General features: G+C 26.5%; 7 protein-coding genes and 1 long non-coding RNA gene across 12 annotated transcripts; 2 read left to right on the top strand and 6 right to left on the bottom strand.

The window, feature by feature from the left end:
* Nucleotides 1-54117: 54117 nt before the first annotated feature.
* Nucleotides 54118-60695, bottom strand: LOC135926307 (endoribonuclease YbeY-like). 2 transcript variants are annotated; one of them, XM_065462133.1, is made up of 5 exons: nucleotides 60242-60695; nucleotides 60084-60194; nucleotides 59973-60044; nucleotides 54552-54719; nucleotides 54118-54472 (listed from the first exon to the last, which is right to left on the bottom strand). In XM_065462133.1, the coding sequence occupies exons 1-4, from the start codon at nucleotides 60449-60451 to the stop codon at nucleotides 54681-54683; spliced, it is 432 nt and encodes a 143-aa protein (XP_065318205.1). In that variant the 5' UTR covers nucleotides 60452-60695; the 3' UTR covers nucleotides 54118-54472; nucleotides 54552-54680. The 2 variants fall into 2 exon arrangements, with proteins under 2 accessions (XP_065318205.1, XP_065318204.1); XM_065462132.1 differs by lacking the exons at nucleotides 54118-54472; nucleotides 54552-54719 and having other exon boundaries at nucleotides 59817-60044.
* A 1666-nt stretch (nucleotides 60696-62361) lies between these two features.
* Nucleotides 62362-63300, bottom strand: LOC135926832 (uncharacterized). The gene has a single exon (XM_065462763.1). The coding sequence runs from the start codon at nucleotides 63298-63300 to the stop codon at nucleotides 62362-62364; it is 939 nt and encodes a 312-aa protein (XP_065318835.1).
* A 17427-nt stretch (nucleotides 63301-80727) lies between these two features.
* On the bottom strand, nucleotides 80728-84549 carry LOC135926284 (uncharacterized). The gene is made up of 6 exons (XM_065462089.1): nucleotides 84453-84549; nucleotides 84325-84396; nucleotides 84155-84223; nucleotides 83827-83867; nucleotides 81943-82101; nucleotides 80728-81664 (listed from the first exon to the last, which is right to left on the bottom strand). The coding sequence occupies exons 5-6, from the start codon at nucleotides 82017-82019 to the stop codon at nucleotides 80881-80883; spliced, it is 861 nt and encodes a 286-aa protein (XP_065318161.1). The 5' UTR covers nucleotides 82020-82101; nucleotides 83827-83867; nucleotides 84155-84223; nucleotides 84325-84396; nucleotides 84453-84549; the 3' UTR covers nucleotides 80728-80880.
* Nucleotides 84550-84600: 51 nt separating this feature from the next.
* Nucleotides 84601-86004, bottom strand: LOC135926285 (uncharacterized). The gene is made up of 2 exons (XR_010571829.1): nucleotides 85863-86004; nucleotides 84601-84799 (listed from the first exon to the last, which is right to left on the bottom strand). It is a non-coding gene; the product is annotated as an uncharacterized LOC135926285 (long non-coding RNA).
* Nucleotides 86005-145361: 59357 nt separating this feature from the next.
* LOC135927670 (TOM1-like protein 2) lies at nucleotides 145362-254482 on the top strand. Of its 3 annotated transcripts, XM_065463812.1 has the most exons (13): nucleotides 145362-145498; nucleotides 145652-145736; nucleotides 145781-145865; nucleotides 150402-150548; nucleotides 150641-150835; nucleotides 188081-188275; nucleotides 188439-188517; nucleotides 202541-202629; nucleotides 205366-205541; nucleotides 215552-215643; nucleotides 215716-215801; nucleotides 230025-230087; nucleotides 254260-254482. In XM_065463812.1, the coding sequence occupies exons 1-13, from the start codon at nucleotides 145369-145371 to the stop codon at nucleotides 254323-254325; spliced, it is 1488 nt and encodes a 495-aa protein (XP_065319884.1). In that variant the 5' UTR covers nucleotides 145362-145368; the 3' UTR covers nucleotides 254326-254482. The 3 variants fall into 3 exon arrangements, 2 of the variants coding, with proteins under 2 accessions (XP_065319884.1, XP_065319885.1); XR_010572142.1 differs by lacking the exons at nucleotides 230025-230087; nucleotides 254260-254482 and having other exon boundaries at nucleotides 215556-215643; XM_065463813.1 differs by lacking the exons at nucleotides 215552-215643; nucleotides 215716-215801; nucleotides 254260-254482 and having other exon boundaries at nucleotides 230025-230105.
* An 8459-nt stretch (nucleotides 254483-262941) lies between these two features.
* On the top strand, nucleotides 262942-265739 carry LOC135926831 (uncharacterized). The gene is made up of 4 exons (XM_065462761.1): nucleotides 262942-263027; nucleotides 264627-264809; nucleotides 264946-265173; nucleotides 265211-265739. The coding sequence occupies exons 1-4, from the start codon at nucleotides 262942-262944 to the stop codon at nucleotides 265737-265739; spliced, it is 1026 nt and encodes a 341-aa protein (XP_065318833.1).
* A 5305-nt stretch (nucleotides 265740-271044) lies between these two features.
* LOC135926629 (uncharacterized) lies at nucleotides 271045-271838 on the bottom strand. Of its 2 annotated transcripts, XM_065462554.1 has the most exons (4): nucleotides 271805-271838; nucleotides 271697-271759; nucleotides 271454-271655; nucleotides 271045-271411 (listed from the first exon to the last, which is right to left on the bottom strand). In XM_065462554.1, exons 1-4 carry the CDS (start codon nucleotides 271833-271835, stop codon nucleotides 271060-271062), a joined length of 648 nt encoding a protein of 215 aa, XP_065318626.1. In that variant the 5' UTR covers nucleotides 271836-271838; the 3' UTR covers nucleotides 271045-271059. The 2 variants fall into 2 exon arrangements, 1 of the variants encoding a protein (XP_065318626.1); XR_010571934.1 differs by lacking the exon at nucleotides 271805-271838 and having other exon boundaries at nucleotides 271719-271759.
* Nucleotides 271839-271858: 20 nt separating this feature from the next.
* On the bottom strand, nucleotides 271859-274336 carry LOC135926830 (uncharacterized). Its single transcript, XM_065462760.1, has 9 exons — nucleotides 274067-274336; nucleotides 273838-273973; nucleotides 273656-273782; nucleotides 272926-273108; nucleotides 272598-272884; nucleotides 272252-272543; nucleotides 272127-272213; nucleotides 272017-272082; nucleotides 271859-271974 (listed from the first exon to the last, which is right to left on the bottom strand). The coding sequence occupies exons 5-9, from the start codon at nucleotides 272628-272630 to the stop codon at nucleotides 271859-271861; spliced, it is 594 nt and encodes a 197-aa protein (XP_065318832.1). The 5' UTR covers nucleotides 272631-272884; nucleotides 272926-273108; nucleotides 273656-273782; nucleotides 273838-273973; nucleotides 274067-274336.
* Between the last annotated feature and the right edge of the window lie 14022 nt (nucleotides 274337-288358).

Raw genomic sequence — 288358 nt, 5'->3', positions numbered from 1 at the left:
TGGCGCACTTATATGAAACTGAGGTTGTTGCATTTAATCGAATGGCTACAGCAAAACTGAATTCTTGATTTGAAAGTTCGAGATCAAGATTTTTAGAGGGGATGGCATCCAAGTATTCATGTCCTGAACCTTGGTTGAGGGAAGCTAATAGGGCATGATCTTCAGATTGCAGTGTCGAAAAGAGGTAATCAACGGACCTTGCAATCATCGGATTATCCCAATCCTTTTGTTTATGGGAGGCTGGTGGTAGACATTCATCTCCAACTGAGGCTTTCCAAATGACATAAGCTTCGTCAAGCAGTGCATCTGGCAAGGTCAGGTGATCAGTTATTATTTAGGAGCTTGCCAATCTGGACGAGATGAAACCACTAATTGATAAGGCTATGGGTGATCGTAACCCTAAGCCTCCTTTATTGCAAGGGAAAGTGGCTTGATGCCACGAATTGGAGTTAAATTTGAGGTTAGTTATTTTTTCCATGATGTTTTTAATTATGGATTCATATGCTCTTAAGGGATTGGGATGTTTAAAAACAGCAGTAGACCGTAGAGCATATAGGATCTTTGGTATATTGAAGAAATTTTTAATTAAGAAGAAAGATTTATGCGTGGGAAGTTGCATAAGTAGACCCTCCATATTGTTCAAATTATTCGAAGTAGCCTGGAAAAAGGTTTCAACTGCTAAGCAACCCCCAACTGGTGAGCCAAGATGTGTTAGTTCTTCGGCCATAACCTCTTTAAAGGCGTGACAGTTGGGAGATTGAGAGGTGAGCTGACAGAATTCTGTTTTGTCGACGTTTAGGAGAAGGCCTATGTCTGGCCCATCCTTTTGCAAAATTTCTAGGGCTTTCTCTATCTCTTCTGGGCTTCCGCTTATAATCCCGTCATCTATGTACCAGATGTGAAGATCTAACAGGCAACTGCTTTTAATTTTTTTAACTAGATTGTCTATTCCTAGATAGAATAATATCGACCCTAGGGGATCACCCTGTTGAATTCCTTCTGAAGAAGAAAGCCTATATTCACCATATTGTAAGATGGAGGGATTCGCATAGCAGCTTAAAATGTAGCTGGAGTAGCATGGGAAGCTATTGATAAAGGATTTTAGGAAGACGGATCGCTTTATTGTGTTGTATGCATTGTAAAAATCGATTTTAATCAGGTGTTTATTTTGAGGATTATTTTGTAGATATATTCGGGTTATATGAGCGGCAGACTCGCAGCCGCCTTTGACACCAACCCCTAGTTGAGTTGATGTGAGAACTGTAGAGACCTTCTCATTGATTCGAGCCGAGATCAATTTTGATACTAGTCTTCTAAAAAGGGTGCCTATGGCAATTGGGCGCAAGTCTTTGTTTGGTTTTGTAAGAGCTATTAGTTTTGCTCCAAACATAATTGGCTGGGCGAAGATAGGAACGTCACCATGTAAGATCCTGTTACAAAGGAGAGTTATACTGTTGAGTAGGGTAGTTTGAGAATTTAGAAGAGGGATTGTTAGGTCTTGAAGATATATCGGTCTCATGCCTTTAAAACCATGTGCAGAATCTTTTTGGAAGGTTGAGATTGCTTTTCTCACTTCCTCTGGGGTAAATTCTATTGGATAAGATGTGGGATTTAAACCAGAAAATTCAGTTGAAGATGCCTGATGTGTGGGGTGCTTCATAGCCAATCGGGTATAAGTTTGAAAATTAATGGGGGCTAGTGTGTCTGATGAAGAGGCCAGACGGAGTGCTCCTTTTATATCTAAATTATCGATTTTTTTTCCAACTATTTTTAATTAAATTATATTTATTTATTTTAAAAAAATGGAATATAATATATTAAAAAAATGGAAAATTTTAAGATCTTTTCAATTTTTTTATTAATTCTTTGAAATAAATTGCGGTTTTAATTTTATTTAATTTTATTTAATTTTATTAATTTTTAATTTATATTTTTAATTAAATTATATTTGGTTATTTTTAAAAAATGGATTAATTTTTTTATTAATTCTTTGAAATAAATTGCGATTTTAATTTTATTAATTTTTAATTTATATTTTTAATTAAATTATATTTGGTTATTTTAAAATAATGGAATTTTTAAAATTATATGTATATTCTATTTAAGTTTTTTTTCAAAACTAAATTGATAGTAAGTATAACGATATTGTGAGTACTGGATTAGGGAAAAGGCTAACATCTTAAACGCAATTTTAAGTATTTTTATATCATTCTACTCAGAATTAAATTTCCTATCCAATTATGCTTAGATGTATTTTTTTACGTTAACGGTTCAAAAAATAATATTTTTGTCGCGAAAATGTTCGAAAGGAAAAGGCTAACATCTTAAGTTTAATTTTAAAAATTTTTATATCATTGAACTCAGGATTAAATTTCCTATCTAAATATGCTTTGATGTAATTTTTTACGTTATCGGTTCAAAAAATAAGTTTTAAAAATTTTTTTGTGGTAAAAACGTTCGAAGGGAAACGGCTAACATCGTAAACGCAATTTTAAGTATTTTTATATCATTCTACTCAGAATTAAATTTCCTATCCAATTATGCTTAGATGTATTTTTTTACGTTAACGGTTCAAAAAATAATATTTTTGTCGCGAAAATGTTCGAAGGGAAAAGGCTAACATCTTAAATTTAATTTTAAAATTTTTTATATCATTGAACTCAGGATTAAATTTCCTATCTAAATATGCTTTGATGTAATTTTTTACGTTATCGGTTCAAAAAATAAATTTTAAAAATTTTTTTGTGGTAAAAACGTTCGAAGGGAAAAGGCTAACATCTTAAACGCAATTTTGAATATTTTTATATCATTCTACTCAGAATTAAATTTCCTATCCAATTATGCTTAGATGTATTTTTTTACGTTTCCGGTTCAAAAAATAATATTTCTGTCGCGAAAATGTTCGAAGGGAAAAGGCTAACATCTTAAATTTAATTTTAAAATTTTTTATATCATTGAACTCAGGATTAAATTTCCTATCTAAATATGCTTTGATGTAATTTTTTACGTTATCGGTTCAAAAAATAAATTTTAAAAATTTTTTTGTGGTAAAAACGTTCGAAGGGAAAAGGCTAACATCTTAAATGCAATATTAAGTATTTTTATATCATTCTACTCAGAATTAAATCTCCTATCCAATTATGCTTAGATGTATTTTTTTACGTTTCCGGTTCAAAAAATTATATTTCTGTCGCGAAAATATTCGAAGGGAAAAGGCTAACATCTTAAGTTTAATTTTAAAAATTTTTATATCATTGAACTCAGGATTAAATTTCCTATCTAAATATGCTTTAAAAAATAAATTTTAAAAATTCTTTGGTGGTAAAAACGTTCGAAGGGAAAAGGCTAACATCTTAAATGCAATTTTAAGTATTTTTATATCATTCTACTCAGAATTAAATTTCCTATTCAATTATGCTTAGATGTATTTTTTTACGTTTCCGGTTCAAAAAATAATATTTTTGTCGCGAAAATGTTCGAAGGGAAAAAGCTAACATCTTAAGTTTAATTTTATAAATTTTTATATCATTGAACTTAGAATTAAATTTCCTATCGAAATATCCTTTGACGTAATTTTTTACGTTATCGGTTCAAAAAATAAATTTTAAAAGTTTTTTTGTGGTAAAAACGTTCGAAGGGAAAAGGCTAACATCTTAAACGCAATTTTGAATATTTTTATATCATTGAACTCAGAATTAAATTTCCTATCTAAATATGCTTTGATGTAATTTTTTACGTTATCGGTTCAAAAAATAAATTTTAAAAGTTTTTTTGTGGTAAAAACGTTAGAAGGGAAACGGCTAACATCGTAAACGCAATTTTAAGTATTTTTATATCATTCTACTCAGAATTAAATTTCCTATCCAATTATGCTTAGATGTATTTTTTTACGTTAACGGTTCAAAAAATAATATTTTTGTCGCGAAAATGTTCGAAGGGAAAAGGCTAACATCTTAAATTTAATTTTAAAATTTTTTATATCATTGAACTCAGGATTAAATTTCCTATCTAAATATGCTTTGATGTAATTTTTTACGTTATCGGTTCAAAAAATAAATTTTAAAAATTTTTTTGTGGTAAAAACGTTCGAAGGGAAAAGGCTAACATCTTAAACGCAATTTTGAATATTTTTATATCATTCTACTCAGAATTAAATTTCCTATCCAATTATGCTTAGATGTATTTTTTTACGTTTCCAGTTCAAAAAATAATATTTCTGTCGCGAAAATGTTCGAAGGGAAAAGGCTAACATCTTAAATTTAATTTTAAATATTTTTATATCATTGAACTCAGGATTAAATTTCCTATCTAAATATGCTTTGATGTAATTTTTTACGTTATCGGTTCAAAAAATAAATTTTAAAAATTTTTTTGTGGTAAAAACGTTCGAAGGGAAAAGGCTAACATCTTAAATGCAATATTAAGTATTTTTATATCATTCTACTCAGAATTAAATCTCCTATCCAATTATGCTTAGATGTATTTTTTTACGTTTCCGGTTCAAAAAATTATATTTCTGTCGCGAAAATATTCGAAGGGAAAAGGCTAACATCTTAAGTTTAATTTTAAAAATTTTTATATCATTGAACTCAGGATTAAATTTCCTATCTAAATATGCTTTAAAAAATAAATTTTAAAAATTCTTTGGTGGTAAAAACGTTCGAAGGGAAAAGGCTAACATCTTAAATGCAATTTTAAGTATTTTTATATCATTCTACTCAGAATTAAATTTCCTATTCAATTATGCTTAGATGTATTTTTTTACGTTTCCGGTTCAAAAAATAATATTTTTGTCGCGAAAATGTTCGAAGGGAAAAAGCTAACATCTTAAGTTTAATTTTATAAATTTTTATATCATTGAACTTAGAATTAAATTTCCTATCGAAATATCCTTTGACGTAATTTTTTACGTTATCGGTTCAAAAAATAAATTTTAAAAGTTTTTTTGTGGTAAAAACGTTCGAAGGGAAAAGGCTAACATCTTAAACGCAATTTTGAATATTTTTATATCATTGAACTCAGAATTAAATTTCCTATCTAAATATGCTTTGATGTAATTTTTTACGTTATCGGTTCAAAAAATAAATTTTAAAAGTTTTTTTGTGGTAAAAACGTTAGAAGGGAAAAGGCTAACATCTTAAACGCAATTTTGAATATTTTTATATCATTGAACTCAGAATTAAATTTCCTATCTAAATATGCTTAGATGTATTTTTTTACGTTTCAGGTTCAAAAAATAATATTTTTGTGGCGAAAATGTTCGAAGGGAATCTTAAATTGAATTTTAAAAATTTTTATATCATTGAACTCAGGATTAAATTTCCTATCTAAATATGCTTTGATGTAATTTTTTACGTTATTGGTTCAAAAAATAAATTTTAAAAATTTTTTTGTGGTAAAAACGTTAGAAGGGAAATTCTAACATCTTAAACGCAATTTTGAGTATTTTTATATCATTCTACTCAGAATTAAATTTCCTATCCAATTATGCTTAGATGTATTTTTTTACGTTTCCGGTTCAAAAAATAATATTTCTGTCGCGAAAATGTTCGAAGGGAAAAGGCTAACATCTTAAATTTAATTTTATAAATTTTTATATCATTGAACTTAGAATTAAATTTCCTATCTAAATATGCTTTGATGTAATTTTTTACGTTATCGGTTCAAAAAATAAATTTTAAAAATTTTTTTGTGGTAAAAACGTTCGAAGGGAAAAGGCTAACATCTTAAACGCAATTTTGAATATTTTTATATCATTCTACTCAGAATCAAATTTCCTATCCAATTATGCTTAGATGTATTTTTTTACGTTTCCGGTTCAAAAAATAATATTTTTTACGCGAAAATGTTCGAAGGGAATCTTAAATTGAATTTTAAAAATTTTTATATCATTGAACTCAGGATTAAATTTCCTAACTAAATATGCTTTGATGTAATTTTGTTATCGGTTCAAAAAATAAATTTTAATAATTTTTTTGTGGTAAAAACGTTCGAAGACAAAAGGCTAACATCTTAAACGCAATTTTGAATATTTTTATATCATTCTACTCAGAATTAAATTTCCTATCCAATTATGCTTAGATGTATTTTTTTACGTTTCCGGTTCAAAAAATAATATTTCTGTCGCGAAAATGTTCGAAGGGAAAAGGCTAACATCTTAGGTTTAATTTTAAAAATTTATATATCATTGAACTCAGAATTAAATTTCCTATCTAAATATGCTTTGATGTAATTTTTTACGTTATCGGTTCAAAAAATAAATTTTAAAAATTTTTTTGTGGTAAAAACGTTCGAAGGGAAAAGGCTAACATCTTAAACGCAATTTTGAATATTTTTATATCATTCTACTCAGAATTAAATTTCCTATCCAATTATGCTTAGATGTATTTTTTTACGTTTCCGGTTCAAAAAATAATATTTTTGTCGCGAAAATTTTTGAAGGGAATCTTAAGTTTAATTTTAAAAATTTTTATATCATTGAACTCAGGATTAAATTTCCTATCTAAATATGCTTTGATGTAATTTTTTACGTTATCGGTTCAAAAAATAAATTTAAAAAATTTTTTTGTGGTAAAAACGTTCGAAGGGAAAAGGCTAACATCTTAAACGCAATTTTAAGTATTTTTATATCATTCTACTCAGAATTAAATTTCCTATATAATTATGCTTAGATGTATTTTTTTACGTTTCCGGTTTAAAAAATAATATTTCTGTCGATAAAATGTTCGAAGGGAAAAGGCTAACATCTTAAATTTAATTTTAAATATTTTTATATCATTGAACTCAGAATTAAATTTCCTATCTAAATATGCTTTGATGTAATTTTTTACGTTATCGGTTCAAAAAATAATTTTTAAAATTTTTTTGTGGTAAAAACGTTCGAAGGGAAAAGGCTAACATCTTAAACGCAATTTTGAATATTTTTATATCATTCTACTCAGAATTAAATTTCCTATCCAATTATGCTTAGATGTATTTTTTTACGTTTCCGGTTCAAAAAATAATATTTTTGTCGCGAAAATGTTCGAAGGGAAAAGGCTAACATCTTAAGTTTAATTTTTAAAATTTTTATATCATTGAACTCAGGATTAAATTTCCTATCTAAATATGCTTTGATGTAATTTTTTACGTTATCGGTTCAAAAAATAAATTTTAATAATTTTTTTGTGGTAAAAACGTTCGAAGACAAAAGGCTAACATCTTAAACGCAATTTTGAATATTTTTATATCATTCTACTCAGAATTAAATTTCCTATCAAATTATGCTTAGATGTATTTTTTTACGTTTCCGGTTCAAAAAATAATATTTCTGTCGCGAAAATGTTCGAAGGGAAAAGGCTAACATCTTAAGTTTAATTTTAAAAATTTTTATATCATTGAACTCAGGATTAAATTTCCTATCTAAATATGCTTTGAAATTTTTTACGTTATCGGTTCAAAAAATAAATTTTAAAAATTTTTTTGTGGTAAAAACGTTCGAAGGGAAAAGGCTAACATCTTAAACGCAATTTTAAGTATTTTTAGATCATTCTACTCAGAATTAAATTTCCTATCCAATTATGCTTAGATGTATTTTTTTACGTTAACGGTTCAAAAAATAATATTTTTGTCGCGAAAATGTTCGAAGGGAAAAGGCTAACATCTTAAGTTTAATTTTTAAAATTTTTATATCATTGAACTCAGGATTAAATTTCCTATCTAAATATGCTTTGATGTAATTTTTTACGTTATCGGTTCAAAAATAAAATTTTAATAATTTTTTTGTGGTAAAAACGTTCGAAGACAAAAGGCTAACATCTTAAACGCAATTTTGAATATTTTTATATCATTCTACTCAGAATTAAATTTCCTATCCAATTATGCTTAGATGTATTTTTTTACGTTTCCGGTTCAAAAAATAATATTTCTGTCGCGAAAATGTTAGAAGGGAAAAGGCTAACATCTTAAATTTAATTTTAAAAATTTTTATATCATTGAACTCAGGATTAAATTTCCTATCTAAATATGCTTTGATGTAATTTTTTACGTTATCGGTTCAAAAAATAAATTTAAAAAATTTTTTTGTGGTAAAAACGTTCGAAGAGAAAAGGCTAACATCTTAAACGCAATTTTAAGTATTTTTATATCATTCTACTCAGAATTAAATTTCCTATCCAATTATGCTTAGATGTATTTTTTTACGTTTCCGGTTCAAAAAATAATATTTCTGTCGCGAAAATGTTCGAAGGGAAAAGGCATACATCTTAAATTTAATTTTAAAAATTTTTATATCATTGAACTCAATATTAAATTTCCTATCTAAATATGCTTAGATGTAATTTTTTACGTTATCGGTTCAAAAAATAAATTTTAAAAATTTTTTGTGGTAAAAACGTTCGAAGGGAAAAGGCTAACATCTTAAACGCAATTTTGAATATTTTTTATCATTGAACTCAGGATTAAATTTCCTATCTAAATATGCTTTGATGTAATTTTTTACGTTATCGGTTCAAAAAATAAATTTTAAAAATTTTTTTGTGGTAAAAACGTTCGAAGGGAAAAGGCTAACATCTTAAACGCAATTTTGAATATTTTTATATCATTCTACTCAGAATTAAATTTCCTATCCAATTATGCTTAGATGTATTTTTTTAAGTTTCCGGTTCAAAAAATAATATTTCTGTCGCGAAAATGTTCGAAGGGAAAAGGCATACATCTTAAATTTAATTTTAAAAATTTTTATATCATTGAACTCAATATTAAATTTCCTATCTAAATATGCTTTGATGTAATTTTTTACGTTATCGGTTCAAAAAATAAATTTTAAAAATTTTTTTGTGGTAAAAACGTTCGAAGGGAAAAGGCTAACATCTTAAACGCAATTTTGAATATTTTTTTATCATTCTACTCAGAATTAAATTTCCTATCCAATTATGCTTAGATGTATTTTTTTACGTTAACGGTTCAAAAAATAATATTTTTGTCGCGAAAATGTTCGAAGGGAAAAGGCTAACATCTTAAATTTAATTTTAAAATTTTTTATATCATTGAACTCAGGATTAAATTTCCTATCTAAATATGCTTTGATGTAATTTTTTACGTTATCGGTTCAAAAAATAAATTTTAAAAATTTTTTTGTGGTAAAAACGTTCGAAGGGAAAAGGCTAACATCTTAAACGCAATTTTGAATATTTTTATATCATTCTACTCAGAATTAAATTTCCTATCCAATTATGCTTAGATGTATTTTTTTACGTTTCCGGTTCAAAAAATAATATTTCTGTCGCGAAAATGTTCGAAGGGAAAAGGCTAACATCTTAAATTTAATTTTAAAATTTTTTATATCATTGAACTCAGGATTAAATTTCCTATCTAAATATGCTTTGATGTAATTTTTTACGTTATCGGTTCAAAAAATAAATTTTAAAAATTTTTTTGTGGTAAAAACGTTCGAAGGGAAAAGGCTAACATCTTAAATGCAATATTAAGTATTTTTATATCATTCTACTCAGAATTAAATCTCCTATCCAATTATGCTTAGATGTATTTTTTTACGTTTCCGGTTCAAAAAATAATATTTCTGTCGCGAAAATATTCGAAGGGAAAAGGCTAACATCTTAAGTTTAATTTTAAAAATTTTTATATCATTGAACTCAGGATTAAATTTCCTATCTAAATATGCTTTAAAAAATAAATTTTAAAAATTCTTTGGTGGTAAAAACGTTCGAAGGGAAAAGGCTAACATCTTAAATGCAATTTTAAGTATTTTTATATCATTCTACTCAGAATTAAATTTCCTATTCAATTATGCTTAGATGTATTTTTTTACGTTTCCGGTTCAAAAAATAATATTTTTGTCGCGAAAATGTTCGAAGGGAAAAAGCTAACATCTTAAGTTTAATTTTATAAATTTTTATATCATTGAACTTAGAATTAAATTTCCTATCGAAATATCCTTTGACGTAATTTTTTACGTTATCGGTTCAAAAAATAAATTTTAAAAGTTTTTTTGTGGTAAAAACGTTCGAAGGGAAAAGGCTAACATCTTAAACGCAATTTTGAATATTTTTATATCATTGAACTCAGAATTAAATTTCCTATCTAAATATGCTTTGATGTAATTTTTTACGTTATCGGTTCAAAAAATAAATTTTAAAAGTTTTTTTGTGGTAAAAACGTTAGAAGGGAAAAGGCTAACATCTTAAACGCAATTTTGAATATTTTTATATCATTGAACTCCGAATTAAATTTCCTATCTAAATATGCTTTGATGTAATTTTTTACGTTATCGGTTCAAAAAATAAATTTTAATAATTTTTTTGTGGTAAAAACGTTCGAAGGGAAAAGTCTAACATCTTAAACGCAATTTTGAATATTTTTATATCATTCTACTCAGAATTAAATTTCCTATCCAATTATGCTTAGATGTATTTTTTTACGTTTCAGGTTCAAAAAATAATATTTTTGTCGCGAAAATGTTCGAAGGGAATCTTAAATTGAATTTTAAAAATTTTTATATCATTGAACTCAGGATTAAATTTCCTATCTAAATATGCTTTGATGTAATTTTTTACGTTATTGGTTCAAAAAATAAATTTTAAAAATTTTTTTGTGGTAAAAACGTTAGAAGGGAAATTCTAACATCTTAAACGCAATTTTGAGTATTTTTATATCATTCTACTCAGAATTAAATTTCCTATCCAATTATGCTTAGATGTATTTTTTTACGTTTCCGGTTCAAAAAATAATATTTCTGTCGCGAAAATGTTCGAAGGGAAAAGGCTAACATCTTAAATTTAATTTTATAAATTTTTATATCATTGAACTTAGAATTAAATTTCCTATCTAAATATGCTTTGATGTAATTTTTTACGTTATCGGTTCAAAAAATAAATTTTAAAAATTTTTTTGTGGTAAAAACGTTCGAAGGGAAAAGGCTAACATCTTAAACGCAATTTTGAATATTTTTATATCATTCTACTCAGAATCAAATTTCCTATCCAATTATGCTTAGATGTATTTTTTTACGTTTCCGGTTCAAAAAATAATATTTTTGTCGCGAAAATGTTCGAAGGGAATCTTAAATTGAATTTTAAAAATTTTTATATCATTGAACTCAGGATTAAATTTCCTAACTAAATATGCTTTGATGTAATTTTGTTATCGGTTCAAAAAATAAATTTTAATAATTTTTTTGTGGTAAAAACGTTCGAAGACAAAAGGCTAACATCTTAAACGCAATTTTGAATATTTTTATATCATTCTACTCAGAATTAAATTTCCTATCCAATTATGCTTAGATGTATTTTTTTACGTTTCCGGTTCAAAAAATAATATTTCTGTCGCGAAAATGTTCGAAGGGAAAAGGCTAACATCTTAGGTTTAATTTTAAAAATTTATATATCATTGAACTCAGAATTAAATTTCCTATCTAAATATGCTTTGATGTAATTTTTTACGTTATCGGTTCAAAAAATAAATTTTAAAAATTTTTTTGTGGTAAAAACGTTCGAAGGGAAAAGGCTAACATCTTAAACGCAATTTTGAATATTTTTATATCATTCTACTCAGAATTAAATTTCCTATCCAATTATGCTTAGATGTATTTTTTTACGTTTCCGGTTCAAAAAATAATATTTTTGTCGCGAAAATTTTTGAAGGGAATCTTAAGTTTAATTTTAAAAATTTTTATATCATTGAACTCAGGATTAAATTTCCTATCTAAATATGCTTTGATGTAATTTTTTACGTTATCGGTTCAAAAAATAAATTTAAAAAATTTTTTTGTGGTAAAAACGTTCGAAGGGAAAAGGCTAACATCTTAAACGCAATTTTAAGTATTTTTATATCATTCTACTCAGAATTAAATTTCCTATATAATTATGCTTAGATGTATTTTTTTACGTTTCCTGTTTAAAAAATAATATTTCTGTCGATAAAATGTTCGAAGGGAAAAGGCTAACATCTTAAATTTAATTTTAAATATTTTTATATCATTGAACTCAGAATTAAATTTCCTATCTAAATATGCTTTGATGTAATTTTTTACGTTATCGGTTCAAAAAATAATTTTTAAAAATTTTTTTGTGGTAAAAACGTTCGAAGGGAAAAGGCTAACATCTTAAACGCAATTTTGAATATTTTTATATCATTCTACTCAGAATTAAATTTCCTATCCAATTATGCTTAGATGTATTTTTTTACGTTTCCGGTTCAAAAAATAATATTTCTGTCGCGAAAATATTCGAAGGGAAAAGGCTAACATCTTAAGTTTAATTTTAAAAATTTTTATATCATTGAACTCAGGATTAAATTTCCTATCTAAATATGCTTTAAAAAATAAATTTTAAAAATTCTTTGGTGGTAAAAACGTTCGAAGGGAAAAGGCTAACATCTTAAATGCAATTTTAAGTATTTTTATATCATTCTACTCAGAATTAAATTTCCTATTCAATTATGCTTAGATGTATTTTTTTACGTTTCCGGTTCAAAAAATAATATTTTTGTCGCGAAAATGTTCGAAGGGAAAAAGCTAACATCTTAAGTTTAATTTTATAAATTTTTATATCATTGAACTTAGAATTAAATTTCCTATCGAAATATTCTTTGACGTAATTTTTTACGTTATCGGTTCAAAAAATAAATTTTAAAAGTTTTTTTGTGGTAAAAACGTTCGAAGGGAAAAGGCTAACATCTTAAACGCAATTTTGAATATTTTTATATCATTGAACTCAGAATTAAATTTCCTATCTAAATATGCTTTGATGTAATTTTTTACGTTATCGGTTCAAAAAATAAATTTTAAAAGTTTTTTTGTGGTAAAAACGTTAGAAGGGAAAAGGCTAACATCTTAAACGCAATTTTGAATATTTTTATATCATTGAACTCAGAATTAAATTTCCTATCTAAATATGCTTTGATGTAATTTTTTACGTTATCGGTTCAAAAAATAAATTTTAATAATTTTTTTGTGGTAAAAACGTTCGAAGGGAAAAGTCTAACATCTTAAACGCAATTTTGAATATTTTTATATCATTCTACTCAGAATTAAATTTCCTATCCAATTATGCTTAGATGTATTTTTTTACGTTTCAGGTTCAAAAAATAATATTTTTGTCGCGAAAATGTTCGAAGGGAATCTTAAATTGAATTTTAAAAATTTTTATATCATTGAACTCAGGATTAAATTTCCTATCTAAATATGCTTTGATGTAATTTTTTACGTTATTGGTTCAAAAAATAAATTTTAAAAATTTTTTTGTGGTAAAAACGTTAGAAGGGAAATTCTAACATCTTAAACGCAATATATCATTCTACTCAGAATTAAATTTCCTATCCAATTATGCTTAGATGTATTTTTTTACGTTACCTGTTCAAAAAATAATATTTCTGTCGCGAAAATGTTCGAAGGGAAAAGGCTAACATCTTAAATTTAATTTTATAAATTTTTATATCATTGAACTTAGAATTAAATTTCCTATCTAAATATGCTTTGATGTAATTTTTTACGTTATCGGTTCAAAAAATAAATTTTAAAAATTTTTTTGTGGTAAAAACGTTCGAAGGGAAAAGGCTAACATCTTAAACGCAATTTTGAATATTTTTATATCATTCTACTCAGAATCAAATTTCCTATCCAATTATGCTTAGATGTATTTTTTTACGTTTCCGGTTCAAAAAATAATATTTTTGTCGCGAAAATGTTCGAAGGGAATCTTAAATTGAATTTTAAAAATTTTTATATCATTGAACTCAGGATTAAATTTCCTAACTAAATATGCTTTGATGTAATTTTTTACGTTATCGGTTCAAAAAATAAATTTTAATAATTTTTTTGTGGTAAAAACGTTCGAAGACAAAAGGCTAACATCTTAAACGCAATTTTGAATATTTTTATATCATTCTACTCAGAATTAAATTTCCTATCCAATTATGCTTAGATGTATTTTTTTACGTTTCCGGTTCAAAAAATAATATTTCTGTCGCGAAAATGTTCGAAGGGAAAAGGCTAACATCTTAGGTTTAATTTTAAAAATTTATATATCATTGAACTCAGAATTAAATTTCCTATCTAAATATGCTTTGATGTAATTTTTTACGTTATCGGTTCAAAAATAAATTTTAAAAATTTTTTTGTGGTAAAAACGTTCGAAGGGAAAAGGCTAACATCTTAAACGCAATTTTGAATATTTTTATATCATTCTACTCAGAATTAAATTTCCTATCCAATTATGCTTAGATGTATTTTTTTACGTTTCCGGTTCAAAAAATAATATTTTTGTCGCGAAAATTTTTGAAGGGAATCTTAAGTTTAATTTTAAAAATTTTTATATCATTGAACTCAGGATTAAATTTCCTATCTAAATATGCTTTGATGTAATTTTTTACGTTATCGGTTCAAAAAATAAATTTAAAAAATTTTTTTGTGGTAAAAACGTTCGAAGGGAAAAGGCTAACATCTTAAACGCAATTTTAAGTATTTTTATATCATTCTACTCAGAATTAAATTTCCTATATAATTATGCTTAGATGTATTTTTTTACGTTTCCGGTTTAAAAAATAATATTTCTGTCGATAAAATGTTCGAAGGGAAAAGGCTAACATCTTAAATTTAATTTTAAATATTTTTATATCATTGAACTCAGAATTAAATTTCCTATCTAAATATGCTTTGATGTAATTTTTTACGTTATCGGTTCAAAAAATAATTTTTAAAAATTTTTTTGTGGTAAAAACGTTCGAAGGGAAAAGGCTAACATCTTAAACGCAATTTTGAATATTTTTATATCATTCTACTCAGAATTAAATTTCCTATCCAATTATGCTTAGATGTATTTTTTTACGTTTCCGGTTCAAAAAATAATATTTTTGTCGCGAAAATGTTCGAAGGGAAAAGGCTAACATCTTAAGTTTAATTTTTAAAATTTTTATATCATTGAACTCAGGATTAAATTTCCTATCTAAATATGCTTTGATGTAATTTTTTACGTTATCGGTTCAAAAAATAAATTTTAATAATTTTTTTGTGGTAAAAACGTTCGAAGACAAAAGGCTAACATCTTAAACGCAATTTTGAATATTTTTATATCATTCTACTCAGTTATTAAATTTCCTATCAAATTATGCTTAGATGTATTTTTTTACGTTTCCGGTTCAAAAAATAATATTTCTGTCGCGAAAATGTTCGAAGGGAAAAGGCTAACATCTTAAGTTTAATTTTAAAAATTTTTATATCATTGAACTCAGGATTAAATTTCCTATCTAAATATGCTTTGAAATTTTTTACGTTATCGGTTCAAAAAATAAATTTTAAAAATTTTTTTGTGGTAAAAACGTTCGAAGGGAAAAGGCTAACATCTTAAACGCAATTTTAAGTATTTTTAGATCATTCTACTCAGAATTAAATTTCCTATCCAATTATGCTTAGATGTATTTTTTTACGTTAACGGTTCAAAAAATAATATTTTTGTCGCGAAAATGTTCGAAGGGAAAAGGCTAACATCTTAAGTTTAATTTTTAAAATTTTTATATCATTGAACTCAGGATTAAATTTCCTATCTAAATATGCTTTGATGTAATTTTTTACGTTATCGGTTCAAAAATAAAATTTTAATAATTTTTTTGTGGTAAAAACGTTCGAAGACAAAAGGCTAACATCTTAAACGCAATTTTGAATATTTTTATATCATTCTACTCAGAATTAAATTTCCTATCCAATTATGCTTAGATGTATTTTTTTACGTTTCCGGTTCAAAAAATAATATTTCTGTCGCGAAAATGTTAGAAGGGAAAAGGCTAACATCTTAAATTTAATTTTAAAAATTTTTATATCATTGAACTCAGGATTAAATTTCCTATCTAAATATGCTTTGATGTAATTTTTTACGTTATCGGTTCAAAAAATAAATTTAAAAAATTTTTTTGTGGTAAAAACGTTCGAAGAGAAAAGGCTAACATCTTAAACGCAATTTTAAGTATTTTTATATCATTCTACTCAGAATTAAATTTCCTATCCAATTATGCTTAGATGTATTTTTTTACGTTTCCGGTTCAAAAAATAATATTTCTGTCGCGAAAATGTTCGAAGGGAAAAGGCATACATCTTAAATTTAATTTTAAAAATTTTTATATCATTGAACTCAATATTAAATTTCCTATCTAAATATGCTTAGATGTAATTTTTTACGTTATCGGTTCAAAAAATAAATTTTAAAAATTTTTTGTGGTAAAAACGTTCGAAGGGAAAAGGCTAACATCTTAAACGCAATTTTGAATATTTTTTATCATTGAACTCAGGATTAAATTTCCTATCTAAATATGCTTTGATGTAATTTTTTACGTTATCGGTTCAAAAAATAAATTTTAAAAATTTTTTTGTGGTAAAAACGTTCGAAGGGAAAAGGCTAACATCTTAAACGCAATTTTGAATATTTTTATATCATTCTACTCAGAATTAAATTTCCTATCCAATTATGCTTAGATGTATTTTTTTAAGTTTCCGGTTCAAAAAATAATATTTCTGTCGCGAAAATGTTCGAAGGGAAAAGGCATACATCTTAAATTTAATTTTAAAAATTTTTATATCATTGAACTCAATATTAAATTTCCTATCTAAATATGCTTTGATGTAATTTTTTACGTTATCGGTTCAAAAAATAAATTTTAAAAATTTTTTTGTGGTAAAAACGTTCGAAGGGAAAAGGCTAACATCTTAAACGCAATTTTGAATATTTTTTTATCATTCTACTCAGAATTAAATTTCCTATCCAATTATGCTTAGATGTATTTTTTTACGTTAACGGTTCAAAAAATAATATTTTTGTCGCGAAAATGTTCGAAGGGAAAAGGCTAACATCTTAAATTTAATTTTAAAATTTTTTATATCATTGAACTCAGGATTAAATTTCCTATCTAAATATGCTTTGATGTAATTTTTTACGTTATCGGTTCAAAAAATAAATTTTAAAAATTTTTTTGTGGTAAAAACGTTCGAAGGGAAAAGGCTAACATCTTAAACGCAATTTTGAATATTTTTATATCATTCTACTCAGAATTAAATTTCCTATCCAATTATGCTTAGATGTATTTTTTTACGTTTCCGGTTCAAAAAATAATATTTCTGTCGCGAAAATGTTCGAAGGGAAAAGGCTAACATCTTAAATTTAATTTTAAAATTTTTTATATCATTGAACTCAGGATTAAATTTCCTATCTAAATATGCTTTGATGTAATTTTTTACGTTATCGGTTCAAAAAATAAATTTTAAAAATTTTTTTGTGGTAAAAACGTTCGAAGGGAAAAGGCTAACATCTTAAATGCAATATTAAGTATTTTTATATCATTCTACTCAGAATTAAATCTCCTATCCAATTATGCTTAGATGTATTTTTTTACGTTTCCGGTTCAAAAAATAATATTTCTGTCGCGAAAATATTCGAAGGGAAAAGGCTAACATCTTAAGTTTAATTTTAAAAATTTTTATATCATTGAACTCAGGATTAAATTTCCTATCTAAATATGCTTTAAAAAATAAATTTTAAAAATTCTTTGGTGGTAAAAACGTTCGAAGGGAAAAGGCTAACATCTTAAATGCAATTTTAAGTATTTTTATATCATTCTACTCAGAATTAAATTTCCTATTCAATTATGCTTAGATGTATTTTTTTACGTTTCCGGTTCAAAAAATAATATTTTTGTCGCGAAAATGTTCGAAGGGAAAAAGCTAACATCTTAAGTTTAATTTTATAAATTTTTATATCATTGAACTTAGAATTAAATTTCCTATCGAAATATCCTTTGACGTAATTTTTTACGTTATCGGTTCAAAAAATAAATTTTAAAAGTTTTTTTGTGGTAAAAACGTTCGAAGGGAAAAGGCTAACATCTTAAACGCAATTTTGAATATTTTTATATCATTGAACTCAGAATTTAATTTCCTATCTAAATATGCTTTGATGTAATTTTTTACGTTATCGGTTCAAAAAATAAATTTTAAAAGTTTTTTTGTGGTAAAAACGTTAGAAGGGAAAAGGCTAACATCTTAAACGCAATTTTGAATATTTTTATATCATTGAACTCCGAATTAAATTTCCTATCTAAATATGCTTTGATGTAATTTTTTACGTTATCGGTTCAAAAAATAAATTTTAATAATTTTTTTGTGGTAAAAACGTTCGAAGGGAAAAGTCTAACATCTTAAACGCAATTTTGAATATTTTTATATCATTCTACTCAGAATTAAATTTCCTATCCAATTATGCTTAGATGTATTTTTTTACGTTTCAGGTTCAAAAAATAATATTTTTGTCGCGAAAATGTTCGAAGGGAATCTTAAATTGAATTTTAAAAATTTTTATATCATTGAACTCAGGATTAAATTTCCTATCTAAATATGCTTTGATGTAATTTTTTACGTTATTGGTTCAAAAAATAAATTTTAAAAATTTTTTTGTGGTAAAAACGTTAGAAGGGAAATTCTAACATCTTAAACGCAATTTTGAGTATTTTTATATCATTCTACTCAGAATTAAATTTCCTATCCAATTATGCTTAGATGTATTTTTTTACGTTTCCGGTTCAAAAAATAATATTTCTGTCGCGAAAATGTTCGAAGGGAAAAGGCTAACATCTTAAATTTAATTTTATAAATTTTTATATCATTGAACTTAGAATTAAATTTCCTATCTAAATATGCTTTGATGTAATTTTTTACGTTATCGGTTCAAAAAATAAATTTTAAAAATTTTTTTGTGGTAAAAACGTTCGAAGGGAAAAGGCTAACATCTTAAACGCAATTTTGAATATTTTTATATCATTCTACTCAGAATCAAATTTCCTATCCAATTATGCTTAGATGTATTTTTTTACGTTTCCGGTTCAAAAAATAATATTTTTGTCGCGAAAATGTTCGAAGGGAATCTTAAATTGAATTTTAAAAATTTTTATATCATTGAACTCAGGATTAAATTTCCTAACTAAATATGCTTTGATGTAATTTTGTTATCGGTTCAAAAAATAAATTTTAATAATTTTTTTGTGGTAAAAACGTTCGAAGACAAAAGGCTAACATCTTAAACGCAATTTTGAATATTTTTATATCATTCTACTCAGAATTAAATTTCCTATCCAATTATGCTTAGATGTATTTTTTTACGTTTCCGGTTCAAAAAATAATATTTCTGTCGCGAAAATGTTCGAAGGGAAAAGGCTAACATCTTAGGTTTAATTTTAAAAATTTATATATCATTGAACTCAGAATTAAATTTCCTATCTAAATATGCTTTGATGTAATTTTTTACGTTATCGGTTCAAAAAATAAATTTTAAAAATTTTTTTGTGGTAAAAACGTTCGAAGGGAAAAGGCTAACATCTTAAACGCAATTTTGAATATTTTTATATCATTCTACTCAGAATTAAATTTCCTATCCAATTATGCTTAGATGTATTTTTTTACGTTTCCGGTTCAAAAAATAATATTTTTGTCGCGAAAATTTTTGAAGGGAATCTTAAGTTTAATTTTAAAAATTTTTATATCATTGAACTCAGGATTAAATTTCCTATCTAAATATGCTTTGATGTAATTTTTTACGTTATCGGTTCAAAAAATAAATTTAAAAAATTTTTTTGTGGTAAAAACGTTCGAAGGGAAAAGGCTAACATCTTAAACGCAATTTTAAGTATTTTTATATCATTCTACTCAGAATTAAATTTCCTATATAATTATGCTTAGATGTATTTTTTTACGTTTCCTGTTTAAAAAATAATATTTCTGTCGATAAAATGTTCGAAGGGAAAAGGCTAACATCTTAAATTTAATTTTAAATATTTTTATATCATTGAACTCAGAATTAAATTTCCTATCTAAATATGCTTTGATGTAATTTTTTACGTTATCGGTTCAAAAAATAATTTTTAAAAATTTTTTTGTGGTAAAAACGTTCGAAGGGAAAAGGCTAACATCTTAAACGCAATTTTGAATATTTTTATATCATTCTACTCAGAATTAAATTTCCTATCCAATTATGCTTAGATGTATTTTTTTACGTTTCCGGTTCAAAAAATAATATTTCTGTCGCGAAAATATTCGAAGGGAAAAGGCTAACATCTTAAGTTTAATTTTAAAAATTTTTATATCATTGAACTCAGGATTAAATTTCCTATCTAAATATGCTTTAAAAAATAAATTTTAAAAATTCTTTGGTGGTAAAAACGTTCGAAGGGAAAAGGCTAACATCTTAAATGCAATTTTAAGTATTTTTATATCATTCTACTCAGAATTAAATTTCCTATTCAATTATGCTTAGATGTATTTTTTTACGTTTCCGGTTCAAAAAATAATATTTTTGTCGCGAAAATGTTCGAAGGGAAAAAGCTAACATCTTAAGTTTAATTTTATAAATTTTTATATCATTGAACTTAGAATTAAATTTCCTATCGAAATATTCTTTGACGTAATTTTTTACGTTATCGGTTCAAAAAATAAATTTTAAAAGTTTTTTTGTGGTAAAAACGTTCGAAGGGAAAAGGCTAACATCTTAAACGCAATTTTGAATATTTTTATATCATTGAACTCAGAATTAAATTTCCTATCTAAATATGCTTTGATGTAATTTTTTACGTTATCGGTTCAAAAAATAAATTTTAAAAGTTTTTTTGTGGTAAAAACGTTAGAAGGGAAAAGGCTAACATCTTAAACGCAATTTTGAATATTTTTATATCATTGAACTCAGAATTAAATTTCCTATCTAAATATGCTTTGATGTAATTTTTTACGTTATCGGTTCAAAAAATAAATTTTAATAATTTTTTTGTGGTAAAAACGTTCGAAGGGAAAAGTCTAACATCTTAAACGCAATTTTGAATATTTTTATATCATTCTACTCAGAATTAAATTTCCTATCCAATTATGCTTAGATGTATTTTTTTACGTTTCAGGTTCAAAAAATAATATTTTTGTCGCGAAAATGTTCGAAGGGAATCTTAAATTGAATTTTAAAAATTTTTATATCATTGAACTCAGGATTAAATTTCCTATCTAAATATGCTTTGATGTAATTTTTTACGTTATTGGTTCAAAAAATAAATTTTAAAAATTTTTTTGTGGTAAAAACGTTAGAAGGGAAATTCTAACATCTTAAACGCAATATATCATTCTACTCAGAATTAAATTTCCTATCCAATTATGCTTAGATGTATTTTTTTACGTTACCTGTTCAAAAAATAATATTTCTGTCGCGAAAATGTTCGAAGGGAAAAGGCTAACATCTTAAATTTAATTTTATAAATTTTTATATCATTGAACTTAGAATTAAATTTCCTATCTAAATATGCTTTGATGTAATTTTTTACGTTATCGGTTCAAAAAATAAATTTTAAAAATTTTTTTGTGGTAAAAACGTTCGAAGGGAAAAGGCTAACATCTTAAACGCAATTTTGAATATTTTTATATCATTCTACTCAGAATCAAATTTCCTATCCAATTATGCTTAGATGTATTTTTTTACGTTTCCGGTTCAAAAAATAATATTTTTTACGCGAAAATGTTCGAAGGGAATCTTAAATTGAATTTTAAAAATTTTTATATCATTGAACTCAGGATTAAATTTCCTAACTAAATATGCTTTGATGTAATTTTGTTATCGGTTCAAAAAATAAATTTTAATAATTTTTTTGTGGTAAAAACGTTCGAAGACAAAAGGCTAACATCTTAAACGCAATTTTGAATATTTTTATATCATTCTACTCAGAATTAAATTTCCTATCCAATTATGCTTAGATGTATTTTTTTACGTTTCCGGTTCAAAAAATAATATTTCTGTCGCGAAAATGTTCGAAGGGAAAAGGCTAACATCTTAGGTTTAATTTTAAAAATTTATATATCATTGAACTCAGAATTAAATTTCCTATCTAAATATGCTTTGATGTAATTTTTTACGTTATCGGTTCAAAAAATAAATTTTAAAAATTTTTTTGTGGTAAAAACGTTCGAAGGGAAAAGGCTAACATCTTAAACGCAATTTTGAATATTTTTATATCATTCTACTCAGAATTAAATTTCCTATCCAATTATGCTTAGATGTATTTTTTTACGTTTCCGGTTCAAAAAATAATATTTTTGTCGCGAAAATTTTTGAAGGGAATCTTAAGTTTAATTTTAAAAATTTTTATATCATTGAACTCAGGATTAAATTTCCTATCTAAATATGCTTTGATGTAATTTTTTACGTTATCGGTTCAAAAAATAAATTTAAAAAATTTTTTTGTGGTAAAAACGTTCGAAGGGAAAAGGCTAACATCTTAAACGCAATTTTAAGTATTTTTATATCATTCTACTCAGAATTAAATTTCCTATATAATTATGCTTAGATGTATTTTTTTACGTTTCCGGTTTAAAAAATAATATTTCTGTCGATAAAATGTTCGAAGGGAAAAGGCTAACATCTTAAATTTAATTTTAAATATTTTTATATCATTGAACTCAGAATTAAATTTCCTATCTAAATATGCTTTGATGTAATTTTTTACGTTATCGGTTCAAAAAATAATTTTTAAAATTTTTTTGTGGTAAAAACGTTCGAAGGGAAAAGGCTAACATCTTAAACGCAATTTTGAATATTTTTATATCATTCTACTCAGAATTAAATTTCCTATCCAATTATGCTTAGATGTATTTTTTTACGTTTCCGGTTCAAAAAATAATATTTTTGTCGCGAAAATGTTCGAAGGGAAAAGGCTAACATCTTAAGTTTAATTTTTAAAATTTTTATATCATTGAACTCAGGATTAAATTTCCTATCTAAATATGCTTTGATGTAATTTTTTACGTTATCGGTTCAAAAAATAAATTTTAATAATTTTTTTGTGGTAAAAACGTTCGAAGACAAAAGGCTAACATCTTAAACGCAATTTTGAATATTTTTATATCATTCTACTCAGAATTAAATTTCCTATCAAATTATGCTTAGATGTATTTTTTTACGTTTCCGGTTCAAAAAATAATATTTCTGTCGCGAAAATGTTCGAAGGGAAAAGGCTAACATCTTAAGTTTAATTTTAAAAATTTTTATATCATTGAACTCAGGATTAAATTTCCTATCTAAATATGCTTTGAAATTTTTTACGTTATCGGTTCAAAAAATAAATTTTAAAAATTTTTTTGTGGTAAAAACGTTCGAAGGGAAAAGGCTAACATCTTAAACGCAATTTTAAGTATTTTTAGATCATTCTACTCAGAATTAAATTTCCTATCCAATTATGCTTAGATGTATTTTTTTACGTTAACGGTTCAAAAAATAATATTTTTGTCGCGAAAATGTTCGAAGGGAAAAGGCTAACATCTTAAGTTTAATTTTTAAAATTTTTATATCATTGAACTCAGGATTAAATTTCCTATCTAAATATGCTTTGATGTAATTTTTTACGTTATCGGTTCAAAAATAAAATTTTAATAATTTTTTTGTGGTAAAAACGTTCGAAGACAAAAGGCTAACATCTTAAACGCAATTTTGAATATTTTTATATCATTCTACTCAGAATTAAATTTCCTATCCAATTATGCTTAGATGTATTTTTTTACGTTTCCGGTTCAAAAAATAATATTTCTGTCGCGAAAATGTTAGAAGGGAAAAGGCTAACATCTTAAATTTAATTTTAAAAATTTTTATATCATTGAACTCAGGATTAAATTTCCTATCTAAATATGCTTTGATGTAATTTTTTACGTTATCGGTTCAAAAAATAAATTTAAAAAATTTTTTTGTGGTAAAAACGTTCGAAGAGAAAAGGCTAACATCTTAAACGCAATTTTAAGTATTTTTATATCATTCTACTCAGAATTAAATTTCCTATCCAATTATGCTTAGATGTATTTTTTTACGTTTCCGGTTCAAAAAATAATATTTCTGTCGCGAAAATGTTCGAAGGGAAAAGGCATACATCTTAAATTTAATTTTAAAAATTTTTATATCATTGAACTCAATATTAAATTTCCTATCTAAATATGCTTAGATGTAATTTTTTACGTTATCGGTTCAAAAAATAAATTTTAAAAATTTTTTGTGGTAAAAACGTTCGAAGGGAAAAGGCTAACATCTTAAACGCAATTTTGAATATTTTTTATCATTGAACTCAGGATTAAATTTCCTATCTAAATATGCTTTGATGTAATTTTTTACGTTATCGGTTCAAAAAATAAATTTTAAAAATTTTTTTGTGGTAAAAACGTTCGAAGGGAAAAGGCTAACATCTTAAACGCAATTTTGAATATTTTTATATCATTCTACTCAGAATTAAATTTCCTATCCAATTATGCTTAGATGTATTTTTTTAAGTTTCCGGTTCAAAAAATAATATTTCTGTCGCGAAAATGTTCGAAGGGAAAAGGCATACATCTTAAATTTAATTTTAAAAATTTTTATATCATTGAACTCAATATTAAATTTCCTATCTAAATATGCTTTGATGTAATTTTTTACGTTATCGGTTCAAAAAATAAATTTTAAAAATTTTTTTGTGGTAAAAACGTTCGAAGGGAAAAGGCTAACATCTTAAACGCAATTTTGAATATTTTTTTATCATTCTACTCAGAATTAAATTTCCTATCCAATTATGCTTAGATGTATTTTTTTACGTTAACGGTTCAAAAAATAATATTTTTGTCGCGAAAATGTTCGAAGGGAAAAGGCTAACATCTTAAATTTAATTTTAAAATTTTTTATATCATTGAACTCAGGATTAAATTTCCTATCTAAATATGCTTTGATGTAATTTTTTACGTTATCGGTTCAAAAAATAAATTTTAAAAATTTTTTTGTGGTAAAAACGTTCGAAGGGAAAAGGCTAACATCTTAAACGCAATTTTGAATATTTTTATATCATTCTACTCAGAATTAAATTTCCTATCCAATTATGCTTAGATGTATTTTTTTACGTTTCCGGTTCAAAAAATAATATTTCTGTCGCGAAAATGTTCGAAGGGAAAAGGCTAACATCTTAAATTTAATTTTAAAATTTTTTATATCATTGAACTCAGGATTAAATTTCCTATCTAAATATGCTTTGATGTAATTTTTTACGTTATCGGTTCAAAAAATAAATTTTAAAAATTTTTTTGTGGTAAAAACGTTCGAAGGGAAAAGGCTAACATCTTAAATGCAATATTAAGTATTTTTATATCATTCTACTCAGAATTAAATCTCCTATCCAATTATGCTTAGATGTATTTTTTTACGTTTCCGGTTCAAAAAATAATATTTCTGTCGCGAAAATATTCGAAGGGAAAAGGCTAACATCTTAAGTTTAATTTTAAAAATTTTTATATCATTGAACTCAGGATTAAATTTCCTATCTAAATATGCTTTAAAAAATAAATTTTAAAAATTCTTTGGTGGTAAAAACGTTCGAAGGGAAAAGGCTAACATCTTAAATGCAATTTTAAGTATTTTTATATCATTCTACTCAGAATTAAATTTCCTATTCAATTATGCTTAGATGTATTTTTTTACGTTTCCGGTTCAAAAAATAATATTTTTGTCGCGAAAATGTTCGAAGGGAAAAAGCTAACATCTTAAGTTTAATTTTATAAATTTTTATATCATTGAACTTAGAATTAAATTTCCTATCGAAATATCCTTTGACGTAATTTTTTACGTTATCGGTTCAAAAAATAAATTTTAAAAGTTTTTTTGTGGTAAAAACGTTCGAAGGGAAAAGGCTAACATCTTAAACGCAATTTTGAATATTTTTATATCATTGAACTCAGAATTAAATTTCCTATCTAAATATGCTTTGATGTAATTTTTTACGTTATCGGTTCAAAAAATAAATTTTAAAAGTTTTTTTGTGGTAAAAACGTTAGAAGGGAAAAGGCTAACATCTTAAACGCAATTTTGAATATTTTTATATCATTGAACTCCGAATTAAATTTCCTATCTAAATATGCTTTGATGTAATTTTTTACGTTATCGGTTCAAAAAATAAATTTTAATAATTTTTTTGTGGTAAAAACGTTCGAAGGGAAAAGTCTAACATCTTAAACGCAATTTTGAATATTTTTATATCATTCTACTCAGAATTAAATTTCCTATCCAATTATGCTTAGATGTATTTTTTTACGTTTCAGGTTCAAAAAATAATATTTTTGTCGCGAAAATGTTCGAAGGGAATCTTAAATTGAATTTTAAAAATTTTTATATCATTGAACTCAGGATTAAATTTCCTATCTAAATATGCTTTGATGTAATTTTTTACGTTATTGGTTCAAAAAATAAATTTTAAAAATTTTTTTGTGGTAAAAACGTTAGAAGGGAAATTCTAACATCTTAAACGCAATTTTGAGTATTTTTATATCATTCTACTCAGAATTAAATTTCCTATCCAATTATGCTTAGATGTATTTTTTTACGTTTCCGGTTCAAAAAATAATATTTCTGTCGCGAAAATGTTCGAAGGGAAAAGGCTAACATCTTAAATTTAATTTTATAAATTTTTATATCATTGAACTTAGAATTAAATTTCCTATCTAAATATGCTTTGATGTAATTTTTTACGTTATCGGTTCAAAAAATAAATTTTAAAAATTTTTTTGTGGTAAAAACGTTCGAAGGGAAAAGGCTAACATCTTAAACGCAATTTTGAATATTTTTATATCATTCTACTCAGAATCAAATTTCCTATCCAATTATGCTTAGATGTATTTTTTTACGTTTCCGGTTCAAAAAATAATATTTTTGTCGCGAAAATGTTCGAAGGGAATCTTAAATTGAATTTTAAAAATTTTTATATCATTGAACTCAGGATTAAATTTCCTAACTAAATATGCTTTGATGTAATTTTGTTATCGGTTCAAAAAATAAATTTTAATAATTTTTTTGTGGTAAAAACGTTCGAAGACAAAAGGCTAACATCTTAAACGCAATTTTGAATATTTTTATATCATTCTACTCAGAATTAAATTTCCTATCCAATTATGCTTAGATGTATTTTTTTACGTTTCCGGTTCAAAAAATAATATTTCTGTCGCGAAAATGTTCGAAGGGAAAAGGCTAACATCTTAGGTTTAATTTTAAAAATTTATATATCATTGAACTCAGAATTAAATTTCCTATCTAAATATGCTTTGATGTAATTTTTTACGTTATCGGTTCAAAAAATAAATTTTAAAAATTTTTTTGTGGTAAAAACGTTCGAAGGGAAAAGGCTAACATCTTAAACGCAATTTTGAATATTTTTATATCATTCTACTCAGAATTAAATTTCCTATCCAATTATGCTTAGATGTATTTTTTTACGTTTCCGGTTCAAAAAATAATATTTTTGTCGCGAAAATTTTTGAAGGGAATCTTAAGTTTAATTTTAAAAATTTTTATATCATTGAACTCAGGATTAAATTTCCTATCTAAATATGCTTTGATGTAATTTTTTACGTTATCGGTTCAAAAAATAAATTTAAAAAATTTTTTTGTGGTAAAAACGTTCGAAGGGAAAAGGCTAACATCTTAAACGCAATTTTAAGTATTTTTATATCATTCTACTCAGAATTAAATTTCCTATATAATTATGCTTAGATGTATTTTTTTACGTTTCCTGTTTAAAAAATAATATTTCTGTCGATAAAATGTTCGAAGGGAAAAGGCTAACATCTTAAATTTAATTTTAAATATTTTTATATCATTGAACTCAGAATTAAATTTCCTATCTAAATATGCTTTGATGTAATTTTTTACGTTATCGGTTCAAAAAATAATTTTTAAAAATTTTTTTGTGGTAAAAACGTTCGAAGGGAAAAGGCTAACATCTTAAACGCAATTTTGAATATTTTTATATCATTCTACTCAGAATTAAATTTCCTATCCAATTATGCTTAGATGTATTTTTTTACGTTTCCGGTTCAAAAAATAATATTTCTGTCGCGAAAATATTCGAAGGGAAAAGGCTAACATCTTAAGTTTAATTTTAAAAATTTTTATATCATTGAACTCAGGATTAAATTTCCTATCTAAATATGCTTTAAAAAATAAATTTTAAAAATTCTTTGGTGGTAAAAACGTTCGAAGGGAAAAGGCTAACATCTTAAATGCAATTTTAAGTATTTTTATATCATTCTACTCAGAATTAAATTTCCTATTCAATTATGCTTAGATGTATTTTTTTACGTTTCCGGTTCAAAAAATAATATTTTTGTCGCGAAAATGTTCGAAGGGAAAAAGCTAACATCTTAAGTTTAATTTTATAAATTTTTATATCATTGAACTTAGAATTAAATTTCCTATCGAAATATTCTTTGACGTAATTTTTTACGTTATCGGTTCAAAAAATAAATTTTAAAAGTTTTTTTGTGGTAAAAACGTTCGAAGGGAAAAGGCTAACATCTTAAACGCAATTTTGAATATTTTTATATCATTGAACTCAGAATTAAATTTCCTATCTAAATATGCTTTGATGTAATTTTTTACGTTATCGGTTCAAAAAATAAATTTTAAAAGTTTTTTTGTGGTAAAAACGTTAGAAGGGAAAAGGCTAACATCTTAAACGCAATTTTGAATATTTTTATATCATTGAACTCAGAATTAAATTTCCTATCTAAATATGCTTTGATGTAATTTTTTACGTTATCGGTTCAAAAAATAAATTTTAATAATTTTTTTGTGGTAAAAACGTTCGAAGGGAAAAGTCTAACATCTTAAACGCAATTTTGAATATTTTTATATCATTCTACTCAGAATTAAATTTCCTATCCAATTATGCTTAGATGTATTTTTTTACGTTTCAGGTTCAAAAAATAATATTTTTGTCGCGAAAATGTTCGAAGGGAATCTTAAATTGAATTTTAAAAATTTTTATATCATTGAACTCAGGATTAAATTTCCTATCTAAATATGCTTTGATGTAATTTTTTACGTTATTGGTTCAAAAAATAAATTTTAAAAATTTTTTTGTGGTAAAAACGTTAGAAGGGAAATTCTAACATCTTAAACGCAATATATCATTCTACTCAGAATTAAATTTCCTATCCAATTATGCTTAGATGTATTTTTTTACGTTACCTGTTCAAAAAATAATATTTCTGTCGCGAAAATGTTCGAAGGGAAAAGGCTAACATCTTAAATTTAATTTTATAAATTTTTATATCATTGAACTTAGAATTAAATTTCCTATCTAAATATGCTTTGATGTAATTTTTTACGTTATCGGTTCAAAAAATAAATTTTAAAAATTTTTTTGTGGTAAAAACGTTCGAAGGGAAAAGGCTAACATCTTAAACGCAATTTTGAATATTTTTATATCATTCTACTCAGAATCAAATTTCCTATCCAATTATGCTTAGATGTATTTTTTTACGTTTCCGGTTCAAAAAATAATATTTTTGTCGCGAAAATGTTCGAAGGGAATCTTAAATTGAATTTTAAAAATTTTTATATCATTGAACTCAGGATTAAATTTCCTAACTAAATATGCTTTGATGTAATTTTTTACGTTATCGGTTCAAAAAATAAATTTTAATAATTTTTTTGTGGTAAAAACGTTCGAAGACAAAAGGCTAACATCTTAAACGCAATTTTGAATATTTTTATATCATTCTACTCAGAATTAAATTTCCTATCCAATTATGCTTAGATGTATTTTTTTACGTTTCCGGTTCAAAAAATAATATTTCTGTCGCGAAAATGTTCGAAGGGAAAAGGCTAACATCTTAGGTTTAATTTTAAAAATTTATATATCATTGAACTCAGAATTAAATTTCCTATCTAAATATGCTTTGATGTAATTTTTTACGTTATCGGTTCAAAAATAAATTTTAAAAATTTTTTTGTGGTAAAAACGTTCGAAGGGAAAAGGCTAACATCTTAAACGCAATTTTGAATATTTTTATATCATTCTACTCAGAATTAAATTTCCTATCCAATTATGCTTAGATGTATTTTTTTACGTTTCCGGTTCAAAAAATAATATTTTTGTCGCGAAAATTTTTGAAGGGAATCTTAAGTTTAATTTTAAAAATTTTTATATCATTGAACTCAGGATTAAATTTCCTATCTAAATATGCTTTGATGTAATTTTTTACGTTATCGGTTCAAAAAATAAATTTAAAAAATTTTTTTGTGGTAAAAACGTTCGAAGGGAAAAGGCTAACATCTTAAACGCAATTTTAAGTATTTTTATATCATTCTACTCAGAATTAAATTTCCTATATAATTATGCTTAGATGTATTTTTTTACGTTTCCGGTTTAAAAAATAATATTTCTGTCGATAAAATGTTCGAAGGGAAAAGGCTAACATCTTAAATTTAATTTTAAATATTTTTATATCATTGAACTCAGAATTAAATTTCCTATCTAAATATGCTTTGATGTAATTTTTTACGTTATCGGTTCAAAAAATAATTTTTAAAAATTTTTTTGTGGTAAAAACGTTCGAAGGGAAAAGGCTAACATCTTAAACGCAATTTTGAATATTTTTATATCATTCTACTCAGAATTAAATTTCCTATCCAATTATGCTTAGATGTATTTTTTTACGTTTCCGGTTCAAAAAATAATATTTTTGTCGCGAAAATGTTCGAAGGGAAAAGGCTAACATCTTAAGTTTAATTTTTAAAATTTTTATATCATTGAACTCAGGATTAAATTTCCTATCTAAATATGCTTTGATGTAATTTTTTACGTTATCGGTTCAAAAAATAAATTTTAATAATTTTTTTGTGGTAAAAACGTTCGAAGACAAAAGGCTAACATCTTAAACGCAATTTTGAATATTTTTATATCATTCTACTCAGTTATTAAATTTCCTATCAAATTATGCTTAGATGTATTTTTTTACGTTTCCGGTTCAAAAAATAATATTTCTGTCGCGAAAATGTTCGAAGGGAAAAGGCTAACATCTTAAGTTTAATTTTAAAAATTTTTATATCATTGAACTCAGGATTAAATTTCCTATCTAAATATGCTTTGAAATTTTTTACGTTATCGGTTCAAAAAATAAATTTTAAAAATTTTTTTGTGGTAAAAACGTTCGAAGGGAAAAGGCTAACATCTTAAACGCAATTTTAAGTATTTTTAGATCATTCTACTCAGAATTAAATTTCCTATCCAATTATGCTTAGATGTATTTTTTTACGTTAACGGTTCAAAAAATAATATTTTTGTCGCGAAAATGTTCGAAGGGAAAAGGCTAACATCTTAAGTTTAATTTTTAAAATTTTTATATCATTGAACTCAGGATTAAATTTCCTATCTAAATATGCTTTGATGTAATTTTTTACGTTATCGGTTCAAAAATAAAATTTTAATAATTTTTTTGTGGTAAAAACGTTCGAAGACAAAAGGCTAACATCTTAAACGCAATTTTGAATATTTTTATATCATTCTACTCAGAATTAAATTTCCTATCCAATTATGCTTAGATGTATTTTTTTACGTTTCCGGTTCAAAAAATAATATTTCTGTCGCGAAAATGTTAGAAGGGAAAAGGCTAACATCTTAAATTTAATTTTAAAAATTTTTATATCATTGAACTCAGGATTAAATTTCCTATCTAAATATGCTTTGATGTAATTTTTTACGTTATCGGTTCAAAAAATAAATTTAAAAAATTTTTTTGTGGTAAAAACGTTCGAAGAGAAAAGGCTAACATCTTAAACGCAATTTTAAGTATTTTTATATCATTCTACTCAGAATTAAATTTCCTATCCAATTATGCTTAGATGTATTTTTTTACGTTTCCGGTTCAAAAAATAATATTTCTGTCGCGAAAATGTTCGAAGGGAAAAGGCATACATCTTAAATTTAATTTTAAAAATTTTTATATCATTGAACTCAATATTAAATTTCCTATCTAAATATGCTTAGATGTAATTTTTTACGTTATCGGTTCAAAAAATAAATTTTAAAAATTTTTTGTGGTAAAAACGTTCGAAGGGAAAAGGCTAACATCTTAAACGCAATTTTGAATATTTTTTATCATTGAACTCAGGATTAAATTTCCTATCTAAATATGCTTTGATGTAATTTTTTACGTTATCGGTTCAAAAAATAAATTTTAAAAATTTTTTTGTGGTAAAAACGTTCGAAGGGAAAAGGCTAACATCTTAAACGCAATTTTGAATATTTTTATATCATTCTACTCAGAATTAAATTTCCTATCCAATTATGCTTAGATGTATTTTTTTAAGTTTCCGGTTCAAAAAATAATATTTCTGTCGCGAAAATGTTCGAAGGGAAAAGGCATACATCTTAAATTTAATTTTAAAAATTTTTATATCATTGAACTCAATATTAAATTTCCTATCTAAATATGCTTTGATGTAATTTTTTACGTTATCGGTTCAAAAAATAAATTTTAAAAATTTTTTTGTGGTAAAAACGTTCGAAGGGAAAAGGCTAACATCTTAAACGCAATTTTGAATATTTTTTTATCATTCTACTCAGAATTAAATTTCCTATCCAATTATGCTTAGATGTATTTTTTTACGTTAACGGTTCAAAAAATAATATTTTTGTCGCGAAAATGTTCGAAGGGAAAAGGCTAACATCTTAAATTTAATTTTAAAATTTTTTATATCATTGAACTCAGGATTAAATTTCCTATCTAAATATGCTTTGATGTAATTTTTTACGTTATCGGTTCAAAAAATAAATTTTAAAAATTTTTTTGTGGTAAAAACGTTCGAAGGGAAAAGGCTAACATCTTAAACGCAATTTTGAATATTTTTATATCATTCTACTCAGAATTAAATTTCCTATCCAATTATGCTTAGATGTATTTTTTTACGTTTCCGGTTCAAAAAATAATATTTCTGTCGCGAAAATGTTCGAAGGGAAAAGGCTAACATCTTAAATTTAATTTTAAAATTTTTTATATCATTGAACTCAGGATTAAATTTCCTATCTAAATATGCTTTGATGTAATTTTTTACGTTATCGGTTCAAAAAATAAATTTTAAAAATTTTTTTGTGGTAAAAACGTTCGAAGGGAAAAGGCTAACATCTTAAATGCAATATTAAGTATTTTTATATCATTCTACTCAGAATTAAATCTCCTATCCAATTATGCTTAGATGTATTTTTTTACGTTTCCGGTTCAAAAAATAATATTTCTGTCGCGAAAATATTCGAAGGGAAAAGGCTAACATCTTAAGTTTAATTTTAAAAATTTTTATATCATTGAACTCAGGATTAAATTTCCTATCTAAATATGCTTTAAAAAATAAATTTTAAAAATTCTTTGGTGGTAAAAACGTTCGAAGGGAAAAGGCTAACATCTTAAATGCAATTTTAAGTATTTTTATATCATTCTACTCAGAATTAAATTTCCTATTCAATTATGCTTAGATGTATTTTTTTACGTTTCCGGTTCAAAAAATAATATTTTTGTCGCGAAAATGTTCGAAGGGAAAAAGCTAACATCTTAAGTTTAATTTTATAAATTTTTATATCATTGAACTTAGAATTAAATTTCCTATCGAAATATCCTTTGACGTAATTTTTTACGTTATCGGTTCAAAAAATAAATTTTAAAAGTTTTTTTGTGGTAAAAACGTTCGAAGGGAAAAGGCTAACATCTTAAACGCAATTTTGAATATTTTTATATCATTGAACTCAGAATTTAATTTCCTATCTAAATATGCTTTGATGTAATTTTTTACGTTATCGGTTCAAAAAATAAATTTTAAAAGTTTTTTTGTGGTAAAAACGTTAGAAGGGAAAAGGCTAACATCTTAAACGCAATTTTGAATATTTTTATATCATTGAACTCCGAATTAAATTTCCTATCTAAATATGCTTTGATGTAATTTTTTACGTTATCGGTTCAAAAAATAAATTTTAATAATTTTTTTGTGGTAAAAACGTTCGAAGGGAAAAGTCTAACATCTTAAACGCAATTTTGAATATTTTTATATCATTCTACTCAGAATTAAATTTCCTATCCAATTATGCTTAGATGTATTTTTTTACGTTTCAGGTTCAAAAAATAATATTTTTGTCGCGAAAATGTTCGAAGGGAATCTTAAATTGAATTTTAAAAATTTTTATATCATTGAACTCAGGATTAAATTTCCTATCTAAATATGCTTTGATGTAATTTTTTACGTTATTGGTTCAAAAAATAAATTTTAAAAATTTTTTTGTGGTAAAAACGTTAGAAGGGAAATTCTAACATCTTAAACGCAATTTTGAGTATTTTTATATCATTCTACTCAGAATTAAATTTCCTATCCAATTATGCTTAGATGTATTTTTTTACGTTTCCGGTTCAAAAAATAATATTTCTGTCGCGAAAATGTTCGAAGGGAAAAGGCTAACATCTTAAATTTAATTTTATAAATTTTTATATCATTGAACTTAGAATTAAATTTCCTATCTAAATATGCTTTGATGTAATTTTTTACGTTATCGGTTCAAAAAATAAATTTTAAAAATTTTTTTGTGGTAAAAACGTTCGAAGGGAAAAGGCTAACATCTTAAACGCAATTTTGAATATTTTTATATCATTCTACTCAGAATCAAATTTCCTATCCAATTATGCTTAGATGTATTTTTTTACGTTTCCGGTTCAAAAAATAATATTTTTGTCGCGAAAATGTTCGAAGGGAATCTTAAATTGAATTTTAAAAATTTTTATATCATTGAACTCAGGATTAAATTTCCTAACTAAATATGCTTTGATGTAATTTTGTTATCGGTTCAAAAAATAAATTTTAATAATTTTTTTGTGGTAAAAACGTTCGAAGACAAAAGGCTAACATCTTAAACGCAATTTTGAATATTTTTATATCATTCTACTCAGAATTAAATTTCCTATCCAATTATGCTTAGATGTATTTTTTTACGTTTCCGGTTCAAAAAATAATATTTCTGTCGCGAAAATGTTCGAAGGGAAAAGGCTAACATCTTAGGTTTAATTTTAAAAATTTATATATCATTGAACTCAGAATTAAATTTCCTATCTAAATATGCTTTGATGTAATTTTTTACGTTATCGGTTCAAAAAATAAATTTTAAAAATTTTTTTGTGGTAAAAACGTTCGAAGGGAAAAGGCTAACATCTTAAACGCAATTTTGAATATTTTTATATCATTCTACTCAGAATTAAATTTCCTATCCAATTATGCTTAGATGTATTTTTTTACGTTTCCGGTTCAAAAAATAATATTTTTGTCGCGAAAATTTTTGAAGGGAATCTTAAGTTTAATTTTAAAAATTTTTATATCATTGAACTCAGGATTAAATTTCCTATCTAAATATGCTTTGATGTAATTTTTTACGTTATCGGTTCAAAAAATAAATTTAAAAAATTTTTTTGTGGTAAAAACGTTCGAAGGGAAAAGGCTAACATCTTAAACGCAATTTTAAGTATTTTTATATCATTCTACTCAGAATTAAATTTCCTATATAATTATGCTTAGATGTATTTTTTTACGTTTCCTGTTTAAAAAATAATATTTCTGTCGATAAAATGTTCGAAGGGAAAAGGCTAACATCTTAAATTTAATTTTAAATATTTTTATATCATTGAACTCAGAATTAAATTTCCTATCTAAATATGCTTTGATGTAATTTTTTACGTTATCGGTTCAAAAAATAATTTTTAAAAATTTTTTTGTGGTAAAAACGTTCGAAGGGAAAAGGCTAACATCTTAAACGCAATTTTGAATATTTTTATATCATTCTACTCAGAATTAAATTTCCTATCCAATTATGCTTAGATGTATTTTTTTACGTTTCCGGTTCAAAAAATAATATTTCTGTCGCGAAAATATTCGAAGGGAAAAGGCTAACATCTTAAGTTTAATTTTAAAAATTTTTATATCATTGAACTCAGGATTAAATTTCCTATCTAAATATGCTTTAAAAAATAAATTTTAAAAATTCTTTGGTGGTAAAAACGTTCGAAGGGAAAAGGCTAACATCTTAAATGCAATTTTAAGTATTTTTATATCATTCTACTCAGAATTAAATTTCCTATTCAATTATGCTTAGATGTATTTTTTTACGTTTCCGGTTCAAAAAATAATATTTTTGTCGCGAAAATGTTCGAAGGGAAAAAGCTAACATCTTAAGTTTAATTTTATAAATTTTTATATCATTGAACTTAGAATTAAATTTCCTATCGAAATATTCTTTGACGTAATTTTTTACGTTATCGGTTCAAAAAATAAATTTTAAAAGTTTTTTTGTGGTAAAAACGTTCGAAGGGAAAAGGCTAACATCTTAAACGCAATTTTGAATATTTTTATATCATTGAACTCAGAATTAAATTTCCTATCTAAATATGCTTTGATGTAATTTTTTACGTTATCGGTTCAAAAAATAAATTTTAAAAGTTTTTTTGTGGTAAAAACGTTAGAAGGGAAAAGGCTAACATCTTAAACGCAATTTTGAATATTTTTATATCATTGAACTCAGAATTAAATTTCCTATCTAAATATGCTTTGATGTAATTTTTTACGTTATCGGTTCAAAAAATAAATTTTAATAATTTTTTTGTGGTAAAAACGTTCGAAGGGAAAAGTCTAACATCTTAAACGCAATTTTGAATATTTTTATATCATTCTACTCAGAATTAAATTTCCTATCCAATTATGCTTAGATGTATTTTTTTACGTTTCAGGTTCAAAAAATAATATTTTTGTCGCGAAAATGTTCGAAGGGAATCTTAAATTGAATTTTAAAAATTTTTATATCATTGAACTCAGGATTAAATTTCCTATCTAAATATGCTTTGATGTAATTTTTTACGTTATTGGTTCAAAAAATAAATTTTAAAAATTTTTTTGTGGTAAAAACGTTAGAAGGGAAATTCTAACATCTTAAACGCAATATATCATTCTACTCAGAATTAAATTTCCTATCCAATTATGCTTAGATGTATTTTTTTACGTTACCTGTTCAAAAAATAATATTTCTGTCGCGAAAATGTTCGAAGGGAAAAGGCTAACATCTTAAATTTAATTTTATAAATTTTTATATCATTGAACTTAGAATTAAATTTCCTATCTAAATATGCTTTGATGTAATTTTTTACGTTATCGGTTCAAAAAATAAATTTTAAAAATTTTTTTGTGGTAAAAACGTTCGAAGGGAAAAGGCTAACATCTTAAACGCAATTTTGAATATTTTTATATCATTCTACTCAGAATCAAATTTCCTATCCAATTATGCTTAGATGTATTTTTTTACGTTTCCGGTTCAAAAAATAATATTTTTGTCGCGAAAATGTTCGAAGGGAATCTTAAATTGAATTTTAAAAATTTTTATATCATTGAACTCAGGATTAAATTTCCTAACTAAATATGCTTTGATGTAATTTTTTACGTTATCGGTTCAAAAAATAAATTTTAATAATTTTTTTGTGGTAAAAACGTTCGAAGACAAAAGGCTAACATCTTAAACGCAATTTTGAATATTTTTATATCATTCTACTCAGAATTAAATTTCCTATCCAATTATGCTTAGATGTATTTTTTTACGTTTCCGGTTCAAAAAATAATATTTCTGTCGCGAAAATGTTCGAAGGGAAAAGGCTAACATCTTAGGTTTAATTTTAAAAATTTATATATCATTGAACTCAGAATTAAATTTCCTATCTAAATATGCTTTGATGTAATTTTTTACGTTATCGGTTCAAAAATAAATTTTAAAAATTTTTTTGTGGTAAAAACGTTCGAAGGGAAAAGGCTAACATCTTAAACGCAATTTTGAATATTTTTATATCATTCTACTCAGAATTAAATTTCCTATCCAATTATGCTTAGATGTATTTTTTTACGTTTCCGGTTCAAAAAATAATATTTTTGTCGCGAAAATTTTTGAAGGGAATCTTAAGTTTAATTTTAAAAATTTTTATATCATTGAACTCAGGATTAAATTTCCTATCTAAATATGCTTTGATGTAATTTTTTACGTTATCGGTTCAAAAAATAAATTTAAAAAATTTTTTTGTGGTAAAAACGTTCGAAGGGAAAAGGCTAACATCTTAAACGCAATTTTAAGTATTTTTATATCATTCTACTCAGAATTAAATTTCCTATATAATTATGCTTAGATGTATTTTTTTACGTTTCCGGTTTAAAAAATAATATTTCTGTCGATAAAATGTTCGAAGGGAAAAGGCTAACATCTTAAATTTAATTTTAAATATTTTTATATCATTGAACTCAGAATTAAATTTCCTATCTAAATATGCTTTGATGTAATTTTTTACGTTATCGGTTCAAAAAATAATTTTTAAAAATTTTTTTGTGGTAAAAACGTTCGAAGGGAAAAGGCTAACATCTTAAACGCAATTTTGAATATTTTTATATCATTCTACTCAGAATTAAATTTCCTATCCAATTATGCTTAGATGTATTTTTTTACGTTTCCGGTTCAAAAAATAATATTTTTGTCGCGAAAATGTTCGAAGGGAAAAGGCTAACATCTTAAGTTTAATTTTTAAAATTTTTATATCATTGAACTCAGGATTAAATTTCCTATCTAAATATGCTTTGATGTAATTTTTTACGTTATCGGTTCAAAAAATAAATTTTAATAATTTTTTTGTGGTAAAAACGTTCGAAGACAAAAGGCTAACATCTTAAACGCAATTTTGAATATTTTTATATCATTCTACTCAGTTATTAAATTTCCTATCAAATTATGCTTAGATGTATTTTTTTACGTTTCCGGTTCAAAAAATAATATTTCTGTCGCGAAAATGTTCGAAGGGAAAAGGCTAACATCTTAAGTTTAATTTTAAAAATTTTTATATCATTGAACTCAGGATTAAATTTCCTATCTAAATATGCTTTGAAATTTTTTACGTTATCGGTTCAAAAAATAAATTTTAAAAATTTTTTTGTGGTAAAAACGTTCGAAGGGAAAAGGCTAACATCTTAAACGCAATTTTAAGTATTTTTAGATCATTCTACTCAGAATTAAATTTCCTATCCAATTATGCTTAGATGTATTTTTTTACGTTAACGGTTCAAAAAATAATTATTTTTGTCGCGAAAATGTTCGAAGGGAAAAGGCTAACATCTTAAGTTTAATTTTTAAAATTTTTATATCATTGAACTCAGGATTAAATTTCCTATCTAAATATGCTTTGATGTAATTTTTTACGTTATCGGTTCAAAAATAAAATTTTAATAATTTTTTTGTGGTAAAAACGTTCGAAGACAAAAGGCTAACATCTTAAACGCAATTTTGAATATTTTTATATCATTCTACTCAGAATTAAATTTCCTATCCAATTATGCTTAGATGTATTTTTTTACGTTTCCGGTTCAAAAAATAATATTTCTGTCGCGAAAATGTTAGAAGGGAAAAGGCTAACATCTTAAATTTAATTTTAAAAATTTTTATATCATTGAACTCAGGATTAAATTTCCTATCTAAATATGCTTTGATGTAATTTTTTACGTTATCGGTTCAAAAAATAAATTTAAAAAATTTTTTTGTGGTAAAAACGTTCGAAGAGAAAAGGCTAACATCTTAAACGCAATTTTAAGTATTTTTATATCATTCTACTCAGAATTAAATTTCCTATCCAATTATGCTTAGATGTATTTTTTTACGTTTCCGGTTCAAAAAATAATATTTCTGTCGCGAAAATGTTCGAAGGGAAAAGGCATACATCTTAAATTTAATTTTAAAAATATTTATATCATTGAACTCAATATTAAATTTCCTATCTAAATATGCTTAGATGTAATTTTTTACGTTATCGGTTCAAAAAATAAATTTTAAAAATTTTTTGTGGTAAAAACGTTCGAAGGGAAAAGGCTAACATCTTAAACGCAATTTTGAATATTTTTTATCATTGAACTCAGGATTAAATTTCCTATCTAAATATGCTTTGATGTAATTTTTTACGTTATCGGTTCAAAAAATAAATTTTAAAAATTTTTTTGTGGTAAAAACGTTCGAAGGGAAAAGGCTAACATCTTAAACGCAATTTTGAATATTTTTATATCATTCTACTCAGAATTAAATTTCCTATCCAATTATGCTTAGATGTATTTTTTTAAGTTTCCGGTTCAAAAAATAATATTTCTGTCGCGAAAATGTTCGAAGGGAAAAGGCATACATCTTAAATTTAATTTTAAAAATTTTTATATCATTGAACTCAATATTAAATTTCCTATCTAAATATGCTTTGATGTAATTTTTTACGTTATCGGTTCAAAAAATAAATTTTAAAAATTTTTTTGTGGTAAAAACGTTCGAAGGGAAAAGGCTAACATCTTAAACGCAATTTTGAATATTTTTTTATCATTCTACTCAGAATTAAATTTCCTATCCAATTATGCTTAGATGTATTTTTTTACGTTTACGGTTCAAAAAATAATATTTCTGTCGCGAAAATGTTTCAAGGGAAAAGGCTAACATCTTAAGTTTAATTTTAAAAATTTTTATATCATTGAACTCAGGATTAAATTTCCTATCTAAATATGCTTTGAAATTTTTTACGTTATCGGTTCAAAAAATAAATTTTAAAAATTTTTTTGTGGTAAAAACGTTCGAAGGGAAAAGGCTAACATCTTAAACGCAATTTTAAGTATTTTTAGATCATTCTACTCAGAATTAAATTTCCTATCCAATTATGCTTAGATGTATTTTTTTACGTTAACGGTTCAAAAAATAATATTTTTGTCGCGAAAATGTTCGAAGGGAAAAGGCTAACATCTTAAGTTTAATTTTTAAAATTTTTATATCATTGAACTCAGGATTAAATTTCCTATCTAAATATGCTTTGATGTAATTTTTTACGTTATCGGTTCAAAAATAAAATTTTAATAATTTTTTTGTGGTAAAAACGTTCGAAGACAAAAGGCTAACATCTTAAACGCAATTTTGAATATTTTTATATCATTCTACTCAGAATTAAATTTCCTATCCAATTATGCTTAGATGTATTTTTTTACGTTTCCGGTTCAAAAAATAATATTTCTGTCGCGAAAATGTTAGAAGGGAAAAGGCTAACATCTTAAATTTAATTTTAAAAATTTTTATATCATTGAACTCAGGATTAAATTTCCTATCTAAATATGCTTTGATGTAATTTTTTACGTTATCGGTTCAAAAAATAAATTTAAAAAATTTTTTTGTGGTAAAAACGTTCGAAGAGAAAAGGCTAACATCTTAAACGCAATTTTAAGTATTTTTATATCATTCTACTCAGAATTAAATTTCCTATCCAATTATGCTTAGATGTATTTTTTTACGTTTCCGGTTCAAAAAATAATATTTCTGTCGCGAAAATGTTCGAAGGGAAAAGGCATACATCTTAAATTTAATTTTAAAAATTTTTATATCATTGAACTCAATATTAAATTTCCTATCTAAATATGCTTAGATGTAATTTTTTACGTTATCGGTTCAAAAAATAAATTTTAAAAATTTTTTGTGGTAAAAACGTTCGAAGGGAAAAGGCTAACATCTTAAACGCAATTTTGAATATTTTTTATCATTGAACTCAGGATTAAATTTCCTATCTAAATATGCTTTGATGTAATTTTTTACGTTATCGGTTCAAAAAATAAATTTTAAAAATTTTTTTGTGGTAAAAACGTTCGAAGGGAAAAGGCTAACATCTTAAACGCAATTTTGAATATTTTTATATCATTCTACTCAGAATTAAATTTCCTATCCAATTATGCTTAGATGTATTTTTTTAAGTTTCCGGTTCAAAAAATAATATTTCTGTCGCGAAAATGTTCGAAGGGAAAAGGCATACATCTTAAATTTAATTTTAAAAATTTTTATATCATTGAACTCAATATTAAATTTCCTATCTAAATATGCTTTGATGTAATTTTTTACGTTATCGGTTCAAAAAATAAATTTTAAAAATTTTTTTGTGGTAAAAACGTTCGAAGGGAAAAGGCTAACATCTTAAACGCAATTTTGAATATTTTTTTATCATTCTACTCAGAATTAAATTTCCTATCCAATTATGCTTAGATGTATTTTTTTACGTTTCCGGTTCAAAAAATAATATTTCTGTCGCGAAAATGTTCGAAGGGAAAAGGCTAACATCTTAAGTTTAATTTTAAAAATTTTTATATCATTGAACTCAGGATTAAATTTCCTATCTAAATATGCTTTGAAATTTTTTACGTTATCGGTTCAAAAAATAAATTTTAAAAATTTTTTTGTGGTAAAAACGTTCGAAGGGAAAAGGCTAACATCTTAAACGCAATTTTAAGTATTTTTAGATCATTCTACTCAGAATTAAATTTCCTATCCAATTATGCTTAGATGTATTTTTTTACGTTAACGGTTCAAAAAATAATATTTTTGTCGCGAAAATGTTCGAAGGGAAAAGGCTAACATCTTAAGTTTAATTTTTAAAATTTTTATATCATTGAACTCAGGATTAAATTTCCTATCTAAATATGCTTTGATGTAATTTTTTACGTTATCGGTTCAAAAATAAAATTAATAATTTTTTTGTGGTAAAAACGTTCGAAGACAAAAGGCTAACATCTTAAACGCAATTTTGAATATTTTTATATCATTCTACTCAGAATTAAATTTCCTATCCAATTATGCTTAGATGTATTTTTTTACGTTTCCGGTTCAAAAAATAATATTTCTGTCGCGAAAATGTTAGAAGGGAAAAGGTTAACATCTTAAATTTAATTTTAAAAATTTTTATATCATTGAACTCAGGATTAAATTTCCTATCTAAATATGCTTTGATGTAATTTTTTACGTTATCGGTTCAAAAAATAAATTTAAAAAATTTTTTTGTGGTAAAAACGTTCGAAGAGAAAAGGCTAACATCTTAAACGCAATTTTAAGTATTTTTATATCATTCTACTCAGAATTAAATTTCCTATCCAATTATGCTTAGATGTATTTTTTTACGTTTCCGGTTCAAAAAATAATATTTCTGTCGCGAAAATGTTCGAAGGGAAAAGGCTAACATCTTAAATTTAATTTTAAAATTTTTTATATCATTGAACTCAGGATTAAATTTCCTATCTAAATATGCTTTGATGTAATTTTTTACGTTATCGGTTCAAAAAATAAATTTTAAAAATTCTTTTGTGGTAAAAACGTTCGAAGGGAAAAGGCTAACATCTTAAACGCAATTTTGAATATTTTTATATCATTCTACTCAGAATTAAATTTTATGCCTTAAATATATAGTAAAAGTTCAAAAATGACGATTATGACAATTGTCACTTTTCTATAGTACATTTTCACTGAAATTTTAATTTAACATGTTTATAAAATATATTTTTACCCATTTGCCTTAAAAAATTTTAAAAAGTTCAATAATGACGATTATGACAATTGTCACTTTCCTATTGTACATCTTCAATGAAATTTAATTTAACATGTTTACAAAATATATTTTTACCCATTTGCCTTAAAAAAATTCAAAAAAGTTCAAAAATGTCGATTATGACAATTATCACTTTTCTATGATACATTTTCACTGAAATTTTAATTTAACATGTTTACAAAATATATTTTTACCCATTTGCCTTAAAAAAATTCAAAAAAGTACAAAAATGACGATTATGACAATTGTCACTTTTCTATGATACATTTTCACTAAAATTTTAATTTAACATGTTTACAAAATATATTTTTACCCATTTGCCTTAAAAAAATTCAAAAAAGTTCAAAAATAACGATTATGACAAATGTCACTTTCCTATGGTACATCTTCACTAAAATTTTAATTTAACATGTTTGCAAAATATATTTTTAACCATTTGCCTTAAAAAATTGAAAAAAGTTCAAAACTAACGATTATGACAATTGTCACTTTCCTATGGTACATCTTCACTGAAATTTTAATTTAACATGTTTACAATATATATTTTTACCCATTTGCCTTAAAAAAATAGAAAAAGGTTCAAAAATGACGATTATGACAATTGTCACTTTCCTATGGTACATCTTCACTAAAATTTTAATTTAACATGTTTGCAAAATATATTTTTACATATTTGCCTTAAAAAATAAACTTCAAGTCTGAGTCGAAAAAAACGACCCATATTTTGGGTCGAGATCGTTTTTTTCGTCTTGGACTCGGGTCGAGGTCGAAAAAAACGACCCATATTTTGGGTTGAGGTCGTTTTTTTTGGCTTGAACTCTGGTCGAGGTCGAAAAAACGACCCGAACTTTGGTTCGGCGTCACGACTCGCGGCGTTTTAACAACACTAATTGACATATAAGCAAGACAGATAAACAACCAATTAAACCGACGATCGCGGTAACTGGATTTCTCAGAGAGGGGAATGTTAGAGATGATTATTTAAAATGAAATTAAAATAAATTAATTATATTAATTAAAATAAAATTAAAATAATTATAGTATATGAATATATCGCGATTTCTACTTATGACCTTTTATAAATATACCGCGATTTCTACTTATGACCTTTTATAAAATATATCGCGACTTTTATAAACTTATTTCATTTTATTTATTTTATATTCAAATTCATATTATTTTATGACTATATAAACTTTAAAATTTAGACATGTTCAATAATGTTAAATTAATCTTTTATAAATAAAAATTAGTGTTTTCAACTTGGCCTGCACCGTGTCTATTTAACAATAACAATGTCTTAAATTTAATTTTATATTCCATTTATTTCTATTATAATTTAATAACAATATCTTAAATTTAATTTTATATTTAGAAAAAAATTTAAATTTGTAATAGAAATCATATTGGGTAAAATTTAAAATACTTGAAAATTTTTTAATTTAAATATGGACCAGACATTGGCCTGAAATTTTTTTTTCTCAAACCTGGCCAACCCATATAATTTTGTATATTTTTCCCAAGCCTGGAGATAGCTAAATCTCTGAAAACCATATTGTTTGGAAAATTTTTTCAAGCCCGCCAATGACCATAATAATTTTGTTAGTTGAGATCTGAAATAAAATATATAAAAGTCATAATTCATTTAAAAATAAAATCAGAATATGAAAGTTGCATGGGCTTAGTTTTTTAATCAGGCCTGGCGATTTCTGCAAAAAAAATTTCAGGCCAATGTCTAGCCATATTTAAAATTAAAAAATTTTCAAGCATCTCTATTTTTAATTTTACCCAATATGATTCCTATTACAAATTTAAATTTTGATATTTCTAGTACATACTCACGGTATACATTGCAACAATTTTACCTCTTTTTCTCCTAAATTTTAATATTTATATAAAATTTATTAATAAAGTATATTTAGTACCATACACACAAACTAAATAATTACACTTCAACCCCGTCAGCTAATCTATATATATAATCACCGTAATCAAGAAATGAACGTTTTCGTATATATCCTTAATGTTAATTTTTATTTTTCTCATCAACTTTCCTATCTTCTTAATGTTAATTTTTATTTTTCCTATCAACTTTCCTATCTTCTTAATGTTAATGTTTTTTTTCCTATCAACTTTCCTATCTTCTTAATGTTAAATAAATCGATGGAGACTATATCTATCTAATGTTAAATTTTAAGAAAATATTTTGTACATAACGGGATTCGAACCCATGACTTAACGTTTTAAAGGCAAGCGTTCTTCTCGCTCAACCACCTTCTATATTAAATTTTGTAATATAATCTTTCTTATATTCTTTATTATTATTCTATTATTTTATATTTTTATTGGTTTATTAATCTTTATTTTTATTGGTTTATTAAGGTCTTATTTCATTGGTTTAAATTTATTTTCTTTCTATTTTATTGGTTTAAATTTATTTTCTTTGTTTTATTAATTAATAATCAACCATTTTTATTAACGATTTTTTTTTAATTAACGATTTTTAAGAAGATCATAACCTTTTTTATATTTTTAAGAAGATAGTCAAGTATAATTATTTTATTAATAAAATTTAATATTATATATATAGATTATCATGGAAAATATAAATATTTATACAAATTAAAAATTTGTTCAAATTCTTTTGTATCAAGTGAAATCCAACTACATTTTATATTAAAACTAAGTTCCTAAATCAGTGTCAACCATCAATCATGTAGGTTTATATTACCTGTTTTATAATTCAGTGTCAACCCTTCGATCATGTAGGTTTATATTACCTGTTTTATACCATGGAACACTTAATGTAGGATTAAGCAAATGTACCTCTCAAAAAAACCTAAAATTATGATTGTACCTACAAAATATGCTCAAATAAATAACGTAAGTATTTATTAAAATATTAATTAACCATTTTTAAATTTTAAAAATGTTTAATAATTATTTTATTATTACATGTAGGTTTATATTACCTGTTTTATACCATGGAAAACTTAATGTAGGGTTAAGCAAATGTACCTCTCAATAAGTTAAAGAAATAACCTTTTTTAAATTTTTAAGAAGATGTTTTAAGTTAAAGAAATAACCTTTTTTTAATTTTTAAGAATATGTTTTAAGTTAAAAAAATAACCTTTTTTAAATTTTTAAGAAGATAAAATTATTTCTTATCATGTCAAGTATAATTATTTTATTAATAAAATTTAACTTAAAAATATGGCCATGAGATATTGTGAGATGAACATAAATAAATATAAATTAGGTTTTAGGTTAAAGAAATACAAGATTTTTAAGATTTGTAAAAAATAATTGACACTTTAAAGATTAATAGCAAAAAATAAATAAATACAAGATTACAGACATATATAAATGAGGATAGACAGATGCCAAATTAGGCAAAAATATGAAATAATGAGGAGCTAGGAATGAATGAATCATTTCAAATTTTTAAAAATGACAATATTTACCCTGTTCATATAAAAATATGAGAAAATTTTTTCCGGTGAAACGAAATAAAATTTATTATCCTCAATTACAATATAGAATACCAAGATTCAATACTATATTAGAAGTTATTATTATAATGTATATTTATTTTTTTAGATCAAACTATAACATCGGTGGCGGGTATGCCATGTAAACACTAATTGAAGTCCTATGAAGAATATTTAAAGTTATGGAATTATTTTCAAGAAGCTTTACATTTATCAGAAGATCCTCAAAATAAGATATTTTGTTAATTATGTACTTCCAGCTTATACAATTTATAATTATAACATGAATTTTCTTATCTTATATACATTTGAATCATGGTCAGTACATAGATAGTTACATCTAAAGAAAGGTTTTGGTACTTGTGTAACCCTAATTATGGACATATATAGAACTGTAATGATCTTGAATTTGTGAATCCCTTAATCACACCTAAAGAAAGGTTTTGGTACCTGTGGAACCCTAATTATGGACATGTTTTTTAGAACTGTAATGATATTGCATCTATAAATCCCTTTTAAGGAAGTAGCATTTATTAATTATAATGTAGATAAATACATCTTTTTTTACACATATATCTTTTAACTGGAATAGTTACATTTGATCTATTTTAACTTTGTTGTGTATATCAGATAGATCTAAAAGACCACACAAATTGGTTATTGAACATTTCATTCCACTCTTGATTATACATAGAATATCTTTATTCTTTATAAGGATTAAAAGACATGCAATTTTATATTGAAAATTTTTTATTCCACTCAGTAAGTATAAAAATAACCATACAATTAGATTTATTATAATATTCTACACTTCCTTTTGCAATTATAAGTTTACTTACACATATACCTTCTAAACAAGAATGGTTACATTTGATCTATTTTAAATTGTTGAGTATATCAGATCCAAAGTTAAGTGAAGGGTCACACAATTAGATATATTGAATTCCTTATTCTTGTAAATATAAGAACCAAAAGATCACACAATTAGGTTATTGAACATTTCATTCCACTCTTGATTGTATATATCTACATCCTTTTGCAATTTATAAGAGCAAAGGATCATCCAATACTAAATATCTTTATCACACTCAATTCCCTTTAAAGCTGAAATGGTTACATTAAATTGAACATAGACTATGATTACTGTATTGTATGGGTTGAATCATTAATAAAAAAATAACACTATATCTACTATTCAGGCAAATTTTTTTATTTTAATCATATTTATTTACAGATTCTATGAACATTAAATCTCAATAGTGATCGTAATCATCAAAACTTACATCAAAGAATTTAAACTTAAAATCAGCCATCACCCACCTTTAAAGTAATTAAATTATACTGTAGTTCTCGGGTATAGGCTCTTTTTTACCCCACTCTTTTTTACTAAGCCTATAGAGGTTTAAGAAACTTTTTTCGAAATGTTGCGCCTACAAGTACGTGCGGCTTGCCCACAAACGTATGAAGGGCTTCTCATTTTTCTTCCACTAATTAACTATCGAGTTTGATGGATTTTGAGGAAAACCTAGCGTAGCTCTGTTGTACCCACAACCAGAGGGCGAAAATGCTTTTATCACGTATATATTATAGTAGTTAACTCATAATTTTTTTAATTTATAAATTAAACAAATAATATTCTATCCGCTAGATGGCCTCTATAACTATTTTATATTTTTATTTTTATCATAAAATATAAAAATAATATTTTTGAATGTGTTTAAATTTTGACTTATGTATGTATCAAGAAATGTCATAAAAAAATGTCATAAAAAAATCGTAAATATCCAATATTTCTAGAATATCGAATATATTTAATTTTTATCATAAAATAATATTTTTAAATGTGTTATAAATTTTGTCTTATCTAATATATATAATCTTAATAATCAAAACATGATCGTTTTCGTATCTTCCTAATGTATTTAAAATTTAAGGAGACTATATTGTGTAATGTTATTTATTTGATCTCTACGAGAGTCGAACACAAACCTCCCGTTTCAAAGGCGTATGTTTTAAGCATGCACCAACTTAAATATAATTAAATTTAAAATATTAATTATATATATTAATTAATAGCTGATATTTTTAAAATTTTGCTGTTTATTACCATGCTAGTTGATAACCCGTCAAGTATGACGGGAATAAAAAAATCTTGAACTATTATATGAAATTTTTTTTAATACCTTTTTTTATATAATAAAGGAGAATATTCTGTGAATTATTCTTAAAAATTTAAAAAGGTTGTGATCTTCCTAAAAATTTAATTAAAAATGATTTTCAATAGTTTTCATGATAATTGCTAAATAAAGTTAAATTTTATTAATAAAATAATTATACTTGACAGGGTAAGAAATAATTTTATCTTCTTAAAAATTTAAAAAAGGTTATTCTTTAACTTAAAACATAATTTATATTTTAAATATATATATATGGTAAATATGAAAGCCTTGTACTTTACAATTTATAATATATATTTAAAAAATCGTTATTTTGATAAGTGACTTATGGCCAGAGTTGTTAAAGTAGCGCGCTAATTGTAGCGCTCTAATTAGCGCGCCATCTTTTTTGGTAGCTACAGCTAATAGCGGCTACTTTTTTTGTAAATATTTAATTTTTTAGCACGCTACTTTTAAAAAATATAATGAGTGTAAGTATAAGCACGAAAATTTAAATATAATACCATAATTAATTATAATTTTAATGATTTATTATTTAATTTTGAAATTGAAATATATTTTCAATTTGTGTTATAAACCTAAAACCTGTTAATAATTTAAAATGGCATCGCATATGGATATCCAAATCGTTGAAAGTGATGCAGAGTCAGACAATGATGTTAATATTTCAAAATGGAAAATACCAGGGAAGAAAATGATATTCATGGCAATACATTCCCATTCCCTAGATTTCAAAAGTTTTTCAAAATAAATATTAAAACAAAAACTGGTTTCAAATTTATATGTTTATGTAAAAAAAATATTTGGTCAAATCAATCAGGTAGCTATAACCTAAAGAAACACCTAAAGGTAAATTATCATTTTTACATAAAATAATAATATTTATTTTATTAGACTGTTCATGCTAATGGTTTTAAGGAAATTCAACATTTAAATAACTTTATCACAGGTGAATCTACATCCAAAAAGTCAATTCAGACTAAATTAATTAATACAAATGCCCATATCCCTCAGAAATTAGCTGATACAGTTATTGTGGATTTTATCTGATACAGTGCAGCCAATGTCTTTGGTAGATAATCCAGCATTTACTATGATGATTAAAACCTTATCACCTGGTACAACTATTTTATGTCGCCAGTCACTTGTATATAAAATAGCTGATAAGTTTAAAGTGATGAAAGATGCTTTAATAGTAGAATTATCAGAGTTATCTCATATATGTACCAGGGCAGATAGTTGGACACATAACAGAAGGTAAACACTTATTTATAATTATAAATTAATCTGATTAAATATTTTTAGAGCTTATTTGGGAATCACAGGCCATTGGCTAGACCATAGGACTTTAAAAAGAAATTCTGTAGCATTTGCCCTCAAAAGGACAATAGGATGCCAGACATACGATGTACTTGCAAATAAAATTATTGAAGTCCACAAGTCTTTTAGGATTCATAGTAAAGTTTGCAAGATGGTGACCTATAATAGGTCCAATTACCTGAAGGCCTTCAGGTTATATTATAAATTTTTAACATTTATTTTAAGTTATTATTTTGATTAGACTTTTACTATATTTATTTCTTATTAATTAATATCCATCAATTTATATACAGTACAGGGAATTCAATGTATTCATTTGATAAAATATTTTTACTTAGTTACATCATAATTCCTGAGGTTCAAAATTTAGAATGGCTACCAAATGATTTTACCACTCCATTTTTGATAAATATTACTACACATTTATATTAAAAACTGGATGAATAATTTATTTTATTTAATATGAATATAGAATATTTGGTGAGAATAATGCTGAAGGTGAGATATAGAATCTTAGTCAACATGTATTGGAAGAGGAGGAAATGGGTGTTGATGCAGTTGATATTAATGAGATCTTAGAAGAAGGTTTAAATTATTTTATAATACATGTTAATCTTATTCTATAGCATCTTCAAAGAGATGCTCTTGCCATAATCTTATAGCAACAGTGGATGCTGAAGGAGCCCTAAATAATGAAGATTTTAAAAGGGTTTCAAGATCCACTTTCCATAAATGTCAAACTTTATGGAATAAGCAGAACAAGTCTGCTAAAGGCTCAGACTTATTTTTAAAAAAATTAGGCAGATACTTAATAACTCCTAAGCATACAAGATGGAACTCTGTATACCAGGCAATAAAATTAATAGCATTTTTTCTGGAGGAAAAAAAATTAGAAATGAATTTCCTATGTGATCATGTTGGAATCCAATATATTAATGATGAAGAGCATACTTTTATAAAAGTGTATACAGAAGTAATTTTAATTAATAATGATTCAATTTCATATCATTTTAATTTTTTAGGTTATGCAATATGTGGCTGTTTCCCTTGAAATTTTGGAAGGTGTGGATAATATGGAAATGGGGTATTATGTTCCACATTAAGTATCCTAACCACCAAACTAAAGAGATTAGCCTCTAGTATACTCCATGTTAAAAGACATTGAGAGAAGGTAAATAAAATTTATATTGTTTTGATTTTGACTGAATAATTTATGTTTTAAGCTAAAAAATTTATAAAATGTTATGATTAAGATATATTTTAAATACTCTATTTTTGCAACTTTTAGATTCCCCAACCTTTACAGTGATGATAATGTCTTGGCAGCAATGATTCATCCAAAGTTTAAACTTAACTGGCCATACATCAATTCCCATGATGCTATAAATCAACGTGATAGGCTCATGGCTAGGCTCAATAGTCTGAACCCAAACAAAGATGGCCCTATTACAACATCGAAGACATCCGACAATAATTTTTTTGAAATAGAAGAGCGTATAATAGAAAATCCACACGACTCCTTTTTTTAAGTCAAAAAATATTGAAATGAGTATTTTTGATAATCTTTCTTATGTTAAAAAATGTATATAAGATTAAATACTGCCTTGAAGTGCTAGTGTCGAGAGATTATTTAGTAAAGCAAAACTGATACTTTCTGATCGTTGCTCTAAACTTGGGGATGATAATATTGAAATGATTTTATTATTAAAATTCAACAAATTACCATAAATATTTAAAATAATCAAAATTAACCATATTTTAATATTTATAAATGTTGATTTTTATATATTATTTACTATACAATTACATTATATGCAAAATAAAAAAAAATTGTTTTTAAATTTTTTTATAAAAAGTAGCCTAAAAGTAGCTAAAGCTACTTTTTAAAAATAGTAGCTAATAGCGAGCTACTTTTTTGACAAATAGCGGTAGCGCGCTAATTTTTTTGACAAATAGCGATAGCAGTAGCGCGCTACTTTTAAAAGTAGCGATTAACAACTCTGCTTGTGGCCCAATCGGCAAGAGCGTTGCTTACAAATCTAATTGACTTAGGTTCGAATCCCATCAAAGATTTTTTTTTTCTCAATCTGGCAAAATATTTTGTTCTTTCTTAATCTGGTAAAATTAATCAAATAGATACGATTCAAAGTTTGTAGCTACTTTAAAATTCAAACTATTAAATAGGTATTCTTATATTTTTAATATTCTTTTAAAAAATATTCGTCCAATAACAATCACCTTAAAATCATATCTTATCAAACATTCATTCATCTTCCATTACCATAAAACCAATACCATCTTATACATCATCATATATATACTGGAACTAACTGAAATATCTATAATATATAGTGTTGTAAACGAACGCGTTCGTGAACGAAGTTCGTTTTTTTGAAAAAAGGTGATGAACGGCGTTCCTTTTTTTGACGAACTTTGAACGTGAACGCGTTCCTTTTCTTTGATGAACGCGTTCAATTTTACGTTGGTTCAATTTTAAAAACACTTTTTATTTTTATTTATTTGAAAAATTAATATTAATCCGTATTTTTTAACAAAAAAGTCTTATATTTTTATTTATTTGAAAAATTAATATTTAATCCAATTTTTTAACAAAAAAGTCTTATATTTTTTAATCAGCTGTTTTTATTTTTTCCTCTTTCATATTGCAATTAACGTACCATAACGTGCTACTGCTAGATAAGATTAAAGTTTATTAATTTGAATATTTTATATTTTAATTTAATAGATTAGCATTTGCATGGATATAAATATTTCATCATCAGATTCTGAAAATCAAAATTCAATATTAGATGAATTAGAATTACCATGGCCCAAATATCAAAAATATTTCACTGTTTTAAAATCAAAAGGTAAGTCAATAGTTACCAAATGTAAAATGTGTCCAAAAAGTATTATATCAGTGTCAACATCTTCAAGCTCCAATTTAAAAAGACATCTGATTGTAACATTAATTATTTTATATTATATAATATGTATAACTATATAGCCAGTTAATAATTTATTTTAATTGTTCTAAGTAAAAATAATTACATAATATATATATATATAGTTAATTATAATAATAAAGCATTTTAATATTAGTATTTAAGAAAAAAATTTTATAAACAAAAATGAACAATTTTCAAATTATATTACTAGTAAATTTGAATCTAGGAAAATAATTCCCCGGAAAAAAAATCCCGTGACCCGGATCTGTTCTGCAGTATTTAATTAAATAGAAATGTTTTTTAAAGTCAAATTTCTTCGAGGATTTAAGATTTTAAATAATAAAACGAAAGTTAAATAAATCTAGTTCACCTTTACACTCTTTCATCAACTTTTAGGTATTTATTGAAAAATTATTTTTACACAAATTTTAATCATTTTTTTAGAAATATGATAAAAGGCTTTTCACAGTTTACTAACTCTTAAATAGCGCCCCTTTTTGTTTTTACAAGGATAAGCTATTAAATAATATAATTTTATAAATTTTGTGGCGAAATAGGAAATTAGCAATTCAATCTGATACCCTCTATTTGATAAAAATTATTTTACTGAAGTATTTACCTACTTTAAGAATTTAACTGACTGAATACAAAATCACTATAAAACTTGCAAAATTATATTTTTTACTGCCCAATTTTAATTAAATACTGCCAAAAGTAATGAAAAATGCTGACCACTTTAATCAAAATACATCCAGAGGTGATTATCAGCAGTGAGTATTATATTTTTCTAATCTAACAATTATTATTTTGCTTATGAATTTTTTTCAAAAGTTACAGAAAAGAAATAATTATAATTTTATTAAATGATATATAGAATAATAAATTATATTATTCAAAAGAAACAATTCTAGAACGTATATGTTCTCCAATTGAAGAGAGAAAATTGGGCAAGTCCCTTCTCTCTTCTAAATAATCAAGGCATAAATTTTTTTAAATAGTTTGTTTCGGTGCATAAATACGATTTTTTTGGGAGTGTATGTCCCAATATTCCATTGGCCGATTTTTCCCATATCAACCGCTATTTCCATCCTTATTTTTTCGAGTAGTTCCCATATCTTCGGTTTTTTGTTGCCTACAATATGCTTAAATCGATTATTCCATCCTTCACATACATTGTTTGTTCGATTTTCCCCAGCAATCGTAACATTGAACACATTCCATGTTTCTGGTGGGAACAATGGCTCTAACTTGCCTTTGAGAGTTTTTCCATGTCTCAATTCTCTATTCACATAATTTTTATCAAAATAAAACAATAATTATTTGTTTTCATCCGATACAATGGTTTTTAAATACTCCATACCTCGTTTGACATCGTGTATAGGTAAGAATGCTAATCCATCGATCATAGCTGCAAATAAGCATACCATTGGATCAGTCCGATATGATGATTCTAACCCCAATTCCTGGATCTTTCTATGAGTTGATTGAGTTAGATGATAAAAACATCCTTGGACATTGATATCTCTACCTAAAAGTTGAAAAAATATAGATTAAAATTATTGTATAGGTTTTATTTAATATTTATTGTCTTTATCAATTTTTATTAATTACACTGTGTGACAAGAAAAATGGGAGAAAAAATAAATAAAAACAAGTTTTGGTGCAGAATTTGACATTGAGTTCGAATTCGTTTTCTAAGTTTTCCCTTCACGTCAAGTTTTAAAAATATTAACGTATAAAGGCAACTTTTCGAAATCTCAAAAATGGTAAAATTTAGGTCTTTATACGGATATATTTTAAAATGAAAATCCCTGAAAATTGGTGATAGTGTTAGACTTATATTTCCTTATAAATTTATTAATTTTTATAATTTTTTATCGATTGCTTTTTGAGAAAAATGGTAAAGAATTTCGTTTTGGGGGTCTTAAGTTTTCAATTTAAATTCCAGGCAAGAATCGTATAAATATGTTGGCGGACTACTGCTGGAGTATCTTTTTTGAAAATAAATCATCAACTTCATATTCGCTGAAATATATTTAGATTTACCATTAAATGTTTTTAAATTCGATAAATTTTATGTTATTGTTTAATTTGTTTTAAATTCAATAAATTTATTGTATATTACAAGTTAAATCCTATATAATAATGAAGGAGGGGGTGAGACAACGGACCGATAAAAGGTTTATTAAAAGTAAAATATGAGATAGGTTAGCTTAGCATAGTATATTTATTTAAATATGAGAAATGTAACTATTTCATTTAAAATAAATTGTTTGGGAATCGTACCTTGTGCAGTGTAGCGAAGAGAACGAAAGCCACAATAAATATATTAAATGTAAGCTATATTAAAAAAGAATCTAGAAAAATAATTCCCCGGAAAAAAAATCTCCGTTTTTAAGATAATAAGTAGATAAAGGAAATAACCTTTCTCTTTCTCAGTAAAAATTTGCTTTCACATTTTTCTTTTCAATTCTAAATTACCTCTTTCATAATTTTCATATATTTCTACGGGAATTTTTTTCCGGGTAATTATTTTCCAAGGATTTTTTTCCGGGGAATTATTTTCGGTGATTTTTTTCCGGGGAATTATTTTCCGCTTACCAGTAAATTTGATCAATCGAATATTTAGTAAGAGGTCGGTTTTGAGCTCGGCAATCAGTCAAATCAAATTATTTTCAAAATTTTTTTAGGATAATGCATAGCACGTAAATATACACGTATAAACAAAAATTAAGAGATTTTGATTTATAACGCCAGCAATTCAGTATTTAGTCATTGGGTGAGCTAAGTAGGTTATCCGCCAAACCACGATATTTTAAAAATATTTTTTAGGATTATGTTTTATACGTATTTATAGATATATAAATATTTTTCAAATTATATTACTAGTAAATTTGTTCAATCGAATATTTAGTGAGTGGTCGGTTTTGAGCTCGGAAATCGGTCAAATCAAATTATTTTCAAAAAAATTTTTACATAATGCTTAGCACGTAAATATACACGTATAAAACAAAAATGACGAGATTTTGATAAATAACGCCAGCAATATTTACTTTAGAAAATTTCCATTGTTTTACTATTCTAAACCTACTCATAAATTAAACATCAAAGAAACGTAAAAAAATTTTTTAATTTTTAGGTTTTTCATATGATGTATATATACCCAAATATATAAAAAGTGCTATCCAATAATCATTCCGGTTTCCTAAAATGATACATATTAAAACATATAATGCCCTCTTACGGATATATATTGTTAATTTTTAAAATTGAATAAAATGTACTTTTGTTTTAATAAGCTAGAAAAATATATTTCTTACTAATAATATTAAATAAAAATAAAAATATACTATATGATTTTTTATTATATTCTTCATTTATAATAAAAAAATGATTTAAGTATATTTTAAAAAAAGTTTAAAAAATTATCATTAATAAAATATACATAATAAAATTTTGATTTATTTATGATTGATTGCTATTTAGCAAAGCAGTTTAGCATAGCAATTCAATATATAGTGGGGAAATTATTTTCGGGGAATTATTTTCCAGGGGAATTTTATTCCGGGGATTTTTTTTCCGGAGAATTATTTACCTGGGAATTATTTTCTGGGGAATTTTTTTCCGGGGAATTATTTTCCGGGGAATTATTTCCGCTTACCTTAATATTGGTCTCTGATAATTTATATAGCCTAAATTTTGCACTCATAATCCCAAGGCATCTTTCAACAGACACTCTTGCTGTGGATAATTTTCTAATAAAATTATATTTATATTCATTTAAATTTGTTTTATAGGGTTTCATTATAAAATTCATTAATGGATAAGCATCATCTCCCACAAATACATATGGTGATAATATATTTGATGAAGGTAAAAAATTTGGATTAGGTATCTTGATGATTTTATTGATTATTCCTTCATAAAATTGGCTCTTTGTAAAGATGCTTCTATCTGAGAGACCCAGGAAAACCAACTTCAATTAACAAAAATCTAGAAAAGAATTAAAATTTAGAATAAATATAAATACCTAGCTTTGTCATCTGAAACACCTTGAATCACAATGGAATTAAATTTTTTATAATTAAAATATGTGGATCCACTATTTTTAGGTTGTTTTATTTTTACATGCTTTCCATCAATAGCACCTATTGATTTCCTAAAGTATTCTGCTGATATTTCAAGCATCTGTTCAACTGTTGGTAAACACAGATGCTTGGGTTGAAGACCTACCCATATTAACCTACATGTTGATGTGACAATAGTGCTCACTGATGATTTGCTAATCTTTGCATATAATGCTATTTTTCTAAAGCTCATACCAGTAGTCAAATATCTATAAATGCATTCAGATTATTTATATAAAAAAATAATCATCATACATGAATGTTAGAGCCTATGCTTCATACTGATAGAGTTTTTAAATTTAACTATAGTGGTGTCTATAGACTCCAAATTTATAAGTATGTAATTGAATGTTTCCACATGCATGTGGAACATCTGACAAAATTTGTCAGGATAAGAAGGAATACTATCAAATATTTTAAATAGTCCTTTATCTCTATAATTAATATATAATATCATATATATATACCGGTCATCTAAAAATCTATGCCTTTTTCTAAGTTTAGGAGTATCCTCAAATAATATAAAATATAGAAGTAGTAAATCATGCACATCAAACATTTTTTATATTTTATAGAAAATAAATGTATGATTGGACACGTTTCGTAATCTCTCAAAATTCACGAAAGTTGTGCATTTTGGAAACTTTTTTTTTAGCTTTGGACACGGCCTCAAAAAAAATTCAAAAAACTTATAAAATGACGATTATGACAATTTTTACTTTTCTATGGTACATCTTCACTAAATTTTTATTTAAACATGTTTTCAATACTTATTTTAACAAATTTTCGTCAAAAAAATTCAAAAAACTTTAAAAATAACGATTATGACAATTGTCAATTTTCATAGTACATTTTCACTAAATTTTATTTAAACATGTTATCAATACTTATTTTAACATACTTTTTTCAAAAAAATTCAAAAATAACGATTATGACAATTGTCACTTTTCTATGGTACATCTTCATTAAATTTTTATTTAAACATTTTATTAATTCTTATTTTAACAATTTTCGTCAAAAAAATTTAAAAAACTTATAAAATAACGATTATGAAAATTGTCAATTTTTTATGGTACATCTTCACTAAATTTTTATTTTAACATGTTATTAATACTTATTTTAACATATTGTCGTCAAAAAAATTCAAAAAACTTTAAAAATAACGATTATGACAATTGTCACTTTTCATTGGTACATTAAATTTATATTAACACATGTTATTAATAGGTTAATGATGTTTACTACGAAGTGAATATGGAAATATTCTAAATACCAACCTAATTTGCTAAATACCGACCAAAATTTATTAAAATGTAATAAGACCTTTATTATTTAATATATTAATACGGAATCACGTGGTCAAGTCCGGCCTCCTATATATTATCCCCCCCCCCCATGGATGGAACCACCAAGTTAGAATAAGAAAAAAAACATGACCATTCCCAAGATTCGAACCTGGGACCATATGGCCTCCTATATATTATCCCCCCAAGGATGGAACCACCAAGTTAGAATAAGAAAAAAAACATGACCATTCCCAAGATTCGAGCCTGGGACCATATGATAAGTAAAAGATTTCACCTAAAATATTGTTTATTTATCTAATAAAATTTACAATATAATTCCTCAATAAAAGATGTATTTACAAAGAAGATTGAAAAACACTAATAAATTATATTAAAAAGAATATTACATTTTTACAATATGTTTTTATTAAAAAAACATTAAATAAATAAATTTATTTTTATTTCAAAATATAATAATATAAATAAAAAATATTAAATCATATCATGTTTATTTGTTAATAATAATAAAATATTTACATTAAATATAAATATAATAAATTATTTTACTAAAATAAATAAATTAATGCTAAGCATTGATGCAGAATTTTGACTAATTTAATTTTAGCCGATTTATAGGCTTTAGCTAGACGATTTTTAGGCTAGCCGAATTTAGGCTTTACCTAATTAGGCTTAGCCGATTTTTAGGTTAAGCCTATTTTTAAGCTTTACCTAATTAGGCTTAGCCAATTTTCTCACCTAAAATTTTGGCTAAGCCGTTTTGTAGTTGGCTAAAATTAGCCGATTATGCAACACTAAATACCACCACAGTGTTTGTTAGATAATCAGGTTTGCTCACATAATTGACTCGAATATATTATGGCAGGTCTTTTTTTAGAGTATTTAGGAAGGTTTTAACAGCATTTAAATGATTATTTGAGAAGAATGTAGATTTTATGCTAAGTGATGGATTCCAATTGATTATTTTATTTACTCATTAGAAAGTTGGGGTTAAAGAATTACATAACTTTCAATACCTAAAAGTAATGTTAAATGGCTTAATAAGTCAGCTTAATATGGTGAGAGTCAAGTTTTTGTTTAACATGTTAAAAAATAATGTTTTAATTTCAAGTATTGCATATCCACAAATCTATTAAAAAGGGAGATGCCTGCATAATCAGAATTATATTTATTTCTTTATTTCTAAAGCCACAATCTTATGAAAGATTTTAGTAACAAGTTGCCAAATGAATTTTTGGATAAATAAAAATCAAATGTAGGAATAATGTATATAAAGCTAATTTAACAATTGACTTAAATAATTTGTTTATCTTTACAAAATTGATTCATAATAAAATCTTCTAAACAAACCATTTCTTCATGACTTTTATCATCAGTATGATTAAACCCAATTAAATGGCATATTCCATGTATAACTAATATCTTTAAAAAAAAATAAAAATCACAATAAATTAATAGTACCTGAATTTCTTTGTTAAAATTTGACTTTGCTCTTTCTTGAATATAAGGCAAAGCTAAAAATATATCGCCCAAACACTCATCATTGTTAACTATAGGATAATTTACCAGGTTCTGTAATCCAAATATATACCAAAATATAAAACAAATTATCAAAATACTTCTAGTTGTGGAAAAGATATTACATCAGTGATTCTGTCATCATTTCTATAAGTTTTGTTTAAATATTTAATATAATCATTATCAACGCATAAAACAGCTAAGTTTAAATGTGAAACTCCAATAATTTTTCGTATTTTATTTATATCATAGCTTATATCTTTTAAATTAATTTGAACTATCTTTTGTAAATTTTTGAGAAGTAGGGTCATGAGTTTCAGTGGCAGAAGCTACGCGCCCCCATTTGGGGATAAATATAAAATTATATTTAAGCTGCGTGGCAGGTAGGTATCGTCGTATCGTGCCGCATGATATACTTTTTTTGGTTAGGGTACCTTTTCAGGGGCAATTATTTTTTTATGTTATTTTTTGTTATTTTTTTATGCGATTTTTTGTTATTTTTTTATGAGATTTTTTTATGTAATTTTTTTATGAAAACTATTGTTTTTATGTTATTTTTTTATGATTGGTTCATTTTCTTATTGGTTTTTTATTTAAGATATTTTTAAATTAATATATCTTTTTTTATTTAAGATATTTTAAAATAATTTTTTCTAAAATTTAAAATTCGTACAATTATTTATAGGAAGTGATGGGGGCAAATAAGGGGGAAGGCTAGGGGTAAGGGGTAAAATTATTAGATTATGTACAATGCGGGTAGGTTTGGGGTTAAATTTTTGATAGATGAAACTTCGCTATTTAAAATTTATTTGGTTGATTCTTTCTATACAAACTTAATATGATTCTAAACAAACTTAATACGATTCCTTCTATACAAACTTAATATGATTCCCTCTATACAAACTTAATATGATTCCTTCTATACAAACTTAATATGATTCCTTCTATATAAACTTAATATGATTCCTTCTATACAAACTTAATATGATTCCTTCTATACAAACTTAATATGAATAATTTTTTCTAAAATTTGTATAAAGAATTTAATTTTTTTTTAGTGATAACACTATAATTAAAGGAAGATTCCAAAAATAAATAAAATTTAAGCATAACAATCGAAATAATTTATTCATTAAATTGAAATATACTATTAAAATTAATACAATCATTAATAAAATGAATAAAAACATCAAAACGATTTAATACTCTATATTTTCGAAAATATCTATATTCAAGAAGATATTCATGAATATTATCCCGATCCCCATGTCTTTTATAATTTGCCTTTAGATCCCGCCACAGCCTCTCGACTTTTTGAGTGTGGATCGATCTGTCATTTGGGTCAACAAAATTTTACGAATGGTTGATCCGATAGTGGAAATAGTTTGAACACTCTAGCCGATTATATCTAAGATAAATATATTTACATTTATCACCACTTTTGCTTTATTGAAAAAATAAATTAACATACCCTAACCACGAGTCAGTCATTATCGTGGAATTAAATGGATAGTTAAAAATTGAAAAGTTAACAAAAAAAGTATATCATATTAAAATTTTTTAATTACTTCTAGTGCTGTAAACGTTACTATAAAAAAGAAACGCGTTACAGTTACTCGTTACATCTAAAAAAGGTAACCCGTTACGGTTTCCTTAAAAAGAAACGCGCATTGAACGACTTGTCTTTATCTGAAAATCTTTGTAATTCAGATATGTCATAAGAGTCGTCATATGCAATTATCCTTAATATGACTATCTATTAATTTCCTTCTTTCCTATGTAAAAAAAACCTACAAACACAAACTAAAACCTATCTAAAATCTACCCCAACCAAATCCTAGAAACTTAATCAAACTTTCTAAAAAAACGAATCGTCAAGACTTATATGAAATTATCAAATCCAAATAAAACTACAATATAAATCCAAAAATTTTATTCAAAAGAAAATTCATTTCTCAAAAAAAATAAATTTATCAAAAAAAATTAATTTTTAACAATGATCAAAATCCGTAATTTTTTATAAAAAAAAATTAATTAATTATATAAAAAAAATAATATCCACATATATTATATTACATCTAATTTTTCTATCCAATCAACCTTATTTTAATTGGTTGATTGGCATTTCGCGTAAAAAAAAAATATAAAACGTTCACGTATTTACAAATACGACACTATGCTTCCCTTAAAAATGGCTGCAGAGTTTGAAGATTACTTTCTTTTAGTGACCTTTTCTTTTAGTGACCTTGGCACTTTTAAGAGTGAGATCTCCTACAACTAGTCGATGCTGATTTATACATTTCTCTCCCGGTATCACTTTCACATTTTTTACTATACATCGATCACATCTCCTTAATAACAAGTAATCCACAGCACTTTTGGTACTACCCGACTTATAAGTCACCAGCTTCTCTGATTCTTTCTTAAACATTGTATTACAGACAATCATATCCATAGCATCACTAAATTCTAAAATTCTCTCTCCTTCCAAATATCTCATGACGTAACTGAACCCTCCATGTACTCCTTTGTAACCCTCACTACTCGCTCCCACATGTCCATTCAGATCACCAGCCAGGATAATCCCCTCTTCATTTGCCAGTCTCGATGTCACCCCCAATAGACTGTCCCAAAATATATCTTTCTCTTCTTCACTTCTTCCAACCTGATGAACATATGCCGAGATAATATTATATAGCTTTCTACCAAAAATCATCTTGATAACCATTATCTGGTTGTCTAGCTTTCTCACTTTGACTACTTTGTCTACCAATTTCTCCGCAACCAATACCCCAACTCCAGCCTTACCATCATTACCTCCTTGCCAAAAGAATTTATACTTTTCGCTAATCTTGCCAATCATTCTGGTCCCATTTCCTTTCCATCTAGTCTCCTGTATGCAGCACACATCTATATGTCTTTTGTGCAATACATCGACGACTTCTCCCGCTCTTCCCGTCATACTCCCAACATTCCATGTCGCGACCCTAACTCGATCACCCGTAAACTGGTTTCTTTCATGTCGTTTATGGCCGTCATAAGTTTCATTTTCATGAATAGTGGTTCCACCAGGTTTCCCATCCTTCTTTTTGCCGTAGGCGGATGAGGAGGCCCACGGGGTACTTTGGGCTGTACCCCGCCCATGCTTCGTTGTAACCATAGGGAAACTTTGTAGCAAGGTTTTTAAAATCGGATGCCCTTCCTGACATCAACCTCTTTATGTGGTTTTTACACCCCGTCGAGGATACGGTGATCCTATTCTAGACCCAGATCACAGGGAACCTTTTAGACCTCCATTAGCCGCCAAAAGACGTTGCCACTTCCCCGCCACGATGAGGCTGAAAGTAGGATTTAGGGAGAGAACAAATGCATTGGTTTATTTTTTGTTAATCTTATATAAAATAATCATATTATAGCTCTTACCTGCTTAGAAAATTTATCTAAAATATTTTCTTCAGCATCATTTGAGACCATAACCAACCCAAGTAAATTATAGAATATATTACTAATATGCTATCTTGTTAACCTGGAAATTTTCTTCTTAGAATATATTACTAATATGCTATCTTGTTAACCTGGAAATTTTCTTCTTAGCATCAATTGATATAATCCATTCAGGAACTCCAACTAATCAAGGTAAATTTAAAATATGCTATCTTGTAAACCTAGAAATTTCAATCTTAGCATCACTTGATATAATCCATTCAGGAACTCCAACCAACCAAAGTAAATTTAAAAGGTGCTATCTTGTTAACCTGAAAATTTTTATCTTAGCATCACTTGATATAATCCATTCAGGAACTCCAACCAACCAAAGTGAATTTAAAATATGCTATCTTGTTAACCTGGAAATTTTAATCTTAGCATCACTTGATATAATCCATTCAGGAACTCCAACTAATCAAGGTAAATTTAAAATATGCTATCTTGTTAACCTGGAAATTTTAATCTTAGCATCATTTATAATCCATTCAGGAACTTCAACCAATCAAGGTAAATTTAAAATATGCTACTAGTTTTATCTGGAAATTATCTTTTATAGCCATTGAAGATTATTCAATAAATCAATTAATTTTTTAAAGCAAAATACCCAATATAATTTTATAAAATCTAAATTTAATAAAAATCTATTATTTTCTAATAATTATTTATATTCTCAAAATAGAGAAAACTATTATATGCATACATAGATATTTATTAATTATTATGTTTTTGCTAAAAATTCACGTCACTCTTTATCAATATTATGATCATGTTGTCATTTTCATTTTTTAATGCTTTTTAAACCAAATTTACACCATTATATATAATATTGATATGCAAAAAGTAACTACCATAATTTTATATATTACTATTGAAATACAAATTGCAATCATTATTTTATATGCCGCCTATTGATAAATTGTAATCATCATTTTATATACAATTGATATTCAATTCAATGATAATCATTGATTCAATTGCAATATATACAAATTTTTATACACCACCATCAATATACAGTCTTAATAAATATAATATTATAATAGATACTCAATAAATATAAATTTATATACTATTGATATATAAATTGCAATCATTATTTTATATACCATTATTATACAATTGCAATCAATATTTTATATTTATCAATCACAATAATAATATTTATATATACTATTGATATAATTGCAAAAGTAATAATAAAATTGTTAGGCTTATATTTCATTATTCTTACAACATGCATGCTTATTCATTATAATATTATTTATAAGTAATGTTGTTAAACGGCTCGATTTGAGCCGATTTTTAAAAACGGCTAACTCAATATTTTATCCGAAAAAATATTAGGCAAGCCAGCAGTCCTTGCTCAGTATGGCATAAAGGTTTGGCATCTATTAGCTAAATCTCGAGGCTTAGTCAATATTTTGCTAGCGAAAATTTGAGTTAGCCGTTTTTAAAAACTCGACTCAAATCGAGCCTTTTAACAATATTTTTAAGTAATATCTAAGTAATCAGATATTTATATGAATAAATACGTATGATAAATAGATTTCCTAGTAAGATAAGTGACTAGAAACCTCTAACGAAATAAATCTCATATTTATAGGAATAACAAATATAAATCCCTATGATAAAAATTTTATTAATGGAGTTCCTAGTAGAAAAAGAGATTAACATATTTTCATTAATCATTAGAAATCTAAAAAAAATTAAAATGAGTAAATCTGATATTTATAGGAATAATAAGTATAAATCCCTATGACAAAAATTTAATTAATGGAGTTCCTAGTAGGAAAAGGGATTAACATATTCCTATTAATAATTATAAATCTAAAAAAAGTTATATGAGTAAAACTGATATTTATAGGAATAATAAGTATAAATCTCTACGATAAAAATTTTATTAATGGAGTTCCTAGTAGGAAAAGAGATTAACATAGTCCCATTAATCATTAGAAATCTTAAAAAAAAAAAAAATATGAGTAAATCTGATATTTATAGGAATAATAAGTATAAGTCTCTACGATAAAAATTTTATTAATGTAGTTCATAGTAATATTAACCATATTGTATTATAAATAATATTGAATTATAAATAAATTATATTAAATAGGTAAATAATATTATAAATATGTAAATAATATTATAAATATGTAAATAATATTATAAATATATAATATAAATTATACTATTTTAATTATATATCAATTATGTTAATAATATTAATTATTATATTATAATTAAATCATAATTATAATTATATATTACATTACTAAAATTTATAATTATATATTACTAAAAGTTATAATACAATTTATATATTTTTCTTTATATCAAATTGTTTAATTACTTTAAATATTATACTAATAATATATTATGTTAAATATTACAATTATATACTTATTAAAATTTATATTAATACAATTTATATATTTATCTTTATATCAAATTAATTTAAATACTTTAAATATTATATTAATAATATATTATGTTAAATATATCAATTATATATTTATTAAAATTTATATTAAATATTTGATTAAGGTATTTACTAAAATTTATAATGATATTAAATTAATATTAAATACTTAACTTAGGTGCTCCCGTTGGTGGACACACTGCCATATCATCCTTCCTACAATCTACACTCGAAACCCTTAATGAGTTAGCTGACCTATTTTCCCTTCTCCCCTCTCATAAAGCCTTTTTTCTCCTGAAAAATTTCTTCAATATCCCAAAAATTCTTTACGCGCTCTGCTCTACCCCTATTTTTAAATTTCCCACTTCCTTAGGCATTTATGAAAATGAGATTAAAGTCCTAATTAAAAGTATCCTTAATCTAAAATTCCATGAATTAGCGTGGACACAAGCCACCCTTCCTACCAAGATGGGAGGACTCGGCATCAGATCCCCTTCCGATCTTGCCTTAACTGCCTTTATATCGAGCTGTCTTTTAACCAAAAATTTAGTCAATCCTAATTCCTTAAATTCTGACCCTTCCTTTGATAAAGCCATCATTGAATGAAAATCTCGATTCATTGCCGACCACCCAATTCCAGAAACGAACAAGCAGAAGGACTGCGATAAGCCCATTATTGCGCTGCGTCGAATCTCTCCTTTATAATATGCAATCATTGGACCGTCCCTTATTCTCCTCTCTGCTTAATGGTTCTGGACATGAGTTTCTCGAAGCCATTCCATATGCGAAATTACAATTACAATTGACCCAAAATGAGCTAACTCATGCTATAGGCATCCGTTTAAATTGCTTAGTAACCCAACCCCACATCTGTGCCGACTGCAGTTCTGCTGTTTTGAGTAATGGAAGGCATAGTCTACATTGTCGTTCATGTAAAGGCCGCATCGTTAGACATAACATTTGCAATTCTATAATTCTTAGAGCTCTGAGATCAGCTCAAATTCCTTATATTCTCGAACCCTCTGATCTTTTCAGATCTGATGGGAAACGCCCTGACGGGATCTCTCAAATTCCCTGGAAGCGAGGTCAATTCTTGGTCTGGGATTACTCTTGTATTGATCCATTGGCTCCTTCCAATCAATCCCTTAACATTCTGGAGAACAAGGAGCTTCTAAAAATTGCAAAATATTCAGAGATATCCCAAGATCACTTATTCATTCCCATCATTTCCACTACCTTGACTACCTTTGGGAATCGTGCTCTTTCTTTCTTCAAGGAACTTTAATCGCTAATCCGCAAACTTACAGATGAACCTCGTGAAGGCTTCTTCTTAAGACAAAGACTCGCAATAGCAATTCACAGGGTCAATTACATCAGCTTCATTGGCAGCCTCATCTCACATGATGATTAGAATATATTTTATATAATTTTAACAACGTAATGAATAATTTATTTATATAATAACTTTTCAATGTTCATTTTTATATTATTAAACATTAATATAATTTTACTTATCTATCATATTAAATAAAATTTTATAGTATTAGGAAAAACTATCTAATCTGTAAAAGTTAAATTTTTAATATTTTTTAAATTTCTCGCTTCAAACTTATAAGGGCCATTTTGACAGCCATTTTAGCTTATTTGCCTTTTTGATATTTTTAAGAGTATATAGAGCGGACCCGGTGCAACGTTCTAAATGAATTCCTGTTTTAAATAAATTCCAATTTAGTGATAGTGTCATTTATGACTGACATGTTGATTTCATATTATTTTTTAGTGATATTGACATTTATGACTGACGCGCATATATTAAAAATAATATTTCTAGTGATACTGACATTTATGATTGACGTGTAAAGATCAAATATTATATTTTCTATTGTTATAGATATTTTAGTAAATCCCTGTTTTAAATAAATTCTAATTTAGTGATATTGGCATTTATGACTGACATGTTAAGATCATATATAACATTTTAGTGATATTGACATTTATGACTGACGTTTAAAGATTAAATATAATATTTTTAATAATACTGACATTTATGACTGATATGTAAAGATTAAATATAATATTTTTATTAATACAGACATTTATGACTGACGTGTAAAGATTAAATATAATTTTTAATAGCGGTCAAAATGTTCGCGATAATTTCTTAAATATATATTTAAATAAAATTTTTTAATGTAACTTAATTTTTTAATTGGTGTGTAATATGCCCATTTATAAATGTTATGGATAATTATATTTGTTTGAAGCATAGTTGCCAATGCAACTATCTCCACCTCTGTTCCATAAGTTGCATTTTGAGCCATGCCTGTTCTCTCCAAATATTTGTCAACGGGTTCTCCCAAAAACCCCTCCATCTGCTCAACAATATCCTTGCTTCTCATAAAGAGAATGCATTGCTGTCTCAGAAAATCGTAGTGGCATTCGTCATCACAAACTTCTTTGCTTATACATCTACAATAATGATTAACAATAATTTATTTTAAATATGTATACCTGAAGAGACAATTTCCATCACCAATAATCCGCTCGATAGAAAAATTATCTCCCATTACACCATTATCATATTTTGGATATCTTTTCTTGATCGCAAAATGAAAACGTTCAGAATGATAAATTTTCCATATTCTGTTGGTTGGAAGAAATAGATTTGCATCATCTTTCTTAGAAATTACAGTCTCTACTGTCAATTCATTATCTAAAAAATATGCATAATTAAATAATAACACATATTAATACCTTTTTCAATAAACAGTCCTACTTTGTCAATTACAGCTGGTATATTAGGATTAGAAGGCATAACTAATAATTTAAAAACAAATTATATCAATTTATAAAAATATTACTATTTTCTGAATGGCTACCAAGCTCTACCATCTTCGTTTCATCATTTAATATCTTTATCCTCTTAAAATCTGCATCATCTAAAAAATACATATAATAATTTCACTTTTAAGAATCCTAACTATTGTATAAGGACCCATAAGGTCTGGTCATTTTACCACCTTTCCTATCAGCCCGACGGCTGTTCCAAATAAGCATTTGATCATTGACTAAATAATGGTTATTTCTACCAGCATTACGACTTCTATAATCCCTCTGCTGTTTAAGCTGAGCAAGTTCTATATTGCCAGCAGCGATCTCATGAATATCATTCATTCTGGAAACTGTATCTTGAAAACAAGATTCCAAATCAGGTACATTGTCAGGATCAATATCCTCTTCCTCGTCAATCTTAAATAGAGACATAATATATAGTATATGATTATAAAATGATTTATCATACCCCATAAGCTTGTTTTGCTTTTCTACCATACATCAGCTCATATGGTGTAAATTTCGAAGATTCGTGTAGAGAAGTGTTATAGGCAAATATTATGCCAGACAAGGCATCTGTCCAAATTAATTGATCATCCTTAATACACTTTAGTTGTGAATTTTGAATTGTTCTATTCACTCTTTCAACCATGCCATTTGCTTGAGGGTGATAAGCACTTGTCACCCTCTGCATGGTCCCTATGAGTTTGTGAAAATTATTGCTTATTTCATTTACGAACTTACGTCCTTGATCATTAATTTGAATCTATATATAATATTAATATTTTATTACCAAATTTATTATACTTTTGCCCTACCATGTGTGCATAGTAACGAGTAAAGATAGCGCGATATTGATTTTGCTGTTTTATCTTTTAAAGGCATGGCTACAATATATTTGCTGAAATAATCAACTGCTACAGCAATGTATTTATAGCCATCTTCACTTTCAGGCAAAGCAGTTAAATCAACACCTATTTGTGTCCATACCTTTTGTAAAATAAAAGATTGTTGTTATATTATATACTCCATTAGGAGGTTAGGTGTCATGTAATAAAGTAAAGCTGCTTACCATTATTTATGATTGCAGCTGAAAAAAAGCATAAAGAATGAGGTAAAATCTAAATTAGCTAAAAAATGAAATTATGATATATATATCAATTTTTATCTGAGATTGAAGGGAAATGTATTAATTATTTATTATATTTTCAGATTATAAGTTTTAATTATTAGATTATATGCAAATTATATTTTTATTTTGGACTGTTATATTAACCTTAAAGAAACTAAAAATGAATATATGATATATTTCTTGTAAAAAAATTCAATAAAATTTAAATGGTTCAATATATGAAACCAACATAACTAATAAAAACAAGTGCCACATACATATAAGCTATAATAGACAGATCATTAAAAGGCTACAAATGAAAAATATAAAATACATAAACAAAAATTAGAAACAATTATAATGACCAAACTATAAAAATTTTCAAATTAAGGATTTGTTATGTAATCAACTTTAATACTTTTGTTGGAATAGGAATTGAATGCAACTCATTGTTAGTTTTGTCAAATCTTGTGTTGCTACGCTGGCAAATATCACAACATTTTACACAATTAACCACATCCAATTTCATATTTGGCCACCAGAAGCTAAAAATATAATATATGATATAATAAATAGATTTAAAAATGCAATATTTTTTTAAGTTAGCAAAGATTTAAATAAACTTAATTGGAATGAAAAATTATCAGGCCCAAGATCATATCCAAAAATTTAATTTATTGTAAATTTGCAATATTTTTTTAAGTTAGCAAAGATTTAAATAGCTTAATTTAAATAAAAAATTAGTAGGTATCAAAATAAATAAATATTCTATTAAAATTTCTTATATTTATTATTAGAAAAATTTACAATAATTTACTTTGCAAAGTTGGTAGAATAATAGGTTTTTATGCCAGTTTTTAAGTTAATCGTTGTTATAATGCTATCAAATATATATAAATATACTTTAAAATTAATTAAATTAAGATATTAGAAGGATATATTATTTACTACTTTGCTAGGCCAGCAATATTTACAATTGATCTTGATAGATTCTTCATAATTCTGATTTAAACGAACTCCCACTTCAATCAAATGTATCAATATCACTAAAAAAAATAAGGTTAAATCTTAACATGTCAGTCATAAATGCCAAAATCACTAAATTAGAATCTATTTAAATCGGGAGTTCATTTAAAACGTTACACCGAAACCCGCGGTTCGGGTCCTAAATATTCCCACAGCTGTTTTCGCGTTAAAAAGAAGAAAGATGGTGAATACAAACTAGACATTTTTAACATTTTTTTAAATTTTATTTTTAACATTTTTAAAATTTTAATAAATTTATAAATATTTATACAATAATTTACACAATATTATTACTGAGAATAAAATTATTTATAAAAGTAAAACATATTAAATTTTTTAATTGTACTAATATAGAAATAATATTTAACTTTATATAAATATATATAACAATTATAAATAAAATATTTAAATATATAAAAAATAATATTTATTTATATATATTTAGAAAGAATATTTAAACATATCACAATCCTCAATTAATATAAATGATTTCAGATAATAATAGAATAAACCGATAATCTTGCGTCTATGTTTTGTCAGGTATAAAAGAAAGGTTATTGACAAACTGTCAGATGACAGGTATAAAGATTTAATATGACATAAAATAATATAAATTTTTATCCACTATTTTCTATTTTTATCTAAGATAAAAAGCTTCAAAATATATTTTTTTAATATGCCCCACTGAGTATTTTGGAGAAGATATCTTAAAGCTCCCTACCATTTTTTTCTCTCCCTTTCCTCATTCTATACTGTGTGTGTGTGCATTAGACTCAATTATTATCTTCATATAGCCATTTATGCCACTTATCCTTTACATTATTTTAACTAGATATACAAAAATACGAATCGAATTAAATAATTCATATTCGTAGGAATAATAAAATGATTATTCGATTCGATTCGTCGAATATTCAATTCAATTTGAAAATTATATTTAACCGTAAATTAAAAAAGATAGCATATTAAATTTATTTTGTAAAATTTAACTATGGATAAAAGAGAAACAAATTTTATTAGTAAGATAATATAGATACATATATAGTATAATAATGTAGAAAAATCAATATAATATTCATATCATGTAGAACAAATATACCAACAACAAATTTTTAAAGAAAAAATATCTGGTTCGCCCGTCATTCTTAACGGGATAGCTAGTTATTTAAAATTGTATATGAGTTATAAATTACATATAAATAAATACTTTCTTCGTCCATCATAAAACAATTTTCGGAGGTTAATTTTGTATTATGAATTATTCGAATAAAAACAGCCATTAACAACATTTAGAAATATAAAATGTTTCTTCATTTTTCCTAGGAAATTTTATTAAATAGGAATAATTGTAAATAATTCCTACTAATTATATATTATTAATAAATTATTTTAATCGAATAATCTCGAATTATTCGATCGAATAATAGATAAAAAATTATTCAACGAATAATATATTTTCCTATTAGAATTTTTGAATCGAAATTGTGTTATTCGTATTCGTAAAATACGAATCTAATCAAATCGAATATCTTATAACAAATAATTTTTATGTATAATTTTAACTATTATTATTATAATTTTAGACACATCAAAAAAGACACCAACTATCGATGATTTTTTTGGAATAATATTATTGAAAATCTTTTAGACGCATTTTTTTAAATCTAAAAATAATCGAATGAAAAATTTTGATGATTTTACTTATATAAAAAAATATATATTAAATTTAATATTGCATTGCCCTCGAATTCTAGGGTTGAATAATTTGGAGGCTATGTCTCCTACCCACCCCGGCCATGTAGACACTGATTATAGATATTACCAGATGAAATCCTTAACTACGCATATATTTAAAATTTATTGTGGTGTTTATGTTTTAATTCCATGTTACTTATTTGTAATAAATTGTCATTTCTATTGTATTCTAGGTCTTTAAGCATTGTCTTCTAAAAATATCCAACCAAACCATTTTAAATTTCTGAACCCTTCAGATTCGAAGCTATATTAAACTTTACATTGATAGTGAAATGTGCATATATTTATCAAGATCTTTAACTGTGGATAACTAAATTTTGAAAAGTCAACATCATCCAGCAAATCACATTAAGAAATTATTTTTTAATAATATCTAAATCAAAAGTGTTTAATTATTTCTAATCTATTAAATTGTTAAGATTAGGTAAGTTTCAATTACATATTTATTTAAATTCTAAGTCTATATTTTTTGAAGTAATCAGATTTATAATTTTTATACCTATTATTGACCAAGACATGTGAAAAGTCTAATAATTAATTAATCGATTGTTTTAAGTTAAAAATGTGAAATTGATTTTATGAATATAATAATGATTATATTTATATTCTACATTTCTTTTATAAATTATCTCCTTCCATATATTTAGACATGATACAAAAAATATGAATAATAAAGTTTTATTTTAAAATATATTTTCAAAAATTCTCAATTTATATGACAAAAAATTAAAAAGCTACAAATATCCTATAATAAAATATAATATTTAATTATAAATAATATGACATTCAGATTCTATTTGTAATGTAAAAATTAATTGTCGAAATATAACATATTGAAAAAAACTAGACAAAAATTTTATGGATGAAAAAGATGTAATCGATTTCACCAATCTTTTCCTCACAAATAGAACAACATACATCCACAATGTAAATATCGATTCAGTCATATAATTTTACTTTTCCCCAAAAATAATAATTTCTATTTTTTATAATTTAACGTTTTTTACGATTTTTAATAAAAATATATGCATAACAATTGAATCTGTTGAATGTGAATATGCAAGTTAATATCTAACATACTTTATCTAAGCAAAAGTGTTCAACTCCATTTCAATGCTATAACAACATTTCTTTCTGTGAAAACTATTATCGGAATATTATTAAATATGAAGTTTACATTGACACATATTCACAACCCTGATGATTCATAAGAAGAGATTTATATTTTAGTAACTATGAATAAACTAAAAGAACAAATTAGAGCTTATAACTATCAAAACATATAATCAAGTTATGCGTATTAGAAAAATAGATCCTCTCGTTCAACTCCATCCTAATGCTCTACCAACATTTCTATCTGTCAAAACTATTATGAATCGTGCTATTAAATCATTGAGACCACCTTTGCCTCTTATAAATTCTGATATCCGATTATAAATTAATACTTGATAATAAGACTTTTTTTTAATTTGTAATGAAAATAATGAATTATTAATATTTTCTACACATGAACTACTTGAAAGTCTCTGTAATGCCGACCAAATTTTGATGGGCGGCACATTTTTTTCGTGTCCTATATTATTTAAGCAATTATACACTATTCATACAATAATTCTTTGCGCGTATATATTATTGCCAAATAAAAATAAAGAATTCTAAAAATAACCATTGTCGATCTATAGGTATTTTCTTTTCTCCTTCTAAAGCCATTATAGATTTTTAAATGAGAGTACTTACAAACTCGAATAAATATTTCCAACCTGCTATTTTCATTATGGTCAATGTATTTTAAGACGAATACAGGGTAATAGGTTGACAGCATATAGAATTCTTAATCCTGATTTTAAGAGATTTTATCGCAGACTAATAGCTATACCCTTCTTAACCGAAATCGACATACCATTGGTATTGTCAGAATTAAATAATGAAGTAGAGGCCTTTAATTTAGATCCCATAAGAAATCTCTTTACATACTTTAAAAGTACTTGGATTAACCCAAACGCTAAATTTAAATATAAGATGTGGAACATGTATGATGTTCAAGGTGTAAGAACAAATAACCATGTTGAAGGATTTCATCGTTCTATAAGTGTATATTACTTATTGTTACTTATCCTAATTTATATATTTTTATTGATATGTTAAAACAAATAAATGGAAAAAAAGTTACCTAGAAAAAAAAAATACTGCAAAATAGACAAGAAATATTTTTATATTACACTACCTATACACCTTAGTAGTATTTAGAAAGTCAAAAAATCAAATATTCTACGAAGATATTTCTGTGAATTAAAATCTTTATTTTGCATATCTTGGATAAGATATTTAATATCGAAAAAAAAAATTTAAATGAAAAATAATCTAGTCAGCAGGTATATCATTATTTGTTTTCGATATTACATATCTTGATATTTTATCTAAATACTGCATTGGTGTATAAGTAGTGTAATATAAAAATGTTTCTTGTCTGATTTTCTCGTCTATTATACAGTATTTTTTTTTTCTTTCGGTAACTTTTTTCCCATTACGCAATTGGATAAATTTTATATCCATATCTTGTTGTATTTATTTTAATATATCAATAAAAAGATATAAATTAGGATGAGAATATGTTATATACTCTTTTAAAGAACGATGAAATCCCTCAACATGGTTATTTGTTCTTACACCTTGAACATCATACATGTTCCACATCTTATATTTAAATTTAGCGTTTGGGTTAATCCAAGTACTTTTAAAGTATGTAAAGAGATCTCTTATGGGATCTAAATTAAAGGCCTCTACTTCATTATTTAATTCTGACAATACCAATGGTATGTCGATTTCGGTTAAGAAGGGTATCGCCATTAGTCTGCGATAAAATCTTTTAAAATCAGGATTAAGACGACTATATGCTGTCAACCTATTACCCTGTATTCGTCTTAAAATACATTGACAATAATGAAAGTAGCATCCCTTGACAGAAATGGTTGGAAAAATTTCTTCGAGTGTTGTAAGTGCTCCCACGAAATCTATAAGTGCTTTAGAAGGAGAAAAGGAAATACCTATAGATCGGCAATAGTTTTTTAAAAGATTCAACATTTTTAGATACGTTTCTTTATTTTTATTTGGCAATAATATATATGCGCAAGGAATTATTGTATGATTAATCATTATATGAATAGTGTATAATTGCTTAAATAATAGAGGACACGAAAAAAATGTGCCGTCCATCAAAATTTAATCGGCATTAGAGAGACTTTCAAGTAGTTCATGTGTAGAAAATATTAATAATTCATTATTTTCATTACAAATTAAAAAAGTCTTATTATCAAGTGTTAATTTATAATCACCGTATAATCGGATATCAGAATTTATAAGAGGCAAAGGTGGTCTCAATGATTTAATAACACGATTCATAATAGTTTTGACAGATAGAAATGTTGGTAGAGTATTAGAATAGAGTTGAACGAGAGGATCCATTTTTCTAATACGCATAACTTGATTATATGGGTACGCTCGAATTTGTTCTTTAAGTTTATTCATAGTTACTAAAATTGCATAATGCTCTTCCTCAGATTCAGAAGGATGGTTGTGAATATGTGTCAATGTAAACTGCATATTTAATAATGTACCTCTTGCCGTACAATGACAGTCTACATTTAAATAAAATTCCAAATTTATGATGAACATATAGAAATTTATTTGAATATAACAAATTACGTTTTTTTTGGGAAAGAATAAAATTATATGGCTGTTCTACATTTAAATATGAGAATTGAATGTTATTAACTGATATTGGTAAAGTTACAGAGCTATCAGCTGCAATGGAGATATCGATTACAACTTCTTCATCTATAAAACTTTCGTCCAAAAATGGTAAAACATGGAGATCATCCTCTCCATCTTCTTGTTCATGATTAATCACAGAAGTTACAATCTCTTCATTTCTACCCATCGATTCTTAAGGAAAAATATATTTTTGATTAATTATGATAAAATTAAAAAGAAAATATAGTAACAAAATTTTGATTAACTATGATAAAATTAAAAAGAAAATATATTAACAAAATTTTGATTAACCAAAATCAGCATCTTCTCGAATAGGATTGATCATCGAGGATATCGACTCCGGACCTTCTTCAAGGGTCCCAGAAATCCCCACAGCACCTCCATCTTTTTGTTCATGATTAATCACAGAAGTCACAATCTCTTCATTTCTACCCATCGATTCTTAAGGAAAAATAATTTTTGATTAATTATGATAAAATTAAAAAGAAAATATATTAACAAAATTTTGATTAACTATGATAAAATTAAAAAGAAAATATATTAACAAAATTTTGATTAACCAAAATCAGCATCTTCTCGAATAGGATTGATCATTGAGGATATCGACTCCGGACCTCCTTCAAGGATCCCAGAAATCCCCACAGCACTTCCATCTTCTTGTTCATGAATATTCACAGAAGTCACATTATCTTCATTTCTTCCCAATGATACTTAAGGAAAAATATATTAATTTGTTTCATATTATATTGTAAAATACTTTCTTCTTGCAGTCAAGTACTTGCAAATATCTAGAAAATAATAAATTACATCTTGTATATTAAAATCTTGCATATTAAATAATTTACCATTGCATTCTGCTGTCAGAGTAAATACATTATTTAATGTAAATCCTCTACCATGGCAGGTTGGAGAAGTACAAATATAATAAATTTTACATTTATAATATTTGGACTTTCGGTATGAAGTTGGTATCATTATTTAAGATTGCCACAATAACAGTATTGAAGTAAATACTTTAAAATATTAATATGTAAAAATTTTAATTAAAACAATTACCTTTTCCTTTAAGGAGATAAACAAATATACAATATTGATGCAAATTAATGAGATAACCAAAATTACAGTATTGAAGTATATACTTTAAAATATTAATATGTAAAAATTTTAATTAAAACAATTACCTTTTTCTTTAAGGAGATAAACAAATATACAATATTGATGTAAATTAATGAGATAACCAAAATTACAGTATTGAAGTATATACTTTAAAATATTAATACGTAAAAATTTTTATTAAAACAATTACCTTTTCCTTTAAGGAGATAAACAAACATACAATATTGATGTAAATTAATGAGATAACCAAAATTACAGTATTGAAGTATATACTTTAAAATATTAATATGTAAAAATTTTAATTAAAACAATTACCTTTTCCTTTAAGGAGATAAACAGATATACAATATTGATGTAAATTAATGAGATAACCAAAAATACAGTATTGAAGTAAATACTTTAAAATATTAATATGTAAAAATTTTAATTAAAACAATTACCTTTTCCTTTAAAAAGATAAACAGATATACAATATTGATGTAAATTAATGAGATAACCAAAAATACAGTATTGAAGTAAATACTTTAAAATATTAATATGTAAAAATTTTAATTAAAACAATTACCTTTTCCTTTAAGGAGATAAACAAATATACAATATTGATGTAAATTAATGAGATAACCAAAATTACAGTATTGAAGTATATACTTTAAAATATTAATATGTAAAAATTTTAATTAAAACAATTACCTTTTCCTTTAAGGAGATAAACAGATATACAATATTGATGTAAATTAATGAGATAACCAAAAATACAGTATTGAAGTAAATACTTTAAAATATTAATATGTAAAAATTTTAATTAAAACAATTACCTTTTCCTTTAAGGAGATAAACAGATATACAATATTGATGTAAATTAATGAGATAACCAAAATTACAGTATTGAAGTATATACTTTAAAATATTAATATGTAAAAATTTTAATTAAAACAATTACCTTTTCCTTTAAGGAGATAAACAAATATACAATATTGATGTAAATTAATGAGATAACCAAAATTACAGTATTGAAGTATATACTTTAAAATATTAATATGTAAAAATTTTAATTAAAACAATTACCTTTTCCTTTAAGGAGATAAACAGATATACAATATTGATGTAAATTAATGAGATAATCAAAAATACAGTATTGAAGTAAATACTTTAAAATATTAATATGTAAAAATTTTAATTAAAACAATTACCTTTTCCTTTAAGGAGATAAACAGATATACAATATTGATGTAAATTAATGAGATAACCAAAATTACAGTATTGAAGTATATACTTTAAAATATTAATATGTAAAAATTTTAATTAAAACAATTACCTTTTACTTTAAGGAGATAAACAAATATACAATATGGATGTAAATTAATGAGATAACCAAAATTACAGTATTGAAGTATATACTTTAAAATATTAATATGTAAAAATTTTAATTAAAACAATTACCTTTTCCTTTAAGGAGATAAACAAATATACAATATTTATGTAAATTAATGAGATAACCAAAATTACAGTATTGAAGTATATACTTTAAAATATTAATATGTAAAAATTTTAATTAAAACAATTACCTTTTCCTTTAAGGAGATAAACAGATATACAATATTGATGTAAATTAATGAGATAACCAAAATTACAGTATTGAAGTATATACTTTAAAATATTAATATGTAAAAATTTTAATTAAAACAATTACCTTTTCCTTTAAGGAGATAAACACAAATTCAATATTAAAGTAAAGACTTTTTCTAAGAAATATTTTGAAATTTTGAAGCGAAATGGTATAATAACACAAATTCAATATTGAAGTAAAGACTTTTTCTAGGAAATATTTCGAAATTTTGAAACGAAATGGTATAATGACAAAAGACAGACAAACGGATCGGACCGATACCAAACCCGCAATTACTATTATTAAAAAATGTTAAAAAGCAAATAAGCTAAAATGGCTGTCAAAATGGCCCCTATAAGTTTGAAGCGAGAGATTTTCAATGACATATAATAATACCTAGACTGACGATTCATTCAAAATACGTATGAATGCAAATCAGCTGGAGACGCCATTGACGCCATGTTGGTTAAATCGTGATAAAATTTATAATATAAAAAAATATAATGAATATCAATTATAATATCCTATAAAATATTCCATGGATATTCTTAACTATTTAGCAGAAATTCATGCAAAATTAAGGGAATCAATTAAAATATCCTCATGGCTATTCTGATGTATTAAGCAGAAATTCATGCAAAATTAAGGATCAATTAAAATATCCTTTCAAATATTCTGGATAAATTATGATTTTACAATAATATTTATAATATAAAAATAAATGCTTAGCTTCAGATACATTCTTAATAATATAACATTTTTTTTACATATTATAAATAAAGTATTATAGTATTTTGTTTAATCTTCTTAAAGTCCAATTCAAAATCATTTTTATATTATTCATAATATTTATTATGATTAAAGAAATGAAATACTTATGAATTTAATATTTTAAGGAGTTAAATTGAATCTTATTAACTATTTAACATTTAGCAACCATATAGCAGTTATGGAGAAAATTTAAACCATTTTTACTTTTAGTAGGATATCCTTACCCTATTTATTTTTTCCAATTAGTTTTATTTTATTTATTATTTTTAATAAGTTTTTATCATTCCTTTTTGTAATATTCAATTTTTTATGTTTATTATTGATTTACTATATTTCTTAGGATAAATTCTGTATTGCAAACAAGAGATATATCGCATACAACTTGTTCTTCCTTACATTATATTATCCAGTTTATTTTATCAATAAAACAATTATCATTAATATATTTTTTTTCAAACAGATAAAATAAAGATTAATAAAAATAAAATATTTTAAGACCTCATTTATAAAAAATGACCTTAATTTTAGATCAATTTAGCTTACTCTTATCTCTTTATTTTTAGAAGAATGGACATATAAATTATATGATGAAAATCAATAATTTTTCAAGATACTAAAGCCTCTAATAATATTAAATGTTGTATCATTACAAGAAATAGTTTATTATAAATTAAAAAATAGATATAATGTACCATAAATTACGAAATTCATTAATATAGCATCCATATTTTATTATAAATAGAAAATAGATATAATGTACGATAAATTACAAAATTCATGAATATATAGCATCCATATTTAAATATATACAGTCATAATATAAATTAAAAAAGATCATGTGCCAATATATTTATTGTCCTGCGAATAGAATGGTTTTCGTCAACTTCTGCCGAATATTGATATTTGAATTTTTGTTATGTTTATCTGCATAATGATATAACCTTATGTTTATATAGTGTTCCACTATTAATGTAATTAATATTTGATAATGACTGAATGTAGCCTCCTGGTTTAGCATATGATCTACCAGATCATCAAAAATGTTTGTTTCCATTGCTTTAGAAATAACAAATGATACTATGCATTTAAATATAAATGACTTTTTTATTTGATTATTCTTTTCAAAAATATGAAATGCACTTTCTACTAGTTGACATAATTTAGATACGCTCTTTGAAGGGAATATTAATCCTTGATTGTTTTTTATTTTAATTAAATTGTAGCTCTCATTGTCTTCACAAGTTTTATCGATCATAGCAGATATACAATTATAACATTTTACCTTTTTTTCAGATATAAGTTGACGTATTATATAACCAGATATATATGTTGCAACATTATCAAGGTAGAGTGATAATTTTGGGATATTTGGCACATCTATAAATGATATATCTATAGGATATATATGGTCATCATCATTATCATTTTTTTGATAATCTCCACAAATAAGGTTAGTATTATCGATTGGAATACAATTACCTGTTGTTAATGCTTCCATTTTTCCTATCAAGACGGCTCTAACGGCAGATCGTAATTGATAAGCGGATGGATTATTGTTAAACCCTCCTCTGCTGCATAAACAACTAAAAAATAGTTCAAGATGATCTTGGGAGGTTTTGTAGGCTAAAACGTATCTAAAATATGAAAAATAATTAAGAAAATTAATAATAATTAAGGTTAGTCTTAAGAGGTATGCAAATATTTTAAAATAAAAATGAAAAAATACCTGAGTTTGAAAAGTAACTAAAAAAATTTATAATAATTAAAATCAGTCTTAAGAGGTATGCAAATATTTTAAAATAAAAAAATACCTGAGCTTGAAAAGCAACTAAAAAATTTTATAATAATTAAAATCGGTCTTAAAAGATATGCAAATATTTTAAAATAAAAATGAAAAATATATATAAAATACTTGAGTTTGGGAATAGGTCCTAATAATAATTCATTCCCAATACCCAGAATACTTTTCATTGATGTTATTAACCCCATGATGCAGGTTTTTCTATTTGATTCACCTACATATCTTCCATCTTCAAATTTTAGAGCTTTAAGGGTATTAATACATTTTTCAAAAAAATCCTTATAATAGGGAAGGGATCTTTTTGATAATGGAGCCTTAAACCCTTTAGCACAAATATTTCGAGTATTTAAGAAATCAAACATTCTATAAAAATTTTATTAAGATATTTATTTAATACTGATCAATCATTTGAATAAAGTCTACTGTGCCTTCACAGTTTTCAAACCCCTCAATTCCTAGCTCTTGCGCTAAAATAATTCCTTTAGCCACTGAGCTACTAAAAACTTGAACGGCATGTTTAACCTTTAAAAATAATATTTTAAAAGTATATATTTCTTTTTATTGTACTTTCATTTTCTGCTTATGATACTCAAGATGAGAACAGCCAATTTTATTAGCAGCCCTTAGTCCTTCCTTATCCTGTAAATTGTGAAGATTTTTTATATATTTCCAATTTATTATCTATTTGTAAAAATAACATTAAGGAAATATTTTAAAAGTAATCACAGCTCCATTATTATTATTGATTAAAAATTTTTTATCACCGAGCAGATTTCTAAGTAGCTTCATCAAATGGCATACATCCAATATAACATACACTTTTTCTTCACAATTACTAGGATGACTAAAATATGGAACACAATTATTTGGATTCAAAGAGGCGCCAAGTATTTGACACATTTTGATATTAGTTGAAAGGCCATCACATACCATTGCCTTACAGATGACCCCAGTATCATGTAATAAATGGAGTGCATTAGTTACTATGTTTGATAAGATCTCAGCACTGAGATAAGCTACTAAAAAATATCCTAAAGGAATTTTCCATGTACCATTTAAACATGTTGCCATAAGAAATAAAGCTTTGCTTGCCTCAGGTAGAGATTCGGAAGGTTTTATTCCGTTACCAAAATCTATATATCCATGAAACACTATTTTATACCAATGAATATGTCGCCGAATAGACATTTCATCAAGGCTTAAAATAGTAAATAATTGTACATGCGAATTTGATTAATCTAAAGAACCTAAATAAAATTATTATAATTATAAATTATATAAATTTTAAACCTGGCCTTATTTCTATTTGCTGGCTCCAAGATCTCAATGTAGATTCTGCAGGCATACAGAATTTATTTCTTATATAATTATAAGCTTTGGGTGAATAAAAATGTAATGTGGAAGCAAATTGTTTCATTTGGCTGCTATATTTTATTCTCCGAGGATTATTTAATCCTCCACTATGCAGGTGGGTTTTAATCAAAGATAAAGGAAGTCCAGTAAAAAAAATCCTCTAGTACATCTTCCCCTTCACCATTTATCAAATGTTTACTTTTCAATTTTTTCATTAGATTGTAAATTTAAAATTTTTTTATTTTGTCTATTTTCTCTATCAGAAGATGCCCTCATCTTTTTTCGTAACTTTTGAATATATATCTGTTGATATCTCACTTTCCGTGTTAAGGATGGTATATTTGCAGCATATAAATGATCATCTCGATATTTGGGAAATGTAACTACATTATTATTTGCATCTTTACTATTATTTACAGTTAATAATTTTGTTGAGTCAGTGTTTACACAAAGAAGTTTATTGCTAAGTATATCCTATTAATATTTTTTGAAAAGGTATTCATTCAGGTTAGTGGTTCATTAATATTTAGTAAAAACTCATTTTAATTTTCATCGTTAATCAATAAAATTAAATAAATAAATTACATCAATATTTTAATATAGACTTACATAGTTTATATCTCTATAACTGATTCATCTAAACACCCACACTCAAGAGTATTATGATAGCTGGTAGATGTTTTCTTAAATAAAATATTATTTGTATAATAAAAAAAATATATTGCTATCCATAAAATCAAAACATATCACTGATGTATATAGTAATTTATTAAATATGGCTCACTGGGCAATTATCTCTAAGAGGCTCTTCCAAGCCTTCCACTTCTAGGGTATTAATAGGTATTTCTAATTTTTTCTTAAATATTAATAGGTATTTCTAATTTTTTCTTAAATATTAATAGGTATTTCTAATTTTTTCTTAAATATTAATAATAAAATTTTTATTTATCTTTTATAAAGTATATTTTACCTTTTTAGCTTGAACTGATTCATCTAAGCACCTACCTTCAAGGTAATTTGGATAACTGGTAGATGTTTTCTTAAATAAAATATTATTTGTATAATAAAAAAAATATATTGCTATCCATAAAATCAAAACATATCACTGATGTATATAGTAATTTAATAAATATGGCTCACTGGGCTATTATCTCTAACAGGCTCTTCCAAGCCTTCAACTTCTAGAGTATTAATAGGTATTTCTAATTTTTTCTTAAATATTAATAATAAAATTTTTATTGATCTTTTATAAAGTAATAATATTTTACCTTTTTAGCTAAAGAGTAAATATTAGTAGCATAAGTATGATCATTTTTTTCTATATAGTTAAAATTTGTAGGAGTATTATTTGTATTCGATGGTATTTGTTATCTTAAAAAAATATAATATTTAAAATAAATATATATTCAATATTTATACATCCTGAAGGGGTCTGGAATTAAAAATGGATGGTACAGATCCTTCCTTTAGAATAGCATTACCTGAATGTGAGGGCATAAAACATTCAGGTTTGAAATGGGCTCCACAAAGCTTTGAAAACTTATTAGGAGTGAAATTTTCCTTATTCATTGCCTTTATCCATTTTGATAATAAAATTTCATTCTTGATAGGGAATCTTAAAAAAAATAATATTAATGTCTTAAATTAAGAAAAGAATCTTATAAAATAATAAAACCTATGAAAAGAAATTTTTTTATTAGAAATTAAGCTTGTATTCTTGCATGAAGTACAGCGACTCATATCAATCTATCTTTAAATAAAAACGATAATTATTAATTGAAGATATAGACAATTAAGGATAATTTTAGATGTAATTTTATCAAATAAAGGTAGGGCTGGCCAATTAGATAAATATATATGGGTAGACTAGACAGATAGATTAAGTATAAATATATTATTATTTTTTTAGTTATATTTATTTTCTTATATAATGTTAAATAAAAAAATAAAAATAATAGATATAAATAAACTATTATTATATGATATGATGAATGATAATTATTTTATTTTATATTTTTATATAATTTTATTCCTTATTTAATATAAAATTATAAACTTGGGTAACCATTTCATAAAATTTTTATGTCAGCCTGGACATTTTTAGATATTTGAAAATTTAGAGCTAATATTCTACTGTATAAAAATATATTACAATATGTACATTTATTTCTATTTTAAGAGCTATGTAAATAGAATACTAAATTTAAAAATAATATAGTTAATTAACAAAAATCAGATTTAAATTTTTATAACTTTTGGGCTAAGCATTATACAATTTTTATATATTTTTAAAAACAACCTTCAAAATAAAACAATTTCTAAATCTTGAGTTATAAAATTGATACTTACCTAAGCCCTAGATTGACTTATAATATGAATATTCTTATATAATCTTATCAGATTGCTAACTCGAATAAAAATTGCTGATGCTTACCTACACGTTATAAGCAAAAAGCTTAAACTTATTTTATAATATATGACTATATTATCGCAATAATTGTAGATATTAATAATTTAGAAAATAAAAATAATGCTTTTGATAAAATAAAATGTTTGATTAATAAAATTAAATAAGTAGCAAATTAAATATAAAATTTAACAGATCATGGTAATAAAAACTAACTATGGGAAAATAATTCATATTAATATAACCATAGTATATTGATTAAAATATTTACTTAACAAATTCAAATATGCTATTGAGCAAATTATCATCGATGTAACAAATATGGTGTTTATGGGGCCGAGGATAGGTGCAACCCAGTTGCAAATATATTTGATGCTATTGACAATCTTTTAGATGGCAAATATAATAATGGATAGGTGCAACCCAGTTGCAAAAATATTTGATGCTATTGACAATCTTTTAGATGGCAAATATAATCACGGATAGTTGCATCCTAATTTCAAATATAAATAAAGATAATGACAAAAAATATGCTAATTTTTCATGTGGGAAAATTTAATAAAATTTTAAAATAAATAATAAAAATTAATAATATATAACACCTTATGAATTGGGATCTAACTAAAATTCTTTTATGAATTCCATATAATATCAAATCTTCTAATTACTTTTTATCCTTAAATAATAGATACATACCTAAGTGCTTCAGGGTTTAAAATAAATAGCTGATATTATTCTAACAAAAATATGATCCATCACTTATAATTTCAAATTTTTCCTACATTTATATTATTTGGGATCTAAATTCTTCCTTATATCAAATCTTCAGTAGATTCTTTATTTTATTTTTAAGATAGATACATACCTAAAAGTGTGTCAGGTTAGCTGATATTATTCTAATAAAAATATGATACTTGACTTATAATTTCAAATTTTTCCTACATTTATATTATTTGGGATCTAAATTCTTCCTTATATCAAATCTTCAGTAGATTCTTTATTTTATTTTTAAAGATAGATACATACCTAAAAGTGTGTCAGGGTTAGCTGATATTATTCTAATAAAAATATAGATCTTTCATTTATAATTTCAAATTATTCCTACTCTTATATTACTCTAATTGTTTCAAGTTTTTTAGGCAAAAATTTTTGAAATTTGGCTTTAATAATAAATTAGAATTTATAAAGTGCTCTTATATTTTTTAAAATTATATTTCAGTTAAATTAATGAAGAAAAAAGAAATTAAAATTACTATAAATAATTATTTAGGGTATAGTATAGGAAAAAGTGTTATTATCCTTCAAAAAAGCTTTTTTTTGCTTTAATTCTAACATAAATCAAATTAAAAAAAAGAGATAAAATCAAGTCAACAAATTCAATTGAAATTATTTTATTCATAAAATTTCATTTACAACTGTAAATCTAATAAATACATAAATAAATAATTATAATCATTTAATAATTAAAATATAAAATGCGAATAAAATTTTATTTACAACTGTAATACATAAATAATTATAATCATTTAAAAATTAAAATATAAAATGCGAATAAAAATAAATTTAACAATTTAAACAATACCAATAAGTTTTATATGCTTTTTATTAAATTTTTTGACATTTAAAATGAAACCAGGACAAGCAAGAATCACATAATATGGAGGCATTATCATTTAAAGCAATATAACATTTTTGACAAATCCATGGCTCTGCCATAATCTTCTCATTTATTTCCAGAATCTTTTCCCAGACATCATTTGTGAAATAAAATTTTATTATTTTAAAATCCACATCATCATTTTTTAAAGATTGCATATCATTTTTTTTGGTACTAATGTCATCAGAATTTAACAACTCATTAATTGAATGAAGACTGTTTACATAATTTATTTATGATCCATTCTATTAAATTATTTGAGCCAAACTTGTATATTGAATAATTTGATATCAGAATCAGTGGTGAATCTATTAAAAATATCATAGTTTTATTTAAAAATATTAATTTACCTTGAATTTTATTAAATTATTTGAGCCAAACTTGTATATTGAATAATTTGATATCAGAATCAGTAGTGAATCTATTAAAAATATCATCTAATTTTATTTAAAAATATTATTTTACCATTTGAAAGAATTAATGGTTGAATTTGTATATGTTTGTAATTGGCGGGGAAAAAAAGGGGGTTGCACGCATCCTTTGCGGTTTATGGCGTCTCCAGCTGATTTGCATTTATACGTGCTTAAAAAAGCATTTTAATGAATGAATCGTCAGTCTAGGTATTATTATTGGATTCAGGTCTAAATCGCATTACGTCATACGTCATAATAAGCGCAATTGCCCTTTATCGCTATATGAAACAGCAGAGCTACTCTTGGACTATCTCATCCCATCTAATTGGGTTAAGAAATTTGGGGGTAACCTATGAGATGAGCCCATCCACAATTTTTGGGCAGGCTGCAGTTACCTGTGCGCGCAAGAGGCGAAACCACTTGCTTAAACGCCTACGGGAGATAAGAAGAAAGAGAAAAGCCCGTACCCGATTAAGTAAGATGTATATTATAGGGAGGGGTATTGGTAAATTTTAAGTTTATGGTCTATATTGAATTTGTTTACTAACTCAACTTTGCTTTTTGTAAATCCATGTGAAGGAATCTACTATCAATATTGAGATATAATGTTCATAGAATCTGTAAATAAATATGATTAAAATATAATTTTATCACTTGAAATTTTTCTACCGGATCAATTATAAAATAAACCCTCCATTATAATCAAAATGGAATAAGAATACTTGGTTATCAAATACTTTAGTTTTATTTCAAAAATAATTCAATATAAAAATAAGCATGTTCAAAACATCTTCTTTATTATAATAAATATTGTATAGTTTAACTAAATATTCTAAAATTCTATAGATCTGCGAAAATCCTAGGTTCCCGTTCTAAATCGCTAAAGTAATAATCGCTCTAAATCGCATTAATCAAAATAGCATAAACATACTCACTTTATGTTACCACTAGAAAATTTAAATAATATACTTAAATATTACATACATATATATAATTAATAAATATACCATATATAATTTACCTACATATTATAAAATATATGATGTTATTATAATATATAATCAATATGTTAGTTAAATATATATATATGTTAAATAAATATTTTAAAATATTAAATATATTTATAAATTATTTATATATATATAATTTAGGTATATATTATCTTAAATAATATCGATATACAGTAAAATTAAATATATATATGTTAAGTAAATATATTTATATATTATTTATATTTATATTACATGTATAATAAATATATATACCATATATAATTTACCTACATATTACATATATGATGCAGTGGCGTAGCTACGGGGGTGGTTTTCGGGTTTGGAGATTATTTTTAGATTATAAGTTCAAAAGTCTTAAAAGTGATTTTATATCAATTATATTTTTCTAATTTTGATGTTTGTGGAAGGATATTATATTACTATTGAAATTATTCTGGATAGTATTTTTATAAAGTCATTGAGAATAATCTACTAAATTTTAATAACATATTATTGATGTATTTAAAAAATATATTTATTATATATTTTCGAAGATATGGTTATTTGTAAGATAAACCCGGCCGAAGGCCTTGGCAAAAGGGCCGAAGGCCCGTTAAAGGGGATCTGGGAGGCGAAACCCCCCAGCTATATGTATGGACCCCCTCTAAGGAAAATTCCTAGCTACGCCATTGATATGATGTTACTATAATTTAGGTGTATAACAAGTTTACTACTAGGGAAGCAATCAAAAATTTTTTTTAATTTTTATTAATTAGTAAAACATAATAAAATTAAATTAATATATAAAATTAAGTAGAATTCATCTTTGTTTTTGAGTAAAATGTGCTAAATTATAAAAGTTATTGCTAGATTTCAATTTTTTTAATAATTTTTTTTCAATCGAAATTAAAAATAGATTTAAAATTTAAAAATATTTTTAATTTATTTATTAAAAGTTAGCGGAATATCATAAAATTATTTTATAAAATTCTAAATTAATTGCTTAAAATAATTTGGTGCATCAATGGTATTGTTTATAATTATAAGTGTCATGGCTAAGCGAAGATTTATAAATTCCCTTCATGATAAAAATATCCTTCACAATCTTAAACTGATATCTATAGATATAAATGGGAAAAAAATAATATATATTTTTTTATAAATAAGTTTTAATATTATATATATTTTTTTATTATATTAGTCTTAATATTTTTATAATATATATTTATTTAAATTATATGCTCATACATATGAGGTAAAATTAGCATTTATTTTTATTTTTTAGATAAATAAAACGTTAAATAAAAGTATATCAAAATTTATCTATAAACAGATACAGATACCTCTGAAGTAGTATATAGATACAGATACTTTTTATACAACTCTGATAATCTTAATAAATTTATAATTACAATTATTGAACATTAATTATTGCTTTTAAAAAAGAAAAATATTCTTACTCATGATATTGTTTATATTTTTGTTTGTAGAGCGATAACTATTTTTATCTATTTTTTTGTTAATTATTTTTTTTTGTAGAGCGATAATACTTTTATCGATTTTTTTTTGTTTAATTGTTTTTTATGTAGAGCGATAACTATTTGTATCAATAATATTTTGTTAGTTTTTTTCGCAATAAAAATTTGATTATTATTTTATTATTTGTAGAAATATATATAAAGTGAAGAAAAAATAAAATATAAATAATATAGTTGTTTTCATTCATTTTTTCCCCTTGCTGCAAAATATTTTGTGTTTTAAAAAAAATTGCAAAGAGAAAAGTAAAAGAAAAATTAAAATTAATACCGGAAAAAGAAGTAAAATAAATTTGCGTTAATTAAAATTTATAAAATTACTATCATCCGATTTTACTAATATTTTTAAAAAAGTGATAGTGCCTATTTAAAATTTTATGATAAAAACTTTCTTTCAATGGTTCAATAGATCCTTGTTTTGTTACAATCTTCATCATTAGATTTCTCTCTAATGGGGTTGATAATAAATCTAAAAGCCCTAATCTCAATCATTCAGTGGACTAATTTTTTAAGATGTTTTGTTTATAATTCCATATAAAATTAACTGAAGGTCCAACCCTATTAAATTATTTAAAAATTAATATTATTTAGAGTGACCAAATAGATATCATTATACCTTAGATTAATCTGATTTAAATAATGTTATTATAAAAAAATAATAATTTAATATACAAAATAAATAAAAATATTACCAATAGAGCATTATATGTACCAGGATTAGTTGAATGTTGCTTTTATACAAGTAAATTATAATGGCAAATGTTAAAATATCGAGTGTGAAATTATTTAACTTCTTTAATAAATTTCTAAATGTTATTGTTATCTTCGTAACTTATTGTCTTAAACCTAGCAAAAACATTTTTAAAAAAATTCACTAATAAATCTTTTATTTTTTGATAATATACTTTATTTGTGTATGTATATAAAAAAAATAAACATTTACAAATTTATTATTATAAAATAAAACTATAATAAAATTAAAAACGGATATTTATTGATATTTTTAATATTTAAAATTTACTAAAAAAGATATTTTATCTAAAAATTCTGTAATATCAGAAGTTCTTTCATATATTTGTGTTAAATTTGTAATATGCTCATCGATTCTTTCATATTTTCTATTTCTTCGCCGCACTCTAGATCTAATATTGATCTGGATAATTTTGAGGTCGTTAGAATGTTGATGACCTATTAAAGTTTTTATAAGAATGTAAACATTTGGGTGAACATGTGTGGTTTTTCTTTTTAAGGCATGATGAAACCCCTCTAGATGATTGTTGGTGCGGGGACCATCGACTTTATATCTAAATTATATGAAAATTTTAAAAATTAATTAATTATATTTTAAATACATTGTCCATATGCCATGAGGAAATATGGCATTAAGGCCTAGCCATGTCGTATCCATATACTCCATAAAATCCATGAGCATGGGATTTTCAGACGCCATAATATAACAATTTTGCCTTACCCTAGATATATCTTCCTCCTTACAAAAAGGCAAAGTTGTCATGCGCCTAACAACTTTGTGAACATTGGAGTGGTTCAGGTACAAGTTTACCAACCCTAAAGATTGACATCTTCGCCATAACGCTTGCGAATAATGGAAAAAACATCCTATACAAAATTATATTAGAATATAAATCATATATTTAACCCTTTATAATCATGCTAGGAAATACAAACTTGGGAGCTGATAGAAGCTGCCTCAAAGTCTGTTTGGCCAAATCGAGGATTAAAGGTTATCTGGCGTTACGCGCAAAAATTAGTAATAATTTGAAAAAGCCGGATATATGTTTCTTTTGTCTTATCCGGAAGGAGAGCGTAGATAGGTATCATAACACCTTCATACATAACATGCAAGGTATAAAGTTGATAAAATAAGGTAGGAGCTACATGAAAAGTTCCATCCATGTATATCATGTTAGAACCCTCGGTCAAACGCAACATGGAATCAGTACCAAAAACGTATAAGTTACCCGTTCCATGGATTAGAAAACGTTCATTGCAAGTTGTCATAGCATATTCTGCTGATAACTCAATATCCAAAATCGAATGAGGCATAGGGGGCCGATATTTCATAAGGAGTCTGTCTATATGACTCCTCAAAGATATAAATGATGGTATCGCCTCAGAATAGTTTTCTATTTCTGGATCCTCCAAACATCTCTTATCCATAGTTTGTTGATAAATGTTTAAGCGTGTCTCAAGGGGATTCTGCTCCTTAAAATATTGAACTTTTGCACAAATTTTAAACAACTCTTTTGTATCTTTCCGATGCCTCCCCAATGAATTTTCCCATTTTACTCCCCAATGAATCCCCCGATATTTCTCTTAAAATCCCCCTCCCCTTTATGAATTCTCCCTATATCCCCTATTAAGCCTCCCGCTCATAAATACAGATTTTTTAATTTATATTAATCGATTTCTTTTTAAATAAATGAACTTTTAAATTAATTTTTCTTTTATTTCGAAAATCATATTTTAGATATTCGTCATTCCATTTTCAAAAAAATTTATCCACATAAATCAGAGACCTACAGGCCCGGCCATAAGCCCGGCCGGGCCTGAAATTTTTTTTTTAAAATTAAGTTTTATTTTTATAAATGCAATATATAATATAGTATATTCTCAAAATATTATTTACTTCCATTTTTATAAATATCAGTATTATTTCTTTTATAAATACAATATTACAGAGTATATTCTCAAAATATTAACGTTTTACTAATGTTGTTAGACGACTCGATTTGATCCGATTTTTAAAAACGGCTAACTCTATAATTTAGACAGGTAAATTTGCCTAAGCCTCGAGATTTAGCTAAAAGATTTCCAAACCTTTATGCCATCTATTATCAAAATTTCAGTCTTACCATTTTCTGGATAAAATATTGAATTAGCCGTTTATAAAAATCGGCTCAAATCGAGCCATTTAACAACACTACTTTTTACCATGAATTTTTTAAATACAAATTAAAATTTTCACAAATACAATTTATTAATTCTCAAAACAAATTTTTTATAATATCAATTTGTAATATACTAAATATCTGTTTAGGATAAAAAATAAAAAATATATAATATACTTATTAAGATAATTCTCGCTGAAAAATACTATAAAATATCGAATAGGGGAATTTTTGTATACACCACCAGGTCGAATATAATTTAAAAAATATAGGCAGGGCCTAAAATAATTTTTTTTTAAATGCGGGCGGGCCTAAAAAAAATTTTTTTTAAAAAAAAATCCTGGCCGGACCCAAATTTTTACCCGGGCCCGGCCGTAAATTTTTTTAAAAACAATTCCGGGCCAGGCCGAAGAAATTTTTTTACGGGCCGGGCCCGGCCGTGTAAAGGATACCTCTGCAGGTCTCTGATGTTAATTAAAAGAAACATTATCTCTTCTGTCCCCCCTTATCATTTAACCCTAAATTCATTAAAAAAATTTTAAAAAAAATTACCTAACAAAGACTTTTAAAGAAAACGGGGTAAGTATAATGAATTGCGGGAGAAATTTAGTGAAAATTTTTTTCTTAAGTTTCTTTGATTATATAATAATATTATTATATATGTCGTATTGGGATATGGAATAATGTGGGATTCGTCGGGATCTTTTTTTTAAAATATTTTTTTTAAAAATATTTAAAAAATATTCCAAATCCCCATGAAAATAAAATAAAATAATATAATTACTTTTTCTTCTCTTTTTTTGCGGCTGGCACCATATAATTAAAAGGCCAAAATAAGGGATTTAAAAAGAGAATTTAAAAAAAGTAAATAGTATAAAATTAAGGCATATAATGAATGAAAAGGGATGCGGTTAAGACTTTTTTGTTTTAAAATATATATTTATAAAAAATCCGAATTATTGCAACAATTATTCAATGCAATATGGCTTTTCGTTGAACATTTAAGCAGGAACCCGTTACGGTTCAGTATATAAAAAATTATAATGATTTATTTTTCTGGATGTAATATTGAGTTAGCCGTTTTTAAAAATCAATAAGGAAAAATATTATGTATCTTTAGGTTGAGCCAAATAAGGTCAGACTTATTTAGAGATTGTTAAAACTAAATTATTTATAACAACGAACAAATTTTAAGTTGAGATTATCCAAATGTTTTTTAAAAAATAGGTTAAGGACCAATATATATTTTTATTTAATAATTTTATATATTTTTAATATTTTTATATAGTTGTTTTAATATTTTAGTGTTTTATCATTTTTTTTAAAATTATACCAATATCAATATTATCAAATAAAATTTAAAAAAATAAAACATATAACAATGGCAATATTTTGAAGTTTTGGAAGCAGGAAAATTTATTTCCTTTTTTGAGAAAATTAGAGAGTAAAATTTTGTCAGCCCTGGCAATTCGGCTTCTAGTGAAAGGTTATTTTCTGTAGCCAATCGTTTATTAGAGGAAAGGCGTACACAATTAAAATAAAAAAATAGACATTCTTCTTTTTTTAAGTAAAAATTTGGATTTTGTATTTATTTTTTGTTATTATGGATTAATGGAATTAAAGAAATAAATAGAATAAATTCAAAAAAGTGTAAAAAATTATAGCATTAAAGTTTTGAGAAATTTAAAAACACGTGAATTTTCGGGCGTGAAACAAAATATTGCCTTTCGTGAGCGGGCGGGTCGGGTCGAAATTTTTTTAGTGGTAAGCGTGAATGGGCGTGAATATTTTCATTGCCACATTTATTTTTTTACATTTAATTTATATTAAAACCATTTTTCCGAGTATTTAATGATTTAAAGCATAAAAGTAATACATATTAAATATCTCTAAAAAATAAAATTTTCTGGTGCCAGCCAGGTGGCAAAAAAATATAATTTAATTGTTTTTTAAAAAAAAGATTCCGAATCCCCTTAAATATATTTTTTTAAATTTTTTATTTTTGTTATAAATATCTGAACCATAACCGTAACCGAACCGATATAATTATTTTTTGAAGGAGTAAAAAGAACCTTTATAAAAAACGGTTAAACCGGTTCAGTTTTTATATTTTAGAAATAGAAATAATTTGAATATTCAGAATTATATAAACGTGCTCTTATAGTACTGGCGGTTCCCACAACACAAGTTTCTGTAGAAAGGGCTTTTTCGCGGCTAAAATTTGTGTTATCGTCACAACAAACAAAAAGGCCATTTATACTTGAAAATATATTACTTATAAGTTCAAATAATATTTTTAGAGTTATTTTGAATCTTATATAATTTTTTTATATATAATTCATAAATGCTTATAATAAAAATTAATTAGAAGATGGTGTTGCTTCAATAAAAAAATATCTCTAACCGTAATGAATTTTTATTAACCTTTATAATTAGCTGAACCGAACCGAACCTTTATAAATTTCTTCTCAAGAACCGTAATCAAAACGTAACCATTATAATTATTTATATACTGAACCTTAACCAAACTGAACCGTTATAAATAACGGTTCGGGTCCCTGTTTAAATGTTCAACGAAATGCCATATTGCATTGAATAGTTGTTGCAATAATTCGGATTTTTTATAAATATATTTTTTAAAACAAAAAAGTCTTAATCTCACCCCTTTTCATTCATTATTTAATTTATACTATTTACTTTTTTTTTAAAATTCCTTTTAAATAACTTATTTTCACCTTTTAATTATATGGTGCCAGCTGCAAAAAAAGAGAAGAAAAAGTAATTATATTATTTTATTTTTTTTTCATGGGAATTCGGAATATTTTTTAAATATTTTTTAAAAAAAGATCCCGAATAAAACGTGGGGATTCAAGATTGGGATTCCGAATCCCACATGATTCCATATCCCAATACGACATATATATTTAATTATAAATTCTACTCCTTCACTACTCAATAAAAATAGTAAAAAGTAAAATTTAATTAGGGATGTTGTTTATAAAATGCATAAGATTTGTTGATTTCAAAAATTATTCTTTTTTAAAAAAGAACAAATTAAGTTTTTTTACATTTTTTTTATATAAAATAAAATAATAAAATATTTTTCTTTGTTTATTAGGTTCCACCTCTAAATAGCGAGCAGCAAAATAGCGAGATATTAAATGAATGAAAACCTAAAAAGTCTAAAATATAATATTTAAAAAAAATGTAAATTATTTTAAAAATTATAAATATATAAATCATTTTAAAAATTATAGATATATAAATCATTTTATTATATAATTATAATATATTAATACTGTTGAAGAATTTTTTTATTAACATATAAATTATTTTTTTATTATAAAACTATTATTATAAATGTATATAACCATATTTTTATCTTATAATATTATAGTATTTTATAAATTATAAATTGTTTCAAATTATTAATATAAAAATTGTTTTAAATTATTAATATATAAATCATTTTAAAAATTATAAATATATAAATCATTTTATTATATAATTATAATATATTAATACTGTTGTAAAAATTATTTTATTAATATATAAATTATTTTTTTATTATAAAACTATTATTATAAATGTATATAACACATAATTTTTATCTTATAATATTATAGTATTTTATAAATTGTTTCAAATTATTAATATATAAATTGTTTTAAATTATCAATATATAAATTGGTTTAAATTATAAATGAGCACATATATCTATTATAAATAATAACTATAATTTTTCAATATTAAAATTTTGGAGGTAGGCATTAATTTTTGGAGGTAGGCATTAATTTTTGGAGGTAGGCATTAATTTTTGGAGGTAGGCATTAATTTTTGGAGGTAAGTATTTATTTTTGAAGGGTAATCTTTACTTGTATTATGATGTTTTTAAATCCAATAATTGATAAACCAAATATACCTCTTTAAAAATTAATCATCTTATATTTTTACAATATTTTAGAACGTTTTTTATAGAAATGAAAATGAGTTATCACACTTAATATAAAAATAAAGTGATTATCAACCAAATGATAAAAAGATTGCACTATTAAAATATATATGTATTTCCTATTTTTTAGAAAAAGATAGTAACATATTAATTATAACCTACAAATTTCAAAATCCTTATCTCCTAAGGCTTAAAATATTGTTAATAGAAATATGTTATAAGGTTGTATATGGTGGCTTACTGTAATATTCTTTTTATTAATATCACTAATGCATTGTGGATTGGCAAATATCGCGGCCGAAGGGCGATATATTTTAGGGGGTAGGGGTAGATCTTGGAAAGGGGTTTGCATCCATCAAATTTTCTACCATGTGGATGTTGGTTATTGTTATTATATTATAAACATTTATATAACAATTTTATTTAAATCATTTGTATATTTTATTAGGGGGGAAGGTACCTTTTAATAGCATGCGGGGATAGGGTAGGGGGTATTTTTTTCTCTCATGTATACACCAGTGGCGTAGTCAGGATTTTCTCATGGGTGGTGGGGGGGGTTACTGTGATAAACTTATGTGTAAAATGAATATATTTGATTCCCTTTCCCTTTAATTATAGTCTAATATTTTTTTAATGTAAATTTAAATTAGTTTCTATAGAATAGTATTATTCTGATAATGGCTCATACTTGAACTTTAACTGCTGCAAATGGCCAATACTCAAAAATGATAACTAATCCTCTAATAGTAAATGATTATAATTCTATTTTCCTACTCTTTTATTTAATTTTTTATCAGTATAATATAGCGTTTAACTTCATAAATTAATTTTTTTTAGTCAAAGTAGTGTAGCCAGGATTTTCTTATGGGGAGGGGGAGGGTTTAAATGTTTTTAGTAGGCTTTGGCACTAATATCCCATTTTTTATGAACACTCAATTTCTTATATCTTAGATTATGTTAAAATTATCTGAAATATTTGCACATAATAAAATTTTAGAGAGTATTATAGATTTTATTTATTATATAAAAATAAAAATTAGCATATAGTATTAATTGCATAAATTTTAAGAGTTAATACAAAAATTATATAAATGTTATAATTAAGAATTCAATTTACGAAAAAATTTGATGTAAAAATAATTAATAATGTTTTGATATTTGGCAGGGAACTAAAATAGTTCAATAAAGAGTTACCGACTCTTATCTTTCAATGAATCTAGTGGGACAAAATTTTTTCAGTTTCTTTTTTTTGATTCTGAGTCAATTTAAAAAAATCTATTTTTATGGGGGGGAATCTTCCTTTTCCCATGCCTACGCCACTGGTATACACTGATAAGATCATAATTATTTTAAAAAATAATAAATAATTAAACTAAAAATTTTTTTTATCATAAAAATAAATCGAATATCATAAGTTATGTATTAAATATTTTCAGAGTTGGTTCTACAATCAAATCACAAGCTTCCTCTCTTTTTTAGCTATAGATATTCTATTAATTAGCTACTATTTTTGTAAAAGTAACTACCGATATATTTTTTAAAAAATGTAGCGGGCTACTGTTAACAACATAGATTATGGTGAATAGTTATAACGATGACAAAACTAGTGAAACAATTGAAAAACATATATCTCTCACTTAATTTATTCAAAAGGTAAAGCAAAAAAATGATATTCAGCAGCAAGAGTGGCATGATTATTGTACTTCATAAATATATTCATCTATGCAAAATCAAAGTTATTCAATCCGCTTATTAAACCCAATAGCGAGTATCAAAATAGCGATATATGATTATATCTTTTTATCTATTTTATATTCGTATTATAGTTATAATATAAATGTAAACATCTATATTATAATTTTACGATGTTGTTACGTCATGTCATCACTACGTAGGGTCATCGCTACGTTGTCATCGTGACGTCATGCTTTATTTATTTATTTTCGTAAATAATTGTTTTATTTTATTTATTTAAGCAGAAGTGGATAGAATGATGAAAATAATTATAAATTCTCTATATCAAGATAAAGAAATAAACATTATAAAATTATTAAATTTAACTCTTTTATATAATATTTTTTTTAGATATATCTTCATAAGCTTATATCAAATGTTGCGGATGCTCTTGATAAAATTAGATTTTTAGGTAAATCATATATTAATAATCATTTACATAAATTATATTCAAATGCCTAACCTTTCATATCCCTAAGTTTATTTTGGTTTTCAAATATAATTTTTATTTTATAAGATTCTGTTTATATATCTATAGGTAGTTTTATCACAAAAGTTTGATTTTCTAACTAAATATGTCTTTCCTTGGATCAGTATGGAAAAATTACAATATCAAGCAGAAGTGGATAGAATGAAGTGAATAATTATCATATTAATAGCATAATTTTGAAACCACCTACCGCCTATATAAATTAGGCATAGCTTTGGGAAAATTCCGCTTGCTTTAAACAAATTTTTTGCAAGCCTGGGCTTGCAGGTCAATAAAAGTCTGATATTGATTGTATTTTTAACATTATGATTTTATAAATATTTTATTACAGCTCTCAACTACCAAAATTTTTATGATCGTTAGTTGGGCTTGGTGAATTTTTTTCAAAATTATTATGGCCTTGGACCTTGCTTGGGAATTTTTTTAATATTAAATATTAGGCATATGATCAGTAATATTTTTAAAAGCTTAATATATATTTTGACTTAAATAGTATTTACTTGGTTTTAATGAATTGGACCTGGCCTGAAGAGATAGGTGGGCTATAAAGAATATAAATTGGATATTATTTTAATATAACTGGTATCAACTATCATAAAAGTAAGGATTCTCATTCCCCGTCAATTTTGTCGGAATTTTATTGTGAAAATTTATGAAATAAGCTAAAAAATTTGTTGAATCTCGATATCACATTTATCTAAATATAAAAAATATCTACTTTATTACTAAAATGTTCATAATATGCACGCAAACAATTATTTGAATTTATACTTCATATTAATATAATATAAAACAAAAGGTTATTTAAATAAAAATATAATAAATGGGAAAAGATTTATAAGAATCGCGAGTTAAGATTGCAATTTGATTAAATAGGATATATTATCTAAAAAAATAAAAACATCCATATCCCGTTCGTAAAGGGAATATAAATTATCTATTAAAATATTAAGTTGAATATATTTTCGATTTTTTCTATTTATATTCAACCCGCTATTAATTTGTATATATTTGAGCTCACTCGAGTGTTGGTGACTTTTTAAAATATTTATTAAAGAATAAATATTAGGATGCGCGCAGTGTGTTTTGCGCTACAAGCTATGATGATAGCCCTCTAGATGGTTGTTTGTCCTAGGACCATTAACTTGATATCTAATTATAAATTTATTTTGTATATACACATTAAAATTTTTAATACCTTGTCCATAGGCTATGGGGAAATAAAGCGTTAATGGAAAGCCATGTCAAATCCATATATTGCATAAATTGTATTAGAAAAGGATTTTCAAGTGACATGGCAAGACACGATGACCTAACTTCTGAAATATCTTCCTCCCGGCAAAAGGGTAAAGTAGTCATACGTCTGACTACTTTGTGGACAGTAGTATTGTCTCTATATTCTTTTGTTAACACTAATCCCTGACATTTTTGCCATATTGCTTGGGAAAAATGAAAGAAACAGCCTATAAAAACATAATAAATACACGTAATAAATTAACCTTTAATGACCATTGTAGGGAAAACAAATCTTAAAGCTGATATTGCAGCAGCCTCATAATCAGTCTGCCCGTATCTAGGATTAAACATAGTGTTAAAACAACTAACTCAACATATGAGGCAGAAAAATAATGCATAAGCGTCGAGATTTCGCCAATAGATGTTCAATCCTATATGCCATCTATGAGCAAATTCTTTAGGTTATAATATTTTTCTGGATAAAATATTGAGTTAGCCGTTTTTAAAAATCGGCTCAAATTGAGCCGTTTAACAACACTAATTAAACATAATATTATTTTCACCACAGCATCTTAGAATTATTTGAAATAATTCTATATAAGTGGCCCTGGTTTTATCAGAAAGAAGGGCAGACTATAGGTATCATAGTCTCACGATATAAGACATGAATTGTGTATAGTTGGTAATAAAGTCTTGGCACAGCATAAAATGTGCCATCCATATATATGGTATCGTTATCACATGTTTCAATGATTTTTAGCATGCTCGATGTACCAAATACCAATATATTATTATTATTATCATTATTAATATATACCCCCTGTGGTGATATATTCGGGCAACAGAACTATATCATCCATGGACTGTGGCAAAGTGGGCCGATTTTTTTGTAATAATCTATCTATACTTTTTATTGAAATGTATGTGGGCATTGCCTCTGGATATAAATTTATATTTGAGGTTTCCAAAAATCTTTTGTTTAAAACTTTTTCATAAATATTATGCCGAGTTTCTAGAGGATTTTTAGCAACAACATCCTCTAAAACTTGTAAGCTTTTCAAAAACACCAATTTCATTCTGATGTTCATGCAAACCAGAGGTTATGTAGATAGCATCAAGTTTGCATGAAGTCTTGCAACCAACTATTCCGCAACGATAATGAACTCGGTCACCTTTTTGATAATCATGCCGATATAAATAATTTTAAAAAAATAGAAGTCGTTTTCCTTTTTGATAATTTATAAACTGAGGATCTTAATAAATATAAAAATTATATATTAATAAGGGCTCCAACATTAAAGGAAAAATCAGATAGAACAAGATACTTTAAAAAAAAATTCGAGCAAATAAATAACTTATCATTTAAAGATGTGTTAAAATTTTTTAAAATTATTTCAAGGTCATGCCTAAAAACAATTTAAAAAATCTCTATGCTATATTAAATATATAGGGTTATAATATTATGTGACAATATGTATTTAATTAAAGCCATTTATAAATATATTTTTACCATTTATATTTTGATGTAAATCCATTAATACCTGGGCCACTTCTAAGGCAGATCCGTATTACCTATAAATATATTTTAGATATTGTAAATTAGTGTATAAGATACTTTCAATGCCAACATTTGAATCTTGATAAGTTCCTGAATTACCTAGATTTGAAATAAAGGTTTGATAGGCTCTGGCAAAGCCAGAGGAAGATTAAAACTTGGGATAATAATTTTAAGTTAATTTTAATAAAAGTATACTAAAAATACCTTGATGTGTAATGGCTAGGGCAACTGACCTTGAAAGTGGAGGGGCTAATGCTAAATTTTTAAATCAATGTTAAAATTATTGTAAGGATACCTTGATTTGCATTAGAAGTTTGAGCAGCTATTAAATTTTGACAGTCTAAAGAATGCTGAGTGGTGATAATTAAATCGAGACCAATCATTAATTTGGCTCTACCACCATATCTTTTACGACAAATAAGATAAAAGGCCTTTTTTCCGCTTGTATGGGTTAAATATTCATGCCCTTGGTAATATATATAGTCCTTCTTCTTCTGTGTTTGCTAAAAACAATAATAATAAATAAAAAAAATGGTTTATTACTTTTATTTCAGTTGTATGTATTTAAGATAATTTTTAAGGTTATCTGCTACAGTCTTTTTGAATTTTTTTAAATTAAATAGGTAAAAATACCATTGAAAAGTGACAATTGTCACAATCGTTATTTTTTAACATTTTTGAATTTTTTTAGAGTAAATAGGTAAAAATATATATTGTAAAGATGTTAAAATAAAATTTCAGTGAAGATGTATCATAGAAAAGTGACAATTGTCATAATCGTAATTTTTTAACCTTTTTGAATTTTTTTAAAGTAAATAGGTAAAAATATATATTGTAAAGATGTTAAAATAAAATTTCAATAAAGACGTACCATAGAAAAGTGACAATTGTCATAATCGTTATTTTTGAACTTTTTTGAATTTTTTTCCAAGCAAATAGGTAAAAATATATATTGTAAGCATGTTAAGTTAAAATTTTAGTGAAGATACCACAGAAAAGTCACAATTGTCATAATCGTTATTTTTGAACTTTTTTGAATTTTTTTAAAGTAAATAGGTAAGAATATATATTGTAAAAATGTTAAAATAAAATTTCAGTTAAGATGTACCAAGTGACAATTGTCATAATCGTTATTTTTTTTTAACTTTTTTGAATTTTTTTAAAGTAAATAGGTAAAAATGTTAAAATAAAATTTCAGTGAAGATATACTATAGAAGAGTGACAATTGTCATAATAGTTATTTTTTAACCTTTTTGAATTTTTTTAAAGTAAATAGGTAAAAATATGTATTGTAAAGATGTTAAAATAAAATTTCAGTTTAGATGTACCATAGAAAAATGACAATTGTCATAATATTTATTTTTCAACCTTTTTACTGAAACGAGCTGACTTTAGCCTAAGCCCGTTATTATTAACTGCTATAATTGACGTGTATGGTTTCGCTAACCTCGCTAGCTCTAAATTGACAAATCATGATTGAAATAATATCTAGATTTCATAAATACTCATAAAACTTATTCAATTTATAGAAGAGTTTAAAAACTTTTCAATAAAATTTAAAATATATAAATTATTATATATTTTAATAAAAATTAAAATTCTGTCATGTAAAAATCTTTTGAAAATTTCACAAAATTTTATTTCTAAATAAAAATTTAGCAATCATTTATTAATGAAAACTATATTAGGATAAAATTTTAACCTTCTGGTTTATTTAATTTTAAAATGAGATTAAATGGTTTTTAAAGCCCCGGGGTTTACCTAAATTTAGTCTCCCCTATACTATTTTATAATCATGTAATTTAACTTCTAATATTTTGCAATTATATTGAATTCAATATAATTGCTATAAGAAGGTTATAATATTGTATACCAAAATATTCAAATAATAGCTTTGAATTAGTGATCTGCATCGGGCCTAATTTTTCAGGCCCGCCCGAAATATTTTTGTTTACCCCGGACGGAATGAAATTTTTTTTAAAAAATTTACCGGCCCGGCTCGAATTAATTTAAAAACAGAAATTGATTTATATAATTTCTCTAATTAAACGATATTTATTATATGGTATGTAGTTTCTATAAATAAAATAAAATATTTATATTTTACATAAAAAATGAATCATAAAATTGATAAATTTATATAAAAAAATTTCTAAGGCCCACCCGACCCGGCCCGAATTTTCTTAAAATATATTCGGCCCCACCCAGCCCAAATCCAATTTTTTTTTTAAAAAACCCTGCAGGACCTTGCAAATGGTACCTCTAAAGGTCTCTCATTTAAATCATGATTTAAAATTTTACAATTACAATACTATTCTTAAAATTAATCTTTTTATTATATCAGTATATTCTAAAAATTAATATCTTTCCTTAAATTAAAATAAAAATACCCCCCCCCCCCCGCCTTGGTAAAAAAAAATATTTAAAAAACAATGAATTTTATATCTAAAAAATAAAATTATTCCCCTCCCCTTTGGTGCCAGCTAAACGATAATTAAGAATAAAAATATTTTAAGTTATTTATTTTTTTTATCTTGGAGAAAAATTTTTATTAAAAATATAAACAATTAAATTTCCTCTTACTCTAGAAGATAAATTTAAGTTTATTTGTAATTATTTTCTTTCAAACTAGTAATTGAATTACATTAATTTAATAGATATTATTATTCTTTCTTGTTATATACTGAATTTGAATTTATTTCTCTTGTTTTAATATCGTTTACCTTACACTCGTTAAATAAATTGTAAATGCCGAATTTCTTTTCGGGAAACTTAAATGTGTTATCTCTAAATATCAGGTCTATGACAAATGATAAAATTGATCAATTAAGGATCCTTTTAGATACATTAGATATCGATATAGCTTGTATTCAAGAGACCCACCGATGGAAACCAATAAACTAGTTTGTAGGGGCTATATCCTATTTAATTCTGGTGAATCAAATGATAAATGGTCGGGCGTAAGTATTATAATAAAACAGTATTTATCTCGTTATAAAATTAATTTCTAGGCTTTATGTGGTAGGTTATGCTACATAAAGTTAAAAAACCAAGTTTAAACGTTAAACATAGTAAATGTTTATATACCAGCACAGTATATAAGTAGAAAGGCGTTTTTCCCTTTTCTATCGGATTACTTACATTCCTTACCTAAACGGGAAAACCTCCTAATCGCAGGGGATTTTAATGTTAAAGTTGGGCGTCGAGGTATCAAAAATCACTTATCGTTGGGTCCAGGAGCCTTAGATATCCATTCTGATGTAGGAGGTAAGAAGTTATTAGAACTATGCCTTAAGTTATACCTTAGGATAACAAATACATTCTTCCAACATCGTGACATTAGTGACATATTAACATACTACAGTCCGTCCCATAATACTAGATCACAAATTGATTACTTTTTAAATAGTTCATCAACGAGTGGCTGGATTAAAAATGTGAAAGTTCTTCATCGTGTGCTATTTAATTCAGACCATAAGTTCCTTGTCTGCTACATAGTGATTGATCCATGTGTCTGGTATAAAAGAAAAAGATTTACAGGAAAGTCTAATATCAAAATGCCCAAATTGGCTATTGAGGCACTTAGTGACCAAAATATAAAGGATAAATATATCAAACTGGTACGGGAAAGATATTTAGTTAAGAAAGATTCTCTCTCTCTAAATTATCTATTGATTCGTTATGGGAAAATACTCGTGGTATTTTTACTGAGGCGGCGGCCATGTCCTTACCAGAAATAGATAATTATCCGGATTGGATTTCGACTGAATCGAAAAGTCTCTTAGTTAATTTAAATGGGAAAGGTCACTATAGGAGAAATAGGGCTAAATACATATTAGATGATATTAGCCGTAAACTTAGGAGAGACAAACGTAGATACTTGAAACGTCGTGCTGTAGAAATTAATAACTTGTTTAACAAAAATGACTCTTTCAAGGCTTTCAGACTACTAAAATATTTTACATCTGGCCGGAAGCAGCGTATATTTAAACCCTGGCATCAGAATACCCTGATAACTAATCCAAAGACCCAAATGGACATTTGGTACAATCATTATTCTAGTTTGTTTAGTGACCATGTGAGTTCTGTAAATGTTTACCTAGCTCCTAACTCTATTGATGATCATAGTCATTCCACTTCTAAGCTTTGGCCTCTACAAATCCCATCTTCAAAATCCGCTATTATCAAAGAATGTCCCCCAACTTCTAAGCTTTACCTCCCTCATCTTTAATAGACGATAATGCCAAATCTACATTATTACATCGTTCTCATCTTCGTGTTCAACCAAATAACTATGATGTTACTATCAAATCTTCACAATCTTTACTTTATTCACCCCAACTTCCCTCTCCATTCTAATAGTTACAATATTAAAAATAAATCCTCACATTGTTCTTATTTAATTGACCAACATCCTTCCACTTCGAAAATTTGGCCTCCACTAATGAGCTTAAATAATAGAACCAATATTCTCCCAAATGATGATTTATCTTATCTCGACACAACTCTGCTTCCTGAATCAAGATTGCGTAATGTACAACAAAGTTCATCTATGGCCCAAATCTCATCCGATGCTAGGATTTTACAACCAACAAAAGCTGAATTAGTTGGAATAATTAAAATTGAAAAATCTTAAGGCAAGTGGTCAGGATTTACTACATAGTGAATACTTGAAGTCTGACCCTATGTTATGTGCGGAGATTCTTCTTCCAATTATATCCATGATATGGACCGAAAGGTTTTGTCCGAACGATTGGATCACCGCAATTTTGGTAAATTTTCAAAAATCAAAAATCAAAAATCCTAAATCCCTTGAAGATTGGAGGGGAATATCAATAAACTCAGTGGTGTATAAGATCTTTGCTAATATTATACTAAATAGATTAAAACCTCTGGTGGTACCTCTATTCGTGAATTCATTGGTTGCGTTTAGGAAAAATCGTAACGCATTGGAGGCGATTCTAGCATTAAAAATTCAACTAGAGAGAGCGTTAGTAAGGAAAAGACAATTGATAATTGTTGCTCTAGATTTTAAAAAAGCTTTTGATTCGATAATATTTTCCAAACTTTGGAGGACTTTAGAGGAGTTGGGTACTCCTTTAATTTTGATAAGTCTGTTGAAATTAATTTATAAGGATTATTCTATTCAAATTGTTCATGCGGGGGAAAAATCACCGAAAATTCCGATAATGTTGGGATTGAAGCAAGGTTGTGTTTTATCACCGATTCTATTCAACATTGTTATTAACCATATTATAATCAAAATCAGAGATACACACTTTGCTCAATGGTTTTTTGGAAAACTAAGCATTATAGATTTCGCCGATGATTTATGTTTAGTCGGTGAATCGGCTTTGGTTTTACAGTCAGCCTTAAATTGTATCATCCTAGAGGCGGGACTCTTTGGCCTATTATTAAATAAAAACAAGTCAAAAATTATGACGTCCTACTATTCTTCTCCACTGATTAATTTAACTATAGATGGATGTACGATTACTGAAGTAACTACTTTAAAATATCTAGGTGTTTTATTGGACAAGAAAGGTTGTACAAAAAAAGATCAACAGTCTAAACTAAATAAGACCAGAATAAAGTGTAGGGCTCTGATGAAGATTTGGTCCTCACAGCATATTTCGATTCCATTGAAGATTAGACTATTTAAAGTTTTAATTATGGCCTCTCTTTACTACGGTGTAGAAACATGGAACGATACTAAGTCGGATAATAACAAGATGCAAATATTTATTAATAAATGTCTAAGATTCATAACTAGAACCTTCTATCCTCGTAATACTACAAATTATAGGCTTTGGGCTAGCTGTGATATTCTTCCTATTCATAGAATGATAGAATATAGGAAAATCGAGTTGGTGGGTCACATGATAAGACATCCTTCGAACAACTTAATACATCAAGCCCTTATAAATCAATCTCAGGAAGACATTGCTCTTAAGCCTTTTCTATCCTTTAAGGGCAGTTGGTTTGGAAGAATGGTAAGGTCTTTGGTAGAACTCGATTTATCTTGGGATTTTTTAAAGAAGGCTTCAGACAGGAAAATATTCAAATATATTCTGAGACTCATATATGAGCATATGACAAATAACTGCTAAATGAGGTTAAAATTGATAACTTGTTCATAATATGTATTATGAGGTTAAATTGATAAACTTGTTCATAATAAGTATTTTAAGTTATTATTTTCTAGAAATGGGGTTTTTCTAATATTTATTAGGACTTAAGGTTTCTTTCCATAATCTTCTTAATAATAGTTTATCATTAGATATTTATTTAAAGATGGCCAAACTTCTTCTCTAAATTTATTGTGATTTTAGTTTTATTTTATTCTATTTCTAATTGTATCTCAATTGTATTTTAATCATACGTTACTGTTTGATATTTGTTTCATTTAAAGTTGACCAGGTCTCTTTTAATTTATTATAATTTAAGTTTTTTTTTTCCTTAAGCCAAGGTCCAATTGTTCTAATTTAAGTAATTGTGATATACTCTTAAAGATCAATAGTCTTTTCTTATTATCGGCAAAATGATAATGGCTTTTCCTTCCTTTATTGTATTTAATTATCTCTTAAAGTAATAATTAGACGGTTGTATTTGGAAGACTTTAGACAGTTTCCTATATCTATTCAGTTCTCCTTATAATATAATTTATATTTATCTCCTGCTATACGATTTCTCACTTCATTGAAAGGGATTAGTTCCACTCATATTTTAGTTTCCTGGGTACAAGGTTTGTCGGTATCCTGAGAAAAAACCGGCATAATTATATGAAGGATAGGCCTTCATATAATTCACGTTCGCTCATCTTGGGCAGGTCTATGACCAACGTGCAAGATAAGATAAGATAAGATAAGATAAGATAAGATAAGATAAGATAAGATAAGATAAGATAAGATAAGATAAGATAAGATAAGATAAGATAAGATAAGATAAGATAAGATAAGATAAGATAAGATAAGATAAGATAAGATAAGATAAGATAAGATAAGATAAGATAAGATAAGATAAGATAAGATAAGATAAGATAAGATAAGATAAGATAAGATAAGATAAGATAAGATAAGATAAGATAAGATAAGATAAGATAAGATAAGATAAGATAAGATAAGATAAGATAAGATAAGATAAGATAAGATAAGATAAGATAAGATAAGATAAGATAAGATAAGATAAGATAAGATAAGATAAGATAAGATAAGATAAGATAAGATAAGATATAGATAAGATAAGATAAGATAAGATAAGATAAGATAAGATAAGATAAGATAAGATAAGATAAGATAAGATAAGATAAGATAAGATAAGATAAGATAAGATTATATTAAAAAAATAAAAATTATAAAAAAAGAACAAAATAAATAAAATATTATATTATCCCGAAACTTTTTTTTATTAACACTTTTTTCATATCATCATTTTTAACTTATTTCTTCATTGTTTATTTTACTTTCTATCAAATTTACCTTTCTTATATTAAAGTTTCGAAAATGACTTGTGAAATCTTTATTTAATGTATATTTTATTTACATAATAAAAGATCAAAAAATATTTATTTTTCTATTTGTATTGCACATAATATAACGAAAAATTATATCTATATTATATAATAATCTAGTAGATCGGATTCCCTCTTCGATATATCGTATCGTATGTGAATAGAAAGCTGTGAAATTGAAATTAGTAAAATTAAGTAATAGGCTAGTAATCGCCTCAATTATATGAATTCTGTTATTGGGTTTGGGATGTATAGAACGATACTGATTTTTCAAAACGCCAAAAAAATTCTCAAGGGGTTTAATTAAGGGGAATAGGGTGGAAATACTATATTTTGATAGTTTTCTATTATTATATGAGCTCGGTAAATGGGCGCATTATCCATTATTATTAGCGAATTCAACGGTAAAATGTATGATAATTCATCCAGGTAAGTTTTGAATTTTATTGATGTAAATGCCCCGTCTATAATCATGTATTTTTTGAAACCATTAATTCCTATGGTGCATAAAACCGATACGTTTTTCCCTTTGAAGAGTTTGACGGATGACCTCTTACCCAGAGGTGCCCATCCATAGTGGGAAATGACGTGGGAATTGAAGCCTGTTTCATCTAAATAGGATATATTTTGAAGGCACGTTCATCATATTTAGGCAATATTCTTTACGAATATTTATAACATCTGGGGAATTCCGTCTATCGGGTTCTTTTCCAACCGTTTTCCTGCTCCATTCCATTGATTTAAGGTATCTAAATATTCCCAAATCACTCATTTTGAGATGAGGTGGTAAATTTTTCACTATCAATCCATTATTATGTTCTAGTAGCTGTATAATTTTAGATTTTAATTCTGAATCATCCTTTTTGTTTTTTTCCTCTTTGATGGATTATGTAATCGGCCAAGGTGGTACCGTAGTATTCGGGGAATGGTACATCTTTACTGAAATTTTATTTTAACATCTTTACAATATATAATTTTTACCTATTTACTATAAAAAAATTTAAAAAATTTAAAAAAAATACCGATATGACAATTGTCACTTTTCTATGGTACATCTTCACTGAAATTTTATTTTAACATCTTTACAATATTACAATATATATTTTTACCTATTTACTTTAAAAAAATTCAAAAAAGTTAAAAAATAACGATTATGACAATTGTCACTTTTCTATGGTACATCTTCACTGAAATTTTATTTTAACATCTTTACAATATATATTTTTACCTATCTACTTTAAAAAAATTTAAAAAAGTTAAAAAAAAATAGCGATATGACAATTGTCACTTTTCTATGGTACACCTTCACTGAAATTTTATTTTAACATCTTTACAATATTACAATATATATTTTTACCTATTTACTTTAAAAAAATTCAAAAAAGTTAAAAAATAACGATTATGACAATTGTCACTTTTCTATGGTACATCTTCACTGATAACATCTTTACAATATATATTTTTACCTATCTACTTTAAAAAAATTTAAAAAAGTTAAAAAATAACGATTATGACAATTGTCACTTTTCTATGGTGCATCTTCACTGAAATTTTATTTTAACATCTTTACAATATATATTTTTACCTATTTACTTTAAAAAAATTCAAAAAAGTTAAAAAATAACAACTTTTCTATGGTACATCTTTACTGAAATTTTATTTTAACATCTTTACAATATATATTTTTACCTATTTACTTTAAATAATTCAAAAGTTAAAAAATAACAATTATGACAATTGTCACTTTTCTATGGTACATCTTCACTGAAATTTTATTTTAACATCTTTACAATAACCTACTTTAAAAAAATTCGAAAAAGTTAAAAAATAACGATTATGACAATTGTCACTTTTCTATGGTACATCTTCACTGTAATTTAATTTTAACATCTTTACAATATATATTCTAACCTATTTAATTTAAAAAATTCAAAAAAATTTAAAAATAACGATTATGACAATTGTCACTTTTCTATGGTACATCTTCACTGAAATTTTATTTTAACAACTTTACAATATATATTTTTACCTATTTACTTTAAAAAAAGTTAAAAAATAACGATTATGACAATTGTCACTTTTCTTATGGTACATCTTCACTGAAATTTTATTTTAACACATTTACAATATATATATTTTTACCTATTTACTTTTCAAAAATAACGATTTTGATAATTAATATTTTTCTATGATGGTACATCTTCACTGAAATTTTATTTTTACATCTTTACAACATATATTTTTACGTAAAAAATTTAAAAAAAGTCCAAAAATAACGATTACGACTTAATTTAGTCCACTTAATTAGTTCTTTTTAGTCGTTTTAGTCGACTATATTAGTCGTTTTAGTCGACTAATAGACTAATAGTCGTCTGTTAGTCGACTAAATTTAGTCGATTAACAACACTACACCCTTTTTATTAAAAATAATTTATTTCCCCTTCTAACTTTTTTTTAATAAAATTTTTTTACAGTAGGTTTAGCCTCCCAAATTAAAAATATGTTTGATTTTGAAGACTCTGATCGGGAGGATTAATAGGGGATATGGGGAGAATTCATAAAGGGGAGGGGGGTTTTAAGAGAAAAATCGGGGGATTCATTGGGGAGTAACAGGATTCATTGAGGAGGCATCGGAAAGATACAAAAGAGTTGTATTTGTGCAAAAGTTTAATATTTTAAGGAGAGATACAAAAGAGGTGTTTAAATTTGTGCAAAAGTTTAATATTTTAAGGAGAGATACAAAAGAGGTGTTTAAATTTGTGTAAAAGTTTAATATATTTAGATGAATTTTAAAAGAAGTGATACAAAAGAAAGGTTTAGCCTTCCATTTTTTATAATTTTAGCGTTATTTAATATTAAGTAAAAGTCGTGCATTTACTATTTACAACAATATAAAATGGTAAAAGTTAAATAATGATTTGACAATTGTCACTTTTCTATGGTACATCTTTATTGGAATTTTAATTTTATATCTTGGTATAAATTTTAACCTATTTGCGACACAAAAAATCAAAAAAGTTAAAATAGTTATATAAAAATTTTTACTTTTCTATGGTATATCTTTTATAATCTCTTTAGTATCATTCCTTTTAATGTTCTCCCATACTTCTCTAAAAATTCTTTCCAATAATCTCATACATAATAAAGCCATCTTAAATATGCAAATACTCTGACAATATTTTATTTAAAAAAAAATTGATTGGGGTAGCAGTGTTCTGATAACTAGTGATGTTAAAAGTTACTTTTGAAACATAACTAGTTACAGTTACTAGTTAAATTGGCAAAAACATAACTAGTTACAGTTACTAGTTACATTTTTACAAAAGTAACTAGTTATTAGTTACAGTTATTTTCAAAAGTAACTAGTTACTTACTTTATACATCCTTTATATGCGCATTATTTATTTATTGACTGCATTTATTTAATATAAAAAAAATTAGGATAAACAAAGTATAATCAGTTATTTAAAATAATAAAAAAATATCGCAAAATTGAATATTTACATCGAATATAAAAATATATATTTGCATTGAAAAAAAAAATTTATTTTTCATAAAAATTAGAATCTAATAAATGTTTATTTGCTTTTAACAACAAATTAATTTCTAAGTTATTATCTAGGAGACGTGCTCGTTTATCTCCAAAAATGAGCTTACCTAGACTGAATAAGCGCTCTACGGGAGCACTTGATGTTAGAACAACATTATATTTAATAAAGAGTAATTTTAACTTTGGGAAATCGTTATATAAAAAAAAGTGTTGTTATTAGATTTGATAAAGTTTTCTATAAGTTCATTATCCAGAATATTTTGGCGCTTTAGGTCAAAAAATCCAACTACATCAAGTGATGTTGGTTTTCAGCATGATTCATTCGTCTGGGATTCATTTTGAGGTATTAAGGTATTTATTAAATTTAAAATTTCCTCCTTTTTTGCTTTATTCCTTTCTTGCCTAATCCAAGCAGTCAGTTTTAAATAAAGGGTGAAGAATTGCAGCAATGTGTTGTCATTATCATAAAGATTATTAAACCTATAACATGATATTATTAATTTATAAATAATTATTTGATTTTAGTTACCTTTTTCCAATACTAGCTAATATAGTATCCTTTAGAGGTTGACAATATTATAATCCCTGCACATCTGCCATACATATAAGTATTTGTGTTATTGTTGGGAACAATCAGACATTTTCACAAAATTTTAAATTAATAAATTTTATTTAAAAAATTAATTTAATTTAAAATTAATTTATCACAACATATTAAAAATAAAATTAATTATTTGTATATATCTTTAAAAGTAACTAGTTACTTTTGGCAGTTACATTTCAAAAATTTTAACTAGTTACAGTTACTAGTTACAATTTTAAAAATATAACTAGTTACAGTTATTTTTTAGCCAAAATGTAACTAGTTACAGGTAACTAGTTATTTTAACATCACTACTGATAACAACCTTGGTTAAAAATATATTTTCAATAATTTTGAAATAATCAATAATTGTCAAAATTTATATGCTTTATCCTTGTCTAAATTTTATAAAATTTTAAAAATAATACATAAGTTTTCTATGTTATATCTAAAATAGTTCAAAAAAATTAAATAATAACGATTATGACAATTGTCACTTTTCTATGGTATACACCTTTATTGAAATCTTAATTTTACGTCTTAAAAATTTAATTTGTTACCTATTTGCGACATACAAAATTCAAAAAAGTTAATTAATAACAATTTTGACATTTATCACTTTTCTAGAGTACAACTTCCCCGAAGTTTTAATTTAATATTTTTAATCTATATTTTTATCTATTTGCTTTAAAATATTCAAAAAAGTTAAAAAATAAAGATGATGACTATTGTCACTTTTCTATATACATCTTCACTGAAATTTTATTTTAATATGTTTACAATCTATGTTTTTACCCATTTACGTCAAAAAAATTCAAAAAACTTTAAAAATAACGATTATGACATTGTCACTTATCTATGGTATATATTTACTGAAATTTTATTTTACATATTTACAATGTATGTTTTTACCCATTTGCATCAAAAAAATTTCAAAAATAACGATTATGACAATTGTCTTTTATCTATGGTACATATTCACTGAAATTTTATTTTAACATGTTTACAATGTATGTTTTTACCCATTTGCGTCAAAAAACTTAAAAATAACGATTATGACAATTGTCACTTATCGATGGTATATATTTACTGAAATTTTATTTTAACATGTTTACAATCTATGTTTTTACCCATTTGCGTCAAAAAAATTCAAAAAACTTTAAAAATAACGATTATGACAATTGTCACTTATCTAGGGTGCATCTTCATTTACGTTTTTTTAACATGTTTACAATCTATGTTTTTACGCATTTGCGTCAATAAAATTGAAAAAACTTTAAAAATAACGATTATGACAATTGTCACTTATCCATGGTACATATTCACTGAAATTTTATTTTAACATGTTTACAATCTATGTTTTTACCCATTGCGTCAAAAAAATTAAAAAAAATTAAAAATAACGAAAATGACAATTGTCACTTATCTAGGGTGCATCTTCATTTACGTTTTATTTTAACATGTTTACAATCTATGTTTTTACCCATTTGCGTCAAAAAAAATCAAAAAACTTTAAAAATAACGATTATAACAATTGCCACTTATCTAGGGTACATCTACATTTAAGTTATATTTAAACATGTTTGCAATACTAATTTTTGCCTATTTGCGGCAAAAATATATAATATCTTAAAAATACCGATATAATTATCATTTATCCAAGGACATCTTCATTTAATTTATAATTTATCAACTTTACAATATAAATTTTATTTTACCCTTTTGTGCCAAATAATTTCAAAAAATAGCGAATATGACAATTATCACATTAATAGTATAGTATCCTTAAAAAGATCATATCATATAAATAACATAAATAAAAAAGTTCGATATTAATATTTAAAAATAAAATATTTAGAAAAAACCACTTCTTTTAATATACATAAAAAATAGATAATTTTAGAAAAAGATTTTTAAAAAAACTATAAAGGGTTTCATTTCATTTCACCTAATGGCTTCAATATATAAATATTAGATGATTTGAACAATAAAATTATTCTATGCGTATCATTTTTAAATATTAATAAATAAAATTTTTAAATATTAATAAATAAAAATGATTTTCAATTTATTATGGCCTAAAAAAACCAATTGTTTAGGTAGGAAGCCCCTAGAAGTAGTTTGTCTCAATTTATAATTATAATGGCACAAATAAAATTATTTTATTTTTTGATTATTATATATAGAGCCGACTCATCGAGCCAACTCATTGAGCCAACTCATCGAGCCGACTCTGAAGCGACTCATCGAGCCGATAAATCGAGCCGACTCATGCGGCTCATTGAGCTGCTCAATTTGAAATGAGTTTTACGACTCAAAACTTGACTTAAATTTAGGCTAAGTCGACTCGACTAAGCCGATTAACAACACTACATCTGATTAAACTTGCGATCAAAAAGGCAATATATATATCATATATACTCGATGGATATCGAATCTTGTAAAGAAAAATTCAAAGTTAATCTAAGTATAGAGGGTAAGGAAATAAACATGATCCTAGATACAGGAGCATCAATCAATTATATCATAAAAGACATGGAATAAAATCAACTACGATAAAATGATTCATGATTCGGACACAAAATTAAGGACGTACGAAGGAAACGCAATCGCCATTATAGGTAGCGGACGTAAAAGTTCAAATAAAAGATATCATAAAAAACCTACCTTTGGTTATAGTGAATTCTAATGGACCATCATTGGTAGGCATAAACTGGCTGAAGGAGAGAATTAATTTGGAAAGAATCAATATTAGGAGGGACCGAAGATGCATACGATAATAATAATATATATTCGTTGGACAAGAATTAAAAGCGGTAACGGAGAAATATATAACAATATTCGATAAAAAGTTAGGGAAATTGAACAATATGGAAGTCCATTTAAATATAAAACACAATGTGACCCTAAAATTTTGCTTTCCTAGAAAAATTGCATATGCTTTAGAAGAAAAGGTGGATGAGGAACTAACAAAATGGATTGAAGTCGACGTAATAGAACCCATAAAATATTCGGAATGGGCCAGTCCTCTGGTGCCCATAATTAAGCCCATTGGGAATATAAGCCTTTGCGTAGACTACAAAATAACTATAAATCCATGGATGATAGCGGACATATACCCTATCCCCAGGATACAGGAAATATTTAATAAATTAAGAAAAGGGGAAAAGTTTTCAACCATTGACTTTTCAAATGCATACCATCAAATAATAATAGATTCTGATTCAAGGAAGTATTTAGCTTTTAACACTCATAACTGTTCCAATTCAAAAGAATGCTATTCGGATTAACTCCGGCGTCATCAATATTCCAAATGACTATGGACCTAATTTTCGGAAAAATGACGGGAGTAGCATACTATATTGACGATCTAATAATCACCGGTTCTTCGGATGAAGAGCGTCTAAAAATTCTAGAAGAAGTATTCCAACAAATGTCGGAGTTCGGTCTCAAAACAAATTACGAAAATAGCAAATTTCTTAAAGAAAAAGTAAAATATCTAGAACATGTCATATCCAGCAAAGGTCTTATGCCCTCTGACGAGAAACTAGGATCCATAACATTTAGCAGCCACGGAACTTATCAACCCCCAAACCATTTCCCCCTTTTTTTATATCCTAGTCTTGAGGTAATCGTTATGCGTCACCACAAGAACCCCATTGTCCAAGCGGACTTGATTTAATTTCGACCCCATATTCTGTACTATACTTCCCCTTTCACATCTTTTATTCTTCTTGTCAAATAAACAGGTCCATACCCTTTGTCCCATCCAAAACTTTGGACTTGTCTTTTCATTCGGTAATACAATAGTACGGTCCTTTGGTTTTAAAAAATCCAATGGCGCTCGCGTTCTTTTACCCAAAAACAACTCAACCGGCGTGGCCCCCTCCCGATTTCTGGAGTTTTTGTAATACAACTGGGCCATCCAACTTTCATTTTCCCCATACTTGGCCTTTTTGATCCAATTCTTCACTATGGCTACCATTCTCTCAGCCTGTCTATTAGAGCTGGGAAGATATGGTGGAGCCAACAGAGGCTTTATTTGTAACGAAGTACAAAAATGTTCAAAACTCTCGCTGATGAACGCCGGACCTCCATCATTTACAATAGTCTTGGGAATCCCAAATCGGGCTCATAATTTTTGTGATAACCTAAATAAAAACCTTGGTCGTTAATTCATAAACTTCCTTATATTCAATCCACTTGGAATATGAATCCACTATTAAAAAATACATTTTTTTTTATCCAATTCAAATAAAATCAAGTGGACCCTTTCCCACGGTTGGCTTGACATTGGCCACACGCTTCCCATTTCTTTACGGGTCATAGAGGCACAGGTATTACAGGGAACACATTTCTTTTGTAATTTTCTCAATATCATTACCCATATCAGGCCACCATACATATTCCCGAGCCCAAGATTTCATCTTGTCTCGACCTTGATGTCCTCCGTGTAATAAATAAATAATTTTAATACATTATTTATAAGGAATTACGGCCCTGTTTCCCCTCATAATACAATCATCAACAATTGACAATTCTTTTTGTATCTTTTTATAAGAATCATGTCTGTTTTTCCAGTTTTATTTACCCGTTAAACTCAATTTTAAGACTTAAATCCTTGTCCTTCAAAGTATTTAATTTAAGATCCTCCCAATAGAGAACAAACCATTGCCTTTTCATTAGCCATTACTTTATTTTTAATACATTCGAGATCTTTTTCACCCGATCTCAACCTGGATAAATTATCAGGCAAACAGTTTTCTTTGCCTCGGTGATATCTAACTTCCACATTGAAACTTCCCACAAATAACAACCAACGTTGTAATCTGGGAGACAACATTAATTCTTTATTATCCTTTTTGAATAAATGAATTAAGGGTTTATGATTGGTATAAATTACAAATTTTTTCCTGATTAAATATTTCTTACATTTGGCTAAACTAAAAATAACGGCTAACTCTTCCTGTTCAATAACAGAATATCACGTTTCCACTTCTCTAAAAACTTTTGAAAAAAAAAATCGGTCTTTCCAAACTATCACTTAAATGCAATAATGCCCCTTCAACACCTTTGTTAGATGCATCCACTGCTAATATTATTTCTAAATCGTTGTTAAAATACTAAAATTGGTTCTTTATCAATTTCTCGTTTCAACGTTTCAAATGCAATTTGTTGTTCCCCTGCCCACTCAAAAGGAACTCCCTTTTGCAATAATTTATATAAGGGTACGGCAATCCTTGCAAAATGATCCAAAAATATATGATAATAATTAACCATATCCAAAACTATTGAACTTCCGCTTTATTGACTAGCTGCTTCATGTTCGATATATTTTTCAAATTTTTGTCCAGAGGTTTCACCTCCATCCCATTAATTTTATCTTCTAAATAGATAACTCCGGTTACCCCCAGAACACCTTTTCCCTGCTGGCCTTCAGACCTTTATCATGAAATCTCTTGAAAATTTCTTCCAAGCGTTTTACCGTTGATTGGCATTTTACATGAAAATCTACATGATTATTTAAAAATAAGCATAGCGATGATAATGTCCATTCTCAGCTTAGTCATATTTTTTTAGATTTTTGGGTTTTACAAAATATATTATTTTTTTGACTCATTTTGTGTTAACTAACTTATATAAACATAAAACGACAAAATTTGAAGTTTCCAACATTATTTTTGTATGATATAATCCATTCTCAGTTTAGTTTTTTTTTTATTAGATTTTTGGGTTTAAAAAATATATTATTTTTTTGACTCATTTTGTGAAAACCAACTTATAAAAAAATTTGATGTTTCCATTATTATTTTTGGAGTTTCCCAGTTTAGTCATTTTTTTTTAGATTTTTGGGTTTTAACCAAAAATTTATTTTTTTGACTCATTTTCTGTAAACTAACTTATATAAACATAAAACTAAAATATTGTAAGTTTCCATCATTATTTTTGGATTTATGGTGTCCATTCTCAGATTAATCATTTATTTTAGATTTTTGGGATTTAAAAAATATATTATTTTTTTGACTCATTTTGTGTAAACTAAATTATATAAACATAAAACTAAAACATTTGAAGTTTCCATCAATTATTTTGTATTTATAATGTCCATTCTCAGTTTAGTCATTTTTGGGTTTTTAAAGAAATTATTTTTTTGACTTATTTTGTGTAAACTAACTTATATAATTATAAAACGAAATATTTTGAAGTTTCTATCATTATGACAATATATAACATACTATATAAAATCTTTAAATCAATTAGAAATAGCAATATTCCACAAATCTTATTATTTCATATGTGTATCATATATATATATATGTATATATATTAAAAATAATTATATATATATTTTAATAATTAGAAGATTGATAATATTTTACTTTTGTAAATTCTTGAATATTAAAAAAAAAAAAATCTCAACTCAAATTCTGATCTTAAACAAATGGTGCCGTGACCAGGATTTTCTTATTCTGGGTTAAAGAAGTTATTATAAAGAAAACTTATTCTGTGATAAGGTTCACATCATAGAACAGTTATAGGACAGGGTTCCTAATAAATTATCCTCATTAGGATTTACAAGTAAAAAAAATTTTTTTTTATATATACACAACGCAAATTTCTGAAGTCATGTACTAGAAGTACCTCCTGTCTATAAAAATATTATGATATCGAAAGATATAAATGATAATTTAAACTCACTTGTGAGCGAAATTAGAAAGCAAATATTTGAGATTGTGATTGATAAAGTGGAGGTTATAAAAAGTAATAGTGTTACTAATAATGATAAGCAAAGTGAAAGTGAATATTTGATTCTATAGGAGATCAGGGAAATTAAAGAAAGTTTAAAAAGACATGTATACACTTAGAAATAAAATAACAATTTTTGTGATCGAAAAATTAATGAAAACCTTAATGCAAAAATAAGTGATAGAAATGATATAGTTTGTCATAGATACGGCTTCCTAGGTCATATAAAAAGAAATTGCATGGTGAAAGAAGTAAATTTTAAAAATGGTTTTCCAAAGAGACCACCATTATTGATAAATCCGGTGGTTCATAACATAAAAAATCCTATTATTTCAAGTCTAAGTGAAAAAGATATGTATAATATGGAGATAGTGCTCGAATGTACTTCAAATGTGATGGGTCATATTGCTATGAATTATGTTCAATTCATATCGAAATATCGTATAATAAAATTTGTGATATATATATTGTTAAAAATTCTTCGGATATATATAATAAAAAGACAATGATAATTGAAAAACGAATTTTACTCGAATAAAAAGATTTGCAGTTTTGGAAATTTTTAATGTCATTTTGATAAAATAAAAAATTTTTTAATGAATTATAATCTGAATAAAAAGGATTATTGTAATAAGAAAGATGAGAAATATCCATGGAGAATTTATAATAAAAAAATTATTGATATTCAGAGGCCATTAAATTCTGGAACAAATTTTGATATGAATATTAATTATATTCAAGTGAAAATTCCATTATAATATAATTCAGCCGCTTAGAATGCAATAAAAGTGACTTAAAGAGAAAATGGTCAGTGTTCATGTCCTCGTGGTAATGTAAAAATTGATAGACAAAATATTGAAATGTTATTTTTATTTGATAGTGGGGCAAGTATTTCAATAATGTATAAAACAAATTATTATAAATATTGGCCTAAAAAGAGTCTATGTGTGTCAGACAATTTGATAGGAATAAAATTATGGTTTTGGGTAAACCAAGTTTGGGAGTGGTTCTCAATGATAGAACATTTTTTCTTGATTTACCTGTGGTAGAAAGAAATGTTGAAATTATTATGGGTTGGGATTAAATTACCAATCTTGGTCCTCCTAACAATTATTGGAATATTACTACAATAAATTGTGATTTGATATTAAGTAATGCCGAACGAAAAATTATTGCGGATAACGTTTGAAATAAAATTCATTAAATAGAAATGACAGATTTAATAAGAGATGAAGTGAATCCCCTCATTAATTCTGATATGTGAAATTTCCGATGAATAAATTCTTGAATCGGATAGTTTTAAAAATAATCGGAAATTAATGAAAATCAAATTGTTGATGAAGAATTTAATAAATTAAATAAAATGTGTGAAGATATATCTATTTTAATAGAGAAATATGATATAATTTTGAAGATACTTTGGGATGTCTTAATGATTATCAAGTGGATATGAAACTAAAGGAGGGATCTTCACCCATTTTTTTAGCATGTCGACGAGTTCCTTTTGAGTGGAAAAAGGAAATTGAAGACGAATTAGACCGTTGGGTCAAAGTTAGTATTATTATTCAGGTGGAATATAATGAATGGGCCAATTTTGGCTAATATAAAAGGTGCGACTTCAGCTTATCTACAATTACATTTGAAGGAGGAAATTCGTAAATTGTTAACGATAACGACTCCTAAAGGATTATTTGCCTTTTGTAGGTTACAGTTTAGATTCAGTGTGTCAGCACCTGTTTTCCAACGTATCATGGCGTCTGTTTTCCAACGTATCATGGCGTCTGTTTTCCAGGGATTGAAAGGTGTATTTTATAATATGGATGATGTGTTGATAAGGGTAACACCAGAGCATTATAATCAAGGACTTGAAGAAGTTTTCGAGAAAATTAGTGATAAGGGCTTGAGAGCTAGCAAAGAATAGTGATATGGGCTTGAGAACTAGCAAAGAAAAAAGTTTTCTTGGTGTAACTTAAATAGTATATTTGGGTCATCAAACTTATTGGAGTTGAAGTGAAACTTCTTAATAAAAATTTAAAAATTGAATCAGCCAAGTAGTAAAGCTGAAGTACAGTCTTATGGGCATGGTAAATATCATCATTTTGTGGAGAATTTTGCAAAAGTGTCGTCTCCATTATATGATTTATTAAATAAAGGGGTTCATTTTGAGTGGAAAATTGGCAATTTGAAAAAAAAAATGGTGAAGAACCGTAATGATTTAGAAATAATATTAGCCGTAGATGGATCTAATAAAGGTATCGGAGGCGCGTTATTACATTTAATTATGTTTAGAGAGACCAATTATTTTTTTTTCAAGAATTTTTCATGAAGTTGAAACTCTGTATTCTGTTATTGAACAGGAGGCTTTAACAGTTATTTTTGGATTAACCAAGTGTCATGAATATTTAATTGGTAAAAAATTTGTGATTTATATTGATCATAAACCATTGATTTATTTGTTTAAAAAAGATAACAAATAAATAATGATGCCCTCTAGATTACAACGTTGGTTGTTACTTGTGGGAAGTTTTAATGTGGAAATTAAATATCGGCAAGGGAAAGAGAATCATGTGCCAGATATTTTGTCTAGATTAGTATCGGGTTATGCAGATCCTGAAGTAATTGACAATATAAATATAGATAGAGAAGATGCATTATTGCATACTCTACCATATATATTAAAGGGAGGTCCTACAACTTGGGAAGACCTTAAATTAAATACCTTGAGAAACAAGGATTTAAGTCTGTTAATAGTGTTTAACGGGTGACAAAAAATTGGAAAGCAGACATGATTCATATAAAAAAATACAAAAAGAATTGTCAATTGTAGACGATTATATAAGTATAGAAATCGTTCTGTAATAATGATAAAAGATTTTATGTTTATTACATACCGGTCAACAAGGCAGAGATAAAATATAATCATGGGCCCGTGAATGTTTGGTGGTCTGGTATGAATTTGGAAATTGAAAAAATTACCAATAAATGTGTTCCATATAATACCTGTGCCTCCATGCCCCTTAAATAAATGGGTGGTGTATGGTCAAAGTCAAGTCAACAGTGGGAAAAGGTCCACATTAATTCTTTTTTTGATTTAGATAAAAAAAACATATTTTTTAATTGTAGATTCATATTCTAAGTGGATTGAATATGAAGAAGTTCATGGGTTAACGACCAAGGTTGTCATCAAATTATTACAAAATTGTGGTCTAAATTTGGGATTCCTAAAACAATTGTGTCTGATGGAGGTCCAGCATTTATAAGTAAAAATTTTAGGAATTTTTTACTTCATTACAAATTAAATATGTGTTGGCTCTACCATACCTAGCTCTAATGGCCAGGCTGAAAGAATGATACCCATAGTGAAATTGGATTAAAAAGACCAAACAAGAAAAAAATGAGATTTGGATGGCACAGTTATATTATAATAATTCCATAAACAAGATGGGTGTTACTACTGTTGAATTGTTTCTGAATCGAAGAACCAGATTGCCCTTAGATTGTAAATAAGTTTCCTGTGGGATAAATTATATGGGCTCGTGTTTTCGACAGTAAGAATAAAAAATGGGAAAAGGGTAATATAATAGAAAATGTGGGTATAAAATTGAATTGTAAAAAATTTGTGGACGGAACTATGGGAATCCGCCACCAGGGATCCACCGAACCTGAACCGAACCTTTAAACCGCTAAAAACCGGTATTTTTTATCGAACCTAAACCGAACCTAAACCTCTAAAAAATTTCTAGCCGAACCTGAACCGAACCGCCAAAATGCCTCTGAACCGGTTCGAGTCTCATTATTTTATGCTTATAAAATAATGTGTAAGGTTTTACTAGTATATTGCAAAAATATTAATTATATTCAAATTGTTTTAAAAATTATTATCAATCACATTTGATTGATAAACGTCAGTCATAATTTTTATAAACTTTAGCATATTGCCATTTTAAAATATTTTTTAAATATTTTAAGCTTATAAATTATAATGCCTAGAAAAAAAATTAAATCTAATATATAAATTTTTACATATAGTTTTATAAATGACACATCAAATCTGATATCATACTGGCAATGCCAGCTACCCAAGTTAGTGTGGGAGGATGTTTTTCAACAAATAAATTTATATTATCTCCTTATAGATGTAATTTGAGTGAGACGAATTTTGAAAATATATTAATTGTGCAGCTTAATAAAAAAAATTTAAGTAATTGTTCATATTAAAATTATGATATATTTATTTGTTATATTTATAAATAATATTATTTTATAATGTGCAATTAATAAAACTGAAGGTTTTTATTTTAATTATGAAATTAAAAAAAAATTTCCCTTATACACAATTTTAATGTAGGTTTGAATACAAAAATGTTCAAACCGGTTTTTAGAGGTTCGAACCGAACCGATATTTTTATTTTTGGCAAACCGAACCTGAACCTTGAACCGTTATTTTTATCCGAACCTGAACCGAACCGATATTCGTTTCGATTTGGATCCCTGTCCGCCACAATGATCATATAAAAAAAAGGGAATAATAAGGAATGTGAAATTATTATTAGATGTATATAAAAAAATGGTATCTTAATTAACCTAAATATTTCTGATATTATTAGATGTATATATATATAATGGTATCTTAATTAACCAAAATATTTCTGACTCAATTGACTCATTAGATATTATTTTAATTTTATTATATCTTAGGAATTATTGTAATGTCTTAATGTGAATAAGGAATATTAATTGACTAATAGATATTAATACAATTATTTAGGAATTATTGTAATTTCTTAATATGATAAAATAAGATTATCTCAATTCTATCTTCAGAATTATTGTAATTTCTTAATGTGATAAGAGAATATTATTTAAATTCTTTCTTTGTAACATGTGTCATGGTGGAATTTTTATTGTAAGTTTATCATTTTAAAATTTAATTTGTTATAATGTGTCAAGTGAAATAATAAATTAATAATAGAAGGAAAGACATATACGAGATATTTCATAAATTGAATGGATAACGTTAAGTGAATTCATTTAATTTTTGATATACATACTAAGTGATGGTATGATAGTATATACATATATACACATGTGTGAAATTGTTTATTAATGTGAGGTAGTTAGAACATATTTAATTTTTGATGTGCATATTTGTGTTAGTATTTACACAAAGGTGAAAGTGTATATTAATTAATATCATTATGACTTTTGGAAAATTAAAAAAATTCATATTAAATTCATATTATTTTTTTTGTATTGTAAAAAAATTTTTTTTTTGAAATTAATTAATTTAATATAATAAATAAAAAAAACTTTTTGGTGTAATTAATTTAATATCGTAAAAAAAATAATAAGCATAATAACGATATACCCTTAGCTGAGGACCTTGTATACAAAATTATACCAAATAAACCAAAAAAAGTTGCAAATATATTGGGAATGACAAAGAAAAAAAATAATAAAAAAGAATTTCAAATATGTCACGCAAGGTCCGACATCTTTTAATGTGCCACAATGTTTTCGATGCCATTCCTTTCTCTAATGATGGATTGTGGTACCATCTTATGCATTAAATCAACAACAATCAATATGTCATATTCAAAAGGAGAAAATGAGGCCAATGGGTTCAAATAATTGGGATCTAAGAAATTACAAATCCAGAAATGGAACCATACCATATGACAATATGATAACAGAATAAGGTTTCCAATAAATTATAAAAGAGATGGAGAAAAAAAATAGAAACGATTGAATACTCAGAAGATAAAAGCCAAAATACAGTGATAACAAATATTAGTGAAAAGGAAGAAGCAGCTATGCTGCACTAAAAATAATCCATACTTAGGTTCATTAGAGACTAAATGATTTTTAGATTCTAGATAGTACAAATATATTATATTTTGATTATTTCGACAAAATATGTCCTTGGCCCGTTAGGGTGGACATGTTGTAATTATTTAAAAAATAATTTTATATATATTTTATATAATATGTCCTTCATAAATTTAAAAATAAATAATTATGATTATAAGATTGATAATATTTTACTTTTGTAAATTCTTGGATTTTAAATAGAAAAAATAACCTGAACTCAAATTCTGATCTTAAACACTTATTATTTATTTTCATTAAATTTTCTTTCTTCTGTTTTACGTAATTTGATTATCATTTAATTTAATGGTGTGTGGGTCATAGCTTGATTGATATTGTACTATTTATAAAAATATAAAATACATAAGTTAAAATAATTTAAAAAAAGATATAAAGCTAAGAAATGTGATTGAGCTGAGTAGTGTATTCGTGATTTGCATCGGAACTAATTTTTCAAACATAGCCTGAATCTTTTTTAAAGAATAGGCCTGTCCCAGTCAGAACCGAAATTAATTTCCAAAAATATACTTTTGCTCATGCCGGGTAAGCGCCGGGACGGAATTTGCAGATCTCAATCACATATAATATGACATTCGTTATTCAACCGAACCATGAAAAACTTTTCCAGAGCTAGTTGGCGAATATTTGTCAAATTTATAATACATCCGAAAATATATGTATACGAATTCATAAAATATAATGAGATAGCCCAAACACTAACCTAGATTTAAGTTTTTATAACTTTGTTTAAATATTTTATTTTAGATTGTTTCAAGTAAAAGTGAATTTTAACTGAAAAACGTCCTAAACCTGGGGGTTGATTAATTTATTATGTTTCCTATCCTATAGGATAATTTATATTATTATTCTTTTATTTTTATGGAAAATATTTTTATAATCTATCATTTCAATAAATAATTCATATACTGACAAAATATGACATTATAAAAAAAGTATAAGATTTTTTAAATATTTTTTATTATTTTCAATCAATTGCAATATAGAATTAATTTAAATTGGTAATCTATTACATAATTATATTTTTCTTTGTGGAATAAAATATAATGGCAGTCAATATATTACTAGATCCAAAGGTTTTAGAACATCGTTCTAGTATCGAAAACCTTTAACTAGGATTAAAACAAAGTTTTGAAAAAATTTCATAATTTATTTCCTCGTGGCGTATAATATAATGGCAGTGCCAATTTATTATTAGACCCAAAGGTTTTAGAACATCTTTCTAATATCAATTTTAACTAGGCTAAGACAAAGCTTTCAAAAATTTTCATAATTTTTTTCCTCGTGTAATAAAATTAGTGGCAGCGCCAATTAATTTCTAAATTCTAAGGTTTTGGAACATCAATTTAGTATCAAAAACTTTTAACTAGACTTAAAAATAAATTTTTAAATTTCTTAAATTTTTTCCCCGCGAAGGGCAGTGCCGATATATTATCAGACCTATAGGTTTTAGAACATCTTTTTATTTTAGTATTAAAAACTTTTAACTAGACTTAAAATATGTTTCAGAAATATTTCATGATTTTTTTCCTCGTGGAGTAAAATATAATAACAGTGCCGATTTATTACTAGCCCCAGTGACTTCGCTAGGGGGGGAGGCGCTGGGGCTCGAGCCCCCTGAAAAATTTGAATAACCCCCTGAAGCAATAATTTTTTTTAATGGCTGCTTAATATCCCCTTGAACTAAAAATAAATTTTTTTGATTGCCACCTGAACGATTTCTTTTATAATTCTCTAAAGTAATATATAGATTTAATTTTATTATTTAAAAATTAATAACACTATCTAAATTTTTATTAAATGAATACTATTATAATTATTAGATTTGATTATACATATAAATTATATTTTCACTATGTCAGCTTGCGATCAAATTCTGTGTTAAAAATATATCAATATTACTCATTAAATATTAATTTAGCATTAACAGTTGAATCTTAATAGACTTTTATTATTTAAATTATTATAACCCTAATTAAATTAATATAATCATTTATTAATTGAAAAATTAACAAATTAAATTATAATTAGCCGATCACTAATCAACTATATTATTGATTCTTAAATTTAATTATCATGTCTCTTTCTAAAATTATTTTCAAGCTCCAAATCCAAATAAGTATAAGATATTTATTTATAAAAACAGTAAGTAGACATATAGTTTATAATCCTCTATTATATATAATTATTTATAAAATTTAGATAAAATGCCACTTTTGCAGACGTATTTGACAGTTATATAATATATTACAGTTAATATTTTTAAAATTTTACTAATTAATGCTTTTGATTTTATATATAAGTAAGAATTTGCATTCAACTATTTAATGCCATCTATTTATTTAAATTATTACTATTATTAAATATCTTATTATTCATCTTACAATGGATGTAATAAATTAACTATCTTTTCTTCTCTTTTTTTACGTGTTTTTAGGAAAGCGATTTTTTTCTTCTTTGAAAAACAGTTTTGAGTTAAATTTTTAATACGAATATATTTTAGATATTATTACAAACTACTATTATTTTAAGATATAATATACTAGAGATGGTGCGACAATAATTATATAAAATTTTAATTGCTTTCATGATATCACTCTGGTTCTTATTTTATAGTTACAAAATGTTTCATTTCTAATATGTCATCCTTGCCGTGTAAATAACTCAAGACTTTAATATATTTGCATAATTTCTTCTAAAGGTTTTTAGTGTTTTTGTTTCATCAATTCTAACATAATAAATTCTGATATGGGTTACCATCGTGAGTGTCATGGCTATGACTAGCATCTATATTTGTGTGGATATGTAATTTAAGATTATTATTACAGCTGCTGAGAGCATATGATTGCATATTTTAGATATGCAATTAAAAATGGAAGTAATCTTTTAGAAATTTAATATCTCACAATAATTTTCTCGATTATTTATCTAGCTTCAGGGGCGTCGCTAGCCTTTACAATCTCAGGGGGCTCAACTAAAAGAATATTTAATTAATATATTATACTTTTTTAAAATTTGCTAACTCTGAACAATTATTCTGATTTTCATATTTTGTCATTTATTATATTAAGCATACAAAATAAACTGGCATATAAAAAATGACATAATGCAATAATATAATTCTTAGCAACTAGCATTGACAAAAGGTTATCAAACTAGTATAGCTCCCTGTTACCATTTTAGACAATGTTTTATAGAATGGACTAATAAGGAAAATTTTCAGAGACCTCCGGGACCGGCCCTAAGCCCCGCAGTATTTTAAATTTTTTAAATATACCCGGGCCGGGCCTAAAAAAAATTTTTTTAAACATATTCGGGCTGCGCCTTAAAATTTTTTATAAAAATTTTTACATTATGAGTTAATGGTTATAAGATTATATTATATTATAGTTATGATTAAAATAATATTGGGTGATGGTTAACACTACCTAACACCCACAGATCGATCTAATTATTAATTTCCTGCAAATTTATTCAAAGTATTAATATATTTTTTTATAATTCATATCTAAATTTTTACAACATATTTTATCAAAACAATCAAATAAAGGAATATATTAAATAAGCCCCAATATTCAAGTATTATTAATATATTTTTTTATAATTCATATCTAAATTTTTAGAATATTTACCAAAACAATCAAATAAAGGAATATCATGGCACAAAATATTAATGATATAATTAATAAAATTAAAAATAATATTTATTCTTTTAGAAATACAAATAATAATTTAAAATCTGAAATATGGGCTAAATTTAACATCATCATAGATGAAAATAAAAAAAAACATTGGCTACGTACAATGTAAGAATTGTTCAAGTATATTATCTTATAATTATAAACATGGTACATCACATTTAAAAAGACATAAATGTGATGGTAAGTCCATGAAAATTAATAATTTTTTTATTACACCTGAAAAACCAACCTATAAATGTAATATAAAATATTTAAAATAAAAATTTATAGATCATTCCTTAACACTTTGCGTAAAAGATATTAGACCTTTCGAAATGATAGCTGGGAATGGGTTTCTTGAATTCAGCCAGGCTCTAGTCGATGTTGGGGCAAAGTATGGTAAAATAGATATCAACTCATTGATTACACCCACTCTATCACTCCACCTTAAAGAAAAATGTAATAAAATAAGAAACATTTTTGTCGATACTATTGCCCCAGTAATCAGGAATTGATTTATGGCTGCTTCCACTGATATATGGTGCGATGACCATAAAAAGAACTCTTTTATAACAGTTAAACTAGAAGTTAGTGAAGAGAAACCTATTTACCGCTAAATTTAAAGAAGTGTCAAAGACTAGCAAAGTAGTTAAGGATGAACTATTAAAAAACTTTCATAATTTTAATTTTAACACTAACGATTTTATTAATATAATATTTGTTACAGACCAAGGTAAAAATATTATAAAAGCATTGGAGTTAAATGAACGATTAAATTTTTCTTGTCATATATTAAATACAATTTTAAGAAATTCATTTAACTTCAAATATTTGGAAAGTAATGTCCCATTAATAAAATCAACAATAGATAATACTAAAATATTAGTGGGACATTTAAAACAAAGGAATAAATGCCAGCATTTGAAAGCCCTTTATCAAGATATAGAAGTCCGCTGGAACTCTAAATACAATATGCTCAATTCTGTTTATTTGCAAAATGAAGAAATTATAAAAGTTGTTCAAGAACATGGGGGATCGGAAAAGTATTATATTATAGACTTTCCGATCCTTCAGGATCTAGTTAAAATTCTTGAGAATTTTAACAGAGCTATTGTTGAGTTACAGTCGGACTCTTGTATTTTAAAGTGGTAATTTGGTATTATGAACTTCTTGATTTGTAATACCTTTCAAAGCGAAAAAGGAGAAATAAAATTGATTTTACTTAATATAAAGCATTTTTTAATTGAAAAGTTTTACACAAGTATCATTTTATTTCTCTTTTTCTCTGTCCCAAATTCAAGCAATTATATATGTTGTCAGGGACAGATCGCAAGATGACGGAAAACTATATAAAAGATTATATTAAATTACAAGAGGCTCAGGAAGTAAATGAAATACCATCGACCAGTCAAATTACGACTGTTGTTAAACAAACTGAATCATTTTATGACAAATGGGGCGATGGTAATTCTGATAATATGTCAATACCCGATGATGAATATTATAATTACATAAATAAAAAAATAGATGAAACATTTAAGGTGGATAATTTGTTAGATTGGTGGGCGGCTCATCAAAGCGAATTTCAAATTTTAGCAAAATTGGCAAAACTGGTATTGGCAATTCCTGCTTCAAGTGCAAGCTGTGAGCGGAATTTTTCCACTACTGGGAGAATTCTTGAAGAAAGAAGAAGTAATCTTCAACCTGAAAAGGTAGATATGCTTCTCTATCTTCATGATAATTTGTGAATTTTTAATATCTTTCTTGATTATAGGGTTTCGTCAATCATGCTGATTTTTTACTTTACAAACTGTCAAATATTTATTGCATTTATTATATTTTACCTTGAGTCATGAAAGATTTTAATCCAACATTTTTCATTATTTTTTTTACAATATTATATAATTCAATTATCTTCATTTGTTAAAGAATTTATATTATAAAATAAATTATATTAATATTTATTTTCAAAATACTATTTATTATACATGCATTTTTATAAATATCGATTTATTTTTATTTTATAAATTATATAGTAAATTAAATACAATATATTATATTCTCAAAATATTTTCCATTTTTATAAATTAAATATTAGTTTTATTTTTCTTAAATGCAATATAAAATATAGTATATGCTCAAAATATTATTACCATTTTTATGAATATTAATTTTATTTTTATAAATACGATATAAAATATAGTATATGCTCAAAATATCCATTTTTATAAATAATAGTTTTATAATTTTTATAAATTCAATATAATATTCTCAAAATATTAGCTTTTACATGTATTTTTTAAATAATAAGCGATAATACTCGCTGAAAAATATGGTAAAATACCTCATAGGTGAATTTTTGTATATACCAGGTTGAATATAATTTTAAAAAATTCCGAGCCGGGCCTGAAATTTTTAAAACCAGGCCGGGCCGTGCAAATGGTGCCTCAGCAGGTCTCTGTAAAATTTATTGGACTAAACCAAATCAACAATTTTTGAAGGAGAAAGTATAAACGACCAATCCAAATCATAAAACTATATGGTGGTTAGAGCTTCCTCTTAGATGATATGATGGAAGCTAGATAAGCAATCGAGAAAATTATTGTGAGATATTAAATTTCTAAAAGATTATCTTCCATTTTAAATGATATATAAACGACTACACAGTTGACCATTATTGTTTATCTAAAATAAGCAAATATATGCTCTCAGCTGTATAGTAATAATCTTAAATTACATAGCAACACAAATAATAAATGCTGGTTAATTTGCAGTAATAGCCATGACGCTCACGATGTAAACTAATATCAGAATTTATTATGTTAGATAAATTGAAAAAATAAAAACACTAAAAATCTTCGGAAGAAATAATTATGCAAATATATTGAAGCCTGGAGTTATTTATACGGCAATGCCATATTAGAAATGAAACGTTCTCTAACTATAAAATAAGGACCAGAATGATATGATAGGATTTTACATATTGTCGCACCACCTTGATATATTATATCTTAAATTAATAGTAGTTTGTAATAATATCAAAAATATACTTGTATTAAAAATTTAACTCAAGACTGTTTTTCGAAAAAGAAAAAAATAGCTTTCCTAAAAACACGTGAAAAAAGAGAAGAAAATTTATCAAATTTATTACATCTATTGCAGGATGAATAATAATATGTTTAATTTTTTAAATTATTTATAACTAAATAGATGGCGTTAAATACTTGAATGCAACTTGTTATTATATTTATTATCAAAACCATTTATTAGTAAAATTTATTATAATATTAACTGTAATATATTATATAACTGTCAAATACGTCTATAAAAGTGGCATTATATCTAATATTTTATAAACAACTGTATAGTAGAGGATTATAAACTATATATCTACTACCTTGAAAATATTTCTAAGGTATGATAATAAAATTTAATAAATATATAGTTAATTAGTCATTTTGAACTCGGCTAATTACAATATTAAATTTGTTAATTCAAATAATATATGATTATATATATTTAATTAGGGTTAAATAATAAAAGTCAATTAAACTTCAACTGTTAAAGCTAAATTAATGTTTAGTGAGTTATTGATATTATATTTTTAATACAGAATTTGATTGCATGCTGACATAGTGAAAATATATTTTATACGTATTAATCTAATCTAATAATTTTAATATTAATTTAATAAAAATTTAAATAGTCTTATTTTCTAAATAATAAAATTATATCTATATATTACTTAATGGAATTATAAAAGAAATCATTCAGTGAGCAATCAAAAAAATTTAATTTTAGTTCAAGGGGATATTAAGGAGCTATTAAAAAAAAAATTTTGCTTCAGGGGGCTATTCAAATTTTTCAGGGGGCTCGAGCCTCTGCGCCCCCCCTAGCGACGCCACTGTCTAGCTTTCATCATGTCATCTAAGAGGAAGCTCTAACTACCATATGGTTTTATGATTGATTTGAATTGGTCGTTTATATTCTCTTCTTCAAGAATTGTTAATTTGGTAAGGCCTATAAATTTTTTCTTATTAGTTCATTCTATAAAACATTGTTTAAAATGGGAACAGAGAGTTATATTAATTTCATGAATGTAAGTTGCTAAGAATTATATAGCCTTATGTGGTTTTTAAAAACTATTATCAAATGAGGCATATGTATGAATTAATTAACCTTTTTTATCACTTGTAATTCTTTAGACGCTAATTTTTTTTATATCAACCATCGAAAATATTATACTGTAATAAATAGATTTTGTATTAAAAAATATCATTTTTAAATATGTCTTGCATTGTTTTAATTATTTATATGTTAGTTTATTTTGTATGCAAAATATAATAAATGAAAAAATATGAAATTCAGAATAATTGTTTAGAAGTTAGCAAATTTTAAAAAGTATAATATATTATAGAATTACAAGTGATAAAAAAGGTTAATTAATTCATACATATGCCTCAATTGATAATGATTTTTAAAAACCACATAAGGCAATATAACTCTTAGCAAATTACATTGACAAAAGGTCATGAAACTAATATAACTCTCTGTTACCACTTAACACAATGTTTTTAGAATGGATCAATAGGAAAAATTTATAGGCCTAACCAAATTAACAATTCCTGAACAAAAGAATATAAACGACCAATCCAAATCATAAAACTATATGGTGGTTAGAGCTTCCTCTTAGATGATATGATGGAAGCTAGATTAGTAATCTAGAAAATTATTGTGAGATATTAAATTTCAAAAAGATTATCTTCCATTTTTAATAATATATGAACGACTATATAGTTGACCATTATTGGTTATCTAAAATATGCAATTATATGCTCTCAGCAGCTGTAGTAATAATCTTAACTTACATTAACACACAAATAATAGATTCTGGTTAATTTTAAGTCATAGCCATGACACTCACGATGTTAACTCATATCAGAATTTGTTATGTTAGATAAATTGATAAAACAAAAACACTAAAAATAATTATAAGAAATATTGAAAATATATTGAAGCCTACATGGCAAGGATGCCATATTAGAAATGAAACATTTTGTAAATATAAAATAAGAACCAGAATGATATGATGAAAGCAATTAAGATTTTATATATTTTTGTCACACCACCTCAGTTGGTATATAATATCTTAAAAATATCGAAAATATACTCGTATTAAATATTTATCTCAAAACTGTTTTTCAAAAAAGAAAAAAATAATTTTCCTAAGAACACATAAAAAAAGAGAAGAAAGGATATCTAATTTATTACATTCATTGTGGGATGAATAATAAGATGTTTAATTTTTAATAATATTTTTTGGCGTTAAAGAATTGAATACAAAATGTTACTTATATTTATTGATCAAAAGCATTTATTAGTAAATTTATTAAAATATTAATTGTGATATATTATATAACTGTCAAATACATCGAAAGTGGCAATTTACCTAATATTTTATAATCAATTATATATAATAGAGGACTATAAACTGGCCGTGACTGCTACTAACGCTTGTGATATTTTGTGACAAAACTAAATATCACACCCTCGTTTATTAAAGCTCAAAAATGATATACCCTTATATTTAAAAGATGTGTTTAATTCTTCCATTTTTTAATAATTATAATTTTTATTTACTTGTGAAAATCAACTAAGGTAATATTTTATATTAATAATCTAAAAGTATTTTTATTGATCTTGAGGAGAAGATGAACTTAGTCATATTTTCAAATATCAATATCATTCAAATAAATTTTAGCTGAATTCTGCAAATGAAATCAAAATAATTTTAGCTGAATTCTCCAAATGAAATCAAAATAATTTTAGTTGAATTCTGCTAAATAAAAATGATAGCCCAGCGCAATTTTTAAAATCAAGCATAGTCGAGATCTATAATTCTGATATTTCAAATAAAACTAAGATGACATAAATTTAGGAAGCTTGGAAGGATTAGGAAATAACTAACATAAAGTAAAGATTTACCTTTTTTAAAGGTTACAATGACATTCAAGAAGACCTACTTATTAACCTAAGCTTATAAAATTGAAAGAGTTACATATGCACGACACAATCCCCTATAGCAAACAATTCAAATTGAAAAACTAAATATATGAATATGGGTTTATAAATGCAATAAATACTTTTTGATTATGCCCATTAATTGTAACCATATTTAATATGAAAAATATAAATAAAAAAGGTTCCGAAAAATACATTCACTAGTTTTATATGGTACAATTTTTTGATGAATTTTGACATAAAACTTATTTTTAGTTTTATCATCTGCAAATTAAAAAATAATTTGAACCCAAGTTTTTTTTAAAACACCCTAATATTTAATCAAAAAATATTAATTTATAAAATTTTAATTGCCTTGTAATAATCTCGAAGACTCTATTTTATTTTTTAATAAATAAGAATTAAAAACATTTTTATTTATTTATCTGGTTTCTTAGATTTTAAGCCTCCTGCAACTTCTAAGGCATTAATTTGCTTTTTTTGTTCAATTTTATTTTTTATACATGGATAAATACAGATATTTACATTTAATAACTATGACCAATAGTCAAAATTGATTATTAACCTTCTAAAATTTAATAATATATTATTCTAACTAATAAGAAAATTTTTCTTTACTTTTCATAAAATAATTTAAAATGATAAATACAGAAAAAATACTTAATCCTTAATAGCATGTGGAGGGGGGGGGGAGGCTATACATACTCTAATTGTATAAAAAATGTTATTACCTATTTTTGTTCATGGATCTTTTAGCTTAATATTTGTAGGTAAAGTATATATCTGCATTCAACATTTAGTATGGTGTTTAGGAGCTTGGGATTGCATAGACCCACATAATCATGCCCATTATGTGTGATTTCCACCTGATTTGAAGAGTTAAACAATAATTTTTTTTAATAAACAGTTATTGAAATGAATTGATAATATATTATTTACATGATAAAAATAGGCTACAAATATACTTTTATGCACAAATACAATTATTAGTTGGCTATATTACTTTTTATTAAAATATAAAAAATGCCCCAATAATATATTATTTACAGGATAAAACTATACTATAATGATAATTTAAATTTCTTATATATATATACAACCAATAAATTTATTTATTTCAGGAATAATAAATAATAGATGAAATAAAAGCCATTTATTATTTAAAAAAACAAAGATATTTGTTTGAAGCAATGTATCAGCACAGGAAATCTCAATATTTGTAGCCCTGTGCCATTGTAACCCATTTTGTTTTTCACAATGTAATCCATTGTGTTATCCCCTATGAATCCGCTAAAGAAGTTGATGTTTTTCTTGAAGCATAAAAGATATCAGAAAAGTCCTATTCATTTCATGATGTTGCTCATCATTGCTGATTTCCTTGCTAAGACATCTATAATAATATTTAGAATAGATTCTATAAGTTGTTAATAATAAAATACCTGAAAAAACAGTTTACATCACTTATAATTGGAACAACCTTATCTTGGAGTCAACAGACTTTATACAATAATGATTAAAAATAGAGTTCATTGTAACTTAATATAGAATTAAAGTTTCTCATGAAGTAAATTATTTATGTAATATATTATAAAATCTATTAACTAATCCAGAAATTAGCTTATAAAATTTATAAAATTTGGACTGAATCCACCTGAAAAAGTATTTGGAATAGCATAAAATATCTTCATTGTTTAATTATTAGATTTAAAAAAAATTGTTTACCTTAGTACTTTCTGATGGTGCCTTCCTTAGCAGCAAATTTATGGAAGTAGAAAAGTGAAATCAAAAAATATTTTGCTCTAACCAGTGAATATCTATTATTTAAATTTAAATACTTGGTTAATTATGAAACATTACCCAGAAAATATTTAAATTTAATATATAAAAAATACTATATTGTGAATTGGTTAATTATTGAAATATAAACATAATGCATAATTCAATAAATTTAATAAAAATAAATTTTTTTATAAAATGGATGATTTTAAATATCGCGGGCACATGGTGTTAAACATATTTAATAAACAAGACGAGAGTGTGATATTTAGTATTTTCAATAAATATCACGGGCGTTAGTAGCAGTCATGGCTCTATAAACTATATGTCTACTTACTTTTTATAAAGAAATGTCTTATACTTATTTGGACCTTTATAATATTTTTAGGAAGTGGCATGATAATTAAATTTAAAAATGAATAATATTGTTGAGGAGTGATTTTGAACTTGGCTAATTACAATATTAAATATGTTAATTTTCACTTAATAAATGATTATATTAATTTAATTAGGGTTATATAATAATTTAAATAATAAAAGTCAAATAAGCTTCAACTGTTAATGCTAAATTAATATTTAGTGAGTGATATTGATTGCAAGCTGACATAGTGAAAATATAATTTATATGTATTAATCTAATCTATTAAATAAAATAGTATTCATTTAATAAAAATTTATATAGTTTTATTAATTTTTAAATAATAAAATTAAATCTATATATTACTTAATAGAATTATAAAAGAACAAGTGGCAATCAAAAAAATTTATTTTTAGTTCAAGGGGATATTAAGGAGATATTAAAAAAATATATTTTTTACTGCAGGGGGCTATTCAAATTTTTGAGGGGGCTCGAACTCCTGCGCTTCCCCCCCCCCTTGTGACGCATCTGGCCGCCATTCTCCGCTGCCTGCATGTTTGATCGGACCCATTCCACTTCTTCCTAATTATAGTTAATTTCTCCCTTTTAAAATTAAAACAAAATGGCCAGTTTTAGTTATACTCTTACTTATTTAATATATCAGTTAACAAGATTTGTTGGCATCTTCGGAAACAGGGGCGGACTAGCGACGCTACGGCCTCGTGGGCATTTTTCATAGCGGCCTCATTTATATAGGGGCTCGCCCCCATACCCTTATTTTGCGGCCTTCGGCCCGCTTTTGCCCGGTCTTCGACCGGGTTCCTTAAATGGCTTCTTCGATTTACATGATTTTTATTACTTCTTATTTTTGAAAATAAGTTCAAACGATTTACATTTTTTAATAAAAAAAAGAATATTATTACACGATAACCATATATTTTATTTAAAAAAAATGGACATCTAAAATAATATTCAATACTTTTTAAAATAATATTCATAGCACATATATATTTTATATTAGATACGATATTTCACTATAAAATCAAATTATACATCACATGTTAAATATAAAAAAACAGATATTCAATATACCAAATCAATTAGTTATACATATAAAATTATTGCATACAATATTACAGAGAATAAAATTATTTCAGTTATACAATATTACAGAGAATAAAATTGCTGCACTTATTAAATCAGGCACCGATCATATTGTAAATAGATATTAATAAGATTCAAATAAAAGAGTAAAGAAAATATATAATTTTTACATTAATAAATCTCTCAGTAACTTTGAACCTTTGCGCAAATATACAAGAATATCTTTTAGTTCAATCTACGCTAATAGTTCTCGTTCAAATGACATCATTAAAAACGCTTCTAATTTTTCTTGGTCAATATTAGCTCTCAGCTTATTTTTATAATTTTTAATTTACTAAATGTTCTCTGGCAATTAACCTGCGTAAATGACAAAGTTAGTATGTATTCATATGCAAAATAAATTAATGTCACTTGTATGCATATTGTATCTTGTAAGAATTTCATACACGCATATTAAACACTTGTTACATTTATTATCACACTCTGAGTTATTATCATATTGTAAAGGTCAATAGATTCTTGAGGACGTTCATCTTGACATTTGTCACTATATATTATCTTCGCTCGGTCCTATTCAATTTTTTGGCAAAGCATTCTGTACCCTGATACTCTCTGGGAGCTTTAAATATGAAGTGTTTCATTTAACTTAGAAGCCATTTTATTGCTCTTTTTTGAATCGATGTAATAATCGAGGATATAGAAGAATTAGCATCTTCTATCATTTTCCATGCTGACAAAGTATCTAATTTTTAGTATTTCAAAAATTTCCAAATATATAATAGCTGTACATAGAGTCTTAAATCTACATAGATTAACAAGTTTTTGCCTCAATTCCAATATAAATTTGCATTTATCGTTATTGGGAGCATGTTCTATTTACCATATATCCATCTAAGGGCTTTTTCACGTGCCCCACCACCCTATCTAACCTATTTTTTGCAGCCTTCTCAACTTATTTTGGCCAAATATTGTTCTGTTTCATCCAAGCATCCTTCCTTTTATCTTATTCACCGACCTCGATTTTATTTGATTTCAATGAATTAAGAACAAGAAATGTTGTTATTTCTGCAATAAAGCAATGTATAAAAATTTAATATGAATTAATTAAAGCTTAGCTACTCTAATCAAAATGAAGCGTTTTCATTCATTTAAAAAAAGAAATAAACGTAGTAATGATGTATAACGTCAAGCGACTATATTGATATTTTATGCATTAAAATATATGACAATTCACAAGGAATGTGATGTTCAAATCATAGAGATATCATTAAAAATAAATAAATGATAAGAGAAAATAATGTGTACATATTAATTTTTTTTCTTATCGGCCTCAGTGGCGTCGCTAGGGGGGGGGCATGCAGGGGCTCGAGCCCCCTGAAAAGTTTGAATAGTCCCCTGAAGCAAATTTTTTTTTAATGGCTCCTTAATATCCACTTGAACTAAAAATACTTTTTTTTGATAGCCCACTGAATGATTTCTTTTATAATTCCATTAAGTAATATATAGATTTAATTTTATTATTTCGAAATTAATAAGACTATTTAAATTTTTATTAAATGAATACTATTTTATTTATTAGATTAGATTAATACATATAAATTAATTTTCACTATGTCAGCTTGTAAAAAAATATAATATCAATAACTCACTAAATACTAATTTAGCTTTAACTTGAAGTTTAATTGACTTTTATTATTTAAATTATTATATAATCCTAATTAAATATATATAATAATATATTATTTGAATTAACAAATTTAATATTGTAATTAGACGAGTTCAAAATGACTAATCAACTGTATATTTATTTTTAAATTTAATTATCATATCTATTCCTAAAAATATTTTCAAGGTCCAAATTAGTGTAAGAGATTTCTTTATAAAAAGTAAATAAATAGAGATATAGTTTAATACTCTATTATATACAGTTGGTTATAAAATATTAAATAAAATGCCACTTTTATAGACGTATTTGACAATTATAAATTATATTACAGTTAATACTATAATAAATTTTACTAATAAATGGTTTTAATAATAAATATGGTAACAATTTGCATTCAAGTATTTAATGCCATCTATTTAGCTATAAATATATTTAAAAATTAAACATTTTATTATTCATCCTGCAATAGATGTAATAAATTTGATATCTTTTCTTCTCTTTTTTTACGTGTTTTTAAGAAAGCTATGTTTTTCTTTTCGAAAAACAGTTTTGAGTTAAATTTTTAAGTATATTTTTGATATTATTAGAAACTACTATTATTTTAAGATATAATATACTAAGGTGGTGCGACAATATATAAAATCTTAATTGTTTCATCATATCATTCTGACCCTTATTTTATAGTTAGAAAATTAACATTTCTAATATCGCATTGCTGTGTAAATAACTCCAGGCTTCAATATATTTGCATAATTATTTCTGTTAAATATAATTAAAATTGAATATTATAATTTTTGTTTAAAAGGTCTAAAATTGAATATTGTATTTTTTAGTTTAAAAGGTCGGTGATAAGAAAAAGTAAAATGAAATTGTAAAGGACATATGTATTTTGTTTATATGTAAATACGATATTATAAAAAATGTATATAATGACAAGAATTTTGTATATAGATAGATATAATAAAATTAAATTTGAAAATCAACAAAGAGTTCTCCCGTTGCCTTTCACTAAATTAAAATGGTGGCAGAAGACGCTACAAATTATACTGAAACATGGTGAAGCTAGACGAAAGAGGATTATGGAAAATGATTTTAATATTATTCTAAAAAAAACGTAAGAGATGATTAAAATATAAAATTGAATAAAAATATAATAAAATTTTAATGTTGAAATATTTAAAATAAGACAATATTATAAAACGAAATTAATAGATTAATTAGAAGATTATTTAGTAAAAAATTTCAGGATGATGAAATACGATGAGCACGATAAAGGGATGAAGTCGCACGTACATAGATATCAGTGGAAACCGAGATACGATAATTATGAAGATTCGAGACATACAAATAATTATGAACCAAGATATAGAAACAATTATAATCCTAGAGTTTATGATAATGATAGGGGGTATAATGGGCCAGGACCGTATAATAATTTTACAAGATTTAACAATAAAAATAATTAAAACTACGATAACTATAGATATAATAATAATGATAATTACAAATATAATGAAAATAATTATAGATATTATAGACATCAGAACGAATCGAGATACATACCTAGATACAATAATAATCAAAACAATAATCAGTAATACAAGAACAGATTTGACGTAAATAGAATGGATGATGATGACAAGGAAAATGATGATTACAAAGTTACGATATACCTTAACGATATACCGGTAGAGATGCAGATAAATACCGGGTCACGATTTTCTATATTGCCGATTAATATTACTAGAAAGATAGGAATCAAAGTCTTGAATAAATCGGATACGAAACTGACTGGCTATGATGGGAGAGAATAGAGGTGCTAGGAATCGTTAAAATAAAAGTGAGATATGAAGACAAAACTCAAAATTTAGATGCGTATGTAGTCCAAAATGACAATATTGCAATTCTGGGAAGGACATGGATAAAAGTTTTTGGGAACATACTTAATAAAATTGTAAATATAATCGAGGAAAATAGAGAAGTAGATAATAAAAATTATGAAGGTGCATATTACATAAAAAGCATGAAAATTATAAATATCATAATAATAAAAACTTGATTAAAATTGAATTGTGTAAATTAAATGTTAAAAAAGAAATAAATTCTTATAAATTAGAAGAAATAAATCATTTGATAACAATTGAAGAAATAATAGTTATTAAAAACAATAATGAAATAAAAATTGAAGAAAATAAAATAAAAAATTTTATAATTAATAAAAAATTTAAAAAACTTTGGAAAAGAAAATTAAAACAAAGGTGATTAAATATCGTGATGTTGAAAGAGAGATTAGGAGTACGATATGGAGATCGTATGTTGAAAATGGAAGGAGAAAGAGAAATTTTGTTATAAAGAACAAGTTAAAGAGAAATTATGATATAAAAAAAGTGTTTAAATTGAAAAATAAAGGAGTAAAATTTAAAAATAAAAATAATTAAATAAAAAATTATAATATAAAATGAAACAATTCCAAATATTATATTATTCTATATTCCATGATTCTTATTCTTATGATTGATTCTGGTAAAGTATTTATTCCATTATCATTTCAATTATTCCAAAATTATTTTATTTGAAATATATTGATCATAATATATATTTACAAACATTGATAAAAATGATAATGAATAACGAGATGAACAAGCTAGTGTGAAGATGATGTTCAAAAGAATGATTAGATGATAAGGATAACAATCTAAAATTAATGAAAAGATATGACTGAGGCTAAACAACAACAAAATATCAAATGAAAATACTACAAAGGAGAAAAAAATGAGGGGGAAGAAATGAACAAGTTCAAGTTCAAGTGCAACAAAATTTGAAAATTCAAAGTCAAAATTCAAAAAAAAAAATTTCAAAGTCAAACAAAAATACAAGTTCAAAACAGGAAATATGACCTACGACATAGAAAATAATTGTTATAAATAAATAAAATTTTGTAATAAAATATTTATATAAAATTTTGAAAGAGAAATGGGATGATCAATACAAACAGCAAATCAACAAGCAATGTTCAACCAACGACGTTTCAACAATGATGTTCAACCAACGATGTTTCATAATGTTCGATAATCAATTCAACTAACGATAATCAGATGGTCTAATAAACGATCTAAACTATATACTCTCGATGATAGGAAAGAACACTCTAGCTTTCGAAGGAAGAAATTTAAAAAAGAAGAGGAAATGTTAAATATAATTAAAATTGAATATTATAATTTTTGTTTAAAAGGTCTAAAATTGAATATTGTATTTTTTAGTTTAAAAGGTCGGTGATAAGAAAAAGTAAAATGGAATTGTAAAGGACATATGTATTTTGTTTATATGTAAATACGATATTATAAAAAATGTATATAATGACAAGAATTTTGTATATAGATAGATATAATAAAATTAAATTTGAAAATCAACAAAGAGTTCTCCCGTTGCCTTCCACTAAATTAAAAATTTCTTCCAAATATTTTCAGTGTTTTTATTTCAATTTATCCAACATAATAAATTCTATTAATTGTGTTGCTATGTATTTTAAGATTATTACAACAACGACTGAGAGCATATGATTGCATATTTTAGATAATCAATAATGGCCAACTGTGTAGTCGTTTATATATTATTTAAAATGGAAGATAATCTTTAAGAAATTTAATATCTCACGGTAATTTTCTCGATTTCTTATCTTGCTTCCATCATGTCATCTAAAAGGAAGCTCTAACTACCATATATATTTATGATTTGGATTAGTCCTTTATGCTCTCTTCTTCAAAAATTGTTGATTTGGTATAGGCCTATAAAATTTTCCTTATAGTTTATTCTATACATTGTCTAAAATTCTAACAAAGAGTTATATTAGTTTGATAACCTTTAATCAATGTTAGTTGCTAATTATATTATTGCATTATGTGATTTTAAAAACCATTATCAATTGAAGTATATGTATGAATTTTAATCTTTTTTGTCACTTGTAATTCTTCAGACGCAATTTTTTTTATATCAGCAATCGAAAATGCTTTATATTGTAATAAATAGATTTTATATTAAAAAATATTCTTTTTAGAAATGTCTTCTATTGTTTTAATTATATATATGCCCCTTTATTTTGTATGCATAATATAATAAATGACAAAATATGAAATTCAGAATAATTGTTCAGACGCCCCCATAATTTTTTTTTTATTTGAGCCCCCTGAGATTGTATAGGCTGGCGACGCCCCTGATCGGCCTCTTTTTTGATAATTTGGCCTCATAAATCAACATTTTCTAGCGGCCTCGTCAACAAAATGCCCACCTGGTCTTATGGCCAGTCCGCCCCTGATCAGAAATAACCGGGAGGACAGCCTGTGTTCGTGTATAACGTGTGCTCCATTTGAGCAGGTCTTAGACCAACGTGCTATATAGGATAAGAAATATTGTAAATTCAAGGATGGATTTTAACCCTAATAATACTAGAAAAAAATTAGAAAATGTTGAGAATTTTTTAAACAACACGAAAGATAGGTTATTTAATACCTTTGGTATTAATCCTCTGACTACATCTTTGGGAATTAAAATAGGTTAAAAGATATATAAATTTTATAATGATACTATCATATGTTTTGTAAATAATAGATTATTGGTCATCATAATATACATAAATTAACATTACTATGCAAATATAATTATATTTTTTATACAAAATAAATTTTCATATAAAATATTTATTTTAGATATAGCTACTAGTCCTGAAATTGTTGAAGATAATTGGTCTAAATATTTAGAAATATGTGATATTATAAATGAAACACCTGAAGGGTGAAACATACTTCCAATTAATTTATTATATTTTTATCTAATAGGCCTAAAGATGCTTCTAGGGCTATTCGCAGAAAATTATGCATATCAGCAGGAAAATACAATAATTCCATCATACATACTCTCAATGTTAAATTTTTATATTTTGGTTTAGGAAATTTTAATTTTAATATAACCATAATCTCATACACATATCCAAGAATTTCCTAGGTAGGTCATTCTAAGTCAAATCACCCCATTATTTGGATTCCCCCTTTTAAAATAAAAGCAACTTGGTATGATGTATCTATAGGTTATAAATTTTATACAATTTATAAAGTCAAGGCTTAGAACAAATATATACAGATTCATATTTTTTTGAAAAAATTTAATATCTACTTCTCTTCCTTCCCATTGTTTTAAAAAAATTAACCCACCTGCCCACCCAACATTCAAAAATGATTTGATTGGTTGGTTTGCTTATTTATTTTAATTGGGCCTGACCATATTTTAACTTTTGTAAAAATACCTTGGGCCTAAAATTTTTTTTAGAATAATTGGGCCATGTTTAAAATTTTTTAAGAAAAAAAATACCTAGATTGGGCCATATATTTTAAAATGTATTTTAAATAACCAATAAAATTAAAAAAAATATATTTAAAAACAAATCTGGGCCAGGCCTGAAATTTTTTTTAAAAAGTAATCTGGGCTTGGCCTGAAATTATAAAACCAGAGCCAGGTTGGGCTGAAAAGTATTATTTAAAAAAATTTTGGACTGGGTTGAAAATAAAACATCCTGGGCTGTGCAAATGGGACCTTTGCAGGTCTTTGATGATTATGAAATAAATAAATATTATTTAATAAATATAATATAAGCTTGATCTTCTCATTTTGCCTGTAATAAATTTAAATTCACCAGCCCACCTGGTAACCCATTGTTTTAAAAATATTCTCAATGTTAAAAAAAATTTATAAATGTTTTTAACCCACCTACTCTCATGTGCAAATAGTATGAGCAGGCAGGTTTGCAAACATCTATTTCAGAGTCCAATAAGGATATTTTCATCTTTTAACAAATCAAAAATTACCCGAATATTTAGTTTAAAATTACATCACAAATTTTATATATTTTTTAGCCTATAAAAAATTCTTGTTACCCTGCATCCAAAAGATAAAAAAATGAATTGAAAAACTTTTAAAACTTTATTAAAAAACATGAGATTTTTGCACTAGTTACCCAGCCTGTTATATTTATCCAGCAACCCACTCCTGATAAATTTTTTTTACTAAAGTTTCCATCCATCTAATTTTTTAGGCTAGCACATTTTTTATGTCTACCTAATTTTCCACAATGTCAATTAAGGCTCTTATATCTACTCTATGACTATCTATTTCTATATTGACCGTTTTATAAATCAATTGTGTTTTGATATCTTTATTATATATTTGTAATTGTATCATATCAAAATAACGCTAAATTTTTATTTATAAACTTAATATTTTTCAAATAGTTCAAAATATTCATGGAAATAAAAAGAATTTTAATGGCTGGTTGCCAAAATTTTACGAAAAAGTAGGGCTTGCGAGGCCTGACGCATTTATTTTATATACCATTTTCCTGACCCGGCCTAATAAATTTATTGCATGGCTAGGCCCTTTTATAAATTTCTCATTTCGTTGATGTTGAATATTTTTTTAATTATAAAAAAAAAATGATTTATCGTTCATGTTAAATATTGTTTTAATTTTAAATTAAAAAAATATGAAGGTTTTAAAAAAAGATCTAAATGACTTTTATTTTATATTTATATTTCGTTCATCATTTTTCGGAGATGAGGAGTTGAGTCCATGCTCTTCTATAATGATATCAGATGATATATTTACTTAGAAGTTGAAATAAATGATTATATCTAGTAAGGAATTTTATAATATTAATATTGATTGCATTTTATGAAAATTAAATTATCCAGGGGTTATTGTATAGACTATTACCATTGACTGAAACAGCATTTTATGGAAGAATCGATAAAAGTTTTATAGCAATCAAACCTATAGGTTGATACAGACGCCTTTTCATCATATCAGAGGTTGAACATGCTATGCACTTTTCCATATTCCCATTCCCAAAAAGTACTCTTTGATCAAAATTCTGCTAGTAGCTAAAACAACTACAATATCAAGATTGATTTATGCAATTAGGGCATTGACTTTAGTCGTGCCAGTTGATATCTCATTGGTTAGTACAAAATCATGAAATGAGGAGCAAATATGTTTACCGCAATATGAATATTCTGACAACAAATATGTAATTTTGCTATATAGTTCAATTTAAAATATTCTGTTAATCTTTTCTTTATGTAAGGATATCAAATCAGCGGATATAAAAATGCCTTGTAGAAAATTTATATATTGTGATATGATATATGATGGATAATCTTTTTGTAAGTATTCCATGTATTTTTGAAACTTTTCTAATCATATTAAATATTTGGAATTAATTAAAAATATTCCCGGAAATTTTGAATTTCTTTCCCTTCTGGGAAAATTTAAAATTCTCAGAACGTTTCTTCTTTACATTAATTATTTAAATGTATGAACTCAGTTGAGTAAATTTGTTTATGAATTAACACTAATTTCTATTTAGAGCCTTTACGTTAGCCGAAGTTTCATTAAATTTTTGAAAATTTGGATGTGTGTAAATTTTATTTCATCTATTTTATTTCTCCTCGTCTATAAAGATATAGTTGTTTAAAAATGATTAATCATCTTCATTAGAGTCGATATCCGCTAAAAAAACTATAATTGAATGTGAAATTATTAGAAGAGGTTTTGTAACTAATTATTTATAAGGCGAATAAGTCAAATATATAAAAATGAGTTGATTATTTTAATTATAAAAGGAAATGAAGGAAGAGATATATTATATATTTATCAGAGGTAGTACACGCCTGTAATCCTAGGACTAATTTTTCAACAGCTAAGAGAAAGGCATGAACGTCTCATATATCATTGCTTGTAAACTGGATTGAATTGAAGCTTTTAATAAAATTGAAAATTCTAAGATTATAATTCAATAATTTTAGGATCTTTAATTTTTCAACAGCCACGAGCAAGGCATGTACATCTCATATATTATTGCTTGTAAATTGGGTTGAATTTAAGCTTTTAATAATAAAGTAAAAATATTCAAAAAAGTCGGAAATCAAAAGTCAACTAAGAAAAGTAAAAGTAAAAAATCTCCATAATTGTTTTGCCTATAATATATCCTAAACATATTATTTACTTAAATAATATATAAAAAAATATCTTCTGTATGCATAATAATAATTCTTCTAATTTTTCATTAATTCCATTATAAATTTCTTGAACTCTCAAAATATTTATATTACTCTCGATAAATATGCAAACTTCAGAAAAATTCAGACTAATTTAATTTAAAAAATAATAAAAAAGAGTAACATTTACTCACAACCAAATTTTTAAATAAAAAATATGATTTATTTTATGCACCGCACTTTACATCAGAGAGCTGCAGTGGTACCATTTGCACGGTCCGTATTTTTTATAAAAAAATCTTTGGCCTGGCCCAGGTTTGAATTTTCAGGCCTGGCATAGATTTTTTAAAATAAATTTTATTTATTTTTTATTTTTATAGATAACAATAGCTATTTAAAATATTTGGTTTTAAAATATTCGGCCTGGCCAGGGTATATAAAAAAAAATTTTTTTGGCCCAGGGCGGGTATAAAAAATTTAAATATTGGGCCGGGCCTGCAAGTCTGCTTTATATTTTAAAAATTAAAATCAAAGGAGCGGATATTAAGCGGTACTCTAAAACTCAAAAGCCGGAGTGGAAGCTAGCTCCTTTTGAAATGGCGGGAGAGAAATAGTTCCCTTTAAAGAGGAGCGTTAACAACTCGATTAATTTTTATGAGAATAATTGGGTTTAAAGTTTTACTTGATAATCATAAAAGATAATTACATAAAATAGTAAAATATAATTTTTTTTTTAAAATTACAATTGATACAATAATTACTTGATGTTCCTTACACATTGATTTTCGCATAAGTGACAAGAAATGTCATCTTACGCTTACTTGATAATTGCCGGCCTGATTTTTCGAATATTATTTTATTTTATCTGTTTCCACGTTATCTTCAATTTCAGGAATACATCGCTTCAAAGTCATGATATTTATGGATAATTTAAACAATTAGTCATATTTTCAGGTAGAATTAAGCCAAAATTATATGATGAAATTTGATTTAACCGTTTTATATGTCTTTATATATTATAAGAATTAGGGATGCACCGATACCACTTTTTGGACGCCTATCCCATCCGATATTCCCTATATTAAATTGATATCGGCCGATTACCGATTCGAAGTCATATCTAATTTTGTATTTTTTAAAAATACCAATGGTTTTAATTTTTAATATACTTTTTATTAGTATAACATCTATAATTTAACTTTTTTTTGACCTTTTAATAACAAAAAATTGTTCAAATATGAATTTTTAAAATAACATAGGTCTAAAAATGTCCGAATAAAACATAGGAAGAGATATCTATGAATCCCAACGAATTCCATATTCCAATACGATATATATATATGACATATATATAATTATAAAGTTTAAAGGAGAGATATAACTTGATTGTAATGAATTTTTTACATTTAAGTTACTGGACAGTTGCGTCAAAAATTGCGGCCACAGGTTTCATGTTTACATAGCAACAAGGGAATTTTCCAGAGATTTGATCAAAATTCTCAATCCCAAATTTAATCCCTCATTCGCTATTCAACAAAGGATTCTTGCACTCATACAGGTATTTACACATATGTCCGGAAAGATTTCTGGCTAATTTAGGTTTCACTTATCATTGTTACTATTAAAATATGTTTTAAAACATTTGTTCAGAGCTGGGCTAGAGCCTTCACAGATTTTCCCGACCTGCAGGGGGTTGTTCAGATGGAAATTGAACTCAAGTCCAAAGGCATTGAAGTACCTTTGGCCGATACCGGTTGCATCTATTCAGTCCAGAAAACGAGCATTGATAATTACAATCAATCGATCAATAATTTAGGAGAGGCTTGTACCCATTTGGTTGGAAATGTAAGTTTTTAAACAATTTATAATATTGATACATGAACATCTCTTAGGCCATGTCCTGGTTCAACTTAATTTGATACTTATTAGGGATTTTGAACTAGGACACCCTATTTTTGATTTAAGTCTGTACATTTTAAAAAAAAGTAAAATTAATATCCATCCAATAGTCAACTTTTTTTTGAGTGAATTTTTGTTTTTAAAAGAATCAAAATGTATTTTTGTTTAATAATTTTAAATATACAATATATAATATATATTTTTGTAAAGTTATTTGTTATGCTTAAACATACGCATTGTTTTTTTTATCGTGATAGAGTGAGTAGACTAACAAACCAGACCTTGAAAAAATTTGAAGATTTTTTTCGCTCAAATTTTGAGCAAAAATTCTTTGAAGATAAAAATTTAAGATTTTTTTTATTTAAAAATCCTGTGGGATTAAATCTCTTGGGTTTTTTAGATTTTTTTGGATTTATTATTTTATGAAATTTGATGTAAATAATTATTCTCTATTATTACACGCTACACCAATTAAAGCGAAAATTTTATAATACTCATTTTTTTACTCTCTATATAAATCGAAAGAAGTTAACAATTTTTTCCTCAAATTTATTAATATTTTAAGTTTTCTGGAGTATACTAACTAGAATACACAACGCACATATAAAAGTAAAATATATTCATTTTTTATTTTATTCTCGTAAATTTTTTTTTTTTTTTCTCTTTAGCTTTCACCTTTTCTGGCGGTAAGCTCCTTCAACATCTCTCTCCACTTTATGTTATTCATACAATCTCTTTTATCTATTTTATACTTCTTTATATTGGCTCTAACTTTATGGCCCCATTGAAGTTTTGGCCTTCCTCTTTTACGTTTGCCCATCACTTCAAACTTTCAACTTTATTTCTTATGTAGTTCATAGGCCTTCTCATTGTGTGCCCATACCACCTAAGTCTGTTTACCATTAACTTAGCCTTAATGGGCACTACCTTTAAACTATTTAGTATTCTTGTACTGCGCACCTTATCCTTTCTTGTTACCCCAGCAATCATCCTCAGCATTCTCATCTCCATAGTTTGTAGACTTCTCCCGTCTGATTCTTTGGTTGGCCATGTTTCCGAACTATATAGAATAGTTGGTTGTACTATGGAACTGTAGATTTTTCCCTTTAATTTGTGTGGGATTCTTTTGTCAAATAGCACTCCAGATAAAGATCTCCACTTTAACCACCCTTGATTAATCTTATTCTTTATCTCTTTTTCTATTGTGCCGTTTGTTTGTATAGTGGAGCCCAAATATTTGCAGCTTTTAATTGCGGATATCTGCCAATCATTTATATCAATACTCTCCGTTTCATCTCCTCCTATCACCATATACTCCGTCTTTTCTCTATTTACTTTTAATCCGTGCGTTTCTAGGATATTTATCCAATTCACTAACCTTTCTTTCATTTCATCCTTGGATTCGGCAAGTATCACAATATCATCTGCAAATATCATATTTCACGGGACTGTTTGAGGTATAGACTGTGCTAATACATCTATTACTGTAATGAAGAGAAGTGGGCTGAGAGCCGACCCTTGATGAACTCCTTCGGCTATTGTGAAACCTGCTGAAGTACCTGTTGTGCTACGGACCATTGTTGTATGTCCCATATACATATCCTGTATTATTCTTATATATTTTTCGGGAACTTTTTTGTGGCGTAGCGCCCACCAGATAAGTTTTCTTGGGATTCTATCGAAGGCCTTTTCTAGATCGAGAAAGACCATGTGTAGCTTTTTGTTCTTTTCTCTGTATTTTTCACTCATTTGCCTAATTGCATGGATAGCTTCGGTTGTTGATCTTCCAGGCATAAAGCCAAACTGTGTCTCTCCTATTTCGATTATATCTCTTAATCTTTTTTCTATTATTTTTTCGTATAGTTTTAGACAGTGTGACATTAGTTTTATGCCCCTGTAATTTTGACAATTGTGTGGATCCCCTTTATTTTTGAAGATAGGAACTAGATAGCTCTTCCTCCATTTTTGGGGAACCTCTTCATTTCCAAGTATTTTATTGTACAGATTTGTGAGGAGATGTATTCCATCATCTCCTAGTGCTTTAAGGCTTTCTATTGGAATATCGTCTGGACCCCTAGCTTTGTTGTTTTTCATATGCTTGAGGCATGTGATTATTTCTTGTTCCGTTATAGGTTGTACAAGGTTTTGACAAGGGGAGTGTTCATCGAGATGCAATATGTGGGAATTAAAGTTGAGAAGCTCCTGAAAATATTCTTTCCATCTATTCATTATTTCTTTTTCCTTTATTATCAATTTCCCATCTTTATTTTTGATTACTTTCGGAGCTCCGTTTATATCCCTAGAGTTCTTTTCTCGCTGTTTGGCTAATCTGTATATTTTATTTTGCCCTTCTTTGGTATGTAGATCTTCGTACATGTCATCGTATGCCATAGATTTGGCCCTAGCCACCTCCTTTGTAGCTAATCTCTTGGATTTTTTGTATCTTGACTTGTCATCTGCATTTTTGGATTTGTACCATATTTTATAAAGGGCTTTTTTCTCCTGTATAGTGGTTTGTACCTCTTGATTCCACCACCATAGTTCTTTGTGTGATTTGTTGCCTCCTCTTGTCAAGCCTAGCGTCGATTTTGCAGTGTCTATTAATCTGGATGAAAGGTCTGTCCAGATTTTTTCACTGACTTGTGAGCAATTTATTGTTTCAATGTTTGCATTGATTGCAAAGGCATCTGTCATTGTTTTTAATTTGCCCCATTTGATGCATGGTTCCAGTTTTATCTTATTTTGAGGATTTATTTGAGATTTGTAAATCCATGATTAGTAGCTTGTGTTGTGCGGCGATATCTTCTCCTGGGATGACTTTGCAGTCTATTACATCTTTTAATCTTCTGCGAGAGATTAGCATGTAATCTATCTGTGTTTTCCTAGTACCACTTTCATATGTTATTAAATGACTGTCTTTTTTCCTATAGTAGGTGTTGGTCAAGGCAAGGTCGAAGGCTTGCGCAAATTTCAGTACGTGCTCTCCTTCATCATTTCTTTCTCCGTATCCAAAACCACCATGATGCCTTTTGTAGCTATCTCTTGCTTTCCCCACATGCGCATTTAAGTCACCACCAAGACTAGGTCATCCTTAGGGATTTCCATTACAGCTTCATCAAGGATAGCTCTAAAGTCATCTTTCTCTTCTTCCTTGCAACCCGTTTGAGGAGCATATACTGATAGGATGTGTAGTATTGATTGACCAATGCAGAGTTTTATCTTCATTAGTCTATCAGAGATCCTGTTGACTTCTACTATTGAAGAGGTTAGGTCTTGGCTGAGGATGATGCCGACACCGTTCCTATTGCTAACAAGTATAGTACAATTTATACCCATCTCCAATCATCAAAGTTTTCTGTCCTTTCCATTTCGTCTCTTGTATACACGCTATATCAACTTTTCTCTTGTTCAACATTGATGCCAATTCTTTCGTCTTACCTTTAAGCGTCCCAATATTCAAACTTGCTAATCTTGTTTTCTTTGCTTTGACCTTTACTTTATTTTTCACAGGATGGAGGTCTACACCCTGCGCGTCGCATGGAGGGAACGCCCTAGCTTTCATATTCATATTTTCATTTGTGTCCTTCATTTGTTTGGACAGGTATCCTTAGCACCCGGCTGTCCAGGCCTGTCGGTGACCGGGGTGTCATCTCTAAGCTCTGAAATTCATCATACCATATGTCTTTACACATCAGTCATCGAAGAAAAACTTGAAAGTTTTTATGGTTCTTACCAGGATTGAACCAGCGTCCTTGTTCATACTCGTGTTTCCAAGCCTACATCTTACCCATTAGGCCACCCCGGCGATATTCTCGTAAATTATAAATTGTATAAAATGATATACAAATACAAAAAAAAATTTGTCGCACCCAACTTTCGTAATGCTCTTACATCCTGGTAATTTGCACCTAAGTTGAGTTAATACCTTTATTTCGTTTACACAAGACATCTGCTAGCGTCATATCAAATATATATTAAATGCTACTTGGTAATAGCATTTTCGGAACCTGATATGAATTCTATATAGTGCTAATAGGAAATCTATAAGATCCACTCTGCTTGTTTTTAGTGTAATTTTTAATAATGGTTAGACATTTCACCTTAATGATTTCCCTTTTTTTGGATCAAATCGTTTCACGTCTGATATTGGGTGGGCCCCTTTAAAGCTGCTCATTAGATAAATGGAACGACTGTCAAACATATTGATAACAGATAAAACTGCTTCATTGGTCACCGTTTTTTTAACAAAACTTCCTCTTCTTTTTTTTTATTAAATTATCGGCAAAACTTAATTTTTGAGGCAATTTGCCTAAATTGTATCCCCCTTTGCGCATATAACTAGTAAGTTTATGCTTGAGAACCAATTGTCAAAGCATAACTTGAAATTTTATTGCAACGGAACGCTACAACCATGTGTATAACTGAATTCCCACAAGCCCCGATATCTGACATCCCATATACATTTCATAATTATATTTAATACCATCATTTCCACATTATAAAAAGAATTTAAAAGCCCACTTTTTAGGTTGGGGTTGTATTGTTTTATCTTACTTCGCCCTTTGAACTCATTGACACAGATTTTCTCCTTGCGTAATTTTTTTTTGAAATATCTGTTGTGTTCGTCAGCATAGGTCATATTTTATGAAGAACATTATTCCTTCAGTCCAAATAAGGCATGCTTTCTTATTGCTATTTAGGTGAAAACATGATTTTATGAACTCCCACATTTTTTACTGGCATAATATTAGCCACATTCGCTACTCTAGTATTAGCTGTTCACTATAAACTAGCTCTTGGCAGATTTATGCTTATATAGATCAGAATTTCTATGAATTGTTCTAATTCATCTAGCTTTAAATTAAAGAGCCTGCTTATATCTTTTTGAATTGCATATAGATTAGATTGTAATACTATTAGTAGTGGAAGTATATTTACCTGTAAAATTAGAAGTTATATAAACTCTGCCCTTGCCCCAATATGAAACATTTTTTTACACCATTAAAAAAAATGATGTGTACACTAGTGATCTGCATCGGGTCTAATTTTTCAAGCCCGGCCCGAAATTTTTTTTATAAAGTTTGCCCGGCCCGAACCCGAAATTCCGAATTTATTTAAATATAGAAATTAATTTTTATAATAACTCAAAATAAACGTTATATGTTATTTGGCGTCTACTTTCTATAAATAAAATCAAATATTTTTATTTTACATAAAAATTTTATCATAAAATTGATAAATTTAGATATATTTTAAAAAGTTTCTAAGGCCAGACCCGACCCGGCCTAAATTTTCTTAAAAAATATTATTCGGGCCGGGTACGGGCCGGGCTTACTCTTGCAGATCTCTTGTACACTGTTTACACATTGTAAAATTTTGTTCCAACTCAAATATTTCCTCAATTCCGGAATAAACATGGGCAGTCTCCAAATTATGCACCCATTTTTAAGGGAAAAATTGGAAAATATCTGATTAAATCGGTTATGACAAGATGAAACTCTTTTTATAACTCCGTGAAATCATTATATAGTCTTTATTAAGGATAATGGCCAATTTGACGAATCTTGTGATATATACGAATCATATAGATTTTCATCCGTTCTTAGATATAAGTATGGTTATTGTTAATTAAAAAAATATACGTATATATATGATTATATAGGTTATGGAACCTGTCGCTCTGGCTCATTTTATTTTAAAACTTTTAAAATAATTAGGAGGATAATGATTGAAACTTTTATTATGGTTCCCGTTCTAAATCGCTAAAAATTGGAGATTTCTCTTATATCTCCTAGAAAAATTTTGTAGTAAATTTGAAATTAATATTAATAGATGCTAGGGAAGTGTATTTAAGTTGAGAATTTTAAAAAAATTGATATAAACGGAGGAAATACCATCCATATTTCCAGTTTGATTCCCAAATTGGTAATCAAATTGGGAGCAATGATATTAGCGGGGACCGTCTTATCATTTTACATACATTCATTAATTACCGGTTGTGATTTTGCAAAATGGTTTGGACATATAAACTTCTTTATTAATATTTAAATACTTTAAAGTAGGAATTTAACTTAAGCTTCAGAATGATATGTAATTGTGTGTGTATGTGTATGATATATATTTAATTAAAATTATGTTGCCATGTATGTATAGTAATTTTAAAATGATGCTGCCATATATATTATTTTAAAATAATTTATACATTGATTTAGCATTATATTATATCATGCATTAAATCATATTTAGGTTTTTACCTATACATTAAAGATTTAGTTAGGTGTATATGATATATATTTAAAATAAACTGATGCAGCCATATATATAGTGATGAAGTACCAAAATCTTGGGAAGTAACTCAATCAGCTGGTGAAGACTTGGTTTAAAAGAAATCCAACTATATATTTGAGAACACCAGAAGCTACAAATATAGCCAGGGTTACCAATTTCAATATGAAAATGGGTGAGTTATTTTTTAATAATTATTTGACTGTTTTAAGGGAAAATAACTTTCTACCAGGTCATATATAATATGGATGAAACTGGTAAATTAAAAATATATTCGATAGCAAATCTTTGATATTTTCATAGGATTAACAGTTCAATAGCCTAATAAAGTTATAGCAATGAAAGGGGAAAAATAGTTTGGGGAAATTACTACATCAGACTGGAAACTCATGACCTTGACAATTGCTGTTAATGCTTAGGAAATTCTATTACACTTATGTTTATATATCAGGAAAAAATTCTATGATCATTATTTAAGAGATGGCCCTGTGGGATGCATTGGCGTGTCCAATGGTTCTGGATGGATGCTGGCTAAAGATTTTATACATTTTTAAAAACATTTTATAGAATTTGCTGAGCCCAGTCCTGAAAAAATGTTTTACTTATTCTAGATGATCATACATCTCATCATATTGAAGTCATTGAGCTGTCTGAGAGTGGCATTGTTTTAGTGACTCTCCCTCCCATTGCACCCATAAACTCCAACCATTGGATAGAACCTTTTATGGACCTCTTAAAAAATATTGCAATAGTGCCTTGGGTGCATGGATGAAGATGCACCCCAGGTAAAAGTTTTACTAATTATGATATCCCTGGAGTGATAAAGGAGATTCTTCCAAAAGCCACCTCGGCTTCAAATATTCAGAAGGGTTTTTAATCGTTATTTAATTTGAATTTATTTATACCTTGCGGCGAGATTATTTTAGTTTGTATTAACATTTTATCGATACAATTTATGTTTGTTTCTTAACTTTAAAATCAATTTAGTTGATCGTTTGATAAAGATATAAAAAGAACATTTTTCTTTTGTTAAAAGGAGATTAATAAATTTTTGAATTATAATAAAAATGTAATTTATAAATAATATTACAACATAAAATGTAATTCGTTTATTCTATGCAATTCAACATTAATGAATTTCTGATTTATAACAAAAACTTATTACCCTAAATCCCTCACGTTTCTTCACTCGGGTATTTTGTCTTAGATCCTTTGATCTTTAATGACAAAAATTTGAATCCATTATATTTTAATAATAATAAGCCTAATGAGATACAACTAAATTTATCTGAAATTACTTCGTAACCATCTTTCAATAATAGTCCAGTTCATCTTCTCAGATGGAAATCGATTTTACTCCAGAGAATATTATTCCCCATCCCATAATATTTTTTAAAAAAACCCTAGTAATCAAATAACATCATCTATTTTAAGGTCATTTCCATATAAAAAATGGCCAGAGCTAAGGCCACTAATCGGGAAAACACCATACAAGCCAAAAATAGAAAAGCAAAAAAAAGCTTAAATATGAATATCGCTAGAAAAAAAAATGTGGCTTAGTATGCGGCAAAAATTATCATGTACACCATCAGAATGAAAATTGGTTCTAAGACTTAGATTGTCATTTATGGGCAATGGATTTTGTTGCGATTTTAATCACTTTTTTATTTGTAATAAATCTGATTAAATATGTAATAAATCATAATTATATATTAATATTATATTTGTTGTGTTTTTTATATGAATAAAATGCATGAAAATGATAGGCTAAAACATGACCTACAAAGGGATAATACGCTTCCCCCCCCCGTGTCTTTTTCATAACTCAAAATTTTTTATTTTTTTTCTTAGATATTAATTTCTTATATAAAGAATAAAACAACGTTTAAATTATTTTTATAAGTTACTTCTCCTTTTCACAGCCTCTCAATTTTTTAAATATAACCCCGGTCTCCCCTATATTTATTTTTAATGGATTCGAACACATTAATAAAGATGAATATATCTTATCAGCGATATTATACCCTATTTAGATTAAATTGACTCTTGATAAAATTAGAGGTCAGGTAGAAAGCTTCAACTTATTTCAAGTTTGATAAAATATCTTGACAAAGAAAAAGCAGACTTTCCTTACAACACACATATCAGATTATTTTCTAATGAGGATATGAATGTAGATCCTTTTGAAGTTGATTTTAAGCTTTTTTCAAAATAAAGATCTCCAACTGAACGTGTGTTTAGCACGGCGAAAGCTGTCGACTAATCGCTCTTGTTTGTCTGATCAAAATTTTAAAATGAATTGTTAAAAATAAATAAATTATTACAAAAATGATCTTATCTTATAATATTATTTATGTATAATTTTAATTATATTATTTATTGGAGAAAATAAGGTATGATGCAGCCTATTAAAATATTTCAATTTTATATACAAATATAAAAACTTAAAATAAAAGATAATTTTATAATTTGTCATAATGTTATATTAAATTTGATTGTGATAATTGAAAACTTGCCTCAGAATGTTTGGTAATGTCAACATTTTCCTTTAACCATTAATATTGTTCAACATACTTAATATCCTTGCGTTTTATGATAAGAGCACCAGGACCTATTATTAAAATGTTTTATTATATATATATGTCGTTATTTTTAAAGGGATCAGAACTAGCCGGGATCATAACGGGTTTTAAAGGGATAATTAAAAAATTAGGGTTTTAAGTTAAGGAATGATTATACGGTATTATCATGTTTTGATCGTGATAAAGAGGAATCTTATTTTACAAAGCGTTTTACGAGCTTTCGTTTAATTTTTTAAAAATTTTATTGTTATTTACAGGGATCCAAACCGAACCTGAACCGAACCGTTAAACCGCTAAAAACCGGTATTTTTATCAAACCCAAACCGAACCTAAACCTCTAAAAATTTTTTAGCCGAACCTGAACCGAACCGCTAAATGCCTCTGAACTGGTTTGAGTTTCATTATTTTATGCTTATAAAATAATGTGTAAGTTATTACTAGTAGTATATTGCAAAAATTTTAATTATATTCAAATTGTTTTAAAAATTATTATCAATAACATTTTATTGATAAACGTCAGTCATAATTTTTATAAACTTTAGTATATTGCCATTTTACAACACGTTTTAAATATTTTAAGCTTATAAATTATAATGCCTAGAAAAAAATTAAATCTAATATATAAATTATTTACATATAGTATTATGAATGACACGTCAAATGTGATATCATACTAGAAATGCCAGCTACCCAAGTTAGTGTGGAAATATGTTTTTCAAAAATTAAATTTATATTATTTTCTTATAGATGTAATTTGAGTGAGACGAATTTTGAAAATATATTAATTGTGCAGCTTAATAAAAAAATTTTAAGTAATTGTTCATATTAAAATTATTTTAAATATATGTATTTGTTATATTTAAAATTTTATTTTTATTTTAATAATTTATTAAACTCATTAAATTACAGAGGATTAAAAAATATATATTAAAATGGATATATTAAAAATTAAATATAAAAAAAATAAATATATAATATATATATAATCTATAAAGACATTAAAAAGGACTATAAAAAAAATATATATATTTAAAAAAAAGGGGGGTGTATATCATCCAAGAGAAGAGTGAATACTTAAAAAATTAGCGGCAAATTTCCAGGGAAATCTGCGGGCGAAGGTAAAATCCTTCATTGGGGTCCCCTGAGATCTGTCTCTTTTTTTTAAAATAATTTTAATAAAATTGAGGGCCTCGTTTCCAAACATGCCTAAGGTATTGGTAAAGATAGGAATGAACATAGTGTTGGCGAGGCCAGCGTATTTATTTTTTTAAGGATTTCTGCCTTTTGGATAGCAGAAAATGAGAGGTTAGATTTGGCTGCAAAATCAACGCAAGTGTAATACCATGTTAGCGGAAGACCATTAGACCAGGGTATGAGAGAAATACCATCCGGGCGTATGGCGTATTCGTTTGAAAGACCCACTGGTTCGAGGGTAGATGGGATATTAACTTTTTTGAGGGCGGCTAGTAAAATGTTATTGATAGATTTATGACGAGGTTGTCGTCCACGGGAGAACTTGCAGTGCAAGGGATGGTAAGTCTTCGATTCAATGGGCTGACCACTGTCGATGCAGATGGAGGGAACTACGACATTACAGCCGAGGCGGAGAGTTATAGATATACGTAGCTGTTCGCCAGTCATGAGAAGGCCAAGATTGGCGCTGGGGATGGCTTCCAACCATTCGTAGCCAGAGTTTGCATTTAGTACCAAATTATTGGGATTTTCCTCAAAGGGCCTGTTCAAAGATATTCAACGGAACGGGCGATCAGAGGAAGATCCCAGTCTTTTTGGGTACTGGAAGCGCGGGACGGCTAAGGGTGGGAGAGCAGTTGTTGTCCCAAAAGGTGAGGGCCTGTGAGAGGTCAGTATCTGAAGGAGTAGATCCATTGTCGATAATAGATTGAGCAGCAAGACGAGATGAGATAAAGGCTGAGAGGGAAAGTTGTAAGGGGGATCGGATACCAATACCACCAGACTTGCATGGAAGGGTGGCCTGGAGCCAAGATGAATTGGAGAATTTAAGGTTTAATATGTTTTCTAGGAGATCCTTAATTTGGGTTTCGTGGGAAACTAGCAAATCGATTTGAAGATTGGTGAGTATCTCAGGGCATAGAGGATTTTGGGTATATTAAAATAGTTTTTGATTAAAAAAAAGGATTGATGAGCGGGTAGGTAATTAAAAAGTGAGTTTAAATTAGATAAATTGTCGAGGGATTTGTTTAAAAAAGTTTCGATTGCTTTTTCACCCCCTATCGGTGATCTAAGATGTGTCATCTCTTCTCTGTTGATGGCGAGGAATGTGGTTTCTGAAGGGATGGATGTTGTAGGGTTTAAGAAGCAAATCTCACATTTGGGGAGGTTGAGAGATAGTCCTATTATATAAGAGAGATTTTCGATGATGGGGGGAATGGACATGACTGTAGAGAGGTTGCCTGAGACTATACCTTCATCGAGCTACCAGGAATTTAAAGTGAGGTTAGATATAGATTGAATATCCAGGATTATCTTGTGTATCCCGATGCAAAAAAGGGCTGGGCCTAAGGGGTCTCCTTGTTGGATTCCCTCCTGAGATTTTATTATGTTGTTATTGTACTTTAAAAAAGTAGGGCTAGAGTAACTGTTGAGAATGTATGTAGAATATTGAGGATATTTGTGGCAAAACAAGGGAACGAAATATTGACGTTTGATTGTATTGAAAGCATTTTTGAAATCAAGTTTTAAAACGACATTGGAATATTATTTGAGAGGGTAATGCGAGCAAGATGGGCTGAAATTTCAGAGCCTCCAGGTACACCAAACCCTAGCTGAAGTGGCGACAGGAATGAAGAAAGAGATTCCTTTATTCGTAAGGCAATGATCTTAGAGATAGTCCTTCTGAAGAACGACCCAACAGCAATTGGGCAGATACCTCCATCCTTTTTTTTGGGGGCTATAAGGCGGGCACCAAAGAGAATAGGAATGATAGGTGGTGGGAGGGGCCCATTAAGAATTAAATTTAATAACCTGGTAAGGTTCTGCAAGAGGGCTTTGCATGATATGTTAGGTTTTAAAATGTCTTGGATGAAAATAGCACGAATGCCATCTAGGCCTCCAGAAGAGTCTCTTTTGAAAGATCTGACAGCTTTGATCGTCTCATCAGAGTTGATTTCAGATATTATTTTATAATGTGCAATTAATAAAAACGAAGGTTTTTATTTTAATTATGAAATAAAAAAAAATTTTCCTTATACATAAACCTAAAGAAGGTTTGAATACAAAAGTGTTCAAACCGGTTTTTAAAGGTTCGAACCGAACCAATATTTTTATTTTTTGCGAACCGAACCTGAACCGAACCGATATTCGTTTCGGTTTAGATCCCTGAAATATTATATTAAAATGTTCAAATAATACTATAATTAATACATTTTTAAATGAAGCAGATATATTTATCAAGACAATTTTAGAATATTTACAATCAAAATTTGATTTTAATAACTCTATTTACAAATATATAAATATTATGACCTTGGAACAGAAACCATCAATTGATGGTTTTTATAATTTAATAAATATATTAAAAATACCGAAAGATATTGATGTCTTGTTTGAGAAGATTGTAATTCTCTCTATTATTTATGATTCGCCAAAATACTTAAAGTTAGATGGTCTAAAAACAGAGGAGAATTGGGTAAAATTTTTTCGTAATAAAATATGCGAGTATGTCTTTTCCTTACCTCATTCTTATGCCTCATCCGAGCGCATTTTTAGCCTGATGAGGACTGACTGGATAAAGGAAAAAATCGGATTGCTATAACAACAATAGAGGCCGAGCTAATGGTTAAACAAATATATAATATGTCATTCCAGGAATTTTATAAATATCTCAATTACGACTGTAAACATTTAGTTCTATTATTTAAATCTCAAATAAAATATAATTAAGTTTTAGGGCGCTATAAAATTTATTGACAATTATTAACTGTAAAGATGAACACATCTTCAGCATAATTTTGTGAATCTTTATTAAGATTCTTCTGATTGCAACTACACATTAACAGCATGTAGTAGATTTTCTACATGTGAAATCATTCCTAAATACACCTCTCCCATTCATTATTGGAATTTTCAAAATGTTAGGACAGCTTTTATAATCTTTATTTAAGAAATATTTTTTTAAAGGATTTTTAAATTTTATCGATGGGCGGGTATTAAGAACATATCGCAACCAACATTGTGCTGACTCAATTCTGTAAATACACTCTGTTTTTACCAAATTCACTGAGGCATTATCAGATCAGAAAGCTGACATGCAATTTATTGATAATCTCGAATCTGCTATATTTACCATTATATGGTTGCTATGTCTTTGGATTTTTCACTATTTGAGGGAAAAAATTTAATAGTTTTATTGAAACGAAATTTTGTTGAAATAGCAGAGGATCAAGGAAGATATTTTAATATTTCCCTTATTAGATGCATCTATTAGAATTGCATATGTAGGCCCATCTTTCAAATCGTCAAGAATTGACCTCCTGGATTTAGGTCCTAAAGTATTGATGATAGCCAAGCTCATTTTTGTTCTACAAGTTTAGTTTCATTTATATTAGAGTCGTTAAATATTATTTGAAAAAGATTCTACCAACATTGTGATAAGTTTTTCTGTGAATGTTGTACTACAAGATAAGTGATTACAATTGCAGCAACTGTAGTTGCATCTGTATTATTTCTTACTTTTGGAGTACCTTATGTATTTAAACGTGATACGTGATTAGTAAGCGCCTATATCCCTATAATGTTTTACTCGCACACGGTAGATTTCCAATTGCGGTCGTTTTGTGGGACATTCGCATAAAATATATTTTTAATTGTAAAATTAAAATCGTTTTTTTTATAAAATTTTATCTTGTTTACATTCTTTTATATTTAAAAAAGATCGTTGGTTTTTTAAAAATTAATATATTTAAATTAATCAAGATGTTATTTTATTTTGAAAAATAGTTACCTACTTTATATTTATATAAACTAATTATAAAAAATAATAGGCGGATAATTAAGTCAATTCAAAATCCTGGCCGAAGGCCCGTAAAAAAATTTTTTTAGCAATTTTTATATTTCTACCGCAATTTTCATATTTCTCCTGCATAATACCAATTATCTCCCGCCAGGGATCCAAACCGAAACGAATATCGGTTCAGGTTCGGATAAAAATAACGGTTCAAGGTTCAGGTTCGGTTCACAAAAAATAAAATAATCGGTTCGCTTCGAACTTCTAAAAACCGGTTTGAACACTTTTGTATTCAAACCTACATTAGGATTATGTATAAGGAAAATTTTTTTTTTATTTCATAATTAAAATATAAACCTTCATTTTTTTTATTTGCACATTATAAAATAATGTTTAATTTATAAATCTAACAAAGAAATATATCAATGATTAATTTTAATCAGGGATGTGAACCCTTCGACAAAAAAAAGGGTCCGGGTTCGCCTTTAATAAATTTAAAAAGGACCCGGGTCCAGGGTTCGGGTCCGGGTTCAGAGGAAACATAAAAATAAAGACTCAAAATAAGACTTTTTTTCATTCATTTTTTATTATACTTCAATATATACACATTTATAATTCGAAATGAGATAATTTATATTTTAAATATTTTATTCAATCGCACAATCATGATATCTTCTAAAATATCATCATTCAGATTTCCACGTAAATTAGTCAACGATGAAAATCCACGTTCTACGCTTACCTATAGATAGTCATTTTTATAATACATAAATTATTGTACTTGTGTCGCCGGTACAGCCATGACGATTCTAGAAAAGGTATATAATTCTGGATATATTGAAGAATTTTCCTCCCAGAATTTTAAAATGTTTGCATCTCTATTTATTCTCATAACTTCCGAGAACTTTTCTATTAAAGATTTAATAGATATTTTTTGCTCCTTTCTATCAGATGATAATTTAATTTTTTTTCTCTATCTAATAGTAAAATTTCCAGATCATCAATATCGTTATCATATCATTGTTATCGCTACAACCAGTAGATATTGTTGTAACCACTAATGTATTATAAATAATAGAGTTTTGGGTATGCCATAAATCTTCAAGATGGTCTATAGCCATTTGTTTTTGCTCACTACTTAATAAAACCTGATATCGCGGGTCTAAATATATAGAAGCATATACAACACTATTTTGTAAATATTGTTGCTCTCTTATTTTCATATTTTCTAATACTTCATTTGAAAAAGAACTTGTTAATCTCCCTAACTCTAATCGACATTGTTGTAGCTGTTGAAAAAAAGAAGAAATAAATTTAATATAATACATCAAATGTCAGTTATTTTCTGACAGGGAAATTAAGTTTTCCTTGGGGGAAGAAGAGGAGATAAGGATCACGGGGTGTATTTAATTGTTCGGAAAAACCCGTAGTTGGAGATTAAGAGATATTGGATTAGATGTCAGCTGTGGACCTTTGGATGTCAGCTGTGGACCTTTGAGAAATGAAGAATTGGATAATTATATTATGTTATATTTTTCTACATATTTTATGTTAGATTGTTGTGGTTTTATTGGAAATAAAGATAATTATGTTAAATATGGATCGTCGTTAATGGTCAATGGTATTTATTTAATATTATTAGAAAGAATTATTTTGGGTTGTTAAGTTATATAATTGAGAGTAAAGGGCATTTTTGTTATATTTAAGGTAACTTGTAATATTATTGTGATGACAGAGTTAGGTAGAAATGGTATATTTTTCTTAGGATACTGAGTAATTCCTAGATGGAAAATATTGTATTTTCTACATATTATATATTTGTTCCTTCATATATAATATTAAATGTATTTATATACGTATGTATTGTAATTTTATTTTTAATCTTTGTTCGGCCAAGTTTCGCAATTATTTTTAATACCTAAAGATGGATTTTTATATTCATTTTAGGAAATATTTATAAAGATGTAGCTTTGTTTTTTTTCACATGATAGAATGAAAATTACATGTGTTGAAATTGCGTTTCACACATAGACAATGTTTTCACATTACATTATTATATGTAAAATCATTATTTCCTAATTACCATGAATCATACCCTAATAATGTATATTATAGCTAGTAGTTCCCAAATGTCTTAAAATGAATAAATTATTATGTTTTGCGGATATTACATTGTCCATATTAATGTTCCGTAGATTATAAATGCAGATACCCCAATGTACATGTCATTATTGATAATGTCTGTTTTGGCGATTTTATATTGAAATGTACTGGAGTTATTATATTATAAATCATTATAAGGGAAGTTGATTCGATAAATTCCCTGAACATCTTCAAGGCCTCCCAATACAATTATAATGGGCGAGTCGATACAATTCAAAGAGGTGATTCGATACAATTCAAAGGGGCGATTCGATACAACACCACCACAAAGAGAGGGACGCTGGGCTTGTGAAGGGTGGGCGTGTTGTAGCTGTTGAAAAAAAGAAGAAATAAATTTAATATAATACATCAAATGTCAGTTATTTTCTGAGAGGGAAATTAAGTTTTCCTTGGGGGAAGAAGAGGAGATAAGGATCACGGAGTGTATTTCATTGTTCGGAAAAACCCGTAGTTGGAGATTAAGAGATATTGGATTAGATGTCAGCTGTGGACCTTTGGATGTCAGCTGTGGACCTTTGAGAAATGAAGAATTGGATAATTATATTATGTTATATTTTTCTACATATTTTATGTTAGATTGTTGTGGTTTTATTGGAAATAAAGATAATTATGTTAAATATGGATCGTCGTTAATGGTCAATGGTATTTATTTAATATTATTAGAAAGAATTATTTTGGGTTGTTAAGTTATATAATTGAGAGTAAATGGCATTTTTATTATATTTAAGGTAACTTGTAATAGACATCTTAACCCATATGCCATAAAAATCCGATAAACATAATTGTTCTGCTTGCACTCTTAATGTTGTTATTTTTAAAGGAACCAGCACACTAGTAAGCTCTTTTACTTGATTCCAATCATCTTCTGACAAAATGATTTCACATGCTTCTATGATAAAATTATTACAGAAATCTTTCAAACTTAATAATCGCTCTAGCATCATACATATAAAGGACCAACGTGTTGTGCAATCTAAAATTGCCATTTACCTTTTCATGGATTTTAATATTCTAACAATTGTGGGAGTTCTTAAATATTTTACAACATCCCTTGCTTTATCAATTATAGTTTTAAGGTGACTATTTTTTAGGGAGATTCCACTAAAAAAATTAATAAAATTATAAAAATTTTACATTATTTTTTAAAAATTAATAAAATTATAAAAATTTTATATTATTTTTTAAAAATTATAAAAATTTTATATTATTTTTTTAAAAATTAATAAAATTTTATATTATTTTTTAAAAATTATATTTTTACATTAATTTTAAAATAAAAATTTTAAGTTAAAAATTTTTAGCACCCTGAACCCTTGGACCCTCCACTTTTTAAAAGGGTCCGGGTCCGGGTTCAGCCAAAATACGAGGGTCCAGGAAGGGTCAGGGTCCGGGTTCACATCCCTGATTTTAATATGAACAATTACTTAAAATTTTTTTATTAAGCCGCACAATTAATCTATATTCAAAACTCGTCTCATTCAAATTACATCTATAGGAGCAGGGTTTCGAACCGTTTAGTATAACGGTTCGGTTCGTTCCGGTTTTTAGTTTAAAATTTTATAAAGGTTTTGTTCCATTTCGGTTTTTTAAAAAAAAATCATATCGGTTCGGTTTATAATTTATAACGGTTCTTTTCGGTTTGTTCCGGTTTTTATAAATTTAATTTAAAAAAAAATTAATCATTAACCATGTATATATTAATTTTAGAGAAAAATCTTTTTAGTTTATAATTTCTTATTTAATTTATCCATGATAATCTAATAAATATTTTTATTAAATTTAGGAAATATAAATTAGACAAATTAGTTTTTTTTATTTTATAAATAAATAAGATAAAAACAAACATGCGTAAATACAATAATGAATAAAATAATATGTATACTATACTATTTAGGTTTAAAAAGAGAATTCGAACGGATAACTAAAATATTTTCTAATATTTCAGGATTTAATTTAGTTCTCTGGGCAGAGAGTATAAACTTAAGGCTTGAAAATGCTCTTTCTACGGAGACCTGCGTAGCTGGAACTGCTAGCACAGTTATAGCTAACTTATAAAGTTCTGGCATACTATTCTTTACATTTTCCCAATAATTCAAAAGATTAGTATCTTTTTCTAATCTCTCTCTCTATATTATCAAATGACAGAATTATATATTCTATTTCTATACATTTATTATAATTTTCGATGCCCTGAGAATTATTCTTATTAAGACTTTCATGCGACTTTAATAAATCTTCAAAATCATCATCTAAATTATCCTTCGAATACGAACACGTAGGCATAGTATTTAGAATTTCAATATTCTGATTATTTAGATTTTGTATCAAGTTCCAAGTTTTACAAAGATGTTTTCTGGCCATCTCTCTTTCTTCGAAAGTTAAAAATACATTATATCTAGGGTCGAGATAAATAGCAGAGCAAAAAACTTCATTTTTGAAATTTATTTCTCGTGCTTTCATCGTAGAAACTAAAAGTCTGGCAAATGGAGTGTCTACTTTACTCGTTTGCATGAGACATTTGATCCACGCAGCATAAAAATCGCCCATTGTCAATTGTTCACTTTGTAAATATTTTGTCAAAACATAAGCTGGATATAAAGCTTTTAATATGTCACTAATTATTTTCCATTCATTTTCTGATAAACATTTTTCGCGATCTCTTTGGAGCGATATTTCTTGGCAAAAGCTTTTTAACTCAAGTAATCTCTCCAACATTAAATAGATAGAGTTCCATCTTGTGCAACAATCTAGTTTTTTCAAATTTAATTTTGAGAGAATAGCCATTGTTGTCTGATATCTTATTTTTTTGCAGATGTTTCTTGCTTTATTTATAATGACAATTTCATTTGAATTTTTAATGCAATCATTAATTGCTAATTGAAATGCATGTGAAGCTCATCTAATACCTATTAATATGGATCTGGCATTTGGTGTAAGATTAATATTTTCAATATTAAAAAGTTCTTTATTTTCATCATGAATTATATCATTATTATTTAAATCGTCATTATATATATCATTATTATATAAATCATCATTAATTAAATAATCGTTAAGGTCATCATCTTCTTCATCGTGTAGTATTAATAGCTAATTAACTTAATCATATTTGCTGCATTATCGGTGGTTATTGTGTAAATCTGCTCAATTTTTATTTCATATTCTTTTAGAACATCTAGAATAATTTTTTTAAGATATTCTGATGTGTGTCGTTCTTTAATCACTTTCATGCATAGAGTCCTTAATTTTATTTTTCCGTTATTTATAAATTGAATATTGATCCCCAATATGGACCTATCATATCTAGTTGCTATATCTAATTTTAAAGAATTAAGTTTTGATATACTTCAGGAAAATTAAAATTTTAAATTTAGGTTAATAATTTAAAATTAATTATTTTTAAAACCGTTTTGAACCGGTTTAAACCGGTTCAAAATATTTATAACGGTTCGGTTCGCTCTTTTAATATTTTCTTCATAACGGTTCGGTTAAGGTTACGGTTCAGAAAATCATAACGGTTCATTCCGGTTTTGCGGTTCGGTTCGAACCCCTGATAAGGAGATAATATAAATTTAATTGTTGAAAAACATTTTTCCACACAAACTTGGGTAGCTGGCATTGCCAGTATGATATCAGATTTGATGTGTTATTTATAATGCTATATGTAAATAATTTATATATTAGATTTAATTTTTTTCTAGGCATTATAATTTATAAGCTTTAAATATTAAAAAATCTTGTAAAATGGCAATATACTAAAGTTTATAAAATGATTGACGTTTATCATTCAAATATGATTGATAATAATTTTTAAAACAATTTAAATATAATTAAAATTTTTGCAAAATACTACTAGTAATAACTTACACATTATTTTATAATCATAAAATTATGAGACTCGAACTGGTTCAGAGCTATTTTAGCGGTTCGGTTCAGGTTCGGCAGAGGTTTAGGTTCGATTAAAAATACCGGTTTTTAGCGGTTTAACAGTTCGGTTTAGATTCGGTTTGGATCCCTGTCTCCCGCAATTTGAAAATTTTGACCTGGCAACCCTCTTGAACCATTATTTTTTAAACATTGCCATAATTATTCTCAACAATCAACATATGTTTTTTTATATTTTTGATGTTGTTTATTAATTATATAAAAATAATATTTTATTTATTTAGAAAATTTTTTTTAAAAAAATTATTATTTTTATTATTTTACTATAATTTTAAAAATGAATTATTAAAAATAAAATTTCCTTTTTTTTATATTTTTGAAGTTAAGTTTATTAATTATTATTTATCAATTTTATGATGATTTAATGAAACATGTTGACGATTAAATTAAAAATAAAACCCATTCAGATAAAAATATTTTGTTTAAAAAAATAATTAAAATAGCACATTTATTTTTAAAAACTTGAAAGAAAATGTTTAGAAAAACATTATTTTTTTAAAAAAATTTAACTATTGTAATGTTATTTTTGTTACAATTTATTAGTGATTTTAATGTCATGCCCAAAATTTTAAACAAAAAAAAATCTTTTAAAAAAGATTTTTGAACATTTGATAAGAATTTTAAATTTTCTTTGTATTTGAGGAAATTTTTTGAGAATTTTATTATAAATAATAAACAATCTTTTAGATGAAGTTTATGTTTTTTTTACATCTTTGTAAAATTATCTATTTTTATTTATATTAAAAGAATTAGTTTTTTATAAATAACTTTTAAAAATATTTATATTAAATTTTTTTATGTTATTTTTTTTTATATGATCTTTTTAAGGAAAATATTTTAAAGTGACAATTGTCATATTCGTTATTTTTAAACATTTTTGAAACTTTTTGACACAAAAGGGTAAAATAATATTTATATTGTAAAGATTTTAAATTATAAATTCTATGAAGATGTTCCTTGGAAAATTGGCAATTATCGTAATCGATATTTTTAAACATATTAGATTTTTTTGACGCTAATGGACAAAAATATGGTTAAATTAAAATTTCAATTAAGATGTAACATATAAAAGTGACAATTGTCATAATCGTTATTTTTAAAGTTTTTAATATTTTTTTGATATAAATGGGCTAAAATAAGTATTGCTAACATGTTTAAATAAAACTTCAGTGAAGATATACCAAGTGACAATTGAAATCGATCAAAAAGACACTTTTTTCGGTCTACCCCTTTTAAAATTGTTAAAAATTTCTGGAATTATTTAGATAGGTAAAGGAATGAGAAAGTCGTTTATTTTAGCTCGTTATCACACCTGGTTCTCGAGATTCAAAGGTACAAAAAAGAGCCACTTTGAAATCTGTAAAATATTTAAAATGCTTATATCTCAAAAACTATTTATAGTAAATAATGTATCATTTTGTAGGTAAAGAAATTCTCTAATGGGCTAACAAAGAATAATAAATATTGGAGCCATTATAGGCTTTTAATATCCGGTTTACTTAAATTGCTTTACCTGTATTTTTAAGCAAAATAGCGAGTTTGTTTTAGAATTTTTTTTTGCTTTTTATTTAGACACCTTATATAAATATATATATGATGTCAAAACCTTGGCGACGCTATCGACTTTTCCGAAATATACATTTTTACCAAAAATTGAAGAAAAAAGTAGATGGCGCTAATAATTGAAAAATATTATTCTTAAGGAAAATGAAAATATTAATACGTTTATAATAATTGTGATAAAATTTTCCAGTTCTGCACCCCTCCCACTATCCTTAAAATGTTTTACATTTTTTAGATCTCTACTTTGCTGCTATAGCGAGCGAATGACTTATTAGCTCGATAATATATAACAGCTGCAGTAAAAACGAATATTTTATTAGGCATATATTCGATTATATTTTACAAAATAAATTGTTTAAAACGATCTCTCTTTCTGCGAAATAATATTAACCTGTCCGTTCAGATTAACTTTATCGTCTGTCTACCAATAACAATCTGGATTTGGAGAGTGTAAAAACATGTATTCTAGGTGTAGATCAAATTAAAATTTTATTCTATATCACAGATGGACGTACCAAATATTAAAATGTTGCAACCTGTTTATTTTTGTAAATATATTTATTTATATCCATTAATTCGGTCTGCTCATTATCCTTGCATTCCTGGTACATTGATGATGGTATACTTGGAGGATCCAATGTTGAGATCAATAAAGCCGTGAACATCATCAAGGAGGCCGGATCAGCTATTGGACTCTCCATTAATCCAGAGAAATCAGAATTTATCCCTATCAATACAATCGAACCTAATACAAACAAATTCAAACTAACGACTCTTGATGATCTCTATCATCTGGGAGCCCCCGTTGGTGGTAACTGCTATTTCTTTCTTTCTTCAGTCCACTTTGGATACTTTATTTGAGCTGGCAGATTTATTTTCCCTACTTCCCTCTCATAAAGCCTTTTTCCTTGTAAAAATTTTTTTCAATATTCCCCGTATTCTTTACGCACGCACTTCGTTCAACTGCCATATTTAAATTCCCCATTCCACTTGGAGTTTATGAAAATGGGATCAAAATCCTTATCGAAAATATCCTAAATCTTAAATTATATGAAATTGCTTGACAAGCCTCTCTACCCACTAAGATGGGAGGTCTAGGTTTCAGATCTCCTTCCGATCTCGCCTTAACAGCATTCATATCCAGTTGCCTTCTAACTAAAAACATAGTAAATCCTAATTCTTTAAAACTCGACTCGTCTTATTATGAAGCAATCATCGAATGGAAGACTCGAATTACTGCGGATCACCTTCTTCCCGAATCGAATAAGCAGAAGGACTGGGATAGGCCTATTATTGCATTCTTGAATCACTCCTTTCCAGAATGCAATTATCTGACCGTCCCTTATTTTCTCTGCTTAATGGTTCAGGCCATGAGTTTCTCGAAGCTATTCCGTCTGTTAATCTGCAATTACAACTGAATAAAAACGAGCTTACTCATGCGATTGGTATTCGATTAAATTGTCTTATTACCCAACCCCACATATGTTCATGTTGCGGTTCTGCAGTTGGGTAATGTTAGACATAATCTTCATTGTCGCTCATGTAAAGGTCGAATTGTAAGACATAATCTATGCAATTCTATCATCCTTAGAGGTCTTAGATCCGCTCAAATCCCCTCCACTCTTGAACCATCTGGTCTTTTCAGATCTGATGGGAAACGGCCTGACGGAATTTCGCAAATTCTTTGGAAGCGCGGTCAATTCCTGGTCTGGGACTACTCTTGCATTGACCCACTCGCTCCATCACATCAAACAGTTAATATACTCGAGAAAAAGGAGACATTCAAAATAGCGAAATATTCTGAAATCTCTCAAGAATATATTTTCATCCCCATTATTTCCACTACCCTTACTACTTTTGGGAAATATGCCTTATTCTTTTTCAAGGAACTCGGCTCCCACATCCGTCGACTAACCGGTGAACCCCGCAAGGGCTTCTTCTTAAGGCAAAGGCTCGCCATCGCAATACACAAGGCTAATTATATTAGCTTCATAGGCAGTCTCATCCCACAAGATGATCCTTCCTAACCTCAATATTTTTTATAACACCGTCACAAACATATTCTCCAATATTTTATTATATATTTCCTTTTTTTTATTATTATACTACTAGATGTATAATCTTTTTAATGTTTTATTCCCTGAATTATAAAATTTAATATATTTTTAATATAAATTTCATATTCTTATTATTATTATAAAATAAAGTAATATTCTATATTATGTGTCCATTTTTGAAAGATATTTATAAATAAACAAACTATTTAGAATATCGGGGGAGGGGGGGGGGCTAACTTTACGCTATAATATAAGGTTTAAAATTTGATTTCCGAAATAAATAATAAAGATAAAGCATAATTTGAGGCATCAATAAGAAGAGAAAAAAATTCTCTATCGTTGTACGTTAAAAAATTTATTTTTAAAATAATAAATTTTGAGTGTTTTTTATTTTTGGCGCCATATTTTTAACGGTCAATAGCTGTAAACTGTAATAGTACAAATCGAGTTTGAAACGTTACAAATTGGTACAAATCAATTCCGTTTTAAAAATTTGAAAAATCTCAAATTTTGAATATCGGTGGGGCTAACTTCACGCTAAAATATAAAGTTTAAAATTTGATTTCCGAAATAAATAATGAAGATAAAGCTTAATTTGAGGCATCATTAGGAAGAAAAAAATATTTTCTATCGGTGTACGTTAAAAAATTAAAAAAAAATTTTTTGAGTGTTTTTTATTTTTGGCGCAATATTTTTAACGGTCAATAGCTGGAAAACGGTGATTGTACAAATCAAACTGAAAACGGTACAAATCATTCTCTATCGACATATGCACTTTTTATTTTTAAGTTCAAAAGTTGGGGGGCTGTCGTGAAGTTGGCCCCCATTTTGTTCTTTGAATATCTCAAAAACGGTGATGGTACAAATTGAACTGAAAACGGTACAAATCGGGTACAAATCAGTCCAACTGATAAACCATTGAAAATCAAAAAGTGTGGGGCCAACTTCACGGACCTTATAAAAGTGACAATTGTCATAATTGTCATTTTTAATGTTATTGTGATTTTTTTTGACGAATAAGTTAAAATATAGATTGTAAATTAAATTAAAATTTCATGAAGATGTACCATGGAAAAATAACAATTGTCATAATCGTTATTTTAAGTTTTTTAAATTTTTTTGACGCAAATGGGCAAAAATATAGATTGCGTGCATGTTAAAATAAAACTTCAATGAAGATGTATAGATAAGAAACAAAATCGTTATTTTAAAGGTTTTTTGAATTTTTTTGACCCAAATGGGTTAAAATATATTGTTAAAATGTCAAATTTAAATTTCATGAAGATATAGGAAGACAATTTACAACCTATATTTATACCTATTTGCGTCAAAAAAAATTAATAACTTCAAAAATAACGATTATGACAATCACTAATCTAGGGTACATCTTCACTAATATTTTATTTAAACATGTTAGGAATATTTATTTTAGCCCTTTTACATCAAAAAATTTTAAAAACTTTAAAAATAACGATTATGACAATTGTCACTTTTATATGTTACATCTTAATTGAAATTTAATTTAACAAAATACATATTTTTTGTCCATTAGGTAAAAAAAAATATAATATGTTTAAAAATATTGATTATGATAATTGCCAATTTTCCAATGAACATCTTCATTGAAATTATGATTTGACATCTTTACAATATAAATATTATTTTTACCCTTTTGTGTCAGAAAATTTCAAAAATGTTAAAAAATAACGATTATGACAAATGTCACTTTCCTACATCTTCATGAAATTTAAATTTGACATTCTTACAATATATTTTAACACAATAGGGTCAAAAAAATTCAAAAAACTTTAAAAATAACGATTATGACAATTGTTACTTTTCGATGGTACATCTTCATGAAATTTTAATTCAATATGTTTACAATCTATATTTTAACTATTCGTCAAAAAAATTAACAAAAACTTTAAAAATAACAATGATGACAATTGTCACGTCACTTATCTATAGTACATCTTCACTGAAATTTTAATTTAACATGTTACAACCTATATTTATACCCATTTGCGTCAAAAAAATTCTATAAACTTTAAAAATAACGATTATGACAATTGTCATTTATTTAGTGTGCATCTTCACCGAAGTTTTATTTAAACATTCTAGCAATACTTATTTTAGCGCATTTACATCAAAAAAATTTTAAAAACTTTAAAAACAATGATTATGACAATTGTCACTTTTATTTGTTACATCTTAATTGAAATTGAAATTTATCATGTTAAAAATGCATATTTTTGTCCATTAGCGTTAAAAAAAACTAATATGTTTAAAAATATTGATTATCATAATTGCCAATTTTCCAAGGAACATCTTCATTGAATTTATAATTTAACATCTTTACAATATAAATATTATTTTACCCTTTATGTCAAAAAGTTTCAAAAATGCTTAAAAATAACGAATATGACAATTGTCACATTAAAATATTTCCGTTAAAAAGAATAACATAAAAAAGATATAAATATTTTTAAAAAAATTATTTAGAAAAAACTACATCTTTTAATATACTAAAAAAATAGATAATTTTAAAAAGATGATTAAAAAAAACTATAAGAGATTTAGCTAAAAGATTGTTTATTTATAATAAAATTCTCAAAAGAATTCCTCAAAAATGATAAATTTACAAAGAAGATTTAAAATTCTTATTAAATCAAAATATGTTCAACAAAATGTATATGTCGTATGGGGTTTCGAAATCCGTGGGGATTTGGAATCTATCAATTTTAAATCATTTACTAAGGGCGATTTTTGGATTTTAAAAATCTGATTTTACAGGAATTGTATTCCAGCATATATAGATTATTTACCCTATAAATTTCAGCGAATTTCAGCGATAGACATTTTAGTATTTTTTAATTTATATGAAAAATCCATATAAAAATTATATAAATTAGAAGTAGTTCTAAAGTTCATAGCAAAATTGTTTAAAATATACAGTTTGGGTACTCTACCCATGCTAGAATACAGTTCCGGTTAAATCGAACTTTAAAATTTTTTAAATCGCTCTCGGTAAAGGATTTAAAATCAAGAGATTCCGTATCCCCACGGATTTCGAATCCCAATACGACATATATATATATTATAAGGTAAAATCTTTGTTGATATTGAAGATAGAAATATAAATAACAACTTAAGCGATTGAAAGATGGTAGTTATAACAAAAATAACATTAATCGGGACGGGCCGGCCCTAAGTATATAAATCACGGACTATGTCTAAATATTTTTAAAAAAATCCTTGCCAGCTTTTTTTTTTGAAAATAAAATCCTGGACAAAATTTTTCTATTTTAAAAATTCGGGCTATGCAAATTACCTATGCAGCTTTCTGATATTAATATTTAAAAAAACCATATTTAATAATTCATAAATATATAAAATAAAATAACATATACAAATAAAATTTAAAAACAAAAAAATAAAATATTATTAAAAAATATATATGAGGGGTATAAATAATAATTTATTTATAAATTCTAAATTTGTGATTTTTTTCCATTTATAGCATGGGTATATAAGAATAAATAATATTAAATAATAATTTATAAAATTACATTAAACAAATTCAATATAATAATAAATAAAAAATATGAAAAATGAATCAATCCTTTTTTTATGTTATTTTTTTATAGCTGATTCTGATTATTTAATATCCATAGCCTTTTTTTTAAAAATGAATATTTTAAAAGAAGGTGTTATACTCAAAATGATTAAGAAACTTGTGAATGAGTTTTGCCTAAATAACAATTATTATCGTCAAGAATACAATATACTTTTTGCAATTTCATAATGCGGGTAGAAAAAAAACAAAAGTCTGCCATACCGATGCGATATGTGTCGTAGATATTTTATAATTATGAGATATTCCTTTTGGCTTGAGCCTCAGTCAATTTTTGACTCAAAAACAAGCTGAATTTGGGGCTAAGCCGGCATGGGTCAGACGTTTAAAAATAAATTTCGGCTCAAAAGTCGGCTTGAGCCAAGTCATGAGCCGACTCGAGCCAGCCGACTAATTTGGCTCAAAGAGCTAACTTGAGTCAATTTTCGACTCAAAAACTAGATGAGTTTAGGGCTAAGTCGGCTTGGCTCAGCCGCTTAACAACACTAATCTCAAATAAATAAATTTAGGCTTAAAAGACGGCTTGAGGCAACTCCTTAGCTAGCTTGAGTCGACTCGAACCAGCCAGCTAAAATGGCTCTATGAGGAGGCTTGAACCTTAGCCAATTTTCGACTCAAAAAATGGCTGAGTTTAGGACTAAGCCGGCTTGACTCAGCCGTTTAGCAACACTAACACTAATCTCAAATATCAATAATCGGCTTGAGCCTGAGCCGAATTGGCTCAAAAACTTGCTAAGTTTTCGCCTAAGCCGGCTTAGCTCAGCCGTTTAGCAACATTATAAGTAGACTTAATAAGTTAAGACCCAGGGTTTTGACCCGCGGAAATTATTTTTGTTAATAATCTTCTAAATAGCCCATTTCAATAGGGTGGATACCATACAGTGTTTGTGAGATAATCAGGTTTGCCCCCATAATTGATTCGAATTAATGATGGCAGGTCTTTTTTTAAAAGAGTATTTAGGAAAGTTTTAAAAGCATTTAAATGATTTTTTGAAATGAATGTAGATTTTATACAAAGTGAGAGGGCAAAAACCATTGGGTCTGAATGTGGAAAATTAAAAGAAATGATAAATATCATAAATCACAAATCATATTTTTTTTATTACATATTTTCCATAATATATTTGGCCTTTTCCTTGGAAGAATAAATACGGATAATCTATTCCTTTCATTTGATTATTCTGATTCATCCGTCAAATAAAAGTAAAATTTATTATTTATCCATAAGGAGAAAATTCTGATTCCCCATCATTCTTGACTGGTTATCAGCTATTATTAATATATTTTACTTCTATCGTTAAAAAATGTAAAAAAAACATTAAGCCTTTTTTATAAATAGCTCTTTCCTTCACACTTTTTTATGGGAGTTATGAAGATTTATTACGAAAAAGGGAGATTAATTCAAAAAGTTGTGTCTCCATAGCTGTGTATGACAGACGCTGAAATTTATTGTTTTATGGGGGGAGGTATAGGAAACATATAACACTAATATTGCCTGTACTAGCCTTCTCTTTGTGAAAGCCGGGCCTAAAATTCTTTTTTAAAATACCCGGGCCTGGCCTAAGTTTTTTTAAAAATAATACCCTGGCCCTATATTTTTAAACCAAATATTTAAAATCGCCATTTAGCTATAAAAATTAAAAATAAATTTAATATATTTTAAATAAATCCAAGCCAGGCTGAAAAATATTTCTTAAAAAAATCTGTGCCGGGCCTAAATAATTTTTTTTAAAAAATCCGAGCCAGGCCTAAAAATAAAATCCTGGGCTTGGCTTGAAAATATGAAACCCTGGCCGGGTCGAAATATTTTTAGAAAAAAATCCGGGTCATGCAAATGGTACCTTTGCAAGTCTCTGATATATATATATTTAAAAAGTAACTATCTACTTTTGGTAGCAACTAGTTATAGCTCCTTTTTCCCAAAAATGTAACTAGTTACTTAACAACACTAATATTCATTTATTTTTATTTTTTAAATGATAATATTTTATGTGTTATTTTTAAAGATGGTTTTATTTATATATATATTTTTTAATATTTATTAATTTATTAAATTTTTTTATATATTTTATAGAATTTTTTAAAACAATCAATATGTATTGGTATCTGAAACATGTTACATATATATCTTGTCTGACTATGACAAAGTTTACAGCATCGCCTTTTGTTATCGATAATAGTTGTAACATAATGACCATAAGAATTTTCAGGTTTTTCATTTAATAAGTTGTACTCTGATTTTTATTTACCAGGGGAGATTTCAAAGGTGTCGTAGTTATTTCCTCCGAAATGTTAGTAATGATTTTTTATCATAAGAATTCACTCGATTCCATAACTTTCATGAATATACTAATGCTATGTCAATAAAATTGCTAAAAATAGGCCATACCATTTTTTTACCTCATATATTTATTCTAAATGTTAACACTGGGTTATCTAAATCAACGCCACCTATATTGGAATTATATAGTGATGTTAAGGTAATTAGTTACTTGTAACTAGTTGCCTGTAACTAGTTACATTTTGGCTAAAAAATAACTGTAACTAGTTATATTTTTAAAATTGTAACTAGTAACTGTAACTAGTTAAAATTTTTGAAATGTAACTACCAAAAGTAACTAGTTACTTTTAAAGATATATTCAAATAATTAATTTTATTTTTAATATGTTGTGATAAATTAATTTTAAATTAAATTTATTAATTTAAAATTTTGTAAAAATGTCTGATTGTTCTTACATTTTGGCTAAAAAATAACTGTAACTAGTTATATTTTTAAAATTGTAACTAGTAACTGTAACTAGTTAAAATTTTTGAAATGTAACAACCAAAAGTAACTAGTTACTTTTAAAGATATATCCAAATAATTAATTTTATTTTTAATATGTTGTGATAAATTAATTTTAAATTAAATTTATTTTTTTAAATTTATTAATTTAAAATTTTGTGAAAATGTCTGATTGTTCCCAACAATAACACAAATACTTATATGTATGGCAGATGTGCAGGGATTAAAATATTGTCAACCTCTAAAGGATACTATATTAGCTAGTATTGAAAAAAGGTAACTAAAATCAAATAATTATTCATAAATTAATAATATCATGTTATAGGTTTAATAATCTTTATGATAATGACAACATCATTGCTGCATTTCTTCACCCTTTATTTAAAACTGACTGGCCTTGGATTAGGCAAGAAAGGAATAAAGCAAAAAAGGAGGAAATTTTAAATTTAATAAATATCTTAATACCTCAAAGTGAATCCCAGACGAATGAATCATGCTCAAAACCAACATCACTTGATGTAGTTGGATTTTTTGACCTAAAGCGCCAAAATATTCTGGATAATGAACTTATAGAAAACTTTATCAAATCTAATAACAACACTTTTTCTTTATATAGCGATTTTCCAAAGTTAAAATTACTCTTTATTAAATATAATGTTGTTCTAACATCAAGTGCTCCCGTAGAGCGCTTATTCAGTCTAGGTAAGCTCATTTTTGGAGATAAACGAGCACGTCTCCTAGATAATAACCTTGAAATTAATTTGTTGTTAAAAGCAAATAAACATTTATTAGATTCTAATTTTTATGAAAAATAAATGTTTTTTTTTCAATGCAAATATATATTTTTATGTAAATATTCAATTTTGCGATATTTTTTTATATAAATAAATTGTATACTATTTTAAATAACTGATTATACTTTGTTTATCCTATTTTTTTTATATTAAATAAATGCATTCAATAAATAAATAATGCGCATATGAAGGATGTATAAAAAGTAAGTAACTACTTACTTTTGAAAATAATTGTAACTAATAACTAGTTATGTTTTTGCCAATGTAACTAGTAACTGTAACTAGTTATGTTTCAAAAGTAACTTTTAACATCACTAGAATTATATGATCTTATAACTTTTTTTTATTCTTTATATATTTATCTATGGTAGAAATTAATTTCTAAGAAAAAAATATGATATATTTTTTAAAATCTAAATTTAAAAATTTTTAAAATCTAAATTTAAAAAAAATGGAAATTTTTGAGTTATGAAAAAAGACACTGTGGACGTGGACGTATTATCCTTTTGTGGGTCATGTTTTAGCCTATCATTTTCTATGCATTTTATTCTTTTTTTTTCATACAAAAAAACAACAAATATGATAAATATACAATTATGATTCATTACATATTTAATCACAGTTATTAAAAATAAAAAACGGATTAAAATCGCAGCAAAATCCATGTGCCCATAAATGACATTCTCGGTTATGGAACAAATCTTCATTTTTATGGTGAACTTGATAATTTTTGCCGCATACTAAGCCACATTTTTTTTTCTAGCGATATTCATATTTAAGCTTTTTTTTGCTTTTCTATTTTTGGCTTGTATGGTGTTTTCCCGATTAGTGGCCTTAGCTCTGGCCATTTTTTATATGGAAATGACCTTAAAATAGATGATGTTATTTGATTACTAGGGTTTTTTTAAAAAATATTATGGGATGGGGAATAATATTCTCTGGAGTAAAATCGATTTCCATCTGAGAAGATGAACTTGGAGCTGGACTATTATTGAAAGATGGTTACGAAGTAATTTCAGATAAATTTAGTTGTATCTCATTAGGCTTATTATTATTAAAATATAATGGATTCAAATTTTTGTCATTAAAGATCAAAGGATCTAAGACAAAATACCCGAGTGAAGAAACGTGAGGGATTTAGGGTAATAAGTTTTTGTTATAAATCAGAAATTCATTATTGTTGAATAACATAGAATAAACGAATTACATTTTTATTATAATTCAAAAATTTATTAATCTCCTTTTAACAAAAGAAAAATGTTCTTTTTATATCTATATCAAACGATCAACTAAATTGATTTTAAAGTTAAGAAACAAACATAAATTGTACCGATAAAATAAAACGTTAATACAAACTAAAAATAATCTCGCTGCAAGGTATAAATAAATTCAAATTATTTAACGATTAAAAACCCTTCTGAATATTTGAAGCCGAGGTGGCTTTTGGAAGAATCTCCTTTATCACTCCAGGGATATCATAATTAGTAAAACTTTTACCTGAGGTGCATCTTCATCCATGCACCCAAGGCACTATTGCAATATTTTTTAAGAGTTCCATAAAAGGTTCTATCCAATGGTTGGAGTTTATGGATGCAATGGGAGGGAGAGTCACTAAAACAATGCCACTCTCAGGCAGCTCAATGACTTCAATATGATGAGATGTATGATTATCTAGAATAAGTAAAACATTTTTTATCAGAACTGAGCTCAGCATATTCTATAAAATGTTTTAAAAAATGTATAAAATCTTTAACCAGCATCCATCCAGAACCATTGGACACGCCAATGCATTCCACAGGGCCATCTCTTAAATAATGATCATAGAATTTTTTTTTGATATATAAACATAGGTGTAATAGAATTTCCTAAGGCATTAACAGGAATTGCCAAGGTCATGTTCCGATCTGATGTAGTAATTTCCCCAACCTGTTTCTCCCCTTTCATTGCTATAACTTTATTAGGCTATTGAACTGTTGTTAATCCTATGAAAATATCAAAGATTTGCTATCGAATATATTTTTAATTTACCAGTTTCGTCCATATTATATATGACCTGGTAGAAAGTTATTTTACCTTAAAACAGTCAAATAATTATTAAAAAATAACTCACCCATTTTCATATTGAAATTGACTTGTTGCCTCTGGTGTTTTCAAATATATAGTTGGATTTCTTTTAATAAATGCTCCAAACCAAATCTTCACCAGCTGATTGAGTTAAATCCCAAGATTTTGGTACTTCATCACTATATATATATATGGCTGCATCAGTTTATTTTAAATATATATCATATGCATATAACTAAATCTTTAATGTATAGGTAAGAACCTAAATATGATTTAATTGCATGATATAATATATAATGCTAAATCAATGTATAATTTATTTTAAAATTAATATTACATGGCGTTATCATTACTATACATACATAGCAGCATCATTTTATTTAAATATATATCAAACACATATAATTAATTACATATGATTCTAATGCATAAGTTTTACTTTAAATATTTAAATATTAAAATCAAGATCATTAACATATAATGTATTTAATAATTAAAAAAAATTTATATTAATTTGTTCTCAAATTTATTATTATTTAACTAAAGAAATACCATGGCACAATTTTAAAGATAACATTCATTTTACAAAGAATTTATATGATATAATAAAGAATTAAAATACTTGTTTAGATCATAATCCTAAGAATACTCTTGATCATTTAATTAACTATTCTGTTAATTTAGCTTCTTGAATAGGAGTAAATACTAGCGCTGTAAAGTAACGGTCGTAACTAACTTTGTTACCTTTTTGAAGAAAAGGAACGCCATTCTTTACGTTCTTATAGAAGTAACGGTAACGCGTTTTTTTTGAGTAACGGAGCGCAAAACGTTACTCATTAGCGTTACTTTAAATTTTTTCTTAAAGAATATAATAAAAAGATAATCATATTTTTTTATAATATAAAATTACTTTTTATTATTTTTTAATATAAATGATTTACGAGTTTTTAATTCATATCAACCACCATTCCTTCATTTTTATTTTAAATTCTCGTTAAATTTTCAGTCGAATGTTAATCTAATTAATATTCAATCAAAATTCAAAGTAAATGTTAATAATAATAATATTATTTTATTTTATAATTTACTTAAAGAATATTATGTCCATAGTACTTACTTTATCAGATGAAGATGTGTTAACCCTTCCCTGGCCCCAATTTGAAACATTAACCCTAAAGAAAATTTAGGGTACAAAATCTACACTTTGTAAATGTAAATTATGCCCCAATGCAAATATTTGAACCTCATGTCCATCAGTTTAAAAAAGCATATGAAGGTAAAAAAATGAATTTATATATTATTATTTTAAACATATTTATATAATAGAATATTAAATCATGGGTATTATAAAATAACCATAAAAATAGTATTCTTTTATAATATTTTGAAAAGCTTAATCATGAAATTATAATATAAGCAATTAAATTGGCTGGGAACCAACATTAAAAGGCCAGCAAAATATTGGTATTGGTTCAAAAAATCATATTGGGTTTAAACAATACCTTCTATTTCTTGTTTTAGTATTGCTATTGGTTTAACTTCAAAATGTTTATAAATTTAAAGAATATTATAGTTATTTTAAAAAACTTTGTTAAAATAAATATATATATGGAATAAAACTATGAAGCAATATTATTTTAGAGAGCTGAACTTATATATTTTTCCTGATTCCTTTTTAAATAATAATTCTGAATTCTGAAAAAGATAAGAAATTGAAAAATTATCTTTGGCATTCATAATTTCAATTTTTAATTTTTTTCTTGACAAAGGGATCAAAAAATGCAATTAAATTTTTAAAAAATTTATCTTCAATTATTGAAAAAGCTAAATATTTTTAATAAAAAATTCAGGAATAATATTTTAATTAAAAAATTATATCACATTCCTCAAAAATGAAAAAGATTATTGAACATTTGAATAGTAATAAAAAAAAATTGAAGCCAATCAACTCACACTCATTGACAGCAGAATCCATATACATCAAAGATAAAAATAGCGCAATCAGCTGTTAATGAATTAGTTTTTAATTTTGTAATTGAAGAATTACATCGATTGTAGAAAGTAGTGATGTTAAACGGCTCGTTTTGAGCCAATTTTTAAAACGGCAAACTCAATACTTTAGCCAGAAAAATATTGCCAAAGCCTCGAGATTTCGTTAATATATGTCTAGAGCTTTGTTCCTTCTATGAGCAAAATCTTCAAGCTTGCGTGATATTTTTCTGGATGAAATATTGAGTTAGCCGTTTATACGACTCAAAACGATCCGTTTAGCAACACTAGTAGAAATCACTGCATTCCTTAATATTATCAATAAATTACAGCCAACTAAAAATTTAATGTCTAGTTCTTCCCTCCTCACTTTCCTTCCTATCCTCACGATTCGCCAGTCTTCATTACTTGCTCACCCCTGCATTAACTCCTGCACTGGTAACCAGGTTACTCTTCCAAACCTATCTTCCTCTCTGTGTCCTTCTATCAACAACGTCTGCCCCGCCGCAATATAAAAAAAAATTTACAGTTCCATTATACAACCAACTATTCTATATAGTTCGGAAACATGTCCAACCAAAGAATCAGACGAGAGAAGTCTACAAACCATGGAGATGAGAATGCTGAGGATGATTGCTGGGGTAACAAGAAAGGATAAAGTGCGCAGTACAAGAATACTAAGTAGTTTAAAGGTAGTGCCCATCAAGACTAAGTTAATGGTAAACAGACTTAGGTGGTATGGGCACACAATGAGAAGGCCTATGAACTACATAGGAAATAAAGTTAAGAGTTTGGAAGTGATGGGCAAACATAAAAGAGGAAGGCCAAAACTTCAATGGGGCCATAAAGTTAGAGCCAATATAATGAAGTATAAATTAGATAAAAGAGATTGTATTAATAACATAAAGTGGAGAGAGATGTTGAAGGAGCTTACCACCAGAAAAGGTGAAAGCTAAAGAGAAAAAAAAATAAATTTAACTAACAAAAATAATTAAATAAAATATTTGAAAAAATTTGCTTTAAATGAATTAAATCTATATAAATATCTTACAATCTTACTTAAAATATATTTATAAAAAATTAATAATTAACTTAACTAAAAATAATTTAACTATTTGCAAAATTAATCAATATGATTTTATTAATAAAATCAACACTGAAACAACACAACAGTACATAGCACATTTTAACCAACTTTTAATAACCACTGTAACTCCCTTCACGATTTTCTGTCACTTTCAATAACAACGGTACTCCACCAAAATTACTCCACAGAACCTTCAATATTACAGCTAACACACTGTACTTAGCAAACGTTAAGTTTTTTTAACCTAAATAAATACAAATATAAGAATAAAGTTTTACCTTTTTCGGTCACGGCAAAACTATTGGTTGTCCGCTGTTAGAAAGATCATTTCCCCAAATCGAATAATTTGTAAGATAAGACAACGAATAATTTTTTATAAAAATAAAATAAAAATATTGATATATTGCCTCAAAGGCATTTTATATTCTACATAAAATATAATTCTCTAAAATTAAATAATAGGACTCATCCTGAGTCTTACAAATTATACAATTCAGAGTCAAATGCTTGCGCCGTTGTTGCACCCAAACTATTACGCGTAAAAAAACTATAATAAAGATAAAAAATATATACAACAAAATAAAGAAAAACAACCCCAATTATAACAATAGTAATCTTCCATATAACCAATTCATCCAAAGCATTGATCAAATCTTCTTCAGACATCATTATATGAATACCCTTTTAAACAAAGTCTTTTAATTTTTTTTTCATTCTTTAACAGAGTACTGACACTAGGTGAGAGTTTCTACTTACAACAGTTTAGTTTTTTAAAATTAATTAGCCCTCAAATAAACTATTTGAAATAGAATACTTTGCAATTCACAAAAACTTTTATTATATTTTCAAATTTTGTTATGGTTTGAGTCGTGGGAATTTATTTTCCTACCTCCCCCCCCCCTTTTTGGCTACGCACTTGAAAAATTGAATTTCTAAAACAAAAAAATTTCGAAACTAAAATATTTAATGATATATTTATAATAATATTTAATAAATATAAAGGAATTTAAAACAAAATAAAAATATTATTATTTAAAATTATAACAAAATATATTTTTTAAAATGGAAAAACGTATCTAAAATATTTTACTTAACAAGATTTTATAAAACTTCAAACAGCACACGAGAACTTTTTTATAAACACGGATCAAATCATATTAAAAAATTAGACCTATTGCTAAGATAAAAAGATGAAGCCTTTAACGAAAGAAAAAAAATTTCTTCACATAATATTTTATGATACTTATGATTAATACAGTCGAATCAAATCGTTCCACTTGGGGCAAATCAATTGGCCGGTCACATACTTGGGGACAAAAACTCTTCTAAATTGCAAAGTGAGTTGGAAATCGTAAAAACTAACATCCAAGTCCTGGGAGATATTTTAAATGACAAACTAACTTCGAATGTAAATGGCTCTATTTGTCACGAAGAAGATGTAGATTTGGTCAAAGTTTATACCTTCTCATAAACAGTATTATTTTAAATTAAAGAAAGGAATAAATAAAGCAAGATGTAAAAAAATTTAAATGGTGAATGATAGAAAAAATGAATTTATGAATGATGGAATTGATATATATTTTTTATATTTTTTAAACGGCTGGATAAATGTATAGAAATTATATTCGATATGCAAGGATATGCAAGGTAGGATAATTGAACTGCTCAACAAAGTTGCAAACGAAAGTATTCTCAGTAAGTTCACACATTGATAATTTATACATTACACCTAGTTCTATATTCTTAAAATTGACGGGGTGCACATTATTTCTCTAAATAGATAGGGCATGCAAAAACAGACTTTGTTTTGTAAAAATATTAAAAGTCAAAAAATAATTTGAAATACAGTTTTATAAAAGCTTTCAAATTTCATTGTAATTTTTTTATATATAACTTTATTAAGTTTGTGCACAGGGTAAAAAGCAGGGATCCAACCAAACTTCTTAACCGGTATTATTTATATAACCTTAACCGAAACTGAAGCGTTAAAAATTTTGTCTCCCCAACCAGTACCGAAACTCTAAAAAAGATATATGTGAACCGGTTCGAATTTGATACCTAACTCTTTTATAGTATATAAATAATCGATTATGATTGATAGTACCAGTAAGTTTTTCAGATATTTCCTTATAAAATATGATTTGACAGAAATAATGAAAATATTTTATAAGGCTCGATATTATCTTTTTGGGAATTAGGGACAAAATTTTAAAAGATGTGCTATAATTTACATAATTCTAATTAGGTCTAAGTGAAAAAATCCTAACTGTTTTTTAATGGCTCAAACCGAACCTATACCGAACCTGAACCGTATTTTTGTCTGAACCTAAATCTGTAACGAACCTATATTCGTTATGATTCGGATCCCTAGTAAAAGAGGTTTAAAGGTTTCAAATTAAATATTTCGAAACTTTTGGCTCAGGGCACAAGAGGTTGATAAACATTACTTCTGAAAATAGCTGATACCGCTTTCATTACTTTGGAAAAGAGTAGAGCGCTACCGATTTTATATTTAAAGTAGCACGCTGAAAGCTGGCATTTTTCGAATTTTTACACTACTTTATAAAATTTAATATAATCGTTGCTATATTTATTTTTTCAGCATTACAGGAATGATGAGATTTTTTCCCAGCCATCCAAACCTTATTAAATTTTTTACTACTAATTATTTACTTAATAGGTTTAGACTGGAGAAAAAAACGAACATAAAATTAATAATGATTCTCTAATTAAAATTAATTTTATAAATAATATAATAAAAATATCTCCTCATTTTTCCAAAATTTATGAAAAACAAAAATACTAAGTCTGATAATATTGTTAGAAAATATAATTTCTTCTTTAAAATATGAATTATTTATAATATGAAGGTTATTATAGGAAAAATTTAATAATTTAACAAAATAAAATTTTTTCAATAAAATATAAATTATACTAAATATTAAATTAATACAAGATATCTAAATTAAATTTTTTAAATGAATAAGTTGTTAAATCCAATTTATTAGTTCTGTCATTTAAAAAAATTGTTTAGTTTTTTTAAAAATTTTAATTAAAAGAAAAGTTAGAATTAAAAAAAATTTTACATAATAATAAAATGACTCGATTAAATTAGTTATGAATTTGTTTGGAAAATTTAATTTTAAAAATAAATTAAAATTCGATTAAATAAAGATTTCTTTTCCATATATTATTCCTTTTCAATAATTTCATTATAATTTTGGTATCTTGTTGATGGAACAATCTGTGATGTTCTTTCTAAAGTAATTTTACTATTAATTCATTTAATAAATATTATCGAATAAATAAAAACATCTACTGACATATTTTACAAAAATAAGGTTTTTAGCTACTTTAAATTACTTGCGCTATCTAGCGAAAATTTTATTTTTGTGCCAAAATGATATTTTATTTAATAAATATTATATTATGAAATATAAAAAAATGTTAAATTGACTTATATTTTCAAAAATTAAGTATTAAGTTGTTTATAATTATTAACACCATCTAACGAAAATTTTATGCATTTTTTACTTAACTTTTTTTTACTACTCTAAAAATTTTTATATGAATACTTCTTGGTACTCTTTACAAAATATCTGAAATTTGGAAAATAAATTTTATACAACATAACATTTAAAAAATACAATTTTATACAAAATACATGCATAGTTTACTTTGGGCTATAAAATGAGCCATAATAAATATATATAGCATCTAATATTAAATTTATCCCAATTTGAAAAATGACCAAGCAGAGCAACTTTAAGACCCTATATCTCCTATTCTAGTAGTGTTAAGGGGCTAATATTTTGAATTGTTCAATTACACAACACTTCATTAATGAGTGACTACTAATAAATATCATCTTATGTATTTTAATTAAAATTATATATTTTTTATACCGAAATACTCTAATTTGATGATTTTATTTATATTATAAATTAATATATATTATCTAATGAAACTACCTTAGTTATCTTATTAATTAGTTTTCCTTAAGAGCAGCGCCGTGCCAAGACTTTTGACCCCTAGGCCAAAAAATAATTTGGTCGCCCTTTAAAAAAACACAATTTACCTAACCTAAGCTTATTTGATATATTTTGGTGATGTGAAATGCTCTTTCAGGCGCATTTATTAATTCTGGTATATTTAATAAGAATCTAAAATCTTTAAATAGCATTAACTGCTAAAAAGTTACGGGCTACTCGTTACTTAAAAAAATTAAATATTGTATACAAAAAAATATTTATTTTTTTCGACGATATATAATAAAATAAAACTATACAAAAAGAATCTATAATAAAGATAAGATCTTTTTATAAAAAATTTTCATATATAATTATAATATGAATAAAATTATACAAAAATAATATATTATAAGATAACATCTTTAAGTAACAATTTTTTATTTATTTTTATCAACAATTGATTATTAAAATCTATATCAGACAAACAAAAGCGCCTGTGCTCAACACAGCTTTTGCCGTGCTAAACACGTTCAATTGGCGCATAGAATGGAGAGTTTTATTATATTTAATAAATAAAAATTTCAATTCGGGGAATTTATTAAAAATTTTTAAAGAATTATCTTTATTTTGAAAAAAGCTTAATAATAGATCTTCTCCACAAGGATCTTCATTTATTTCCGCATCAAATTTTTTTTATCTTCATCAGAAAATATTCTCGTATGTGTGTTGGACTAATGAATTAAGCCTGTTATTTTTTTATCAAGATATTTTCTCATACTGGAAATAAGTTCTAGCATTCTTCCTTTGTTGACCTCTAATTTTATCCAGGGCCAATCCAATTTAAATAGTGGGTGAATTATTGCAGATAATCTTTATAAATGTGCTTGAATCTATTGAAAATAAGATAATCAAAATATAAATTATAAGCAATATTTAAACTGTATATCTTTTATCTATGCCTTTCAGGATTGAATTAATAAGCGGCTAACAAAACGAAATTATTTAAAGCGATTTTTTTAAGCTTCAATATTATAATAGTTATAGTGGGAGTATCCCAAATGTGCTTCGCTCTCTAAAATTGAAAGAGCCTTGGTAATTAATTCTCCTTAATAAGACTATTAATTTTACGGAGTTATAAAAAGAGTTCCACCTTGTTATAACAGGTTTAATCAAATATCTTCCCACGTTTTCCTTAAAAATGGCTGCACAGTTTGAAGATTGCCCATATTTATTCTACAATAGCTTACATTTAGAAAATGTAATTTTTGAAATGGATATATAATGGACATCGTTGAATGTCTTTTCAGTGTCAATACTTGCAATAAGATTTAAATTGTAAGCTTAACAGGAATGATGCTTAATTAAGTAAATATTATCGGTGCAACAAAACTGAGAAGGGAGAGGTAAAGTGAAAATTGTGAGGTAGAATGTATTTTTATTTATGGCCTATCATTTTTATTTTAAAAATAGAAATAAAATGTTTTTATTATATGAATCAAATTTATTCAAAATTAATTTTATCTAAATAAATAAATTAGAATATGGAAGAAAGAGTATTCCATAAATTTATAATATTTATAGAACAGATATATTACATAGAAAATATAACACCATAATAAAATTTACAAATCATAAATATATATCCGTTAGATGGCGTAATAGATAAAAAATTTAGGTTTTAATTAAAAATAATATGAATTATAGGAGCATAATTTTTTACTATAGATTAATTTATTTGGTACAAACTGATATAATAATTAGTGATCTGCATCGGGCCTAATTTTTCAAGCACGGCCCGAAATTTTTTTTAAAATGCCGGCCCGGCCAGGCCCGAATTTATTTAAATATAGAATTTAATTTTTATAATTACTCAAAATAAAAGACATGTTATATGTCGTTTAGTTTCAATAAATAAATTCAAATATTTTTATTTTACATAAAAAATTCAATATAAAATAGATAAATTTAGATATATTTAAAAAAATTTCCAAGGTCCGACCTCCAGGCCCGAATTTTTTTTAAAAATATTAGGCCCGAATCCGATTATTTTAAATAGAATTAGGCCCGAGCCACACCCAAAGCCCATTTGGGCCGGGCCGGGTACGGGCCCTGCCTAACTTTGGCAGATCTTTAATAATCATAGAATGAAAAAAATTTGAAATGTCCGTCATTATTTCTTGAGTTATGATGTCAATTCTCAGTTTAGTCAATTTTTAGATTTTTGGGATTTTAAAAATATTTTATTTTTTGACTCATTTTGTGTAAACTAATTTATATAAACATAAAATGATAAAAATTTTAAATTTCCATCATTATTTTTGGAATTATGATGTCAATTCTCAGTTTAGTCAATTTTTTAAAAATTTTTGAAATTTTAAATATATTTTATTTTTTTGACACATTTTGTGTAAACTAACTTGTATAAACATAAATGAAAAAAAATTTAAGTGTCCGTCATTATATTTTGAGTTATGATGTCAATTCTCAGTTTAATCAATTTTTTTAGATTTTTGGGATTTTAAAAATATTTTATTTTTTAAACTAATTTTGTGTAAACTAATTTATATAAACATAAAATGATAAAAATTTTAAGTTTCCGTCATCATTTTTGGAGTTATGATGTCAATTCTCAGTTAGTCAATTTTTTAGATTTTTGATTTTAAAAATATTTTATTTTTATAACTAATTTTGTGTAAACTAACTTATATAAACATAAAATGATAAAAAATTTAAGTTTCCATCATTATTTTTTGAGTTATGATGTCAATTTTCAGTTTAGTCAATTTTTTTTAGATTTTTGTGATTTTAAAAATATTTTATTTTTTAAACTAATTTTGTGTTAACTAACTTATATAAACATAGAATGATAAAAAATTTAAGTTTCATTATTTTTTGAATTATCATTTCAATTCTCAGTTAGTCAATTTTTTAGATTTTTGGGATTTTAAAAATATTTTATTTTTTTAACTAATTTTGTGTAAACTAACTTATATAAACATAAAAATGATAAAAAATTTAAGTTTCCGTCATTATTTTTTGAGTTATGATGTCAATTCTCAGTTAAGTCAATTTTTTTAGATTTTTGGGATTTTAAAAATATTTTATTTTTTAAACTAATTTTGTCTTAACTAACTTATATAAACATAAAATGATAAAAAATTTAAGTTTCCGTCATTATTTTTTGAGTTATGATGTCAATATCAATTTTTTTAGACTTTTGGGATTTTAAAAATATTTTATTTTTTTGACTCATTTTGTGTAAACTAATTTATCTTAATATATATAAAAACCTTGTCACAAAAATCATGTCACACTTTTCATGTCATACTTTTCATATCACACTTTATAATATATATTCAAAAAATCGTTAATTTTGAAAAGTGCCTTGCCCAATCGGGCATGAGTTCGCTTACAAATCTAGATGGATTATTGAACTTGGGTTCGAACCCCGGCAAATTTTTTTTTCTTAATCTGGTAAAATATTTTTTTTTCTTAATCTGACAAAATTAATCAAATAGATACCATTCAAAATTTGTAGCTACTTTAAAATTCAAACTATTTTCCTGCACAAGATAATTAAATAAATTTAGAACTTTATATGCATCAAAATTCAAGTACGAGATTTATTTAAATACTTTTTTAATTCTTGAATTTATGTATAATTTAAAATTTAAACCATTATATGGGGAATCAGAATTTTCTCTATTATTTGATGAGGGACGAATCAGAAATTTTCCTATCTTATGAGGTGTTGATTAAAAATTTATATTTATTTGGGGTTATTCTAAAATTTTCCATTATTTTTATAAAATATGTTAATAAAGTATATATTTAGTAATTTTAATTTCATAATCTAAAAATTTATCATTGCTTGATGAGAGTTTTATGTTAAAACCCTTAAGAAGGATCCACTCCACATTGAATTTTATACAACTTTATATCTCTTAATTAGGTAATTTTTATGCATAAGTAAATATTTGCATCTCTCTTATCTTTTCTGAAATTGGCCTTTTTACATGCATTCCATAGTTTTGTATATTTTCTCATAACTTCATAGTAGAATGTATATTTTTCATAACTTATTATAACATTTTTGATTAAATGTATAACTTTTTTGTTTTACTTATATATAATTTGACTATGATTAAAGTTAACCTCCTATTATTTGTTAACTTAGAATATCTTTTTATTTTTTCTATTGTAATTTAATAACAATGTCTTAAATTTTAATTTATATCTTGTAACTAAGTAATAAATCATTTGGAAGGGTGGTGGTTTGTTTAAAATTTAAATTAGGATGAACATATTTTTATCATTGTACTTTAATATGTATTCATGATTTTCATATAAATACTAGGAGCCAGTAGAATGATAGGTAAATCAGATATTTCCCCTTCATTTGATCCTAATTTTGAAAAATTTTCCCAATAATATAAATGGCAAAAAAAATATATACATATTAGACAGATTTAATTCTTATAAACCCCTACATCACACCTATTTTTCTGGATCCAAGGAAAAATAAATTATATTTTTCACAATTAATATGGGCTTGGAAGTAGCTTGGGAAACATTTTTTAAAATTAATATAGTCTTAGATTCCTGAAAATTTTTTAATTTTAAATATGGGTTAGAAATTGGCCTGAAAATTTCTTTTGGAGGCCAGGCCTGATCAAAAACCAAGGCCCATGCAACTTTCATATTCTGATTGTATTTTTAAATGCATTGTGACTTTTTATATATTTTATTTCAGTTCTCAACTATCAAAATTATTATGGTCTTTTTGAGAAAATTTTCCCAAGTGCAAGGACCTGGCTTGTAAATTTTTTTTTATTAGGCATAGGTGTAATATTTAACACAGAATATTTATATGGCCCTCAGGTAAAAGCTAATTATAAAAAATAGATATGGTTTTTAGTGATTTACCTATCTCCTGGGTTGGGAAAAAATTTTGAAAATTACTATGGGTTGGCCAGGCTTGGGGAAATTTTTTTTATAAAATTTTTATAGGTTGGGCTGGGTTTGAAAAATATTTTTATAAATTATATTAGGCTGGGCTTGGGGAAAATTTTTCAAAAATATTATGAGCTAAAATGCTTGAGAATTTTTTTATTATTAACTATGAGTCAGACATTGGCCTAAAAAATTTTTATGCAGGCCTGGGCTCGGCCTGGTCAAAAAACCTAGGTCCATAAAAATCTGATTTTGATTTAACATTTTGATTATTTAAATATTTTATTTCAGTTCTCAACTACCAAAATTATTATATTCACTATCACTGGGCTTGGAAGAATTTTTCAAAATTATTATGGCTTTGTACTTTGCCTGGGAATTTTTTTAATATTAAATATTAGGTATAAATGATCAGTAATATTTATCAAATAATATTGGTATTATCAAGTAAAAGCTTTAAATTTAATTTTACCAAACCATAGTATTTACACTTAGTTTTAATGGATTAAATCTGGCATGAAGGGGGGGGGGAGGAGGAGGGATTAAAAGAATAATAATTGGATATTATTTTTAAATAAGAGGTAACAACTATCATAAAAGTAAGAAGAAAATTTCATTCCCCGTCAGGGCTATCTTCTAGTATAAACATAAAATGATAAAAATTTTACGGTTATTATTTTTTGAATTATGATGTCAATTCTCTTAGTCAATTTTTTTTAGATTTTTGGTATTTTAAAAATATTTTATTTTTCTAACTAATTTTGTGTAAACTAAATTATATAAACATAAAATGATAAAAAATTTGAGTTTCCGTCATTATTTTTTGAGTTATGATGCAAATTCTCAGTTTAGTCAATTTTTTTTAGATTTTTGTGATTTTAAAAATATTTTATTTTTTAAACTAATTTTGTGTTAACTAACTTATATAAACATAGAATGATAAAAAATTTAAGTTTCATTATTTTTTGAATTATCATTTCAATTCTCAGTTTAGCAATTTTTTTAAGATTTTTATGATTTTAAAAATATTTTATTTTTTGACTCATTTTATGTAAACTAACTTATATAAATATAAAATGATAAAAATTTTAAGTTTCCGTCATTATTTTTTGAGTTATGATGTCAATTCTCAGTTTAGTCAATTTTTTTTAGATTTTTAGGATTTTAAAAATATTTTATTTTTTTGACTCATTTTGTGTAAAGTAACTTATATAAACATAAAATGATAACAATTTTAAGTTTACGTCATTAATTTTTGAGTTATGATGTGAATTGTAAAACTAGTCTACTTCAATTAAATTTAGGGGCCCTTAAAAGGGCCATTGGGTATTCTTTGGTCTTAAAAAAGACCGTTGGGTGTTTATTGGTCTAAAAAAAGACCGTTGGATATCTATGTCTTAAAAAAGAGGAATTCAGTTTATCACAAGATTCGTCAAATTTTTGTCAACTCTCTTAATATGACTATAAATTAATTTCTGGAGTTATAAAAAAAGTTCCGTCTTGTTTTAACCGGTTTAATCAGATATCTTCCCATGTTTTTCTTAAAAATGGCTGCGATTGCCCATGTTTATTCCACAAAAGCTTACACTTAGAAAATGTAATTTTTAAAATTGATATTCCTTACCTGTCCTTTCAATGTCAACACTTATTGTATGTGCTGAACAGGAATGATGCTTAGGTAAGTATACAATATTGAGTTTCAAATAGATCAAATAATGGCATAGAAACTATTTCATAATCCGATTCCTCTCCTTGTTCATATACTCTATTAAATTTTAAAAATATATTATATAATTTTTTTTACTTCATTGTTTTTTTATTTTAACTACCACCTATTAGTACCTGCACTAATGAAAGGTCATTTTCAACTTTAAAAAGATTAAATAGCCAAATCTATCTCAGAGATAAGTAGTTCTCATTTTTTAAATTCCATTAATAAAATTACAATGGATATAATAAGTTCTTACTAATAAAATTTTTATATGCAAAACTTAATTATAATAAATTCTTAGTCATACATAATATTTATATATTTTTTATAGTATACGCAATAAGAGTTATTTATATTTTGATAATATAATCATTTGTACTAATTATAAATATAATTGTTAAATTATATATTTTTTAAAATACCATTATTTGCAACAAGAATTACTTAAATTTTATTGTAATCTTATTTTTTTTAAAATATTTATGTATAATAAATTTTTAATATAATAATCTGTATAAAATTTATACATTTCAAATTAATCTTATTGTATATAATCATTAAAATAAATTCATGGTTAAATAATGGGATGCTATATATAGTATTTTAATAAAAAATAAAATCTATAATGAAATTCTCTGTAAAATTCGGATAAATCCTGTACGCCATTGTTTCATTTATTTATTTAAATAAATTTTTTCAAAATCATTTCATGGTTAAATTTTTCAAAATATTATAAAAGAATATTAATCTATTATTAAAGTAATGTTTAAATTAATGTTTAAAGTAATGTTTAAAATAATTATATATTAATTCATCTTTTTACCTTCAAATGCTTTTTTATGTTTGAACTGCAGGACATTGAGATTGAAATATTTGCGTTGGGACATAATTTACATTTACAAAGTGTAGACATGGTATCATTAATTCTCTTTTTGGTTTAAAATTTTTCAAATTGGGGCCAGGGAAGGGTTAAATCTTCTTCATCTGAAGATAAGTACTATGGACATAATATTCTTTTAAAATAAATTATAACGTTTTGCGTTACCATTACTCAAAACAAAAGACGCGTTACCGTTACTCGTTACCTTTAAAAGAAGGTAACGAATGGCGTTCCTTCTTTTCAAAAAAGTAACGACGTTAAAACACATTATAAATCAATAACATTCAACGCTATACATCATAACTCATTAAAATTTGTAACCATATTTTGTTAACCAAATTTCGGATTCATATATTTTTTTATTTAATTACAAAAATAGTGAAAAAAATGTGGTTAGAATTTTTAAAAAATTTCTAAACCTTGTATAATTTGAACATTGAATTTAAAATAACTATTTTATCGGACGTAAAAATTCAAATAGCTTGGCATGCCTAGACAAACGAATTAATTAATTCGCTAAATTCGTAATTAATTTAGTCAAGCCAGGACGAATACTAGTGATGTAAAGTAACGTGACGATTTTAACAATATTACCTTTTTTGAGGATAAGGAACGCCATTGTTTGTTTCAAAAGATAATAAGTAGCGCGTTGTTTTTGAGTAACGGTAACGTAAAACGTTACTCGATACTTAAAATTTTTTCTTAAAGAATATGGAAAATTTTCTTTTATATATTTATGATATTTAATTTTATATTTTAAAAATATATTAAAAAATTGCATGATATATAAAACAATATTTAAAAAACGTAAAAAAAATCATATCAGCTATTTAAAACAAGACAAATATAAAAGATATATAAGGGGGGGGGGGGTGGAGCAAAAAGTGGTTCTCATTAAGATCCGAGGACCTTTAGAATATTAACAGGTTAGACCTTGTCTGCCTATAGGATAAGAGTCTTAAAGTCATTCTATACCCTTTGATCATACTTAGCTCCCCATCCATCGGATAGCAAAGGACCATTGGCTCTAGGAACAGCTTCAAGCCATTCATGACCAGAGTCTTGTCCCAAGTATTTTAGGATTGGTATATCTTCAAACGAGAAGTTAGCTAAAAGAGAGTTAAGAAAGTCTCTTTGTGCCGAGGACTTTGAAAGAGATAAAAGGCATAAATTTTTCCTCCATAGTTACAGGCAATTTCAAATAGACTAAATCTACCTCTCACAAGCTTACTTATAACCTCCTCGCATTGTATACGTGAAGAGAAAGTTGACAAAAGAACTAAATTAAGAGGGAGAACACCAGTCACCATGATTGGTCGGAAGTTGTGCAATTGCCCAATTTTATAAATAATTTAAGCCGAGCTTTTAATTCATATCAACCACCAAAGTTCTCCTTTTTTTATTTTATTTATTACATTTATGTTGTTGAATTTTATACAGTTAAGTTTGTTAATTTGATTAATATTTAATAAATCAAGGTATGTTAATTTTTATTAATATTTAATTTATACTATAAATAACATGTGTCAATAATACTATTTCTCTAGATGAAGATGATTTAACTCCTCCCTGGCTTCAGTATGTAACATTTTTTACACAAATAGAGAATATACACTTTGTAAGTGTAGATGGTGCCCTAAATCAAATATTTTAACCTCGATGTCCAGTAAAAAAAACATATAAAGGTATAAATATGAATTTAGATTGAATTCTGATAAACCTAAAAATATTCGACAAGGATCTGAATGAGGTTTCAACTAATCAATTTTTTTGAAAATGAAGATCATTCTTCAAATATTTTATTCCCCCATTTAAAATTGTTATTTATTAAATATAATAAACCATTTTCTGGGCCAGTTAAACGTGTGTTTAGCACAGCGACAGCTATGTTAACTACTAAGCACTCTTGTTTATCTAGTCAAAATTTTAATAAAAAATGATTACAAAATGAACGTATCTTATAATATTTTTTGTATAATTTTATTTTTTATCTATGAGAAAAAATATAAATGAAATTATTTAGAATATTTAGTATTATTTAATAATGAGTAACACGTTACTTTTTTTGAATAGTGAGTAATGCTTTCCTTTTTCATAAGATACCAAGTAACGGTAACATGTTCTTATTTTTTTGAATAGCGAGTAACATGTAACGTTCCTTTTTTTCAACGTAATGAGGATCGCGTTTCATTTTTAAAGTATACAGCACTAGGCATTACAAAATAATATTACTATAATATTTAAATAATTTATTGATAAATTTATTATAAAAAGAAACCTTATATGCTTTAGAAGATTTAAAGCATACAAATAAGTAAAACATTTATAGAACAATATATTATATTTTAATAAAGAAATAATATCGAATAATTTACTAATTAATTAAGATCTTTTAACTACGGATCTAACAATGTATGATCATAAAATGGCCTAAAACAATGCTAATATCGGATACGTGTTGTTGAAAATATCGCACCGAACATATTTTTTTAAACGGTAAATTCGGCCCTGATCTTATACATATAATAGTAGTACAACCATCGCTAGTAACGGAATACGATATAAATGAAACAAGGGATAACGAGTATCGTAGGCCTGGTTGAGAAAGAGCCAAGAATTGTTAACTCTTGCGAATCTAGACTTATAATTTCCTTAAACCCATTTTCTTTTAAATATTAATTGATTTAAGACTAATTTTTGGAAATTTATACATTTTACTTATGTTTTCAACCTTTGTAATTTCCTTGAACTATAACCATTACAGTTTTTTATCCTTAAGCCATACCCTTATTAGACCTATAAAAATATATCAAATATTTTGCATTATTCGTATTCGGAATACAAAAATAAAACATTCGATTTGATTCGAGTTTAAAATTAAATATAAAATTTTCAAAAGCGAAAAAAAGGAATTATTAAATTTAAAAAATTAATAATGTGAAAATAAATTTTAAAAAATTTATCCACTAAACATTTTAAAGATTTACTAACAAATAATTTTGAATATTTACTAATAATAAAATATTTTTTGAATAAATCAATCTAATAATGAAAAGGTTATTATTCGACAAATAATTTCCTTCATTCCCATTCGATTAAAATTTTATAATCAAATAGTTATGTTATTTTTATTAACAAAATACAATTGAATAGCAAAAAGATTTGAGAATATTTTTAGGTAAATTTGTATTTTATTAAATAAATAAATATTAGAAATGAAATAGCATATAATAATAATTAGGGGTGTACCGATACCACTTTTTGGAGGCCGATCCGATATTCCAGATATTAAATTGATATCGGCCGATAACCGATCCGATATCATATCTAATTTTGTATTCTGTAAAGATACCGGTTTTAATTTTTAATTTACTTTTTATTAGTACAACATCTATAATTTTACTATATCATAACATATGTCATTTAAATATATTATAATGATCAGTTATAGTTTATATTCAATTCAATTGCTATTATTTATATAATAAGTAATAACATTAATCTATTTACATAATTAGTAATAAACAAATATATTATGAAATTTGAAATTAATATTTAAAATTAATATATCGAAGATTTCTTTTTAGAAATACCAAAATTTCCAATTTATCAGAGATCGGTCTGCGGTGAACTGTTAATATCACTAGCATCACTAAAAACAGATTCTGAAGAGATTAATGAACACTTTTTTAAAGAATGCGAAAAAAAAATAACTATTTTGCAGAATGTTTATTAACTAATTATTACTATTAAAAAATTAAACATAAAAATATATTTCGATTTTATTTATAAAAATAAATGGTTTTTTAGATACAACTTTTTTTAAATTTTGTTAAAAGCGCCATTTTATATCGGATCGGAAAATTTTATAATATTTGCCGATAACTGATATTGTAAAATGGGCGAAATATCGGCCCGATCCGATCCGATATAAAATATCGGTACATCCCTAATAATAATTAATGTTTATTAATATGTTAAATATCCTTATATTCAAAAAATTTACAAAAGGCACGCCACTCGTTATATATATTTTAAAAATTTCTAGAATAACTACTTTATTCTCCCCATATTTAGGGATATGGCTTATCCCTGCATGCCCTACCTACTACACCACTAACTATACACAAAGTAAAATGATCAAGTTATTAAATCTTTTCTTTTTTATGCTCATTATTTAAAAACTTTATTTCAAAATATCAGCAGACTTATTGAGCATAAACGACGAACTAAACCAACTATTTTTAAAATACCAGCAATTCGAATCCACATGCATCACTGACCCATGCAAAGTTTTTTTCTATTTATAATTTTTTTCTAATCCTTTTTCCATATTTATTAAAAATATAATAGTGTTATTCCATGTCAAATTGATCACGATACTTCTGAGGGATTTGGATTTAGTTTTGTATGCGAATTGAAGTACTCGTAACTATAGCGGTGTTCAAATATTAGCATCCGAGCTTTAATATTTGAGGCATCATGGGTCAAAATATGAGAAAAAGACCTATTTTTACTCTTATCCTTAAATTAAAAATTAACTAAAAACTAGAGAATTACATATAATGATTCTAAAAGAAAATAAAGTGTATATATTATATTTTTAAAAATATTTTAATCTTTTTAATGTGAACCTCATTCTAAAGTTTGAAATCCTTTAAAATCCGAGTTTCTCCTTTTTTTATAGAATTAAACAATGTCACTATGACTAAAATTTATCTGCATATAAAAGAGTTATGGGGAAAATCAATTATAATACTAAACAGCGGCCTTTTTGTTCAATAGATGGCATATTCAATTAATTGTTCTAACATTATTTTAAATGTATTTATTATTTTATTTTCTATAATAATAAAAATCTAAAATACATAAAACTTCTAAAAGAATGAAGGTTGTTTGAAAAATATTTTTGTGAAATATGGCTTTATATATTTATTTACTTTAGATATTTTCTTATCAATAAAAATTAAAATATTTCATAAATATATGGCTAACTGCAAATGCCTAGGTAAACTGCAAATGCTTATTGATATATTCTCTATTAATTGAAGTGAGATTCATTTTCTTATGATATAAATAACTTATAAAAATGAAATTATTAGATATATTCAATAATATATACATTAATAGTTGTTTTTCCTTTTATATTATAATAAATAGTTTAAATCCTTTAGATATAATATTAAAAATTATTATAATTACATTTTAAATTTCAATAATATTTAACCGCAAGTTGGCTTATGATTATTTTATGAAAAAAATTTTAAAATTATTTTTTGTTTTAATATATCTTAAAATCATTATATTATTACTTAAAAAGATGTTTGATTAAACTGCAAATGCTCAGGTAAAATTTTTTGATATATACTTTCTTAATTAAAGTGAGATTCATTTTCTTATTGATATAAATAAATAACTTATAAATTAAATTATTAGATATATTCAATAAATATACAAAAATTTTTACCTAAGCATTTGCAGTTTATTAGGGCATTTGCAGTTTAGTTGAACCGTGAATATATATTTTAGATTTTTTACTATAATAGAATATAATATAAATTTTAGATAGTGCTGTAAACGTTACTTCAAAAAAGAAACGCGTTATTCGTTACGTAAAAATTACTAATATTTTATATAATTCTTTTTGTTGATTTTCCCCCAGAGATAATAAAAATAAAAATATACAAAATAATATATTATAAGATAAGATCTTTTTATAATTTTTTATTTATTTTCAATTAATTTTCAAAATTTGATCAGATAAACACGGATGCTAGTGCTTAACACAGTTCGCTCTGCTAAACACACGATATCGATTTTTTTTTTTAATCTATATCAGAAGTTAATTTGCTATGTGCATTATTAAAAGAAATTAAGTTCATTATTAAAAGAAATTAAGTTTAATTTTTGTTTGTATTTGTCAAGATCTTTTCAAATATTTACCTAAGGCCACAATCTACACTTACAAAGTGTAGATCTAGTGCGCTTAACATTTTTAATGGTGTAAATAAATTTTTTCTCTGGGGCCAGGTCAGAGAAAAATGTAATAAATTAAATAAAAATGACGATCTTTGGTGGTTGATCTGAATTAAAAGCTCGGCTTAAATTATTTATAAAATTAAAATTAAAAAAATATAATATTATCATAAAATATTATTTTTCCATATTTTTGTGAAAAAAATTAAAGTAACATAATACGTTATTCGAATCGAATAATTACTTATATTCATACGAATAATAAAAATATTATTCGATTTGATTCCTCAAAAATTCGATTCGAAAATTAAACTCTTTAAATTTTTTTTGAATAATTTTTTTTAAAAATAATTTGTATTTAAATTTATTGTGCATGAAATTTATGAAAGATTTAATTAGATATTTTACTAAATATATTAGGAATTTTTAAAAAAATTTGATTAAAAATTTTTCCATTTTTTTTCAAACTCTCAAAATATTAGATTATTAAAATTTAAAAAGTGACTTAAAGATGTATAAATGAAGTAAGAAAATAAAATGTCCTTAAAGAACTTGTTAAATACTTAAATAATTTTAAATATTTATATATAAGTTTTAATATTTACGAATTATATAATAAATTTTAATAGAAAAAAATCATTCGATCGAAAAATTGGTAAAAAATTATTCGATGAATAATATATTTTCCTTGCGAATCGAATAAGGAATAATTAGTTTTAGGTATTATTTAGTTTTTCATAAAAATAGGTCATTTTCTATACTTTGACCCCTGATATCTCCAAAAATATAAGGGCATTCGAAGATTGCTTTATTTATGTGCACTAGTTTGTTTATAAAATTTCACCCAATCCAAGGGGCAAAAAAAAATATATAAAAATTATCTCATGGGCATTATCCATGAATTGAAATAGTGTTTGATCTTTTTTTAAATTTTATTCTCTCCTTTAAGCAAATAAGAGTTTAAATGAAGGGACAAAGAAGTTAAAAAAATGGATAAGAAAGAAAACAGCTTTGTGATATATTTTTTACTTATACTTTACCCATGAAAACAGACAAAAGAAAGTGATCCATTTCAACATACCAATATTTTTGTCGAAGACTCAATAACTTCGTGCAATGATATAATTATATTAACTAATAGACGAAAAACCCCGAGTTACACCGAGCACACAAGGAGACAATCCGGCTTTAGAAATATCGAAGAATCTTTACTTCCCGTATTAATCAAGTAAATAGTGAATAATAGATTATAAAAAATTCTCAAATAAAATGAATACTATGTCTATACTACGATAAGAAATTATATTGTTTTTACCAAGGTGTCTAACCTTTATGTTCAGTTCAATTCCGGTTATTTTTGAACAAATTTATATCTGTTCGTTACGGGTTGGAAATTCTTGTCGGTTTTACCTGGATATTTTATAAGATTTAGATTGTTTGAATTAATCAATAAAAATATTTTTAATTGATAATAATTTAACTAAAATATTTTAAAAACTTTTACAAATAAAAATTAAAGGAAATATATTGTATTTTTGTATTATAAAATATGAATAATAAATAACAAATCAAGTAAAATAACTTAGCTGATATCATTATTATAAAACCAAAAAATTTTATTTATTTACAAGTATTCAAATAATAAATTTTAAAATTTTACCTACGCTTTAAAATTTCGCAAAAATAAACAACCTATCACTTTGCTTGATAATCTCTTTCTTTTATTTATCAAGTGTGTAAAATAATTGTTCACAACTTACTTGGAACTGAAGTTGATTAAATTATTTATATTAAATTTGATAAATATAAAAAGATAAATAAAATTTCCTATCGGTTCAGGCCGAACTGAGAAGTCACGGTTTTTGTCAACCCGAGAAAACTAAACCTTTAAAATCTTGATTTTTACCAGGGATGTAAACCCTTCGTCAAAAAAACAGGATTCGAATTTATAGTTAGTTTAATAAAAGATTCATGTTCAGGGGTTAGAGCAATAAAATATCATAATTTATTTTTTATTATGCCAATAATCATTATTAAACAAAAAATTTAAAAATCATTTATCTTACAATCATATTTATTTTTTATATTATTTAAATACTCATCTAACAAAATGAAACTGGCCAAAACTATTGATATTGAAAACTTTATATTTACATAATTGCTTATATTTAAATTAAATTTGAAATATTGGATTTTATTTTCCTTACTTGATTTTATGTTTTTCTCTAAATATTTTATTAGAGTTGTTAAACGCTATTTTTAAAAGTAGCGCGCTACCGCTATAGCTATTTGTCAAAAAAATTAGCGCGCTACCGCTTTCGCTATTTGTCAAAAAAAGTAGCGCGCTATTAGCTACCTTTTTTCAAAAGTAGCTTTAGCTACTTTTTATAAAAAAATTTTTAGAACAAATGAAACAAATTTTTTTTATTTTTTTTTTGCTTATAATGTAAATGTATAATATATAATATATAAAAATCAACATTTATAAATATAAAAATATAGTTAATTTAGATTATAAAAAAATAAGCAATATATAAATATTTATTTTAATTTGTTGCATTTTAATAATAATATCATTTCAATATTATCATCCCCAAGTCTAGAGCGACGATCAGAAAGTATAAGCTTTGCTTTACTAAATAATCTCTCGACACTAGCACTTGAGGGCAAGGAAGCTCTAAAAATATTTAATCAGATCAATTTATAAATATAAATAAGTTTTTACCTTCTGTTATGTGTCCAACTATCTGCCGGTGTACATACATAAGATATATCTGATAACTCTACTATTAGAGCATCTTTCATCACTTTGAAGTTGTCGGCTATTTTATTCATAAGTGTCTGGCGACATAAAACTGTTGTGCCAGGGGATAAAGTTTTAATCATCATAGTAAATGATGGATTATCAACCAAGGACAATGGCTGAACTGTGTCAATAATAAAATCAACAATTACTTTATCAGCCAATTTTTGTGAAATATTGGCATGTTTATTATCAGTTAATTTGGTTTGGATAGTATTTGTCTTTTTGAATGAAGATTCTCTTATACCAAATTTTTTTATATGTTTCTCTATTTCCTTATAGCAATTGGCGTGAACAGTCTAATAAAATAAATAATATTATAATGTAAAAATAACAATTTACCTTTAGGTGTTTCTTCAGGTTATAGCTACTCGATTGATTTGATGATATATTTTTTTTACATTTTAAGCATAGGAATTTGAATCCAGATTTTGTTTTAATATTTATTTTAAAAAATTTTTCAAATCTAGGGAATGGGAAATCGTTATTAGAGCTATTAAGTATACATTTTCTTCCATTGAATCTTCCATGTCTGAATCACTTTCAAGGATTTGGATATCCATGGGCGATGCCATTTTAGATTATTAACACTGATTGAAAATATAAATTAAAAATTGAAAATATATTTAAATTTCAAAATTAAATAATAAATTATAATTAATTATGATATTATATTTAAATTTTCATGTTTATACTTACATTCATTATATTTTTTAAAAGTAGCGCGCTAAAAATTAAATAATTTTAAAAAAAGTAGCGGCTATTAGCTATAGCTACCAAAAAAGATAGCGCGCTACTTTAACAACTCTATATTTTACATTCTAAAATTGATATAAAAACAAAGATAAGGTATTCCTTTTCTATTATATTTTTAGCATATTAAATTATCATTTATAATAAAATTTTGCCTACAAAATGGAAATAAAACTAAAAATTTTGAAAAATTCGAAGAAAATACTGCCTTTTCATGATTTTGTTTATATAATTAATTATTTTATAAAAAAGTATTAATATTTTTTTTATACCTTGAACTCTCAACTTAAAAGGGTTTGGGTTCTGGTTTAGCAAAAATATGAGGTGCGGGTTCACATCTACGTTAATAAATTGATACTATTTTTAGTTTTTCTATTTTTTTTATAGGTTTAACAATTTTATTTATGATAGATTTAAAACTAAGATGCACATATTAAAACTAAATCCCGTTTATAAGAATATTAAAAATATGGCATATAAATAAAATTTAAAAAACAATTAGATAAGACAATTACAAAAAAGAGAGATGCGTTTATAGTTTCATTGATGAATTATCATACTAATGGCTTGCTTTTAGGTAGAAAGTTTTTCATTACGACCACCACTTAGTAGTTCACTTAATTTTCTACCTATAAAATGATGAATTGAATTACTCACCAAGAACCCCATGGGTATTGATGACAAATATTACATTTGCAATATCCGCATATTTATTCATTTTCAAGTTCAACTGAACTAATTGGCTTAAAGGTATTTGGGATATTGACTTTTTTATGGTAAATTACTATTTAATATTTAAAATTATACATTCAAGGAAGCAAATGAAAATTGATTCTTTTTTTAATAAATAAAAGAAAAAATTATGCCAATATGTTAAACATTTTTGGTTTAATTTTTATATAACATTATTTTATAATAAATTAAGAGAAGACCGTACGATTATGTTGCATAATTTTATAAAAAATGAGCGTCTGGCCAAATAAAGATGCTTATTTTTAATAAATAAAAGAAAAAATTAAAAATTTTGATAATAAATTTTTAAAAAAGATTTCCACACATTTTTAAAAAATATTAATTAATTTAAAATGAAAGTATTGAAATATTCTTTAACCCATTTAGTTTTGATATTGGGAAATTGATTATCAAAAAAGGAGGACCAGCAAACACTAACTTTCCAAAATTAAAGAGAAATCAAAACTTTTCACTATAATTTTAACAACTGAAAATATATTGGAGATTTTTATCTTTTAAAATAATAAAAACTTATATAGCAGGATATGAGTCAAAATCGATTATCCAATCTATACAATTTCTTTATCAAATTATTACTACCCATCTGCATTCTATAATCGTCGTCATTTATAACAAATCATCATTCTAAAAAATATTTTATTTAAATTAATAAAATATATAACATTGTAATCAGAGATATGCCGAGATACTATTTGCACGACCTGGCCCAGATTTAAAAAAAATTTTTTTTAGGCCCGATCCGGCCCTAATTTTTTTAAAATATATTACATCTATTTTTATTTTTTATAGCTAATAATGGCGATTTAAAATATCCAGTATAAGAATATACGGCCGTCCCAGGTTTTTTTTTAAAAAATTTTTTAGACCCTGCCCAGGTTTTTAAAAAAATATATTTTTAGGTCCGCCTGGATACATTTAAAAAATTAAAATACAAACATTGTCTGCAGGTTTCTGAAAGCTCTGTCCATATCTGCAGGTCTCTGATTGCCCGGGCCATACCTGCAGGTCTCTGATTATAATTATAAATGAAATCAATAAATGCATTTTGATGGATCTTAAATTCTTCCAAACAATTTTTTTTTTTCAAAATTAATTCATTTTTGTTACTTTAAAATTTTTCACCCATTTTAAAGTATTTATTATATTTTAAAAAAAGTTTTAATCTGATTTTTCTTCGTTTTCGGCTACTTTATATTTTTTTCATCCATTTATTTTAGTATTTTATAATTTTTCTTAATTTTCTTCAATATTTTTCTGTTAGCAACAGTTTTAAATAATCTAAATTTAACAAAATTTTTTTATGCCACAGCCAATTAATAAATATTTTTAAAAATTCAGGCCAGGTCCAGGCCCGTTAAAATATAATATTAGCATACCTATCCCATTGGGCCGCAGCTCATCGCGGCCCATGAAGGCCTCTGCGACCGATATACCTTATTTTGATTGACTTTTATAACCACCCTCCCTCCCCCACTCTCTTGAATGATTTTAGTTCCTTTTTCATGTTTAAAGTATATTTAATTTATATTTTGATTTTTCAATGCCTACTACAATATAACTTTCTATTAGCATTAGACTTTTATTGGCAGAGTTTTAGCTTAATAAAAATTAGATCACTTCATTTTTCACAAATACCTTGAGCCATCCCAATAGTAAAATCTAACATCTTATTGCCAAGATTATAATAAAAATCTGGAACCCATATTTGAACCATTTATTCTACTTCTTCAGGGATTAAATCTAGCTTAGATTATAACATTTTCTCCACTGTTTTATCTACTTTATTAACTATCTTTTGAATTTGAACTACTTCCGGAGACTTATTGTAAAACGATTTGCCATCAGAGTCTCATATTGAAATAACCTCAGGATTTAATTATATTTTTTCATAAACTTTGCCTTTGTTTTGCCACCAGAAAAATAAAAATGAAAAATAATTTTAAACAACCCCACCAGGTTTGAAAAATAGTTAGAAAAGTAGGAATCCATAAGTTACTTCAATGTGAGACTTTGATGACAAATTGTTATACTAGCCTCTCGAAGTATTTAAAATTCAAAATGAATGCGAGTAAAAATGCTAAGACAACCGAAAAAATGTTTGCAACATCTAAGCCAGCTTTAATCCCTGGAGAAGTTAGAAATATTATTTGAATTTAGGTTCCAGATTTTCAAACTAAAAGAGAGGACAACAGAATATGTTGGTATAATTCAAGAAGTTGGATTTTATTGTTTTGAGACGGCTTAGGGTGTTTCTAAAAACGTGAATATGGTTTGAATTTAGTTTCCAGATTTTAAAACTAAAAGAGAGGACAACAGAATATGTTGGAAGTATTCATAATTCGTTAATGTTGTATTTAATGTCGAAATGAATAGCACTGGACTCGAAATCCCCATAATACGTGACACTCCTTCTACTCCTCTGCTAGATACATTCACAGCTCACAAAACTTCTAACTCACAGTTAAAATGAACTAAGATTAGGACTTCCTAAATTTTACTTTACAAAACTTCAGAACCAAGTTGTTGCCCCTGATCCTGATTAACATGACTCCCTTCTTTATCAAGTCATATAAAGGTGCATATTTGTGCAAAATCATCAAAAGAACGGTGATAATAGTTTATCATCCCGATAAACGATTGCATCTTCGATGACGGACTCACCATAGCATAAATATTCTTCAAATTTTTTACCAAGGGTCTTATTTTTATACCATTTATTCTATGTATCAGATACACCATTTCAGTAACCCTCTCTTCTCTCTTCCTGCACGTAATCCCTTGTCTTGTCTTGTCAATCCTTCTTTTAACCTTCTATTGTGCTGTTCTAACCCCGATTATAAGCACGTCATCCATGTAATAAAAACTCTTAAAAATAGATGACACACTCAAACCGAACGGTTAACGACAAAAAGTCTTAGATGTCGTGACTGTCAACAATTTAATCATCCTCGCCGACATCTTTAATTTAAAAATAAAAAAACTGGATTTGTAACAGTCCCTATGTTCAGCACTGATGAAAACCTCGGATAAATATTTTGCGCCCTCAAGACTCGTAAGGTTTCCTCCATCCATGAAAGTTGATACCGGAGGAGATAATACTGCACCGATTGCATAATTTGAAGCTTCCATTGCTAACGTACCATCTCTATCGCTTTATTTTGCTCTAATTCCCATTTTCATACTTTCCTATGTAATAATTTTTTAGTGGTTTATTGTTGAAATTTGGCATATATTTATTAGTAATTTTTTAACCCTAAAAACTTTGAACTTCCTTTTTTTGGCTACGGTACTTTCGTTATTGCATCTAAATGTTATATATTTTCTTTATTAGTTTTATGCCCTAAATATTTTATCTCCTACGCAAAATATTTTACATTTGTCAAGATTTAATATAATTCCGATAATATAATACCTTATGCAGATTGTTTTCATGCTTCTTTACGGAATTCATCCACTATTATATCATCCAAATAACCATCTGATCCTGCTAGACCTTTTAGTAGTGAATCAATGATATGTTAAAATATCACTGGGGATATTCTAAATGGTAGACCATTATATCGATATAATCCATTTGGGGTGTTGATTTGCACTTATCACTTTGAGTCTTCGACCAATTCTATTTGATGGTAGGCATTGGATAAATCGAGAGTTGTAAAATCTACTACTCCAATGGCTCCTATCAATTCTCGATAGGGGATATTGTTAAGAAGATTCACTCTATCATTTTTCGGAAATCCCCACATATTCGTTGTATTCTTTTTTAAGATAGAGACTATAGGTGCATATATAAAAGAAAGTTATTTTTTTAATTTTATTAATTTATTTAAAGTTTTCAGTTTTACTTTTCCATGTTAACTGTACCGGACTTGCCTTCATTTTCCTTTAAATTATTTTTGCTTTTAAATTAACTAATATTCCTAATTTTGACGTAATTTCTCCTTATAATTCGTACCTTCAATTTCATTGATTATATTTCATTATGGATTGCTTATAATATTCGGATAATTTCTTAAATTATCTATTCTAATTGTACTTGCCATTGTTTACAACTTAATACAGTAATATTATCATTATTTATATGATTTTAAAATAATATTGATATATAGAATTCCATCAAATAGCTTTCCAGTATCTACCAATAATATAATGGGAAATTATATTATACAATTTTTAATTTGAAATTTTTTATATAATGTCTTACTCCTATTTCTTTGGCTTCTTCTTTCATCTCTACTCTGTATTTTATATCCCGTTTCTTTTGATCGACATACATTTTATTGATGTCCTTTTATACTACATTTGTAACAAGTTAAACATATCAATCTCTACATGAAGCCTTCATGTGATTATTTCTGCCACTTTGCACTTCTCAATTACCATCACATTATTTTGTACTATCTTATTTGATTAGTAAGATAATAATTTTGTAACTATGTTATTGCTCTTTAAGCCTGCTATAAATCTATCGCAATATCATATTTATATTATCTCTATATTGACTAATTTTTGAAAAAGCTTAATCTTACTATAAAATTTATAATAAATTCATTTACTGATTGCTTCATTTTTTGAAATTTAAGTCGTTCATAAATTTTATTTATTTTTACTTAATAATAATTATTTAACAAATCAATTATTTCAGTATATTTTAATTGTCCAGGTAATTGAGGATAAGCAAGATCGTAAATTATGTTCTCATCATAGTCAGAAATGTTGATTGTTTTACATTTTCGTCTATATCATTCATGAAAAATATAACTACTTCTTTAAAAAATAGTAACTTTATATTTATTTAACCACTGTTAAATATATATTTTTATAATAAGCAATTACCAATTATTTTTATCTAAAAACGGTGAAAAATAAAAAAATAATATTAAAAATTAATTTTATATAAACGATTTAATTTAAAAAACATTTATTTGATATTTTTAAACATAACAGTATTTACAACATACTAACGTTTTATTTATTTATATTCATTTTCTGTTCTTAGGTTTTTTTTAACATAAATAATTTTAGTAATATATTAAATAAATGTTTCTTTGTCTGTATAGACATTGATCTTTTCTTAATTATTTTTGTGAAGCCATTAAAAAGAAAATACATTAAATTGAATTAATTAAGTATAACATCATAGATTTGGTAACTTATTTATGCCATAATAACTACTGGAATCAAAGTTTCTATGGTTTCAAGATATCATATTTCAAAATATATCTTTTACACAAACAAACTAAAATAATGTTTATAAATAACGAATTAACAAAATATTTGTTATATATCGCAACATTGGATAAAAAATATTCCATGTTTTCATCGGGTTTTCTCATAGAAGCATAAACTTAGCATTCCATTTTTTAAAATATAGATATAGATTTCTATTAGTTTTACAATGATTTTAAACTTTGATTGGGGTTAAATGAATCTCTACGTTTAAAAACAAATACTATACATTTAAAAAATAGAATGTATACTCAGGTTTCAGAATTGTTTGATACAGCGATTGTGTCTACACATAGAGTAGCCAATATAAATAACTATATTTTACAGAATTGACTTAATTGTACCTTGTTGAAACTAAAACAATAGATGGTACTACCCAAAGCAGTCCTTCGTTAGAATCAATATAGATTTATCGGGACTTAATGATCAAATATTATGGTTATTTCTCGCGGATAGTTTTTTTTACAAATGCTTTAATAAACGAAATTTACTATCGATGTAAAAGATATTTTCATATCTTGTTGTTTTAAGTAGTATTCATATTAATAACAAACTGTTATAATGGCCCACCAACTGAAATCTTAAATTGGTGTATATAAGTTATTTTTTTATTTGTATGCACTTTAAAATTTCGATATTAATAATATTCAATTTAAACAAAATATATTTATTTATTTATATACTATAAATATTAGATTACTAAAATATTTAGAATACATTTTGTTAAGATTTATTTGTGCATGACCTTCATTTGAACTGACTATTTTCTTATTTTTTTTTAGTGATTAGTTTAATTTAGATTTAAATGTTTCGGTTTGGGGAGTATTGTTATATTTTTTGAGAGTTATTCTAATCTCAATACCGACCTGGTTTCAGCAAGTAAATTTTCCTCGCAATATCCTCTACTTCGTTTATAGCAGTACTTATACCATTATAAAGAAAATCAAAGTTTTGAAGGCCATCATAACTTTGAATATTATCATTTGAAGCAGAAATTTTTTAATATCATTAAAAATCTTCATTTTTGTAAAGATTTTTTTATTGAGGGATAATAGAAACCACTGCAGGCCCCCTCTGTATTTTATTTTTTTTAAATATAACCAGGCCATATATTTTAAAACCGAATATTTTAAATCGCCATTATTAGCTATAAAAATTAAAAAATATATTTAAAAAAATTCAGACCGGGCTGAAAAATTTTTGAAATAAAATTCGGCAGGCCGTGCAAATGGTACCTCTGCGGGTCTCTGATAGATTCCTAAAAATCTTGTCTTAACTTAATTTCGAAGATTATGAACAAAAAATTGTAATAATTAAGCGATTAATATATTTTTTAACTTGCTACATAGTTGTTAGAGCCCTATAAATCGGCTCAAAGTTGTGCTCGGGCATAAATTTTTTTTAGCAAATAGAATCGGGCTCGGGATCAAGTTTTTTAAAATTTATCTGGCCTAGCAAAGTTAGACCCGGCCCGTACACGACCCAGGCCCGGCCCGAAGCCCTATAAAAAATATCGCATCATACTCGGGCTTAAATTTTAGGACAGGGCGGGTAACCTAAAATGAAAATATAAATCATGAGTTAGTATTTTGGGGTAGACTCAGGTCGAAAATTTTTTTAATTTGCAGGACTCTACTTAGAAGGTAAATTATTCATAAATATTTTTAAATCAAAATTAATATTGATTAATTTATTTCAAGTAAGAATAACCCTTCAATTTCTCATATAATGATCGAAGAAAAACCTTTGATTCAATTCGAAGATAATGGGCCAGTCGCAACCGGAGACTCTGGTTATAGATTTTTTCTTTTATTTGTCTGTTTCTTCCGTTCCTTTACAATTATGTTATGTTATTAATTATTAGATTTAACGACAGATAATAAATTGGAACAAATAAATCCTCTCTCGAAACGCCAAGACCTATCTATCCACAAATTCCCAAATTCAAATGTAATATTTAAAAATACACAATTTATCTTTAATTTTCTTAATTGGCTTAGAAGAGCCCAGCAAACTCAATTTGATTTTTAAATTTATCGATAGGTTTAGTCAGTCCAAATTTTTTTTATTAAATTACTTTGCCCAAAGAATAAAATTTATATTCTTTCTCCACAAACCATGCTCGAATTTTTTTATTTATATTTTCAATTAGAGGTGGGCGCGGGCCTAATTTTTCATTCACGGCCCGCCCGCTCACGGTGGCAATAAAAAAATTAACGCCCATTCACAATATACCACTAAAAAAAATTTGACCCGACCCGCCCGCTCACGAAAAGCAATATTTTGATTCACGCCCGTCACGTCCGAAAATTCACGGTGTTTTTTAATTTTAAACTATTGCTATAATTTTGCAGTTTTTGAATTCATTCTATCTATTTCTCTAATTTCATAATTCATATTAATAACAAAAAATAAATACAATCTATAAATCGAAATTATTTTTTTTATTTCAATTGTGTACGTCTTTCCTCTAATAAGAGATTGGCTACAGAAAATAACCTTTCACTAGAAGCCGAACTTGCAGCTGACAAAATTCTACTCGATAATTTTCTCAAAAAAGAAAATGAATATTCCTGCTTCACTTCAAAATATTTTCTTGTTATTTATCTTATATGAATCTTTTTTTAAGTTCATCCTCACAGCTTTCATCGGTGATGTTGATCCTTCATCAGAATCATCTAGAAATTCTCTAAATTTTTTATTTAGAATATACCGTCTTTTATGAGTGTAGGATGAATTAGGAAAGTTATAAATGATAGTTGATATTGACCATTTAGAATATAAGGTTTTTTATGAGTTTAAAATAAGTTAGGAAAGTTATAAATGATAGTTGGCATCGACTTATGCATATCATCTAATTTTATATCATTTAGCATTTTTAAGATCGTTTTATATATATCATCCTTTTCTTCTTTTATTAAAAACTTAAGTCTTTTGAAATTCGGATCTAGAATTAAGCCTACCTTATGTAGTGGCTGCATAATAATCTTTTAAAAGAAATCTTGTTCTGTATTTTAAGGTTTTGATAATTATTGTATCACGTTCAGAAGGTTAACAAAATTTTACTAATTTTTGTTTCCATAGACAAACTTCATTAATTGTGGGACGAGAATCTGCTCTCAGATTATCCGAGCATTCTTTAAATATTGATAAAAATTTATCTAACTATCGTATGATGCTGATATTAATGGTGGCTAATCTTTTTAATTCTTGCTTGCTAAACAAGTACACCTGTATTTCAGAATATTATTTTAAGAAACTCCATATCATGATATATACAGAATTCCATGCTATTAGCTGTAGATTGTTTAAAATATTGTACTATTTTTTTTACACCATTTATATTTAAGGCTATTTCAGTTAAACAATTGTCAAAAAATATAATGCATAATATTATTTAGTATATGGCATATACATTCTAGCGTTTCGTCCTTTGAATGCACTTATAAGATTTCCTCCGTTATCACTCACAACTATACATTTATTTAAGTAATTTTCTACTTCTGTATATTCTCCTAAAATTATATTGACTACACTTTTAATATTGACGTTTTTTTTCATCCATTGTCCTTGTGGCCAAAACAAATGTTTTTAATTTAAAATTCAAATGGTTAAAAAACTTATATTTTTATAGTCATCCGTCTAAATATCAATGATTATGGACAAGTAATTATTATTGATCATGCTTTTAATCTTAAATTTTATTTCATTATATATTTTTGGACCTAATTCATGAGAGTTTTTCGGTTCACAGCTTTTATATTTTGTTATCCAAAGTAACACCAACATTTATCTTTTGGCCTAGCTTGTAAAATCCTTCACTTTCTGATACATTTAAAGATTGAAGATCTTTACAAATAAAATATAACTGACTTTTCTGTAAAAAATTTACGCAAAATTTAGTATAAAGTCTCGGATAAAAAACACCAAAACATAAAAAGAAAATAGAACTAACGAAATGTTATCGGATGTTGTTTATAAAATGCGGAAGATTTTTAGTTTTCATAAATTATTCTTTTTTAAAAAAGAACTAAATTAAATAAGAAAATATATAATATAATTATAAAATTGCAAATTTATATTTATAAAAAAACAATTATAAAAATTAATATTTCCGTGATTCACGGGAAATTTATATTCACGCCCGATCACGCCCGGGGAAAATTTTGGGAAGGCCCGTCACACCCAATCACGCCTTGGAATTTAAAATTTATTCACACTCACGCCGTGACCCACCGTGACACGATGGGTCACGCCTAATTTCACGGCCCGCGCCCACTCTATTTTCAATCCCAGATTCGGGCGGATTTTCAGGGTTCTACTTTAGCCTTCCGTAATATAACATTCTGGGATTCAGAGATATCCTATAATCAAATCATACAATGCACTTTTATCCACACTTATATGAAATACAGTCAATAGCCACTTTATCGTAATTCTCTTTACACATTAACAACTCACCATCTGATCCATTGTTCCACCAGAGATAAATTTCGTGGCTACCTAATGGAAGCTAAGCCACTTCATCATTTTGTTTATGATTTTTCACCAGCTTGTCAGATTTTGGAGAAGTTCTGATAAGGGCTGGGCACTCCCATGAAATTATGAATTTTTTTAAAAAACTTCAAATTTGAGTTGTAGAATATTTTATATTTTAAATTTTTTCATTATTAAATATTGATTAAGAGACGTTTTTTTCTTATACGACTTATTTCTAAAATAGTTTTAATTTCGTTTTAAATCTATTCCTAACAAAAATAGTCTAAAACTTGAATAATATGACTAAACTGATTTTCATTCGATCTTTTAGAAAATATTTTTTTTTAAAATATAAAATAAAAAAGGGTAATTAAAGTTTTGTTTATCAACATATGATTTTAAACTAAATTAGCCTCCAATTATTTCTCCATTTAATAGCGATTTCCAGATTTACCCAGGTTGGTCAGTTTTCCCTCTGATTTTTTTATCCATTTTTGACGGTCCTGAGCATCAATATTTGTAAGATTCATTTTTCTCATATCAGCCGCTATCACCTTTATCCACGTCATCTTGGACCTTCATGTAGATCTTGATCCTCCTACTTACATCAAAATGCATCTCTTTACCCAGTCATCTTTTGTCTTACGTTCCACATGCCCATATCATCTTAGTCTATTTCTTCGTATTACCACTCCAATCACTCTATACCCATTCTTGCTCGTCCTTGCTAATTTTTCTCTCTCAGGGATACCCCACTTATCCATCTAATCATATTCATTTCCTTTGCAAGATACTTCTCCTTGCATCATGTCTAAATAGCATGTCGTGCCTTTTCCCGTTGTAAAGCCAAACTTTATTTCATTCATTTGTTCCTTGTTCGCTTCTCTAAAACCCTCTCAAACTTTCATAGCATGTTCCAGGAGTTTAATAGCTATAAGACCTGCAATCTAAAGGATCACCTTTTCCTTTGTTTACTGGAATAATTATAGTTCTTCACCAATCCTCGCGAATAGTTCCTTCTATGACAATTAGATTGGCTAAATTCATTAATCATGCAATCCCTAAGTCATCAGAACCTTTAAACTATTCTGATACCACTCTCGTTAGGCCCACTGCCTTCCCTTTTTTCATCTTTCCAATGCTTTCTTAATTTCGTTCTGGTCAAATTTACACTCTGGAAGTCCTACCTTTGCACAACTAACATTATTATCCCATTCATTCTCTTCGTTCAATAGTCTTTGCATTTAGATCTTTCAGGTGTTCTTATTACCACTATCAATCCTTTTTATTCCTTTCATGGTTTTCAAACATTTAACACCTACCACATCCTCTACTTTTTCCCATCCAGACCACATTTCCCATTCTTTCCGCGCATTCCATTAGCAATCTCCTACCTTTGTTTCTCCTGCGCTTTCATTAATTTTTTGGCATATTTTTTCGACACCTTGTAAATATTGTTATCACTATTTTCTTTACTATTATACCATTTTTTGAAACACCTCCCACTCGTCCACAGCTTACGCTACCTCCTGATTCTACCACCATGTCTCCTTATGTCTAGGCGGTCCTTTTGTCCATCTACATCCTCCTCAGTTGTCCTCACCCAGGCTTTCTTCATGGCTTCCCACTTGCCATTTACTCTAGGTGCTTGTACACTGTATTTAATTGACATCTAGTACTCTCCTTCAATTTCCAAACTTTCAGTCTTGGCCAAACTTTCTTTTAGTGATCCTGGCGTCTTTAAAAGTGAGATCTCCTTTAACTAGTCAGTGTTGATCAATACATTCCTCTCCCGGTATCACTTTTTTTACTATGCTCATGTCACAGATCCTTACTAACAAATAATACACCGCACTTTTAGCACCATCAGACTTGTAAGTCATCAGCTTCTCTAATTCTTTCTTAAACATTGTATAGCATCACCAAAATCCAAAATTCTCTCCCCTTTCGGATTTCTATGCCATACTAAATCCTCCATGTACTTTCTCATAACCCTCGCCACTCGCTACCACATGCCCATTTCACCAATCAGGATAATCCCCACTTCATTTGCCAATCTCAATGTCACCTCCAATAGACTGTCCCAAAATGTATCTTTCTCTCCTTCACTTCTTCCAACCTGAGGAATATATGCCGAAATAATATTGCATAGCTTCTACAAAAAATCATCTTGATAATCATTATCTTGTTATCTTGTCTTCTTACTTCTATTACTTTGTCCACCCATTTCTCTGCAACAAATGCGCCAACGCCAGCCTTACCATTATTACCTCCAAGTCAGAAAAATGTATACATTTCACTTGTCCTGCCAATCATTTTTGCACCACCTTTCCATCTGGTCTCTTGTATGCAATACACATGTATATGTCTTCTGTGCAGTGCATCGACCACTTCTCCCGCCCTTCCCGTCGTGCTCCCAGAATTTATGTCGCAACTGTTACACTTACCCCCATAAACTGGTTTTTCCACATATTATCAAGTCGTTTATATTTCATTTTCACGAATCGTGGTTCCACCAGGTTTCCCATCCTTCTTTTTGTCTTTGGTCGATCCCCTATAGGTGTTTTATACACCCCATCAAGGAGACGGTGATCCTATTCTAGACCCAGACCACATGGAACCTTTAAAGTTTCTATTAGCCGCCAAAAGACATTACCACTCCCCCGCCACAATGAGGCTGAAGGTAGAATTTTGGGAGAGAGGTATACTTTAAAAAACGATATCAAAAATAAGGGGGGTTGGTATGCGTTAAAATTATAGTCCCCTCAGCAAATATGGATGCAGTTTGTCGAATATTTATTGCGCAAGAGGATAAAGAGAGAATGACTATATTAAAGAGTTTATAAAATAGTGGCTTACAAGGAGACGAATATTACTTTAAAAAGACTAAATGAACATATAATCCTTCAAATGAATCCCATAAAAAATCCTGTGAAAGAAAAAACTTGACCAAAAACGCTGGATGGATCAGTAAAAAAATATCTTTGAAAAATAAATCAACAAAGACATTTTCAACCCCCTTCCTCAGATTTTAAAAAATTTCTTACCAGAGTTCGTATATAGATAAAAATTATAACTACAAAAATTTTTTTTAGCCTTCATGCCCAAAGCAGCTGAGATGGGGGTATCAGAATTTATCTATTGGCGGAGAGGTACTAAGTGTGGTTTCCCTTCATAAATTTTATTGGAGTTTTTTAGGTCCACTTACTATAGGTCTTTGGCTATGTTTTATTTTAATTAGAGCCTGCAGAGGTACCGTACAGCCGGTCCCAGATTAAAAAAAAAGGAAATTTGTTTTAAAAAATTTTTCTGCCCGACCCGGGTTTTATATTTTCAAACCTGGCCCAGTCCGGATTAAAAAAAAAGATTTCATACTTGGCTTGGATTCTTTTAAAATATATTTTTTTAAATTTTTTATCTTTTGCCTTATTCATGACCGCGTTATGATATTATAACAACCACCACCACTGACCGATTTACTCTTCCTATCTGACACTTATACATATAACAAATGATGGTGTATTTGAGAAATGAAAAAGAAAGAAACGGGAAGCTGAGTTTATTAATTCTCTAAAAGTGGTTATTTTAGAACACTTAAAAAAAGGTACATCATGCGCCACATCTGTAATGCGAAAATTATTATGAAATTAATTAATATAAATTAATTAGCAGTAATAATAAATAATATATAAAAATTTATTATTGAATAAAATTTTTATATTTACTTTGGAAGCCAATTTTTCTTGATCTTCACATGCAATTAAATAGCATATTCGCGCATTTAATTTTTGCAAAATTTGAAAACAATATAAATATAAGTAAATGTCTTACAAAATATTCGTGCATTATTTTTACCCCCATTTTAAAAAAAACATTTTTTTCCTCAAAAATTCATTTATTACATTTTTGCGAATTAGTAATTTCAAGCATCATTTTTAGTTTTAAAAAATTATATGATTGGTAAATTACAGTTATAATCAAATTTATAAACTTATTATTCTTTTATTTTTAATATATTTAATTTTTGATAAATTGGATATTTAAAACTTTATTGAAGATATAAGACAATCTTAAGTCATATGGAATACATATAGTGATAAGCATAAAAATAAATGAAGGGAAAAGTGTATCAAGAAATTGCTATAATGCATAATATGCCAGGTTAGATCATCAGGCGCGTACGCAGGAATTTGGTAAGGGGGGGGGGTGATAATTAAATTTTTTTAAAATAAAATTATTGTTATTTAAAAATATCAAGCATAAATTTATTATGATTAATAACTATTTCTAATATACAATTTTAAATTAATGTGAATTATAAAAAATTAATATATAAACCGGCATATAAAAAACTATAAAATAAATGTGAATTAAAAATATTAAACGGAAATAACCGTCAGATGAAAAACTATAATATAAATGTGAATTATAAAATATCAAGTGATATACCAGCATATAAATCACTATAAAATAAATGACCCAAAAATAGAAATTTAAATTTTTTGAGCCTTTAAAATTTATATATAAAGTAAAAAATTTAAATGTTGGAAATATAAATTATTACACAAGTTTCTTAGGAATTTTGTATGTAATAACTTAAAAAGTATTCATGAAAAAATATATAACACATTAAAAAATAAATCACACAAAAAATATTATTAAGAATCATATTATAAATGAAAAAATATATAACACATTAAAAAATAAATCACACAAAAAATATTATTAAGAATCATATTATAAATTTATAAGGTAAAATCCAATCTTGTTGGGATTGCGTTAATTTTTCAAGTATCTCATCCGTGCTTGGCGTCAAATGCCTATGAATATTCAAATGGGCCAAACCATTCAATATACTCTCAGATATTTTACTTCTTAGGTATGTTTTTATTCTTCTTAAAGAAGAGAATGTTCTCTCATTAGTTGCAGTACTAATGTGAAGAGTTGCTAATATATCTAATAATTTTAATACACTGGGAAAATAATATTAACCCAAAGCTCGACTTTTTAAAATAAAACTAAAAATTTTTTTTTATAAAAAATCTTCATTTATATACACCAAGGATAAGAGCATTAATAATCTACTCTTCTAACTCAATAAAAGCTGTTACTGCTTGATGGCGAAGACTCCATCTCGTTGGACAAGCTATTTGCAATTTAATTCTCATTGTTGGACGAGGAGTTTCAGAAATAATTATGTTTACAGAATCCCTTAATACTTTAAATTTTACAAGACCACAAAATTACCTTCATTAACATTATTATTGAAAATCAAGCTTCCTGAATCCAATTGGGCACGTAATTCTAGGCCCTGAAATCCACAATATAGAATGGCCTCAATAGTTAGTTTAATCTTACATCTATTTTCTTTTGCTATTGCAATCCTATCTTTGTCAATATGTGAAATGGGAATCATATCCACACTTTGAATTAATTTGAAGAAATAATCAGTTCACAGCGTTTGTGATAATTTGTTTTTAACATGATTGTCAAAGATTTTTCAAGCATCTTTGTACTTGTTAAATGGAGTCTTAACAAGACTGTAAGCTTAACTAACAAGACACATATCTTGCAATAAGCTCCATTGTCTCGGATAGAGAATTCTAGCCATAACCATCTAGTAAAATAGTTGTTTTAAAATTTTAACTTTCGATTAGCACATAAAGTTTACATTAAAATTTGAGGGGTAGAATATAAATCTATTATTAACCCGTTACTGGTTAACGGTGCATATATGCACCACCTCCTATATACCTTATTTTAACATAGTAGTTTTTTTTTTAAAAATAATAAAAAAGATTTTTATATAGTTCAGACATTGTACTTCAAAACTGGAAAAGAAAAATATGAAAAAAATATTTTTTTATGCCCCTAAGAGACCCTCAAACTTTGCGAATTTATGAGGTCTAAAATGCAAAATTTTCTAAGTGATCTCAAGAGCATATTATAAAATTATTTCGATGAAAACTAGTGTGTATATATTCTTTATAGATATATCAATATTTATCAATCATTTTTGAATTTTTAAATTAATTAATATTTTAGTAGGTAACCACATAAAGTTGACTGGTGCATATATGCACCGTTAACCATCTAGCAGTATATATTATTTAAAAAAATTCAAACAAATGAAATTTAACATAATGAATTATAATTTTTATATTATACTTAAAACCACTACCGTCACTAAGGGTGGGAAGGGGAGGGGTGGGTGGCTCGAGCCCCTTAAGAATTTTTAAAAGAAATTTTATACCCAAAAAAGACCTTTTGAAAATAATTTAAAAAAATTTTTTTCCCCTGAGATTAAATCGAATAATATATTGTTCCTATAATAATTTTTTATCCCGATCAAATTATATGAAATTATTAGGTTCATAAATATTCAAAAGTTTAAAATTATTTTTAGCCTCTTCCTTTCTGAAGATTTTATTTTATTTATATAAAATATTATGCACCTGTTTTGTCAATTCAATCAAAATTATCAAAATAATAGATGACTAATTAAAAAATCAAGATTCTACGAAAATAATTTGTCTAGATATTTAATTTTTAATAAATTTTTTTAATGAAACGTTTTCTAACAATTGAACAAGCGCTTGCTCAACTTTTTGAAGAGGAACCAATTGAAGAAAGAGATATGGTTATAATTCCGCCAAACCCCTCTGCAGTTAGTGATGAAGAAGATTTCGATGAAAATGACTTAACAAATGTCGGAGTTTTGCCTTCAGATACAGCTGGAGAATTGGAGATATAATTCAGTTGATGACGACCTTCCAGAACCATATTCTACAAGAAGCTATTCTCGAATTTCTCACAATTTAAAATGGAGAAAAACGGATGCAATATATTCTTCAAGCCCTTTCAATGGAGAAAAGAAAGATGTAATAAAACTTGAAAATGATTTACATGGTAAAAGTCCATCAGATATATTTTGTTTAATTTTCGACGAAGACTTATATTCCCTAATTGTAGAACAAAGTAATATTTATGCTAAACAAATGAATAGACCTAACATATGCATAACCATCCAAGATATTCAGAGATTTATTGGAATTCTATTATTTACTGGATATCATTCTCTCCCACAAGAAAGAATGTACTGGTCTAATGACAGCGATATTTCTATTCCAATAATCCGGGATACAATGACCCAATTACAATTTCGAAATTTAAAATATAATATCCATTTGGCAGACAATACTAAAATAGATATACATGATAGATTTTATAAAGTTAGGCCTTACATTAATATATTGAATAATAAATTTCAGCAATTCGGAATTTTTAAACATCATTTATCAATAGATGAACAGATGATACCATATCGAGGAAGACATTCTTGCAAAATGTTCATAAAAGGAAAACCAATTAGATTCGGATACAAGTCTTGGATATTGGCCTCTTCCGACGGTTACGTATTCTCATTTGATATATATCAAGGAAAAAGCGAAAATAAATATGAATATGGATTAGGTGGAAATGTAATCATAAAATTATTAAAGGCATTGCAAAAACCAAATTATCATAAAATATATTTTGATAATTTCTTTACATCATTTAAACTCTTGTCATACTTAAAACAAATGGGATATTTTGCAACTGGAACTGTGAGGGACAATAGAATAGAGCATTGCCCAGTTGAATCTATAAAGGTTGTAGCAAAAAAAGAAAGAGGATATTATGATTATAGGTTTGAAAAATTAAACGAAATATTTGTAGTTCGTTGGAATGATAATTCGGTGGTGACCGTTGCATCGACATGCCACACTATCTCTTTGCTTTCTAATGTTTCAAGGTATTCTAAGAAAATATCTTCTAAAATAAAAATTCCTCAGCCAAATATGGTAACTGCTTATAACAAACACATGGGTGGAGTTGATCTATGTGATAATCTAATATCTACATATAGAATAAAAATAAGAGGAAAAAAATGGTGGTGGCCAATATTCACCAATTTTATTGATGTATCTTTGGTAAATTCATGGAAAATCTGGAAATTCGTGAATCGAGATGACAAGAAGAGTTTGCTTGCATTTAGACGAGAAGTTACTAACTACCTCCTTCGAACGCCAGTAAAAATTGAAAAAAATTCAAGTACAGGTCACGCCAGCCAGTTTGCATTACAGTGTGAAAACCCTATTGATTCATCTGGACATTATTTATCCAAAATTATAGATGGAAAAAGACGAAGATGCAGATATTGCCATACGCACTCAAGATATATGTGCCAAACATGTCAAATCGCACTCCACATTAAATGTTTCAAGGATTTTCATAATATATAAACATTTTCTCGTTTTTATTATAAATTACAAAAAAAGAATAAAGATATTTGTTGTTTTTTTGATCTTATAGTATTTTATATAATTTTTATCTTTTTTAACCTCTTAATGGTTAACGGTGCATATATGCACCAGGCTAGATTTTCTATTTAGGATTATTTTTTTTGGCTGATTTTTTTAGAATATCATATTTGAGCATTAATCAATATAATTTGAAAAAATTGAGCATTTTTATCCACTAGAAAAATCTTGACCATTAATGGGTTAAATAAAATATTTATCATAGGTATCTTTAATACCTTTTAACAAGTATATGACTTACTTCTATTTTAATTATAAAATTATTTGTACCTTTTTACTTTTTTGTAAGGTGACTAAAATTTTCATTCTCACCAATATGTTTAGAAAAATTTCTTATGTCCATAATTATTATTTGATTAAAATTTTGAAAATAATAGATAAATATTACGCCAAGGAAAACTTGAAATCGAAATTAATTGATAAAATAACTTAGTAAATGAATGTGATAAATAAATGTAATTAAATATATATTATATATTTAAAAAGAAAAAGAATTGAATAAATATTATAAAAAAACAACTTAATATTAACAATAATATTTTTGAAAAATTTATCTGGCATCTTGATTTTTAGGCTTGGGGGGGGGATTTGTTCCCCTGTCCTCACTCCCCCACCCCTGCTGCGTACGCGCCTGTAGATTATATTAACAATTAGATATTGATCGTTATTAGTATTAGAGGCTAATTAGAAATATAAAAGCTTAAAAGATACATATGTGAGGGAAAGAAAAAAGAGAGCTTCAGATTCTGGATTTAAATGAAAGTGGTTTCATTTTGAGTTACTTTCTTACCCTAAACCAATGATGATTACTCCATTATGTAAATCTAATCTAGATTCAAGTCATAGTGAGGATGTTTCCTTTGAAGAAGAGGTTAGAATATAAATTTTATTTTAATAAAAATTTACAGACTAACCAAATATCGTTAACAATTAAATAAGGTGATTAGTGTTGTTAAACGGCTTAATTTGAGCCGAATTTTAAAAATCGCTAACTCAATATTTTATCCAAAAAAACATTATGCAAGCTTAAAGATTTTGCTAATACATGTCACATAGGATTGTTCATCTATTGGCGAAATCTCGGTGCTTAGGTTATATTTTCCTGGCTATAATGTTTAGTTAACGGTTTTTAAAATCGGCTCAAATCGAGCTGTTTACAACACTAATGGTGATGCAGTAAAATTAATTAGTAAATATAAATTTGTCATTTCAGTTAAAAATTTATTGCCATCAAATTCTAGTCATTATCATGAAATAAGTGAAGGAAATAGGTCCAAGCAATGATAAAGAAAAATTATATTTAATTTTAGGTTAATCCTACTTCAAATTCAAACCTATAATAAAAATTTTTTATAATTAGAACATGAGAAATTGAAAATGATTAAGAAAAATTTACTAGAAGAGGATGAAATGTGGTATTCTATAAAAGGTTTTAAACAAGATATTTCTTTAATGGATAATTTAAAAAGAAATATTAAAAAATATAATATATATATATTAAAAATCCTAATGGTTTATTATAATTACATTTTGTTGATTTTAGAAATATTTTATTATTTCTAAATAATGATTAATCAATATAATATTTTTGTAATTTTAATTATATCATAATTGTCAATAAATATAAATGCATTATAATATTAGTACAAATATTTATATAACATCTTTCCAAATCTAATATTATTTTGTGTATAACCATAATTGTTATTTAATTTTCCTTATTATTTTCTAATATTTTCAATAAAATTCTAAATTTTGCACTAGAAATACCAAATGTCTGCTGTTTAAAATATATAATATTAAAAAAAAATCTATTTTACTAAATATTTGTTCATAATAAAAAGTTGATTAGTGGAAATATGAAATATGTTTAAATTAGAAACACATGTTAGGCGAAATATAGAGTAGACACCATTTCGCGCGAAAATAAAACGCACGATTAAAAATCGCGTATTCGCCCTTTTTTAATTGCTTGCGAAGACAAAGCTTAAAAACGAATTATAGAAATGCGATTTGATTCGAGCAAATTTTTGTCATTAAAATTGAATACAAGAAATATTGATAAAAATTATTCATCTAACAATTAACTTCTCTTTATTTTTTAGTCAAATTATTTATTTATATAAAATTATTCATTATTTCTTAAATATTTAGTTTTTTAAAATATCAGTCAATCTATAAAGATCTTGATAAAAAATATCCCAATTTATTATTTCTTTCAAATTATATTGATTAAAGCTAACAACCTACCTCATATTTTCACATTTCTATTTGAGGATTTAAAAGATTTTGTTAAAATGGGACTATTCCTTGTTTGCAGTGTTGTTTAAATCAGTTCCTGGCAGTCGAAAAAATTCTAAGCCTTGAGGCACAAGCTGTTTTTTTAAAGATTCTATCTTATAAGTTCAAAACCTCAATCGAGGTTAATATATATTTTTTCTCCAATCAATACCAATTTTATTAGCCATTATTTAAATTAAAAAAATAATTTTTTTTTACCTTTTCTTATCCGTTATTATTTTTATAATCTCCCTTAAAATTGTTAAAATGAGAGAAATTATAATTTTTATTTTAGTTGACAATAACGAAAACTTTTTTCTTCTTTATATTTTTATGTTATAATGGCCCCTCTTGGCTATAAAAATATGAAAAAGGAATAAAAAGTCAATTTTTCTTAATACAGACCTGGTAGTATAATATTATTAATTAAGAAAATTTTTGGAAATTTTGTTTCTGTAAATTTCATTTACAAATTGAAATTGACATACATAATTTATTAAATTGTTAAATGATATTTATTAAGATAAATATATTGCCCATATGTGTTTTTCTCATAATTTTTTATAATATTCTCATACTTATGATGGATAATACACAATTTTTATGTATAATTTTTAAATATAAACTTAAATATTTTTTAACAGAACAGGCGTCAATCATTTTTAGACTTAAAATATCTATGAAGCGTTTTTTTTAATTTTGAAATCGTGTTCCGGCATGCAGGCGCGTATCTAGGAATTTGCTTTTTAGGGAGACTAAAATATTCTAAAAATATAAATTTATTTGGACTAATAACAAAAAAATTAAAAATATCTATTAATAAAACAAAATTTATCAAATATACTCTCTATATAAATTAGGCACAAAAATTTTATTAAGTTATTCTTTGATATATTTTAATAGAAGTCAATCACAAAATATCATCTAATTTAAATCATAAAAGTTTTAACAAGTAAATTGCAAAAGGGTTTAATAAGTAAACGTTTAACCCCTTTTTAAAATATATTGATTTATCATTTATTTATATTGTACATCTAAAAATATTTTGAAGGTTTTGCCGGTGGATATAAAAGAAAATGATGTTGGCAATATAGACAATTGGTTAAAAGACAAAGTATTTCAATATTTAATTTTGTAATACAGTAAAACCTCATTATAATCAACCTCTAAAGGGTGCAACGGAATTCATTGTATAAAATTTAATTAGCTTATTTTAATTAATAAAATTAAATTTATATATTCATCAGTAAGAATTATAAAAAAAACCATTGCTCTCTTGTATCTACAATTTTTGAGGGCAATGCGTTTATCACGTAAAAAAAATATTTTAAAACAAATTGAAATTTATAAATAATAAACTATTGAACATCTATCACTAACACATACTTTAAAATATACAAACGAATATATGTATAATAAAAATTTCCCATAAATTATACTAATCTTACAATCATAATCATATCATAAACATATATTTAAGTATATACAAACAATATCCAAAAATCCATCAACAAAAGAACATCTGATCTTCTGTTTTACATTCATCCTCTAACAAAAACCAAAACTAATTCCAAAGATCACTTTTGATTGACATTTCATATATTTCATTATATATATATATATACATAAATATATAACAAAAATACAAAACTACAACACGCCCATCCTTCAAAAGCCACGTGTTACATTCTCAAAAAAAAAAATCATTTAATTTCTAAGATATTCTTCATTTTTCATATAATCTTCCCAAAATTCTCTTCATTTCTCATCAGTTATTTGATATCATCTTCTCATAATATTTTCAGGCTTTTTCATTGAGTCATAGCTCTTATACATCTTCCCATATTTAAACCATTTTTTATCTTCCAACACATCATGAGTTAAATAAAACATATATTACATATATTTCTTTATCAAATACTAATAATCAAAATATAAATTACATGTAACTATAATTTATTTACAAATCAAAGTGATATTTTGTCTCAAAGAAAATTTTGATTTACAAAAATAAATCATCAGATGTAATATTTTTAACATAATCATTGAACATTGGTAACATAAAAAAATTATAATTTTGGCGACATAATCATGATAAAAACTACATATATTACGTATAACTACAATTTTGTTATGTATTCATATTAATGACATAATCACTATTAAACTATATAGATTACATATAACTAAATAGAATATTTTGATTTTCAAAAAAACAGGGAATATTGTACAATCTAATAAAAATGAAAAGAAATTTTAATTTACATGATTTATAAATTATCATTTCAGACACATCTTAATGATAACTTTACATTCAAAAAATTGTACATTCATCACTTTTAGTATTATGATAACATTTATTTTACCTTCAAATATATATCATATATTTACTTATCACTTACATAATATATCACCCTATTTAAAATTGAATTATATTCACCATAAATCAATATTAATTAAAAATAGATCGTAAATGAACCAACACACATTTCCATCTTTTTAAATGCTCTAATTGCATATATAAAAAAATAATAATTTCAGCACTAATCTATTATATATTTTTAATATTACCCATAAAAATTTTAATCATCACCATAATTATTCATCAATTTTTATTCACACTTTTATTTTGTATATATTTTTATAACAAATCTTCCACTTTTATCACACTAAATTCTCTACTTCCGTACTCTTATAATTCCAATAAATACCCCTTTTCTAAATTTTATATTTTATTTTAATAAATTTTAAATTAATAACCCTTTAAAAACTTAAATTTATTAAAATAACCCTTTCCATAATTAAAATAACTCTATATACATATGAAATCCTACCTTAAATTTAAATAAATTTTATTTTTATTTCATCAAAATGACAATAAAAATATCCACTGACATAAATTTAGACAAATTTTATTTTTAAATGACAATAAAAATATCCAGCTCTTCAACTCTTTTTATTCAAGTTAAAAAAAATCAAAAATCCTTATTCTTTTGATTACATTATTTCACATATGTTTACAGAATCATTTTAATTATACATTTAGCAATATTTAATCTCCATTCTTGTCATCTATTATCAATATCTAATTATATTTTATCCCTTATAAAAATTCCCACTTAATTTTATAAATTTTTTTTAACACTTAATTGCTTATATTTTTGGATTTGTTAAAATTATTTTATATTTTCATATAACAAAATTTTAGGGTATTTTATATATTTTACATTCCTTTATTTAATCATGTATATATTTTTATTAATTAAAATATTTTCAAAATGTTGATATTTTATTTAATACAGATTTTAATATTAAAAATTATAATGTATAAAGACTCTATTTAAAAAAAAGTAATTTTTTACAATTATATAAAATATGTGTAATTCTTATGCAAATAATTGTATTTAAAAAAATATGATGATATTATCTTATAAATAATACTTTTTTACAAAAAAAATTGATTATATATTAAAACTAATTATTTTTATTGCTATTTTTTGATTTGAATTTAAAAAGAGAGATCTACTTTTCTCTGAGATTTTGCTAATTCATCTATAATCAAATTTTTATCTAAAATAATCTCCTTATAAATATTCAATAGGGCTAATCCATTTAAACGTTTTTCGCCTGTTGTGTTTCTTAAATAGGTTTTTAATCTTTTTAAAGTTGAAAAAGACCTTTCATTAGTGCAGGTACTCAGGGATGCGAACCCGACAAAATTTTTGCCCGGGTTCGGTTCGGGGTATAAAAAAAGGTGTGTTCGGTTCGGGTTCGGTTCAGGGAAATATTTTTGAACCCGGGTTTGGTTCGGTTCGGGTTCAAGAATTTTTGAGTTGATAAAAAAAATTCTATATTTAAATCATAATAAAAAACTAGACATAAATTTGATATAAAAAATAAATTTTTTATTTTATTTATAGGCAAATATAGTTAAAAATACAAAGCATATAGTCATGTATCAATTTTAAAAATTTTATTTAGACGTATTATCATAATATCTTCCAAGAGTTGTTCACTCATCCTCGATCTATGTGGTGAAAGAATGAATTTCAAATGTGAAAAAGATCTTTCAACGCTAACCTATGTTAAATGTATTTATATGTGAAAATATGAAAAATTAAATTGAGTTGCAGGAACAGCAAATAAGATTTTAGATAAAATATATAATTCAGGGTGTTCCAGCTTAGCAGACTCCCAAAAATGCAAAATATTTTCCTTTTTATCTAATCTTTTATAATCGCTAAATCCAGTAATTATTGTTCCAATACTTTTCTCAGCAATCGTTGGCCCTCTTTTAAGTATTTTCTCCTGCCTTTCTTTAAGTTGTATCAATTTCTCTAAATCATCTTCTTGTTCAATAACTTCATCGGAACTAATATCATCAGATAAAATCGGCGTTGTTAAGCTTTTAATTCGTCTCCATAAATTGACAAGATGTTTTTTCGCACAAATCTTATCATCATCACTAAGTAATACCTGTAATATTTAAGGATTTATATTGTTTATATTTAAATATTTCATAAAATAACAATTTTAATATAAATCTAAAATAATTAATTTACTAAGCTTTTAATTAACCTTGTATCTTGGGTCCAGGTATATGGCAGCTAAGAGAATTTGGTTCTTTATAAACCTTTCTTCTCTGTTCTTAAGACAAGAATATAGTAATTGAGAAAAATGGTTTGGATTTTTTTCCAGTTCGATGCAGCATCTTAACCATGCTGCATAAAAATCTGTCAGTGTTAACTGTTCAGATTGGAATTGTTTGGTTGCGATTTTTAGCGGTTTTAAAATTTCAACAATCGTTATTATCTCTTTCCAATCTTCAGTCAATAAATAATCAGATTGCTCTGTAAAAAAATCTTCGATATTGGGTTTTAGTAAAATCAGCCTTTCTAACATATCATGGGTTGAATGCCATCTGTGGCAATCTAACACAGGCTTAGGGAGTTTCATATTTTTTAATAACTTTTGGTAAGTGGGATGTCTTAATTTTAAATTTAGGCTCCTAGCTTTTGCAATGGTTTCCACAATAGGTGATAATTTTATAGCATCTTGAAGTGCCAGCTGAAGTGTGTGAGCTGCACACCGTACACTATAAATCGGATAGGATATAATAGTTGATAAAAAAGTATTTTGTATATCATCAATATCATATTTATATACATTTACATCCATATTTTCCTCATCTGCTGATTCACTCCTTATATCATAATCAGTTTCAGGTTGCAGGAGCTTTATAGCTCTTAAAATATTACAACCATTATCAGAAGTAATTGTGTATATTTGTTGAATATTAATTTTAAATTTTAGTAAAGTTTTTAATATATTCTCTTTTATATATTCTCCTGTATATCTCTCTTTCAGCTCTACAATTCCAAGAGTCCTCAAATTTATAATGGACTTTGATATAAATTGAATATTTACACCAAGAATTGACCTATCTAGTCGTTGAACTGCATCAACTTTTAAACTTATTAATTTTCCTTCTACCTCTCTCGATATTTTGTCTCTAATTGATTGAGCTGTTTTATTAATAGTTCTGGATAAATTTTCTTTGTTTATAACTAAATTGAGCCCAGATAGTAGTGGATTTATAATTCTTTGAAATCCTGAATCTTCAATAATTGATAAAGGCCGGCCATTTACAGTAACAAGTTCTAGTATAGAACTCATCAAATCATTAGATGATATATTTATACTTATATACTTTTTTGGAAAAAAGGTTTCTATATTAATTTTAGGTTTTTTTGCCAATAACAATTCCTGATATTTGGTTTTTTCATTTAAATAATTTAAATATTCATTGTTGTGATTTCTTTCCAGGTGTCTTTCTAAATTTGACAAGTGATTACCAGACATTTTTACTTTGCAATATGAACATATTGATTTTTTTTTTATTGTATTAAGGGTAAAATGCTTATCAAATATGACTTTATCTTTAATCTTAAATCTATAAAAAGAGAACAATTTTTTTAAATAGCAATGATTTCAGAATTAAAAAAGAGATATTTATAAATTTAATTTCATTTATAATATGCACTTCATTAATATCTTGTAAAAATTAAACTGAACCAAAAATAAATGATTAGCATATATAAATTTTAAAATCATTTTAATAAGTTCACAAAAACTGCCATACATTTAACAATTTTTAAGTTAGATGTTTAGAATTTTTTAAATTAACAATATAATAATTTTTACTTTGATTTGTTAACCATTTTCTTCTAATTAATAATCTTTAAGAATAATAAGATAGAAATTTAAAAATAAATGGCGTAAATTAATTCAATTGTTTAAAATTTTTTAACACTCCAATAGGAATCGAGAATAAATTTAAAAATGGCATAAATGAATTAAGTTGTTTAAAATTTATTAAGACTTCATTTAATTGGAAATTTGAAAATATAATATTTGTATTTACATATATTAATATATGATTTTAAACAGGGGTTCGAACCGAACCGAACCGCAAAACCGGAATGAACCGTTATGATTTTCTGAACCGTAACCTTAACCGAACCGTTATGAAGAAAATATTAAAAGAGCAAACCGAACCGTTATAAATATTTTGAACCGGTTTAAACCGGTTCAAAACGGTTTTAAAAATAATTAATTTTAAATTATTAACCTAAATTTAATATTTTAATTTTCCTTGGGGGCATTTTTTAAATTGGTGATTTCTTTTCAAATTAAATATTTCCATATTATCAACATTATATATCAAATTAAATATTTTTATATTATCAACATTATATATCAAATAGTACCAGGTTTGTTGTTTTTTCTTTAAATACTTAATTTATAAGAGATTAGACAATTTATCTGTTAATTAGATAAGATATCTTAAAATCAGACATAATTATTCTTGGCTAAATTAAATTTTTTATCTCATTATAAAACTTGGATCATAGAATTTAAATGACAATAAATAAAATAGTCAGCAATATTTTAATGATATAATAATTTTTTATTTATAATCATTGTTTTTTTAAATTCAGAATTCTAATATTATAAATTATTTATTATTATAATATGTTAGTTAGCATTTACCATTATCATATATGCAAAATAAAAAAATATGATTAAAGAATGGCATTTGTAATGAATATTTTTCTAAATCTGTATTTTTAAATAATAAAAATCTTACTATAAATCGTTTAAATAAGTTAATTAACATTGCATTAAATTATTTTTATACTTTTATTTATTTATTAATGTGTTTTATATTTAAATAAACTTACAGTGAATTAAAAATAGGAATTACATTTTGATGTTAAACTAAATATAAATACTATAGTTTAACTTAAATTACCTATTCTGTCATATTATATTAACATCTAACAGAAATAAAGTACTGACCAATTTTTATATAATATTGTTTTACAATAATTTCTTATTAATTGATATATTCAAAAAAAGTTTATCTTAGTTTATATAGAATATATCAGAGTGGGTAATTTGAATTAAACTATACTAGTTATATTTAGTTTAACATCGAAATGTAATTCCTATTTTTAAATGTAAGTCTATTTAATAAAAAACACAAATAAATAAAAGTATAAAATAATTTAATGCAATGTTAGTTAACTTATTTAAACTGAAGATTTATAGTAAGATTTTTATTATTTAAAAATACAAATTTAGAAAAATATTCATTACAAATGCCATTCTTTAATCATATTTTTTTTTATTTTGCATATATGATAATGGTAAATGCTAACTAACATATTATTTTAATAATAAATATTAGAATTCTGAATTTAAAAAAAAATATGATTTTTCTAAATAAAAAATTATTATATCATTAAAATATTTATTGCTGACCATTTTATTTATTGTCATTTAAATTCTATAATCCAAGTTATTTAAAAAAATAAAAATGAAGGTAAAATTGTTTCTATTAAGCTTTTTTATTTATTCTATTTATATAATAAAAGATTTTCATCTATCATCATATAGCTTTTTAGTTATCTATTAAATGTTTCGGGAAAAGTCAAATCCTTTGCGTTCCTTTTTAAATTAGATATCATAAAAAATCAATCTATTTGTAAAATAGAAGATTGTGGTAAGATCTTAACTGGAGACCATGCTGTAAATCTTGAACGACATATAGAAAGATTCCACAATAGGGAATTCAAATTATTAAGAAAAAAGAAAGAAAATTTGACTATTAAAAAAATTCAAATAACGAAAACGGCAAACCAGTATAATACAATCCAAGATGCTTTTAAGTCCAACACTACTACAATACAAATCAATATAAATAAAGAAACTTTAATCCGCTCCTGCACCGAGCTAATAACAGTTCACGGTAGGCCAAATTGACGACAAAGCATTTCGAAATATTATAGATCCAATAATTATAGGATTGGGTGGAAATTTAACTATCAATTCGGAAAATATACGCAATAATATTAAAAAAATGGCGTTAGATTTTTCAGAAAATATAAAAAAGGAAGTGTATCAAAAACTTATTTCGTTAAAATTAGATATAGCAACTAGATATGATAGGTCCATATTGGGGATCAATATTTAATTTATAAATAACGGAAAAATAAAATTAAGGACTCTATGCATGAAAGTGATTAAAGAACGACACACATCAGAATATCTTAAAAAAACTATTCTAGATGTTTTAAAAGAATATGAAATAAAAATTGAGCAGATTTACACAATAACCACCGATAATGCAGCAAATATGATTAAGTTAATTAAGCTATTAATACTACACGATGAAGAAGATGATGACCTTAACGATTATTTAATTAATGATGATTTAAATAATAATGATATAGATAAAGATGATTTAAATAATAATGATATAATTCATGATGAAAATAAAGAACCTTTTAATATTGAAAATATTAATCTTGCATCAAATGCCAGATCCATATTAATAGGTATTAGATGTGCTTCACATACATTTCAATTAGCAATTAATGATTGCATTAAAAATTCAAATGAAATTGTCATTATAAATAAAGCAAGAAACATCTACAAAAAAATAAGAAATCAGACAATAATGGCTATTCTCTCAAAAATTAAATTTGAAAACACTAATAGATTGTTGCACAAGATGGAACTCTATCTATTTAATGTTGGAGAGATTACTAGAGTTAAAAAGCTTTTGACAAGAAATATCGCTCCAAAGCGATCGCGAAAAATGTTTATCAGAGAATGAATGGAAAATAATTAGTGACATATTAAAAGCTTTATATCCAGCTTATGTTTTGACAAAATATTTACAAAGTGAACAATTGACAATGGGCGATTTTTATGCTGCGTGGATCAAATAGACACTCCATTTGCCAGACTTTTAGTTTCTAAGATGAAAGCACGAGAAATAAATTTCAAAAATGAAGTTTTTTGCTCTGCTTTATCTCGACCCTAGATATAATGTATTTTTAACTTTTGAAGAAAGAGAGATCGCCAGAAAACATCTTTGTAAAACTTGGAACTTGATACAAAATCTAAATAATCAGAATATTGAAATTCTAAATACTATGACTACGTGTTCGTATTCGAAGGATAATTTAGATGATGATTTTGAAGATTTATTAAAGTCGATGAAAGTCTTAATAAGAATAATTATCAGGGCATCGAAAATTATAATAAATGTATAGAAATAGAATATATAATTCGGTCATTTGATAATAAAGAGAGATTAGAAAAAGATACTAATCTTTTGAATTATTGGGAAAATGTAAAGAATAGTATGCCAGAACTTTATAAGTTAGCTATAACTGTGCTAGCAGTTCCAGCTACGCAGGTCTCCATAGAAAGAGCATTTTCAAGCCTTAAGTTTATACTCTCTGCGCAGAGAACTAAATTATATCCTGAAATATTAGAAAATATTTTAGTTATCCGTTCGAATTCTCTTTTTAAACCTAAATAGTATAGTATACATATTATTTTATTGATTATTGTATTTACGCATGTTTGTTTTTATCTTATTTATTTATGAAATAAAAAAAACTAATTTGTCTAATTTATATTTCCTAAATTTAATATATCTATTAGATTATCATGGATAAATTAAATAAGAAATTATAAACTAAAAAGATTTTTCTCTAAAATTAATATATACATGGTTAATGATTAATTTTTTTTAAAATTAAATTTATAAAAACCGGAACAAACCGAAAAGAACCGTTATAAATTATAAACCGAACCGAACCGATATGATTTTTTTTTAAAAAACCGAAATGGAACAAAACCTTTATAAAATTTTAAACTAAAAACCGGAACGAACCGAACCGTTATACTAAACGGTTCGAAACCCTGATTTTAAATAATACACTGAACCCGATTGAACCCGGGTTCAAATAAAATTCTTGGGTTCTGTTCGGGGTTTTGAAAATTTTATAAATGGGGTTCAGGTTCGGTTCGGGTTCAGAGTTTTTTCTAAAAACCCGGGTTCACTTCTCCGGGTTCGGGTTCGGTTCGAATCCCTGCAGGTACTAATTGGCCAGGTAGCTAAAATAATTAATAATGTTTTGATATTAGGCAGCGAATCTAAAATGCAATTACACATGGAAAGGACCTGCAGAGCATTTTTTGGTCTCAAAGAATACCCTATTCTGTCAAGATTTTTATACCAAAATTCGACATTACAAAGTAACTTATCATATGAACCTACTAAATCATCAGCATAAAACTCTGAGATTTTTTAAATATCCTCTCGTGTTGTGTAATAAACAGTTTAGACTCAACCGGCAAAAGAAAATAAAAGCTTTTTAAAATATAATTATGACTAATAAATCTTTTTTTTAATTGAAATTAAAATATATCAATAAGGGGAATAAAAATGTTTATTTTATAAAAATCCTCAATCGTAAATGCATCAATATTTAATCGATTGGATTGTCTAGAGACTACTCTAGGTTTAAAAATTTCAATTCCAAACATATTAGCAATCTCCTTTACTTTTTCATATATTTCATGAAATTTTTCATCCACATTCTCTCTGATATTTGTTAATATTTCAACAATATCCTTTGCTCTATTCATAATCTCCCTTAAATCCAAATCAATTTTTTGTAGCTTGCTAAAATCATATGTATAATTAAATAAAAAATAAACACATTGAATTGAAATTACTGTGGCTTAATAATAGCCTGCAAAATATTTTCGGCATCTGCGAATCTTTTTCCTTGCTTGATATATAAAATTCTAGTTCTGCAAAGACCATCATATAGTTCAATAAAGATTTTCACCGACTCTTGTCTTTCGATGAATCTAGTCGGACAAAATCTTTTTTTTTTGATTTTTTGAGTAAATATCATGATACGTTTGAATAAATAACTCCCCCTTTTTAGGTGTGTGAAATAGCTGCAAACCAAAAATAAATATAAAAATAATCAAATGTATATATCTATTATTATTTATAATAAATTTAAAACTTAAAAATCAAGCGTTTATTAAGAATTTATTAATTTAAAAAAAAAATTTTTTTAAAAATAAAATTTAAAAAAAAAAAATTTTTAAAAATAAAATTTAAACGCCACTGCTTACAATCATATCATAAACATATATATAAGTATATACAAACAATATCCAAAAATCCATCAACAAAAGAACATCTGGTCTTCTGTTTTACATTCATCCTCTAACAAAAACCAAAACTAATTTCAAAGATCACTTTTGATTGACATTTCATATATATCATTATATATATATAACAAAACTACAACATAAACAAAATTAAGAATTAAAATAATTAATTAGAGTGTTCCATGAAATGATAACCATCATCTTTGTTTAAATTATTAGGTTAAGAATTACAATAAATTCCTTTAATAGTCTAGGAAAATAATTAAAATTTTGCTATAATTTTGAATTGTCAAAATTTATATTATGATTGGTATCTAGGCTACGAGCCGTAACGCGTGATATCGTTGAGTGATTGTTCAAAGTTATTCAGGTTTTTTTATTCGTATTTCTGCCTGTTTGCCCGACGTATACCTTATCACATAAATTGCATGGTATAAGATATTTATATATATGTCGTATTGGGATGCGGAATCCCAACATGGGGATTCGAGATCTTCAATACCCACGTTTTATTCGGAATCTCTTTTTTTTAAATTTTTATTTAATAATATTTGAAAAAATATTCCGAATCCCCATGATGGGGATGGGGGTTTGGAATATATATTTTTTAAACTATTAAATTATATTTATTTTTTCTTCCTTTTTTTGCCGTCTGGCTGGCACCAGAAAATTTTATTTTATAAAATTGATTTATTTTCTATATAAGTTATAATAAAATAATTTTAAATGATCAAAAAAGATATAAAAGAGGTCAAAATAAGGGAATAACAATATTTCCATTAATTATTTGTCCAAATTTTAGATACTATTGGCAGCAAAAGTTTATTTACTTCTGAATCAAAAGGGTCAGATTACAACGGTAAATAATCACTATATTTTATAAAAAAAATGACATTAGATTTAACAATTATTGAGTCTTTTCATGCAGTATGCTAATAATAAAAATCAACAAATTTATACTGAGTCAGGCTGAAAAAATATTAACTCCATTTTAAAAGTAGGGTTTTCTAATTATTTAAAAAATCACTAAAATCTAAATAAATTAATATAATTAAATATCTATAGCAATTTTTCTTGAAATTAAGTAAATGTAGATTATATTTTTATTAGGGAAAGAGGAGATATTAAATAAAAATATTTATATATTCACTTGTTTGCCAAATATGAACGCTATATACATCGCTCCTAAAATAGTAAATGTTTCAAACAAAGATTCGCGCTTTCAAATTGTCCATAATATTACTAATAGTCCTTGTTCAAAAAATGTTGGGCATAAAATTACATGGAAAACTTCTAATATTATAAAAAGGACCTCTTCTTTTATTATATATTTAAATAATCGTGGGCGTCAAAACTTAATTTATTCTCAAATAATTGGACAAAATTACTTTATCTTAGGTGATCACGTGTTATTACCTATCCATAGGACAGATAGAACTAATATCTGTCCTTAAAATTTAGAAGGAAAAATTGAACAAATTAAAAGATGGGTAGGAACGTGTGCTGGAAGAATTTCAACACCATTTATTGCGTCTGGTCTATATAAAACTATAAAATTAAATGATTTAAAAGTTCCCAACAAAGATATATTAATTATAGGTAATTTAAGTTATTGTTATAGTAACCACATATAGTCCTCAAATTATTTTATGCACATATAAAATATATTAATTTTATATTTAAACTGCTAAAAATATTTAGGAGCTTCCTGGAATGTTACAAACTATTGGAAAACATCGTTATGCAATTGCAAAATGGTTTGCATGAATAAAAAGTGCAAGTGTTTCAAGAACAACTTTAAATGTTCAACGAAATGTCATATAGCATTGAAGGATTGTTGCAATAAATAATTTTTTTTTAATTCGGATTTTTTAAAATATATATTCATTTGAAAATATTTACGATTTTATATAAATTTACAAAAACATTAATGTCTTAACATTATCACTTTTCATTGATTATATGCCTTTTTATACTTTTTAATTTTTTAAACATTCTCTTTTTAAATCCCTTATTTTGGCCTCTTTTAAATATATCTTTTTTGATAATTTACAATTATTTATTATAACTTATATATAAAATAAATTATTTTTTAAAAATGGAGATATTTTTTTAAAAAAAGATTCCGAATAAAACGTGGGGATTCAAGATCTCGAATCCCCACGTTGCATGATTCTGTATCCCAATACGAAACCATGGAACGCTCTAATTAATTATTTTAATTCTTAATTTTATTCATTATATAAAAGTTTGTAATTTGTTTAAATAGTTGTTTTTCTAAATTCTTACTGATGATGGGTCACCTTAGTACCCGATATATATAAATTTTATTTTTTTAATTAAAATAGATTGATTTAATTTTAAAATGGATTACGTAAATTATATGAATAATGATGAACATTATTGTTTACTTTGTTAACTACTTCAGATGATTAAAGCAAAAAATATATTTTATATTTTTTTAAGACAACTTTTATTTTAAAATTCTAAATAGCAAGAAATATCATATGTTAGATATTTTAAGAAATTGGAAATGAATTAAAAACATAAAAAAAATAGAGTTTGCATATATTATAAATAAGAAATAAAATAATTTTGGCCTCTTACAAGCGGCTGAGATATGAGCCTAGATGTTGTAAATATTTTTAGATATTCTTGGATATAATTGAGCTATAAGCGTCATTAAAATTAATCATTTGAAATATTATTTATAAATGTCAAAAACCTAAAATGATCATAAAATCAAATCGGTATTTTTTTATGCAAATTTTTCAGTTGGGCTGAGAACAGTGGCTTTAATCATCAGTCAATTATAAAATTGCTAAATAAAAATTTGATAAATCGTTGATTGTCTTATATTTACGCCAAAAACTTTTATATATTTTATTAAATAGTAAATAGGGGGGGGGGCTATTTTTATTAGGCAAAATAATGATTTCGTTCCTAAATTATATATATTTTTCTGAGAGTTGTTTATACATTGCAATTCATCTAATTTAGAAAAACATTTACTACACGAAAGCCTAAGAAATATACTTCCTTGGATTATTGACCAGAATAAATCATTAACGATAAAAATTAGCAGTACCTTAAATATTACATGCTTCAACCAATATAACATTTCCTTCTACATCCTTGTTTCACGAGTAATATAGTAATGATGCTGTCCTTGAGAATTTAAATGATAAATTGTCACTAATAAGTGAGATACCAATTTAAAAGAAGCGCATGGAAAAGTCGTTCCGAAAATTTCTTCAGAAGATAATTTTTTTTAAATTTTAACAATGAATGTGAAATCATTTTGAAAAAATTAATTTGGAACAATACATTCTCTAAATAAAAAATTAATTTTGACGGTTTTACCAAATTCTCGGATCCTTAAAAAAATACAAGAAGGAAATCATAGAAAGGATATCAAAATATTTGTAAGGAAAAGAGGTGTTTTATCCAATCCAAATATTTTAAAGCCTGTTTGTTTTTTGAAACAATATTATAGATATTATTGAAAAATTTTCTAATTTCGATGAAAGCAGTCATGGTAAATAACCATTTTATATGAATAAAGATTTAAGTAAAAGGTGCCTATTTATTTATAACGATTTATATTCTAATTTTGAAGAAACTCATGGTAATATAAAAGTGAGATTTAGTTAATTTGCTTATGACCAAAAAATTATGTCAGCTGGAGACTAGAAAATTAAATTTTTAAATTAATATTGATAGCGGAGCTAAACAAAAGGTCTCATTTATCTCTGTTACTTCAATAACTATCTGTGTATGACATTAGTAAATTCTAAAAATAATTTATTTTATTTTTAATTCAATTAATAAAATTTGTAGGTTATAAATTAAATTCTAAATGTTGTCTTGATATAATTTAAAAATATAAAATATGGATGGCCGAGGATGCTAATATGATTGAAATAGATTTTTTTAAAATATAATATTTTATTTAAAATTTTTTTATTTTATTTATATAATTTTTAAATGACAAATAAATTTTTAAAAAATCACCGGGGTGGCCTAATGGGTTGTGATATAGGCTTGGAAACAAAAAGTCCTGGGTTCGATCTTGGTAAGGAACATAAAATTTTCGGGTTTTTCTTCGATGAATAATGTGTAAAGACATATGGTAGGATGGATTTCGGAGCTAGAGATGACACCCCGGTCACCGACAGGCTTGCACAGCCGGGTGCTAAGAATACTTGTCCAATAAACAAAAATGAAGGACACAAATGAAAATACGAATATGAAAGCTAGGGCGTTCCCTCCAAGCGACGCGCAGGGTGTAGACCTCTCCTGCGAAAAGTAAAATAAAGGTCAAAGCAAAGAAGACAAGGTTAGCAAGTTTGAATATTGGTACACTGAAAGGTAAAACAAGAGAATTGGCATCAATGTTGAACAAGAGAAAAGTTGATATAGCGTGCATAAAAGAGACGTAATGGAAAGGTCAGAAGACTTTAATGATTGGAGATGGGTATAAATTGTACTATAATGGAATTGTTAGCAATAGGAACGGTGTCAACATCATCCTCAATCAAGATCTAACCTCAGTAGTAGATGTTAACAGGATCTCTGATAGACTAATGAAGATAAAACTCTGCATTGGTCAATCAATACTACACATCCTTTCAATATATGCTCCTCAAACTGGTTGCAAGGAAGAAGAGAAAGATGACTTTAGAGATATCCTTGATAAAGCTATAATGGAAATTCCTAAGGATGACCTAGTCATAATAGGTGGTTACTTAAATGCCTATGTGGGAAAAGCAAGAGACAGCTACAAAAGGCATCATGGTGGTTTTGGATATGGAGAAAGAAATGATGAAGGAGAGCATATACTGAAATTTGCGCAAGCCTTCGACCTTGCCTTAACCAACACCTACTATAGGGAAAAGGATAGTCATTTAATAACATACGAAAGTGGTACAAGGAAAACACAGATAGATTACATGCTTGTCTCTCGCAAAAGATTAAAAGATGTAATAGACTGCAAAGTTATCCCAGGAGAAGATATTGCTGCGCAACACAAGCTAGAGTCATGGATTTACACATCACAAATAAATCCACTTGAAGTGTTTATTAAATAAAAGGTAAGTAAAAGTAAATTTAATACAAAATATCACGTATATATATATCATGAATTCAATCCTTCAGGTTATATAATTTACAAACGAAAAGTTAATATTATATTCAATTTAAATTCAATTTATATTACAGTTCTCCCCACTATAAATTGAATTCATCGTGATAACGTAATGGGGGTTTCGAAACTCTTTTTTCAAGAGTTGTATTCTCATGTTCTGCCTTTTCCACTTCTTCGGTCAACGTAACGGGTATTTCCTTCTCTTGTGTATGTGCATCCCTCAAATGATCTGCATGCTTGTTTTTAACGATCCCCTTTGATTCCACATCGTACAATATTGCGCTTTTTCGTTGTAACACTTTTCCTTCATGCCACCCTGCTGTCCTTTCGTTTGCTATCCAAACTTTTTGCTGCTCTACTAACTCCCGAGGTTTAACACTTCTATCTTTGTAGTACTTTTGTTTCCATAGAGCGTTTTCCGTCCTTTCTCTCGTTGATAATTTCCACTGATCCAATGTCGTCCTAAGCGACCTTCCAAACATCATCTCGGCAGGAGATTTACCAGTAGTTGCATTGGGAGTATTACGGTGAGTAATTAAAACATTTGCTAAATTTAACTGGTCCGGAGTCCCACATCTCCTTCCAGCATAGAAACGCGTCTTTATCGTCCGTATATATCGTTCAGCCAAACCATTCGATTTGGGGCTATAAGGGGCCGATCTAAAATGTTTTATATTGTTTTTAAAAAGAAACGTTTTGAATTCAGATCCAGTAAACTGAGTACCGTTATCTGAGACAATGTAGTAAGGTAACCCAAATCTAGCGAAATAATTACGCAGATTATTTATTACACTCGCCGAATTAATATGTGTTAAAATTGCAACTTCAACCCATTTGGTAAAAGCGTCTACGCAAATTAACCAATATTTTCCAGATACGGGGCCTGTCAAATCAATGTGTAATCGTTCCCAAGGTCGGGTAGGAATGTTCCAATTGTATAATGGCACTTCTTTAGCTCCCAGCCTTCCTTCTTGACAACTCTTACAACATTTAACAAAGTCTTCAACATCCGTATCGAGATTTGTCCAAAACACGTAATATCTACACAATGATTTCATCCCCACTATCCCAGGATGTCCTCGATGAATCACATATAAAACCTCCTTTTTTAAAATATCTGGAATAATAATTCTATCATTATAAAATAATAATCCTTCTTCGAACGAAATATTATCTTTAATCGAAATATATTTTTTTACAATCTCCGAATAATTATTTATATTATCAATATACCAATGATTTTTTATTAATTTAATAATCTCTTTTAGGTTTATATCATTGCTCGTTAACTTACGACTTTACTGCGTGTGAAAGATAAATCCTCTATTAAATTAATTTTTAATCCTCTGATTTCTTCTTCGAATTTTTTTGTAACTTCATTGGTTTTTGCTTTCTCTACCCCCAAATGGGACAGAGCATCGGCACATTTATTTTGATTACCTGGTCTATATAATATCTCATAATCATAATTTAATAGTTTCGTCGCCCACCGTATTAAACGGTTATTTGTTATTTTGTTAAGATCTCTTTTATCACCTAAAATATATTGTAATGGTTTATGATCAGTAACCAAGATAAAATGTCTTCCAAAAATATATTGATGAAACTTCTCGATAGCGAACATGATCGCCGAAGCCTCCCGATCAATTGTGGCATAATTCTTTTCAGCCGCCGAAAGTGTCCTCGATGCGTAAGCAATCGGTTTCTCCTGGCCAGTAAGAAATCGGTGTGCAATAACAGCTCCTAGACCATCTTCGGAAGCGTCACAAGAAATCACGACAGGGATATCGGCTGAATAAGGAATTATTGTATCTTCTTTTGACAATATATTTTTAACTTTAGTAAATATTTCATTTTCTTTAGCTGACCAAAACCAACCAACATTTTTACTCGTTAGTCGGTGTAAAGGCGCACAAATAGAATGCAAATTTTTAATAAATGCCTCATGATAATTCACTATTCCAAGAAATGAACGTAGTTCTTTAACATTGGAAGGTGTTTTAAAATGTTTATAGCGCTAATCTTATCTTCTGTAGGGTGAATTCCGAAACTGTCAATAACATGACCTAAATAAGTGACTGACTTTTCTCCGATTTTAATTTTATCGGTCGTCGTGGTCAGTCCAGCCTTCTCAAATCTTCTTAATACTTCTTCCAAATTAACTATATGATCGGAATTATTCTCACCTGCAATAATTATGTCGTCTAAAAATACACTAACCATAGGAATTCTCTTTAATAGGTTTTTCATAAAGCGTTGGAATATTATCGGAGCGCTAGTCAAACCAAATGGAATTCTTTGGTATCGGTAATAACCGACATGTGTCGAAATTACTAAAAGGTCCCTACATTCTGGACTAACTCCGAATTGTAAAAATGCATCTCTTAAATCTATTGTTGAAAATATTTTACCACCCGCCATTTTATTTGTTAGGTCGACGAAAGTTGGTAGTAAATCGTTATCGATCGCTAGATATTTGTTGATTGTTAAACGAAAATCTCCGCATATCCGTACGGCACCGGATTTCTTTAAGATATTAACCGTTGGCGTAGCCCAAGTGATTGGAGTTATTGTTGAATCCACCTTCTCGATAACGCCTTCGTCTAAAAGTCTGTCCAACTCAGCTTCAATGGTTCGACGCAACGGAAAAGGAACTCTTCTTGCTGGTAATGCAATCGGTAACGTGTTCGGTTCTATTCGGATGACTGCCTTTTGCAGTTTGATTTCACCTAATTTTTTTTTAAAAACTTGAGGGAATTTTGAAACAATCGTATTTAAAAAGGACATATTCATATTTATTTTATTAATACTAACTTCTTCCGGTAGTTTTATATCAAATTCTCAAATGAAAGGCATCCCAAAAATAAGGGAATTCTCCATTTTAACTACCCAAATAAGTAAAAATTTCGAAATATTTTTTACTTTGACTTCTACGGTACATTTCCCTAGTACTTCGATTTGGATATGATTATATCCCACTAATTTATAAGCCGGTGATAGTTGTGGTCTGCCAATACGATTCCAGGTGACCTCATCAATCACACTACACGCGGCGCCGGTATCAAACTTCATAGCTAGCTGCAACCCATTTATCTTCGCATCGATGGTCTTTATTTGAAAGTGATAGGCGAGGTGTCCGTGGCAGAATCATTTGTATGGCATGGGTTCTACAATCTTTCGCTATGTGGTTTGCCTTACCGCAACGAAAGCATATCACTTTCTTTTGAATAGAGTTAGGTGTCTATAATTATTATTAGGAATATAATTGTTACTAAAGTGTTTATTATTATTGAATCTATTGACGTTAGTATAATTATTATTTCTAAAATAATTATTTTTCGAACCCTGTGTTGGCTTATTTTTAATTATTTTATTAACTTCAGTCTGGGTTTCATTTTCCAACGAAGACAGCACGATCGCTAAACGCACGGTCTCTTCAAAAGTAATATTGCCTTCGATATACTTTGACCGAAGTTCTTTGTCCAACTCAGGTAAGCCTACTCCTAGGATAAATATATCTCTTAAAAGTTCATCAAAAGGCGGTTTAAAATTACAAAGAGAACAGACAGTTTTAACCCTAATTGAAAAGTCAATAATCGTCTCATTACACCCTTTTAACATAAAAATTTTTTTCCTATTTACGAAAATGCTCGAACTATCCTTGAACACTAAATTTAAGCTTTTTATTAAAGTATCATAATTTATCATCTCTAAATTTATTGGAAAGTGAAAGTTCTTAATTTTGATAAGATTGTCTGTTCCGATATAGGCTAAAAGCAGGTCTTTTTTTGTATTTAAATCTATAATATTTCTTACTTTATAAATTAACTCCAAGTTAAATAAGTAGTCCTGAATATTTACTTTTTCTTTGACGAATTCTGGAATATGGAATTTAATAGGAACTACTTCCATTGAGTCTTTAACTTTAATAGGGACTACTTCCATTGAATCTTCAACTTTAATAGGAGCTACTTCCATTGAGTCTTTTACTTTAAATTTAATAAATCAAATAAATCTTCTCTAAAAATATCGTCGCCAATGAAGTGTTTATTAAATAAAAGGTAAGTAAAAGTAAATTTAATACAAAATATTACGTATTATATATCATGAATTCAATCCTTCAGGTTATATAATTTACAAACGAAAAGTTAATATTATATTCAATTTAAATTCAATTCATATTACACCACTCAAAACAAGATAAAACTTGAACCATGCATTAAATAAGGTAGATTAAAATCAATGACAGATGCCTTTGCAATCAATGCAAACATGGAAACAATAGATTCCTCACAAGTCAGTGAAAAAATGTGGACAGACCTTTCATCCAGATTAATAGACACTGCCAAATCGACACTGGGATTGACAAGGGGAGGCAACAAATCATATTTATGGTGGTGGAATGAAGATGTACAAAAACCACTATAAAACAGACAAAAGCACTAATATAGTACAAATCCAAAAACCCAGATGACAAGACAAATTACAAAAAATTCAAGAGAGTAGCTACAAAGGCTGTGGCTAGGGCCAAAGCTATGGCATACGATGACATGTATGAAGAACTAAATACCAAAGAAGGGCAAAATAAAATATACAGATTAGCTAAACAGCGAGAAAAGAATTCTATGGATATAAACGTAGCTCCGAAGTAATCAAAAATAAAGATGGGAAATTGATAAAAGGAAAAAGAAATAATGAATAGATGGAAAGAATATTTTCAGGAGCGTCTCAAATTTAATCCCCACATACTACATCTAGACGAACACTCCCTATGTCAAAACCTTATACAACCAATAAGAGAACAAGAAATAATCACATGCCTCAAGCATATGGAAAACAACAAAGCTAGGAGTTCAGATGATATTCCAATAAAAAGCCTTAAAGCACTAGATGATGGAATACATCTCCTCACAAATCTGTACAATAAAATACTGGGAAATGAAGAGATCCCTCAAAAATGGAGGCAGAGCTATCTAGTTCCTATCTTCAAAAATAAAGGGGATCCACACAATTGCCAAAATTACAGCGGCATAAAACTGTCGCACTGTCTTAAACTCTACGAAAAAATAATAGGAAAATGGTTAAGAGACATAATCGAAATAAGAAAGACTCAGTTTGGCTTTATGCCTGGAAGATTAACAACTGATGCTATTCACGCAATTAGGCAAATGAGTGAAAAATACAGGGAAAAGAACAAAAAGCTACACATAATCTTCTCGATCTAGAAAAGGCCTTCGATAGAATCCCAAGAAAACTTATCTGGTGAGCGCTATGCCACAAAAAGGTTCCCGAAAAATATATAAGAATAATATGGGATATGTATATAGGCCATACAACAATGGTCCGTTGCACAACTGGTACTTCACAATAGCCGAGGGAGTTCATTAAGGGTCGGCTCTTAGCCCACTTCTCTTCATAACAGTAATAGATGCATTAGCACAGTCTATACCACAAACAGTCCCGTGGAATATGATATTTACAGATGATATTGTGATACTTGCCGAATCCAAGGATGAAATGAAAGAAAGATTAGTGAGCTGGATAAATATCCTAGAAAAGCACGGACTAAAAATAAATAGAGAAAAGACTGAGTATGGTGATAGGAAGAGATGAAACAGAGAGCATTGATATAAATGAATGGCAGATATCGGCAATTGAAAGCTGTAAATATTTGGACTCCACTATACAAACAAACGGCACAATAGAGAAAGAGATAATGAGTAAAATTAATCGAGGGTGGTTAAAGTGGAGATTTTTATCTGGAGTGCTCTTTGACAAAAGAATCCTACACAAATTGAAGGGAAGAATTTACGGTTCCAAAGTACAACCAACTATTCTATATAGTTCGGAAACATGACCAACCAAAGAATCAGACGAGATGAGAATGCTGAGGATGATTGCTGGGGTAACAAGAAAGGATAAGGTGCGAAGTACAAGAATACTAGGAATTTTTAAGGTAGTGCCCATTAAGACTATGATAATGATAAACAGACTTAGATGGTAAGGGCATACAATGAGAAGGCCTATGAACTATATAGGAAGGTTGAGAGTTTGGAAGTGATAGGTAAACGTAAAAGAGGAAGGTCAAAACTTCAAAGGGGCCATAAAGTTAGAGCCAATATGAAGAAGTATAAATTAGATAAAAGAGATATTATGAATAACTTAAAGTGGAGAGAGATATTGAAGGAGCTTACCACCAGAAAAGGTGAAAGCTAAAGAGAAAAAAGAAATTTTTTTTTTTAAAAAAGGATCGAATATTTAACAAAATGATCTCGATCACGATCTTCAATTTAAGAGAAAATCATAAATCCGTGTAATTTGCCAAAATAAAGATCGAAATCAGGATCGTCGACCCTTTAACAGCTGATTTTAAATAAACTAAGATTCTATAATTATTTTATAACCTTTAATTATTTAATGTAGGCTTAATCCTCTAATTTTTATAATTAAGATATTATAAAAAAATAGATAATATTTTCTTGATTTATTTAAAATGTCCTCTCTTATATGCTTTGGTACAAAAAAATTTGTTCAAGAGCATTGTATTTGGTATAGTATACGGCTCGATTTTTAAGGACTAACCTAAACTTAGCCAAAACTAGAGATTTTGCATAATGAAGGTAAAAAGGTTTGAACATCTATTAACGAAATCCAGAGAATTACGTAATATTTTTTGGCTAAAATAAAATGCTAACCGTTTTAAGAATTGCGCCGTTCAACAACACTAATTTAGTATATACTGACAAAATAAATATTTACAACATACATTCACAATAAGTAGTTTATAATAGTATTATTATTCTCATAAATAGGCTTGATATCTAAATATATTTCAACTAGAAAATTATAATAATTAAAAGATGATCAAAATCTTCCATTAAAGATTGGGTCAATATAATGAATATCACAATCATTTTATAGTCCATACTCATGTGAAATAAATTCATATTAATAAAGATTAGAATAGATTTAATATAATCCAATCAATTATCTCATTTCTTATTAAGAATGATATAATTTAATTATTTATAAAATATATAAATTTATAATACTTTAAATTGTATTCAACTATTAAAATATAAAACTCTTGATAAAAACTTAAAAATAATATTTTGAATAACACTAAAAATTAATAAATTAGAAGAGGTACCATTTGTACGGCCCGGCCCGGATTTTTTTTTCAAAAATTTTTTATGGCCCGGCTCGGAATTTTTTAAAATTATATTCAACCTCACCCAATTATATTAATCATAACTATAATATAATATAATCTTATAACAATTAACTCATAATGTATAAATTTTTATAAAAAATATTAAAGCCCGGCCTTGCCCGGGTTCAACAATCTTAGGCCCGGGTATATTAAAAAAAATTAAAATACGGCCGGGTTTAGGGCCGGGCCAGCAGGTCTCTGAAAGATATTAACTATTTTATATATATGTATATGTTGGCGTCAATGCGTTTTTTCCGGAATTGTGTTATTTTTACAACTTTATATTTTGAGCGCGTTTTATTAAATTTAAAAATCTGATTTTACTGGAAATATATTCTATCATGTTTGAAATACCTATCTTATGAATTGTAGACTAGACAATTTTGCTGTTAACCTTTGAGTCATATAATTTATATAAAAAATATATGGAAAATTTAATATAAATTATATTCGGTTTAAAAGTTCATGAAAAATTGTCAGAAATTCATAGGGTAGGTATTCCAAACATGAGCATATATTTCCGGTAAAATTAGATTCGTAAATTTTTAAAAAAGTAGCTCAAAAATGAGAAAAAACACATTGACGCTACCATATAATATTTAATGATATAGTTTAATTAGCTTATTAAATACATAAATTATTAACAGGATACTTATAGATATGCTAGATATAATAATAAATATCACTATCAAATATCTCTATAAATTAGAACCTCAAGATATCGAAACTGATGTTATACTTTTGGACACATTTTACATTTGGTAAGAATAGACTTAGTTTACCGAATATATATATGATGTTACTGTAAAGTATTCATTATATCATGTTAATGTTAATTCATCTGATTCTAAATTTTCAGAATTATCCATGCTTGCGTTAATCCATAAGTTATAATAACAATATTCAAGTTAATAAAATATATAGGACAGAAATAGTGGCTGGTTAAAAAATGTTCTAATGTGATAAAAGAAACAGCTAAAATAACCCTTTTTTCTTAAAAATTTTGAATTAATATTTTTTATTTTTAAATGAATATAAATAAGAGGATTTTCTAAAATTGAACGAACTTAAAAAATAAACGCATTCTTCAAAAAAAGAAACGTGTTTACTTTCAATGTTAGTCAAAAATAAAAGGAACGTCGTTCATCATTTTTTTCAAAAAACGAACTTCATTACAAAAGAACGATTTCTTGTGCAATGTAATAATTATTTTTTTATTATAAGAAAATTTATTTTAGGGATTTGATTCCTTCGAGTAATTAATTGAAGGAGATCGGTAAATATAATAATCTAATTAACTCGATCTTGACCTATATAAAGAGATCGCATTCATATAAATTTATACTTTTTTTAAAATCTTATTTAATCAAGCCTTATCCGAATCAAACTCTTCAACCTTATACTAAAAATAGCGTTTCATCGAATAACAATGATTGATATTGAAAAATAATTAATCTAAAGATATTCCTTCTTCAATAAAAGATGAAATAATGAAGAGATGCATAAACAAAATTTTTATTCCAAAAACTTATTTTATTTCTTTCTAAAACTATATTATAAACAAATAATAAATTTTTAAATAGGCGATATTGTTTAAAAAATTATTGTTTTGCAATTTATGGCATATTTTAAAGGAAAAATATTTCCCTTCCATATGATATACGTAATTTTAAATAACTCTCGTTATAAAAGAAAGACATGGAATCTGGTCCAGGATTAGTAACTTAGGTTTACAATTTGCATTAATATTTAAACATATGCCAATCAAGTTAAGTTAGTTATGATCGATAAAAATAGATATATATTTGTTTTTTAACAAAAATATTTTCATTATTTAGAAATTGAATGATTTTGAATTCGCGAAATTGAATTTCTTTTTATACATTTTTTTCAATATATTTTTCTTGGACGTGGTTCCAAATATATTTCAATTATTTATAATATATTAAATAAAGTCTTAGGCTGTATCCTGCGTCGACTTAATTGGTATATTTAATTATTTTTTAGTATAGGCCAAAAGCTTGTGAACTAGGACACCCTATTTTGATTTGTTTAATACATAAGCGCTCTTCTTTTTATAAAAGTATGCTTAAAAGCCATCGAAAACTCAATATTTTTTGGAATTTTTATTTTCTAAATGAATAATAAATAGCATAATTATAGAATAAAAATGTTATTCTCCTTTGTAATATGAAAGATATACGTATATAATATTCATTTTTGTAATAAATTTAATTCATATGCACAAATATACAGGCGCGTACGCAGGAATTTGGTCTGGGGTGGGGGGATAATAAAATTTTTTAAGAAATATTGTTATTTAAAAATATTAAGCATAAATTTATTAGGACTAATAACTTTTCTAATACATAATTTTAAATTAATGTGAATTACAAAAAAATTATATATATATAAAATATAAAGTGAATATAATAACCACGATATGAATCACTTAAATGACCCAAAATTGAAATTTGAATTTTTTGAGCCTTTAAAATTTATATATAAAGTATAAAAAATTTAAATGTTGGAAATATAAATAATACACAAAAAGTTTCTTATGAATAATTGTATTTTGTATGTTTTGAACTATTTTTTCAATTATCTCATTCTTGCTTGGCGTTAAATGTCTATGAATATTCAAAAGATCCAAACCATTCAATCTACTTTCAGAAGTTGTACTTCATAGGTATGTTTTTCAGAGACTTGCAGGCCCGGCCCCCGGGCCGGCCCGTATTTTAATTTTTTTAAACAGCCCAAATTTTTTTTAAAAAAAACACCCGGGTTGGGCCTGATTTTTAAAAAAAAATATCCGGGCCGGGCTCTATATTTTAAAACCAAATATTTGAAATCGCCATTATTAGTTATAAAAATCAAAAATAAATATAATTTATTTTAAAAAAATTCGGGCCGGACCTGCCAGGTCGGGCCTGAAAATTAAAAAAAAACTTGGGTCGGGTTGAAAAAAATTTTGAAAAAAAAATCCGAGCCGTTTCCTTCAAATGGTACCTCTGCAGGGCTCTGTTATTCTTTTTAAAAAAGAGAATGTTCTCATTAGTTTACTAATGGGAAGAGTTGCTAATATATATGTATATATAACCATTTTAATACATTTGGAGAGTTGCTAATATATATGTATATATAACCATTTTAATACATTTGGAATATAAATCTAAAATGTTTTTGAAATAATGCAAAGCATCCATTGCATTTTTTATGACTGTATCAACCATAGTTAATCTTTTAATCATAGTTATTCAGCTAATTAGGCATCATAAGATACTTTAACATCTTCATGATAAAAATCTAACAAATATATATTTTCTCTATCACCATCTGAAAACGGTTAGAAAGGCTTTTGTGAATAATATCTGCGGATTGGTAAGTGCTGCATGATGAATTAAAAACCATTCATTTATTCGGGTTATAAATGTATCTAAAAGAGGGGACATTTGTTTTATAATACTCTTCTACTGATCCTATATTAATGTTTTGACGATGAACTTGCTTGCTGCAAGTCGAGGGGGACAAATATTAAACACATATAGCTCTGCTTTTGACTCATCAATAACATATAAAATATGAAATTCTTCATCAACATTAGCTCTAATTTTCTTGAGTTCTAATAAAATGCTCTCCGCTATTCTCATCTTCTTAATCAAGTAAATGTCATGTTTTTGAAAAGTATTACATAAAATAGTTGTACTATAATTAAATAATACATTCTAATGAGAAAGAAAAAATTGTAATAAGTATTGTTTCCAATAATTTTCTTGCTTCTGAGGAAATATTTCTTTCAAGCCATGTGATATTTCAGAAATAGCATTAATAATCGACTCTTCTAACTCCATAAAAGCTGTTACTGCTTAATGGCGGAGACTCGATCTCGTTGGGCAAACTTGCAATTTCTTTCTCCCTATTGGACAAGGAGTTTCAGAGATAATTATTATTTGACTAGAAATTAATTTAGATAAATAATACGTCAATAAAAAATAATAGGTAAATATTACACCAAGGAAAACTTGAAATCGAAATTAATTGATAAAATAACTTAGTGGATGAATGTGATAAATAAATGTAATTAAATATATATGAGATAGGAATAAATATTTATAACAATAATATTTTTAAAAAATATAATCCAGCATCTGTATTTTTTGGCTTTGGGGTGGAGATTTGTCTCCCTGCCCGCCCCTCTGCGTACGCGCCTGCAAATATACATTATTTTGTTTCCTTTTTATATAAAAGTGTCTACAATACCACATCCTGATATTCAATGGTATAATAAGTAGATTAACAACAATCTAATTTGATTAACCTATAATATATACAAATTAAAACCACCTTATTCTAGTACCTTACCCAGTTCATAACTAATGGTGTCTGCCTAGAATCCGAGGTGTGGGGTTCCTATCTTATAATGTAAAATTTTTTCATGTACTTTTATAATGAATTTGATAAAAAATATTAAAATAATAAAGGAACTATAATTTTTTTAAGTTTAATCATTTATTGTAAATATAATTTTGTAAAAAATCACTTTACTAGATACTTTCTAATCTGATAAAATGCGCATAGACATTATAATTAGTTAATTTTTTTTAAATATAACGACTGGTCCTAAATTAAAAACATCAATCAATTTTAATAGGGATGTAAATTTCTCGGGAAACTATAAATGAGGGAAATTTGAGGAAATCTCCTTACAATTATTTTACAGGTCAATATTGATTTTTTTTTCATGTTATATTAAAAATATATTATCTAAAAATATGTTATTTAAACAAATATGATAATTATTTAATTTTTTGAAACGATTCCAGATTAGAGGTGGGCGCGGGCCGTGAAATTAGGCGTGACCCATCGTGTCACGGTGGGTCACGGCGTGAGTGTGAATAAATTTTAAATTTCAAGGCGTGACGGGCCTTCCCAAAATTTTCCCCGGGCGTGATCAGGCATGAACATAAATTTCCCGTGAATCACGGAAATTTTAATTTTTTAAATTAATTTTTTATAAATATAAATTAGTATAATTATATTATATATTTTCTTATTTAATTTAGTTCTTTTTTAAAAAAGAATAATGAAAGCTAAAAATCTTCCGCATTTTATAAACAACATAGTTAGTTCTATTTTCTTTTTTTGTTTAGGTGTTTTTTGTCGCGAGACTTTATGCTAAATTTTGCTTAAACTTTTTACAGAAAAGTCAGTTATATTTTATTTATAAAGATCTTCAATCTTTAAATGCAACAGAAGGTGAAGGATTTTACAAGCTAGGCCAAGAGATAAATGTTGGTGTTACATATGGATAACAAAATATTTAAGTTGTGAACCGGAAAACTCTCATGAATACTATAGGTCCAAAAATATACCATGAAATAAAATTTAAGATTAAAAGCATGATCAATAATAATTACTTTTCCATAATCACTGATATTTGGACGGATGACTATAAAAATCTAAGTTTTTTAACCATTATAGGACATATTATCATTAAGGATTTTAAATTAAAAACATTTGTTTTGGACACAATGGCAATGGATGAAAAAAACGTCAAAATTAAAAGTGTAATCAATTAATTTTAGGAGAATATACAGAAGTAGAAAATAATTAAATAAATGTGTTGTGAGTGATAACAGAGCAAATCTTATAAGTGCATTCAAAGATGACGAAACGCTTGCATGTATATGCCATATACTAAATAATATTATGCATTATATTTTTGACAATTGTTTAACTGAAATAGCCATAAATAAATGGTGTAAAAAAATGGTACAATATTTCAAACAATCTACAGCTAATAGCAAACTAAACCACACTCTAAAACGAGTTGTAATAGCGAAAATAACTAGATGGAACTCTGTATATATCATGTTACAGAGTTTCTTAAAATCATATTCTGAAATACAGGTCTACTTGTTTAGCAACAAGAATTAAATAGATTAGCCACAATTGATATCAGCATCCGAGTTAGATAAATTTTTATCAATATTTAAAGAAGGCTCGGATAATCTGAGAGCAGATTCTCGTCCCACAATAAATGAAGTTTGATGGAAATAAAAATTAATAAAATTTTGTTAACCTTCTGAACGTGATACAATAACAATCAAAACCTTAAAATACAGAACAAGATTTATTTTAATAATTCTAGATTCGAATTTCAAAAGACTTAAGTTTTTAATAAAAGAAGAAAATGATATATATAAAACAATCTTAAAAATGCGAAATGATATAAAATTAGATGATATGCATAAGTCAATGCCAATTATCATTTATAACTTTCCTAACTTATCCTAAACTCATAAAAAACCGTATATTCTAAATGGTCAATACCAACTATCACTTTCCTAATTCATCTTACACTCATAAAAGACCGTATATTCTAAATAAAAAATTTAGAGAATTTTTAGATGATTCTGATGAAGCATCAACATCACCGATGAAAGCTGTGAGGATGAACTTAAAAGATTCATATAAGATAAATTACAAGACAATATTTTGAAGTTTTGGAAGCAGGAATATTCATTCCCTTTTAAGAAAATTATAAGTTCGGCTTCTAGTGAAAGGTTATTTCCTGTAGCCAATCTCTTATTAGAGGAAAGGCGTACACAATTGTAATAAAAAAAGATGGGCATTCTTCTTTTTCTAAATAAATTTAGATTTATAGATTGTATTTATTTTTGTTATTAATATGGATTATGAAATTAGAGAAATAAATAGAATGAATTCAAAAAAGTGTGATATTATAGCAAGTTTTGAAAAATTTAAAAACACCGTGAATTTCGGGCGTGACGGGCGTTAATCAAAATATTGCTTATCGTGAGCGGGCGGGTCGAAAATTTTTTAGTGGTAAGCGTGAATGGGCGTGAATTTTTTTATTGCCACCGTGAGCGGGCGGGCCGTGAATAAAAAATTAGGCCCGCGCCCACCTCTATTCCAGATCTTGAAAATTGAGCAATTTGTCATCTCTTTTGCAACATCTAAATCTAAGTATCCTGAAAATCAATTTATAAAATTAAATCCGCAATGTTTTTTTTAAAATATATAATACATTCAATAATTGGATCTCACGAGTATTCAGGCTTTCTTCATTACTTGCATTATTTATTATAATGTTAATTTTTGTGGTTCCTATTTCTACAATAACTTTAATAAATTTACTAAATATATTTATATTCTTCCGTATGCATAATGGTCCCTGTTTCAATTAATTTATAGAAAATGGGACTTTGGATTGCTATAATAAAATTTATAATACATTCCACTCATCCATCTTTCAGTCACTATATTTTATCCTTTCATATTCACTGTTTAACAAAATTTTACTGAGTAAATGTGAGCATTTTAAATGCTGTTTTTAAAGATTGAAATAATTTTTTCCTTACACGTTGTATTATGGAAAATGAGCAATTTAACATAAAAATGGTGTTGCGAAATTATCAATATATTTTATCAAATTATTTTTCAGAAATTTATATTATTATTAGTTGAATTAAAATTAGAAAAGGAAGTTGGCCTTGTTTTGTTAACCTTTAATCCTACTCCTCATCCTTATTTCAGTTATTATTAAAAATTTTAAATATATTTCAGATAAAAAGAATTCCTTCCGATGAAAATTACTAGAGTTGAGCTATTATTATATTATCACAAAACACAATTATGATGTATGAACAAGAGGAAAAAATATTTTTCTAAAATATGATGAAAATCCTGAGAAAATTTCCACTGCGTTATATATCTAATTATATATACTTCTATTTTTTTGGTTAAAAAAATGCACCTCTGATGTCATATTTTACATAGATGATTTATTGATAACTGGTGATAATGATACAGTACATCTGAACAACATAAAAAAGTCTTCGACAAAATAACAAAATATGGACTTACACCAAACTTCAACAAGAGTGTGTTTATGAAGAAGGAGATAAGATTTTTGGGACATGATATAGACGAAAAAGGCATGCATCTGAATGAAGATAAAATCAAAGCCATTACAAACATGCCAAGACCAACAACAAAAGAGGAATTGGCAACATTTTTAGGCATGGCCAGTTATTACAGAAATTTTTTTTGTAACTTTGCAGACTTAGCAGACCCGTTATATAAAATCGTTAACAAAGAAAAGTGGACATGGGAAGATGCACATTAGAAAAATTTTCATGATTTGAAAACGTTAATTAGTAGTCCGCAAACTCTAAATTTTTACAATCCTGAATTGCCTATAGGAATTGCTACTGACGCTTCGAAAAAAGGATTAGGTGCAGTATTATTTCACATTGAAGGCGATGGTAAAGAAAAACCTATAGCATTTGCGTCGAGAACTTTATAGAAAGCTGAAACAAATTATACAAATATTGAAAGAGAAGCTCTATCTATAATATATGCTGTGAAAAAATTTCAAGAATATTTGATTGGGACAAAATTTACGATAATAACAGATCACAAACCGCTAATATATATTTTCAAAAACACTCAAAGAAAATCAATATCAATGCGATTACAAAAGTGGAATTTAGCAATGGAAGCTTATGATTACACAATAATACATATACCGGGGAAACAGAATTTAGTGTCAGATTGTTTATCAAGATTACCATTAACAAATACCGAAAGTGCGATAAAGATTATAGAAGGTGAAAAAATTGATGACAGATTATGGGACATCCCAATAAACTTCATAGTTAAAGAAACAAATAAGGATGAAGGAAATAATTGATAATATTAGGAGTAACAACCCGATAAAAAATAAAACGTACAAAAATATGGAGATGGAATTGAGCTTGATGAAAGATTGTCTTTTTAAGGAAAACAGAATAATAATACCGATGAATATGAGAAAGGAGATCTCACGTGAATTACACAAGGGACATCTAGGAGCAGTCAAAACGAAATTGTTAGTAAGAAATTACTTATGGTAGCCTGGTATAAATACAGAAATAGATCAAAAGGTGAAAAATTGTGATTCATGTAATAAATACACAGATAACCCACACAACATACAAAACCCATGGGAGAAAGCAACTAAGATTTTCGAACGAGGACACATAGATTTTGCACAATTTGAAAATAACAATTTTATGGTATTTGTTGACGCATATAGCAAATTTCCAATAATAACACGTATGAAGAACTTAACAACTGAATCTACGATAAAAGAATTGATCAGAATTGTTAGTTTATTTGGAGTACCATACAAAATAGTGACGGAAAATGGTACTAATTTTACTAGCTATTTATTTAAAAAGTTTTGTGAAGATCATGGTGTCAAACATATACTCACAGCACCGCATCATCAACAATCGAATGGGCAATGTGAACGCATGATAAAAACGATGAAAATGAACATGAAAAGAAATATGGAAAACAACAAGAAAATAGATGTGGACATTGCGTTGGAAATTTTTTTGTTCAATTATAGAAATACGCCTAATGATACAACAAATATGATACCTAGCAAGTTGATGTTTTCAAGAACAATGAGGAATAAATGGGATTTAATTAAACCAATGGAAGAAAATGAAAATATATTAAGGAGGAAAATATCGAATAATAGAGAAATAGACGTAGGAGAAAAAATTTGATACAAAACGTTTAAAGAAAATATTTGGGACAAAGTAACAGTGATACAAAAAGAAGGAAACTTAACGTACAAAATAGACAATGGACATCATATTATTAGGAGACATTTGGATCAAATAAAGAAAAGAGCAACGAATTTAACAAAAGAAGTACTGAAAAAATTTTTGAAGGGGAAGAAGTGAACAAGTTCAAGTTCAAAATTCGAAAGTTCAAGTCAAGTTCAAAATTCGAAATTTCAAAGTCAATTTCAAAAGAGAGAATATGATTTACGACATAGAAAATGATTGTTATAAATAAATAAAAATTTTTGTAAAAAAATATATATAAAATTTTGAAAGAGAAATGGGATGATCAATACAAACAGCAAATCAACAAGCAATGTTCAACCAACGATGTTTCACAAAAGATCATAAACGATACAACAAACGATAATCAGATGGTCAAACAAACTATCTCAAGATATACGAACAAATGACTAATGGAAAAATTGAGAAACAAATGACTGGAAGTGAAAATAATAAAATGAGGAAAGAAGACATTAAAAAAAAGAAGGAAATGTTAATATATTAATTTTGTATATTAAAACTTTTATATTTTTCTTTCTTTTACTTTTTGTAAAATAATTTAAACGACCTTTGACAAATAAGGTTCGGACGACCTTGTCGCACTTTCTTTTTTCGTTTTTTGAAATAGATTTATATAACCTTTTAAAAAACTTATTATTTTAATATGTAAAAATGTATTTTTTAAATATATAAAGACTGTAAATTTTCAGTGTAGAGATATATAAAAAATAAAATAAATTTAAAATTTAGTAGTATAATAAAATTTTAATAAATTAAAATTATTTTTTATTGTAATGTATTAAAATAAATTGATTTTTATATTTGCTTTAAGCTACAATTTATTATAATATACAAAATAGAAAAACATATAAATATATTTTATTATATTAAATAAATCACTTTATATTATTTTTCTAAATTCATTTCATTTGGCGACAATTCATTTCAAGTCTATTGAAGACGACGAATTATTTTAAATAAAAAGATTAAAATTATACTATGCCTCTAAAGAAAATTGAAGAACCTACTCAATTTCATATTCCTGAAAAAGAAAAAGTTAATATACAGGATTACCTATATAATATAGAACTCATTTTCAAAGTAAAAAAATATTGTTGATCAAAATAAAAAAAAAGATTTATTATATTAGCCTATATAGGCACTGATAATTTATTTACTTTCCTAATAACCTAGATAACATAAATTATCCAATTTTACTTGACAATTTAGAAAAAATATTTAAAGATTTTTTGAGTATTATTCGAATAACTTTTATACTTTAAAAAGAGGCAGTGAAACTATTATCGATTTTTCAATCAAATTAAAAAGCATTTGCTCTTTATGTAATTTTAAATCGCCGGTTTATGAACTCTTAAGAGATATTTTCATCTTAGGAGTAGGGTTACCTGAGCTGGACAAAGAACTTCGGTCAAAATATGCCGAAGGAAATATTACTTTTGAAGATACTGTGCCTCTAGCTATCGCGCTTAACAAATATAATGCTACCAAGGGGTTGTAGGATCGAAATTTTTAATAAGATCGGTTCCAAGTTTTTATTTTCCTCTTTTTAGAAACCTTGTTTAGAGTTTATTTATTTTTCTCTTTTTACAAATCCTTTTTTCTACCTTTTTTTTTAAATTTTCTTCTTATACAAAATTATTACACAAAATACTAAATTTCAGAAAAAACTAAATTTTTCTTTATTTTTTTTTTCTTTTCAAAAATAATATTTTTACTAACTTTAAAAAAATATATAATTCTTTTTTTTTAAACAAATTAATTAATTTTTTCAAACAAGAAAAAAACCTTTTTTTTAAATAATAATAATTTTATTATATTTTTCTTTCTTTAAGCTGTGTCCTAAATCAAAAAAAAAATTTCTTAAAATTTTTGCGAATCGCAAAAATTACGGGAGATTTGAGAGATACGAAACATGTCCCGATTCATACATTTATTTTCAATTTTAAAATGTTTGATTTACTATTTCTATTTTTTATATTATTTGTTGATACGACTGAGGGTAGAAGAAGGCATAGATTTTTAGAAGGCCGGTATGTATGATATTATTTATATTATATGTATTAATTCTAGAGATCAAGGACTTTTTAAAATATTTGATAGTATTCCATCTTATCCTGACAAATTTCGTCAGATGTTCCACATGCATGTTGAAACATTTAATTACATTCTTATAAAATTGGAATCTATAGACACCACTATAGTTATACATAAAAACTCTATCAGTATGAAGCATAGATTATATATAACACTCATGTATGATGATTATTTTTTTATATAATATCTATATATTTATAGATATTTGACAACTGGTATGAGCTTTAGAAAAAATAGCTTTATATGCTAAGATTGGCAAAACATCAGTAAGTACAATAGTTACATCAACTTGTAGGTTATTATGGGTAGGTCTTCAACCCAAGCATCTCTGTTTTCCAACAGTTCAACAGATGCTTGAAATATCAGCAGGTTACTTCAGGAAATCAAGTTTTCCTCATATAATAGGTGCTATTGATGGAAAACATGTGAAAATAAAACAACCTAAAAAAAGTGGATCCACATTTTATAATTATAAAAAATTCAATTCCATTGTGATTCAAGGTGTTGCAGATGATAAAGCTAGGTAATTATATATTTTTTTAATTTTAATTCTTTTCTAGATTCATGTTGATTGAGGTTGGGTTTCCTGGTTCTATATCAGATAGAAGCATATTTACAAAAAGCCTATTTTATGAAGGGATGATCAGAAAAATTATAAAAATTCCCAATCCAAATTTCTTACTTTCTACAGATATATTATCACCTTACATATTTGTAGGTGATGATGCTTATCCCCTATTGGATTTTATTATCAAACCATATAAAACAAATTTAAATGACAATAAAAATAATTTCAATAACAAATTATCAAAAGCCAGAGTATCAATAGAAAGATGCTTTGGCATATTGAGTGCTAAATTCAGACATCTTTACAAACCTTCAGAAACAAATATTACAAACACTATACAAATAGTTAAGACTGACTGCCTTTTGCATAATATTATTATTGATCTTGAGGGAAATGATTGTACACCAGTACATGAAGAATATCCAATTTCAAATTTTACACAATCTCATTTCCAGCGAAGGACTGAAAGCTCTAATAATATCAGAGAAAAATTTAACTTATTTGTAAATAATTTGATATAAAATTTATGTATAGCATTTATTTTTTAATTCTCATAACCTTATACCTCTTATGAATGTTTTCATTTGTCAAAGTTATATAATTTATTTATAAATATTCAATAAAAAGTGCAATAAAAAGTGTTGTTTTGATTGTATTGAATAAAGTTATTTAATTATTTTAATGAGGAAGACTGCTTAATAAATTTACATTTTTTAATAAATCATTAAATATAATAATTTTTATTATAAAAATATACAAAATATGAACATATTATAAATATGGTATTAAAAATAAAGATATAAGATTACATATATAAAGATATATTTTCTAAAAATTTCATTTTCATTTGGTATATTTCTTTTTCAGTCATTAGATTAAAGGTTGTTTGGAATGATTTAAAAAATGCCTGAACATGATGAATATCATCAACATGACATTTTTTTTGCAAAATCTATTTCAAAAATAAATAATTATTAAATATAATAAATATTTACCTTTAAATATATCCATCTTCTCAGTATCATATTTTTTAATTTTATTAATTCTTTTAGATTTAGATTTTTCAAAATTTTTCCTTTTAGAGGAAAAAGGATAAACATTTTCAATATTAGAATTGTCTAACTATCATTAAATTAATAAAATACATAATAAATATTTAACTTCTAATATTTCATTCTCAAACATATTTATGTCTATAGGACTAAATGTATTAACTATATCATTCAAGATATATTGTGCACTAGGTTCATCATTCTAAAACATAGTTTATTATATAGATCTAATTTCATGTTATAATACCTGTGAATGTGATGATGTTTGATCATTAATAGAATCCTTAGATAGTTTCAAACTGAAACTAGCTTCAGAATGCTTACAAATATCTTCAACATTTTCTTTTAGCCAATAATAATCCTCAATAAATTTGAGTTGCTTGCTATTCAAAATATTAGCACCTGAACCTAAAATATAAAATAATATTTATATATATTTATAATTATACCTGATTTTCTGGATATAGCATCATCAATTGAAATTCGTTAGCCATTTTTATTCCCTCAATTCGCAAAAGTTTAAGGAAAAAATGATTAAAGTTTTACGAATCGTATAATTTTTAAGAATCACATGATTTGCGCAAAATCGAAAAAATCATTTAGGCCAACATTTTAATTTACCATTAAAAATAGCTTATATTATTTTTTTCGTTAGATTCGCGTAAATTGCGCGAGATAATTTTTATGCAATTTTTGATATTTAAGACACAGCCTTATATATCTATTTTCTACAAACAAATCATAATAATAATAATAATAATACGCTCAAAAAAAAATTTATCAACAAAAAAATCTATAAAATAAATATTACTATAATAACTAAATATATGAAATATCTCTATAATACAAACAAAAAAATATGTCAATAAAAATAAAATAGTAATATAATAACTAAATATATGAAATATCTTTACTCTAATAATAATAATAATAACACAAACTACAAATCACCAGGCCCACCATCAAAAAAAACATTTTCGTCATCTGATATCAAATATTGCACAATGTCTTCCCAACTGTTCATCCAATCTTCTTCCTCTGTATCTTCAGTCCGCTTCTCTTGTCTTCCCACTCCCGATTCTCTAATACCTCCACATATCCATATTCCTTCACTTTCGAACCAATTTAACAAAAATTTACATGATCTTTGCTCTTTCCCCAACCCTCTGGCTCATGTTTGCCCCATCTCACCATATCCATTGCTTAACCCATTAGTTATAATATATTCCTACTCCTACTCCTATCCCATTTTAATAACTATTTAACCGTTATCTATATTATCTATCTGCTGATCTAAGCCCCCTTAACCTTGCAAACCCCTCAATTTTTCTGGCTCTATTCGCTTGCGGAACTGATCCCTGTGTCTCACACCTTCTCTTCCGTCGGCGAATCTTACTCTATTTACTTTTCGTCCCATATTCTCCAAAACCACCCCAGGCTCCCATTTCTTGTTACTTCCAAATATTCTTGCTCACACTGCTTGTCCACTCATAAATTCCGCGTCATCCTCTTCTCAGACAATTTCCTTCCGTGTTCTGCCGGCCTCAACGAATCCAGCTAAATTCTCGTTCTCCGTCCTAAAAATTTCTCCGCCGGTGACGACTCCTCCCCCTTTTTACTATTGTTGTAATAAATACGCCACTGCTACCCACATCTCTCCGCCTCCATCCTTTGACTTTCTCAACCAATTCTTGACCACAGCTACCATCCTCTCCGCTTGTCCATTCGAACTCGGATGATAGGGATGCGTTAAAATATGTTTAGCTCCAGTCTCCACGCAAAAGGCTTTGAATTGCTTACTAATAAAAGCCGGACCCCCATCCGAGACTACTGTCATAGCGACTCCGAATTTGGCCCATAGATTTTTCAATACTTTAATCACGACTTGAGTGGTCAATCCTTTCACTTCCTCATATTCTACCCATTTCGAAAAAGCATCTACCACTAATATATATTTTATTCTCAAAGTCAAAGTGGACGCGCTCCCAAGGCTATGTTGCCATCGGCCACACACTTTCCTTATCTTTTCGAGGCATCGGAGCCCAAGAATTACTTCTAACACAAGCTCGACTAATATTTTCAATGTCTTTATTCATTCCTGGCTACCAAACATATTCCCGTCCCCATTATTTCATTCTTTCCATTCCTTGATGTCCATCATGAATCATCGCCATTACTGCTTCTCTTAATTTGGCCGGTATAACACTCCTATTTCCTCGCATCAAACATTTATCTATTATTGCTAATTCCTTTTATATATATTTATAGGTCTTGTCTCCTTCTTGCCACATTTTCCGTCCCTTAAGGCACCCCTTGATCCATCTCAGTTCCCGATCCTTCAAAGTCACCCTTTTAATTTCCTTCCATGTCACGGGCCCGCCTCTAGATAACCATAGTTCTAATCAGTCCTTGCTCCTTACCTTCTACCCGTTCCTCTTGCTCTTTCTCCCCGAAATCCTCCCCCGCTCCGCACCTTGATAAAACGTCCGGTAAATAATTTTCTCTCCCTCTGCGATATTTCACTTGGACGTCAAAACTCCCCACTAGCAGTAACTATCTTTGTAACCGGGGGGATAGCATTAATTCCTTATTATCCTTTTTGAAAAGATGTACAAGCGGCTTATGGTCCGTGTAAATAACAAATCTTCTTCCAATTACTCATGACACTTAGTTAGTCCGAAAATAACGGCCAATGCTTCTTGTACTGAATACCTGGTCTATGCTGCCCTAAATATCCTTGAGAAATAACACAGGCCTTTCAACTTCATCAATATAATGCAACCATTGGCGTACGTAGCCTAAGACAAAAAATCCAGATGCCGGATATATTTTTCAAAAATATTATTGTTTATATTAATTTATATTTGTTAATATTTATTCGTATCTCATATTAAATATTTATTTAATTACATTTATTATCACATTTTTCTACTAAGTTATTTTATCAATTAATTTCGATTTCAAGTTTTCCGGCGTAATATTTACTTATTATTTTCAAATTTTTAGTGGCGTAATATTTATTTACCATTTTCAAATTTCTAGTCAATTAATTATTAATTCAGAAACTTCTTGTCCAACAGGGAAAAAGAAAATGCAACCTTGTCCAACGAGATAGAGTCTCTGCCATCAAGCAATAACTTTAAGGAGTTAGAAGAGCCAATTATTTGCTATTACTGAAATATCACAATGGCCTGAAAGAAATATTTTCTCAGAAGCAAGAAAATTATTGGATTCAATGCTTATTCCAAATTTTATTTCTCATTAGAATTTTATATTTAATTATACAACTATTTTAAGTATTACTTTTCAAAAACATGACATTGACATGATTAAGAAGAGGAGAATAGCGGAGAGTATTTTATCATGTTGATGAAGAATTTCATATTTTATTGTTGAGTCAAAAGCAGATAAATACGTGTTTAATATTTTGTAGCAAGGCAAACTCATCGTTAAAACATTAATATAGGACCAGTAGAAGAGTATATCTTAATACAGATACATTTATAACCCAAATAAATGAATTTTTAATTCATCATGCAGCACTTACTAATCTACAAATATTACTTACACAAAAGCCTTCCCAACCTTTTTCAGATGGTGATAGGAAAAAAAATATTTGTTAGATTTTTATTATGAAGATGTTATAGTATCTTATGATGCCTTACTAGCTGAATAACTATGTTTATAAGATTAACAATGGTTGATATAGTCCCAAAAAAACCCATGGATGCTCTGCATTATTTCAAACATATTTTAGATTATATTCCCAATGTATTAAAAGGGTTTATAAACTCTTCCCATTAGTAAACTAATGAGAGAACATTAAGAAGAATAGCAGAGGTCTGCAGAAGTACCATTTGCAGGGCACGGCTTGGATTTTTTTTAAAGAATTTTTACGGCCCGTCCTGGGTTGTTTTTAAAAAATTTTCAGGCCCGGTGCAACGTTCTAAATGAATTCCGTTTTAAATAAATTCCAATTTAGTGATATTGACATTTATGACTGACATGTTAAGATTTAATATTATTTTTTAGTGATATTGACATTTATGACTGACGCGTATATATTAAATATTATATTTTTAGTGATACTGACATTTATGATTGACGTGTAAAGATCAAATATTATATTTTTTATTGTTATAGATATTTAAGTGAATCCCTGTTTTAAATAGATTTTAATTTAGTGATATTGACATTTATGACTGACATGTTAAGATCAAATATAATGTTTTAGTGATATTGACATTTATGACTGACGTGTAAAGATTAAATATAATATTTTTAATAATACTGACATTTATGACTCACATGTAAAGATTAAATATAATATTTTTATTAATACAGACATTTATGATTGACGTGTAAAGATATAAATAAGATATACGATATAAATAAGACATACAATATAAATAAGACATGCGTTATAAAGATATGCAATATAAATAAGATATGCATTATAAAGATATGCAATATAAACAAGACGTACGATATAAACAAGACATGCGTATAAATAAGACATGCGTTATAAAGATGTGCGATGTAAATAAGACATGCGTTATGAAGATATTCGATATAAAGATATGCGATATAAATAAGATATACGGTATAAATAAGATATGCGATATAAATAAGATATGCGTTATAAAGATGTGCGATGTAAATAAGACATGCGTTATAAAGATATGCGATATAAATAAGATATACGGTATAAATAAGATATGCGATATAAATAAGATATTCGATATAAATAAGATATACGATATAAATAAGATATACGATATAAATAAGATTAATTAAAATTTATTATGCGGTCAAAATGTTCGCGATAATTTCTTAAATATATATTCAAATTAAATTTTTTAATGTAACTTAATTTTTTAATTGGTGTGTAATATGCCCATTTATAAATGGTATGGATAATTATATTTGTTTGAAGCATAGTTGCCAATGCAACTATCTCCACCTCTGTTCCATAAGTTGCATTTTGAGCCATGCGTGTTCTCTCCAAATATTTGTCAACGGGTTCTCTCAAAAACCCCTCCATCTGCTCAACAATATCCTTGCTTCTCATAAAGAGAATGCATTGCTGTCTCAGAAAATCGTAGTGGCATTCGTCATCACAAACTTCTTTGCTTATACATCTACAATAATGATTAACAATAATTTATTTTAAATATGTATACCTGAAGAGACAATTTCCATCACCAATAATCCGCTCGGTAGAAAAATTATCTCCCATTACACCATTATCATATTTTGGATATCTTTTCTTGATCGCAAAATGAAAACGTTCAGAATGATAAATTTTCCATATTCTGTTGGTGGGAAGAAATAGATTTGCATCATTTTTCTTAGAAATTACAGTCTCTACTGTCAATTCATTATCTAAAAAATATGCATAATTAAATAATAACACATATTAATACCTTTCTCAATTAACAGTCCTACTTTGTCAATTACAGCTGAAATATTAGGATTAGAAGGCATAACTAATAATTTAAAAAACAAATAATATCGATTTATAAAAATATTACTATTTTCTCGATGGCTACCAAGCTCTAACATCTTCGTTTCATCATTTAATATCTTTATCCTCTTAAAATCTGCATCATATAAAAAATACATATAATAATAAATATTTTATATTTTTGGTCTTCACAATTCTTATTCTCTTCCCCAATAATCGTGTTGAGTAATTTTGAGACTAAATATTTAAAAAAATTAATGTGAGTTTTATAAATAACACCGTTCAAGTGATTTTCTTGAACATTTAACTCCTCATTATAACTCACTACCTCACAGTTTTTATCATCTAAAAAATATGTATATTACTAAGTAATTAAGACAATTATATACCTTTTCTTGCAAAGTAATGTTTTATATTACATATATTTGCTTTGCTCTTTAAAATGCTACCGCTAGCATTCATGAGCTCAACATTGCCTAAATATTAAAAATAATTTAATAATGATAAATTTCACTTTTAAGAATCCTAACTATTGTATAAGGACCCATCCAAGGTCTGGTCATTTTACCACCTTTCCTATCAGCCCGACGGCTGTTCCAAATAAGCACTTGATCATTGACTAAATAATGGTTATTTCTACCAGCATTACGACTTCTATAATCCCTCTGCTGTTTAAGCTGAGCAAGATCTATATTGCCAGCAGCTATCTCATGAATATCATTCATCCTGGAAACTCTATCTTGAAAACAAGACTCCAAATCTGCTTCAGGTACATTGTCAGGATCAATATCCTCTTCCTCGTCAATCTTAAATAGAGACATAATATATAGTATATGATATTAAAATGAGATTTATCATACCTCATAAGCTTGTTTTGCTTTTCTACCATACATCAGCTCATATGGCGTAAACTTCGAAGATTCGTGTAGAGAAGTGTTATAGGCAAATATTATTCCAGGCAAGGCATCTGTCCAAATTAATTGATACACTTTAGTAGTGCATTTTGGATTGTTCTATTCACTCTTTCAACCATGCCATTTGCTTGAGGGTGATAAGCACTTGTCACCCTCTGCATGGTCCCTATGAGTTTGTGAAAATTATTGCTTATTTCATTTACGAACTTACGTCCTTGATCATTAATTTGAATCTATATATAATATTAATATTTTATTACCAAATTTATTATACTTTTGCCCTACCATGTGTGCATAGTAACGAGTAAAGATAGCGCGATATTGATTTTGCTGTTTTATCTTTTAAAGGCATGGCTACAATATATTTGCTGAAATAATCAACTGCTACAGCAATGTATTTATAGCCATCTTCACTTTCAGGCAAAGCAGTTAAATCAACACCTATTTGTGTCCATACCTTTTGTAAAATAAAAGATTGTTGTTATATTATATACTCCATTAGGAGGTTAGGTGTCATGTAATAAAGTAAAGCTGCTTACCATTATTTATGATTGCAGCTGAAAAAAAACATAATAATAAAGAATGAGATAAAATCTAAATTAGCTAAAAAATGAAATTATGATATATATATCAATTTTTACCTGAGATTGAAGGGGACTATATTAATTTTATTTATTATATTTTCAGATTATAAGTTTTAATTAGTAGATTATATGCAAATTATATTTTTATTTTGGAATGTTATATTAACCTTAAAGAAACTAAAAATGAATATATGATATATTTCTTGTAAAAAAATTCAATAAAATTTAAATGGTTCAATATATGAAACCAACATAACTAATGAAAACAAGTGCCACATACATACAAGCTATAATAGACAGATCATTAATAAGGCTACAATGAAAAATATAAAATACATAAACAAAAATTAGAAACAATTATAATGACCAAACTATAAAAATTTTCAAATTAAAAATTTGTTATGTAATCAACTTTAATACCTTTGTTGGAATAGGAATTGAATCCAACTCATTGTTAGTTTTGTCAAATCTTGTGTTGCTACGCTGGCAAATATCACAACATTTTACAAAATTAACCACATCCAATTTCATATTTGGCCACCAGAAGCTAAAAATATAATACACGATATAATAAATAGATTTATTATGCAGAAATATTTTACCTACTAATCAAGTTGCTGTGAGTCTTGGTGATACCAAAATAATCAGCTAAAGATTTTGCCTCATTAGTATCACATCCCCTCCACTATAACTTTTTAAAGAAGTTAAACTCTTCTGTAACAATCTAAAATTGTTTCACTATTATAAAAATGGTGAAACAATTTATTATTGTGTATTATATTTAAAAATATATTATTGATCATATAATATTATAATTTTTATATATTTTACCTATCAGCCAATTTGCTGTAAGTCTTGGTGATACCAAAATGGGCAGCAAGAGATATTGCTGACACATTAGTATCACATCCACTGTGAACCATTTGAAGAAGTTGAATTCTTCGGTCAAGGTCCAAAACAACTTCACCATTATGAGAATGGTGATGCATTTTACCCTTACAAATTTTATATCTCGAGGCCTGAACTGGCAGATTGCGTCTTAAACCTTTATTAGAAGACATAGATAATGGATATTTTTGGTAAAGGATATAATCCTGTATCTCATCGAATTCTATTAAAATGAACAGAAATATACTAAACAAAATTTATTTACTTGATTTATCGTCTTTCGTCATTTGATTGGGGAAACAAAGGATAATTTTGGTATCAAAAACAACTGTTGAAATGAATAAAAAAATAATATATATAATAAATGGCCCAAAAACATATCCAAAAATTTAATTTATAGTATTCAATGAAAATAAAGAATATTTCAGTGTATTTAGGCAATCATTTTGTTTGCAAACTGAAATTTATCTTATAGAAAAAATTTGCAATATTTTTTAAGTTAGCAAAGATTTAAATAAACTTATTTAAAATAAAATAAAGAATATTTCAGTGTATTTAGGGCAATCATTTTATTTGCAATACTGAAATTTATCATATAGAAAAAATTTGCAATATTTTTTTAAGTTAGCAAAGATTTAAATAGCTTAATTGAAATAAAAAATTAGTAGGTATACTCAAAATAAATAAATATTCTATTAAAATTGCTAAAATTAATTATTAGAAAAATTTACAATCATTTACTTTGCAAAGTTGAGTATTGGTAGAATAATAGGTTTTTATGCCATTTAATATACTTTATCTAAAATTAATTAAATTAAGATATTAGAAGGATATATTATTTACTACTTTGCAAAATTTGGAGCCCAGCAATATTTACAATTGATCTTGATATAGTAGGTATACTCAAAATAAATAAATATTCTATTAAAATTGCTAAAATTTATTATTAAAAAAATTTACAATCATTTACTTTGCAAAGTTGAGTATTGGTAGAATAATAGGTTTTATGCCATTTAATATACTTTATCTAAAATTAATTAAATTAAGATATTAGAAGGATATATTATTTACTACTTTGCAAAATTTGTAAGCCAGAAATATTTACAATTGATCTTGATAGATTCTTAATAAATCTGATTTAAACGTACTACAACTTCAATCAAATATGTCAATATCACTAAAAAAAATAAGGTTAAATCTTAACATGTCAGTCATAAATGCCAATATCACTAAATTAGATTAAACCGGGAGTTCATCTAAAACGTTACACCGGCCTGGGCTTTTTTTAAAAAAATTTTAGGCCCGACTCGGCTTTATTTAAAAAATTTTCAGGCCCGGCCCGGCTTTTTTTAAAATAAAATTTTTAGGCCCGGCTTGGATCTTTTTTTAAAAAAATTTTGGGCCCGGCCCGGGTATATTTAAAAAAATTAAAATACTGTCTAGCCCGGGGGCCAGGCTGCAGGTCTCTGAAGAACATACCAAGAAGTACAACATCTGAAAGTAGATTGAAAGGTTTGGATCTTTTGAATATTCATAGGCATTTGACGACAAGCAAGGATGAGATAATTGAAAAATTAGCGATGATTGGATTTTATATTGTAAATATATAACATATAAAATGCAATTATTCCTAAGAAACTTTTTGTGTAAAGGCTCAAAAAATTCAAAATTCTATTTTAGGTCATTTAAGTGATTCTTTACATATAATTTTTTTATAATTCACATTAATTTAAAATTGTGTATTAGAAATAGTTATTAGTCCTAATAAATTTATGCTTGATATTTTTAAAAAACAATAATATTTCTTAAAGAATTTTATTATCACCCCCCCCCCCCCCAGACCAAATTCCTGCGTACGCGCCTGAATGCAACAATGCTCCTCCTACACCTTCAAGTTCCTTTCCTATTCTACATTTCAAATCTTCGAAGGACTCCTCTTGCTCATCTGTCCAATCAAATTTTCCCCCTTTATTTAACAATTGATATAAGGGCGCTGCTATTTGATCAAAGCCTTCCACGAAACGATGATAATAATTTATTACCTCCAAAAAGGCCTGTACTTCAGCTTTATTATTAGGTCTTATCATATTATTAATTCCTGTCATATTTCTGTCCAAAGGCCGTACCTCCTTCCCCGTGATCTTATGCCCCAAATATGTTGCTTCGGGAACCCTCAACACACTTTTCTCCGCGCTGGCTCTCAATCCTTTTTCTTTGATTCTTTGAAACACTTCTTCCAATCTCCATTCATGTTGTTCGGGCGTTCTGCCCGTCACCAACACATCATCCATATAATAGAAAACTCCTTCCATTCCCTGAAAAACGGCAGCCATGGTACGTTATAAAATAGGAGCCGAGACACTAAGTCCGAAGGGTAATCTACAGAATGCTAATAATCCCTTAGGCGTAGTTATAGTTAATAGTTTCTTTATCTCTGGTTTTACACGTAATTGTAGATAGGCATTAGAGAAATTTACTTTTGAAATATAAACGCTTCCCTTTAAATTGGCTAATATTTCTTCAATTCTTGGCAACGGATATTTGACCTCCACAACCCATGGATTTAACGTGACTCGAAAATCGGCGCATAAACTAAGTTTTCCAGTGGCTTTCTTCACAACCGCTTACACACTGTATTCCACAGGACAAACAATTCCTCTTTGTACCCAATGATCCAACTCCAGTTCCAAGTCCATTCTCCATTCAAGTAAGGGATATATAGATCTCAGTATCCGTCGTAACGCACAGAACTTTGGAACATAACCATCTTTTAACTTAATGTCTACTTCATAATCTCTGAGGCATCCTAAGTCTTCGTTGAAAATTTCCTGATAACTTTGTACTAATCTCCGAACTCCTTCTTGCACTTGGGTCATAGCCAATTTTCTTCCATCTTCTTCATTGTTTATCAACTCTTCTTCACTGGGCAGTGTCCTGTCCTTCATTACTACCCTATTTTCTGACGTCTTCGCCTCCATCACTCTTTGCCTTTCTTGCTGCCGTCCTATCTCCCCTTCCCCAATTCTTCTTCCTCCTCCTTTCTCTTAATATCACGACCCTCCTTAACAGGTCCAACGTGCCCCGGGTAGTTTTTATCTATCTTCTCTTTAACTTTATGGTCCTTTATTTCTCTCCTAGAACTCCTTCCCCCTACATCGTTATAATTGCTTCTCCCCGTTTTGTTTCTTGAAATATCTTCCCTGGTTTCACTCCTCGAATAATTTCCCTTGTTTCGTCCTTAAATTATCGCTCTTTGTTTCTCTCCTAGAATTGTTTCTCCTTATTTCGCTCCTTGAATTATCACCCCTTGAATTATTTTGATTTGTTTCGCTCCTTAAATTATCGCTCCTTGAATTATTTCGATTTGTTTTGCTCCTTAAATTATCGCTCCTTGTCTCGCTCCTAGAAATATTTTCTCTGGTTTCCTCTTTAAACATGGTCTTAATACCCGACAACACATTCTCTCTCAATGTCATAACATCATATTCCTCAGTCGTTATTGGTACGAATATACCCCACCATGAAAATACTCCCCAAAATCTATACCATGGACCAATCCTAGTTATCCAATCCCATCCCAACACCGCTTCTATATTCCAATCGATAACCCATAAATCTAATATTTCAAACCTTTCCTCCAATGTTGCTACTATTTCCACTCTCCTCATTGCCGCCAACAGGGTCCCATTGAACTGTCTTATTCTTATCCCCTCATTCTCTATCATTTCACCGGGCCAAATACTCTGATATCCATTATATCCAATTACCGAAATGGGTTCTCCCGTATCAAACAACATGGGAACCATTCTCCCACTTAAATTTATCATCACTCTGGGACACGGATCATGTACTAGACCCTCTTGTAACATATTTAGACATCCCTCTTTATTTGTTTTTGCCATCCTATTGTCAAAAATTTCTATAGTCCATCACCACATGTCCCTCCTTTCGGCATCGAAAACATTCCATATTTTTCTCCTCCCCTTTCTTGATATTTACTGCTCGAACTCCTTCCACTTTCTCTCATTCATACCAAGGATTCTTTATGCACTTCGCGCAACACACATATTTAAATATCCTTTTCCATTAAAAACATACGAATATGGAATAAAAGACCTAAACGAAAAAATAATAAATCTAAGATTCAACGAATCCGCTTGGGCGCAAGCTGCGCTCTCCACCAAATCCTGTGGACTTGGCATTAGATCTCCTTATGACCTAGCAATAACCTCTTTCATATCAAGTAGTCTCTTGTCAAAGCAAATAACAAACGTACATCATTCTAAAGAAAATCCTTCCTTAATTGAGGTCATAAACACTTGAAAAACTCAAATCAATGTTGATTCTCATCCCCCACAACCCATAGACAGAAAGAATGGGATGCTCCGGTTGTTGCTCGCTGCGTTGAAACTCTCTTATCTAGCATGCAATTAACTGACCGCACCCTATTCTCTTCCCTGCTCAATGGTACTGGGCATGAGTTTCTCGAGGCCATTCCTTCTGTCAATCTTCAACTTTCGAACAATGAACTTACCCATGCCATTGGTATTCGTCTAAATTGTTCAATCATCTACCCTCACATCTGTTCAAGCTGTAACTCGCCTGTTGACACGAATGGAAGACATAGTTTACATTGTCGCTCTTGCAATAGTCGATTCATCAGAAACAGACAATGTAATTCAATCATCCAACATGCCTTGAAATCAGCACAAGTCCCATCCATACTTGAACCCCAGGGTCTTTTCAGATCTTATCCAGACGTCATCACTCAAATTCCGTGGAGGAGAGGCGCCAATTATTGGTATAGGACTTTTCTTGTATTGACCCCCTTGCCCCATCTAACCAGGCACCAACATCATTGACCAGAAGGAACAGCTTAAAACCTCGAAATACACAGAAATTACTAATGACCATTGTTTCATTCCAATTATTTCAACCACACTTGCCACCTTCGGCAAACTTGCCTTAGCTTTTTTCAAAAATTTAGGATCTCAAATTAGCAAACACTCGGAAGAACCTCAAGAGGGGTTTTTTCTTCGACAAAGGTTTGCCATAGCAATCCTTAAAGCCAATTATATCAGCTTCAATGGTAGTCTACTAGCCAAAGAGCTATCCTAAATCCTTTTTTTCCTCGCATTATACCAAACGCGTTCCTCATTGGTATTTTTAATTTTATTTATTCATATTCCTTTTTTCGCATTTTAATATAGACTTTATTTATAAGTTCATATATTCATTATTTGTTATTATATTTTATTATATATATTTGATTTATAATTTAAATTTATGTGATTTTAAAGATTCATATATTCATTATTTGTTATTATATTTTATTATATATATATTTGATTTATAATTTAAATTTATGTGATTTGTTTTAAAAATTCATATATATTTTTTATTAAAAGAATAACATTCCTTTTTTTAAAACAAATTAATTAATTATTTTAAACAAAATTATAAAAAAACTTTATTTATAATTTTTTTTATTATATCTATTTTCTACAAACAAATCATAATAATAATAATAATAGTACGCACAAAAAAAAATATATCAACAAAAAAATCGATAAAATAAATATTACTATAATAACTAAATATATGAAATATCTCTATAATACAAACAAAAAAATATGTCAATAAAAATAAAATAGTACTATAATAACTAAATATATAAAATATCTTTACTCTAATAATAATAACACAAACTACAAATCACCATAGCGCTCTCTTCATTGGAGAAGGAAACCTTGACAGAAGTTAATAAAATAATTAAACATAAGCCTATGCAAGGTCCCAAAAATACTTATTTTAGGAATAATTATAATAACGTAAACAAATTCAATAATAATTATAATTATAATGCTAACAAATTCAACCATAATTTTTATAAACCAAGTTTTAAATCTAATTTCAGCCAAAAAAAAGTAATATGCTTTAGGTGCGGAAAAGCAAATCACATAGCGAAAGAGTGTAGAACGCATGCTATACAAATGATTTTACCACAGACACCTAGCCTGTCTTTTGCTAATAAAGTTACAATCTATGCGAAGATAAATGGATTGCAGCTTACTATGGAATTTGATACTGGCGCGGCGTGTAGTGTGATAGTTGAGTCGTTTGCTAATAAAGTTACAATCTATGCGAAGATAAATGGGCTGCAGCTTACTATGAAATTTGATACTGGCGCGGGGTGTAGTGTGAGAGGTTACATGGAGTCGCATAGGCGAACCACCATTATCACCTGCTTATAAACTAGTAGTATATAACCATATCAAGATCGAAGTATTGGGTAAATGTTTAGTAGAAGTCGAAGTAAAGATTATTTCAAAATTTTTACCTATTTGGGTAATTAAGGGTGAGAATTCCTTTATTTTTGGAGTGTCCTTTCTTAAAGAATTTGATATAAAACTTCCTGAAGAAGTTCGAATTAATAATATAAATATGAAAGATTCCAGTTTATCCACAAGTTTAAAAAAAAAATTAGGACAAATAAAATTACAGGAAGCCTTCATCAAGATACAACCAAATACAGTTCCAATTGCGCTACCATCTAGAAGAATTCGATTTCCGTTGCGTCGAACCGTTGAAGCTGAGTTGGACAGACTTTTAGACTAAGGCGTTATTGAGAAGGTGAATCCAACAATAACTCCAATTACTTGGGCTACGCCAACTTAATATTTTAAAAAAATCTGGTGACGTGCGGATATGCGGAGATTTTCGTTTAACAATCAACAAATATTTAGCGATAGATAACGATTTACTACCAACTTTCGTCGACCTGACAAATAGAATCGCGGGTGATAAAATATTTTCAACGATAGATTTAAGAGATGCATTTTTACAATTCGGAGTTAGTCCAGGTTGTAGAGACCTTTTAGTAATTTCGACTAGAGGTGGGCGCGGAGCGTGAAATTAGGCGTGACCCATCGTGTCACGGTGGGTCACGGCGTGAGTGTGAATAAATTTTAAATTCCAAGGCATGACGGGCCTTCCCAAAATTTTCCCCGGGCGTGAACATAAATTTCCCGTGAATCACGGAAATTTTAATTTTTTAAATTGTTTTTTTAAAAATATAAATTAGCAATTTTATAATTATATTATATATTTTCTTATTTAATTTAGTTATTTTTTAAAAAGAATAATGAGAGCTATAAATCTTCCGCATTTTATAAACAACATCCGGTATTAGTTAGTTCTATTTTCTTTTTATGTTTGTGTTTTTTGTCGCGAGACTTTATGCTAAATTTTGCTTAAACTTTTTACAGAAAAGTCAGTTATATTTTATTCAAAAAGATCTTCAATCTTTAAATGCAACAGAAGGTGAAGATTTTACAAGTTAGGCCAAGAGATAAATGTTGGTGTTACATATGGATAACAAAATATAAAAGTTGTGAACAGGAAAACTCTTGTGAATACTATAGGTCCAAAAATATACCATGAAATAAAATTTAAGATTAAAAGCATGATCAATAATAATTACTTGTCCCATAATCACTGATATTTGGACGGATGACTATAAAAATCTAAGTTTTTTAACCATTATAGGACATATTATCATTAGGATTTTATATTTAAAACATTTGTTTTGGACACAATGGCAATGGATGAAAAAAACGTCAAAATTAAAAGTGTAATCAATTAATTTTAGGAGAACATACAGAAGTAGAAAATACTTAAATAAATATGTTGTGAGCGATAACAGAGCAATCTTATAAGTGCATTCAAAGATGACGAAACGCTTGCATGTATATGCCATATACTAAATAATACTTTGCATTATATTTTTGACAATTGTTTAACTGAAATAACCATAAATATAAATTGTGTAAAAAAATGGTACAATATTTAAAACAATCTACAGCTAATAGCAAACTAATCCACACCCTTAAACGAGTTGTAATAGCGAGAATAACTAGATGGAACTCTGTATATATCATGATACAGAGTTTCTTAAAATCATATTATGAAATACAGGTGTATACTTGTTTAGCTACAAGAATTAAATAAATTAGCCACAGAAATTAGAGAAATAAATAGAATGAATTCAAAAAAGTGTGAAATTATAGCAATAGTTTTGAAAAATTTAAAAACACCGTGAATTTTCGGACGTGACGGGCGTGAATCAAAATTGCTTGTCGTGAGCGGGCAGGTCGGGTCGAAAATTTTTTAGTGGTAAGCGTAAATGGGCGTGAATTTTTTTATTGCCATCGTGAGTGGGCGGGCCGTGAATAAAAAATTAGGCCCGCACCCACCTCTAATTTCGACTCATGTCGGTTATTACCGATACCAAAGAATCCCCTTTGGGTTGACTAGCACTCCGATAATATTTCAACGCTTTATGCAAAACCTATTAAAGGGAATTCCTATGGTTAGTGTATTTTTAGACGATGTAATTATTGCAGGCGAGAATAATTTTGATCATATAGTTAATCTAGAAGAAGTATTAGAAGATTTGATATGCTGGACTGACAACGACGACTGATAAAATTAAAATTGGAGAAAAGTCAGTTACTTATTTAGGTCATGTTATTGATGAATTCGGAATTCACCCGACCGAAGATAAGATTGATGCTATAAAAAATTGTAAAACACCGTCTAATGTTAAAGAATTACGTTCGTTTTTGGGAATGCTAAATTATCATGAATAGTTTATAAAAAATTTACATTCTATTTATGCGCCTTTACACCGACTAACGAGTAAAATGTGAGTTGGTTTTGGTTAGCTAAAGAAGATGAATATTTAATAGAGTAAAAAAAATATTATCAAAACAAGATACAATAATTCCTTATTCAGCGGATATTCCTGTTGTGATTTCTTGTGACGCTTCCGAATATGGTCTAGGAGCTGTTATTGCACACCGATTTCTTACTGGCCAGGAGAAACCGATTTCTTACGGATCGAGGACATTTTCGGCGGCTGAAAAGAATTACGCCACCATTGATCGAGAGGCTTCGGCGATCATGTTCGCTATCGAGAAGTTTCATCAATATATTTATGGAAGACATTTTATTTTGGTTACAGATCATAAACCTATAAAATATATGGTGATAAAAGAGGCCTAAACAAAATAACAAATAACCGTTTAATATGGTGGGCGACGAAGCTTTTAAATACGACTATGAGATAGTTGATAGGCTAGGTAATCATAACAGATGTGCCGACGCTCTGTCCCGTTTGGGGATAGAGAGAGAAAAAATTAATGAAGTTAAAAAAAATTTGAAGATGAAATTAGAGAAGTAAAGATCAATTTAAAAGAAGATTTATCGTTCACTCGAAGTAAAGTTATAAGTAAAACGATCAATGATATAAATCTAAAAGAGATCATTAAATTAATAAAAAATCATAGGCATATTGATAATATGAATAATTATTCGGAAAGTTTTAAAAAATTCATCTTAATTAAAGATAATATTTCTTTCGAAGAAGGGTCATTATTTTATAATGATAGAATCATTATTCCTGATAACCTAAAAAAAGAGGTTTTGAATGTTATCCATCAAGGACATCCTGGGATAGTGGGGATGAAATCTTTGCAGATACTATGTCTTTTAGACAAATCTTGATCGTGATGTTGAAGGATTCTTTAAAAGCTGCAAGAGTGTGAGGAAGGAAGACTGGGAGCCAGAGAAATGCCGTTATATAATTGAAACATTCCTACCCGACCTTGGGAACGAATACACATTGATTTGACAAGCCCCGTATCTGGAAAATATAGGTTCATTTGCGTAGTCGCTTTCACCAAATGGGTTGAAGTTGCAATTTTAACACATATTAATTCGACGAGTGTAATAAATAATCTGGGTAATTATTTCGCTAGATTAGGTTTACCTTATTACATTGTCTCAGATAACTGTATTCACTTTACTGGATCTGAATTCAAAACGTTTCTTTTTAAAAACAATATAAAATTTTTTAGATCGGCCCTTTATAGCCCCAGATCGAATGGTTTCGCTGAGCGTTATATACATACGATAAAGACGCCTTTCTATGCTGGAAGGAGGGGACTCCGGAAGTTAAATTTAGCTAATGTTTTAATTACCCACCGAAATACTCCAAATGTAACTACCGAAATCCCCTGCCGAAATGATGTTTGGAAGGCCTTTCAGGGCGACGTTAGATCAATGGAAATTATCTACCAGAGAAACTGAAAACGCGTATGGAAACAAAAATATTATAAAGATAGGAACGTTGAGTCCCGTAAATTTGAAGAGAAGCAAAAGGTTTGGGTAGAAAACGAAAGGACTGCGGGATGGCATGAAGGGACAGTGGTTCAACGGAAAAGTGCGATATTGTATGATGTTGAGTCTGAGGGTATTGTAAAAAACAAGCATGCCGACCAACTGAGGGAAGCTCATGTACAAGCTAAGGAAACACTCATAACATTGATTGTGGATTTGGACATTGCAGAACAAAATTAGAAAAAAAAATTCGAAACCATTTATAGTGGGAGAAGAGAACTGTAATAGCTACAACTATTATAATATACAAAATAGAAAAACATATTAATATATTTTATTATATTAAATAAATCACTTTATATTATTATTCTGAATTCATTTCATTTATTATAACGATAATAAGAGAGAAAGAATGTAAAAGTAAAATAAATATTCATCGGGAATTAATACCGTTTAATTCTGAAATAATTAATGAATTGTCAAATTCTAAAAGAAAATTAGATCTAACATTATAAATTATTACTTTTTTTATTAATGTATAAATATGGATTTTATTATATTTTATACACAATAAAAATATTATTATTACCAACTCTTGGTAAACAATTTCGTATATAATAAATAATGATAATAAGTTGTTTTTATTAAAATTAACCCTATAAAAATATTTTATAGCTATATAGACAAAGGAAACCCGACAGTAGGCTTGGCAAAAGTGGACCGAAGGCCTGTTAAGGAGTAAAAGATCACCTAATTGCGGATATAGACCATCCAGGTGTCGAAATAGACCTTCTAGCTAAACATTTATTGGCATTGAATGATAATAAAAACCGTTAACATTTCAGTATTGAACCCGGCTTCAGTAGCTGAAAAAAGTATGGTAACTAATAAAAATCTTGTTAAAATTTTTTACATCTTCTATTAATTGAGTTAATATGATATAAACAAGCTTTAAAAATTAAATTACTAGATATATTAATAATAACGGAATATAAATTACTAATTATTATATTAAAAAATAAAATAAAATTTGTAATTTAATATTCAATTCATAAGTTGGCATTTGTTGTTTTTAAAACTTTTAAATATATAAAATTATTATAAAATATCATTCCAAAATCTAAACGATATAAAGTAATATCTACATATAAAAGTTAAAGTATAAAATAAGTTCATTGGTAAAGTAAAATGTTGAATATTACAAAATACAATATTATATATAGTTACGTCATACATAGTGAACATGTAATTACGATTTTTATTATTAGTTCCTGATATATCTGAAAGTATTATAATAAATTCTTTATACAAATTTATAGTCATTCGTTAGATTCATATTTATATCAATGTCTAAAACATAAAAAACATTCATTCATTTTATCCTTTTAGGATAATGATATATAAACGTTGAACGTTATTAATTTTTTTTTTATCTAAATTAGGAAAAAGTTGTATATCCGATAGTCAAACAAATTTGTAATATACTATTTAATGAATAGCATAAAAATCATACAGGTATTGCAAAACTATTATACTAATATCCAATACTTAAAAATTAAATTAAACAACTGACATTCTAGATTAAAATAAATTGAGGAACATTTTTTATTTACTTTACTCCCTTAAAAATGGAAAATCATGAGGTTTATGCTAAATGTAAGCATCTTAATATTTTACAAAGATTATATTTGGATAAAAAAATTTTTTTTAAATAACCGGGCGGACTTAAAATTTTTTATTAAAAAAATACCCGGGCCTGGCGGCATATTTTAAAATCGAATATTTTAAATCGCCATTATTAGCTATATAAAATGAGAATAAATGTAAATATATTTTAAAAAAATCCGGGCCTGGCCATGCAAATGTCTGCAGGTCTCTGATGGTAATATATTGGAAATATTGTTCTATATGTAATGTAGTATATTAATGCAATAAAAAAAATTGCTATCAAGATTGTTGCACATTATTAAATTCTTCATGGAAGGATGTATATCCCAGTGAAATTATTTTTTTCTTTTAAAATGTGATCATCTTATCATGCTAAATTTGATAAAAATATCTGACCAAAATTATTTTAAAAATATCATGTTGTTTTAGTTTGGCTTTTGTATTTAAATATGGATAAGCATTAAAACTTATATTCAAAATTTGACAATTTAAACCGTCATTTGTTTCAATCAATTTTTTTTCAGAGATAATAAATAACTGAAGTTTATTTTTAAGTATTAGTTTTAATAATTTACTTAACATTTGTAGTATACCTAGGCATTTACAGTTTAGTTGAACCGAAAATTTTTTTCTAAGATGATAATATTAGAATTTGTAAAGTCTCGTTTCAACAGTTGGTACCGATTATAATGCTAAGACTATTTTAAGTTACAAGAATTTTTATTAATGATTTAAATATATTTTTGTTTGGTTATATAACGTTGAGTAATCAGTTAGTATATTTTATATTATAACCCTCAAACTAGTAAAATTTTCTGAACATAGATGCTATAAATTATAAAAAATATATTGAAATTTTTGGGTTAAGTAAAAAATTTATTAAAACAAATTTGAAACTATAAAAAAAACATATATAAAAATAAAAATTTAACATGTTTAACCAGATCATTAAAACTCATTATTTTGGCCAAATTAAAAATATACCTCAAATAAATAATCTTATTTATAGATTTACCACAACATTGGAAGGAATAAATATTTGTTTCCGATACAGAATTGCTAATTATCTGGTTGTCCAAAAATTTACAAAAATAGGTTAGAGAAGATGAATTATGTTCCGAAATTTCATATAGAGATAAACTCTGTATTCATGTTTCCGGTGTCTTTCTTAGACCAAAGGTTATCTTTTATTTTAGTTATAGTAGTATATCAAATCAAGACCTAGCTCATTTGTAATATAAGATGATTTCGGGAAATAATCTGCCAGCAAAGGATAATAATTGTCTTGAACTCTCTATATCAGCCTCAGATATATAACCCTCAGGGATAAGTGTAGTCATATCTAAATGCATATTGATATAAAAAGCTTCTCATATTACATGTTAATATAAAATATTTATTAGAACCTCTCCCTATATCCAAGAAAACCTATTAATAGATGTTAGATAATCAATATAGGTAAATTATCAAATACTAATCAAATGACACCCCCCCCCCCCGTTTCCATAACCCTAAACCTAAATATCCTAAATAATTTGCCTAAAATTTCCATTTATTGATAAAAAATATTTTAGTACATAAGAAATTATCATTGATGCCAAATGGCATTATGCTCAATTTTCATCATCTAAAATGATAAAAAGATGATAACTTTTAAAATATATTAATATATAATTGATTTTTCATAACTATAATATGATACAGAGTTATTAAGGAGCAGCGCTCCTGGAGAACGCTACACTTTTTTAAAAAGTTAGCTCCTTTTAGGACTGGAGTAGAGGAGCACTGCTCCACCGCTCTTTTAATTAATGTATAAATTAAATTATTTTTCAAATATTAATAAATCTATTTATTTGTTAATTAAAATTCAATAAAAATGAAATTTTATTTTATTTATTATGCAATATTATGTTGAGCCGAGTTTATATTGTTTTTTTCATCTAATAAGTTAAAATATTAAAAATCAAGTTTTTCTTTCTATATATATGAAAATTTCTTGGAAAATTTTGTAAGTATATTCATTTTATAGATATATGTTAAAAAATAGTTTTTGATATTATGGATCCAGACAATAGCGATGAAGAGGAAGAAGTAATAATCAATGAAGCATCAACTGGTTCAGACATGGTTTTTCCAAGGCCAATTTATAGAGCATATTTTAAAATAATATCCCAAAATAAGGAAATCAAATCTCTGATAGTATAATATTTGCCATGTCTACCATACGAAAATTTCAGTTAGCATTACCTCAATTTGCAACATTGTAAAACATTTAAGGGTATATAAATAAATGCTACAATTTAATTTTAAATTCTAAGAGAAAACATCAAACACTGTTAATGAAAAAAACAATTAATAAACAAAGATTTGTTGATAAATTATCAA

Source organism: Gordionus sp. m RMFG-2023, chromosome 3, assembly GCF_954871325.1.
Source record: "Gordionus sp. m RMFG-2023 chromosome 3, tfGorSpeb1-WG-v2, whole genome shotgun sequence".
NCBI lineage: Eukaryota > Metazoa > Nematomorpha > Gordioida > Chordodea > Parachordodidae > Gordionus > Gordionus sp. m RMFG-2023.
Note: the sequence above shows the minus strand (reverse complement) of the source record. Positions and strands in the feature narration are given on the sequence as shown.

Coding starts and splice junctions, on each gene's coding strand:
- LOC135926307 (XM_065462132.1), bottom strand. CDS start 60,451: ATGACCCTACTTCTCAAAAATTTACAAAAGATAGTTCAAATTAATTTA. Junction 60,195..60,241: donor TATCTTTTCCACAACTAGAA/GTATTTTGATAA, acceptor TTTGGATTACAG/AACCTGGTAAATTATCCTAT. Junction 60,045..60,083: donor ATTTTAACAAAGAAATTCAG/GTACTATTAATT, acceptor TTTTTTTTAAAG/ATATTAGTTATACATGGAAT.
- LOC135926831 (XM_065462761.1), top strand. CDS start 262,942: ATGACTAATGGAAAAATTGAGAAACAAATGACTGGAAGTGAAAATAAT. Junction 263,028..264,626: donor ATTAAAAAAAAGAAGGAAAT/GTTAATATATTA, acceptor TATTAATTCTAG/AGATCAAGGACTTTTTAAAA. Junction 264,810..264,945: donor AGATTATATATAACACTCAT/GTATGATGATTA, acceptor ATCAACTTGTAG/GTTATTATGGGTAGGTCTTC.
- LOC135926284 (XM_065462089.1), bottom strand. CDS start 82,019: ATGGGGTTAATAACATCAATGAAAAGTATTCTGGGTATTGGGAATGAA. Junction 81,665..81,942: donor GGACCTATTCCCAAACTCAA/GTATTTTATATA, acceptor TTCATATTTTAG/ATACGTTTTAGCCTACAAAA.
- LOC135926832 (XM_065462763.1), bottom strand. CDS start 63,300: ATGGTTACAACGAAGCATGGGCGGGGTACAGCCCAAAGTACCCCGTGG.
- LOC135926629 (XM_065462554.1), bottom strand. CDS start 271,835: ATGTTAGAGCTTGGTAGCCATCGAGAAAATA. Junction 271,760..271,804: donor TGGTAGCCATCGAGAAAATA/GTAATATTTTTA, acceptor TTAAATTATTAG/TTATGCCTTCTAATCCTAAT. Junction 271,656..271,696: donor AGGACTGTTAATTGAGAAAG/GTATTAATATGT, acceptor CATATTTTTTAG/ATAATGAATTGACAGTAGAG.
- LOC135926830 (XM_065462760.1), bottom strand. CDS start 272,630: ATGTATGGTAGAAAAGCAAAACAAGCTTATGAG. Junction 272,544..272,597: donor AAGCAAAACAAGCTTATGAG/GTATGATAAATC, acceptor TCTCTATTTAAG/ATTGACGAGGAAGAGGATAT. Junction 272,214..272,251: donor AATAGTTAGGATTCTTAAAA/GTGAAATTTATC, acceptor TTTAATATTTAG/GCAATGTTGAGCTCATGAAT.
- LOC135927670 (XM_065463812.1), top strand. CDS start 145,369: ATGGATTTTAACCCTAATAATACTAGAAAAAAATTAGAAAATGTTGAG. Junction 205,542..215,551: donor TTACTTCCCGTATTAATCAA/GTAAATAGTGAA, acceptor ATTTATTTCAAG/TAAGAATAACCCTTCAATTT. Junction 215,802..230,024: donor ACAAATTCCCAAATTCAAAT/GTAATATTTAAA, acceptor AATATTTTGAAG/GTTTTGCCGGTGGATATAAA.